The sequence below is a fragment of the Dendropsophus ebraccatus genome, chromosome 1 (genome assembly GCF_027789765.1).
Source record: "Dendropsophus ebraccatus isolate aDenEbr1 chromosome 1, aDenEbr1.pat, whole genome shotgun sequence".
In the NCBI taxonomy this organism is placed as follows: Eukaryota; Metazoa; Chordata; class Amphibia; order Anura; family Hylidae; genus Dendropsophus; species Dendropsophus ebraccatus.
In genome coordinates, this window is record NC_091454.1 from 75,702,465 (window position 1) to 75,990,822 (window position 288,358).

General features: G+C 41.3%; 2 protein-coding genes across 3 annotated transcripts; both read right to left on the reverse strand.

Moving 5' to 3' along the window:
• Positions 1-50,044: 50,044 nt before the first annotated feature.
• Positions 50,045-232,600, reverse strand: LOC138783007 (uncharacterized). The gene is made up of 15 exons (XM_069957123.1): positions 232,392-232,600; positions 223,066-223,137; positions 185,475-185,658; positions 173,990-174,355; positions 171,911-172,291; positions 159,514-159,681; positions 146,305-146,466; positions 143,499-143,596; positions 135,888-136,020; positions 118,393-118,638; positions 96,951-97,021; positions 90,759-90,869; positions 86,736-86,833; positions 65,507-65,576; positions 50,045-50,275 (listed from the first exon to the last, which is right to left on the reverse strand). Exons 1-15 carry the CDS (start codon positions 232,560-232,562, stop codon positions 50,045-50,047), a joined length of 2,562 nt encoding a protein of 853 aa, XP_069813224.1. The 5' UTR covers positions 232,563-232,600.
• A 19,235-nt stretch (positions 232,601-251,835) lies between these two features.
• LOC138774570 (deoxyguanosine kinase, mitochondrial-like) lies at positions 251,836-255,499 on the reverse strand. Of its 2 annotated transcripts, none has more exons than XM_069955579.1 (2): positions 255,267-255,499; positions 251,836-252,979 (listed from the first exon to the last, which is right to left on the reverse strand). In XM_069955579.1, exon 2 carries the CDS (start codon positions 252,977-252,979, stop codon positions 252,080-252,082), a length of 900 nt encoding a protein of 299 aa, XP_069811680.1. In that variant the 5' UTR covers positions 255,267-255,499; the 3' UTR covers positions 251,836-252,079. The 2 variants fall into 2 exon arrangements, with proteins under 2 accessions (XP_069811680.1, XP_069811690.1); XM_069955589.1 differs by lacking the exon at positions 255,267-255,499 and adding an exon at positions 255,053-255,137.
• Positions 255,500-288,358: the final 32,859 nt, after the last annotated feature.

Sequence of the window (288,358 nt, forward strand, 5' to 3'; positions counted from 1 at the left end):
CGGAGAGAACATACAAACAAACCTGCAAGGCTACAGTGTTAACTACTGAGCCACCATGTAGTTTCAAGGGTGCCCCAAAGACTCTTACCTCTTGGGCTGAGAATGTGAGAATGCAGCCTTACTTTTTATCTTCGACAGTTTCATGCACTTTATACCTGTACTGGATCACCCAACACTTATGGACTTATTTGACTCTGTCATGTGTGTATGTAATGTTACCCCTGTATTGTGTAATAAATAAATAAAAGGCGCTGCAGAATCTGTTGGCGCTATACCAATAAATATTAGTATTGCTCATACAGTATCAATTCTCTTCTTATAAGCACAATGTGGTGTATAGATGTATATAGTATGCAGGAGAGGTGTCTGCAGCAGTCACCAGCAATACGGAGAGTGCTAGCCCAGGAAGTGCACATTGCTGCACCTATACATGGAGTGTGCTGTGTGCATAACAGGGGCACAATGGAGTATTGTATGTCTGCAGCCGTGGCTGAACAGCATGGAGCTCCTACTGCCCAACGCGTGTCAGGCTTAATAATTTCCTCAGGTTCTGTTCCCGGGCTGTCAGTGATTGGTGGAAGGCATGCGCCTCCTGTCAGCCAGCCTCCCCAGCCCCACGACTCCTATTAAGATAAGGGCAGTGGAAGGGTCGCATAGGTATCGCTGTGACTGAGTCACTGATAAGAAAGTGCTTGCAGATGGCAGAAATGGAGGAAGGAGGGGTAGTATAGCTCTGGCTTTGCCTCCTTTGAATCCTCCTTGGCTTCTTCTTATCAGAGCTCTGTCAACAGTGCAGAGCACTCATCAAACTCAGCCCAGTTGTAAATGTTCACTTGAAAGTGCAGGGTTTGTGTGTTAGATTGTTCTCTAATCCCAAGAAAAGTTCAATAGGACAAAAGAACTGCACCTGCCAAATACAGGAATAAAACCTCTCCTCTGCCTACAGTGTTGTGCCTCTCTAGATAACTATTAATAGGATTGGACCAGGAAAGTCAAATCCTGGTGATCAAGTCTGGTCGGAGCATTGTTTTCATAGTGCCGTGTAACTATGATCAGAAAGGAAACTTCACAATTAGGAATAGCAGGACTTTATTACTAGTAGCCTATTTCTGTAAATTGCAGTTATGAAGCCAACATTCCCATATAAAGGGATTCTTTTACTACTGATGTTACATTCTAGCAATTATGCCAACCCAGTCTGGTGGGGTTTGAATGGTTGGACCGTTGTCCGTATCTTGAGAGAGATCTGTTAGTAACAGAATGGTAGAGGACAATAATCGGTGTTCCAGATGTGTCTGATAGTAGCATGACAACCAGGTGAGACAAGTCTACATGAGCTACAATGCATAACCTGCAATATGTGCAATGCCACTCACTATATTCCCTGTGACCAGACCAGTGAATGTGTACTGCAGGTTGGAGGTGTTCAGCAATGCTATATGCATCACTGCTCACTAAGGGCCAGGTCACACGGAGTAAAAGGGGCAGAATTCTCGCGATGGGACTCTCCGCCGCAGAATCCCGTCAGCCTCTGCTGTCTATAGGAGGATTCGCACGCTTCTGCTCTCCGTGCCTCTCTGCTCAAAGAATTGACATCTGTATGACACGGAGGCTGGCGGGATTCTGTGTCGGAGAGTTCCGTCGTGGAATTCCACCTCTTTTACTCTGTGTCAACTGGCTTTTAGGGTAGCTTACATTTACCAACTTGGTCGCTCTTGTTCTCTGCCCAGCAAATATTTAGAAGGACCCGTGGGAAACCCAAAAAATAAAATAGTCTCATCAATAAATAACTTGTTTAAGTGCCTTGATTTCACACCTTTTTACAGATTCTTTATATGGTCTTCCGCTCCCGAAATATGTGGCCTGTTTGTCTGACAATAAAATTAGTTTTAATATTGGGAGTAGATATCAGATGTTGGGTGTGATTATACAGTTAGGGTGTCTGAGTATTTTACAATGGTGTTGTGTCCATTACATGATATTCATACCCATTAAAAGTCATTTCACGACCAACTAACGATTCCCTGAAATTATCAGACAAACAATAAAACCACATGTTGGGCATGGGAGGGTGCACCAGGAATGTGTAAAAAGGTGTGCAATCAGGGTTCCCTAAGCTATTAAAGAGAATGTACCTTGAGATACATCCTCTTTAATCTGACCCAGGGATAGAACAGTGCCATCACGGAAAAGCCGGTGCCGCGGTCCGTTTTTTGAACCGCGGCCCAGTTCCTGTGTATGGCGCTGTTCTATCAGCAGACTGGAGCTGAAGCACAGGAGGCAGACCGGCCTGCCCCCAGTGGGAGTGAATTCCCTCCTCTCTATGACGCGGCTTCATTAGAATCAATGGAGCTGCGTCATACAGGGGCAGGGGATTCCGCCCACCGAGGGTGGGCTGGCCCGCCTCCTGTGCTTCAGCTCTGGCCCGGGACCCGTTGATAGAACGACGCCGTACACGGGAACTGGGCTGCGGTTGAAAAAAGGACCGCGTCTCTGGCTTCCCCGTGACGGCGCCATACCTGATGGTACATCCTCTTTAAATAATAGTAAAATCTCTCTTTTTTGGGTTGGCTACAAACAACCCCCCCCCCCCCCCCCACACACACACACACACAGTTATAGGGAAACTAACAGCAGGTTCATACATAGGAACCTGCTGTTATGTACCTGAAGGCAATGTGATGAAGTGGTACTGAAAGTGAGGAAGTTCAACATGTCATTGAAAATTAATTTTCTGCATTGACATTTGAAATTCAGCAATAGTTCAGCAATTCTGCAAGGCCGCTCAACACTAGTAGTAAGAGATGTAATAAGATGGATGAGATACTCGACTATTCGATCGAATATCGAATCCCGTTACAGTCTATGGGAGAAAAATACTCGTTTATTGGAAATCAAACTTCGACCACTTGGAGGTCACCAACTCCACAATGACACTCCTGGAAATGATGCCAACACTTCTGGAATGCAACTGGCACAGCAGGGAAAGCATGCCTGGGTGCATCTAACACAGCATTACGCCACTATCACAGCCTCTCAACAATAAACTCCAAACACAATATAACCTCTATGTAAAGTGGAAATCTGGATACACCAGGAAACCTTCTTTCCTCTACACTGGCATGGACCAAAAGCCAAATTTTAAGCAAAAGAAATATTTTCATGCACCCCTTTAAATCATGTTGCCTATGACAACTACAGATGGCATAGGCTAAGGAGAAATCAAACAGCACCCACCACCAACTGTCATTGTGTGTTTGTGTGTGTGTGATGTGATCAGACACGTTGTACACATAAAGGGGTGTGGTTCTCATGGAAACCATGTAAAACGGAAACTGAGTCCCGTCGGTGAGGTGAACCCTCCATAAATCCTTGGCGTTACAGGAGAACTGATAACAATACAGTCTTCTTAAGAGACCCTGGAATTTGAATGTTCACACTTTAAATCCTTTAAAGATTTTCTTAAGAAAAGGCAAATTTAAATTGAATTTGATGGAAAAACCACCCACTACTTCCCCCTCTACCAACCTGATTGATCCTGCCTGCTAAAAACATATAGAAAGAAAATTGGCAGGCTCTTAAAGTGAGTCCTCCAAAAATTGATTTTGTGGCCCTTGAGGGGGATTTAATAAAAAAAAAAGAGTTAAATGAAAGATTTAATTGAATTCGAGTTAATTTGAAACTAAAGATTAAAAAAAACAGCCGCTAAAGTGGCCTTTACTGGCCTGCCGGCTTCTGCCTTTGAGTCAGCTACAAAATGCAAGGAAGGCGGAGGACACCCCCAGCAACTTTTTATCCAGAGATAAAATGGTTTGTAATGGACAACACAAAGATCCTACGAAAACAGCAAGATTCTGATTTAAACTTGAAATGCCAAGTTTTTGCCCCAGACAAGTTTTTGCCCTTACAAGGGCTTTTGGGGGTCTCTCCTGCCTAAAATTACCTAATAACTAACTCACTCTGCTACACACTGTCTCCCTCTCTAGCTCCTACAGAGTAGCATCTGATAACGAATCTTAAATCCACTATTTTATGCATGGCCCTTGAGATGAGACCTTGCTTGAGGCACTTGAGGTAAGCCTTTTTAAAAGCAGAGTTAGAGGTGTTGGGGTTAGTCCAAATGGCAATAGAAAAGTCTCTCCCCATATGCAGTTTAGCCAAATATTTTATAAGGCAATGGAAATCCAGCCTGGAATTCATGGTAGCAGTCATGCCACTCAGCAAAACTGCTCCAGTGAAAGACTGGCCTGGCAAACAGCCATATTATTATTTTTTTTTTATAAATGTCAATACCCTAAGGCTACTAACAAAAGCTACCAGTTCACTTCACCAAGGCCATGCACCTCACTGACATGTATCTGTCATATATTATGATACTTTGTACCTTCACACCTACCTTGAGTTAAAGTGACACTGTTACCCCCTTTGTGCATTCTGACATCTCTACACAGGTGTAAAGGGTAAATTTAGCGTTTTTCATACCTTATTTCATATCATACGTTATGGTGCTTGTTCAAGTAAAAAGTGTCCTTTTATCTACTGCAGATTGTATTAAGTGGGCGTGGCTTTGCGGCATTAGCGCCACTTAGCTGCACCCACAATTGTACCGTTGGCCCCGCCCCTTTGACACCCATTGGTTGGCCGACATAAAGGGGTGGGGTCTAGACCTTTCGACCAGCCTGTTCCAATGGCGGGCGAGGGGGCTGGGCCAACTGTGGCGTTGTGGGAAGGGCTAAGTGGCACTAATGCAGTGAGGCCCCGCCCACTTAACTCAATCAGCAGTTGATAAAAGATGACTTTTTACTTCAACAAGCACCATGACGTATGATATAAAATAAGGTATAAAAAGTGCTAAATTTACCCTTTAGAAGAAATTAATCCCGGCACACATCAGGTAGACTTCTGCTTAGTTTACTTGCATAACAGGTGCAGTATGTACAGGAGGACGCGTTTCTGCTATGCAGCCTTCATCAGCTGATGAATACTGCACCTGTTATGCAAATAAACTAAGCAAAAGTCTACCTGATGTGTGCCGGGATTAATTTCTTCCACTGATTTCGGGACGAGTCCTACCACGAGCACCATCACCACCACAGAGTGCCGTCTTTCATCCCTATACCAAATTTACCCTTTAAACCTGTGTAGATGCAAGTCAGAATGCAAAAAGGAGGTGACAGTGTCACTTAAAGCCCTTGAGGTGAGCCTCAGGCCCTTGAGGTGAGCCCTTTAAAAATTACTTTTGAGGCCCTAGAGGGGAACCTTTTAGAAACAGAATTTGGGGCCCTTGAGGTAAGCCTGCCAAAAATTAGCTTGAGGCCCTTGAGGTGAGTCCTCAGAAAAATTGTATGGATAGCCCTTGAAGTAAGCCCTCTAAAAAATTATATGGAGGTGCTTGAAAGAGCCCCGAAAAATAATTATAAGAATAGCCCTAGAAAAAATTATATGGAGGCCCCTGAAAGAGCCCCCGAAAAAAATTATGAGCATGGCCCTTCAAGTGAGCCTCAATGCTTTTTTTTTTAAATGGGCCATTTGAAAGAGCCCCGAAAAATAATTATGAGAATAGCCCTAGAAAAAATTATATGAAGGCCCCTGAAAGAGCCCCCGAAAAAAATGATGAGCATGGCCCTTCAGGTGAGCCTCAATGCTTTTTTTTTTTTTTTTTTTAAATAGGCCATTCGAAAGAGCCCCGAAAAATAATTATGAGAATAGCCCTAGAAAAAATTATATGGAGGCCCCTGAAAGAGCCCAAGAAAAAAATGATGAGCATGGCCCTTCAGGTGAGCCTCAATGCTTTTTTTTTTTTTTTTTTAAATGGGCAGACACATGGCTCTTTACTTTTGGCTGCTTTCCACCAGCGAAAAAGCAAAGTCTAGGTCAATCCGGTGGCTGTTCATTTTTATGAGCGTCAGCCAGTCAGCACTGTCAGTTGACAGCTGGCTGCGCTTTTCTATGATGATGCCCCCAGCTGCGCTGAACACCCTTTCTGAAAGAATGCTGGGGTCAGGGCAGGCCAGCACCTCCAAGGTGTAGAGGGAAAATTCCAACTTGGAGACCCAGTAAGTGTAGGGCGCAGAGGTATTGAGGAGGACAGGGCTGCGGTCGGTACCCCCGCAACATCCGCTGATACTACTCCCTCCTGCTTACTACAGGCCCTGCAGTGATAGAAGTTTCACGAAGGATTGCCATGAACATGTCCCACACCTTGGAGAGTGTTCCCCTGGTGGCTGTGAACCTGATGGATGTTGTCAGGCTTTCTCACAAACTCTCCTTTCTGCCGCCAGCGATGGTAGGTGGCAATATTTCCATCATGTCTATCATGTTCTGCAAGAATTCTTTATGGTATTCCTGCAAAAAGTAGTACCGAATTATTATATTTTTTGGCACACTCTCAGTATACAGCTGTATACCCTATATCTGAGGTGTTCACCAAGTAGATAAACTGCAGCCTATTCCTCTCAGTGCACTCCAGCTGCTCCTATCTGAACACACTGATGTGCTGCTAGCCAGTTTAATAGCTGTATATATGTGTGATGAAGCTCTGCTATCTATAATTTTAGCCATAACAAGAGCTTTGGGGGTCCCTCCTGGCTAAAATCACCTAACAATTGAGAAAGGCTTGACGCCGAAACGTCTTGTTGCCGTTGTATTTAATTGTAATGATTTTTTTTCTACAATAAATTTTTGAAGCATGAAATGATGAGTGTCGAGAATTAACTTTTTATAGTGCTATGGGAATTTTTTCTTACTACGAGCACCACCCTTGACACAGACGTGCCACCTAAAAAAAACTATTTTTACCTAAATTCACCTAGCACCTCACTGTCTCTACTGTCTAGCTCTAAGAAGCATCTGATAACGAATCTCAAATCCACTATTCTATTAATTGAAGATCACATGGTTTAGCCAACCAATGAATGTAGATTTTTTTTTCCACTTCCTGTGTGCTCCTACTGCCTGTCCCAACCCCCCTGCATAGTTATTAGTAAAAAAAAAAAAAAAACGCCAGGGAAGGTGGGAGGGGAATCAAACTTTTACTGCGTTTTTATCTAATACTTTGAACTAATACTCGATCGAAAATGAGTATTACTACTTGCTCATCTCTACTGGAGTGTAATACAACCTGTGTATTATATTAAACTGTAAGGTGCTGTGATTGAAGAGATAGATACTTCTTTCATATTACAATATATTTTTTGCCACTCTACTGCCCGAATCTCATCCTGTCTTTTTTCGTTAAAGAGGACCTGTCACCCCCCGTGCCGGGGTTACAGGCTCCTGACCCCCTGCTAGATCCCCCTATACTCACCTAAAATAAATATACATTTATTTATATATATATATTTATTTTAACAGTATATTTAATTGCACAATGATGGATTCGTTAGAATTAAATTATTGAACAACGAAAGGGACTTTATTACAAAGAAAATGTGTTTTATGAATTTAATATATTAACTATTAGAGGCATTCGGCATCATTGCCGGCTATTTTTGAAGTACTCCGTACGGACCGCCTGTCAATCCACGGCTGTCAATTTGCACATTTCCAGCCGCAAACAATGGTCTTGTTCATTTTTTACGGGTCCGTCTACGATAGGGCCGTAGATTCATACATAGTGTGCACTGTGCAGCCGTATATCGTATACTTTCCAGCGTACGCACGAACCGGAAAAATCTGGCCGATGATTTACCACCCGCAATACAGCCGCACAGATACATAGTGTGAACCTAGCCTTATTGTGTTATTTAATTATTTGCAGTACTTTATCATTTTATTGTAGTCCCACCCACACAGCTCCTACCTGTAACGCTGATATTGGAAAAAAGAAAATAACTTTTTAAATGTAATTTTATTTTTTTTTCTTTTCATCTCCACACACATATTATCTTTGAGGTTGAGCCCCACAATAGGGACTTAATCCGATATTATGTTACATGGGATATACTGTTTATACCCCATTCTTTGTCCAGGTGGGATTGGGTGTGCTGGCTCTAATCCTCTGCGCCATTTAGCATCATTTAATTGTGTTACTGCATCATTTTTCTGAATATGCTGCAGTACTGCAATGAGACTCCAACATTTGTGAACATAGCCCTAATTTCATTGCAATTTGATTGCACAATCAGCGAAGTTGCAGCACCTGCTTCTGGCTGGTCAGAGATGCTGAATTACTCAGAGAATTGGGGGATCCAGCCAAGCCTCCTATGACATCACGCCCTGCCCCCTGTCTGCATCATCAGCCTGTGTTCAGAAAACACACACAATGTGAGACAGACGCAAGTCATTTTTGTCTCCTAAGTGGGGAGAGCAGAAGGAGCAGGAGACAATGTGGATTGGCACAGAGGCCAGTTTTCTTCACTTCTTGGATTTTAATCACCAGTGTGGCAGAACCGTACAGATATGGTAATACATTGTATAGACACATCTATATAACTTTTAATGTACTTTTAATAGAAAACAAGCTTTCCTTATGTGGAGTTTCCCTTTACATAAGAACCTGGAGGAAGTAAGGAATATTGGAGTGTTGAGGAATCTGTGTGAAGTGGACATTTAAAAAGTAACAAATGTAATTGTATAAGGAAATATAAAAAAGGAGAGGAATTAAAGTAGAAATGAATCTATTGGAATATCTATGGTTTGAGTAGGGAAGGCTCAGTAATGCCCTTAACACTATAATTAGAAAAAAAGAGGCAAATTTGTAAATTCCGCTTATGACAAATTTAGAGGACGGACCATTAAAAGGAAAGGCATGTCCATTATTTACTCTTACTTAATAGGTAAATGTGAACCATCTTTGAAAAGTTAAAGGATACCTGTCACCCCCCGTGCCGGGGTGACAGGCTCCCGACCCCCCGTTAGAGCGCCCTATACTTACCTAATCGCACCGGGTCCCGCTTCCTGATGCGGTCGGGTCACGGAGATTTCAGCTCCCGAAGCCCGGCGCGCGTGCACACAGGAGAGTCCAATGTCCATAGAGAATGACGGAGCATCGGACTCCCCATTCATTCTCTATGAGCGTCGTTTTTTTTTATTATTCATTTATTTAAAAAAAAAACATGCATAGGGTCTCCCCTATTTTTATAACCAGCTTATTTTTTATAACCGGGTTAAAAACCAAACGACAGCAGCCTGGTAACACCAGGGTGGGAAGAGCCATTGGTTTAGGCCCTCCCCAGCCTAAATATTACCAGCCTGCTGCCGCCCGGTCCAGGAGCGCCAATTTTGACGCTCCGGGACCACTAGCACCCGGCACTTCCCAGTACCCCTGGTGGCATTGGGTACTGGGGTAATAATGGGGGGTTAGTGTTAGCCATTTTATACCGGCTAACACTAGGCCCCGACTTAGTAATGGATTCAGTCTATTAGACGGCTTCCACTACTAAGTCTATAAAGTAAAGAAATAAAGGCAACACACAAGTGAGAAAAATTTTTTATTCAAATAAAAACACCCTTACACCCCTCATTGACCATTTTATTAAAAAAAAACACCAAACAACCGCTGGTCATCGATGTAGTCCACAGAATCCGATGTAATCCACAGGATACCGATATCTGAAAAACAAAAAGGGAGAAACACACAAAAAACACACAAACAGGAGCACAACACCCATCATTGTGAGCGGTGTTGTGCTCCTTACAGTATGCAGCATCTTTACAGATCGCTGCTTACAGTCTGGCCCCCAAGGGGTTAAGGGAGGATGTATTTCATCCCCCTTAACCCCTTGGGGGCCAGACTGATGTCAGACTGCACCCATCCCAGCAAGGAAGGGGTTAAGTGACCCCCCTTCCTTGCTGGGAGGGGTGCAGTGCAGGGGAGGGGGTGGGGAGATCTGTATACTCACCCCGATGTTGTCTCTTCGCTGGTCCGCAGCACAATGAAGTCACTGTACTGCGGACCGGCTCTTTATATGTGTGCTCAGCCGATCAGCCAATCAGCTGAGCGGACATATAATTCTAAATGTTTCTTCTAATAATGCTATTGTGATAACATAATTAGAAGAAACATTTGATGTTTTAATTAAAGTAAAGTGATGATTAGTACAGTTTGCTCTATTTACCGGGAATATGAATTAACGGCTTAATGGAGCTTCCTGTACTAATTAATATTTAATTAATAAAACACATTTTCGTTGTAATAAAATCAGTTTCGTTGTTCAATTATTTAATTTAAACAAATCCATTATTGTTCAATTAAATATACTGTCAAAAAATAAATATATATATAAATATACATTTATTTATATATATATTTATTTTAACAGTATATTTAATTGCAAAATGATGGATTCGTTTAAATTTAATTATTGAACAATGAAAGGGACTTTATTACAACAAAATGTGTTTTATTAATTAAATATATTAATCATGAGAGGCATCGGCATTACTGCAGAGGATCGCAAACCCCGGTAATAGCAATTCATGTAAACTGTGTTCCCTGCTTTCCCAGATGCATCCAGAGGTGTTTGCATCACTTTCTAAAGATTTTATTTGTTATTTTTAGTTGAACCAGATTTCCAAGTAAATGACCGTATGTTTTCAGCCGCATGTCTATTTTTTCCCACGGCCGTAGTTTCAGCCGCACATTTCCAGCCGCATAAAAAATACAGCCGCACACATACATAGTGTGAACATAGCCTCAAACTGCAATATGTGAACACAGCCTAGATGTTAAGCCACAGACTTGGGTGGGGAATGGGTAGGGTTGAGGGAAAGCATTGCATTCTGGAACCTGTAGTACTGTGTACAACTTCTCATGCTATATGCTTCTGCAGAAGTTTCATTCCCCCCCCTCCTTTACCTGGAGTTCCCCTTTAACCATAATGGCACAAAATAAAAAGATGCCTCTAATTTTAGTATTTTATCAGTACTTTCAACGAGTTACAATTGCTTTACCATACGCCACTCCTTCCACTCTCCTTCCTCCAAAATTCTTGCCTCCAGTTTCTGAACTATATCAAACAATAGCACCCCCTTCCATTACCCAGAGAAAGAGAGAGAGAGAGAGAGAGAGAGAGAGAGAGAGAGAGAGAGAGAGAGAGAGGATTTATTCTGTTTCCATTTTGTAAATCAGTATAATAGAATAAGTCCCATCCTGCCCCTTTGTTTTTGGACACAGAGGAGCTCCAGCTTTATGTGAACTCTTCTGCATCTCAGGGAGTTAAAAACCACTCTAATCCTTTTCAGATACTTTTCCTTTATCTTTATAAATGCTGCCCCAAATAGATGCAACAATTTGGGGGCACATACCATTTTGATTAATACAATCCTATCAATTTGTGAAATTTTATACCTCTGCCAAATTAATTTTTTTTTCTCATTTCATCAGTTCTAATAATTAATAATAATAATAATAATAATAATATTTCTTTTCATTGCGCCAACAGATTGAACTCCTCTATTTTCCTAGAGATTTTAGTCCACAAGTATCTGAAGCGGCCACCTTTCACCACTGTTCTCAGGGGGATGAAGTTCATATGTCGATTTCTTCCTAATGGCATCAGTATCAATTTGGACCAGTTCATTGCCATACCTGAAAGCTTGCCCATAACCTGTATCAGATCTATAAGTCTTGTGACAGCAACCCTCGGGTCTCTCAAGAATAACAGCAGATCATATAATGACAGCCTGTCACCTTCACCCCTTGCCCCAAAGCTCTCCAACCATGGATCTAACATACTAGCCAATGGCTTGATACTCAGGATGAAGAGTACGTTCCGAATGTATGCAGCTAATCACAATTGAGGCCCTGGTGTTTTCATAAAGCAGTTTAACCAAAATTCCCTGAAGACCTACCATAGATACTCCCATTCCCCCTGTCAAAGGCCTTGGTAGCATCAAGTGACAAGATGGAGTGGGCCTCCGTTTCCCCTGGGCTGCATATTCTCATATAGCCTTCTGATGTTATGTTTAGACATCCGTCCTGGAATATATCTACACTCATCTTCATTAGAGATGAGCGAACCTTGAGCATGCTCGAGTCGATTCGAACCCGAACTTTCTGCATTTGATTAGTGGTGGCTGCTGAACTTGGATAAAGCCCTAAGGCTAGGTGGAAAACATGGATATAGTCATTGGCTGTATCCATGATTTCCAGACAACCTTAGAGCTTTATCCAAGTTCAGCAGCCCCAGCTAATCAAATACCGAACGTTCGGGTTCGGATCGACTCGAACCCGAACACGGTTCACTCATCTCTAATCTTCATGTATTATGTTCCTGATTACTTTACTCAACCAATTGGCTAATATTTTTACAAATAATTTTGCAGCTGTATTAATAAGTAAAATAGGTTTATAAATAGTGTAGTTAATGGGCTACGCTGTTTGCACAACTCCTATTAAAGTCAATTTCAGTTATGTAAATTGTTTAACTCACCTTATTAGGCTGTTTGTGGTGGCTGAAAATAGGCTGGAGGGGGCTGGTAGCCTTCAATCTGAACATAAATTTGGTTCCAAGAGGTTGGACCTGCATCTAGGGGACAATTATTGAATATCCTGTTGGTGGGTTCCAGATGGGTATACTCCTTTAATGGTGCGTTTACACCTACAGGATCTGCAGCAGATTTTCTGCAGCAGATTTCATTTAAATAACTGAGCACAGCATCAAATCTGCTGCAGATCTGCTGCAGATCCTGTAGGTGTGAACGCACCCTAAATAGGTATTTCCAGGTGGGGATAGGTAAAGGACATATTTGCAATTCAAGCAGAATGTGTGGAGTGCTTGGCACAGTCTCTCTTATACACAATTTGTGGGGGTTGCTGGGGTGCAATCTTTGCATGTACGACGTGTACGGCACTATTGGGTGGTGCTCAGCATACAGATCATCCAACGTACAAGGATAAGAAGCCAAAACAGGAAGTGGCAACTCACCAAGCAAGTGCGTTTTTTTTTAAGGCAAATACCAATCATTCGCTCACAGGCAAGGCAATTACATCGCAAGTGAGTCCCACTAAGGCTACGGCTGTTTTGCGCTTCCGCGCTTTAACTGGCCTCGTTATGCCAATTTCGAGGCCAGTTGAAGCGCGGAAGTATGAAACAGCTGTAGCCTCAGTGGGACACACTTGAGATGTAATTGCCTTGCCTGTGAGCCGACGATCGATATTTGCCTTGAATAAACCGCACTTCCTTGGTGAGTTGCCGCTTCCGTAAAAAGGACATATTTGTATTGCATGCATTGGCCCATTGAATTGACACATGTGCTTTCCCCAGAGGCCAGACCAGGAACAGTAGCCACAAGAGAAAGATGGGGGGGGGGGGAGCCCAGGCCTGGTGTCATGCAGCCAGGAACAAGCAACATATTCCCCACAGTATCTTGTTTCCCCAATTCTGTAGCAGCTAACATTGGACCATACAGATTAGATACACATAATGCTATCAGTGGGAAACTGTACTGTCCATTGACGCGGTTGAAAGTTACAGAAACCTCTGGTAGTGAAGAGCACTAGCCTTTTGATAAATTGAAACTCAATAGATTTTGTGTAGATATTTCTCGAACTGTCTTATTCATATTACTGGAGAAAAAGAAATGCATGTGCTAAAACCACCCATTCAGATGAATGGAAATAATTTTCAGAAATTTCAGCATCAAATCTGTCTAGAACTGTCATGGTAACCAGTTTTAAGATATGATCGGTAAAAAGCTTGGATTAAAAAACTTGTGACATAAAGCAGCACATACATCGTCACAGGCACACTGTTCCATGGTCCCAGCGTCCCTCCACACATCCCGACGTCATGCCGCACCACTGTACATACCGACATCCCGCTGCACCAGCGCAAGTCCCAACGCACGATCCTGGTCTCCTGGACGTTAGTGAGTATAGGATAAAAACGTTTTTATCCTATATTATCATTTTTTATCATGTTCTATCCACTGTTTATGTTTATATTCACCCTTGTTTATACTTACACATCAAGGAACAATGTAAAAGAACTATACATACATAGGAAATGGCTCCAAAACAGCTAAATAATTCTACAATAATTAACGAAGACATGAGCTATATAAGACATGACAAAACAAATAAGATCCAGACCAGAGATTACAGCGGATCCACTCAACCGCTCCATCAAAATCCATGCCAGTAATGAACATTCAATAAAGTTATTTAAACTCAACAATATACCAAGACTAATCACTGCAACATTCTTTACTGAGGAAAGGATATAGAATACATTCTGAAACACGTCTAAAGGGTTGCAGTTTCAAATTGACTATTCAGCCACTATCACCATTATCAACCCGTCACTCATCTCTATACGTGCGTGCACAAGGTGCACCACATGCAAAGTACTTCATCTTAATAGCAGAGGGGGGACGCCTCCTATGCACTTGAATATGCATGAAGAAATCACTACTGATTGCCGGGACCTAGACCCAGTCATCTGCACAAGGAAACACATGCATACGCGGTATAGCTAGGGCCCAGCTCCGCAATAATACACCGCAAATAGTGGCTTTGCAAAAACGCTTAAAAAAGCTTAAAAATGCATATGAATCTATCGTTATAACGTAATAACGACACAATATAATACAAACCTACAATAAGGTTATGTGGACATTTTAATTGATTTTAATGATTTTTATTTGTTTTATTCTTTATGAAATTATCTTATACACTTACTTCCTATTTCTATTTTTTTATTTGATATTTTTTCATATAAAGCTATATTTTATACTATGCCATGTCTATTATTTTAGATTAATTTAGAAGTGTCTATGATTTATAAACAATTGTTACAAGATATACAAATTTCCAATTCTATACAAGCCTATTGTCTCTAGAGAGCCTACCACCCTTTTTTTTTTCTTTTTTTTTTTTTTTCTAATTTCTAAATACTGCTTTAGCAGTGCCTATCCTAAAAGATGTTGATACCTGGCATAAAATTTCTGCAACTGTCCTATTCCTCTGAATATTACTTGGCAGAATTCCATTCACATGCTTCACAAACAACCCTCGTCGCTTGACTTTTTCAGAATATATAAAAATATGCCATATATAAACATACCCTAAACTTTTCAAAGCTTTCTTCTTTCAGAACCATAAATTTTACTACCAGAATGATAAAAAATAATTGTGGAGGCTGGATTATTCACCATAAACCTTTTGCCATCTGTATGGGATACATGTCTTCTTTATGTCGCCACTTGCATACCTATACAAATAGTAAAAATTCTAAACAAAACCTAGATTATCATGAGCAGGATCCTACATACATAGGTAAATCTCCATGGGATAATGTGTAAGCTCCAATATACATGCCTGTTTCATCATTTTCCTAAAAAAAATTACAGACATGTATATCAAAAGCTGAAATAAATCCTATGGTGTTGGACTTTTTTATGTATTGAAAAGGTCTTTATTGTCCCCTCCCGAAATCTTCTATTCCTCCGCTCAGTTTCCTAGTGATAATCTCTAGAAAGTGACTGGAATAAAGAAATGTAAGAAAGAGGTGGAAAAAACAGAAAGAGAAATTATTTCTGTGCGGCTGGAGATTAATTTCAGCATGTACAACCCAAAGGCAGTTATCTCTTTAACAGGGAAAACAGTTTGGCTCCATTGTCTGCCTGCCAGAGCCGCCTTTAGAGAAAGGGAGACTGGCCAGTCTTGTGATCCAACTCAAAGGTTAGTTAAAAGACAAAAAGAGCTGGAAATCTTCATGAATAATACTGTCCCCTTTAGCTCTGTGCAGTGCGGGCGCCCATTTCAATAGTGCAGCACTTTGTTTTTCTGTTCGCCTAAGTTGGGATTTCACAGAATTAAAAAAAAAAAAAAAAAGCCAAAGAAAAGATTCAACAATTAGAGGTCGCCTGTCAGAAAACATTAACGCATTCCTTACCCAGGCTGTCAAACAGTCTGAAAATAAAAAAATTACCATGGAAAATTGCACATACGCCCTCTTTTTGCCCTGGGAGGGATAAGGAGGTACTGGACAGAAAGATCACCTTTATTTCTGTGCAGTGACATCCCTCCAGCAGAATAGACCAGCTTTTTTTGTTGTTTTTGTTGTGTATTTCTCTAGGTACCATCAGAATCCATAGGGCCCATAATAAATCTTTGTACTTTAAAAATACCCTAAAGAAGTAATGTAAGGGGCCCATCTAATACTGACTCTTAAACAGGGTGGTTGAGTACCTGTTTTTACTGCACCTTTGAAGGCAAAACCAGGCTTGGATCATAATGAGTTAGATGATATAGAGAACAGATTCGACTTCCTTCTACAGCAGATGTATACGTCTATTCTTCTCTACATTCTTCTATTCTTTATATTATTTATTTCACTATGATCCACACATGGTAAAAACTGCACCTAAACTGCCCTGTGTAAGAGCAGCCTAACATACAGCTACAAAGGCAGCATTGCTTACCTAAAAGGTCATTATTCTCCATTTTGTGCACTGCAAAATAGGTTTGCAAACTCTCCTACCCAAGAAAGTCTTACTCTATATGATAGAAACAGAGTGGGATACCACTTAGACTGTGTGGCAAGCTTAATTTGATCCCTATGGGCACTCTACTGGCTGCCATTACAAATTGTCACTCCTGGGTAACATGGTCACTTAGAAATAGCTGAATACAATGTTTAAAGACTTTAGTTAGGATTTATTCAAAGTGTTATATCTCAAATATTTTCCTTATTTTAGGCAAAATGCTGTTTTACTACGATACACTAGAAGAATTTAGGTAGAGAATTTATGACGTGTTATAGTGTTAAAATTATTAGAGATACTGTAGTGGAAAGTTATATTTTTTCCTTATACAGTGTGGAAAACCTCAAGGTCGGGTTTACACATTGTAAGGCACCGGCCGTGTCACAAAACGGCCGGTGTCAGTGAAGATCATCCCGGCCAGTAATGCAGTACTGGCAAGAGGAACTTTATTTGTGCTGAATTGGTATGCGGGTGCATCCATGTGCGCCCACATCACAATTTACCATAGCACACAGTAGGAAGTGCTGCCGGAACGGATAGCGGACGCACAAAACTGACATGTCAGTTTTCGCTGTGGCTGCTAGGGATCCTGGCCGGAGTGTATACTATGGATATACACTTAGGCTGGGATTTCATTGACTGCAGTGCAACATAAATTTTCTATTAATAACGCCCGTTGTTGCAAATTGGCAACAGCTGTGATTAATAGTAAATTTACATTGTGTGAACTTAGCCTGAAAGTGTAATGTTTTGCAATGATGAAAAAGTCCCATCTCAACACACAGCCTGGCATTGAATAAGTAGCATACTTTTAGCCAATGTGAAAGTTAAATAAATAAGGCTAGCTTCTCCAGAAAAAAACTTGATGATTAACAGGGTGTTGGCACCTGCCCCCAAGCATCTATGTTTGGAATGATCAACTATATTTTATGAATGAGTGTGTACAGACTCCCCCTGACGGTTGATGTAGAAAGAAAGATTGCAAATGGTAGATCATAATATGCCCAATGATATGTTCTCATGGGAAAAAGCCATCGCCAAAGGTGTCTGCATACACAGTCAAGCACAGTGTACACATGTACAAGAAATAGATGGTTGATAGCTATTAGAGGTGTATAGCCCCCTTAGGACACTGGTTAAATTGACACCCTTTTTTCTAGCTTTCTTAAAAGAAATTTTTATTTAACATTATAAGAAAGAGAGAATCCGTTGCTGTATCTTTAACTTATACACACTTGCTCAGCATGAATTGTAGATATTGCTAGCCGAGGTTTACTGTCCTCATTGTCTATTTAATCCTTTCTTTGCATCCTTTGAACTAATGATTTGTCCTCTTATTTAGATGGTTATTGTCATAGGGCCATGAAGCGTGTTAAGGTTTAGCATAATGCTTCTACAGTAACTATTACATCTCTAGTTGGACTGTGACTGTCTAGTTGTCTTAGCTCCTCCTGTTTGCTTGTCTCTTACAAAAGGGTCATGTAGTAAGCTGCTGGCCTTTTGTTTTATGGTCAGGGGTCAGTTTTAGTGCCAGCCAGTGTTTGTGTGTATGTTTTGCAACCCATGTGTTGTAAATTTCTCCTTAGAGATGTGGATAGCTACCTATAAGTGTATATATATCCTAAGGCTATGTTCACACACAGTTTTTTAGCCTCATTTTGAAGCTTAGAATATGGCTGTTTACAAGGCTCAAAAACTGCTGTGTTTTTTTAGCAGTTTCTTATACCTTATAGGCCATATAGGGCCCAAAGCCCTGTGTTATTTGCTGTAAATGGCTGTAATACGGGATGGGCGCCTTTATTTTACAGCTATAAAATTAATGAATGTGTTAATAATTTGACATTTTAAAACTAAGTTCAATAATGCCCTAAATGTAAAATGGTTGTTTATTGGCCTAAACAAAGGGCAAAAACACTATGAGGGACATTTACTAAGGAGTTTAATAAATGCAACTCTTCTAATGGGGATTGGTGTGTATTTTGTTCTAATTTCTTGTGACTGATTCATTGAAATGTAGCACTGCCATACTAAATGCATCTAAATAAAAAGGCACAAAAAAGGCGCAACTATGAAAAAATTGCGCAGTTTTATTCACCTGGTTCTGACCAGACGTAAGCTTGCACCTGTTTATGCAACTTTTTAAAAAGTTGCAAATGATAAATTGGGCGCTATTCACGGATTATGTGAACTTTTGGGTGAATACTTAAAACAGGCAGATTAAAAAAAAAGTTGCATCTAAAAATATTCACCTGTGGAATACTGGTTCATAAATAGAACTTAGACCAAAAATGGGTGAAAAATGCAATTATTCACCAAAAATTAGGCTCAAACCCCTTGATAAATGTCCCCCTATGTTAGGACAAGATTTATCAAACTGGTGTAAACTAGAATTTGCCCAGTTGCCCCTAGCAACCAATCAAATTTCACCTTTAATTTTCCAAGAAATCTGTGAAGAAGGAAAAGTGGAATCTGATTGGTTGCTAGGGGCAACTGAACCAGTTCTACTTTACGCCTTTATGATAAATCTCCCCCTATATATCCATTAGCATTAGTGGGGTGCTGTTGGCCATTCACGCTGATCAGCTGTTTGGTGCCCACACTACACAGTGAACGGGGCCAGAGGCAGTTGTCTCTATTCGCCCTGTAGCAACGGTAACCTGTAACTGCAGCTCAGCTCCTGTTTACTTGAACAGGAGCTGAGCTGCAGTTACATATCACCACCACTATACAGTAAATGGTGGCAATCTGTTTCGGCCCTGTCCATTGGGTAGTACGGTTGCCAAACAGCTGATCATTGCGATTGCTGGGTGTCAGAACCCTGCCAATCAGTGAAAGCACCTTTTTAATATTTTATTATATTTGTCTTTACTGTTTCAGGGTTTTATGTTTTAAGTTACTGTAATGCTCACCAATGTATTTCTTCTATATTTAAAGTTTTTAAATATATATATAATTTTAAAACTTATATCTATATAATGAGTTTTAGAAAATACTGACATATGAGTGGCAAGCATGTAAGAAAAAAAGAAATGTGTACTTTAGCATTAGAGACAGGCTAAAAAGCAACCTTTGCCAATTTCAGCATCTTTTTACTTTGTGCTATACATATTTTATACCGTCTGTCACATCCAATAAAGTTGAAGAGATGAGACTCTATATTTTGAAAAGTTCAGCAACACCACAAAGTGTTGGTAGACAAAGTAAGTGATGACTTAAAAAAGAAACTTTAAATTAGATTATTGGCCTTTCCTGGCATCACCAGGGGATGGATTAAAGAACCATTTTAATTTCCACTTGGACATCTGTATTATTCCAGAGAAAGGACTAAAGAGGCGCATATTGGTAAAGTGTGAAATGCAGTTTTGATTGAAAGAGGAAGCTATTTCAAGTGGATTATACCGTGACAGTATAGATTAAACATGACCATATGGCCTAGATAGACTTCTATTTCATCCAGGTAACAATGCATTGTTAATTAAGTGGTGATGAAATACTAAATGAAAAATAAGGCCACCTGTATGGGTCAGAAAGAAAGTCAAGAAAGACAAGATGGTCCAGGCCTTAGTAACACAGAGGCTGTAATCCTGTTTGATCCCTGGCATCTACTTTCAGTCAGATATTTGTTTCTGAACTATGCCTCTTGTATTAAAGGCCTAATGTAAAAATGTCAACAATCATGTGCCATGCATATAACTGAAGGGTTAGACCAAAACCTTGTAGGCTTATTAATGAACTATTTTTAAAGATTTTTTTTGTCTTAAAATTATTATTTGTTACTTTTTATTTTTACAGAAAATTTTCTGGCAATATGCCATATTTAGTTACTATTATTGATAAAAAACAGAATCGTGAAAATTCAGATGTTGAAATTTAGATATTTAATACTGGTGATATTGGTGGTACTAAAAAGCTCACATGTAGCTTATGCTTTAAGGCCCCCATACACATTAGTGAAAAGTCAGCTGAACACAATGGGGGACATTCATGAACGTTTCGGCAGAGGCGTACTCCAGGTAGAAGTGCAGATTTGACTCTTCGCCCTGGCGTACACCTGCCGAATCCCCCGCTCACCCGATGGGTAGGCAGGGAGGGCTTGAGTGAGGCGGCATTGCAAAGCAGGGAGGAGGCGTGGCCTCCTCCTGCGCCTCATTTATCATGATTTATGCCTGCTCGCAGACCTAAACCATGAACCAAGTCTACGCCTGCTGGAAGCAGGTGTAAATTTAGCATGCCATGTGCAGGTTTGGGCACCTGGCCATTCCAATTCACTAAGAGGTGTGCGCCTCTTAGTCAATTTGGCTGGGGAAAAGGGGGCAGGGCCTAATTTAAGACCAGCAGGACCGGCTCACCATCTAATGTGTATGGACATCTAATTCTATCCCGAGAGACAATGTCGGGGGGAGACAAGCTGCAACCAAAGTCTGTCTGCGGCCTTTCCCTCTCTCCATTCATAACACATGAACCACCAAGTGAAATGTTCATCATAATAGGGGGATCAGGTAAGTGAGATGGGCGATATCCCAGTTTTCCAAGTCTCACTCTAAAACTAGCCATTTCCTTGAAAAAAAAATTGTTTTGTTTGTTTCTAAATCTCACATAAACCCTGCAAAGTCAGGGTTATGATTGATTACACTGAATGTACATTTTAGTGGCTCGATTTACATGGGGCCCTTGCTCATGTGATCCTTTTCCTGGACGGGAAGGTCCACAGCTTGTCCACATTCTTCCTTTTACATTCTTTGTAGGAGAAAATGGCAGAATGACTCTTAGATATAGCCCTCTCTTTTTTTTTTTTTAACAAAAATTATGGAGTCCTGTGTATATTTACAATATCTATGAAGAAGGTGATGTTGACCAACGCTAAACTAGGCCTCCCACTCCACATATAATGGGAGCTATATTAAAACACTATTATATAAAATCCTATGCGTTCCTTTAATATATCAGTGTTGGTTGAACATGAACTTCCAACAAAAGCCTTCTGAGTAGAGATGAACAAACCTCGAGAATGCTCGAGTCCATCTGAACCCGATCGTTCGGCATTTGATAAGCGGGGGCTGCTGAAGTTGGATAAAGCCTTAAGGCTATATGGAAAACATGGATATAGTCATTGGCTGTATCTATGTTTTTTAGAAAACCTTAGAGCTTTATCCAACTTTAGCAGCCACCGCTAATCAAATACCGAACAATCGGGTTCGGATGGACTCGAGCATGCTCGAGGTTCGCTCATCTCTACTTGTGAGTGATAACTGAGTGTTGTAGCTTTTACTGCATTGATTGTGCTTTGCATCAGGAATCAATGTGCTACTCCCATCTGAGAAGTATATTTCAACCCTCCCAATACACACACACACTTGTTTCACCAGTCAAGGCCATGTACAGATCTTTAAGTGCTACTGGTTTAAGTAAATTATGTTTCTTGATACCTGATATTATACATAGAAAATAGTTTGGCATTTAGGATAAAATTATTCTAACTTTATCATTATTATTTTTTTCTTACTGATTTATTTTCTAGCATTACTCTTGATTGGACTGTGGTGTAAAAAGGTTCCATGTACTATCAGCTATTTTCTAGGATATACACTTGAACCTATCACTGCCATAAAAATGCCTGCACCATACAGATAAGAAGAAAGACACACCACATTATTGTTTCTTTCAGAGACAAGCCATTGCTGGGGTTTTCCAGCCTGAGGTGGTGTTTGTCAATCTCTAAAGCCTAATGTTCAGTGTTTAGTAGTGATTGCACCAACATCATCACCCGTGACACATCTTTTACTTTGGGGAGTTACATTTCGGATTGAGACTTGCGTAAATATGTCTTTATTAATTCATTATTCTATAGCCAATATATATATTACTTTTTGTGTCAATGTTGGATATTACGGAATGTGATAAATTCTTTAAAGCAGTACATAATAGTTTTCCTTAGTGTCTTTATCACTTGCAAGAAGGCAATAAAAAGCATTGTGAAATACTTAAGGAATATTGAACATGATCATTCAGTCTGGTACCTTCTCATCCTAGAGCCTATAACCAGAGTTGACTACAGCCCATTGTTTATTTAGAACATTAAAGGGGTTGGCCACTTTATAGTAAAATTGTTCATTGTACAGTATTAGTATCTGTACTCACAACACTTACTGACAGCAGCTCCCTGTGTACCACATAGAACTCAAATCATACTCTCCTCCTCCAGGCTGGGCTGCCCTGCTCTGTGGTGAGTCTGTTCAGAAAATTTCTGACATGGAGGGGCATGTGACCATGCCCCGCCCCTAAGTGTCGAACACTGAGCCTGTATATGTCTATGGTGGACACTGGGGGCGGGGCATAGTGACATGAGAGTCTGATTTTATCTCTATGAGGTACACAGATGCTGTCAGTAAGTGCTGTGAGTACACTTACTAATGTTGTACACTAAACAATATTACTATAAAGTGGCTAACCCCTTTAAGTACAGGGCTTGCTGTGGGAGTAAGGTAGGTGATTGACAAATCGTTTCTATTATTGAAAATACCAAAGTGTAACAAGGCTATACCAGGGCCAATGACTTTGGGTAGTCCAACATTTATGTTTTTATTAGGCGGGCTGGGATATTAAAATAAAAACAGCTCACCTAATTTCATCTGCTCACTGCTTACTGTTTTTTCTTCAGCATGCAGATAATGTCTGCTCAGCCAATTATAGGCTTCATTGGCTTTCAAATCAACTAGTGTCAAAATGTTATATAGGTTTGTAATTTACTTCTATTTATAAATATCAAGTCTTCCAGTACTTTTTAGCTGCTGTATTTCCAGCAGGAAATTATGTATTCCAGTCTTACATGGTGCTCTCTGCTGCCTCCTCTGTTTGTGACAGGCACTGTCCAAAGCAGAAAAGATTTCTATAGGGATTTGCTACTGCTCTGGACAGTTCCTGTCATTGACAGAGGTGACAGCAGAGAGCACCATGTCAGAATAGAAAGAATACATCACTTTCTTTGAGACATACAGCAGCTGAAAGTTTTTTTTAAATAAAAATAAATTACAAATCTATATAACTTTCTGACACCAGTTGATTTGAAATATTTTTTTTTCCTCTGGAGTACCCCTTTAATACCTGCAAGATCTTGCTCATTGTCAGTTGGCCTCTGACTCATCATATTTTTTAGTTATCCTCTAAAACTATTATTTCTGAGACAGTTTCTTGTGGATCTCACTATTTCTGGCTTTCAGCAGTTCAGTTGTTCACAGAGCCCCCTCTGGAGACTGTTGCATGGACACATGTAAACAAGGCCAATAGTAATATAAAGACATTTTCAAATAAACACAACTTCATGATCAGTTCTATAGCTTTACCATACATAAAAAAAATTCACTTATTCTCTAGTCTATTGCATCAACATTATTGAGTCTAAATTAAATAATTATTTTATATTTAAAAACCATATGCTCTCCAATAAGATTATTGTTGTTTGATATTGATATCCTATAACTGGTAGTATGATTGTTTTGTGATTTTATAGCTGTTGGTAATAAAATTAATAGACTGACGCAACAGCAAAATGCTTCATGTAAATAATGCAAGCATCCGTAGACACCTTCTCATTATCCACGGGGTAATAAAGCCACACATAAAGAATGGTCCATAAAATATGAGCCCCTAGAGTCAACACTGTGAATCCCATATGCATATATCATCCTATAGCATTGTCCTCCATTCTCTTTCCTGATCATATTTTTTTTCTTTGGGCTGCACAGTCATTTATTTAATCTTGGTTTTTATTCCAACTCAATGTGTGTGTAGGTTTTGGGTGGGCTGTGGAAATTGATTTACGAGTCAACCACTTTCCTCTATTCTTGCCATCTCTCGCTTGAGTGGTTACCAGGCCTGGGCCTTTTCTTTTACTCAAGGAGAATAAGGTTGTCTATGGAAGAGGTCAGCGTTTCAAATTGCTGGAGTTCAACTGCACAAATGACACAAAACTGACAAGAAAAGACAGGGGATTGGAGGTCAGAGACTGCTGAGGTCCTGGTTATTTTTTTTTCCTGCTTTGTGATAGGACTCCGTACAAAAATGAATTAAATAACAGGCTTAAGGACCATTGAGGGAGGGCTGAATGCAAATCAAAGATAAGTAGAAGTTTTCTTTCTTAAAAGAGGAATTTTTTTTTTTTTTTTACCTTCTCCAGCCCCCCTTTTCATATCTGCACAGGCAATGACTGCATGTTAAACATGATTTAGCAGGCATTATTCTTCGGCCTTTTCATCAGGTTTCTGCAGTGATTGCCTATCTTGGTCTATGATTAATGAGCTGCTGTGCAATTTGGAGGCCATAATGACTCAACAATCCACACACAAACTATATAGTCACATTCCTTTTTCAGATTTGCCAAGCGGTTACCAAGGGGCCCACGGCTGCGGGATTGTTAGAGAGATAACTAAGTATTGCTGAAAATGCCATTCAGCTCTTATCTTTTTCAACAAAATGCATGGGGCTGCCGTCTCCTTTTCAGATTTGAATGCCAGATTTTAGGACACTTCTTTATGTGTTTATCCAAACTAGCCATAAAAGAGGAGGGGTTAGCATGTAAAGGATCCTTTCTGCGCTGAGGATCTTCTGCTGATTATGCTGAGAAAATCTGCTCTTTGTTTCTCAAATGGGAATCTGATTAATTGAGGCCCTCATGCTTTTAATGTAATGTGACAGAGGAAAGTTAATCTTTAGAAAACCTTTGGCTCATACAAAATCAAATGAGCAATGGTGACTTATTAAAAAAAAACAACAGATTTTCTTATAAAGCCTAAATTAGTTGAAATATTCTACACTGTCCCCGCTACACAGAATGCATTATGGGTTGGAAATGAGGTATATAGAAATAAATGTAAATGTAGAGCAGTTTGATCACTTGTGCCGAGCAGTTTGATCACTTGATGCATGCACAATATTGCAAAGTAAATAGATGTTTATCACATTAGGCCATGTTCACACAATGTAAGTTCCGCAGTAATCACGGCCGTTGTTGCAACGGTCGTGATTAGTACGGAACTTACATTGTGCTGAAGGGAATCCTGGCCGGAGTGTATACACGTAGTATACCCTACGGCCAGGATCCCTAGCAGCCCGCAAGAAATGACATGTCAGTTTTCTGCGGCTGCTATTCAATGAATAGCGGCCGCAGAAAACCCTCAGAACTCAGAGGCGCTAAAGATCATCCAGCACGTACTGCAGTATCAGCCGGGATGATCTTTTCTTAGACAGGCCGTTCTGTGACCCGGCCCGGTTTCTTACAGCGTCTGAACATAGCCCTACAATGGATAATACATCACACATGGCAAAACAGTTGCTGTTTTGTGACACAGCCAAGTCACAGAACAGCCGCTGTCTGAGATGTTCAACCCAGCTGATACTAATTGGAATGCGGGCACATTAGGGCATGCCCGCACTCCAATTAGCCACAGCACACAATGTAAAGTACAGCTGGGAGCCGTACTTTATATTGTCTGCACTATTTTTTACGGCCTCTGTTCACTGAATAGCAGTCGCACAAAATAGGCATGGCAGTTTTCTGTGCGGCTGCATGGAATACCGGAAGTAGTGTATATAGTGTGTGTACATTATGGCCGGAAATCCATAGGGGTTAATGCGATCGGCTGCTGTGATAAAACAACGGCCGCTGTTCAATAAAAAAAGAAAAAAAATACATTATGTGAACTTGGCTTTAGGCTATGTTCCCATACAGTATTTTTGTTCCGTATTTTGGTCAGTATTTTACAACCAAAACCAGGAGTGGATTTTACACTGTTGAAATTGAATTAATGGCAGCCATATAATGCTAAATAATTGTTGTTATTTTTAAACAGTGGTTGTTGTTTTGAAATAACTGCTGTTATTAAATGACGACCATCTACTTTCTGTACTGTTAATCCACTCCTGGTTTTGGTTTTAAAATACTGACCAAAATGCTGAGCAAAAATATTGTGTGGGGACATAGCCTCAGGCTGTGTTCACACATAGTATTTCAGTCAGTCTTTTGGTTAGTCTTTTTTTAACCAAAATCAGGAGTGGGTTGAAAACACAGAAGCTGTGCAAATCTTTCCATCATAATTTTGCCCTGTCAGCTCCATTCCTGATTTTGGTTGAAAAAAGACTGACCAAAAGACTGCTGGAAATATTATGTGTGATCATAGTCTCAAGCTATGTTCACACACTGTAAAAATAAATAATACTGTAGAAAAATAACACTGTAATTCTGAGGTTAAAATGCGGCCAGATTTTCAATATAATAATGCACTCCATTATAGTCAACACGAATTTGGCTGGCAGTGCACACAGTGTCTAGAATAACGGCCCTAATTGGTTATGGCTGTCCAAATAATGAACATGCTCATTATTTATGACCTTATTTATTGCAAAATACGGATACATTTTTTTTTTCATCTGTTCATACATTGTTTTATTTTCACTCAAAATTACGGTCGTATTTAGCTTTTATTTTACTGTTATGAACCTGGCCTTAATTTAAGAAGTCGTACCAAAAATATTGCATTAGCTTTTTAGCCAAGTTTACTTTGTGTGCTGTATTTGGATTCATCTAATTTTCAATCTCTACAATTATATCCCCTTCCTGATCAACTACTAGAAGATAATGTATGCAGGGGCGTAGCGAGGGGGGGGGGGGCCAGCTGCCCCGGGCGCAGAGACCAGTGGGGCGCCATCACAGAGAGCATGATTGCAGTGGATGAGGCAGCCTGGAAGCAGTCCAGCGATTTTTGTTGATCAGCAGAGGTATTTCCCATACTGTACTGTCTCCTGGCTGCTGTTTAGCTATGATTTGCGCAAATTCGCAGTTTATACCGCGATTTTGCTCAAATCAGGGCTAAACAGCAGCCAGGAGACGGTACAGCAAAGTTACTGTGTAGATGGTGAAGGACCTTGACATGTGACTATCATGTCATCGCAGGTCCTGTGCACTATAGAGGAGAAAGAAACCAGATGCTGTACAGGTGTGTGGAAAGGGGAGGACAATCAGGGGTGCCCAGTCTGGGGAGGAGGGTGAAGGGTGCTCAGTCTGAAGTGGGGAGAGGGACAGGGGGGTACAGGGTAACACCAGTCTGGGATGGGGGCAGACACACAAGAGAGTTGGGGTCCAGTGTCTATTTAGGGGTCTGGTCTGGTTGTACATCATTCTATACTTAACCCCTTAATAACTGCCCTCTCCAAAAATATATTTATATAAACTTTACCTACTATCTGTAGGTGTAGGGAACATTGGCTCTTCAGCTATTGCAGAGCTACATCTCATGGCTGATCCCATCATGCCTGGACAGCCAAAGCTTTAGCACCTGTATCTGTATATACAGTGACCATCAGGCAGCACTGAATACAAGAGTCATTTTTCTAAATTATTTCTGTTTTCAATTTGGTGAGGGAATACCTTACTAGAGGTACTGCTGCTGTTGTCTCCGCTGCTGAGCGTACCTGTGCATTAGGAGATGGCACATTACACATCAAACTGGGTATCACACTGTAGATAGATCAGGAAGCTTTGTCTACTAATTCACAGGTACAGACAGCAAGGAGCAGAGACCACAACGCCTCCACAGGTACAGACAGCAGGGAGCGGAGACTACGGCACCTCCACAGGTAGAGACAGCAGAGAGCGGAAACAATGGAGCCTCCACAGGTAGAGACAGCAGAGAGTGGAGACGACGGCACCTCCACAGGTAGAGACAGCAGGGAGCGGAGATGACGACTGACCCTCTATTAAGGTACTTAGGCATCAAAGTAAATATGACATTATTTATCCCATATTCTGAACACCACATTAGTGCTGCCAGTAGAGAGGAGCCAACCGCTCATCTAAACAAAGCAAAGCACTTTGTTGGATCAGCGCTCTGCTCATTAATTTACCTGCTATTCAACGCTGCTCCACTCCCTTCCGCTCCACCCCAGATGCCAAGGAAAAACTGGATCCAATCCTGGAAAAATTGGGAGATGTTTTGCAGGATTGGATCCATCTTTTCCCGGCATCCTGGAAGACGTGGCAGGGAGCCAGTTCCTGTGTATCCAGTAATTGAAATTGTCTGGCTCTACCATTCTTTTCCTAAGTCCTCCCCTAAATCCCAGATAGTAGTGGTGCATGACCTGACGTGAGGAGGTTATGAGGTCACACCAGTTCAGTTCCTGCTGCTGTACAGCCTGTCTGCAGTCTCCTTCTCTTGTTCCTGGTCCCCCTTGCCCATCCGGCTGCTTAGGGCCCTATTACACGGGATGGTTATCGTGCGAAAAATCGCTATATCGTTCGAATTTAAATGATAATCATTCTGTGTAATTGCAGGCAACGATCGGAAAATTGTTCATATATCATTGATCGTTGATTTAGATCTGAACCTAAAATTATTGTTAATCGTTCACTGTAATTCCACATTCCTTCGCTCAAGTTCCACATTTGTTTACTAATCGTTCAGTGTAATTGCACATTGTCCATTGTTTTGTGAACGATTTTAGGTTAACCATAAACAATCTCGTTTGCGATCGTTTATCGTTAGCCGTTAATCGGTAAAAAATGCTCTGTGTAATAGGACCCTTAGATTGACTGACCTCCCCGGCCTGCATAAACCCTTCTTGGCATGTAAGCTATCCCTATCCTCATAACATAATTAAAAAAAAAAAATTGCACATATGCATGGGTGTAATAATAGGTGTATCACCCATAGCTGCTGCTATGGGGACCAGAGGTTAATGAGTTACTCCAGAGAAGGTTTCTTTTTGTAAATACATTGCATTTATGAAATTATATTACTTTATAATATAACTTCATAAAAAAAAAAATATATATATATATATATATATATATATATATATATATACAGTATATAGTGGTGCCTTGGTTTACGAGCATAATTCGTTCCGGGTCCATGCTTGTAATCCAAATCCACTCTTAAACCAAAGCAAATTTTCCCATAAAAAATTATTGAAATGCAGGCAATTGGTTCCACACCCCAAAAATAATGATTTATTATTCTGAATAACATGTAAAACAAATGAAACAAACATTCAGAAACAGCAGAATCTGTCATATTATAAGTTACTGTACAGTAACGGAGAGGATTTGAAACACAAGGACTGACAGAGACTGCAGGAAGCATGAAGAAGTGAGCAGGACAGATGTGGGCAGAGTACAGGGCTGTAGACCCCGCTATGCAGACCTTGCCCCTCCCCCACTCGTGCTCCCACCCAGCATAGGGAGCTCTTAAACCAAAGCAATGTTCTTAAACCAAGTCACAATTTTGAAAAAATGTGAGCTCTTAAACCAAAACGCTCTTAAACCAAGTTACTCTTAAACCAAGGTACCACTGTATAAATATACAGTACAGACCAAAAGTTTGGACACACCTTCTCATTCAAAGAGTTTTCTGTATTTTCATGACTATGAAAATTGTAGATTCACACTGAAGACATCAAAACTATGAATTACCACTTGTGGAATTATATACTTAAAAAAGTGTAAAACAACTGAAAATATGTCTTATATTCTAGGTTCTTCAAAGTAGCCACCTTTTGCTTTGATTACTGCTTTGCACTCTTGGCATTATCCTGATAAGCTTCAAGCGGTAGTTACCGGAAATGGTCTTGAAAGAGTTCCCAGAGATGCTTAGCACTTGTTGGCCTTTTTGCCTTCACTCTGCAGTCCAGCTCACCCCAAACCATCTCGTAGCACCCCATCACTCTCCTTCTTGGTCAAATAGCCCTTACACAGCCTGGAAGTGTGTTTGGGGTCATTGTCCTGTTAAAAAATAAATGATGGTCCAACTAAACGCAAACCGGATGGAATAGCATGCTGCTGCAAGATGCTGTGGTGGCCATGCTGGTTCAGTATGCCTTTAATTTTGAATAAATCCCCAACAGTGTCACCAACAAAGCACCCCCACACCATCACATCTCCTACTCCATGCTTCACAGTGGCAACCAGGCATATAGAGTCCATCAATTCACCTTTTCTGCGTCACACAAAGACACGGTGGTTGGAACCAAAGATCTCAAATTTGGACTCATCAGACCAAAGCACAGATTTCCACTGGTCTAATGTCCATTTCTTGTGTTCTTTAGCCCAAACAAGTCTCTTCTGCGTGTTTCCTGTCCTTAGCAGTGGTTTCCTAGCAGCTATTTTACCATGAAGGCCTGCTGCACAGTCTCCTCTTACCAGTTGTTGTAGAGATGTGTCTGCCGCTAGAACTCTGTGTGGCATTGACCTGGTCTCTAATCTGAGCTGCTGTTACCTGCGATTTCTGAGGTTGGTGACTCGGATGAACATATCCTACGCAGCAGAGGTGACTCTTGGTTGTCCTTTGCTAGGGCGGTCCTCTTGTGAGCCAGTTTCTTTGTAGCGCTTTCAAAGTTTTCCCAATTTTTCGGACTGACTGATCTTCATTTCTTAAGTAATGATGGCCACTCAATTTTCTTTACTTAGCTGCTTTTTTCTTGCCATAATACAAATTCTAACAGTCTATCAGCTGTGTATCAACCTGACTTCTGCACAACACAATAGATGGTCCCAACCCCATTTATAAGGAAAGAAATCCCACTTATTAAACCTGACAGGGCATACCTAGGAAGTGACAACCATTTCCGGTCACTACCTCTTGAAGCTCATCAAGAGAATGCCAAGAGTGTGCAAAGCCGTAATCAAAGCAAAAGGCGGCTACTTTGAAGAACCTAGAAAATATGACATATTTCAGTTGTTTTACACTTTTTTGTTAAATATCTAATTCCACATGTGTTAATTCATAGTTTTGATGCCTTTAGTGTGAATCTACATTTTTCATAGTCATGAAAATACAGAAAACTCTTTGAATGAGAAGGTGTGTCCAAACTTTTGGTCTGTACTGTATATTTATATATATTTATGTGTGTTATATACACAGCAGTAAGGTACAACATAGGTCCCCCTGTGCTTAGTGCGTACACAAGGGGGGGGGCGCCAAATTAAATCTCGGGTGCAGGAAAGCCTAGCTACACCTCTGATATATGTCAAACCTGGGATCCTATAATTAGGAAGTCATGCTGTGAATCTGCAGGACATTTACACAATCTATTTGAAAACAGCGCTCACAACAGCACAGTTTTTAGGGTGTAGCTGTTACGTATACACTAAAGTTATGACTTCACATAATCTCAATTGTGGATGGCTGTAAAAAATGTAAAAATGGCAGTTTTTTTGTTCATTCTGCTTCCCTAAAGTCAAATAAAATGTATCACAAGGCAAATAGTAGGGTGGGACAGGTTAAATAGTTTAAAGTGAATTTGCAGGCCTACCCCAACCACCAGTACCATTGTGTTGCAGCGGTCATTCCATGTGGGTCCAAATAGCCCGGTTGCCATCCTTTTTTATAAAAACAATATCTGAATCCTGAGGAGATGTCAATGAGGCACGGCCTAGAGTATCCATGCCCTATGCCTGCAGCACCTATTTCTTCTTACTGCCCACCCTACCTGCCCCAGGAGCATAGCTCATAAGAAGAAGAGAGCAACCCATGATTAAGGCTGCGGCTAGGAGCTTAAATGCGTAGGTGTCTTGTTGGGGGCATGCCGCAATGTGTGTACGGTGACCGAAACTTTGAATAAATCCATTTGCAACCACCTTGCTGGGAGCTGGATTCATTTCATTACCTGAATCTACAAGTGGCACCTGTTGGAGTGACAGCCCGTGCTGTGAAGCGCAGTGGAAAGGGTAAGCTGACTTTTTCTTTAATATACTAAAAAAAGAGAGGCACTGCAAGTCTAGGGCACAGATACTGTAGGCCCCACCTAATTTTTATGAAATAGACGGCATCAGGAGCCATTTGGACCCCTGGACTGCACATGGAATGACCTTGACAACATAATGGTATTAGTGGTTTGAAGGGGGAGGGGGGGGGGGGCGCACAGATTCGCTTTAAATATATAACAACATTTTACTTTTCTGTTTTCTAAAACATTCTTACATTTGGAGGAATGTTATGACTTGTAGGAACATTTCTGCATAACCACAATTTCGGTGTTTTTCTTATTGCAATTCTTACAAGGTCGCTTACAGCTTTCTTTCCCATAAGAAAACAGTAATGTTGCATGCAAAACGTAACATGAAATGTTATTTATTATCACAGGACTAAAATATATATGGGACCACACAATGCACCATAGGGTGGAAAAGCAATTAGACTGTAAAATTCAGGGACATCTCATGGGAATATTCGCCTACTGTGGTTGTGAATACATAGGCACAACATTAGTGTTCTAGTGATGGAATTCCACTTTGTGAAATAATATATACTTTTTACTATTTCTAGTACTGAATCCAAGTTTTAGGTACATCCCTTCTGCTTTGCACCACATTCTATTTAATAGTGTTTAAAATTTTACTTTAAAATTTAGGTTTCCTTATTGTATACTTCTTAATACAATAATGCATCCATAGCTGCTTTTCAGAGGCAAGATAATTGCAACTCCTACATCCATATTGTTCTAGTCTGCAGGGCAGTACAATGAGCTCAGTCTGATTCTGTCTGATGCACACTTCTGCTGCCCTTTAAGCTACAAAGAAGCAGTTCCTCTGTAACAGTGGCCTGTCTATTGGTATGCAGACAGTGTTCATGGACATTACAGATCACTTATTGTCATTTTTCAATTGCCTCACTAATGTGTTTAAGCTCCCTGTGTTTAGGTAGATAAATCTTTATGTGTGCAGACAACATATTATTAGTTGTTTTGTTGCAGATCTTCAGTTGAGGAGGTTTTACCTAATCGTTACATTTTAATATTAACAGTTTTTAACCGTTGCATACACATAAATAGTTACCACTACTCCACTTAAGTTTCCTAGTATAGTATTTCCCTCTGCTGTAGATGCCAAAGTTGATAAGCTAAAAAATGGATTTATGGGATTTTTTCTTCTTGTGTTTGAAGAGTTTACTCTAGAATTGACAAGCACGTGTTGTGGAGACTATTGAATGGCTGCTTGCATAAATAAAGCAGTCTGCTTGCCCTCAGCGTTGCTAGGAAATACCTGGCAACCGGCAACAATACTTTTCTAAAAGAAGCCTGCAGGGCAAACATTGGCCATGATAAAGGAGCAGGTTTGAGAGAGGCGCTCTCGCTCAGCTATAAAAAAAAGTTCCATCCACTCACATATAGCTGTGTGTTCCGGAAATTCTGACCACAATACCAGATTTCAATGGAAGGAGGTGCAAATCGTGTGCATTTTTTATTTTTGAATGAGGGAGGTATAGCTAGCTTTCTTGCCAAAAAGAGTGTTTTTCCCCCAATGTCTAAGAGCCAAAGGCACAGAAAGTGCTAAGTTTGTAAAAGAAGCTGAAAGGACTCAAAAAAGAGGACAAAGAGTAGGAAAAACGCCCCTTGAATTTTTAACAGAGGACCAAAAAGAGCCCTAAAAAGCAATTAGTGATGCTGCTTGTAAATGAGGTGTTTTTTTAAGAAGGGCGGTTAATCCTGTAAAGAAAAAAGATGCATGTGTGAGACTGCAGAGCAGAAAGGCTTCCAAATGAGTATTCACTAGATGCTTTCAAACACTGGATCAGTTCAGTCTTCAAGAGAGCGTAGATTTTTCTAGACTACGAGAAAAACTTGAATACATTATAAATACGTCTTTGAAAACTTTAACTTCATTGTAGTATATATTATATTTACGTCTAACCAAAGATACTAAACACAATACTTGAGAATGATTTCTTTATTCATGAATGTTATAAAATTATACTTAGCTCTTAGCAGCATAAAAGCCTCCTGCCTACTGACTTTTAGGGTGCTCAATGACCACTGTGTAATAAATTATATTGAACCCAGCTAGGCAGACATACCAGTGACTCATATCACAGCAGGGGACTGTTTTGCCTGTAACTGGAGCTCTTATGGATGGTCCAGTTATAGTGAATACCACATGATAAAAAAAAGTGTGTTCCACAGGGGTATTTTATGACCTCTAGAGGGACATTATGGCCCAGATGTCCTAATGTGTCTCCACCAAAATTCTTTTCAAAAAGTGTTGCATGGCACTTTTCTTCAAACTCATTATGTTTTCGGCTAGGTTCACAGTATGTAAAAATAATGGCCATATTTCATAACAATGGCAGTTTTTTCACAAATAATGGCTGCTGTTTGCACACATATGGGCGTTGTTATGAAATACGGCCGTTGTTTTTACAAAATGTGAACCTAGACATTTTAGAGACACTTTTACACTGAAAATTGGTATGGTCTTGGTTTTTGGCACAACTGTTTGCACTTTAAGCAAAGTACTACTTGGTCTAAACCTACACTGATAAATTTGGCAAACTTAAAAACTGTCTACTCTAAGGCCACGTTCGCACTGTATTTTTGCAATAAACAATGGCCGTTGTTGCAGGTTTCAACAATGGGCATTGTTTATTGACAGTGTGTGATGACATTAAAGTGTATGGAACAACGGCTGTAGTGTATATATACTGTATAAACTATAGCTGTTGTTGTTTGCGGCCGCAGAAAATAATTGACAGGTCTATATTCTACGACCGCAGTTCATTGAACAGTGGCCATAGAAAATAGGCTGAGCTCCCAGTGTAAAGTACAGCGCCAAGTTGCAGGTTACGCTGTGGTCAATGGTAAATTGGAATGCGAGCACACCCGAATGTGCCCGCATTCCAATTAATATGAAATGATGGTCATCCGGCCGATACTGCAGTATTGGCCTCATGAACATGTGAGACAGCGGCCTTTGTTCAACACGGCCATGTCAAACAACGGCCGATGTTCTCACACTGTGTGAACATAGCCTAAGATTGCAAATAGACAGTTTTAGTACATCTGGGCCATTATGCAAACAAAATACTGTATACACAATAATGTAACATTAAAAATGAATAAAAAGAAAAATAAGATAGGAACAAAATCTAGCTGTAGCTACCCAAAGTGAAGTTCTTACTTTAACATGTTCTTTAAATGCGAGTTAAAAAAAATAATAAAAAAAATTAAAAAAAAAGTTTTATTTGTAACAAACTCAAACCTTGGGCATTTCATTTTGGTTGCAATTGCTAAAATAGCATTGGCCACATGGCAGAAAAGAGAAGGAAGAAGAATCAAATGAGCTCAGGATAGCCTCCAATGCCTTGCAAACAGCTCTCACAGTCAATCAGGAGGAAGTATAGGAGGATGTCAGAGGCACAGTGATTTCAAGCAACCAGAGAAACCTAATAATTTCCACACATGATGTGGGAAGAACTTCCCTACTTCAAAATGTAAGATTAGCCCCTTAATGTCAGCCATATGGCTATATACGTTCCTGCTACACACACCCCATGCATCAGGAACGTATATAAACATTCCTGGCTGTGAAGGGGTTTTAATGTGTGCAGGGCCATTTCAATGTGATTGGCACTGCACACATTACGGTCCCACAGCTGCCAGTCATTAAACCCCTTAAACGCCACAATGCACACCGATCGCAGCATTTAAGGTAGCCAGTGACAGGACAAGGAACTGTCACTGACTGATAAGAACCCTTGCAGCATGGCTGTAAGGGTTCCCGATCATTTGTACCGGCAGGCAGAGGTAAGCAACTTATACTCCGCCCTGTCGGATCAGCGTTCTGTAGATTAAAGTCTGCTCTTAGGCAGACTCTATGTACAGATTGCCAAAAATACTGATGCATGCTATGCTATAGCACATGGCACAAAAAAAATGACACCCCAACCAGCCCTGTAGGAGAAAAAAATAAAAGCGCTATGGCTCTTAGAAGGCGAGGAGGAACATTGCATTAATTTGACCCGGACATCCTGGCGCCAATGACCTGAATAAAGGGGTTAAAGAGTCTCCACACCTTACAGATGTTTTGCTACAAGATACTGTGAGGAAAATGGCAATGCTTGCACCACAACTCTACTCAATCTCAAAGCAGCTCACCTCCTGCTAGCTCTCAAGCAAGCTGAGCTCTATATGGAGGGGTATCACTCAATTGATGGTGATGGAGGGCAAGATTCAGCTGTTGCCCACAGAAAGGCTCCTAAACCACAATAGCAGACATGGAGCTTAGCAACTCTCGCCAGATACCATGACAGTGAGCACACAAATAATGCAGCAATGGACTAGGAAGAAAGTAGATGGGAATGTAGATGTGACAGCTATTAGTCATCCTTGCTGGACTGCCCTGACAGCATCTTGACTGACACTCTTAGCCCATGGCATCGGATTACATTTCCTGCTCTTAGGGTGTCAGTCAAGGTTGTCTGGGAGAGAGGAGGGCATGAAAGCATTACTGGAAGCTGCCACCTAACTCCCCCATAACTAGTCAGAACATTAGCATATAAAATGATTTTTATTTTATTTTTTTGTGTGTGTTTGTGGTATGATATACAGCATAGGAGAACACCATCAGAATGCTGTTCTCTCTATGAGGTACTGGGTTTAGCGTGCGGAGAAGACCCTGATACAGGTTAACTGAGAGATTTCAGTACCATAGACAGCACACATTTATATGCTTAGCTAAGAAAAAAATGGAAACTTATAATAAATTCCAAATTCAAAAAACATTTAAAGCGTCTATATCAACAAAAAAAGAGAACACTGAAGATGTGCTCACCCATAAATACACAAATTATAAGTGATCCTCCATTTCCTGCAAGACCAAAATAAGCTATACAGGGAACTAGAGATGGCCAGTAATACATAAATAATCATGCAATAGCTGTACACGATATTACTGTGCAAAGGCCAGGTCACCACAAACACAATAACACCTGATGAAAAGCTGATAACTAAGTACCCAACCAAATGTGCAAGTACTATACACGTAACTAATCTGAATACCAAACTGTGTAACCTGATCATGAAGTCTCAGTAAGAGTACTAGACTCCATGTGTAGTGCTGCCTACAACAACTTCATCAGGAGTAAAATGGCTTAGCTGGAAGCCTGTATATGTATGTAAGGTAAGTTACTAATAGCGATTCATGGCATAAGGCTCAGTAGAGTGGGTGGAAGTACGCATAGCAACTGCATGGGCTACGATGCAAGCAGTGCCACAAGAAAACTGACATTACAATGCAGGTGCATACAATCCAATGAGATATACAAGCTGCCCGTGTGTGCACTTCACTAGTTAATGCAGGTGAAGCCAATGTGAGATAAAATATGCTCTCAAAAATGGCTAAAGTTACTATATGACTAAAGTAGTTAAAGTATAGTAATTTTTATATGGGGATGAATTTTTCCATGTTATGTTACTTAGCAGGCCTGAAACTTGAATGTGTCTTCAGAGCCCATTTTACCAGGGTTCTCTTACCTCAGATTTGTAGCTCAGCCTCATGTTATACTGCAAATTATTAATAGTCTCAGTGTATGATCTTCGGATGACTCTTCCTTTGGAAGGTCACTTATAAGTTTTGTCCCCTCCTTAGGGAATTCTTTTGTCTTCTGTAGAATGTAAATCTGTTTTCCGTTAATCCTTTTAGCACCATAAGACTCTTCCTTTTTTCTAGACAGTCTATATTCATTAAATTACACAACTGGGTGGAGTATAGTGGGTGATTTTATAGTATCCACTAATATGAAATGAAAGGTTGTGACACCAAATAAATTAATGGGGTTTGTAAAAAGTAGGTCACAGGATACAAGGGTGCAGCCCTTTGCTACAACTTCAAGGCTGAACCTTACTTTTAATAAACCACATTAAGTTATTTGGTGAGTTCCACAACTTATAATTTCTTACTGGTGAACTTTGTACTTTATTATTATATGGGCTGCAGAGCACCACTAGTATTTATTAGCAAGCATCCAGATACAAGAGCAGGGGGAGCTTTCTTCACATGTGGTGAGGTGGCCAAGGCAGGTAACTGTTTCTACATATATTTATTTTATAAAATACAGTCATAATTAAAAGTTCCAACTGCCCTATTACCATGCAGGGGGAAGAAATCCACATCATTATTATTATTCTGCTAAAAGGACTAAGGGAAACAGATTTACATTCTAAGGGTAGCTTCACAAACACCATATTGCAGCAGATCCGCAGCAGATTTGATCTAACTAACTGAACACAGCATTAAATCTGCGCCATCAAATCTGCTGCGGATCCTGTGCGTGTGAATGCACCCTTAATTATAAACTGATGGCTGTATACTGCTGTTTAGGCACACAGCAGGGCACCATTTAGCATTTTAGCACATGTTTTACTGTAATGTCCAGTGGCCCCCCCCCCAGAAGAGACCTGTTTGGGAAACTACATACAGCATCTAGAACAGGAGAACAGCAATCCAGACCTACATGCCATGGTGAAGTGTATAGAGCATCTTGCTGCTCACTGGAATGTAGCATTTGAACCCAGTAAGGTGAAACAATGACTCCCTGTATGAAATATATGGGAGTAGTTTATTATTCTACACAATCTGTTAAACCAAAAAATGTATTACGCGCTAAAGTGACCCTCTCATGTCCGACTATACTTTAACTTTCAGGAACACAGCAATGCTTATTGCACCCCAAATATCTGGAAGAATGGTGGTCAGGGGTTATCCTTTCTCCCAAAAGGTGTGTGGCCTAGAAGTGCATTCCCCACAAAAGAATCATTATTGTCTTGTGGATACTTGTCTGAGAAGGGTAAACCCATTAAAGTAGTTGAAATGTGTTTAGAAAAAAATGCTCAAAATAATAAGTCAACTCTTATGGACTTCCTCCAAAAGTTCTTCAACTTTTCAGAAAGTTCACAAAAAGTGTTTACATATCATGTTCATGCCATTTCAGGATTTCTGGTTTATTGCTGTTGGCCACATGTACAATGTAAAATTATATTAGTGCTGATCAATGCAGAACATAGTCTGTTTTTCATTCATAATTACAGATGAAGTTTTTTTGGGATTTATATTTTGAGAATAAAAACATTGAATCATAATTAGTGGCTCAGAAATTGCTCATTACTCTGAAAAATAAGGGCCTTTGTTCATTAATGAATCTGCTTTCCAGGCAACTGTTCACTGGGCATTCTGAATGGGTCACAATATCTGATTAGGACAGCTATCCTTCTTGGTTAACAGGGAAAATGCTGCTTCAGACAAGCTGCCAGTTCCTTTTTCTAAGAAAGAAGCATTTATCTTTCATTCAGATGTATGTGGAGTTCACGGGACAACGGAAATAGCTGTTGCCAAAGCTATCCAGCTATCCTGTTAAACAGCTAAACATACATATACTGTGTGTGTGTGTATATATATATATATATATATATATATATATATATATATATATATACATATTGCACTGTACTGCACCCCAAGTTTACAAAATGTATAATAAGACTATAAAGTAATTTCTTTGCAGGTGTTTATAACTTCTTCACTTTGATATAAATGTCTAACATGATTAGGGCAGGTGCAATGTATGATTACCAGAATGATCCCTTACGGAACTCTCAAATCTTAGTCTGAACTAAGCCACCTGCTCCGGAAGCTGCAAGATAACACAGTCTACAGGTAGACTTGGTCTTAATTAACAAATGAGTACAGTGATAAATGTTACAGGATGACTTGCCAAGTCCTTGCACATTTTCTGAAAGTTAATCAATACTTCTGCTTGGAAACTAGTCTATTCCAGTTTTCTTTGAGATGAAGGTCCACTCTGAGTTGTCTAGGACAGTGTTATCTAAGACTTTGATTTCCTTACCCTTATAAATCATATCAACATGGCATACAGTGCAAATACTATCACTTATGTGTAAATGTATGGCAAGGCTGTCATGATTGCTGTATATATAAGAAGAAAAAAAATCCATTTTTTAAAGGAGAAGTCCGGTGAAAATTTCTATTAAAGTATTGTATTGCCCCCCAAAAGTTATACAAATCACCAATATACACTTATTACGGGAAATGCTTATAAAGGGCTTTTTCCCCTGCACTTACTACTGCATCAAGGCTTTACTTCCTGGATAAAATGGTGATGTCACGACCCGACTACCAGAGCTGTGTGGGCTGTGGCTGCTGGAGAGGATGATGGCAGGGGGACACTGAGGGACACATGGCACTGGAGGGACACTGAGCATTTGACGCAGTAGTAAGTGCAGGGAAAAAAGCACTTAATGTGCATTTCCCTTAATAAGTGTACAGTGGTACCTTGGTTTAAGAGTAACTTGGATTAAGAACATTTTGCAAGAAGAGCTTACAGTTTTTCAAAATTGTGACTTGATGTAAGAGCATTGCTTTGGTTAAAGAGTGTCCTTGTACTGGGTGGAAGGGGGATCAGGGGAGGGGGATGGTCTGCATAGCGTGGTCTACAGCACTGTACTCTGACACAGGAAGTCTCCCTCAACTTCCAAATCATAGCAGATCCACTTCAGGCTGGGGCTAGCATCAGGGGACAGGACTGTAGATGTAATCTTTTCATAGCTGTAACACCTCTCTCACTGGACAGAGTGCTGCATGTATGTGCCCACATCTGCCCTGCTCATTCCTTCATGCTGCCTGCAGTCTCTGTCAGTCCTTGTGTTTTCCATCCTCTCCATTCCTGTCCTGCTATAATATGCCTAAAGTCACACTCAGCTATACACACTGCTGCTATAATGTGCCTGCACTTACACTCAGCTATACACACTGTTGCTATGTGCCTGCACTTACACTCAGCTATACACACTGGTGCTATAATGTGCCTGCACTCACACTCTGCTATACACACTGCTTCTATAATGTGCTTGCACTTACACTCAGCCATTCATTCTGTTGTATAGAGAAGTTTCTGTAATTGTCCTCCCGCATAGCTTTGTGATTCTCACTTCCTGATTGGTCCATGCTGAACACACGCCCCTTCACCACTACTGTCATGTGACCACACAGACCTCTGACAGCAGTCCTGCGTCTTTATTCTAGCCTGTTGTACTACGCTTCTGCATTATGGGGATCTGCAGTTCCATCCTGTATCTACAAACTGCTGCTGTTTTTTTCAGGTTTATGCACTTACTATACATTATACTCCACATGCTGAGTGCTATACTGTACAGTAACATTTAATATCACATATTCAGCTGTTTCTAAATGTTTGTTTCATTAGTTTTCATTGTTTTTGGGGTGTAGAACCAATTGTCTGCATTTCAATGATTTCTTATGAGAAAATTTGCTTTGGTTTAAGAGTGGATTTGAATTAAACTTTTGATGATGAAGATGCCAAGAAGTCATCGAAATTCGTCCAGCCACTAATAACTATATAACCTTGATGCCATTTTTGGTCTTATAGCTGAATATCCACTCATCGCAACCCCTATTTTCAACAAGCAAATGTCAATCAACGCATTCAAATTTAGCACCAAAAACCCACAAGGTCCCGCGGGCAACACCGGCTTCCACGCATGCACAAGACCTTCATCCCAATAAACAAACCGCACACATCGATGCAAGCACTTTACAGCCAGCACGGGATATAGGAGCCGAGAACACCACTTGCGGCAACTGACTCATTGGACCGCATCTTACTGAGAACAGCCAGCTGACATCAGATGGGTGAGAGGTGTACTATACACCATATTCTACAAACCTATATTTTATCGAAACAGTATCCAATGCTATAACTGTTCACATATCGCTACTTAGCTATGTATCTTACAGAGAGATACTACCACCCACATAGAGAGATACAATCTCCAATACAGCGCTGCCACAGTAAAGGGCCGCAATTCTAGCGAGAACCTAACTTAAGACTTTGTGCAGCCATACTGACACTACAATTTGGATAAATGCAACAAACTCTTTTTATATATGAATTTTAAACCAAGCATATTCTGGAACATAAATGTTTGAGATCTACTATTATACCTTTTTCATATATATTTTTCTTACAATTTTAAAATTCCTTTCCTCTTTTATTTTGTATATTTTTTTTTCTTATTTTCATTTTTATTGTTTCCTTTGTTCATTTTTCATATCTATTTTTATACGTTTTTAGACTCTGTTAATTTGTTAATTGTGCACTACTTTTATGCTTTTTATATGTTGTATATGAATGATTCTAATTAAATACATATCTACTATCATTATATATCCTATGTACTGATTTACCTAACTTGCCTAGAAGATCTGTGTTTGACTATGGGTTATTTTCATCAGATATCTTGATGCTGCATTACTATAAGAACAATGAGGTTTTAGAATTAATCATAAGCTTAGTACAAATGACAATGTGTTATCGTGGATGAAGCCCTTCCCTTCAATGTGTAATTATTCACATTTTTGCATTGTTTCTCCTTTTAATAGAGTTATTTAGGGATGAGCGAACTTTTGAAAAGTTCGATTCGGTTTGATCCGGCGAACTTTCCTTAAGTTCGGCTTTGTCCGAACCGAACCTAAAACGAACCTTGCAATAACGGCTGAATAATTGCAGCTACAATAGTGGGAGTCTGATAAGGGTGTACTTTCGTTTAGTTGCAGTTGCAATTACAATGAAAAAAGTGGAATAAAAACAAAGTGCAAAAATAGTGAAAAAAAAAATTGCCGGCATTTGCCGCACCCTTTAATAGTTAATATTTAATTAATAAAACAAATTTTCGTTCTAAAAAAAAACATTTTCGTTGTTCAATAGCATAATTAAAAGGAATCCATGCTTTTGCAATTAAATATACTGTTAATAAAAAAATAAATATATAAATAAATGTGTACAATCCAACAAGAAAGAAAAAAGTGATGGCACTGCCTGGCTCTCCACTAGATGGCACTATCTCAGGCTGGGTCCGGTATGTGGTGGTGCTCAATCCGAAATAAACATGCTGTATGAACAATGAATAAAGGATAAAAGGAGGCACTCACCAGCAGTGTATTCAGACCATCCGGCTTTTATTGCTGTGCGCAGGGGGAGCGGGGGAGACAAGGTGGGTGACCGCAGTTTCGCGGCTTAATGCCGCTTTGACGAACCCTCCTGCGCACAGCAATAAAAGCCGGATGGTCTGAATACACTGCTGGTGAGTGCCTCCTTTTATCCTTTTATCCTTTATTCATTATAAATAAATGTGTGTATATATTTATATATATATATATTTATTTAATTACAGTATATTTAATTGAAAAAGCATTGATTCGTTTTAATTATGTTATTGTACAACGATAATAGCTTTCTTAGAATGAATATCTGCTTTATTAATTAAATATTAACTATTTAATGGAGCTATATTAATGCATGGGTCGGGTGCACCCGGTCCATGGAGTTTAGGGGTTAAGTAGTGATGCAGTAGCATCACTACTAACCCTCTGTGGCTGTACAGTAAGGAGGGGTGCATAGCGCACCCCTACTTACAGTACAGGAGCAGGGAATCCCTTAATTAAGTGGGGATTCCCTGCCCTACGGGGTTTCCCACCGAGAAGCAGAAAGCGGTCTGCTTCTCAGCAGGAAATTTAAAATCCCCTGCACAGAAGTTACAGTCTGGCTCCCAGGGGCTTAAGTCCTTGGGAGCCAGACTGTAACTCCCATGCCTATGCTGGAGGTCACCCAGCTTTCCCACCATCCTGTAAGGTTAACCCTAACAGGATCCTGGGAGAGCTGGGTGACCTCCAGCATAGGCATGGGAGTTACAGTCTGGCTCCCAGGGACTTAACCCCCTGGGAACCAGACTGTTCTGGCACTGCACCTTCACCAGCAAGGAAGGGGGTTAAGTGTCCCCTCCCTTGCTGGGGAAGATGCAGTGCGATCTCCATGGGGTGGGGGTAAGGGGGGTGATGGCTTGGGATTACCTACTGCTTTGTCCATAGTTGGTAGCAGTCCCGGTATGTCTGGTAAGCCCTGCCCCTGTATTGGCCGCGGCCACGGGGGGGGGGGGGGGGGGGGGACTTATCGGGACACATTGTGTCTTGTCTTTATTTCTTTACTATATAGACTTAGTAGTGGAAGCCCCACCACTGCAAGATTCCACAAGAGAAATATAGGCGTTCACTCTTGAGTTTCTTGGTGATGGCTGCCAGGGCATGCATTCCGCTGTGCTGGAAGCAAACATCACCTCCTCCATTGTCATTGTGGGTTAAAAAAGTGAATGATTTAATGCATATGGAAGATTTGACCTCTGAGTTACACTCCAGAAATAAGAGATTCCACGCTAACTGGTTGCCATGGATACAATTTCAGGAATCCGCTGAGTACAGAGATTTGCTGAGATCCCCAGATTAAATTATTACGTAGACCAGGTCTTGGCTCTGCCGTCCGGGTCGATGGCCTTTCTGCTAGACCTTATGTGGGTGCCCGTGGGTACACATTCCCTCCCCGTTCCCTCCCTCCCATCCTTTCTCGGTTGTCCTCCCCCCCCCCTCCCTTCCTGTGCCCGGTCCCTGTCTTTCTTCTCTCTAAAGCGCTTTCTTTTTCTTTTTCTTTCCCTTCTTTTTTGTTCTTTATCTATACTTGAAGATGTGAAAATGGTCCAAGTGGTGTGGGCGGACCCAACTGGTATCTCCTTATCAGTCAGAAGCTGTTAGTGCACCTAAATAATGTCTCATTGTACCTCATGTTCTGTACAGTGAATTTTGTATTTGTTTTGGAGACTGAAGGGGGTGAGTTCTGCTGTACATCATTTGCTGTTTTTGTGGCAATAAATATAGAATTTAAAAAATTAGTAGTGAAAGCTGTCTAAAAGACGGAATCCATTACTAAGTCAGGGCCTAGTGTTAGCCGGTATAAAATGGCTAACACTAACCCCCCATTATTACCCCAGTACCAAATGCCACCAGGGGTACTGGAAAGAGCCGGGTGCCAGTGGTCCCGGAGCGTCAAAATTGGCACTCCTGGACTGGGCGGCAGCAGGCTGGTAATATTTAGGCTGGGGAGGGCCTAGACCAATGGCTCTTCCCACCCTGGTGTAACCAGGCTGCTGTTGCTTGGTTATTAACCCGGCTGGTTATGGAAATAGGGGGGACCCCATACGTTTTTTAAATTATTTATTTATTAAAAAAAAAAAAACGCATAAGGTCCCCCCCTATTTTCATAACCAGCCGGGTTAAAAAACAAGCAACAGCAGCTTGGTAACACCAGGGTGGGAAGCGCCATTGGTTTAGGCCCTCTCCAGCCTAAATATTACCAGCCTGCTGCCGCCCAGTCCAGGAGCGCCAATTTTGACGCTCCGGGACCACTGGCACCCGGCTCTTCCCAGTACCCCTGGTGGCATTGGGTGCTGGGGTAATAATGGGGGGTTAGTGTTAGCCATTTTATACCGGCTAACACTAGGCCCCGACTTAGTAATGGATTTCGTCTATTAGACGGCTTCCACTACTAAGTCTACATAGTAAAGAAATAAAGACAAGATGCAAGTGAAAACATTTTTTTTATTCAAATAAAAACACCCCCACACCCCTCATTGACCATTTTATTGTACAGTAAAGTCCGTCGGTCATCGACGTAGTCCAAACGAATCCGACGGAATCCTCTGCATGCCGGTATCTGAAAAAGAAAAAACACAAGCAAAAACAAACAGCAAGTAAGGGGTTAAGTCCCTGGGAGCCAGACTGTAACTCCCATGCTTATGCTGGAGGTCACCCAGCTTTCCCACCATCCTGTTAGGGTTAACCTTACAGGATGGTGGGAAAGCTGGGTGACCTCCAGCATAGGCATGGGAGTTACAGTCTGGCTCCCAGGGATTTAACCCCCTGGGAACCAGACTGTTCTAGCACTGCACCTGCACCAGCAAGTAAGATGCAGTGCGATCTCCAAGGGGTGGTGGGGGAGGGGTGATTGCTGGGGCTTACCTGCTGCTTTGTCCATTGTTGCTAGCAGTCCCGGAGTTTCCCGATGGGCTTATCGTCACGGGGGCGGGGCTTACCGGACATACCGGGACTGCTACCAGCTATAGACAAAGCTGCAGGTAAGCCCCAGCCATCACCCCCCTCATCCCCCACCCCATGGAGATCCACTGCATCTGCCCCAGCAAGGGAGGGGACACTTAACCCCCTTCTTTGCTGGTGCAGTGCCAGAACAGTCTGGCTCCCAGGGGATTAAGTTCCTAGGAGCCAGACTGTAACTCCCATGCTTATACTGGAGGTCACCCAGCTCTCCCAGGATCCTGTTAGGGTTAACCTTACAGGATGGTGGGAAAGCTGGGTGACCTCCAGCATAGGCATGGGAGTTACAGTCTGGCTCCCAAGGACTTAAGCCCCTGGGAGCCACACTGTAACTTCTGTGCAGGGGATTTTAAATTTCCTGCTGAGAAGCAGACCGCTTTCTGCTTCTCGGTGGGAAACCCCGTAGGGCAGGGAATCCCCACTTAATTAAGGGATTCCCTGCTCCTGTACTGTAAGGAGGGGTGCACAATGCACCCCTCCTTACTGTACAGCCACAGAGGGTTAGTAGTGATGCTACTGCATCACTACTTAACCCCTTAAACTTCATGGACCAGGTGCACTGCACCCGACCCATGAATTAATAAAGCTCCATTAAATAGTTAATATTTAATTAATAAAGCAGATATTCGTTCTAAGAAAGTTATTTTCCTTGTACAATAACATAATTAAAAAGAATCCATGCTTTTTCAATTAAATATACTGTAAATAAATCAATAAATATATATATATATATACACACACACACACATTTATTTATTTATATATTTATTTTTTTATTAACAGTATATTTAATTGCAAAAGCATGGATTCCTTTTAATTATGCTATTGAACAACGAAAATGTTTTTTTTTAGAATGAAAATTTGTTTTATTAATTAAATATTAACCATTAGAGGGATCGGCATTATTGTCTGGGATCGCTAACCCCGGTAATGCCGATTTCTGTAATACTGTTTCCCTGCTTTCCCAGATGCATTCCAGAGGTGTTTGCATCACTTTCTTAAGATTTTATTTGTTATTATTATTTTAACCAGATTCGTTACAAACTTTTTGCAAAGTTCGTAACGAATCTGGTTCGTTACAGTTCTGTTCGCTCATCCCTAGAGTTATTCCCATTCTCATTCTCTTTTCTCATTATTTCTGTATTGAGTTTTTTAAACTATCTTAACATTTTATTGTATTTTTTTTGGGGCAAACTTGTTCTTTATCCTAGTGTGGGCTATGTGGGCTACTTTTGCAAATCAACTATAATTCCAACAAACCTTCAGTAAAGAGCTAACGCAGAATTGCACACTGGTTACTCTTACTTGCTATACAATTTACGTACATTTCCGCCTAAAGTAAAATTTATGTCACAAGCCATCATCTTGTTTTATAAGTTGTTAAGCTTAAAGGGGTATTTTCAGCCAACACCCCTTATCATGCTCTTGGCCTGCATTAATTTACTGCTTTGGCTAAGTTCACACAACGAATCTTTTGTATTAATCACGGCTGTAGTTGCAAATTGCAACAACGGCTGTGATTAATACAAAAGATACATCACAAAGAAATCAGAGGGAATCCCAGCCGGAGTGTATACACATAGTATAAACTCCGGCAGGGATTCTTAGCGGCCGCAAGAAAAACGTACATGTCAGTTTTGTGCGGTTGCTATACATTGAATAGCGGCCGCACAGAACTGTCAGTTCACACAATGAACTTTATTTATGTTGAATTGGGATGATCTTCGCTAACACCAGCCATTCTGTGACATGGCCGGGTTGGGTGTCTTACGCTGTGTGAACCTGGCCTCAGATGGAGTGCAGGCACCTCCACAGTCATTAGCTGTTCTGGCCTACAGCACTGTACTCCTTTGCTCTGCACCCTACTGTTCTGTGTTGGGCTCTGCTATGCTAAATCCCATCCCAACAGCTCCATGGGCTGGGAGTTGTCAATATAAAGATGGATTCCTGCAAATAAGGTGGCCAGGCAGGGGAAGTGGGGAAGTCATAAGATAATAACACAGAGAGGTGGTTGGAAGTCCCTAGAAGGGGACAGAGCTAAAAGTAACTAGAACCAATTTCAATTACCTTTTAATGACCTACTGTTTGAGGTAATATTGTTGTGATGAGAATACGCCTATTACAGTATTCTCACTTAGTGATTTCCCAAAAAGACAGCTATGACGATTCCCCTGTTTTCAGTTTTAATTGGATTACATCGCTGCGGATCTGTCATCCTGTCTCGAGTATGTAAGCGTCAGCCCCCTTAACTTCCCGTGGCTCGGTGCAAACATTACCCAGTCCGAGCTCTGGCTTGCTCTGTGGCTCCCGACATCCTGACATCCCGTTCCGCCGCAGCGCACTGATTGGCTGAATGGGATGCAGGATTCCGGAAGCCACAGAACAATCCCAAGAATGTGGAGAAAATTAAATAGAGCTCACTACATTCTCTAAGGGGCTTTCAGGCATTTCAGAACTGTGGATGGGGGATAGCATGCTGAAATGGCGAAGTTTTGTAGGAGCCAGTTAGTTTTCACCTATTTTTTCCAAAAACTAATTTAACTAAACAATAGTTGAATGGAAATGTTAAAGAATTTACAATGAAGGACAACTCAAAATCTTAGATATACTGTTTCTTATTATTTTTATTCTTATTAATAAAAAAGCTTCCCTTATAAAGCATGGGAATATTCCACAGCACAGATGTTGTAAGTCGGATTTTGACTCAGACACCCTGTACTGCAAGACAACTATGCCAACCACTGAGCCACTGTGCTGCTAGTAAATGTATTATTTAATCATGCCTATTACAATGTAATATACACCAACAGTAATAACATTAAAACATCTGATAAGTGAAGTAAATAGGAATGATAATTTACAATAATAAGTGCGATATATTAGGCAAAAAATAAAGTATATGAAAGCAGAAAAAAATAGGTTATCGTGAGGATCAGAAGACTTAGGGTGGTATTACACGGAACGATTATCGTTCGAAAAATCGTTAAATCGTTCGGATTTGAACGATAATCATTTCGTGTAATAGCAGGCAACGATTAAACGACCAACGAGAAATTGGTGATCGTTTAATAGGATCCGGACCTATTTTTATCGTTTGATCGTTCGCTCATCGTTCGCACATCGTTCGGTGGAATAAGAATTCACAGCTGAAACGTATGCAATAGCGACGACTAAACGACCGCAAGAACGATCATAAATAACGATCATCGCTTCGTCTACTTGGGCGAATGATTTCGGGTCGTTTGCCTTAGCCGTCGTTTATCGTTAATCGTTAGTCGTCGGAAAATTGCTTGGTGTAATAGTACCCTTAGATAAGGCCTCAATTGTGATAGCTAGATGACTGGGTCAAAGCATCTCCAAAACACAGTATTGTGCGGCGTTCCTAGTATGCAGTGATTAGTGTGTACCAAAAGTAGTCAAATGAACTGAGTATGAATGGGCATTCATTCAGCTAATACATTATCATATTAATACACTACCCTGGATAACCCAGTAAATATCAGATGCGGTCTACATCAATAGATATTGTAAGGTATGGAACAACACTAACCTTAGTTAGTTTAGACAGTTTTTTTTTTTTTTTTTTTTTTTTATTTCAAATGTTAGACAATTTTATGATAATCTATGAATTTTATTTGTATGTACCATATTTTTTGTTTTATAAGGCACACTTTTTAGCAAGAAAATATGTTGCTAAAAATAGAGCCCCCCCCCCCGCCCCACACACATACATAGAGAACCCACATCGGAACTCATAGGATTTGTGGAGTCTATATATCTTTTAGGCTTTAAAGATATGATTGATCAGTGTAGTCATTGTGCTCATATTTTTATTGTGTCATCAAGAGGATTGGATATAACAGAATTATGAATAAGAACAAAAAGTGGCAAATATGTCAGAAAGTCGAGGATATCCAGCTTCTTAATGTGACTTAATTGCAACTGTGCAGCCTCTTGATGCTCCCTGCTGATCCCACCAGCCTTTAGTTCCACCAGGAGCTGTTCCACACTGATGCTTTTGCTTGCAGTATCAATATTGCACAGGAAGAGTTGCTGAAATACAGAATATCAGTGTCCATAATTTAGTAACACAGAATGTTGGTAAATTTGATATAGTAGTACAACTAAGGCCTATAGGTAGTAACCCTGAATTTGCTTGATTTGTCTTTATAATTAGTTGCCAAAATACGAGCTTAACCCAGAGGGCCATCTTCACACGTATAGTATTTTGAGCAGTATTTTTTTTATCGAAACCAGGAATGCAAGTCTTTCCATTATCATTTTTTTCTCAGTTCCACTACTGATTTTGGCTACAAATACTGACTAAAACATATAGCCTTATACTATGTTTCCACTATGTAAAATCAACGGTCATATTTAATAACAACGGCCATTGTTGTGCAAACAGCCATTGTTTTAAAAATAACGGCCGTTGTCTGCACAATAATGGCCTTTGTTAGGAAATTGTGTTTTTACATAGTGTTGACATAGCCTTAGGGAAGATTCACACACATATTATTGTTTTTTGCATACATTTCTGTGAAGGAATGAAATTTGCATAAATCTTTGTGTTTGCCGACAAAATATTTTTAGTCTGATGAAGAGATTTCTTCAACTAAAAATCAGTTCTATTAATTTGATTTGGGTTGTTGTGGCACCAAGCATGTGGATTTTTACAAGCTTCATTTAAATTAACAAACAAAACTGCCATAGTCACATTTACCCTAACAACTAGTGCTTATTGTCCTTAATCACCAAATACCATACATCAATGGGGCATGGTGATCTATATGTTCAAAAAGAATAATTTAAGATATACAAAGATTTTGTGTCATTTATTATCTTTTTATTGGATTATCATACCATAATGACTGGGGCACCATAAAGGCTATGTCACTAGTTTCTTATGAGAAATGCCTTTCCTAGACTAGGAATATTAATGCTGCAGGCTGGTTCTCCTGGTCTCCAAGATGTTCTGCTGAATATAGGTCAGGGCACTGACTGGCCACCAAAGATCTTGTACTTTGTTATTTTCTATCCTTCTATCCTATCTTCAAGGAATTATCCACTTGATATATCAGTCTCGGAACAACTTTTTTTCTTCTGTCTTTGGTGACAAGGCATCACAGTCTTCTCTAGGATACTTTTGAACGAAGTAGCCCCACTAGATGGAGAGAAGCTAGCTGGAAAACTGTCACTGCAGCTTTTGTGCCAAAACCAGAAGTGGATTCAAATGAATGGGAAAATATAAAGGGCAGACTTTTTCCCCCCAAAAAAAACTGATGTGTGTGTTTCCAGACTCAAATTAAAACCACTTTTCACTATCAGTAATGTAGACAGATGTAGCAAAGTTTAAAAGGGTATTGCAGGAAAAATTCACTTTTCCCGTTGTGCCTGAGGGTATCTGCTTACCCCTAACTCACCTAAAATAGAGGTTGTTGGCATACACAATAGGAAGCAGATGGCTAAGTACAATTGTGTTGTGGCCAAGCTGGGCTATTGCAGCTTAGCCCCCATTGAAGTGAATGGGAGCTAAGCTGCAGTGACATAAAGTATGCTGCCTACAAACTAAGACAAAGTCATATCTAATCTAGTGAAGTGTAGTGGCAATTTAAATAAATGCTGGTGAGATTTTCTTATTTATTCATGTTACACTTACATTGATGGGCCCTGAAATGTGAAGCCCCACTGGATATTCTTGGATTTTACAGACTTAAGGCCCTATTACACCAAGCTATTATTGTGCGTTACAGCCAATAACCGCTTAGTGTAATAGGTATCATTAAAAGTCAACGATCAGCAGACATCATCGTTATCTTTCAACACGTTGAAAGCAAAAGCTGTTAATAGCGAGGTCTCCTGGCTGTCGCTCCGTGTAATAGCCGCCCGGGCCGCCCCACCCCCGTGATCACCCCAGCCCAATCCGCTCCTCCTCGCTTGCTGTTGGTGTGTGTAGTAGCGCTGACAGCAAACAGGGAATGAAGGGTGTAAATTGTTGCTAAAATCTATGCCAGCTCTAAGCATATGCAACTCTAGAGTTCATAGAGGGCACACAAGTAGATCTAAGCACAAGAGCACTTGGATTTATGTAAAGCTGTTTGCTGTCAGGGGGTTATTTAAAGGAGCTTTCCGGGCAAAATGTACTGTCTGGCAGGGTGCCAACATCCACGCCTCCGCTGATCAGCTGTTTGGCGCTGCACTACATAATGAACAAAGTTTGACTCTGTTCATTGTAAAACTGTGGTAATGTGTAACTGCAGCTCAGCTACTTTTAATTTCAAGGGATCTGAGCTGCAGTAACACATTGCCATTGCTACACAATGAAGACAAACACTGTTCAATGTCTAGTGGGGCTTTTGTGGTGTGGGTGTCGAAGTTGAGTGCTGATCAGTACATTTTGCCTGGCAAATCTAACCTGCTGAATTCTACCTAATGTGCACAGGGTGCTGATGATGAAGGTACCTTTCTTAACTTCATCCTCTGCGCCATGTCTTTGCAATTTAATCCTTATCCCAATTATGCATTTTAGTGCTCAGGGGACAGGACTACCATCCACAGTGCACCAATCCACCCCTGGCCAGCCTGCCTCTTCTAATGAATATCAGCAGAGCAGCCCCTGGCCGGATCGGTGCACCAAAATGCAAAACAGCATAAGGATTAAAATTCTAATAGCACCTTACCTTCATCCTCAGAGCCCCATGCGCATTATATGGCATATATGCAAGCAAGCTACCGATGGAAATTACACCTCAAATAGACCCATAGACCAAAAAATAAAAGCGTTATAAGGCTATGTTCACACTACGTAAAATAACGGACATTGTTTTCAACGGCCGTTATTTTGAGGCCAAAACAACGGCCGTTGTTTAATTTTGATTCCTAGCATGATTATAAACGGGATGAAACAGTTCATTTACTTTAAATACTGCGCCCAGCCCGAGAAACCACTCAGAATTTTTTTTACATCAAAATCAAAATCGGCAGATATAAGTTTTACGTTCGCGGCCGCATTGAAATCCATGACCTTTGTTGCAGTATTACCGGCTGGAAATAATTGACATGTTCATTTTTCACGGGGCCGTATAAACAACGGCCGTTATCTGATACGTAGTGTGAATTCAACAGCCGTAGTTACATTGCATTGCAGTCTATATAGGGAACCTTAGTTAGCTGTAGTTTTGCGGCGCGGACAACGGCCGTTATTTTACGTAGTGTGAACATAGCCTAAGGATGCGAACAGAGCAATTTTCACTATTCATGCATATTACTTCAGGCAGTTTTTCTGTCAGCCTTTTGGTCAGTATTTGTAGCCAAAATTAGGAGTGGAGCTGACAGAGAAAAAATATAATGGAAAGATCTGCACAGATTCTAATTTCAACACACTCCTAATTTTGGCTGAAAAAATACTGAGCAAAAGAACATAGCCTTAAACACATTTAGTTTTTTTAAATGGTTTACATTTTCTAAAAGCCGTGAAATGAATTAAAGTTATATAAGTTGCCTGTTGTAATCGTACTGATTTGAGGAACATGTCAGTTTTACCATAGGGTTACCATTACCATTTACCATTTGTGAATACAGCACAAATCATTTTTTCAGTGTGTCATTGCAAAGTACAATTAGTGTCACAAAAAATAAGGGGTCATGTGGGTCTGTAGGTAAAAAAAAAATGCAAGCTCTATGGCCTTTTAAACACGAGGAGGAAAAAAACAAAAGTACAAAAATGAAAATTGGCACTAACATCAAAGGGTTAATGTCTAAGGAACAGTTTTCCTTCTTCTGAGCAATTGCAGTAACTCTCAGTACACAACTCATATAAGAACATGAAAGGAACATTCAGTGTCATATGAAAGGGGCTTATTTGACATATATGTGTGCAAATGTCCGTGTCTCTCCTACCAAAGCTTCACTCTAATTGTACACGTCCAGTTGGTAATATAAGAATGCTTCTCATTTAAAGAAGCCTTTAATTTTACCGTGGTTGAAACTAATAGTCCTTTGCTTTCATTCTTCTACTTTTTACCCTTCATTTTCTTTTTGTGTCTGCACCTGTTTGCACCACTTTCACAATCAATCTAAAAATGATGGGCAATCTTCCGGCATTAACCTTGGTGTGTGATAATATGTTGCCTGGACTGAAGGATAATTACCAGGACCAGATCAACAGAGAACTGAACATTCTCAATGAGCTTTCTGGTCATGTTTCACATTGTCACAGTGAAAGATGTTTTGTTAATATTTAGGTTACAAACAATTGTTGTCATGGGTCATTTATTAGCCGGTGTGATACAAGAAATTTAAGAAGGAATGAATAATTAGATGGATAGAACAGATAAGGAGGTTCAACCACTATTGTTTCTGTGTAATAAACTTTGTTCATTATAATAATGTTTATTCTTACAATACACAAAACTAAATTACTAGCTTTGGGAATCTATATTACCTTCCCTACATATAACAGCCTTGCAAATTACAGATCTGCTTCACAAATAAACCCAATACCTATATCTCAGATAGAGAGTCAGTGTTTTGTTGACAGAACTAGTAAATCCGGTCTGAATAAAACACATAAATTAAGGCTTAGTGCCCCCACAGCCCCAGAGCACTCATGAGTGTGGACTGCTGCTGTGTCCTATTTTATGTGACAAATGCAGACTATATGTAATGAGTGTAAGGTTGTCAATGGGCGGCGGTAAAATATATTAACAGAAAGGTAGTTCACATAAGCTAAAAATATGTTCATTTTTCAGAAACTGACTCCACTATTATATTATGTAATTTTATGTGGATTCAGCAGAAGTAAATGTAATTTAGAAATATGGTGAATGGCCATCTCTATACAGGTCCTGGAAAAAACTTTTGTGTTTCTGGAATAGCTATTTCAAGAGGCCCCATAGATTGCAGCATTACAAATGATAATGTTTAATAAAACTCCTAGCATTGCATCACTCTCCTACTTGGGAGGTACAGTGGATATGAAAAGTCTACACATCCCTGATAAATTACAGTTTTTTGTCAAGTAAAAAAATCAGGCACAGAAGAATAATTTTAGATTTTTTTTGTTCACATTTAGACTATGTTCACATACAGTAAAATAAAAGGAAAATATAAAAGGAAAATAGGTATTTAACATCTAAGGGTGGGTTCACACTATGTAATCCATGGTATCATATTGGTGTAAGAAAAAAATGTGGATTGGATTTTTTTCTAATATATAATTTTAAGAAATTAGCAATGCTGTTTTTGTTTTTTGTTTTTCCAATTACACTGTTCACAGTTCAGCATGCTACAATATGTAATATATTTATTTTTTAATATATTTTAAATATTTTTTTGTGTAATGGTAAAGGGGGTAATATAAATGTTTATTGGGGCACTTTTTATTAGGGATTTTAAAAAATATGTTTTAAAACTTTTCTTTTTTACACATTTTATATTGCATACATAAGTCTCTTATCGGGGGACGCCTGAAAGCAGACTCTATGCTCAGATTGAAGATCCGATAGGACGGGGTTAAGTGTCTTACCCCCGCCTGTCGGTATAAGTGATCTGCATGGCTGTGTGCAGGGGTCCCGATCAGTCAGTGACAGGTGCTTGTCCTGCTATGCATCGCTGCTTTTAAGGGGGTTACCGACAGGCAGCTGTGGGACCGCGACTGCGTTTCCTTAGATTTGGCGCCAGCAAACTGATGTGTGCGGGACCACTCATTGGAGCGGTCCCGCACATATTTAAAACCCCTTTACATTTAAAACTTGGCAATCATTATCCATCCTTGCCAAAGTGCTTTAAATCTGTCACATTGCAAGGGCATCTCCTTTGTACAGCGTCCTCTTCAGGTCAACCCACAGATTTTCAATTTGGCTCAGTTCTGGGTTCTGGCTGGGCCAATGCAAAACTTTTATCTTCTGCCAGTGAAGCCATCCTTTTCTTGATGTGGGGGTTGGCTTTTGGTCGAAAAGGTGAAATTTATCTTCATCTCCAGCTTTTTAGTAGAGGTCCGAAGATTTTGTGCCAACATTGACTAATACTTGGAACTGTTCATAAATTCCCTTCACCTTGACTAAAGCCTCAGTACCAGCTCCAGAAAAACAGCCCCAAAGCATGATGCTGCCTCCACCATGGTTCACTGTGGGTATGTTCTTTTGGTAAAGCACAGTGTTGTGCCAAACAGCGTTTTTGGAAATATGGCCAAAAAGTCCATCCTTGGTCACATCAGGGCATAACATGTTTTCCCACATGCTTTTGGCAGACTTGATGTTTTCCTTTGTAACAAAAGGCTTCCATATTGCCAACCTACCCTACAATCTAGACACATAAAGAATACGAGAGATTGTTGTCACATTCAGTAGAAAACCAGTACTTAACTAGTACTTGTAGTGCTCATGATCCCCCACCCCCCAGCCCTGGCAAAGTTAAAAAAGAAGTGGATCTTACTGCTGGACACCGCCAGGGAAAGGGTTAAACGGCCAGAAACCTACAGCTTTAGATGTGCATGAACTTGCTGAGTCATTCTGCCTAGCCCTGGCAAAAATCACGAACAGGGTGGATCCCAGCACTGGGTGCAGTCAGGGAAGGGTTTAAACAGCCAAAATCTGTCTGCTTTTCGGACGATAATCCCTTTGTGTAATAGAAGACAACGATCAGCAGACATGCATGATATCAGCTGATCGTTATCTTTCAACATGTTGAAAAATCCACAATGAGGATAGCAGTGATATGCTGCCGTTGCTCCGTGTAATAAGAGTGGCGGCAGCAGACCGCCGCTATCTTCTGACCTGACAGGTTGCTTGGTCACTCTTGTCGCCCCATGTAACAGGGGCTTAAGTCTTATGTTGGACAAATCCACTGCTGACGGTGGATTCAGCCAACCAGTATAAGGTGTACAGGGCCATTCAGAACAACCACCGGCAGATCATGTTGGTGGTGATTGCTAGGGTTCGGCCGTATTGGCAACACAGGAACACTCGGCTCAGGTGGGAGACCTAACTGACAGCCGGATGATCATTTGACCATTAGTTATAGAAGGTGAGGTATATGAGGTATACAGTCTAGTATGTGGAGGAGGCGAGTGAATGTCGCAAGGCGAAACCACGTCCACACTTGATGTGTCATTGCTTCACAATGTCACTAATATTGTGGCAACATTGTTAATTATATTACAATTGTACCTTGGTTTAAGAGTAACTTGGATTAAGAACGTTTTGCAAGTGAGCTCACAGTTTTTCAATATTGTAACTTGGATTAAGAGCATTGCTTTGGTTTAAGAGCTCCCTGTACTGGGTGTGAGGGGGAGTGGTGTAGGGGCATGGTCTGCATAGCATAGTCTACAGCACTGTACTCTGACCCAGGAAGTCTCCCTTACCTTTCAAATCAGGGGACAGGATTGCAGAGGTAATTTCTTCATAGCTGTAACCCCTCTCTTCCCGGACAGAGAGTGCTGCATTTATGTGCCCACATCTGCCCTGCTCCGTCCTTCCTGCTCCCTGCAGTCTCTGTCAGTCCTTGTGTTTCCCATCCTCTCCATTCCTGCTATACTGTGCCTGCACTTACATTCAGCTATACACACTGCTGCTATAATGTGCCTGCACTTACACTCAGCTATTCACACTGCCGTATAGAAAGGTTTCTGTCACTGTCCTCCTGCACAGCTCTGTGATTCTCACTTCCTGATTGGTCTATGCTGAACACACACCCATTCCCATTGTTGAACAAGGCTACTGCATTATGGGGATTTGCGGTTCCATCCTGTATCTACAAATTGCTGCTGTTTTTTAAGGTTTATGCACTTGCTGTACATTATATTCCACATGCTGATTGCTATACTGTACTGTACTTTATAATATGGCATATTCCGCTGTTTCTAAATGTTTTTTTTACATGTTACTCAGAATGAAATATTATTTTTGGGGTGTGGAACCAGTTGTCTGCATTTAAATGATTTCTTATGGGAAAATCTGCTTTGGTTTAAGAGTGAATTTGGATTATAAACACATTCCCGGAATGAATTAAGTTCGTAATCCAAGGCACCACTGTTGTCAGCGGCCGAGCTGCACGCTCTGCTCCCCGCTCTGCTGCAGTGCGTGGCCAACCCTCTGATAGTGCCGACTGCGTCCCTGGCGACCAGCCCGACCGGTTGCTAGGGGCGAGCCACTGGCGTCCTTAGCAGCCAGCTGGTTGCTGAGGGGCGTGTCCGCTCTTTCTATCTGCTGCAGCTGGGGCTTCCCTGCCCCCCTGGCTAAGCAACACAACTGTGTAATTAAAGGGAGATTGACAGGTAACTGCCAATCAGATGTTCAATGCTGTTGTCCCGGGATTAGGAGCCCAGCCCCTATATGTATCCTCCCCTATCCCAGTACTTTGCCTGCAATAGAGCCTCACTTGTGAGAGTTTCCTTGACCTAGCATTTGTTCTGACTTTGAGTTTGGTTATTAGATTTCGGCTTGGACTTTGACTATTCTCTGGATCCCGTTTTTGTACTTCGCTGACCGGCTGTTTCTGACTCATTTTTTGTGTTTGTTCGTCTAGTTTTCGTTTTTGTGTTGCACTTTGCCTAAGTTAGGGAACGCCGCCAAGTTGTCTGCTGTTGCCTAGGGCAGTCGGGGCAAGTAGACAGGGACAGCTGGGGTGGGTGCCAATGCTAGGGCAGCACTCGTCTAGTGTATTCCTGTCCCAACCCTGACAACTGTATTTGTTTTTAAGGGTTCTATCTATAATATTTTAGAGACAAGCCCCTTTAAATTTGATCCTTTAACAGATAACCTGAGCACCCTACCCAAACTATGTACATAGGGCATCGAGCTCAGATAATGAGAGCTGCATAATGTGACCACCTACAATAGCTACATACTCTACATACTAAAGTACACTTAATGTGACCACATTTTCTTTCTTTTCAAAAAAGTGATTGCCTTGATTTTTCATGGATTCTTTTGGATAACGTAAATGAAAGATATCTGTTTTATGACAGACTACTGTTAGGCTTTGTTCCCGCACAGTATTAATGATGGCTATCCATGTCATTTCAACATTGTGTGAACATAACCTTTCTGTGTTTTCAATCCACTCCTGGTTTTGGTTGCAAAATACTGACCAAAATACTAAGCAAAAATACTGTGTGGGAACATAGCCTTAGGCCATGTTCCCACTACGTAAGTTCCGCAGTAATCACTGCTGTTGTTGCCGATTTGCACCAATACGTAGTGCTGCAGCTGAGGGAATCCCGGATGGAGTGTATACACTCCGTCCGGGATCCCTAGCGGCGCCACAAAAAAACTGACATGTCAGTTTTCTGTGGCCGCTATTCATTCATTCATCATGGAACGGCCGGTGTCTTACTACGTAGGAACATGGCCTTAAGGTGGATTAAAACTAGAATTTCATTTTAAATAAGACATTCCCTGATTATGCCCAAAGAACAAAGTAAAAGCAAGACTAATCATAAGAGAATGCAAACATAAAATTATACTCAAAATCTGTTTCATGAGTTTCCGGTTGTACGCATATTTGAGAATGGCCTAAAAAAAATTTGAGCCTGACATAGAAAAAGTGTGCAAACCAGAGGCCTGGCTAACATTAGCTTCACTAGACGAATATTAGTAGTCGCAAAAAGTTACTTCTTGGCTGACATTCTTTTGCTGTGGTCAGGCAGCCAATTAAGTCTACGGCTCAAGGAAATGTGAATCGATGAGCTGTAATTATTGCAATTCAACAACATAAAAGAAGAAAACAAAGGGTGAAAATTGTAGTACATTGATGTGGTACAGCCAGTTTAATTGAGATCCTTGCACCCCATTGAGTTATCAGTGTGTCTATTACAGTCTTATTAAAATGGTAATGATTGTATACAAGACTTAGACAGCACCTGTCTGTGTAAAACTCTTCAAGTTCACTTCCGTTCTCTATGGTCTCCTTTCAAGCTGCACAACAGTTGTTTTTAGTGCAGTACAACTATCTGAGGTAGTGTGATAGATGTCAGATTTTTAGTAAATGTCTGATGTGAGTGCATTTTACATTGCAAGACACACATAAGGTTGAGTTATCATGTGTAGTAGCCTATTCTGCTCATAAGCAGCAGATTATAGTGGTATGTTATAAAAAAAATCTTACTGTTTGAGTAAAGGTGAGTGATAATAAAAGAGAAATTTCTTGCTTTTAGGAGACTAAAGAGACAGTCTGTCAGACCCAGGTTCATTTCGAACCAAACTTTTAGCCAAGTTAAATCGAATCTTTAAAAAAATGGTGGCTTAAAATATTTTTAAACTGTTTTAGGACAGTGGCATGAGCATGGGATTATCCCTAGTCACTTTCATGAGTGTAATAACTACTCAAAGTCCCCCCCTATTGATGGCCACTGCCCTTCAAAATAGTGTTAGCAGGTTTGTCCAAATGACAGGAAGAACCAAGACGTACCTCCCCTCAAGTAAACAAAAATTTATAGACCAGAACCAAAGTTCTCAACCAAGTGCCACTCGGGGTCTGAAGTTTACTGCTAGAACATCTGGAGTCCAAACAGGGCCGCCATTATAGGGAAGCCTGATGTACTAGTGAGAAACCATGGCCTCGCCTTAGTGGGAGGAGATATCCTACCATCCAGGCGAGGAAAGAGCTCAGAAACAGTCAGCATGGTAAGAAGCACTGTGAGGGTGCTAACTCAAAAGCCACAGCCAACATGCCCGAGAGTACTTCAGACATCTCAAGTGAGACTTGTATCTTCTTCTCCAGCTCCTCTAACCACAGCCGGGTCATATCATCCAGTTTGGGCGACCTGATGGACCAAGCAGAGGTATTGACAGAAACATCTGAGCTACCGACTATGAGACCACTCACTTTCATGCTGAGCCCCAAGTCTGGAAGCATCATTCTGGAATGGCTGTTTGGGGACAAGTAACGTATCCCATCTGTACAACTACCTAAGCCCAACCCTACTGGGCCGTAAATGAACCATTGGAGATGGTTCAAGACGCAGTAACAGCAGGAGTGGGATGTAAGAAGATGACTGAGAACACCAGAGCCTGAAAGAAGAGAAGCAAAGAAGAGAAGCATTGATGTTGGAGTTTAACCTGCAGAGGGGTTACAGGTTTGTAAAAGATAAGGAGCATCAAAGAACCCTGTTTGTTAGTTGAGGATCAGTGAAGTGGGATTACACCCTGACGATCAGTGAAGTGGCATTACACCCTGAGTATCCCCACAACCTGAAATCTGGAGAAGAGTTGGAGTATACACCTATGAAGGGCCCACAAGAATGGTGGGCAGTGGCCATCACATATCCTGGGGTGCTACCTGCTCCTGTTTCTGCAGTGGCCACAACAGTCCAGAAAGTGCTGATCTCTAAATCTACTATCACTCCCACTGCGGCCAAGAGTACAACTGAGGTGGTGGTTACCCCTACTGTGACACCCTTCATAAGACACCAACAGGCTACGATTCAGCACTGATGTGATCAATCAAGGCTGTGCTAAGTATACTGCACTGATTTCTATGAGAGATCAGTGCAGTACTAATAAAAGTCCTCCGGGGGATTAAAAGTTAATAAAAAGTTCCCCCCAAAAAAAGAGTTTAAATCACCCCCTTTTTCCTATTTTCTGAATAAAAAATAAGTAAATAAATAAACATATTTGGTATTGCCGCGTGCATAATCGCCCAAACTATTAAATTATCACATTCCTGATCTCCCACAGTAAACGGTGTAAGCACAAAAACCTGCCAAAGTGCAAAATTGCAGATTTTTTGTCACAAAAAATCCTAATAAATTGTAATAAAAAATTGATCAAAAAGTTGCATATATGCAATCAAGGTACTCATAGACAGTAAAGATCATGGCACAAAAAAAAATTACTCCTCACACAGCCCTATAGACCAAAAAATTTAAGCGTTATAAGGATGGGAATAGAGCAATTTAAAACATTTAGTTTTTTGAAAAAAGGTTTTAATTTTTTAAAAACAGGTAAAATAAAAGACATATAAATTACATATCGTTGCAATTGTACTGACTTAGGGAACATAGATAATATATCATTTTTATTATAGGGCGAGCGGCGTTAACACAACTCCCCCCCCCCCCCCCCCAAAATGAAAACAAATATACACATAGAGGAAAAAATAAAAGCGCAAAAGCGAAAATTAACCTAGCCCAAAAGGGGTTAACTGTGTGTGAACCTAGCCCAAAGCTGTTTACAACACACACCCTGTAGATTAAGTTGGTACATATCTGTGGAGTTTTAGAACTCTTTTAAATTATTTGTTTTCCTGCACAGACCAAACTTTCCAACACTATTTTAAAATTATATCAATACAGTAGACTCACGGATAAAAAAAAATTGCCATCACAGAATGAAAGCAACACCTACTGATAATAGCACCAGCAGGATTGTAGAAGGGATTTCAATTGATTATATTCACAGATCTTTTATAGGCAAAATAAGAGCCATTTATTTTTTACAATCACTGCCGTCTATAATGATCATGCTCATTATTTACGGCTGTCATTATCAATTAACGGCTGTTTTTGCGTGAATGTAGCCTTATCAGAACTTCCCTAGTTGTAATAGGAGCACTTCACATTAGAGAAGTGCTCAAAATGCATTAAATTATATTTAAAGCAAATATTTTTTACTACACATATTTCTATATTTGTATCTTTATATTATGCATCAGCTACATCTGATAATAAGGTTGCTGGAATATCTGTACAGTTTTGTTCTCAAATGGGACTACTATAAAAGTGCTGAAAAGTCTAAATAAACCCAGCGTTCACACAACAGTAAAATAAAAATAAAGCAAAACAATCTACAAACTAATGTACTTGAATATGAAACAAGGTAAAGATTTTAGGCACGGCCTCAAATTTAATTTAAACAATCAAATTTGCCTTTCAAAAACTCCCCGAGGAAATCAGTTTAAATGCTGTCTTTGTCTACTCTCCCCATCCCCAGACCCTTCCCCCAACAAAGTACACATACGCACACAAGAAAAAGCCGTTTAAAGGCTGCCAAGCATCCTTCTCTTTGTGATATGCAGCATGAATCCAGGACAAAAAACATATGCTAGTGAATAACATGCATAATATTAGACAGCATTGCTCATTGCCCTTATCAGCTTCATTCCATGGCCCTACAGTCACCAGAGATGCAGAACATCAGCTACAGTTGTTACTGGCTCTGGTTTAGTACATGAATTGTATATTGGTTAGGCTAGGGTACTATTATCAAAGGCATGTGTAGGTGTAGTATTTAGCATAATTCAGCTACCTAATATATAAACCAATGACAATAGCTAATGTAGCTCAAATTGCTGAAACAATGGCCATGCTGGCAGAAAGTTGTCAGAACAAACAGTACATTGCACCTAGCAGTGTGGCTGCAGAGTGCCCAGGCTGTCCACTGTCTACCACTGAAAGACCCTGCATGTGAGTGTCAGAACTGGGCCATAGAGCAGTAGAAGAGGGCAGCCTGGGCACATGTGAACTGCCAGGTGGGTGCATGTGTATTGCTTACCTGAGGACCGAGTGGGACCAGTATGCTTACACTTACGCAGTTTACCGTGCAAGATCAGGAATGAGATAATTTAATAGTGCTGGTGATTACGCACGCAACCAAATATGTTTATTTATTTGCTTATTTATTTATATTTATAAAAAAGGAAAAGGGGGAACTAGGGATGGTCCAAACCTGCCGAGGTTCGGGTTCGTATGAACCCGAACGCTTGGCAGCAGATTCCCGCTGTCTGCCCGCTCCATGGAGAGGGCGGATACAGCGGGAGGAACACCTGGAAAACTGGGATACAGCCTATGGCTATGGCTGTATCCCAGTTTTCCAGGCAGTCCTCCCGCTGGATCCGCCCGCTCCACGGAGCGGGCAGACAGCGGGAATCATTACCGAGGGTTCGGGTTAGTACAAACCCGAACCGAACTCGGTTCGGACCATACCTAATTTGGACTTTTATTAGGGCAGGGGATTTTTTTTATAAAAAATAACATTTTTACTTAAAGGGTTTATCCAGTGCTACAAAAACGGGGCCACTTTTGCACCAGTCTTGTCTCCAGATTGGGTGGGGTTTGAAACTTGGTTTCATTGAAGTAAATTGAAAACCACACCTGAACTGGAGACTAGAGTTGGGCAAAAGTGTTTTTTTTTTTTGTAGCCCTGGATAATCCCTTTAACTAGAAGTCCCCCTGGTGGACTTCTATATACACATAGAGATTAATGCTGAGTATATACACAGCACTGATCAATGAGATCAGTAATACATTGCTCTGGCCTTCTGCAGACCAGAGCAATGTATTGCCGAGCCGATGCTGAGGCCCAGTCTGGGCAGAAGAACGGATTTCCACCCGCGGATCACATCGCAGGGGGAGATCCATCGCACTAGATACCAGGGACAAGAGGTGCAGAGCATTTAAATGCAGCTGTCAGGTTTGACAGCTGCATTTAAATGCTTAATTAGCTGGCACGGAAATGGGATCCGCGTTAGCTAATAGAGGCTCTTCCCGGCTGCAGATAATAGCCTGGAGCAGTGCCGTTCAGAGCAGGGTTCCGGCAGGACCCCTCTCTGAACTCCCCTTGCGCCGCCATGACGTATGAGGTACGTCATGGGACGCGAATGGGGTTAATGATAAGGCAAATTAGTGTATAATAATTCACGAAGAAAGATGTCTAGCACAGGAAAATTTAAAAGCCGAGAATCTTTTATTCATCCACATGTAGCTAGTTTCAGTGATTGCAGCCTAATCATTGCTCCTGTGTTGCTACATACAAATTTGATATTTAAAACTCTAGAATAGTCACATGACTACCATATGATACATTAAAAAAAAATATTGTTATCAGCTGTTATCAGATATGTGCGGCCAATAATGATAAATGTTACATTGTTTTTAACATGTTAACACGTTCATTCTTTAGGCAGAGAGAAGAGGTGCAAGAGAAATCCCAGTGAAGAAGAAGGACAGGCAAAATTTTTCCGCTCGTAAATTCAGCCTCTTATACTCAGTGTGCAAGGGTGCTTAGGCTATATTCATACAACAATCATTTTGCAGTCATCTTTTTTGGTGGACTTCATTTTGACTCATGATCATTATTTGCGGCCATCATTATCAAAATAGAGACGTGTTTTGCCGCAAAAATTACGTCAGTGTGTTAATTTAGCATAACACTGGCTAATCATTGGCTGAATGGCTGTTCCTATGAATGCTCAATAGCAATAATCGGCCTGTGTAAAAGGGCATTTGTAGTTCAACCCAATCACTTGTGCTGGGATAAACAGAAAGATGGTTTAGTGGGTTCTTACCTTAGCCTTATACATTTTCAGCTCCAGGGCCTTGAAGTCCATATGATCAATTAAAGATCTCATGAAAGAACTGAAAAACATTTAAAAAAAACGTAAACCTAATATACCAACTACACCACATACAACACATAAGCACAGGTGACATGTTTATTTTTCAAAGTCAAATTGGAGGAGGTGGTTGGTCCCAAATTTATTAAGTCACCCACCTCTCAAAGTGGTGCACTTTGCTATGCTATGACAGCAAAGAGTAAACTTATTTAGAAGCAGCTCTGGCATTACCTTCTACTTTCTTTACTCAACTGTCTACAGACACACAATAGCAATGGTGAGACGACATTTGAACAATGATTTTTACATTATTGGGTTTGGGGTACTGAACTGATGAAAAATTAGTTTGAAGATGAGACTGGCCAGACACAGAACAGAATAAGAAACAAATATGACACCGACCGCCTGTGGCATTAATGACAGATGATGGTTTTCTACATTCAATGGCAGCTTTGATCTACATGCATGTCCGCTCTGTACAATAAGAAGATAAATTATTCTAACTGTAAGGAACATTCTTGTTATGTGGATAAAATAATTAGACGATAGCAGATACAGGGCCTGGATTTGGATGTCTGGTCTCTTCTCACTATTGAAAGACAAACGTGACCTGATCATGTGATTAGAAATGTCCTCTTTTTCATCGGTACCATCTTTTTTTTATCTTTTCCATCAATTTCAAAGGAATATAAGGTAGATATATTTATGTTGAAGGTTCAGTTCAGCAAAGACTTCAGAAGAGAAGAAATCAGGGGTAGTGATTTCTAACAGCCTTAAAATGAGTCACCATTGAAAACAGGCGGTCGGGATTCATATGCTGGGCAGTATAGCTAAAGGTATAATCAGTGAGAAGGGGAAAATTGTGATTCTGCTGTATAGAGCTCCAGTGAGAAGAATGGTTTTAAGTATAAAACATATCTGGAAAGACTTATTGAAAGACTTATTGAATCTGTATAGTCTGGAGGAAAAAGGGAAATGTGGGGGCATGATTAAAACCTTTAAATATGTTAAAGGCTTAAATGAGATTCAAAAGGGGAGTTTTAATACAAAAACTGAACACAAGAACAAGGGAATACATTCTGAGGTTAGTTGGGAGAAAGGTCAGAAGCAATATGAGAAAATATTACTTTACAGAAAGAGTAGTAGATGCTTGGAACAAACATCCAGCAGATGTGGTAGATAAATCTACAATAACAGAATGTAAACATGCCTGGCACAAACATACATCTAATAATAAGATAATAAGAAAGAAAATACTAAAAGGGCAAACTAGATGGACCCAGTGGTCTTTTTCTGCCGACAATCTTCTATCTTTCTACATTTTAGGGCTATGTTCACACTACGTAAAAGTACGGCCGTTGTTGCTGATGGCAACAACGGCCACACTTTTACCGCATTGAAACAATGCCTGTTGTTCTATGGGATCCCCGCTGGAGCGAACACACATCGTGTGCGCTCCGGTTGGGATCCCATACGCCCAGGGCTGTATTAACAGCTGCTGCTGCCCTAGGCACTAAACCTGAAGACGCCCCATCTTCACGCACCTATTGACGATACCAGACGTGACCAATACCACCATACCCCCCACCTCCCTGGAACAGACACCAGATTTACTGGCAAGTGTGAACGGGAGGAGGGAAACTAAAAAAATAAAAACAAAAAAATTAGTTTTTTCTGTCCCCCTGCTCCCTGGTGCTGCCCCCCTGCAAGGTGCTGCCCTAGGCACTGGACCACGGGTGCCTAGTGGTAAATACGGCCCTGCATACGCCGCCGCAAACAACTGACATGTCAGTTTTCTGCGGCCAGAATTCAGTGAATTCCGGCCGCAAAAAGACCTGTCAGTTCACACAGTGAAGCAAGCGGCTCCGGCCGTTCACTTCACTGTGTGCTATGGGAAGCTCTGATGCGGGCGTGCGCTGATGCGTCACGGAACGCCCGGTCTCATACGCAGTGTGAACATAGCCTAGTTCTGTAATTACACACATTTCTGGCTCATGTTGGTTTATTTCTGCAAAATCAGAACAACCCCCAAGACAAAATTGTTGAGGTAGAATTCTGGTGTATTTTGTACTAAAACTGATTTATAATACTTGGTGCCACATTTCTTATAAGTAGAGATGAGCGAAGTGCTTGGTTTGATCAGCGATCTGCTCATCAAGCTGTCTGCCTTTCAGTGCTGCCTTTGTGTTATGCCAAGTGCATGCAAGACACTTTATATCTCTGTTCTTCTTTGATTCAATGTGTCATGCCCACTCCCTCAGACCCTGTATTAAGCATAACATACTCCAGTGTTGTCTTCAGTTTTCCTTTAAACAGAGATATATATGATGTACTTAGATCTAAGCTATATAATGGCTATACATATATAGGCTATCCATTGTTTTATAATCTAAAAATATAGTGTGAATTACCTAATGCTTTACAGTCTGGGACTTTCACTGAAAAGGCAGTTCTTACTATGGTGGCAAAATATCAACTTAAACCTGTTTTTTTTTCCAGAGTAGATCAATCTGCTTACTAATCGCTATGGCTTTTTTCAGTCATTCTTTATTCTTTTAATGTTTGAAAAGCCCAAGTGTCTACCTTAATCCCTTGGAAGGAATAGCACAATGGTTAAATGTAGTGATAAACTACAGTGAATGCAATAAATGACATTAAGAGGCTGAAAGGAGATGGAATTTAGTTTGGTCACTTTAAGTCCCCTGCTGTTCACAAACTGAATGTATAGCAGGAGTACATTATTTGTGACTGGTCTTGAATTACAGCACTAGTCTGCTCCTGTCAATCAAAACATAGTAAAACCAATGGAGGTTGAGTGGCAATTATACCATTACAGGCCCAACTGACTGCAAGCTGCTTGTCAATGTGACCTGCTGCTAAAGAAAGCAGTCTAATATTGCCGTGGGTCCATCCTCTAACTTTACATAACATGTGCACATCCACTTTTACTTGCATTATAAACTTAGAAGTTATTATTGCAACACACAGGACAGTTCATCAATAGGTCTAATAAGTTATTTATCAACCAACCCTTAAATAGACCAAATTAACCAGATTATTTGTCTTTTGCTGGACCTTTAGGGCCCATTATTGCTTCAGAGCTTGGGCCTACTGGAGGATCCGCTGGTATTCTGGTGGGCTAGATAGACCTTGAGCTTATATTTCATTAGAGTTGTTCCTCAGGGTGTGCTATTAAAACCTAGAACTACAGGTTTTATTACAACAATAGTTTTTCTTAGTGTCCCATCCATTAAACGCTACAATAGTTTGCATGTCTTTGATAACTGGGTGCATGTAGACTATCATGCAGGTAATAATGGTCATTGACCCCCCCCCTCCCCTTCCCCCATTACATATGCCAGGCATTTAAGGACTTAGAAAAAAAAGGACAAATTTGGTCAGCTCTCCTAGAACACCATTCACACTAGGCAGGAGCACGTTGCTATGGCTAAAGTTGCAAACACACAAAAACATAGAAAAATGCAACAGCTCACCGCAATGGCAAAATACAGACCCACTACAGACATTAAAATTGTTAAAAGCAGCCCCCCTAACTGCCAAAAAAAACTTCCACAAAAATAATGAGGCTCTTGGTTACCATTTGAAAATGGTGTAAACTACCCCACCACGTTGCGGTGGCCTCATACCGGGGCAGTCCTACACTGTACTATGGCCTCTCCATGGCATGAAACATGCCTATGCTCTGGGCATGCATGATCCTTCTTCTACCGGCACAAGTAATTACACCACCTGGGTGGGATAGGTGGAGTGCACGACCAAGTAGAGGCAGCCACTCCCCCATCTGGGTATGAGGCCACCGTAACGTGGTGGGGTAGTTTACACCATTTTCAAATGGTAACCAAGAGCCTCATTATTTTTGTGGAAGTTTTTTGGGCAGTTGGGGGAGGGGGACTGCTTTTAACTATTTTAATGTTTGTAGTGGGTCTGTATCTTGCCATTGCGGTGAGCTATTGCATTTTTCTGTGTTTTTGTGTGTTTGCAACTTCAACCATAGCAACATGCTCCTGCCTAGTGTGAATGGTGTTCTAGAAGAGCTGACCAAATTTGTCCTTTTTTTTCTGTGTTCCAGATGGGGAAGTGGCTGCCTCTCCTTGGTTGTGCACTCCACCTATCCCACTCAGGTGGTGTAATTACTTGTGACGGTATAAGACGGATCTTGCATGCCCAGAGCATAGGCGTATTTCATGCTATGGAGAGGCCATAGTACAGTGTAGGACTGCCCCGGTATGAGGCCTCTGTAACGTGGTGAGGTAGTTTACACCATTTTCAAATGGTAATCAAGAGCCTCATTAATTTTGTGGAAGTTTTTTTTTGGCAGTTGGGGGCTGCTTTTAACTATTTTCATGTCTGTAGTGGGTCTGCGGCCATTGCAGTAAGCTGTTGCATTTTTCTGTGTTTTTTGTGTATTTAAGCACTTAGACCTGTAGCAGGCAGGCATTGGTTGGTGACTGGTTTACCCACCTTTAACTGCACTGCCTCATTTATAAACATGGCCGGACCATGCTAAAAAGGAAGGACTTTGCCCCTCTGCCATTTTGTCTCGCACCCCCTTCTAATTGTCTGTAAGCTAATGCATGCGAGCAGGGCCCTCACTCCTCATGTATGGCTGATAATTATATGTATATCTCTGTAATGCCAGATTTATGTCTATGTATGTACCCCCAGAATTGTAAAGTGCTGCGGAATCTGTTGATAAAATGTAAATAAAAATTATTATTATTATTATTATTCGCTAAGTTTGTCCATGGCTGGAGAATTATTGCCATCCTGCTGATTTTCATGGGGTATGTCATCAATTCAACATCTAGCGAAACATAAGGAGGAACAAAAGGCACAATGTTTCCTGAGGTTTGTTGATGGAGGAACTTTTTTTCTTTTATCCATACTGTTTAAATTACATTCCAATCGGCTGTGCCACTACAGGGCAAATTAGACATTGCATAGCATTCATTCAATACTCAGTGGGGGAAATTTATCAAACATGGTGTAAAGAGAAACTGGTTCAGTTGTCACTAGCAACCAATCAGATTACACTTTTCATTTTCCAAAGAGTCTGTGATAAATGAAAAGTGAAATCTGATTGGTTACTAGGGGCAACTGAGCCAGTTTTACTTTATACCATGTTTGATAAAAAGTACACTAAATAACATGACAAAAATTTCTGCCATGCATAACAATGACAATCTTAGGCTAATATGCATGTAGTATTCCAACACACCATTGTATATTCTCTTAAAGTAATATTACAATTTTATTGAAATGGCATTTATAGCATTTATTTCAGTTCATGATCATTTTCAAAATCTAAGTCTATAAGGATATTGCCAGTAACTTACCTTGCCAGGATCTTGCACCACTCCAGACTTCTCCCTGCCTGCCGGGTGATGGCACAATTACTCGTGTCACTGACTAAGGAGCAGTATAAAGAAGCAGCTTTTCTGCTGCTAAATTAGGCTGACTGACAGATATTCCTGCCAGTCAGTTTGCCTTTGCCTCAGGTGTTGCAGGGGAGATCAGAGGTCTGGCCCAATTAGCCTCAGGGCTGGATCTCTGGCCTCCTATATAGTGTGTGCTTGGAAGTGATTCATTGCCGGTTATTGAGTTTGCCTCTGCCTGCTACTTGCTATTATTATTGCTATTCTTTGATCCTCCTTACCTTTGCCTTGTTTCTCTGATTTTTCTTGTTTTACCTCGCTATTTGGACCTTGTTCTGTACTGCTCTGCCCGTCTGTTTCTCACCCAGATTTTTCATTCTTATTTAGTGTTGTGCCTCTTGTCTGCGTTTTTTGTCACACTTGCTCAGTATAGGGACTGTCGCCCAGTTGCTCGTTGCCGTTTAGGGCAGGGACAGTGGGTGGGACTAAGCCTAGGGTCCACTGTCAATGTCTCTTCTTCTGATCTTTCCATGACATTAGTCAAGACAGAATAACCGGCCCACTATATTCCCCTCTATTGACATGGATTCAAGACCTTACAATTCGTTTAAAGGGGGTGACAGGTTTGGTGTCAGAGTTAGCACAGCAGGTCCAAAAGCTGTCAATAAGCTAGGCTGAGGCAGTTGTTGCTCCTCCTCTAGTGGTTAAAACCTCCAAACTCACTATGCTTATTCCTGGCAGGTTCTGCAGGGATAGGGAGAAGTTCGATACTTTTTGTCAAGCATGCCAGCTTTACATATTAACCATTTTCCTACCCAGGAGAAGAAGATGGGCATCACCGTGTCCCTCATTTATTAGTTTTTTTACATCATTTTATATAACACAAACACAAGTGGCCCAGCTGTCCCTCTTACAGGGAGACTCACAGGCCTGGGCCATTAAGCTTCCTTCTAATGTCAAGGAGTGGAGCAATCGGAATCGTTTTTTTTCAGTCTCTAGGAGCAATTTATTCCCAGCCTGATCATATTGGTCTGTCAGAGTCCCATCTCCTTACTAAGCATCAAGGCAAGTGGGCTGTGGAAGATTACTGTATGGAATTTAGACATCATTGTGCTATTACAGGTTGTGCAAGGCCCTTGTCAAGCAAGGTTTGTCTGATGAAATCAAAGATGCCTAGGTAGGGCACCCAGAACCTTCCTCTTTAGAAAAGGCCATGTGTTTAGCATTCAGGATTGACTGAAGATTGAGAGAGAGGCGTAGAGATAGAGTGTCTCCTGTCTGTCTCTGCCTCTTCTGTTCCTAAAAAGCCTCTGTCCTCCCTACCTATGACACCCGAGGAACCTATGCAGTCAAGGGCTGTTGTTGCCAAAGCCTGATGTGCCCAGAATAATCTAGGCGTGTATTGTGGAAGGGCTGGCCATCGGGTACGAGACTGTCCCTCCAAGCCAGAAAAGCTGACAGAAAACTTCAGTGCTTGAAGATCGGGAGCCAGTCTGTTGCTGACACAGATTGTTCATCCTTTTATTGTGTTGTGCATCTTGTCTGTGTGTGCCCACTATAGGGACTGTTAACCAGTTGCTTGCTGCCGTTTCAGGCAGGTTGCGGAAAGTAGGCAGGAACAGTGTGTGAGACTAAACCTAGGGTCTATTGTCCATGTCTCTTCTTCCGATCTTTCTTAGACATTTGTTGTGAAATATATATGACATTCAAACGGTTGAAAACCTTTACAGGCCTAAGAGCATTTACTGCACTTATATCCGGTATAGGTAATAATCTATAAACTAAACAGAATAGACTTTGATACATCTTGCCTGCACTGACACATTACATTGCCAGAAGCAGGACACAGGTCACAGATTATTATCTTGAAAAAGATGCACAGTTTTAGGTGAGTAGATAATCGGTAAGTTTTATTGGCATGAAACCCTTTTTTGCATCTACAACTAGATATAAGAAACTCCTTTATCCCCTATATTTTTTTCAGGGTTTGAATTTACTCAGTATTTAACAAAATCATCCTAAGGCTATGTTCACACAACATCAAAAAAAGAGATAAGACGTCCTCCTTTTCTATTTAAAAAAAACATCCGTTATTGCCGCAATTTAACTGACTGCAAAGCAATACATTGAAGTCAATGTGCTGACGGACATTCAATGCACACAGCGTATTAAATAACGGACGTTAAAATAATAATCATGCCAACTATTTTCAGACATCTATTGCAAACAGCGGACGTTATTTTTCAGTTGTTCACCCACAGTTTTTCTTTTTTCACAGTCCTTTCACTGTTTTTACCATTAAATTCAATGGACCTTTCAATTAAAGACACAATTAGTCCACCTAAACTAGAGTAATGTACAACAGCAGTCATTGCACTAAAAAGCAGCCAGACAGCTAAATGATGTTCGTCATTTTGGGTTCAAAATGACGGACGTCATTTTAAACAGAGCAGAAAGAACGTTGTGTGAACATAGCCTAAGAATGAAACCCCACATCCACCAACTACAAATTAAAGATATTTTTTATCAAATCATATTACTTGTGATGTGATAAGGGACAAGATCAAAATCTATTGTGTTTGGATTTTAAGTACTTTAGGTATTTAGAAATATTTCATAAAAGTTATGTTTTACCTTTTATTTATGTTTTTTTTTTAATACTACAAATGTATATAAGAAGCCTCTTTAGTTTAGGATTCCAGAGTTATGTTATGGTTGACCTTATATTTAAATTGTCAGCCAATGTAGGAAGATGACAACAAGTTTGTCTGAATAGCTCTACAATATTGTTATTCAGAACTGTAATGGACAACAGAAAAATCACATATGTATGTGGCATTACTTAATGCACAAATCCTGTGTGACATCCCATCTAATGTTTCCTCTATGAGGTTCTATACTTTTCTGGTGAAGAATTCTTCCCTTTATCCCTTTTATATAACTGTTAAATAACACATGTGGTGCGCCAAGGATCATTCACAGACAATCACAACCCAGAAATTAAAACAATACTGGATAATCTTCTAAATAGGATTAAAGGCTTGTTCATCAATTTATAATGTATTGGTAACAATGTTATGCGGCCATAATAAAGAGAAAAAAAAAACAGAGGGTTTTCTTGTGAGTAAAAATGGTAGATCATGCCCCTCAAAGCCCAAATTATTTGCTTTGCTGTGTATGCAAATTCATCATAGTGGAATAATAATGTAGCATAATGTATGTAGAGCGCTGCTACAATCTATACAGAAGGGTGGACTCATTTTTTGGCGGGTAATGTTATTGGGTAAAATTGTGAGCTGATGATGAGTCGCTGTGAAGCCTTTGTGATTGTTCAGGATGCATTGTTGGTCAAACAAAGAATTAGGACACAAGTTTGGCTCAGGACAGCAACGGATAAAACTGTTCGGACGAATGGCGGGCTCCTGCCGACATGACTACTTGTTGACACTGAAAGGATTTCACAACAAGTGAGCAGAAACAGAAACGATTCTGTTCTCTGAGGCTATTAGCTGCGAAGTGTGGCAGTGCAGCGGTCAGTGCTGATGTCTTTCGTTCCTAATGAGTTCTGAATGCCCCATTAAACTGGGATACTATAGGACCAGAGCCACTAGGACAATAGTATGCATGAATGAATTCCCCAGCTCTGATTGGATGGCCAAATGAATGAAGCAACTGGTAACACTCAGACTTAAGCAGAGTTGACAGTCCAGTTAAATGATCCTTTATTAGAATCTTATAGAGATTACATTTCACATCATCCTATAATGGCAAGATGATAACCTAAATACCACTCATTTATCTGCTGCTTATTTATTTAACTGTCTGAGACTTTTCTTGCATGTATATATATATATATATATATATATATATATATATAATTTTTCTTTTATGTTGAAACTGTAACGGGGGAATGCAAGAATGGTATTAAATGGTCACCAAACCAAGGATAGCAGTGTTGCACTGAGTTTTAATGTGACTACACGCAAAGAACATTGATCATTTATTACATCTACACATGGTCAGGATGGCATGTGTTGTCACTAGGTTGATAATTATTTATATTACTTTATTCTTTGTATTGTTATATTGTTATTTGTATATATTTTGTACTAATTATATGTCTCACTTCCCAGTCACTGAGTGGGACGTTGCCTCTTAAAACTAATGTATCACTTAGAGTTGTTTTAGTGATTACAACTGCAAACTGAAATATGTTCTTTTTTTCTAATCTGTTTCTATTTTCTGAATGAATTTTTTTAAACAAATTTTTTTAAAAATTTTTACAACATATCACAGTTATATCAGAATATGCATAGTACATATGAAATGCATTTTAAGCTGGGACAGACATACTATAAGGCCAGTTTCACACTATGGCTATGTTCACACAAAGTTTTTTCAGCTCCGTTTAAAATGACATCCGTTATTTTGAGTCTAAAATAATGGACGTTATTTAGTAGTCTGGCCTCCCCTTAGTGCAATGACTGGTGTTTGTACATTATTTTAGTTTGGGTTACTAATTGGCCTTTGGATGCGGCTTAATTGAAAAGTCCATTGAATTTAAAAGTAAAGACAGAGAAAGAACGGTGACAAAAGGAAAACTGTGTGTGAACAACTAATAAAAAACATGTGATGTTTGCAAAAGATTTCAGAAAATAATGATCATGTTCATTATTTTGACGTCCGCGGCAAAAACGTCCGTTATTCAATACACTGTGTGCATTGGACGTCCGTCTTCTCATTGACTTCAATGAATTGCCTTTGTAGTCATTAAATCGCGGCAAAAACACAATTTTTTTTCAAATGAAAATCGCCATACAGTATACTTTAGCATCCGATTTCACGCTGCATGTTCTGGGACAGCTCACTGATTGGCTGAGTGGGACCAGGGAGCCTGAAAAACAAGCAGAAAAGCGGGCTGGTAACATATTAGCCCGACAGTGGTGCGTTAAGCGGGAAGGGGCTTTACATACAGTGGAATGAAAAATCCGCTGCAAGTATGTAAAGCCATAGAAAATGACAAGAAACAGTATTGCAGCAGATTTCGTTGCCGCATTTGCAGCATGAAATCCTCTGAGATATTGTATGTATGGAACTGGTCCTAAATATTAGAACATAGATACTGTACATAGCGTCCATTAATTAGCAAACTGTAGTGCTTTATGAAACCTATACTCATGCTTTCGGATTTTGCTTTCATGTCTTCTAAGGTTGAACTAGGAATATGATCATAGTTGTCCTATTTCCGAGAAAAACATTATGAATCATAGTACAACTCTATACCTATACCATAAAGTAAGTAAGCAGGATATATGCTTACTATAAACAATCTATGTCTATGGTATATTGTCACACAAGTAGTATTGGCTAAACCTATTATAGCTGATGAAAACATTCGCTTACATATGAAGTTGTAGTTTCCCCATTTTGAGTGTCAGCAGTAGAAGCCACTTATGGCAGTACATGGAGCTTCCCCAGCGATCCCTTTAGGTCTTCCGTTAGGTACCACTTAATTAGGCTGCGTTCACACTACGTATATTTCAGTCAGTATATTTCAGACAGTATTGCAACCAAAACCAGGAGTGGATTAAAAACACAGAAAGGCTCTGTTCACACAATGGTGAAATTGAGTGGATGGCCGCCATATAACAGTAAATAACTGCCATTATTTCAATATGACAGCCGTTGTTCTAAAATAACAGCAAATATTTGCCATTAAATGGCGGCCATCCACTCAATTTCAACATTGTGTGAACAGATCCTTTCTGTGTTTTTAATCCACTCCTGGTTTTGGTTGCAATACTGACTGAAATATACTGACTGAAATATACATATACTGACTGAAATATACATAGTGTGAACGCAGCTTTATAATAGTTGTAAATGCTAGCATTATGTGGTTTAGTTACTCTTTTGTAGCATGTTTGATGATAATTTTGTTTCCACTTCTGGAACAAAGATCCTTATAACTTTTCCCTAAGCTATTAGCCAGATTTTAACCCCTTCACGACCCAGCCCAAAATGACTCAAATAACCGCGCAAATTTTCATTTTTGCGCTTTCAAATTTCCCTCCTCCCCTTTTAAGAGCTCTAGCACTTTAATTTTTCTATCTACAGGGCCATGTGAGAGCTTGTTTTTTTTTCAAAAACAGGTGTGCTTTGTAATGGCGCTTTTCAGTCTACCATAAAATGTATGATGGATCCACAAAAATATAATTTATGAAAATATAAATTGGTGAAATTGGAAAAGAGAATGCAATATTGTAACTTTTGGGGGGTTCCTGTGTCTACATAATGCACTATACGGTAAAAGTGACATGATACAGATCTTAGTTTTTCACCTATGGGACTGTATGGGGTGTAATTTTTTGCACGATGATAGATCAGACAATTACGCACGACAAGGTATATAATATGTTAATTTCTTTTATTTTTATATGTTGTATTTATTAAATGGGATAGGGGGTGATTTACATTTTCATTGGGGGAGGGGCTTTGGGGTATTTTGAAAAACATTTTTACTTTTTTTTAACACTTTTTAAGTCCCCTTGTGGGACTTTTACATGCAATCAATGGATTGCATACACTAATTATTGCTATGCTGTGGCAAACCCAATGAGCAGAGCACCAATTGGGCCGTACAAAGGAAGGTAAGAGACCTCCGGCAGTCCGGCAGATTGATTGGTAAGTGGAGCTGCGATTGAAGCATTTAAGTGGTTAATGACAAGCTGCAGTGCAATCGGTGCATTAACGTGAGGGCCGGGCTGCTGATTGCAGATGGCCGCCACCTGCTATAAAGCGCTCACCATTCCGGAGTGTGTTTCATAGCACATCAGTGACTCAGGACCTATGGGTACGTCCAGGGTCGTCTGGTGACAGGTGGCCAGGGCGTACCTATACATCCTAGGTCGTCTTGGGATTAAGTTTACACAATTTGTCTATCATTAATATTGAGTGGGTTAAAGGAGAAATATGTACATAAGTGATCAGAGTTAACTCTTTATTCCAATATGAAATAAGGCTTCTAAAGGTGTTGGCGTATGTGAACAATCATTTATGTCAGAGATTAATTTTGACTAGTGATGGTCCGAACCGAACTCTCTGTAATGATTCCCGCTGTCTGCCCGCTCCGTGCAGCGGGTGGATCAAGCGCGAGGACCGCCTGGAAAACTGGCATACAGCCATAGCCATAGGCTGTATCCCAGTTTTCCAGGCGGTCCTCCCGCTGTATCCACCCGCTCCACGGAGCGGGCAGACAACGGGAATCTGATGCCGAGCGTTTGGGTTCATACGAATCCGAACCTCCGAGAGTTCGGACCATCCCTAATTTTGACACATCAGTCTAAGTTGGGGGGCAGGTCCATAACCCATGAAAAAGATATGTTTTGAGAGTCCCACACCTGGGGCAAACCACTTGCCTATCCAGTTTTGGCTCTGATGGAGCTATAGTAAAGGTGAATTTTAATTGCATTTTCCTCCATTTTTCATTTTCTATATGTTTCCTAAAATCAGATGGTCCTACAAGAATATACTTTTCCATTTCCGCAATATCAAGCAGCCTGCTCCAGGTCTTCACCCATAAGTTCTTTTGAGAAGGACTAAGAAATGGGTGCAATATATGATAGAGCATTGATAGTGTTACTCTGGAATGTAACAATAGGTTATCATATTTATTAGGGACTGCTTCCGTCGCTATGTTTTGTAATCTAGAAGTAAAATAAGCTTTCATTTGCTGGTAGGATAGAAAATCTGTAGCTGGAATCCAATACTTTTCAGCTAGTTCTGTAAGGGACCACCACCTTTTTTCCTGTAGGATGTAGTTGGTGACCTAATGTTTAGAGAAGTTTTGAAAAACGTGACTTTTTAAGGAGTTGGCATCTTTCTAGTAATGATAATGGGATTGAGTGGCAGCTATAGAATTGATCTTATTTTAGCAAAAAATGGAAGATCGGCGCTCAGCCAATCAGTGTGGGGCAGCGCACTAATTGGCTAAGATGCCGAACCAAGCCGGACCCGGGCCACAGGGGGTTAAGGGCACTGACTTTTACATACTCGCAGTGGGATGACAGTGGGATGGTGTACTCAGCTTGACATACAGGAGAATGGGATTCATGCTGGTCCACTTCCCCCACCCCCTTGCTGCCGATTGACAGCTGTCTGCCTGTACACAGTATATATACACAGTATGGCCAGATAACAGACAATCAGAAGCCAGTGGGCATAGGGAGCTGTTTCTCATGAATATCGAGGACTAGTGAGCACATACACATAATAGAGAAGACTAGTGTGCAGTGCTCAGAGTCCTTGGTATTCAGCTGGATATCTCAGAATCAGCTGTACTGAACAATGTAAGTGATTACATCACATTGTTAAGCTTCTCTGTCACTAATTTATGCTACCCTCAGATAGGACATCATAATCCTACTGACACAGTATCATTAATATTAAAGGGAAAGGTCACATTTCTCATTGGTGAATTGCATAATAGAGAAAAAAATCCTTATAGATTGGCCCTTAAAAAAGCACTCTGTATAATGTAATGTGCACTCATCATATCCATTCAAGCATGGATTTAAAATGTATATGTTATTGCTTTATTTTAGATATACTACCCTGAAAAAACTATAGGAATTACAGTCACTTTAGATTTCACAGCAAACAAGCCTTATAGGCATGGAATGAATGCATTAGTTACTTTTAAGATGTGTGAAGTCAGGTCACTAGGGAGCTCCTGTTAATGTTGGCCAATTGGGTCATAAGCACAATACAGAAATTCTCTTTTCTGTCTGTTGTGTGGCTCAGCCCATCTGCTCTTTTCTAACCATATGCTATACAATAAGCTGAGACTGAAGAAATGCTGCTTTCATGTATCTGAATGTTGCATAGTGCATTGAAGATCTAAATGAATACCATTCCTTTCAAGTATTTGCAGTTTGTAGCTATATGCAAAGAATAGCAATTTCTATTGTTATACTTTTGTCTAATGCAATTATGCATAATAGACTTTTATTGCATTTCATAATTAGAGTTCGTTCTCCAAAATTAAACTCACAGTAACGCTCTTAATTTATACAATCTATTATTTCTTTATATTCTTTCAGCACATATTTCATGTATGATTATTTTGATGATGATGATGACGATGAAAATAATAGTGTTTTATAATAATAATAATAATATGTTTTTTCTTTTAAAGCAATAGCCAACATTTATAACAAGGCTTTATGCATATAGCTATTGGAGATGAATGAAAATACGATTCGATCGAGATGGTATCAGATCAAATATTGCGGTATTCGAAAGATTCAAATTCAATCGAGTAGTGTGGCGAATATGCGGGAAACATTCGAAAGCCCTCCCATCGCACTTGGCGCTTTTTTTAATCCAATGACCATGCAGGGAGGCCGTAAGGGACCCTGGGAGTACGCACGCAGCATGAAAACGGCGTCTAGCCTCATTGGATGGTTGAACCACATGATCTCAAATCTTAAATACTTGGCTCCCGCCAACCTAGCCAGGGAGAGATCTTGCAGCAGGGAAAGATAGGTTTTAGTAGCGTTTTGGTTAGGCAGGCTTACTACTGAACCCAAAAGTCCTTTTCAGGGCTAAGATCCAGCAAAAAAGTCATCTCTGAATCCAAGGGCACGTTATACATACTGTTCCAGTAGCCCACTAAGGGCACCTGATATATATACTGTTCCAGTAGCCCACTAAGGGCACATGATATATACTGTTCAAGTAGCCCAGTATGAGACACGTCATACATACTGTTCCAGTAGCCCAGTAAAAGGCATGTGATACATATTGTTCCAGTAGCCCACTAAGGGCACTCGATATATACTGTTCCAGTAGCCCACTAAGGGCACCTGATATATACTGTTCCAGTAGCCCAGAAAAAGGCACATCATACATACATTTTCAGTAACATTCGTACAGCATGGCGCGTGATAAGCACAAATAACATGACACTCTACGGACACACATTGAAATCATGTATGTAACGCTGCGCAAGAAATACGAAGGAAATGTGTAAACATTGCCGAAAACATCCGCAAATCATTGGCAAATATTTTTCTTCACAACTGCAGAGAGTGGCATTATACTGCGATTTTGGGGTGTTGGGTGCACCCAGACATGCTCCCCCTAAGGTCCCAGTGTCATTCAGGAGGTGTTTGCATTGTTTAGGAAGGTTTCATGGGGGACTTGGTGACCTCCAAGTAGTCAAATTTGGAATTGAGGGTGCCGCAAATTTTTTTCCCATAGACTATAATGGGATTAAATATTCGTTTGAATAGTCGAATCTTGATGACTACTCGATTTGATTTCTCAAAAGGGATATTTCACTACTCGCTCATCTCTAATAGCTATTGTAAGTTCCATACAACCTTTAAGTTAAATGAAAGCATGTTCAGGCTTTGACAGAGCCCCTTTATACATATGCCTATATCCAATTTAATGTCAAGATACAAAATTTTTTTCTTACATTTAGGCTATGTTCCCACACAGTATTTTTGCTCAGTATTTTCCTCAAAATTTTGCAACCAAAACCAATTTTGCAACCAAAATTTAGTGGATGGCAGTCATTTAGTGTCTTATTACCTTATTAAAGATGTACTCTTCAACACATCGTGCCTTCACAGAGCAATGATGTATAATGTCACAGTGTCTGCCATGTGCACGAGGGGTTACTTTATTTCCTTTGCTTTGTTACTTTTACGTTAATTTTTTAATCTTGTGCATTATCTAATAAATGCTATATATATATATATATATATATATATATATATATATATATATATATATATACATATACACTACCGTTCAAAAGTTTGGGGTCACCCAAACAATTTTGTGTTTTCCATGAAAAGTCACACTTATTCACCACCATACGTTGTGAAATGAATAGAAAATAGTCAAGACATTGACAAGGTTAGATGATTAATTATTTGTATTTGAAATAACATTGTTTTTTCATCAAACTTTGCTTTCGTCAAAGAATTCTCCTTTTGCAGCAATTACAGCATTGCACACATTTGGCATTCTAGCTATTAATCTGTTGAGGTAAGCTGGAGAAATTGCACCCCACGCTTCTAGAAGCAGCTCCCACAAGTTGGATTGGTTGGATGGGCACTTCTGGCGTACCATACGGTCACGCTGCTCCCACAACAGCTCAATGGGGTTCAGATCTGGTGACTGCGCTGGCCACTCCATTACAGATAGAATACCAGCTGCCTGCTTCTGCTGTAAATAGTTCTTGCACAATTTGGAGGTGTGTTTAGGGTCATTGTCCTGTTGTAGGATGAAATTGGCTCCAATCAAGCGCTGTCCACTGGGTATGGCATGGCGTTGCAAAATTGAGTGATAGCCTTCCTTATTCAGAATCCCTTTTACCCTGTACAAATCTCCCACCTTACCAGCACCAAAGCAACCCCAGACCATCACATTACCTCCACCATGCTTAACAGATGGCGTCAGGCATTCTTCCAGCATCTTTTCATTTGTTCTGCGTCTCACAAACGTTCTTCTTTGTGATCCAAACACCTCAAACTTGGATTCATCCGTCCACAACACTTTTTTCCAGTCTTCCTCTGTCCAATGTCTGTGTTCTTTTGCCCATCTTAATCTTTTTCTTTATTGGCCAGTCTCAGATATGGCTTTTTCTTTGCCACTCTGCCCTGAAGCCCAAAATCCCGAAGCCGCCTCTTCACTGTAGATGTTGACACTGGTGTTTTGCGGGTACTATTTAATGAAGATGCCAGTTGGGGACCTGTGAGGCGTCTGTTTCTCAAACTAGAGACTCTAATGTGCTTATCTTCTTGCTTAGTTGTGCAAAGCGGCCTTCCACTTCTTTTTCTACTCTGGTTAGAGCCTGTTTGTGCTGTCCTCTGAAGGGAGTAGTACACACCGTTGTAGGAAATCTTCCATTTCTTAGCAATTTCTCGCATGGAATAGCCTTCATTTCTAAGAACAAGAATAGACTTTAAGATGAAAGTTCTCTTTTTCTGGCCATTTTGAGCCCACAAATGTGATGCTCCAGAAACACAATCTGCTCAAAGGAAGGTCAGTTTTGTAGCTTCTGTAACGAGCTAGACTGTTTTCAGATGTGTGAACATGATTGCACAAGGGTTTTCTAATCATCAATTAGCCTTCTGAGCTAATGAGCAAACACATTGTACCATTAGAACACTGGAGTGATAGTTGCTGGAAATGGGCCTCTATACACCTATGTAGATATTGCACCAAAAACCAGACATTTGCAGCTAGAATAGTCATTTACCACGTTAGCAATGTATAGAGTGTATTTTTTTAAAGTTAGGACTAGTTTAAAGCTATCTTCATTGAAAAGTACAGTGCTTTTCCTTCAAAAATAAGGACATTTCAATGTGACCCCAAACTTTTGAACTGTAGTGTATATATAACTGTGTAACTAGTCAACTAAAATGGTACTTACACATGAAATAATTAAATCTTCCTCATTATGCTGCATCTAGAACCTAAATTAGCATGAATCCAGCATTAAAGGGGTATTCCCATCTCAGCATGTTATACCCTATCCACACACATTAATCATAGGAGAAGCATTGGGGAAATAGTTTCCATGCTGGATGTGTAGTGCCTTTAGGCACCATAAGCAGGAAGTAGAAACCAAAGCTATTGCTGACATCACTGCTCATGAGGTAGGTTGTCAGGCTGGTAGGTTACCTAAGGGGCAACAGTGCAAATAATGGTATCATAGTATTACTGTAACAAAAGGATGGTGATATAATGATCTCCTAATAAGCAATGTCAGTGACTAGAGATGAGCGAATTTTGAGTTTATCTCTATCAGTGCATTGCCTAATAATTCCCTAATAAGGGGTAATGATAAATACATTGAGAACTGGGACGACAGCTTCTAGAAAGTCATGGCAGCTGTGCCTAGGAATACTGGTGATGCCTCCACAGTAGATGATAAACATTGTACCAATTCCATGTTATATCACTGCATTAATGATGGATTAATTCAATGAAGGATTTGCTTGTAGATTTTGTAAAAGCCTGCTCTTGCACCTAATTGTCTTACAGCCAGATACAAGATTGTGAAGAGGAAGAGGGAGGAGAATCTCTGATCTCCTGATACACACATTATAAAGAGAGTTCTTGGTGCATTACTCACAATTTATATAAAAATAGTCTGCATGGGATCAATGTTTTGACAATTTTTCTATGTTTAGTATTCCTATATCAAGTAAGGCACAAATTTAGTACTACAAACAAACTAGTAACAATAAATCTAGTGTACTCTAGTCCTTAAGTTGGACTGATAAAGGTGCGTAGGGTAATAATATTTAACACAACTCAGGATAAGATAAGAAACAGTGTGTGTCTGGCACGTGTTGATGTCATGAACGTATCTTGTATGTCAGCAAATGAGATACTGTAACCTTTTCTATTTCTGTTCTTTTTATTTGCCCCACTAGCCTCTTCTGCTGTGTTTTACTACTTGTATTCACCAGCTTCAGAACCAATCCACAATTTTATTTTTGGAGGAAATATTATAGTACATTGGAACTGGTTTCTAGTACTCACTTTTAGCCTTCATAACTGTTGAAAAAAGCCATGTATGCCACGTAATGGCATTGAATGAAGGCATTGAATGAATTTCATCTGAGCATGAATTTAAGTCTAAACAGGTGCCAATCAATAATAGGAACAGAACCAAGTTATTTTATAGCTAACTCTCTGTATATTTTCCTTCCCATGACAGCTATGGGTTAGAAATAACTGTTCCAGACTGTTTGTGATGTTTTGTGATTAGATATATTAAGCTGGCCAAGCTAATTTAATGTGTATGGGGGCCTCCTGGCTGTCCCCAATGGTAGATATTCATGAAAATAAGTTCAGGTATGTTCTATTATAACTCCCGATCCCTTTGATCTGTGTTTTCTCCTCTATACCCATTGGAACCACATGCACATACAGTTGGGGGATTGGAGGACATAGCTGTCGGACTTGTATTCAGCCAACAGCCATCTTATGTGTGGGGCCAGCTGTTTTGCCCTACATTTAATTGTCCATGGATTGGATAGGATTATAACCCTTTAAACTCCCTGAGCATTTGGGTGGTACTGATGCAAGTTTCAATGAGATGGCACAAGCGGTACCAACTTGGATTTCACATCTTGTAGTAGAAAATTTTAGAAGGACATTCACATGACATTTTATCGCAAATTTCCATTGGGTAGGCCATGTGCTGAGATTAGGAAAATCCTTTTGCCTGCCTTTGTTTTACCCCATTTCTTCCCTTTTTTTTTTTACTAGCGCAGAACCTCACATCCCACACTTGCTTATATTAATAAATAGATGTATGGAACACAATGGGAGGCATTTATCAAGGTCTGTACTTTAAGCAAACATTTTGGTGACTTTTCACCAGTCTGGGCCTTGCTTGTCAATAGGCAGGTAGGGGGAACCACATTGCATGAATAGAAGCTTGGCCTCTTTATGTGCTAAATTTATTACAATTTACATTTGCACATAGGTGAAAATTGTAGATAAAATTTATGCCAGCTCGCAGCCTCTCAGCTGCCCAGAGTCTGCACCTCTCAATAAATCCAGTGAAGCAGACACTGGCAGAATTTTAGATAAGAGTGGCATGTAAAACGCAGCTCTTTATAAATTCCCCCCAAAAACCTCTAACCTTACCTGACTAGTTGCATTATAATTTATGCAGCGGGATCCACTTCAGATTGTATAATATTAAACAAATTAAAAAATACATTTGTAAGAAATTGTAGTTAAAAAGAAAACTAGAACTAGAAAAAAAACAATAAATTCCCTGTGATATCACAGTGAACAATTCCTGGGATGATGCAGAAAGAAACAGACGACATAAAAGGAACCGTGAGATAAGATTAAGTGTTTTAATCCCTCCTTTTTCATGTGCAGTACCGCCATGTGTAAGTGTCATAAAAGTTAATGTTTGATATAATGAATCAATCACAGATAATTAGCAATTGATAGAGCACTATAAAACATTATCAAACATGGCAATAGCAAACCTAGGTAATAACTTGTGCCCTTAGAAGGGAATTTTGGAATCTGTTCCATAGTTAATAATATTTCATTTACTAAATAGTGTCATTGTTATTAGCCTCAAAATATTTCGGGGGAGATTTAACAAGCAAAATTCTAGTAGAAAATGTGCTAATTTATTATGTGTTACATGTGTTGCATCTTCCTTAACAGCTTTAAAAATGTATACAAAAGAGGCATGGCATGGAGTTGCAAAGTGGACCAAATTTAATAAAGTAAAATTTTTAACATGTCTGGCGAGTTGTAGCAAAATTATTATTCTGTGCGCACCATGTCCAATGTACATTTTAAAAAAGTTATTGATATACAGAATCTCTACCAGGTCTAGAGCTGTATGTAAAGAACACATTTATGTCTATAAATATATGAAAGATTATATGGGTATGATATTATGGTGGGTAGGCTGTTAAAATGTGTATAATCAGCAATAACAGGCACCATCTTCTTCTTCTAGGCATTCTTCTATATTCTTTAATGAAGTTATTCTTTTGTTGCTAAGCACAATTATAAATGAAAGCTCAATGAAAGCCTAGTTTGATTAATCTTGCATTAAGAGACAGCTTTTCTTAGTGCAAAGAGACACTCAGCGCTGGAGAGCTATCCAAGTCTTTTAATTACACTTTTTAGTGATGAAGCAGTTTGCACCCTGTTTAATTCCTTTGTAAGCAATGAGTTAAAATTCATGAGCGTCCATGCCTTTGAATACTTACTCTAGTGCTGCTATTTTCTGCGCCAAGCTAGCCATCACAGCAAAGAGTCGTAGGTCTGTTAGGCCATCTGTTACATAATAGTCCACAATCTCTAGAATCTGGAAGAGAAGAGATGGGTAAAGCAGAGATGATGAAGGATTGAACAAGAGCAGATTGCTGGTGAGCTTGGATGGCGAGATAATGAGCTCTGATTGTTGCAAACACAAGCTACATTAGCATAGTAAACAAAACAAGCCTTAAAATTAAATCATCTAAGTAGCAGCAATCATGGAAATAAATTACATGTGCAAGGCACCTGAAGCTAAAGGCTTTGGATGGGGTTTGATATTATGATTACATACCCATATGGAACACCCCCAGTGCTTTACTTTGCTTGTTGCTCAATGAAGAGGCAAGCTGCACATTTTATGGGGAAAAGATCTAACATACTATGGCTATCTCTGTTGACAAGATACACTATTAGGACACACCTCTTAATGATTGCGTTCTTCTCCTTTATTCAGTGCCATAGCCATAGATGTATAAAATTGAGCCCCTACCAATGCAGGGGCCAGGACCCTCTATTAGTCAGAGCAGAGAGTCACTGACACAGCCCATCAAAGTAATTCATAAGGAGCTACTTATTCAAATGGCTGCCATATAATACTACTTTTTTTTTTGCAGTGAACATACACGGATCTTCTGGTTGGCTTCTTTTTAAAAACAGGATTGTCTAATTTATGCAACATCTTTATTAACTATATTGCACTTTATATATTATTTAATGGAAATTTAAAAAAATCATAAATGAAATTAGTAGGAAAAACTACACCATTAGGATCCTGTATATCCTGAAGAGAACTGGGTAGAACTGTACATTACCAGTTATTGTACTCTTAAAAAGATACATGACAAGCTTAAACATGCACCTAAAAACAGAATATGCTCAATGTTTTCAACTCCATCAGAAATGAGGGGGTTGGTACCACTTGAGTCTTTTATGTTTTCTTTTACTACTGTCAGAATTGAACTGAAAAACCTAAGACCTTACCTTAATCTCCCACCTCCTCACTTTCCCCGCTATTCCAGCTTTCATTACAATCAATTGTTTTCTTGCATGAAAGTCTGATAGGAACTTTCACGTCAACTTTGTTCAAGGTACTTTTAAAATACTAATAGAGAGTATTATGTTAAGTTTAATTATAGGGCCTTTCATATTCCTTGCTCTGAATGGATCCATTCTATGGAAAACCCTATGGTTGTGACCTACAAAGCTTTGTTTCGCAAACAAAACTCTTTTTTTTCTAGCCAATTGCCTTTGTGTTTCAAGTATTGAGAACAAACCCACAGAACTCTGGTTCCCCCTCTTCAGGCTTTCACAATAACAAAGTGTTCCTTAAAAACTCCATTATACTCAGGTGATGTCTATGTAGACAGATATGTGTACTCTACCCCGGGTACCTCGCTCTTTCTGTACCTTCTCTTTGAAAACTTTGTTTAACTTGTTTTTTTCATGTCCTAAACAAAACATGGAACCAATGAATGAAAGGGCTGTTTATTGGAGGCACACGTACAAGCGGTATAAAATGCTGTGTGTTACCTTTGTGGTTTTACATTTCATAAGAAAAGAAACCACAGACAAAGCAAACACATAATAAAGCAAGCAATAAAGGACTCTGCCAATTCATTATTATTATTTTACAGAAAGGACATTTATGCAGTAAGGTCAAAGCCTATAAGGTAATACATTCTCTTTTACTCTGATTGAGGGATGGTACACAATAATGTTGACAGATGGACAAAATGGCTCTGATAAAGTCAATGAAATTAACCAACAATGGCAGGCATTACTGAATTGATGTATTATAATGGAAGTATGAACACTGGCCCATGACACACAGAGTTGGCCCAATACTATAGTGTGATTACCTCCCAACTGGTTTAGCTTATATCTTAACAAACTCAAATTAAACCAACTTATGGTAATATGATATCTGTTTGATGTCTGAATAGTATTCAGCCTTTGCCATTACAGGATAATTAAGAATTAAGATACCAGAAGGATTGCTTTACATGCCCATTATAACATGCATTGGGTGCTCTTGGCTCTTTGCCACCATGTACCTAAGGAGAAGAGAGAAATAGAAAGCCTGCACGTGTGAAAGCTCTGGCAGCATCTATTAACTAATGAATATGCAGCCGACGTGTAAATGTAATTATATACTCAGCCATATTGTAAGGTTAGATAATATTATTGTAGACAAAACATTATACAGAGCCTAGTTCCTTCTCATCCCCTCTATAAGCACAGAATCAGTTTTTCTACCCCAATGTGGAATTTCAGTAGTGTCACACTCAATTCCTATACACAGCGTCCTATTTCCACTTTATATCTCATTTCAATTATATGCCCCTGTAACAGTAGTAACTGAAGTGCCCCTATAACAAAGTCTACCAGAGTGCCATGTAGCAGTGCTAGTCGCGTTGCCCTTTAATAGCTCCAGTAATCTCTCTTTTGTTCAGGGGTGTAACTACCAATATAGCTGCTGCTATGGGGGCCCACCGCATCAGGGCCTCCTGCAAGACACTACAGTCTCTGCAATACAGTCTCTAGTTAGGGGTATACCTGATGGGTATAAAATAAAAGTTGGCTATGGGGCTCAGTGATTTCTAGTAATGCCCTTGCTTTTGTAATGGTAGCATCAATTTCCTTTAAGAGAACGCGTCAAAACTCTCCTGCAAAATGGGAGTTTTCTGAGCTGTGGTTAACAGCATTTAGGGATATTCTTTACAGCAGCCACATGGTGTATAGCAATTTATAGTCTGGAGCTGACTTCCAAGATGAATTGTTAGTGGAGAAAGTGTCACTTCATTTTGACACCTACTGGTTAAAGTGAAAAATTACAGATATTTTTTTTTCCTAATTGTGATAAAGAAATTGAAATAGAAGTTCTTATACATCTTATGCTAATTATAGCTATACTGTAAAAATCACAGGGCATCACAGGGAGTTATCAAAATATCTAAAGAATACAGGCACCTAAACATAACACGTGTGTAAGACTGTTGGACATCAGCAGTAGGGCAAATGCAAAGACAATAAACATCCAAACATAACAAACTATGTGGTGAGGTGCATAACACAATGGTCTGATAAGTTTAACGTTAAGAAACTCTAGTGCCTTGCATAGACCACTGACCCCACTGAACACTTTTTAAATGGATTGGAGCCAATATTTTCCATCTAACGTCAATGTCTGACCTCACAAGTGCCCTTCAGGCTGAAGGGGCATAGACCCCCACAGACAAACGAGTAGAAATCCTTCCCAGAAAAATAGAGGCTGTTGTAGTTGCAGAATTGGTCCTAATTCGCTATCAATCCTCCACAGGATATCAGGCTCCTGTGATGTCATGATACGGCAGGGACTACCTATTCAGCCAATCAGTAGCTGCAGCGGTGCCCCTCCTCAGTCACCAATTGGCTGAACAGGCAGTTTCAGTGGGACTGTGACTAAACAGGAGATAGAGAAGGGGATCGGGTGCAGCAGTGAGCCAACTGCACTGGACATCACAGGACCTGTGATAGAGGGGAAAAGTGAGAAAAGTGTAGGGGGCTTTTTTGCTTTTTTCTTACTCCTTCTTTCCTACACACCTTTGTATGCTTCCTACCATCCCTTAAATACTTTCTCCTGCCATCGCATACATCATTTATTTTTTCCAGCACCTACATTTTTCTCTCTCTCTTCTTTCATCTTTTACATTCATCTTTCTCTACTTATCACCCTCCTTCACTCCTTCCTTTCCTCTATAATTCCTGATAACACATGGTCTCCCTAATTCCTTCCACTCACCTTCTTCCTATATATTTTCCTCCTTTTTCTTCATTGCGGTCTTTCCTTCCTTTGTTTTTTACCATCCTCCTTACTATTTTCTTCCTGTTTTCCCTCCCTCTTAGCTATTCATTCTTTTTCTCTCTTCCTCCCTCCCTTTTGTACTCCTTGGCTCCCTCTCTATATCTTTTTTTCTTTATTTGTATAATCTTACCCGATACACATAGAATTCTTCAGCATCACTTAGGGCATTTCCTGGAACTATTTCTTTTAAGGCCATAAGGACTTGTAGGCAATCCAAGTATCCATCCTCATCAGTATCCACCTTAAACAAAAGTATGGTCATACAATTTTAAATCACTAGTGTATATGGTAGCTAAAGACATTGAGATCAATATCCTTTAAAATGTATTTATCTGAAAAAATAAAAAACACACATGGCTGGGTTCACACTAGGTTTTTGCAATTTGCTTTTTTTAACCATTTTTTGCAAAAAACGGATGAAAAACAGATCATTTTGATCCGTTTTTCCATTGACTTCCAATAAAAAAATGGATCAAAACGGATTATTTTTTTTTACGTACACAAAAACGTAGTCTAACTCATTTTTGTGTTCGTTAAAAAAAACAGATCAGTTTTGATCATTTTTGTTATAATAGAAGTCAATGGAAAAACGGATCAAAATGGATGCACACAAATGCATCCGTTTGTCATCCGTTTTTTTGGAAAAAATTGATTGCAAAAACGTGGTCTGAACGCAGCCTTACAGCAGCTAAATTTGCTCCATAAAATATTAATGGTTGAAATTTACACATAGGGCTGGTTATGCGAGACCAAATGTTTGGTACTTTCAGATATTCTGCTGCATTTTAAAATAAACATGCCTTAAAGTATCCCTGTCCTTTAAAAAATCACAAACCATCTTTTTTAGGGGGAAAATAGCTATCATAATTGGAGATGAGCGAACCTCGGCATTTGATTAGCGGTGGCTGCTGAACTTGGATAAAGCCCTAAGGCTATATGGAAAACATGGATATAGTCATTGGCTGTATCCATGTTTTCCAGACAACCTTAGAGCTTTATCCAAGTTCAGCAGCCCCCGCTAATCAAATACCGAACATTCGGGTTTGAATCGACTCGAACCCGACCCCGGTTCGCTCATCTCTAATCATGATCATTATTTATGGCTGTTTTGATGCCTTAACCCTTTAAGGATGAAGCCAGTTTTCATTTTGCGCTTTCGTTTTTCTTTCCTCATGTTTAAAAGGCCACTGTGCTTGCATATTTCCCCCTGTGACAGCAATTATACTTTGCAAATACAGACTTAATTTTTTCTATAAAATATGCTGAAAAAACGGAATTTATATGTGTTAGTACGATTATACAAGTTAGTACGATTACAATGATATGGAACTTGTATAACTTTTATAATATTTGATGGCTTTTAAAAAATTTAAACCTTTTAAAAAAAATAAATGTGTTTAAAATCGCTCTATTCCCATCCTTATAACGCTTTTATTGTTTGGTCTATGGGACTGTGCAAGGTGTCGTTTTTTGCGCCGCAATCTGTTCTTTCTTTTGGTACCTTGTTTGCGTATATGCAACTTTTTGATCACTTTTTATCAATTTTTTTCTGGATTTAATGTAAACAAAAATGCGCAATTTTGCACTTTGGCGGGTTTTTGCGCTTACGCCGTTTACCTTGCAAGATCAGGAATGTAATCATCATTCCGACACTGATCCCCGGCCGGCTCATTACAACGGATCTCCCCTCCGCAATCGCATCGCAGAGGGGAGATTCCCCTTACTAGACACCAGGGACGGGGGCACCACCACTATTTAAATGCAGCTGTCAGCTTTAAAAGAGGTGGTGGGAACACAGCCTAAACATTTTGACCAATCAGTATGGGGGTACTGAAAGCCATCTGAATTACTAGGGACCACACTGGAAGAAAACTCCAGCTAGTCTCTGCTCTCCCCAACTCTCTCCTTGTCGCTGGAGACCAGCTCTATAGACTTTTATAAAATCCATTTCCTGCAGTGAGGAAAGGGAGGAGAAGAGAATGCACTTAGTTGAGCATGTCCGACGATCCATTCATTCGCGATCAGGTAAGTATAGGGGGCTCTAGCGGGGGGGTCTACAGCCTGTCACCAGGTCTCAGTCCAAAGGCCCACTCTGACCATTAGTAATCGTCAGGGGGAGCATACTTGTTGCACACTTTTCTGTCCCACCAGCTGCCCACTCTGTCTGTCGGAGTTGGGCTACATAGACTCTTAATGGAACCTGACTCCTGCTATGTGCTCTATTACACCAAAAGATGTCAGACAGATTATCTGACAGATTTTTTCAGCCAAAGTCAGGAAAGGACTATAAATGGAGAACATGTCGTAAAGATAAGACTGAGATTTCTCCTCTTTTCAAATCCATTCCTGGCTTTGGCTGAAAAAATCTGTAAGATAATGTCAGACATCTTTTGGTGTAATAGGGCGTTGTCAGTTGGATTGAAGTGCACTGCCACATGCTTACCCCAACTATAACTCACAATCGCAGAGGGTTTCACGATCTCTAAATTATTCCATTTCATAATACATCACATAATATCATTGTGAAATTACTTAAGTGTTTACAAATTATATCCTATCCTTACTTTTAGAATAAAAGCAGTGAGAAAAAGTACTGTTTTGTACTGTCAAAGCCAAAGGGAAGAACTGGTCTGGGCAAGATGTAGAAGAAATTTTAAAACAATGTAGAAGTAGCAGAATTATATATCTGTTTATACCCAATATAATATTCCCTACATAAGAAGGTTGTGTTACTCCCAATAAAACACAGTAAGGCTATGTTCCCACATTGTATTTTTTTGGCCCTTTTGAGGCCAAATAACGGACGTTACATACATAATAATGATGGCTTTTGTTGTGTGATAACAGCCGTAATTTGGATAAACAAATGACAGCCTTCAAATGTCTAAAAAAAAGACAATGTGTGAACATAACCTAATCCTCGTTGCTCATTTTTGTAACCTTATCTCAATTCAAAAAGAATTCAGGTGCATGCCTCTTTAGTGCAACCAGCTCTGGGTAGTTAGTCTACTTTTAAACAGAAATCTTATCAGTCCATACGTAGGGCAGCCAAAGAAAAGGCAATTAGGATATATGTAATGAGTTAAGGTCCTTTTACACGGAACGATTATCGGCTGTATTCGGCGATTACGGCTGTTAATCGTTTCGTGTAATAGAAGGCAACGATCAGCTGACATGAACGATGTCGGCTGATCGTTGCAGTCATTTGTCTTTTAACATGTTTAAAGACAAACGACTCATATAGCAGCGATCTGCTGCCAGCGCTCCGTGGAATAGGAGCAGCGGCAGCAGACCGCCATCCTCTATGGGCTGCCCGGATGATCTAGCGCTCACCTGGGCAGTCCCACCGCACCTCCCCCCTGCCTCCCCTGCACTTACCCTTTTGCTGCCACAGCACGTAATAGCGGCGGCAGCGAGCGGGGAACAGCGAGAGAGCTGACAGCGCTCATTTGCTCCTCAAGTCGCCCCATGTAATAGGGGCTTTAACCCCTAGACGACCCTGGACGTAGGGTTACGTCATGGAAGTCTGTCCCCAGACGACCCATGACGTAACTCTACGTCCTGGGTGTTTCTCCCGCTATGAAGCGCGCTCCGGAGTGGAGTGCGCTTCATAGGAGGTGGGGGCCGGCTGCAGTCGGCAGCCGGGACCTGACCGGTAATGACACGCTGCGTTCGCGGTGCGGCGTTTAAGTGTAAGTGACAGGGGGAGTCCCCTGTCACTTACCGATCGGGACCCCCGCAGTGTGACTGCGGGGGTCCAGATCGGTAAAACGGACCGCCGGAGGTCTCTCACCTGCCTCCGTGCGGTCCGATCGGCGATCTGCTACACTGAGCCTGCACAGGCAGGCTCAATGAGCAGATCGCCAATAACACTGATCGATGCTATGCCTATGGCATAGCAATCCTCAGTGTAGAAATCAAAGTACTGTATGTAAAAGTCCCCCAAAACACTATTACACTACCCCAAAACCCCTCCCCCAAGTTGAAATCTCCCCCCCTATCCTATTATATAAATAAAACATATAAAAATAATAAATAGATAAACATATAATATACCGTAGCGTGCGTAATTGTCCGATCTATTAAAATATAACAAGCGTCATTGCGAACGGTGAACGGCGTAGAAGAAAAGAGGGAAAAAAGTGCGCGGATTACCGATTTTATGTTACATTATATATTAAAAAAAATCAATAAAAAGTGATCAAAACATCCGATCTTCACAAATATGGTATTAATAAAAACTAGAGATCATGGCGGAAAAAATTACACCCCATACAGCCCCGTAGGTGAAAAAATAAAACTGTTATAAGCGTCACAATAGGCCCATTTTATTAATATTTAATTGCCAAAAAAAAGGATTTAAAAAAAAAAAATACATATATAACATTAGAGAATCTGTGTAACCTGCATATGGTTGTGTTCGGGCTGACCTATAGAATAATAGTATAATGTCGCTGTTACCATATAGTGTGTTATGTAGACACAGGAACCCCCCAAACGTTACCATATTGCATTCTTTTTTACAATTTCACCTATTTATATCTTCATAAATAATATATTTGGAATTCCATGATACATGTTATGGTAAAATGAATGACGCCATTACAAAGTACAACTATTCCTGTAAAAAACAAGCACTTACATTCCCCCTTGTATAGTGGTATTATTGGTATACAGGATTTGGTCAGTAACAGTATGGCGGTAATATGTATGGTGATAATATTTCCATCTGATATACTGGTATTATTGGTACTCTCAGTATACAGGATCTGATCAGTAACAGTATGGCGGTAATATGTGTGGGGATATTTGCTCTTTATATACTGGTGTCATTGGTAGCTGTATGACTTTTGTATCTAAGTATACATTATCATACAAAGGAAATTGTCTTATAGCCCAATTACATCGGCCAATTATAGGTAACAAGGGCTCCTAGGAAGCCCCATGTAAAAGTGTCAGAGATCAGCTGACACGCAAATGCCCGATAGTCTTCTGATTCGATCTTTTGTGCGGCTGTAAAAATCATTGCTGTCGGCAGCACATCTCTATATATTCCTGCCCTGCTGATTAGCAATCGTTTGCAGCCCTACACTGCCCCATATCACGCCGTGTTAATGTACCCTTATTAATGTTACCATTGATAAGTGCGGTGGCTGAAGGGTGGGCCCCAAGAATGATTTCCCCTGGTGGGCCCAAGGCACTTCAGTCCGACACTGCATAAGGCTATCCACTTAACAGTGTGTGAAAATAACCTTTCTGTTTTTTCAATCCACTTTTGGTTTTGGTTGCAAAATACTGACCAAACATATGGGGACATAGCCTTTAGGTGTAGTGATTGTGCTCCCTATAGCCCATAATAATAAAGTGGTCTATATGGAGACAAATCTACATACTTACTGTACATTTGCAAATACAAATTTTCAAATATGAAAAAAAACAATAGTATAGTAGATAGAGATGAGCGAACCTGGAGCATGCTCGAGTCGATCCAAACCCAAACTTTCGGCATTTGATTAGCGGTGGCTGCTGAACTTAGATAAAGCCCTAAGGCTATGTGGAAAACATGGATATAGTCATTGGCTGTATCCATGTTTTCCAGACAACCTTAGGGCTTTATCCAAGTTCAGCAGCCCCAGCTAATCAAATACTGAACGTTCAGGTTTGGATCGACTCAAACCTGAACCCGGTTCACTCATCTCTAATAGTAGATATTAAAGGTATATTCACACTGAATGCATTTGACATTTCTGCAACTGCTCCTTTAACCTTAATAGGTTTGCAGAAATTTATATGCTGCAAAAACAACTCCATTCAAATGACTGAAACTGATTTTCAGTGGCAAATGCTGTAACTAATGGTCCGTGTGTAAATATACCTTCGTACTAACGTATACTAAGTTTATTACCATAATTTAATAGAAGATGGTATTTTGAGAGCAGTTGAGACTAGCCTCCTGTTTCAGTGCAGCTATTGTGTATTATAGTCTGACTAATGAAATTGCAGATTCCAAGAGTACTGTATTAGTCATCCCCACTCCTTTTAATTTGTTTAATGGCCTCTTCTTTTTTTTGTGTGTGTTCTAAATGGATGTGCATCACTCAGGCTCACGACATGTAAATAAAGAATGGATTGGGGAACAGTTGTACAAAAAGAATAAAGTGTGCCTCCATTCTAAAGTTACATTTGATGTTCAAGTAATTCATGGGACGTGTACCACAAGCAGCGGTGCTTATTATTTCTGCTTAACTGTCTACAGACATAGAAGGAGTGAAGGGGGAGGGGAGAGAAAAGGAAAAGAAAAGGAGACTGAATTTACACTTACCGCTTCAAAAGCCCTTTTATACTCAGCCAACTTCTCCTGGCTGAAGATGCAGTATTTTGCCAAAAAGTCGACTAAAAAAAGAGGACAAAAAGTATGCAATAATCAATGAAGGAAGCCTTTTTCACTTGTATTTTGTTTTACATAAAGACATCCTTTTGCATTACAGAGTTCATTATAAGGACAGCAATTCAGACTGCAATAGGGAATTACTGCCCCTTTTGGGCATAATTTTGATTTAGGTTTGTAAGGAAGCCTTTTCACCTGGCGGAGGGCACCAAGTCAATTCAGCTAAAAAGATGCTTAGCATGTAAGACTTGTAAATAGCCTTCTGAGATGCAGGGAAGCTGATTTTGTTCTTCAACCTTTCGTATCTGCTGACTTAATATAACACAAAATGTAAACTGGTATAGTAAATGCTACTGCATTTAAAAGCTTTTGGGTGGCAATGCTTAGATATTTTATATCAAGTTAAAACTTTTATTCTGAATCAGTAAAAAAAAGAGGATGTATTGCCTAGATTTTTTTTTTAGTACTGTTTAGACACAGATACTGACATTTGTTCTTTTTTCTCATTTGTTTCTATTTTCTAATAGTTTTTTTTAGTACATTATTTTAAAGGCAGCCATCTTGCTTGAGCTGGTTTTAACAGCAATTAGTGATTTGCTTTACAGCAAGCCCAATGGGCATAGACACAATGAACATCTTCACATCCTATTTTTTGAGACAACTTTGTAAGCATTCTCTGTGACCTATGTAGAGGTCATTTAACAGGTAAGGGGAGACTAAGCCCTTATTGTCCTATCTTTATACTGTCATCACATACAGAACAGGGGGACAGATTTGTCATCTGCACCCCTGGCATACGCCACAGAAGACCCAGATTTATGCGCAAACCACTCAAATGAGAAAAAGTAAATAGCCTGTCAACATCCTTAAAGGGAACTTGTCAGCAGTTCTTGGATGGTAAAGCTGCTTGCTCAAATATGAAAAACGTGTTTTAATTCCCACTGGCATACAAGTGCCCTCTTTCCCTTGCGGTGTCCTCAACTCTTTGCACTAATGCCAATGCCTCCCTAATTCTCAAAATCCCTAGTGCTGGGCCTGAATGGGTGATGAAAATAAGCACAGTATAGTCTCGATAACCAGACCAAAATCAATAGACCAAGTAATAGTCAAAAATAAGCACAGATAGGTCCCTACTAATTCATAAAACTTAACTTTTAATCAATATACTAAAACTGATGAAACAAAAACCTTGTGTACCAAAACACCTCCACCATCTAAAATCAGGCATATATAGCCTCAAATATCATTGCATGCAAATAGATCAGAATACACACCGCTTGTAAACAATAACAGTAGGTCTACAGTGTGTACCTTATCATCGAGCAGGTAAACAATTCCACTGGTATCCTTGGGAGCACCTGACCCTATAGGTCCCTATTGGGTGCACCACAACTACCCCTGCTCGCTCAGGGACTGTCGGAGTTATCGCCCTAGAAAGGGCGGCCCCTGCCCCCTACTAGTCTATACCACAATCCCTACAAAACCCCTACCTATGCTCCCGACACCGTGTTTCATTCCGATAATCATCAGGGGAGAATCACATCAAATTGGGGTAGAAATATACACAATACCGCTAACACATAAGATACAGCGGCGGTATCATCACAAAAAGAGCGTCCTGAGAGTGCTCAGAGACGCTAACTCACGTGGACCTCAAGTCGTCCATTGCATGCGGACTTAAGCGTATGGCATACGCTTAAGTCGTCCATTGCATGCGGACTTAAGCGTATGGCATACGCTTAAGTCCGCATGCAATGGACGACTTGAGGTCCACGTGAGTTAGCGTCTCTGAGTACTCTCAGGACGCTCTTTTTGTGATGATACTGCCGCTGTATCTTATGTGTTAGCGGTATTGTGTATATTTCTACCCCAATTTGATGTGATTCTCCCCTGATGATTATCGGAATGAAACACGGTGTCGGGAGCATAGGTAGGGGTTTTGTAGGGATTGTGGTATAGACTAGTACGGGGCAGGGGCCGCCCTTTCTAGGGCGATAACTCCGACAGTCCCTGAGCGAGCAAGGGTAGTTGTGGTGCACCCAATAGGGACCTATAGGGTCAGGTGCTCCCAAGGATACCAGTGGAATTGTTTACCTGCTCGATGATAAGGTACACACTGTAGACCTACTGTTATTGTTTACAAGCGGTGTGTATTCTGATCTATTTGCATGCAATGATATTTGAGGCTATATATGCCTGATTTTAGATGGTGGAGGTGTTTTGGTACACAAGGTTTTTGTTTCATCAGTTTTAGTATATTGATTAAAAGTTAAGTTTTATGAATTAGTAGGGACCTATCTGTGCTTATTTCTGAATGGGTGATGTATGACTTTTTCTTTTTGGTGCCTGTTGAATCCGTATGTCACATACTGCCTCCTCAAGATCTATATAAGAGTGGGTTCACACTGAGGAATTTGCACAGAGAGGTTCTCACAGATTTTGTCGCTCTCCCCTGTTTGCATCTCCGCCTGTGCCATAGACTACATTCTATGCACAGGCAGATTCCGACATCCGCCGAAAGAATTGAGATGTCAATTCTTTCAGCGGACGGTGCAATCCACCTGTGCATAGAACGTAGTCTATGCCGCGCTGGGGCGAGCGATGTAATCAGCGGGAACTTCTCCACGCAGATTTCTCAGTGTGAACCCCCCATAAGACCTAAAACAGTCTGTTTTACCCTGAATATTTCCTAAGTGCGTGCAGCTTTATTTTTGCTAAAATACATATGCCTTTTGGTGTCTTTAGGCTGCCATCACACACAGCTGATTTTTGGAACACTGCCACTGCAATTTTTAAGCAAAAACTAAGAGTGGATTAAAAAGGAATGGGAAATATACAAGAAAGCCATGCACTTCTGCTTCCTGCTGGATCCACTACTGGCTCTGGCTTACAAACTACAGTTGCAGTGTACCAAAAGAGCTGCTGTGTGCGATGGCAGCACCAAAAGTTATACGTATTTAAGCAAAAATTTAAGCTGCATTCACTGTCTTTTTGGCTAGAATTGTGTATATATACAGTGGTACCTCAGTTCTCAAACTGCTTGGAATTCAAACTGTATTTTCAAAGAAAGTTTGCTTTGATTTTAAAACACTTGGTTGTTTATCAAACACTTTTCTGGCCCCCAGTCTTGAAGTACTCGGTATCTGAACGTTTTTGCGAGCGTCGATGGTGGGTTGTACCTGGTGAGTTTAGCACTGGTAAGGCTTCACATACAGTACAGTACTGTATAAGACTGCTGGAGTGCATGTACCATACAGTAGCAGTACAGGCAGTGCACCACCATCCTGTATAAGACTGCTGGAGTGCATATACAGTACAGTAGTAGTACAGTCAGTGCACCACCATCTCCCATCCTTTAAAATACTATGTAAGACTGCTGGAGTGCATATACAGTACAGTAGTACAGTCAGTGCACCACCATCTCCCATCCTGTACAGTACTGTATAAGACTGCTGGAGTGCATATACCATACAGTAGCAGTACAGGCAGTGCACCACCATCTCCCATCCTGTATAAGACTGCTGGAGTGCATATACAATCAGTAGTAGTACAGTCAGTGCACCACCGTCTCTCTTATCCTGTACAGTACTGTATAAGACTGCTGGAGTGCATATACCATACAGTAGCAGTACAGGCAGTGCACCACCATCTCCCATCCTGTATAAGACTGCTGGAGTGCATATACAGTACACTAGTAGTACAGTCAGTGCACCACCATCTCCCATCCTGTACAGTACTGTATTAGACTGCTGGAGTGCATATACAGTACAGTAGTAGTACAGTTAGTGCACCACCATCCCCCATCCTGTACAGTACTGTATAAGATTGCTGGAGTGCATATACAGTACAGTAGTAGTACAGTCAGTGCACCACCATCTCCCATCCTTTAAACTACTATATAAGATTGCTGGAGTGCATATACAGTACAGTAGTACCGTCAGTGCACCACCATCTCCCATCCCTTACAATACTGTATACGACTGCTGGAGTGCATATATAGTACAGTAGTAGTACAGTCAGTGCACCACCATCTCCCATGCCTTACAATGCTGGGATTGGGGGGGGGGCTCTAAACAGTAAAGGATAAGTGAGTAGTTGGTGACTACTATATTATAATTGCTGGTTTTGTTGAATGTTTCTTGTGTATAATGTACTGTACAGTATAGTGCTGTACTGTACTGTAATGATTGCACTGGGCACTTTTCAATGTAATAAAAGAGTACTGTAGGTAATTATTGGTGGGTGCTGGAACCAATTAAACACATTTACATTATTTCCTATGGGAAGACACTGTTCGGTTCTCAAAATGCTCTCCTGAACCAATTAAGTTCGAGAACAGAGGTATCCCTGTATATAACATAACCTATATATTTTTTCCTATATACAGGAAGACATCACCTTGCACTCAACCAATCACATGTACAAGTTCACTATTCTCAGAATTTCTCATAATCCTTTTAAATGATTATATCCCTGGCAGGATGATTAAAGACAGGTTGCTTGAAATGCTCCATCTAATGCATATGATCTAAAGCATGAATCAAAGCCTTGGCCAAAATCTGAAGTTTATCATTTGCCAACTCTCTAACATTGATACTCATGTTTCTTAAGCTTGATCACAGCCACAGGTTAGTCAGTATCTGTAGATGCCAAAATACAAATACTTAATGTGAAGAAACTACCTCGGTGTGCCAAGTAAATTAGCTGCTGAGAACAGGTGCATCAGAAACCTAGTAAGATTGTTTTAGATGTCAAAAAGTATGCAGGGTAACATGAGCAAGCAGCTTGCAGGTGCTGGGTTCATATTAGACATACAAATACTGGAAAAATACAGCACAAAAGATAGGTGACCGCAAACCTTTTTCATAAACTACAATAAAGTAAAAAAAAAATTATAAAGTGAGGTTTTAAAAAAAGATAGGAAAACAATGTAATGTACACCAGCAAAAATGCTGATGTGAAAAGGTGGTGTAAAATCTGATCCTAATGAAAAGTTCAAAGAAGTGTTGTCCAAAGAATTAAAAAGGACAGTATTGGAAGCGAAATTACCTAAAAGGATAAGTTTAAGCTTTGTCTACACAGCGCAGGTTTGATGCAGTTTTTGATGCAACTTGGTTTTTTATTCTTTTTTTTTTTTTTTAAGTCAAAGATAAAAGTAAATACTACATAGAAGTCCAGGTTTCAGGGTTTTTGGAAAGAAATTTTAATCCAGAAATTTATTTGTGCCACAGATTGAAGCCACATAACTAGAGATGAGTGAACTTTTGAAAAGTTCGGTCTGATCGAGTGTGATCGATTTGCAGAACTTTACCACAAGGTTCGGGTTTGTTTTGTACCAAACTGAAACGAACTGCATTATAATAGGAGAAGGACTGCAGCTATATTAGTAGTAGTATTACAGAGAATAGGTTCTAGCGGCAGGAGCTATTACAGTGAAAAAAAGGGGAAATTTCATAACGCCAAAATGGTAATTGTCAGGCAAGGCATTTAACTTTCACCATATGTTTCACACCCGCTGCCATCTCTCAAGCCCTCCAGCAACCCACGGATACTTGCTCCTGCTCCTCTCCTCCGCTGTTGGCACATGCATGCTGGCTGAATTGAATTTATACAGCAAGTGCGCTCTTGAGTGGCTACTCTTCACCTGGCTCTGCTGTTGGAGCCTTTGCTATTGAAATCTTGCATCCTACCCTTTGTCACTGTTGGCTAAGTTCCAGCTGTAAGTTCTGCTGCAATCCAGTCTGCCTGTCTATGTGTCTCCTGCTGCACCTCACGCTAGCAAGCCACGCCAGGGGTAGAGACCTGGGGGTCACCTGCTCCAGCAAGTCCATCCGACCTTGCACTGGGCGCTGGTGAAAACAAGCGGCCCCTTAGACTTCACTCCCCTGGAGCAGCTTTCGCCATCACTATTAGTGGAACAGTGGACTAACGACTACTGCTGTTACAATATCTGGCACATGTTACAGCATTGAAGCTCTCAATAGCAGATGCTATTGACTGTTTCGGTGGATGAGTGTTGTAAAATGATGCCTTCTTTCAGGACAGCAGTGGACACTTCAAAGTGGCAGAACTATGGCAGTCGAGCATCCCAGCTGCTGTGCATTCACTCACTGCCACTAGCCTTCAGGCCTAGCCACATAGAGCAGCATGTGTTATCTCTGCATGCAGTAGAGATCTGGCCACTAGAAGGGGTGCACGCTCATCCTTCCTAGGCCTTATGCACACGTTCAGTATTTTTTTCAAGTCCGTAGATTTCTCCCGCTATCCACCCATACAATCTGCTAATAATTATGGATTGGGCATATGTAGTGCATCCATATATCTGTAAATCCTTTTTTTTTTTTAACATGTCAATTATAACACGTCAAAATCCATAAAAAATTGCGGATCCCATTGATTTCTATGAGAGGAGGCGTAAAAAGAAATCTAGGTCCACATGTCCTTTTTTTCAGCATTGGTTTGCGTCCTTGTAATCTACTGAACATGTGAATAGTAGAGATGAGCTTTTTCGGTCCGAAAGCCACTCACTCCAGTGCGATGATTGCAATCCCGGGTGCATAGTTGCGCTCCCGGGAATCTGCGGCCGGGATCTTCCAGGGAATTCAAGATACGTTCCCTGGAAATCCAGGGAACGTATCTTGAATTCCCTGGAAGATCCTGCCCGCAGATTCCCGGGATCGCAACTATGCACCCGGGATCGCAGGCATTGCAGGCATACTTATTGAGTTGTGCCTAACTCTAGACCAAAATGTACGTAAATGCTTTTTTACGCTTTGCACCTGATAATCTGTACGCATGTGTGAGGATCAAAGCATATGCAACTGCGTAATTTATGCATGCGCGTAGACCGAAACTTACACTTCTACTAAACATTCATTATTTCTTGTGAATGTTCGGCGAATACGAACTCAAAATGCAGGATACAGCTACAGCAAACGTACATTTGTATATACAGTGGTAACTTGGTTTAAGAGTAACTTGGATTAAGAGTGTTTTGCAAGAAGAGCTCACAGTTTTTCAAAATTGTAACTTGGTTTAAGAGCATTGCTTTGGTTTAAGAGCTCCCTGTACTGAGTGGGAGTGGGAAGGGGGGATGGGCATGGTCTGCATAGCCTGGTCTACAGCACAGTACTCTGACCCAGGAAGTATCTCTCACCTTCCAAATCATAGCAGATCCACTTCAGGCTGGGGCTTGTATCAGGGGACAGGACTGTGGAGGTAATCTCATAGCTGTAACCCCTTTCTGTTCGGACAGAGAGTGCTGCCTTTATGTGCCCATATATGTACTGCTCATTCCTTCATGCTCTCTGCAGTCTCTGTCAACCCTTGTGTTTCCCATCCTCTCCATTCCTGCTATAATGTGCCTGCACTTAAACTCAGCTGTACACATTGCTGCTATAATGTGCCTGCACTTACACTCAGCCATACACACTGCTGTATAGAAAGGTTTCTGTCACTGTCTTCCTGCACAGCTATGTGATTCTCACTTCCTGATTGGTCCATGCTAAACACACACCCCTTCCCCATTGCCGTCATGTGACCCCACAAACCTCTGACAGCAGCCCTGCTTCTCTATTCTAGCCTCTTGTACTACTCTACTGCATTATGGGAATCTGCAGTTCCATCCTGTATCTACAAACTGCTGCTGTTTTTCAGGTTTATGCCCTTGCTATACATTTTACGCCACATGCTGATTGCTATACTGTACAGTAACTTATAATATGACATATTCAGCTGTTTCTCATAGTTTGTTTCATCTGTTCTACATGCTATTCAGAATTTTTTTTAAAAAATCATTATTTTTGGGGTGTGGAACCAATTGTCTGCATTTCAGTGATTCCCGGAATGATTTATGCTCGTAATCCAAGGCAACACTGTATTTGCAATACTTTTTTTGCACATTTTTAGAATGCTCAGCCTTTTCCATAGTTTTAGCAATTTAGCATGAAGACATGTATAAAAGCCTAATAAATGGTTTTAAATAAATTTATACCATCATCATATAAGCTCATAAAGAGAAGCAAGTGGCTATTCCAGATTGCCTGAGGGATGCATTTCCTTTGCACTTTATAAATGAATGTAAGCTTCGGAGAATGTGACGCTTTAGTGCATTGATGTACATGATAAAGATGCAGATTTCTACCCTGAGACTAGTTAATAAAAATGTCTCAGGGGACATTACATTCATCTTGATTATTTGGCCTCCAGCTGGCTAAAACTTGGGTCACACTTAAAATCAATTGATGGGAGGTGGCACCTGACAATACAATGGAAGAAAGCTTTTGTTTCTGAGGAACCAGACCTTATCAACTCACTTGGACAACCCAAAATTTCCAGCTAACGTGCAAATCCTCACAGATTTATTGCAGATGTATCAAGCCTGCTGGAAATAATAGCTCAAGCCAAGAGGCTAGTCGCCTATCGACTTCAAGCTCTGGATAATACCAATGGGAAATTATACACACAAAGGGTGCACTGGGGTGACAAATGAAGATAGAGATTGGTCCTATTAAAGATTCTAGAAGTCTGACAAAGCCAGCACACTGCTACCAAACAAGTAGCTTTATCTGATTACATTCTTAGATTTGATGATTGATGCTGTCCCTCAACAAATATCTGGATTCTGACTCATCAGTGTAGGTGTCTTGGACTCGAGAGGACTCAATCACAGAAAAAGAGAGGAAAAAAATGAAATAAAAAAATAATAATAATAATAAAAAAAAAATCTATATATATATATATATTATTATTATTATTATTATTATTATTAGTGTTTTGGGGGTCCCCAAATATGGACTATGGACTTTAATGCTGAAATCCATGTACGGGTCAAAATGCCGACCTGAAAGCACCTGTTCCAGAAAGGGTGTGGTTAAGAGGCCCCCTCCTTACTTAAGCGGGTGGCACACACAGCACAAAGAGTTTTCCGGGGTTGGGGGGGGGGGTATAGAACTCCACAGTCTGGTTTACAGGAGGTTAAATAAACCCCCCTGTGGACCAGACTGTTCTAAGTTCCAAGGGAAGGGGAGAGTCAGGTGACTCTTACCCTTCAATCTTCTCCCACTCTTCTTATCTTAAGCAGCTGAGCAGGGACACTGCTTCAGCCGCTGATTGGCTAAGCAACGTGTGAGCATTGTCAGCTCAGCCAATCAGCGACTGCAGCAGCAGTGTTCCCGCATTTTTGAAGAGGCAAAGCCTTGAAGAAGGCTCTGCTGAAGATGAAAGGTTCATTTAACTCCCCTGTGGACCAGACTGTCACCCCCTGGACCACACTCTGGCCCACAAGGGGGTAGGTTAACCCCCTGGGGCAGGGGCGGACACAGACTGCAGAGGGCCCCTGTGCAAAAAATGTGTTTGGGCCCCCATAACCCATCGGTATCTCCACCTTGAATTCGCCTTGAATTCGCACACATATGTACGCCGGGTTTCTGGTACACTCCTGGTTTCTCGGGAGGGCCTGTACTGCAGTCTGTTCAGGCCCCCAGTGTGGGACTGGGGTATCTGTGGCCCACCAATAGAACTGATCATGGGGGGAACCCAAATAAAGAACCTGTCAGAAGCGACATGGTCCCATCCTGGTCCCATCCTGTACTCATGTATCTGTGACCACAACTTCCGAAATAACAATAACTACAACTCTCAGAATGCCTTACACTTATGAAGCTCTCAGAGAATGCTGGGAGTTGTAGTTTCCAAGGGGACAACCTCTTGAGTTGTCTACTCATTTGTACTTTAAATCCCAGCACATCCTGAGGGCTGCAGTAAATGCTGGGAGCTGTAGTGTTTGTAGCTGTTGTACTTGGAGGGTCCCATTGTGCACTGGATGCTGTGTGGGGGGTGAGAGTATATAGCGGAGAGTGTAGAAGTGACCCCAGAACAGCACTAATAGGGGATAGAACAAATGGGCCCTTACTCACTGTTGGGGTACAGGTGGGATACATGTACTGTATGTGGCTGCACAGGTGGGATACATGTACTGTATGTGGCTGCACAAGTGGGAGACATGTACTGTATGTGGCTGCTTAGGGGTGAGATGAAGGAGAAAAACAACCATGCTGCAGGAGGGAGGGAGACACAGTTATTGGCAAAAAAAGGCATATACTTACAATCAAAAATCAGCATCAGAGGGTGGGGGTCTGTGCTTTCTCTAACACAGTCCAACCTCTATCTTAAAACTTCTAGTAGCCCGACAGAAACACTGATAATCACTTACTTTCAGAGCTGCCGCTGTTGCTCCTCTTCACAGTTCCGTCCCTGGCAGCCATAACCCTGCAGGATCCCTCCAGCCCTTGTCACCACACGCTCTCTCCTCCTCGCACAAGGTATGCCTGACAGTGGAGTACAGGAGGGGGAGGGGCTGTCAGCAGCAGAGTGCAGGAAGAGAGGAGGAGAGAGGAGAACCAGCTCCAGCCGGGCACAGCATCCAGTCACTAAGTAAGTGGGCCCCACATGAGCAGGGGCCCCGCACTACCCGGGTGCTAATACTGCCTGAGGGGCCCACTACAGACATGTGCCATGCTGAGCTGACACTTTAGAGTCTCAGCCTGGCGGGGCCCCTCTACTGGGCTGGGCCCCTGTGCAGGTAAACAGGCTGCACAAGTGATATGTCCGCCTCTGCCCTGGAGACCAGACAGTGGCGGTTTTCTGCTTGAAAATCATCACTAAAAATGCCATATGCATGCATAGGCTATGGCGTTTTTTAGTGGAGCTGAAGACTTCCATTGAAGTCTATAGGAGAAAAACACCACAGTTTACAGTTAAAAAAAAATGCTATGTGTGCAAGGCAAATCATCCATTGATGATCCATTGACTCCCAGCTAACATCTGTGCGCATGGCGTTTTTAGGGGGAGAAAAGAGGCAGTGTGAAGGCAGCTTGCCTTTTGCCCTTAGTGCATCCTGGTGACATCTCTTCCACTTGTAAAAACACGGTTTACACATGATCAAAAAAAAAAAAAAAAAACAGGGAAAACCAGTATTGATCAGAAAATGGGAACTTCTTCTGTTGTTACATGGTCCAGCTCTTATGGTTATGTGCCAGGAGCTTTTGGCAGTGGACAGAGATCAGGATGGGCACACCGACCAGTCTGCAGCTGCATAGTTCCATATGCAAAAAGCTGTTCTGACAAGCTGACTTGGGCCAGATCGACTAGGCTTCACTTCTCATGCCTATCAATGAGACACTCACACCCATGACCCTGTCACTGGTTTACCAGTTGTCATTTCTTGGACCACTTTAGTAGTTAGCAGCCACTGTATCCAGAAAAGACGGGTACAAAAACCTACTGTTTCTGAGATGTTCTGATTCAGTTACTAGCTAGCTAGTAGCTATCACAATCGACTTTGTCAAAATTACTTCCATTTTTACGCTTGCCCATTTTTCCTAATTTCAACATATCAAATTTAGGGTGCCTTAACACGTACCGTATCGCTGCTTATTTAACGCTGCATATTTATCGTTGCGTTTTTGGTGCGATTTTTACATGCAAGTTTTGATTTTCACATGATTTTCATGTGAAAATCAAAAATTGCCTGTAAAAATCGCACCAAAAATACAGCAATAAAAACGCAGCGATAAATATGCAGCGTTAAATACGCAGCGATACGGTACGTGTGAAGCTACCCTAAAAGCGGTTATCAAGCGTTTAAAAAGTTTTTATATCTTTCTGCACTTTTGGTAAACATAAGAGACATGTTATGCTTACCCCTCCGTGCTCCCCCGCCATCCCAATGTGGCCTCTCCGGTGTACCCTGTTGACTGCAGCTCCGCTACTTCCAAGATGAACATGTCTCGGGAGTGACAGACCTTCAGGCAATCAGTGCAAGGAGCAAGGAGAGGTAAGTATAACCGGTTTATTATGTTTCCCAAGAGTGCAGCAATATATAAAACCTTTGTTAACACCGGATAACCCCATTAAGAACTGACTGCTCTCATGTTGCCTAACCCACCGACAGACATACATATAAATATGTATTCTAAATCACTACATACCAGTAAATCAGTGTGTCACACTTAGAATTCGTAATGCATATAAAACAATATATTTCTGCTATCAAGTGTTAGTTTGCATCCAGAGCCTTCTAAACCTGCAGCTGTCAGAAGCTGATAACAGGGCTTCTGAATGTTAGAACAGATTAAATTATTGGTAAGCATCGCTGTTTCAACCCTAAGCTAACGTGATCAATGCCAACTGCCAATACTAGCTAATAGCTAAACAGCGTCACCCTCATCAACATCCAAAACCTTTTAGTAGTTTGTAGTTGGTAGTTTAGTGATTCAAAAGTGCAGAGAAAAGAAGAGCTATCGACAAGCTATCATCACCAAATATCACTGACAAATGTAGAAATGAAGGCAGCACACTTGTGAACATTTTATTTATCCTTGTAACATTTCCGCTCACTCTATTTTTCAGTTTAAGAGACTGAGGATAAAGTCAATAAAGGGAATCTGTCAGCTCCCAGGCCCTACCTAAGGTGCTGGCAGTCCCCTAGTGAGCAAGGTGCTTTTTGGTAATTTGTCCGGGCAATGGATTATGCACAATCTCAGGTCTCCTAGTTTAATGAAGAATCAAACAGGAGTTGTTTTGTGCCAAACTCTGGCACACCTCACCACTCCTTCTTCCTCCCTCTTCTTCATAAATAATCAATGCTGCCTGGCCTCCTGCTTGCTCAGCTGTCAACCGGTATCTCTGATTGCAGATCAGCCTTCTCTAGACAGTTTATTTCTGAAAGGAACACTCAGACATAGTTAAGTCCAAATGTGTTGAAACTGTGGTCTAGGGGAAACTCACCTGTCCAGAGATCTGCCAGCAGTTCACTCTTTGGTTCAAATTCCCTGATGGAAATGAAATGTAGGTCTTTATTTTTTTCTCATTATTGTATCATTTTTAACCCCTTAAGGACAGAGTCTGAAATGGCCTTAAGGACAGAGACAAATTTTATGAATATGACCTGTGTCACTTTATTCATTAATAACTTCGGAGTGCTTTTACCTATCCGGCTGATTCTGAGACTGTTTTCTCGTGACATATGGTACTTTACATTTCTGGTAAATTGTCGATATTTATAACGAATCTTTATGAAAAAAAAAAAAATAACGTAAAAAATTAGGAAAAAAAAGGCATTTTTCCAACTTTGAAACTTTTCTGCCTTTACAGAAAATAGTTATGCCACATAAATTATATATTAAATAGCATTATCAAAATGTCTACTTGTTGGTGGCTTTTATTAAACTATGTTTCGGGCTTGATCAGGTGCAGAAACTGCACCCCCAAAACTCTGCAAAAGCACATCCAGAAAACCCTTTAGGGGAGTCACAGAAATAAAAGCTAAGTGAGTAAGAAATGTAAAAATTTTAATTTTCTGTGCAGAGATATTTATTGTAATCCAATATTCTTCATAATTATAAACCTATTACCAGAGAAATGCACCCCAATATTTATTGCCCCATTTCTGCAGTTTATAGAAATATATATTTATGATTTTTCATTTTTACAAGGGAATTAGAAAAAAAAAAAACACCAGACATGTAGCGCAGAGTTTCCCGAGTACGGAAATACCCCACATGTGGACATAAAGTGCCAAGCGGGCGCAGGACGAGCCTCAAAAGGGAAGGAGCGCCAATTGACCTTTGGAACCTAAATTTCACTGGAATGGATTTCAAGGGCCATGTTGCATTTACAAAGCCCTTGTGCTGCCAAAACACTGGACACCCCTCACAAGTGACCCCATTCTTAAAAATACACCCCTCAAGAAATCTAACAAGGGGTGCAGTGAGCTAATGAACCCCACTGGTGATGGGCACAAATGGGGAACAATGTGACGTGAATGGGAAAATTTTCATTTTTTCCCTTTCACGGCACAAATGTGCCCGTCATCAAGGGGTCCATATCCTCACTGTACCCCTTGTTAGATTCCTTGAGGGGTGCAGCTTCCAGAATGGTTTTTTTACTTTCTTGGCAGCACGAGGGCTCTGTAAATGCGACATGGCGTTCTTCATCCATTCTGGCCAAATCCAGCCTCCAAAATCCAAATGGCACTCCTTCCCTTCGGAGGCTTGCCCTGCGCCCACATGGCGCTTTATGTCCACATGTGGGGTATTTACGGACTTGGGGGAAATTGCTCTACACATTTTGTGTTTTTTTTTTTCTCTTTTTACCCCTTGTGAAAATGAGAAGTTTAAGGCTAAACCAACATTATAGTGTAAAAAATGTAATATTTCATTTTCACGCCACATTGTTCCACAGTCACCAGTGCGGTCCATATCCTCACTTCACCCCTTGTTACATTCCCTGAGGGGTGTAGTTTCCATAATGGGTTCACTTGTGGGTTTTTTTTTATCTATCTTGGCAACACAGAGGCCTTTTAAATGTAACAAGGCCCTCAAAATCCATTCCAGCCAAATGCCTCCAAAAACCAAATGGTGCTCCTTCCCTTCGGGAGGCTTACCCTGCATCCGCATGGCACTTTATGTCCATATGTGGGGTATTTTCGTACTCAAGGGAAATTGCTCTACACATTTTGTGTTTTTTTTATCTTTTAACCCCTTGTGAAAATGAAAAAATCAAGACAAGATCAATGATTTAGTGTAAAAATTAAACATTTTTTACACTAAATGTTGGTCTAGCCTTGATTTTTTTTCCCATTTCCACGAGGGGTTAAAAAAGAAAATGAATGCAAAATGTGTAGCGTAATTTCCCCTGAATACGAAAATACCCCACATGTGGACATAATGTGCCATATGGGCAGAGGGCAAGCCACCAAAGGGACAGAGCGCCATTTAGAGGCTGGAATGGAGGATGGAGGCCATGTCGCAATTACAAAGCTCCTGTGCTGCCAGGACAGTAGAAACCCCCAACAAGAGACCCCATTCTGCAAACTATACCCCTCAAGGAATCTAACAAGGTGTGCAGTGAGCATATGGACCCACTGGTGACGGGCACATATGTGTCATAAAAATAAAAAATACAATTTTTTTTCAATTTCTTGTGTGGGGTTTCTACTGTCCTTGCCGCACAGAGGCTTTGTAATTGTATCATGGCAAGTCTCTAATGGGAATGGCGGCCATACCTATTTAGCTGGGGAAAAGGGACAATTTTAATTTATTTAGGGGTAGTAGGCCAATTATTGGTTTATAAGGTTGGAAAGGACAGGAGTTTATCAAATTCAACCTGTGTTGATCCAGAGGAAGGCAAAAAACCCTCGTGAGGCAGACGACAGTAACCTCATCACAGGGGAAAAAATTCCTTCCCGACTCCATAATGGCAATCAGAATAATCCCTGGATCAACGTGACCCCTGAAATAGAAATAAGGGAAGGAATTTAGAAAATTTAGAACTCCAATGACGTGTGGTGCGCCTTGAAGCAATCCTGTATGCAGAGGTCGGGGTGATCAGGGCAGGTGTCACACTGGAAAATGGTGTCCTTCCTGATCCCCCTGTTACGGCACACTCTGCACTTTTTCTGGGGTCTCCCATTCTCCAGTGTGGGGGACGTCACCTGGAAAATGTTGCCCTGGTGCGATACGGGGTCCTTCATATCCAGAAGCGCTGGGTCCGCTCCATGGCTGCTAAATATTAGGGCTTTATTACTGCTTCTAATATTTTCGGATTGTGCTGCAAGCTACAGTAGCTCAGGCAGCGAGGGACCGGAAGAAAGGGTGCTGATATAAAAGTTATCCTCGTACAGGTGGTAACCTTTATCCAGCAGTGGGAAGAACAGTTCCCAAACGATCTTCCCACTAACTCGGATGTGGGGCATTCTGGGGGCTGGATTCGGGTGTCTCTTCCTTCATACACACTAAGGGTACGTGCACACTGCGGAATGGCGAAGGATAACCCTTTGTGCATTCCGCAGCTGGCACCTGCCGGTGGATTGATGCAGGCGCGCGTCTCCTCTCGTGTCACACTCCATTCTATGCACGGGCGGATTCTGCCCTCTGTCCCAAGAAAGAACATGTTCATTCTTTGGGCGGACTACGGAATCCGCCCATGCATAGAATGGAGTCTATGACACGGGCAGAGATGCGCGCCTGCATCAGTCCGCCGGTGGGTGCCAGCTGCAGAATGCACAAAGGGTTATCCTTCGTAAGTGTACCCTGAGGTACTCTCACAGAGTTTGTAGAATTTCAGGATATACCGTGATCTCTTAGTTGGGACAGTACTGATGGAAAAGATACGCTACCCCCAGACACGTCACTGGATGATGAGGATGAGGATGAATGGAGGAAAAAAGAATGCCCCCATTCATCCTCACTGGCTGTCGGAGGCAACACCCTGGGGGCCATCTTTATACGGGGATTAGTATATAGGGTATGTAAATGTGTAATGTAGTGTAGTGTAAAACTTTATTTCATGAAGTGTGGTGTAATGTAGTGTTTTTTACGTGTTTTTTTTTTGACAGTAAGAAAAAATACACTTACGCCAAGAAAGGAGTTGCTGATAAATGCTGCACTTATGTGCGGTACTTATCAGCAGACAGTGGCGGTAGGATATAGGGGGAAAACAACGCCCGTACGCCCAAAAGGAGGAGTTGCTGAATAGCGGCGCACTTATGTGCGATGCTGATCAGCACTCAGCGGCGTTAGGGAAAAAATAGACATGCGGCTCAAAACATACGGTCATTTACTTGGAAATCTGGTTCAACTAAAAATAACAAATAAAATCTTAAGAAAGTGATGCAAACACCTCTGGATGCATCTGGGAAAGCAGGGAACACAGTTTACATGAATTGCTATTACCGGGGTTTGCGATCCTCTGCACGAATGCCGATGTCTCTCATGGTTAATCTATTAAAATAATAAAACACATTTTCGTTGTAATAAAGTGCCTTTCGTTGTTCACTAATTAAATTTAAACTAATCCATCATTTTGCAATTAAATATACTGTTAAAATAAATAGATATATAAATAAATGTATATTTATATAAATATTTATTTTTTGACAGTATATTTAATTGCACAATGATGGATTCGTTAGAATTAAATTATTGACCAACGAAACTGAATTTATTTCATCGAAAATGTGTGTTCTTAATTAAATATTAATTAGTACAGGAAGCTCCATAAGCCGTTAATTCATATGCCGGCAATAGAGCATTCTGTACTAATCATCACTTTACTTTAATGAAAACATCAAATGTTTCTTCTAATTATGTTATCACAATAGCATTATTAGAAGAAACATTTAGAATTATATGTGCGCTCAGCTGATTGGCTGATCGGCTGAGCGCACATATAATGAGCCGGTCCGCAGCACAGTGACTTCATTGTGCTGCGGACCAGCGAAGAGGACACATCGGGGTGAGTATAGAGCTCTCCCCACCCCCTCCCCAGCACTGTACCCCTCCCAGCAAGGAAGGGGGGGTCAGTTAACCCCTTCCTTGCTGGGATGGGTGCAGTCTGACATCAGTCTGGCCCCCAAGGGGTTAAGGGGGATGCAATACATCTTCCCTTAACCCCTTGGGGGCCAGACTGTAAGCAGTGATCTGTAAAGATGCTGCATACTGTAAGGTGCACAACACCGCTCACAATGATGGGTGTTGTGCTCCTGTTTGTGTGTTTTTTGTGTGTTTCTCCCTTTTTGTTTTTCAGATATCGGTATCCTGTGGATTCCGTCGGATTCCGTGGACTACGTCGATGACCAGCGTTTTTTTAATGTTTTTTTTAAAATAAAATGGTCAATGAGGGGTGTGGGGGTGTTTTTATTTGAATAAAAAAATTTTTTAACTTGTGTCTTGTCTTTATTTCTTTACTTTATAGACTTAGTAGTGGAAGCCGTCTAATAGACGGAATCCATTACTAAGTTGGGGCCTAGTGTTAGCCGGTATAAAATGGCTAACACTAACCCCCTATTATTACCCCAGTACCCAATGCCACCAGGGGTACTGGGAAGAGCCGGGTGCCAGTGGTCCCGGAGCGTCAAAATTGGCGCTCCTGGACCGGGCGGCAGCAGGCTGGTAAGATTTAGGCTGGGGAGGGCCTAAACCAATGGCTCTTCCCACCCTGGTGTTACCAGGCTGCTGTCGTTTGGTTTTTAACCCGGCTGGTTATAAAAATAGGGGGGACCCTATGCGGTTTTTTTTAAATAAATAAATAATAAAAAAAAACCGCATAGGGTCCCCCCTATTTTTATAACCAGCCGGGTTAAAAACCAAACGACAGCAGCCTGGTAACACCAGGGTGGGAAGAGCCATTGGTTTAGGCCCTCCCCAGCCTAAATCTTACCAGCCTGCTGCCGCCCGGTCATTAAAAAAACGCTGGTCATCGACGTAGTCCACGGAATCCAACGGAATCCACAGGATACCGATATCTGAAAAACAAAAAGGGAGAAACACAAACAGGAGCACAACACCCATCATTGTGAGCGGTGTTTTGCACCTTACAGTATGCAGCATCTTTACAGATCGCTGCTTACAGTCTGGCCCCCAAGGGGTTAAGGGAGGATGTATTGCATCCCCCTTAACCCCTTGGGGGCCAGACTGATGTCAGACTGCACCCATCCCAGCAAGGAAGGGGTTAACTGACCCCCCCTTCCTTGCTGGGAGGGGTGCAGTGCTGGGGAGGGGGTGGGGAGAGCTCTATACTCACCCCGATGTGTCCTCTTCGCTGGTCCGCAGCACAATGAAGTCACTGTGCTGCGGATCGGCTCATTATATGTGCGCTCAGCCGATCAGCCAATCAGCTGAGCGCACATATAATTCTAAATGTTTCTTCTAATAATGCTATTGTGATAACATAATTAGAAGAAACATTTGATGTTTTCATTAAAGTAAAGTGATGATTAGTACAGAAAGCTCTATTGCCGGCATATGAATTAACGGCTTATGGAGCTTCCTGTACTAATTAATATTTAATTAATAAAACACATTTTCGATGAAATAAATTCAGTTTCGTTGGTCAATAATTTAATTCTAACGAATCCATCATTGTGCAATTAAATATACTGTCAAAAAATAAATATATATATAAATATACATTTATTTATATATCTATTTATTTTAACAGTATATTTAATTGCCAAATGATGGATTCGTTAGAATTAAATTATTGACCAACGAAAGGGACTTTATTACAAAGAAAATGTGTTTTATTAATTTAATATATTAACTATTAGAGGCATCGGCATTCGGCATCATTGCCGCCTATTTTTGAAGTACTCCGTACGGACCGCCTGTCAATCCTCGGCCGCATGTCCAGCCGCAAACAATGGTCTTGTTCATTTTTTACGGGTCCGTTTACGATCGGGCCGTAGATTCATACATAGTGTGCACTGTGCAGCCGTATATCCTATACTTTCCAGCGTACGCATGAACCACCAAAAATACCGCCGCACAATTACAGCCGCAAATACAGCCGCACAGTTACATAGTCTGAACGTGGCCTTAGGGCGCAAAAAAAAAAAAAAATCTTTTTACCCCAAAGCAACTGATCATTGAATAATATACACTGATCAGCCACTAGGGGGCAGTAGAGTGAAGCTGCCGAAGATTACCGAAGCCCGAAAAGCCGAAGATTACCAAAGTTATACGCTGAAGACCCGGCGGATTCCGAAGTTAGAAGACGCAGAGAAGAGGACGCCGTGGGACCGCCGATCTTCGCTCCGAACGCCAGGATCTACACCTACACTATACACACCTGTTCTGCACCCCTCAGCTACCTAGCTGAGGGGAGCAGAACACTGGGACACTGTTTTTTAACTCATTGATCACCGTGATAGGCCGGCCAGTACTGGCCGGCCTATCACGGCGATCGTGGGGGTGGCACCGGCGCCATCTTTTGGCGATTGGTGCTGTCTCGGACAGCACCAATCACCATTGCTTTCCGGGTCACCGATGACCCAGAAAGCTGTTTTAAGCTGCTATCGGCTAATCTGAATTGATCAGCCTATAGTAGCGATCGTCGGCATGGGGGGGTTAACCACCCCCCCCGTGCCGACGAGCAGAGATGGCCATCTTCCCCGATCGCTGTGTGTGTACACACAGCAATAAGGGAAACATCGGGCGTAAACGTACGTCCGTTTGCGTGAAAGCCCACCCTGCGGGGGCGTACATTTACAGTATTTTTGCTCAGTATTTTGGTCAATATTTTGCAACCAAAACCAGGAGTGGATTAAAAACACAGAAAGGATCTGTTCATACACTGTTGAAATTTAGTGGATGGCCGCCATTTAATGGCAAATATTTGCTGTTATTTTAAAACAACTGCAGGTCTCTAGACAGGTGAGTTACCCCAGCTCTAACACATTTGGAATCAGAGATTCAACTATATCACAGTGTTTCTTTCAGATATAAACTGCCAACCACGGACTGATCTGCAATCAGAGTCACTGGCTGACAGCTGAGTGAGCAGCAGGCCAGGCAGCATTAACTATTTATGAAAAAGAGGGAGGAGGAAGGAGTGGTGAGGCGGGCCAGAGTGTGGCACAAACAACTCCTCTTTGACTTTTCATTATTGTAGAAGACTTGAGATTGTGCATAATCCGCTGCACAGACAATTTACCAGTTCCTGATCCCTTGCTCTGCTCAAGCGCTGCCAAACAGCTCTATGCCTAACAGGGTCCTGTTCCCCCTGTGTACAGTATATTCTGATATACAGCACTGGGGGAGGCTGTTAAGCGTGTATGGAGCAAGCTTGGGACTCAAGTTAGTCAATACGTGGCAACTAACAGCTGCTATTAGCAGCTAGGGCCACCCCACATAGCTGATGCTGACAGACAGATAACCCTTGTCGGCTACTTAACCACTTAAATGCAGCTGCATTTAAATGGCCTCAACATATCTTATTTGTAGTTCAGGGGTGCAGGGAACTGATCCATTGTCAATGCAGCACAAGGCCATAGGTACTGCATTGATCTCTATGAGCAATCAAGTTATTGCTCATAGTAGTCCCCTAGACTACAAAAATGTTGAGATTTTTTTTTAATAACTAAATAAATGTACCCCCAAATCACCCCCCTTTTTTATTTTTCAAATAAAAAAAATGTAAACAAAAAATATTTGTTATTGTTGCATGCGGAACTGCATAAATTGTTAAATTATCGCATTCCTGATCTTGCACAGTCTGGCATGTCAATTGACAGACATGTCAATTCTTTCAGCGGAGAGCCCCGGAGAGTGGATGCACCCTATACTCATCATTGAGACATAGAGGCAAGCGGATTTCTGAGCGGAGGTGGGGATTCCACTCAGAAATTCCGCCTGTTTTCCGCAGTGTGAACGGGCCCTTAAAGGAGAAAACAAAAAACCCCAAAATTTAAATTTACTGTTCGGTTAAGGGGTTCAGATAGAAACATAGTGCAGATGAATATATAGCTTAACCTGCAGTACAGAAATTTTTAGTATGTTATTTAATAAAAAAAAAAAAATAGTGTTCAACTTACAGTCTTCAAATCTAGATATACTCATTGTTTGTGCTGTGCGAATAGCTGGCAGTCGGGATCTTTGTAATTTTGAATATAGTCTCACTGCTTGAACTCTCCTTTCTTCAGCTAGCCTCTGTCTTTCCATTTCTTGCCTTATGCTGTAGTCCAACTTTACTGCTTTCCTGGCAAGTGGTTGATTATATGCATCTACGTTCTTATACTTTACATTGGCATCCTCCTTGTGATCTGTATCATATTTTGTTCCTAGAGAAACCAGAGAATACATTAACTGTCTTTCACAATTGCATTATTAAAGTTCAATAAAAACGTGTAAATGTACACATATAATTGAAGGTGTTTTTTGTATTTCAATAGCAGAACTGATTTTATTTCTTGACAATCCGGCTGCTTTGTGCCAATATACTCTCTGCTCACCTGATGGGTGAGAAAGGGGGCACGGTAAGGCAGGGAGGAGGTATGGCCTATTCCAGTGCCTAATTTAGCTAGCAGGTGTAAATCATGGCGAAAACCTGCATATGTGACTGCCATATAGCAGCCTCAGATTAACCTGATTTATAGAGTGGCGTGTGCCTTTCAGTAAATCCAGCGTTGGGTATGGGGGCAGAGTTTTATGTTAGATAAGCATACTTCTATGCTGGTCTTGACATTTTCAGATTTTAAGTGCACTTCTACCCATTGAGGCTTTGTACTTATTTGGAATCTAATGATGTACTACATCAGGGGTGTCAAATCCAAATACACAGTGGGCCAAAATTAAAAGCATGGACAAAGTTGCTGGCCAACTACAATGGAAGAGGATTTTTCATTCTCATCAGATATAAGGACCAGATATAATCTTTTCACATGAAAACAAACTTGCAAACTTTGGGTGGCTTTGTAGCTCAGTTCCATCGATGTGAATACAGCTAAACTGTAACTGTACCACACACAACCTGGAGACATGTGTGATCCCTTTTCTGCAAATATATGATCAATCATGCATTGCTTAGTGGGTCTAGGACCCTAGGACCTAGGACTATAAGGGTACTATCACTTGTCCTATAATTGTTTTGTGTAATAGGTCATGTTTTAAATGAACAATCAGCCCGATGTCGGCTGATCGTTGATTTAAAGCATGACCTAAAATGATATCCCAATAACAATAATGGTCTGCTGGCCGTCGCTTCGTGTAATAGGAGCTGCTCCCTCTCCTATGGGCCACCCAGACGAGCTAAAGATCGTACAGGCAGCCCCTCCCATAGCTCCACGTGGACCCCCCACACATACACACTCGATGTCTGTGCGTGTAATAGCACAGACAGTAAGTGAGGAAAGAAGAACAAGTGAGCACTGACCTGAGAAGTCGTTGCTTGGTCGCTCTGAAATAACGGAGGAAGAGGAAGGACATAAACAACCTCATTGTTACTTATGGCAGACAAATGGCAATAGGTAGGTACAAGAAGAAGCAAAAGCAAATGGCATTCTTAAGTAATTGCTATGGCATGACAAGAATAGGTAGGTATAGGGCAGGGTATAGAAAAGGTTTAGAGGCAATGCTTACCAGTGGTGGGGAGAAGGAAGCACTCCTGGCACTGTGTGGGATAAGTATCTGGCTCTCCCAGCATTGTGTAAGAGTGGCAAATGCTGTTCCTGGCCCTGAAAAATTGGACATGCATTGCTGGCATATAGTATATGGCTGGTGTTGCGAGAAGGGGAACTTCCAGCAATTTCACTACAGAATTCTCATGGAATGCACGGTGTCTAAGCACATGCATTGTAAACAGGTCCTGCATTCCACAGCAACAAAAGTGGATAAATACTGTAACACACCTCTATATACACCAGATGTGCACCCCTAAGTACTATAACTGGTGTGTTACAGTAGTTAGGGTTGCACATCAGGGAGGACATTAAATTAGGGTATTAAATTAGGCCCCACTCCCGATTACCCTGTTGAATTCACTAAGAGGCGCATTTGTGTTAGTAAAACCAGTCAGACCCATGCCTGCTATATAGTGAGTGCAGAAATCATGGTAAATCTGGCGGGAGAGGAAGCCATGCGAACGCCTGCCTCCCCCCACCCCCACCCACCTGCCCATCAGGCAAACAGGGGATATTGCTGGTGTACACCAGGGAAAAGGGGCGAAAATCGCCTTTCCCCCGCATACTCCAGGGGCGTAGTGTTCATAAATATCAGGTTAGTTGATTTTACCTTGTGGGCCAAATATAATTACCTCACAGCCCAGACTTTGACACCCCTGTCCTAAATCATATGAGGAAAAATCCTGTAGTATAGTTATATACTGGTGTGGTGGTTGCACTCGCCTGTATGCGTGGTATCCGCTGGGATGATGTTATGCTGGTAGTTGGCATGTAGCTCAGCTAGTGATGGTACTGTTGTGACGCCAGTGCTAAGTCAGCACACAGGTGGGGTGACCTTCCGGGCTGTGATGGGTCCCTTGAGCTTTTATCATGGTGGTCCAGAGTGGGAAGATGACCCACCTGGACTGTCAGTACCACCACCCACAAAAAGGGAAAAATAACCCAAGGATGGTGCAGCCTGCGTGTATAGGTGCTGGTGCAATTATCACTGAATCGCAATGTACAAAGTGCAATATACACAGAATCATACATAGTGACATCTTATGGCAAAACTCATACACAACTTCATCACCACTTTACTTTAGAGTACAAAACTTTTGCGACAGGTGGCCAGACTAGGAACACCTGTGGTGGGACACCACACTAGTGTGCTGCCCGGTAGTGTGCCACTATTAGTATATATGCATGCTTCACTGTAACCCAGCAATGCTATTTCCCAATTATCCTTTTGAGGTACTCACAGGAACAGCACCTCTCCTGTCCTTAGTATGGATGTGGTCTTGCAGTTCAGTTCCATTAAAGTGAATGGAGCTGAATTGTAATACCACACACAGCCTGGGGACATGTGTGGTTTTGCTTTTGCAAGAAAGTAGCTGTGTCTTTTCTATTCCTGGAAAACCCCTTTAAGAACAAGCTTGGCCAGCCACTAACTAGATTAAAATGGCAAATAACAGGGAACAGGCTGCATTTAGCACACAGAAATAAGACACTCAGTAACTATCAGATTTTAGGAGCATTAACCCCCTTCATTCTGCTCAACAAATCATGGGATATATAAAGCATAGGCGTATTACATGCCATGGAGAGGCCAGAGTACAGTGTAGGGTCCACCCCGGCATGGGGCCACCTTATCATTGGTGGGGTGGTTTACACTGTTTGCAAATGGTAACCAAGAGCCCCATTATTTTTGTGGGAATTTTTTTTAGCAGTTGGGGGGCTGCTTTTAAAGGACAACTCCGGCCGGACCCACCCCCCAAAAAAAAAAAACACAGACACACACAGACACTATACTCACCATCCCTCCGGTGACGATCGCCACTCCATTCGCCCGCCGTCCGCCTCACCGTCACCTGCCTCCGCCGTCCAGCGATGTCTCTTGCTTCCGGGTCCATGAGAGAGAAAAGGCTGGAGCGCATCACATGGCTTCCAGCAAGCAGCCTTTTCTCTCCCATTCACTCTCAATGAAGACGCCGAAGAGGAAGAAGACCCGGACCGCCCCCCAGCTCTGACGTCACCCGACACCAGAGAAGAGGACCGTGACGACCGTAATAGGTAATGTATACATTCTTTAACTTCCGGGGTGGGGGGTCGGGGGTCGGAAAGTGGGGGAAGGGGGCCAGACCGGGTATTTAACCACATTACAAAGTTATATAACTTTGTAATGTGTGTTAAATAAGCCAAAAAAAAATTTCGCCGGAGTTGTCCTTTAACTATTTTCTGTAAATGTACTGTAGTGGGTCTGTATCTTGCCATTGCGGTGAGCTGTTGCACTTTTGTTTTTTTTTTGTGTTTGCAATTTTAGCCATAGCAACGTGCTCCTGCCTAGTGTGAAGGGTGTTCTAGGAGAGCTGACCAAATTTATCTGTTTTTCTGTGTATAAAATCAATGTAATTTGCCTATGGTACTGATGAGGATAACCCAATGGTGCAAACAGCCTAAAGTAACTGTCATATTTAAAGGTGCCTTGAAGAAAGGAGGACACGATTTATCGATGTGTAAAAAATAAAAAATAAAAACCAAGGTGTAACACACACAGACACAATACCTGATGTGTCAAACAATGAAACAAAAAAACAACATAAAACTAGCAGTCTGTCAAAGGTCAGAGAAAAGGAACTTATGGAAAATTGATCATAATCAAGTGTTTACTCATGCAATAAAAATATACATAAAATACAACACCAGTAGCAGACAAGGACCCACAAGTCGTTGATACAAGAACATAGAAAACAACAAAAATAATATTAGGTATAAAAGAGTCCCGCTTAGGATTATTCAAAGTAGGAGTAAAAGATAGGTCGATTTTTCCCACAAGTTGATTGATAAAGATAGGTACAATCTGATTTACCATAATTCCAAGAAGCAAATTCTTTTAATGGCCTCAGCGATCACGTATATGCATTTTGTAAAAGAAAAAATACTAAAGCTAAACAAGAAAAAATATAGCATATATGATCAATCTAAATGTTTTTCTATGTATTCTTATGTACACTTTATAAAAAAAATATATAACTTCAAAACTCCAAACTGTGTCCTTTTAGCAAATAATCTGATGTATGTATCTTACTACTGCAGAGCGTTGTCACTACTTTCAGTATCCTTTTTAGTAGTTAAACAAACAGTGCCCAAGCGATTATGGCCTTCAAACAACTTCCCATTGAAATAAACTGATTAGACAAATCACAAAGAGAAAAAGTCCCCCTCCCCTTTTCCTTCTGGAGCTTTAGATACCATTGCCTTCTTGCCTGGTACCTTTGTCTTTATCAAGCATGACAAGTACCAATCAAATGTTTCCAAGGATTTTACAGAGGAATAAAAAGGAAGCACAAAACATTGTAACAATTACAGAAGGAAGATCCGCTATCAGTGTGGTCTAGAGAAAACATGGCCATTCTTTCCCATTTCTAATCTCCACCCCACTGCTAACATCTTTGTATTAAATTTAATCTCTCTATTGCGTCTACAAATCTTAGGCAAATTGCAGGTCAACTGGGATTAGAGCATTTTGTTCTCAGAGATGAATTAGCCCAAATGTGAGTTCAGATTTGCTTTAGAATTACTTGTATTTGCCATTCTGTTACAAGGGCGTTACTACTATTTACAACTTCAATATATATATAAATAATATTGTTGATGGACATGTTCAATAAATGAGGTTCAACAACTTAGTATTTCAGTAAGGGTATATTCACACGGGCGGGCTCGCAGCGAGATTCTCGCTGCGAGCCCGGCAGGTCCTGGCAGTTCCCATACACTACATACTTGCTGCGGTCTAAACGACCGCAGCGAGTATGTAATTATACCGCCCTTAACCCCTTCTGCTCCCGGCCGGCTACCCCGCTGTAAGCATACTTTACCTGTCCTTGCTGCACGGGTCCGGCGTCCTGCTCTCCCGTCCGGCCAATCAGTGGCTACGGCTGGGCAACACACTAATTGGCCGGACAGGAGAGCAGGACGCCGGACCCGTGCAGCAAGGACAGGTAAAGTATGCTTACAGCTGGGGAGCGGGGCGGGAGCAGAAGGGGTTAAGGGCGGTATAATTACATACTCGCTGCGGTCGTTTAGACCGCAGCAAGTATATAGTGTATGGGAACTGCCAGGACCTGCCGGGCTCGCAGCGAGAATCTCGCTGCGAGCCCGCCCGTGTGAATATACCCTTGGGGTGCGTTCACACCTACAGGATCTGCAGCAGATCTGCAGCAGATTTGATGCTGTGTTCAGTTATTTAAATGAAATCTGCTGCAGAAAATCAGCTGCAGATCCTGTAGGTGTGAACGCACCATAAAAAAGACATTTTTCTTAACTGGTCCAGAAAGTTGATTAAACATAATTATCAGGAAGTCTACTCCTACATAATGTGGATATTCAATCCATACCTCTCTGAAAATATAATTTTACAGTGTGTCAAACCCATTAGAGATGAGCGAACCAGGTTCGGGTTCGAGTCGGTCCAAACCCGAACAATCGGCATTTGATTAGCTGGGGCTGCTGAACTTGGATAAAGCTCTAAGGTTGTCTGGAAAACATGGATACAGCCAATGACTATATCCATGTTTTCCACATAGCCTTAGGGCTTTATCCAACTTCAGCAGCCACCGCTAATCAAATGCCGAAAGTTCGGGTCCGGATCGACTCGAGCATGCTCGAGGTTCGCTCATCTCTACTACCCATCATTTACTTGTACTATCCAGTCAACCCTTCAGCCTGAGAAGCGTTTTTTTCCATGCCCAACAGAGTAATCCAGAATAAAGCGCTGCCATGTTTTACTCTAAACAACTGTAGCAAATCTGTTGTCTACTGAAAAACGCAGCTCAGGGAAATTTGTCACAAACTGAGCTTTTGGTTTTTTTTTATCTTTTTTTTAAGTTATATAACTGAAACAATAAAATCACACATATACATACAGTATAATATTACCATGACCTAGGTATATAAAAAAGTCATTAGTTTGTGGTGTTGAAAGTGTAGAAAGTAGAATGTAAGTTTGGCATATAATACTCATGCTTAAGGTCACAGTAGCATATTCATGGCCAATATACATGTCAGCCAAAGACTACCCTCAACCACCCCCCACCCCCCATCTATTGATGGAAAAAAATCAATCAAAGTAACAAACTAAATAAAACAACTACAATATGTTTTCTGTAGGCACCTGGGTTTGCTGATTTAGCTTACAGATAGCTTACACATATAGGGCCAATTGACACAGAGCATAAGCAGCGGAATTCCGCTTGCCTCAGTCTCACACAGTGTGTCTATGGCAGGGCTCACACGCCTCCCCTCGCCACGGCTCTCCTCTCAAAGAATTGACATGTCAATGACATGACTGCGAAGAGCAGAGGAGCGAGCCCTCCCATAGACACACTGTGTAAGACTGAAAGTTCCACTGCTCTTGCTCTGTGTGAAGTGGCCCATACTGTGCATTTATGAATGTGAACCTGATGTAAATATGATGACCCAATAGTTAGTACTCTTGCCTGGCAGTGCTAGAGTCATAGGTTTACATCCAACCAGGCCAACACATTCATAGAGCTTGAAGGTTAAATTTACTATTGTTTGCTAAGTGTCAAACATGCTTGGGCAAGGTTGATTGTTTTGTGATTATTTACTATCTTTGTGCAAGTTGGTTAGCAAATCCCTGTCCAGATGCAAAATGCTAAGTAATTTGCTTTTTCGTGTAGCTTGTGCCAAAACTTGTGTTAGAAATTAGCCTTTTTACTTAGTAAATTCATCAAGAAAACGTAGGGGGAGATTTATCAAACATGGTGTAAAGTGAAACTGGATCAGTTGCCCCTAGAAACCAATCAGATTCCACCTTTCATTCAACTGGGGCAACTGAGCAAGTTTCACTTTACACCGCTCAATTTTAGGGAGCTAAGTTGCCGAATATGGACATGTTGAAAAGTATCATCCAAATAGTGTAGTGTAGAAAATGGCATATACAAGTTATGCACCCAACTTTGCTGCTCAAGAGAACAAAACTGCGGTGTATAACGAATAGAAAATTCCATCCTGTATTTTCTACCTATATTTTCTACCTATATTTTCTACCTATATTCCACATAGCGAGGATAGACTGTAAGCCCCAGTGTAAGCAGGGACTCATGTGATCATCTCTATACAGTGCTGTGGAATATGTCAGTATTACAATAATTAATAAAATAGACATAAGACAATTTAATAAAGTTTGGGATTTGATTTATTCTTTACAGAGCTGCTGTTCCCTACCAAGAACATACTGTGAAAACTGAATTACAGTCCCTAACCTAGCTGGTGAAGACTACAGCACAGGGCCATCTGCTGGTGGGTAGAATAAAAGAAGTGATCAGCTGGTGAGAAGGCCTGTTACCAGCACTAACCTTAGTAAGAAGCAGCTCTGTTCTCAGCATTCTTATTTTTATTTAACCAAAAAATGTTTGCCCTGATGATTGTCCTTAGTGATACATGATAGTGTCTACAAACAAAGCATTTGGATTTTGGCACTTTTCTAGTATTTGTGTTTTTATCAGTATGCAACACAATCCAAGCAAGCAGTGTTTATTCTGAGGGTTTTTTCATAGCCGTTTTAAGCCAATAAAAATTAAAACATAAAATAAAAAATAAAAGTAAAAAAAGGCCATCGATAATGCATAAAAATGCTTGAAAGATCTAAAATGTATTACACGTGCTTTAAAACACAGAAAGGAAGCTTGTGCAAAGGAAGGCTAAAAATAGGAGGGTAAATAATAAACTGACTAATATAGTTAATAATAACTTGGTATACCTCCTTTATATAAAAAAAAAATGGCCACAACAGTGGGGTGACTTAGAAATTGAGGTGTACAGGGACAAAGGCTGGCCAAAAGCCGTAACTCTGAAACCTCTGACAGGTGAGGAGAACAAAAAAAAAATGTTATATCAATAGCACCTTCCGAACCTTTTTAGTAAAATATATTAGACAGCTAGTAAAAAGTCAGTTTTTGAAGTTGATCTATTGGAAACAGGAAAATTGGGCAAGTGTAAGAATTTGAGATACATCGAGGGACAAAGTCTGATGGCTATATGAATGGGATGAAGAGTGCTACCTTCACTAAAAGCAACTATAATGGGCACATAGGCATCAGAACTAGATGATGGAACAATGAAGAAAGGTGACCTGGTCTAATGAATCATGTTCTCGTCTTTTGTTTTTTTTTACAGCAAGCAGGCAGACATGTGCATTTACAGCAAGCAGGGTACATGTGCATTGCGGGGGAAAGACAGCAGAAGCAATGTGATGCCCTGCACAACATTCTGCTGGGAAATGTTGAGTACTGGCTTAGGCCTTATTCACATGTCCCACAAATTTAGTGCCCATTGATTTCTATGGTGCTATTTACACATTCCACTTTTTCACAGATCTGCAAGGACATATCTTAGTGTGGATCATGATTGCAGTACAGAGTAGCCAGTAGAAGTCTATGGGATGCGTGTTTTTTGTGGACTTCATGGATACTTCGTGGACTTCATGGACTTCGTGGACACTACATGATGTAGGCAAGCTAGTAAAAAAAATAAAATTACCATTTCAACTAGAACAGTACAATTTTATTGGATGCAGATTCGGATACACTATGGACGCATTTATGGGCCATTTTACACGGACCACTGTGTAAAAATAGTGGACCTATATGCAGATCTATATGAAAAATCACTGAACCTGTAAATAAGGCCTTATGGTGGGTTCACACTACGGAATCCTCGCGGATATGTTCGAGCAGATTCGTCGCTCATACCCGCTCGCGGCGGCACACATCTCTGCCCGTGCCATAGACACCATTTTATGGTCAAGAAGATTCCACTGTCCGCCAAAAGAATTGACATGTCAGTTGTTTTGGCAGAAGATGGAATCCTCCCAGCCATAGAATGGTGTCTATGGCACGGGCAAAGATGTGCACCGCCGCAAGCGGCAACGGAATCTGCCGTAACTTATCCGCGCGGATTCTCTAGTGTTAACCCACACCGTGTTAATGTTACATTAATCCATACCACCTACCTAAACATTGTTGCAGACTATGTACACCCTACATGGCAATGGCCTCTTAAAGCAGGATACTGCCCCTACCAATAAAATGATCGGGTAAAGTTTGATGAACATGACAAAGACATAAAGGTGAATACTTGGCCCTTCAAATTTTCCAGATACCAATCTTGTTCTGAAAAAACAAGTCCATTCCATGTAGGCTCGACTTTTCAACTTGACAGATACCACTTGACACCTTCTGAAATCTTGTGAAGTAAATGCATCTATGGACTAAAACTGTTTTGGTGGCACAGGAGAGAACTACACAACATTATGTAGGTCATTTTAATGCAATAGAAGATCTTTGTTTAATACTTGGTGCTGTTTTTTTTTTTTTAACCTGACTGGTTATGGAAGTGTGGGCAACCCTACATGTTTTTTTTTTCTTAATTATTGATTTAGTAATCAGCACAGCGACGATCCGTGAGTACGCAGCATGTATAGCTTTACATGTAGCCCGGCCCAGTGAGGCAGGGGTTAGGGCTATTAACCCCCTACTTCCCCAGGCCAGGCTGTGTGTTGAAGATGCAGGCACAGGGGAGTTGCTTTCTCTCCCCTGTGCCTGCATCTTCAGCCTGATCACTGCTGCCCTCTCTCTTCTCCTTTACTGACCTCTCAAAAGCAGCTTCCTCTGCCCTAATGTAATGATGGAACTAATCTTGGTTCTGTCATTATAGTGGGGACCCTGAAGATGCCAGCGAATACTGTTCGATCGAATAGATATTCTATTGAATAGTGAGATATTCGAATATTCGATATTCGAACGAATATCCTGCGAATATTCAGTAAATATTCGATAAGCGTTCAGATCCCATTATTACAGAGGACATTATTACAGAGATTGCTCTTGTAACTCAAGAACACTTGACAGTTTATAATAATTATTATATAAAATAATACCATTCTTTCCCTGGAATCAGCACAGTGACTATCCGTGAGTATGCAGAATTTATAGCTTGCAGCCCGTCCCAGCGAGGCAGGGGTTAGGGCTATAGGTTATCTGTTATAGGTTATAGGTTCTCTTACAGTTGTGCAATAGCACTTAAGTCCATTGCATTAGGCTAGGTTCACACAGAGCAAAAGGGGCGGATTACGCGAGGAAATATTTCCGCCTGAAATCAACTGACGCTGAATTCCGAGCAAAATATAAGCAGAATGTAAGCAGAATCCCTGCGTATTCCGCTAGGAAAGTGTTCAGCTCGTAATCAGCTCTTGACAAATTCAGCGCGGAATACTCGAGGAATCCGCGCTAAATCCGCATGCATTCAGCGCTGAAATTCAGCGAGTATTTGGCGAGTAAACTAGACTATACCAGAATATATACTAGAATCCTCCTCCCCCCCTTTTTTCCCCATTTCCGCGCTGATGCGTAATTTCCGCTTGTATTAAGCTTGTATTCCACGCTGAATACGCGCGTATTCCGCTCTGAAACAGAAAATCAGAGCCCCATTTGTTTGTATAGGCTTCCGCTAGCGGAAGAATGAACATGTTCATTCTTCTGGCGGAAAGCGGATTAGTTCAGTGTGGAAATTCCACCGTGTGAACTGCAGAGCAGAATTTCCATTCAACACAATGGAAATTAGCTCTGCACCTATTTTAACAGCTGAAATTACAGCGCTGATTCAGCGCAGAAATTCAGCTGCTTTTGCTCTGTGTGAACGAGCCCTTACTGTAAAGTCATTTTCCGGTTATAGGTTCTTTTTAATTAGCAGGCCAAACTGCTCAGTTATAAGAAGGGTATGACTTTCTGCGCTATATCTGTCAGGATGGTCAGGTGGTATCTGTTCCAGTCTTAGGGATAGCAAATCATCACAGCTGTCATGCATCAGAGAGAAGTGTTGTGACAGACTGTGTTGCTGCTGTTCTCTCTATGGCATTTCATCTGGATTACTTAAACGCTGCGACCAATATATTGATACCAGCAATCACATTCTAATAAACAAATTACAAAAGAACTTTTACAAGTTGTATCTTTTCCTTTGAATCTTTTCATCTTCTGTTACCTCTGAACTTTTACTTTTTAATGTTTTTGTGTTTAATGTTGTGTGCTCTTCAATGCAGACAGGTTTAAGCTCTTTATCAGAGTAGACAGCATTATTGCCATCCCAGAATAGACTGGGCAGCATTCTAATTAAGAAGCTTCATCAGGGTCTTCTGATGAATAATCTAACGTGGTATTATTGGTATTTGATCTGTGGTCAATATCTTCCAAGGGGGATCTTGGTATTCCAGATAGTACTAGACTAGTGTCTATGGTGGGGGTCAGCTCCATAAGAGTAGTATGAATTGTATCTGGCAGTCCAAACTGCTGACTGTTCAGATTCCTGGGGTTTTACAAAAAAGGGAGAAAACTACAGCACTTTCCACAAAGACCCTCTGGTCAACTGTCCATGTATAATAATAATAAGATAGATGGATGCAATAGTTACCAGTCCCAGTATCCTATTGAAACAATATAATCCAAGTTCAAAAGCATGATAACAGCATCTCTCATGTAAAGGTGGAAGTAAAGAAAAAAGAAACACTTTATTCCAGCATGGCACACATAGCGACGTTTCAACCTTAATGGTCTTTTTAAAGGTAGTATCAGGTAGTACCAGACTAGTGTCTATGGTGGGGGTCGGTTCCACAGGAGTAGTATGAATGGTAAAATTTTCAATATTGACATCTGGCAGTCCAAAATGCTAACTGTTCATATTCCTGGGGTTTTGTCATTGATGTTTTGTTGTACAGTTTTATTAACACATTCTTTTCTAGTGGCAATATTGGAGTTTTTCCGCGCAAAGCTCACAATAGTTTTACCAACTGAGTCTCTATTTGTTTGATTTTTTGGGTCAAAATCTGGAGGATTTGAATGGTGCCCGATGGTGTGGCTACAAATTGCTTTAAGGTGATGGTCATATCATATTTTAGGAGGTCGAGGGGAATTGTTTCTTTCAGTGGGTGCCACGGGTCTTTGTTTAGGTGGTGTCCACTTATGTATTTAAAGCATAGTCCCCCCCAATCACTACAGAATTCAATTTCATCTATTAAGGGTGGAATGGTCCAATTTTCTAAACTCTGCAAAACTATAAAATTTTTGCAGTTTCTCATTTTTTTATTTCATTTAGGGAATGTGTCACCTATATTTAGTACTAAATAAGGCCAGATGGTAGATAGTGAAAAATGTTCTTATTCTCTCCTCAGTTTCTATAATCTGATTGCAGATTTTTATATTTCAGGTTCTGTACATAATTATAGAGACAGTGCTCCAGCCAAAATGGATACCACAAAAGGCATTATTTTTTCCTTGCCTGCCAATTCTCCTGGATAAAACCACTCTAAAACCACTTTGTCATCTATTAAAGGGGTATTCCTATCTGGAGTACTATTCCCTATCCACAGTATCCACAAACATATCCAAAGTCAATGGTAAAAAAAAAAAAGATTCCTAAGCCTGCTGCATTTTAACAAATGCTGCAAAAAATCTTTTTAAATTATATATTATTTGAAGGGACATTTACATATCCAATTCAATGCATATTTTGCTGGAAAAAAATATTAATTCATTAACACGGTATGAACAAAACCGAAGACTCTTAAGTTCTAGGGCAAATATAGTCAAATCATTTTCACTAAATATATTTACAAAAAAAATGAAAAGGCTTTATTGCTTTCAGTAGTATTCCTCATAAACAGGTTCAGGAAAAGAAAATGATTTATTCTTCAGAGATTTTTACTTGTAAACAAGAAAATATCTCAAGAGACAGAAAGACTACATAAAGTCTAGCACAGAAAGGCACACAGGATTTGGACTCCCAATGAGATAAATTGAAATATCATGTCTCATGTATATAGATGATCATTTGTTTCTGCTGCTTTTCCCAATAGAGATAATTAACCATATTTTTACATGACTACAAAGGAAAACACCCAACAAGCATCAAATCCATATGACTGGTTAATGACAATGACTAATAAGCCAGGAGCAAGCCATACATCAAGTCATTTACAATTTATTATGTTGTCTATTATCTAGAATCAGGGAGAAAATGAATAAGGAGATGTATATGTACATGTAATGGATTGTCAACGGTGGAGGACAAAAACAAGACTACATGATGTAGAACATATCAGAAGTCATCACACTACAATAAATTTACTGTTGGTATATCTTCAGTGTATTATGAGCATCTCTAAAACAATATAAAGCTCAGATGTTTTCCCATTTCCTTTCTTTTTTTAGGCTGTGTTCCCACAACGCTTTTTCTTGTCCATTTATAATTTTTAAAATGTCGCCCGCCATTTTGAATCCACAATAATGTGTTTTTTGAGGATTGGCTGCCCATCATTGTAATAACAGCTGGTAGTACATTATTCTAGTTTAGTTGGACTAAATGGCCTTTAGGTGTGTCTTTAATTGAAAAAGTCCATTGAATTTAATGGTAAAAATGGAGAAAGGATGGTGAAAAAAGAAAAACTGTGTGTGAGCAACTAAAAAATAATGTACGCTGTTTGCAAAAGACATCCGAATAACTAATATGATCATTATTTTGACGTCCGCACAGATAACTTCCGTCATTATATACATTGGGGGACATGTATTAAAAGGTGAAAATGCCTTTTTTCGGCGACGATCGGCCCAATCGCCGGAAAAATATTTGCAAAAGGTCTTTTTGCGAATATTTTATTCACATTGGGCTGATCTGCGCCACCTTCCCCAGTGGGGGGGAGAGGGGGTGTTACGGGAGTGCGGCTGCACGCAGAGGGGGCTTGGCCTCTGCGTGCAACGCATTTATCATTTTTCCAGGAGAAAAATTATACTGAAACCTACACTAGCTCTGAGCTGGCATAGGTTTCAGATCATTTGCATGGACAGGCTCTGTGCGATCGGGATTTATGTAGAGGCAATGCGCCTCTACATAAATCATCTGAGCTCCGGAACTGCAGGGACATCTGTAAGCCCACCGTCAAAAACGACGGAATTCATAAATGTCCCCCATTGTGTGCATTGGACATCCCATTGACTTCAATGCATTGCATTGCAGTCAGTTGAATCCTGGTCATTTTTGAATAGAAAAAGCAGATGCCTTTTCCCTTTTTTGACTTTGTATGAACATAGCCTTACAAATTTTCTTTATTCTATGTAGTCCAGTTCATAATAAGTAAATTCTCTGAGTGCAAATACAAAAAAAAACTTTAATAAAAGTTTACCCCCCCCCCCCCAACTCCCCTCAATTTTTTGTGTGCATGTAATTTGTTTTGCTATTTTTTATGCTCAGAACAATTCTATAAAAAATAACTTAAATACATAAAACAAATATATATGTATACTCCCTATGTATACCTATCAATCAAGTAAAGCTGGGCAGGAGAAGCTTCATTGTACCCACCCCATGGATGCTCCATTCTGAACCCAGCACTTTTTATTCCTACATTTATTTCTAAAACATTGCTGTATTTTAGCGTATAATGGAGTTCATTTTGATCAAGGAGTTTGCTACTATTTAAAGCTGTCTGTGGTTAAAGCAGCATGAATCTGCTGGCAGGTTCTATTTAACAACCTGACAATTGCATGACATCCAAAAAATCCATGCACATATTGCAGGTTCAAGTTGTGGGAAACTGTCACCTCTAAAAGTCCCCATGCTCTTTATACTTCTACTGGACAACCAACCTCTCGCAGCTGATTTGGCCATCATAATAAGGTGTATTGGGCCCCTAAGTCCATGGGGAGCAGTCTGGGTTTGGCATACCCCTCTACTACCCATTGAGAACACAGGAATATTCAACTATGCCAATGATCATGTGCATGGGGAGGACAAGGGAGACAACTGTGCCGAAGGCTCATTCAGCTGACAGTTATTGAAGGTGTATGGCAACCTGTAGAACTGTAACTGCTACAACTGAAGCATGGGTGCTATGTAGGTTAATATGAAGAACATGTATATCTTAGCAAGTTTAGTATCAGAATTACTCTTAAGAAATTGGGTTTTATTTTTCCTTAATAAGAGAACAAACTGCAAAGAGATATTTTTTTAAAGTACATATATGGCATCTATGTACAGATAATAAAAATAAAAATACAAAATAGAAAGCTGACCATAAAGTATCTGGATAATAGTGAATGCTAAATTATGAAGGCAGGTCTCTTATCTGTGCCTGAGTGGCAAGACCCATAAAACATTAAAGAGGAAACTCTCATGTCATATAAACAGAGGTATTTCTTTCATCTTTTCTGCAAGGCTGATGAAACACAGCACATTTAATCTTATCAATGCTAGGTAACCAAGTACTATTCAATAAACAAGCTTCATGTTTAATTATGGCTTTCTCTTATCTAATTTCCTAAGGAAATTTAGAAGGAATTCAGAATAATTTAGGCATAAACACAACTAAAATAATTAATATGTAACTTTTTTTTAAACTGTGTTAAATTTAAATTAAATATTAAACTATAAAATGAACAGTTAAATAGGCATTAAACCACAGGTGTCTGCACACTGTAATGTAAGGTGAACTGTAAATCCAGTATTCTTTATGGGGCAACTCTTCAGTGCAGAAGCCAGTTTTACTGCCTACAGATTCTTTCTCGGTTGATTTTAATAGCATAGTAGTACAGCTATTTGTATATATGTTGTTGAGTTGTGGCCCCTGGTATACTAAAGGAATACCAGTCTCACACTGATGTAAATAAGATTTTGCAGGATAATTTAATAGTAATAAAACAAACAAACAAAAAACTGAAAAGTCAACAGAGATAATGCAATATTTCAATTGAAGGCTAATTTCAGATGGTCATAATACAGCTGTATCCTAGGGCTCATATCACCACTGTAACAATCCTATGGCTCTATTGAATCGAATTACTGTGATGTCAGCTCGTGCAGTATAACTGGGTGGTGTCCAAGTTTTATGGCCATAATATGGATGCTAAGATACAGCAGTCCAAAGTTGTAGATACAGTTTTAGTAGCTGTAGTAAATTCTCATATTTGCATGCCTTATCAGTAAAGAGAGAGGAGTAGGTCACTGCCAGACCCCTTTAACATTGGCTTATCTCCCTTGTGAACAAAAGGCTGGGGAATGTAAACTTAACATGCCATGTCTTTCTTTCACCTTGACAATGAGAGTCAGGACATCTCCATACACATAATACAGTATTCTGACTCTGAAATCTGGCTGGTTCGACCGACCAAAGTCTAATGTGTATGCTACCTTAAAGCAAATGTACAACCACATTTAATAAATAAATATTTCCACACAACATGATCTGTGGGGCCACACAGATTATTAAAGTGCAATCCATTTCTCTAACCACCACCCAGTTTTTAAGACCTTCTACTTTTTCTTTTTATGCAAATGAATAGTTTGGTGAAATGGAGGTGGACCAAGCACCACAGTGCACCGATATCTCCTCTCTTGGTTGCTGCGCTGCCTCCTGACTCCTGACTGTCCCAAGCCAGGCATTGCAGCTCACATCTCATTGAAGCTCCACAAGATTTCACGCAGAGCAAGGCCATTACGGCGATTTCAGAAATAGATGGGACCATTGGAATCACACCGGCGCAGATTAAAATTTGTATTACTGGGGGGCTCCACGTAAGCCATGCTCCCCATTCCGACTATCACTTACCAGCAAAATATTACATTTTTATTTTATTTAAAAAATATAGGCATATTATTTTGCTGTGAAAATACTACCTCAGCTGTGTGGCTATGCAGGTACGGAACACACAGACTCAGCCAAAGTGTTAAGAGGGAGTGAGAAGATGCAGGCTGTTGTAGGAAATGTAGGTGTGTATACAATTGCAACTGTTAGTATGGGCAGTGCTAGAAAACTACATTCTCCACAATATGTAATCTTTGTATAGTAATGTTATAGTAAATACCTTTCTTATAATGTGCCTCAATCATATCCAAGGAACTCTGGCAGTCCTTTTCATTAGAAATCTTCACGCAAGATTCCACTTCCTGAAACAGCTCTTCTTGGGTTCGAAACTCCATGTTGTCAGCACTTGTGAGCTACAAAAGGAGTCAAAGAAGAGAACACCTTTAAAGGGGTTATCCAGTGCTACAAAAACATGGCCACCTTCTTTCAGAGACAACATGACTCTTGTCTCCAGTTAAGGTGAGGTTTGCAATTAAGCTCCATTCACTTCAATGGAACTGAGCAGCAAAACCCTGCCCAAGCTGGAGACAAGAGCGGGGCTGTCTCTGGAAGAACGTGGCCATGATTTTGTAGCGCTGGATAACCCATTTAAGACACTATGGTCATTCATTTCCAGCTTAAACAACACAATCCCACAGGTCCCATCATGAGTCAATGGGATCTGCCGGTCCAAGTTGATGTCTGACATTTTAGAAAAATCATGAAACCCTACCTTATCATGAACAGTCTTTATATATAAAAAAAGAGATCCCTGAGTTCTGTTTTTAGACACCAAAGACTCAAATGGGTATTCCTAAATCAACATTTGTCACCTATGCCTAGGAGGAGTTTGTATGGAGTGACAGTCAAGCATGCATGCTGCTATCCCACACAATTTTACAAGAGTTTTATGGAAACTGACGAATTAGCATATTGGCCGCACATCCTATTACACTGAGAGATGTGTGGCCAATAGATTATGTTTTGACAGGTTTAAAGTGAGCATTTGCTTGCTCATAAGCCGAACAGACCAACAGACCGAAGGTCCCTAAATTAAAGCTTGTGCAATATTTTGAAACTTCTTGCCGGGACTACTTGATGGTTGAAAGGTGGGCATGCAGGGGGGTGCGAAGGGAGGTATGTAGCTAAAATCTATACTACCCCTTATCTGGAATAGATTTTATTAAGGACATATGTGGGAGATACTTATCTGAATAAATTTCCCCCTTAACCCCTTAAGAACAGAGCCCAAAATGACCTTAAAGGGTCCAGGCAAAATAATTTTAAGATATTTTATTGCCCAACAAAAGTTATGAAAATAGACACTTATTATGGGAAATACACCTATAGTGCATTTTCCCTGCACTTTCTACAGCATGTTGTGTTCAGGTCTCTGTAAAGTTGGTAAGGTCACGTTACATAAACTGATGACTTCTGCTGCAACGATGGGACAGACTGGAGAAGCAAGAGTTGGCAGTTTATGTGACAAGATGTCACCACCTTTACAGAGACCTGAACAAGCTATGCTTTAGTAAGTGCAGGGAAAATGCACTATGGGTGCATTTTCCATAATAAGTGTCTATTAGTAATTTTCATAACTTTTGTTGGGCAATAACATTTCTTAAAATATTTTTTCCCGGACTTCCCCTTTAAGGACAGCACCAATTTTCAGTTTTTCGTTTTTTCTTCCTTGCCTTCTAAGAGCTATAACTCTTTTATTTTCCATCTACAGGGCCATGTAATGGCTTATTTTATTCAGGAACGGGTATACTTTGTAATGGCGTTTTTCAATCTACCATAACATGTAAGACAGAACCCCCAAAATATTAACCCCTTAAGGTCAAAGCCAATTTTCGTTTTTGCACTTTTGCTTTTTCCATTTTATGTTTAAAAGTCCATAGCACTTGCATTTTTTCACCTAGAGACTTATTTGAGTGCTTATTTTTTGCTAAACCAATTGTACTTTGCAATGGCAGGCATTATTTTTCCATAAAATATGCTGCGAAACCGGAAAAAAATCATTTGTGCTGTCAAATTGAAAAAAACAAACAAATTTGTTTTGATTTCGGGGAGTTTTGCATTTACGCCGTTCGCCCTATGGTAAAACTGACTTGTTATGTATGTTCATTATGATTACAACGATATATAACATGTATAACTTTTATATTATGTGATGGCTTTTTTTTTTACCACTTTTTTTGTTTAAGCCGTTCACTGTGCAGGAACAATATTGGTTTATTTTAATAGATCGGACAATTACCCACGCTACGGTAGATAACATGTTTAATTTTTTATGTGTTGTATTGATAAAATGGAAAAGTTGGGTGATTTCATTTTTTATTGGGGGAGGGGCTATGGCATGTTTTTAAAAACTTTTACATTTTTTTATTTTACACTTTTTATGTACCCTTAGGGGGCTTTAACATTTTTACATTACATTTAATACATTGATCATTGCTATGCTATAGCATAGCATTGATCAGTGTAATCTGCGATCATAGGCCCGCCATTAACAGTGAGGACCTGGTTCCTGAGCTCAGTTCATAGTACTGCTGGACACAATGGCGTACCGGTATTTCATGGGTCCTTAAGTGACAGGCTCCCATGACGTATCAGTACGTCATTGGTCCTTAAGTGGTTAAAGGAGAAATTTGACAAAGTAAAAATTCCAGGGCAGGCAGGGGTTATATAATAAGGCAGTTACACTTAGCTGTCCCTGTGCTAATATGGTTCCCAGAATCATAGCATAGAGCTACTGTGCAGCTCGCGGAGCATACCAGCCATTGCTGCAGTGGTAGCTTTACAAAGGGGAAAAAGTAATTTCATTCCGGAGCCTGAGGCCGGGAGAGGGGAGGCAACTAGCCATCTGGTAGCCACCTGTGTGCTCTGCGGGGATGATTGACAGGCAGATAGACCTGTTAGTGGCCTCTCTGCCTGTCAATCATCCCCACAAAGCACGCTGACAGGCAGATAGTGGTGACTAGTCAAGGGCTACTCTCCGCCTAGATGACTAGTTGCCGACCTTCTCCCGGTCTTGTGCACTAAAATAAAAATCCTTTTTCCCCCAATGTAAAAATACCACCGGCTGGTGGCCTCGGGGAGCTGCGCAGTAGATCTATTTTGTGCAGCTGGGAACCATATCAGCACAATTGCGCTGATTTGTTCCCTTTAATTATATAAATAAATAGGATGCATGGAAACATTATCTTTGGCTCCAAACTTACAAAACTATAACAGACAACAGTACAAACATAATGGCTTTCTGTTAACAGGAAATGCTTTGTTCCCCAAGTTGCTAGGCATCTTAAACTTTAAGCTATGCACACAGGATACATTTTACTGCTTCGCATTTTTGGGGCTACCTTAAAAAATTTGAGGATCATTTTAAGTCTGCAGTCAAAAACATTTGTCTACTTTGCTTATCTCCTACCTACAGGGAGACTAGAGACAATGCAAGTGAGGAATACAGCATATATGGTCTCCAGAAGTTACCCCATGATACAGAATGAACATATAGGTCTGTTACAAATAATAGCAACGTACATTCACTAACCCAGTAAAGTATTTATTGCTGTGTCTTTTCTATAGGAAATGAGGTAGTTGTCATCCTTGACAATGGGAAACAAGCACTGGAAAAGCAAGGGGTGTGTATACTTTTTAGCTTCTGTTTGTCTACACCCACTGTGTGTATACCACACAGAAGAACACATGCTTTTACTCACAGTAGGAAAGATGGGCTGACTGAGATGTCACATTGTAAAAAAAAAAAGGAATGGGGGTGGCAATGCAATAAGACTAGCTGTTTGTTACAGACCTCATTCTATGGTGGCCCAGTTCTTGACCTTTCTATGACATGGACATAGCTTGAGGTTGAAGAGGCTTAGGTGGGGTTGGGCGGTGGTGATGGTGTGTGTGTGTGTGGGGGGGGGGTACTGTTTTTCCTATAGAACTAATAAAGGGATTTTATTCTGCATCAATCTTATAAATGTCTAAATATACATAGATTAATGTCATCTACTTCATATTCATTAGGTTATAAAATGTTACAAAAACTGTAGCTATGCTATTATATTGTCATTCTTAAAGATTACAAAGTCTTCCTCATACCCCCTAAGCACATATCATGAAAATGATGAACATGCCAATAAGCAGCGTAGCTGATAGGAAAGCACCTTTATAGATAATTACATCACATAATCCAATAAACTGGCACTTAATGAAAATTCACTCATCTGTCCCTGCTGACCTGGAGCCATCTGCTAACCTTACTTATTCATCCCCCATCCCTGCAGTGAGACCTCCATTGGGACTTGTTAATAATTATTCACTGGCCGTTGTGACAAGCGCAGCTTAACGGGAGAATTTTATATTTAAAGCAATCTGTGACAGTCCAGCCTTTATTAAAAGGGCAATAGGAATAGAATGTTGTTTGTTCATATATATGCCAGGAAATAATAGTACTTTTACTAATATTATATGGATTGTAACCTATTATATGTGTTTAACACATACCCAATAATACATTTTTACATTATTTTGCCTTTTACACTACAACTTTTTGTGAAGTTTACTTTCAATTTCTAAAAGTATAATGTCAGCATTTTATAAGCCGAACTATAAGATCGGGTGCACATTGCATTAACCCCTTAAGGTCCAAGCCAATTTTCGTTTTTGCGCTTTTGCTTTTTCCATTTTAAGTTTAAAAGTCCATAGCGCTTGCATTTTTTCACCTAGAGACGTATATGAGCGCTTATTTTTTGCGAAACCAATTGTACTTTGCAATTACAGGCATAATTTTTCCATAAAATATGTTGTGAAACCGGAAAAAAATCATTTGCGCTGTCAAATTGAAAAAAAAAACGAATTTGTTTTGATTTCGGGGAGTTTTGCATTTACGCCGTTTGCCCTATGGTAAAACTGACTTGTTATGCATGTTCCTCAAGTCGTTACGATTACTATGATATATAACATGTATAACTTATATTGCATTTGATGGCCTGTAAAAAATTCAAACCATTGTTAACAAATATATGTCACTTAAAATCGCTCCATTCCCAGGCTTATAGCGCTTTTATCCTTTGGTCTATGGGGCTGTGTGAGGTGTCAGTTTTTGCGCCATGATGCGTTCTTTCTACCGGTACCTTGATTGCGCATATACGACTTTTTGATCGCTTTTTATTACATTTTTTCTGGATTTGATGCGACCAAAAATGCGCAATTTTGCACTTTGGGATTTTTTTGCGCTTACGCCGTTTACCGTGCGAGATCGGGAATGTGATTAATTAATAGTTCGGGCGATTACGCGCGCGGCGATACTAAATATGTTTATTTATTTATTTATTTATTAATTTATATTTATAAAATGGGAAAAGGGGGGTGATTTGGACTTTTATTAGGGGAGGGGATTTTTTATTAATAAAAACACTTTTTTACTTTTTTTTTTACATGGACTAGAAGCCCCCCTGGGGGGCTTGTATATACACAGCAATGATCTCTCATAGAGATCAATGCTGTGTATATACACAGCAAAGATCCATGAGATCGGTCATAGATTACTATGGCCTGCTGCAGGCCATAGCAATCTACTGCCGAGCCGGGATCAGCGTCATTCCGACGCTGAGGCCCGGCACGGGCAGAAGAACGGATCTCCCCCCCGCGATCGCATCGCGGGGGGGAGATCCGACCCACTAGACACCAGGGATGTGATGTCTGAAGCCCTTCAATGCAGCTGTCAGGTTTGACAGCTGCATTGAAGTGCTTAATTAGCCGGCGCGGCAACGGGACCCGCGCCGGCTAACAGAGGCACTGCCCGGCTGCACGTGTCAGCCGGGATCAGCGCGGTTCAGAGCGGGGGGCTCGGCGGGACCCCGCTCTGAACACCCCCCGCGGCGCCATGACGTATTAGATACGTCATGGGTCGCTAACTTAAAGGAGAAGTACGGTGAAAAATTTTTATTAGAGTATTGTATTGCCCCTCAAAAGTTATACAAATCATCAATATACACTTATTGGCTATGTTCACACAAAGTCAAAAATAGAGAAAAGGCGGACATACAGCAGCTGATAAATACCTGAAGGATTGCAAATTTTAACTAGAAGTAATTTACAAACCTGTAAGAATGCCTCATATAACACATAATCGGAATCAGATCTCATTATCTCTGAAATATCATTTTGAGGCTGTGTTCACACAATGTAAAAAATAGAGAAAAGGTGGCCGAGTTCGCTATTTAAAATAACGTCTGTTTCTGCTGCGATTTCACTGACACCAATAGCAATACATTGAAGTCAATAGAAAGACGGACGTCCAATGCACACAATGTATTGAATAATGGACGTTTTTGCCGCGGACGTCAAAATAATGAACATAATCATTATTTTTAGACGTCTTTTGCAAACAGCGGACGTTTTTTATTAGTTGATCCCACACAGTTTTTCTTTTGTCAGCATTCTTTCTCCGTTTTTACCATTAAATTCAATGGACTTTGCACTAAGAGGAAGCCAGGCTGCTAAATTACGTAAATGAAAAAACGTTGTGTGAACATAGCCATTACAGGAAATGCACATAAAGTGATTTTTTTCTCTACACTCACTACTGCATCAAGGCTTCACTTCTTGGATAAAATGGTGATGTCATGACCCAACTCCCAGAGCTGTGCGGGCTGTATCTGCTGGAGAGGATGATGGCAGGGGGATGCTCAGTGTCCTTCCAGTGCCCTGTGTCCCTCAGTGTCCCCCTGCCATCATCCTCTCTAGCAGCCACAGCCCGCACAGCTCTGGGAGTTGGGTCGTGACATCATCATTTTATCCAGGAAGTGAAGCCTTGATGCAGTAGTAAGTGCAGGGAAAAAGCACTTTATAGGCATTTCCCATAATAAGTGTATATCAGTAATTTTATAACTTTTGGGGGGCAATACAATAATTTAATAAACATTTTCGCCAGACTTCTACTTTAAGGCCTTCCATCAGAGGATTACATAGAGAGAACTCCTGATGTACATCTCTGTTGGAAGACTTCAGTGTATCTCAATATATAGACATACCGTGGATAGATAGCCAGCTCCCAGAATGAAACCTTGGGCAATCTTTGGTGATGTAATTGTCCATATGTACATAATCCCTATATATGAAAAGTCCATATATGATGACTATTCATACATGGAGACTACCTAATCTTTGCTTTGAACCTTCCTTTCCTCCTGAGCTCCTTGCAGAGCAGCAGTAGTGCAGACAGCCACCCTATACACATTTCTGCCTTGGGAAGCTCCAGTGATACAAGCCTGTGATACGGTTCTATAGTACCTGTTGACGACACACAGTTTTATAGCATGGGGATGGGTGTAATAGCATAATCTACCATACCATTTGATCCTTTCTTTTTGTAGTTATATCTGGCCTTTGTGTTATGGTACATATAAAAAAGGAAAATATAAAAATGATTGTGGTTGTAAAATAAAAAGAAGTCTATGAGGTTTTATTTGAGGTCAAACTGCAACACTTGACACCTTTCATGGACAAGAGTGGTGGTGGGCCTTAATACAGAGAGCAATTATTCCCAAAAAGGAAGATTTTGTAATATGGCCAGTAATCAGACAACAAACAAGCAAATGCTTGTTCATTGGCTGATCACTTCATTCTGACTTCTTCTCCCCATGTAATAGGGGATGTGCGGCTGACAAATGATGGAAGCAGCGGGCTGTCTTAATGAACATTTAGATATACGTTTGTAGGGCCTGTATACTCAAAGTTTTGATATTATTATATAGGTGTAGATCCATAATGGAATTCTATTATAAATCAACAATAATTCATCAGACATTTCAGATTTTCTCATTCATCATGTACAACTCACATTGTAGTCTTTCTGTAGATTATCTTCTCCCTTATTCAAATACGTGTCGAGTGTATTAGGTACATTTAGAAATGCAGCTGCAGGGGGAAGACAGTGACCTGATAAGGAAGATGAGAATGGGTTTAGTGCATTACCTTAGTGATATGGCAAAGAGATTACATAACAAAATGGTATAAAAGAGATTTGCATTAATCTGCCAAAGAGCTTATACAATGCAATCAAAACAATATGTGGATTTCTGCCAGTAAATAAGGTCTTTATATTTAATATTTTAACTGAAATGACACACACTTTTTTCATGACATGTTTCGGCTCCTCCGAGGCATTCTCAAATTGGGAATGCAATACAGTAGTTTAGATGTAGCTGGCATATCTTGACGGTGTCACATTAACTATATAACATGTATATAATTAGGATATGCGCTACATCCAAAATGGCTCATGTAACAGACAGAAAATAGTATTTTCATGCTCTTGGTTTAGACCCATGCTCTCCAAAGTATGGAGCCTTTAAAGTCAAAAGACCTTTTTCTAGTTATTTTGATTTGTTTTTGGTAGGAGAAGGTTCTTTTTACATTTAAGTTGACTTATGTTTAGAAAATGGGCATTTCAAAATATATATATAAAACTGATATTACATGTGTAATATCCTTTTATGGGAACCGCTTTCCCAGTATTAGGCCGGGTTCACACGCTGTAAGACAGCGGCCGCTGTCTGTGAAGTTCTCCCAGCCAGTACTTCATTTCTTTTTAATTGGAATGCGGGAACGTTCGGGTGTGCCTGCGTTCCAATTAACCATTTCAGACCATGTAAAATGCCTCTGGAGCCGTACTTTACATTGTCTGCACAGTCAACTTCGTACCACCACTATTTAATGTATAGCAGCCACACATAATTGACATTTCAGTTTTGAGTGTGGCCGCACGGGATTCCATTGAACACAATGTCATTAGACATTTTCAATAAATAGCAGCCGGTGTTGCAAAGTGCAACAACGTCCGTTATTTATTGAAAAAATATGTTGTGTGAATGTGGCCTAAGGGTGTAAGAACTCTTAGGGAATGCTCACATGGTTAGTGTAAACCACCTAGAAAAACAGCCTCCAAAACAGCGTGTAAATCAATGTGTTTTTAAGTTGAGGTGTTTTTGGATGCTGCTGCTCTGGTTTCAGTTTTTTTTTTCAAGCTCCCATTGCTTTGTTTTTGCAGATTACCACTAACAACTTCATTGCAGTGGATAGGAGCTGAAAACCACATGTTTTTTAGGACATTGTTGAAGCTTGTTTGGGGCTTTTTTGCCAGAGTGAACATTTTTTTAGCCATATTCACACTAGAATATTGTGTGCATTCCAGAAATAAATATGTACCACCCATGTCAGCTCTTACTACAATTTCTCAGATGTTTTAAGCCACTTCTGACAGTAAGTAGAAAGAAATACAACATTTTCTCTAAACTTCAAAATATGGCATGTATATATTGTATGTGTCTGGAATGCGCACAATGTTCTGGTGTGATATAAAGAGTTTCTGCAACCTCTTAATAGGGTACTGGAAAGGCTGTGTTCCTATTTTGTGTTTTTCACTTACATGCAGTGTGGGAATATTATTCAATGTCTCTGATAACAACAAGTTTTGCAGTGCTAGGACACCTTTCTAAAGTGCAGGAAACCGCACTATAGCACTGAAAATACTCTAACTTGGACCTTTGGGCAAATCACCGATCTACATCACTGAATCCTTCATTGTCTACTGTCTGGTCTCATCTGGCTATTGAATGGGGTGGAACACAGAGTTTGTCCGCTACAGTAGTACTATGGTAATGTAATGTCATCAACATGTACCTGCAACATATTTTTTTTAAACTATTAAAAATGGCTTAAACTTTAGTATGGAGAATTTGGTGCCATAGATCAGTGGTTTGCCCAAGTATCCAAGTCAGAGTATTTTCAGCACTGTGGTGTCACAAGCATCAGATGTACTGTATGCAAGAAAGCTTCTTTATTTAATGTCTCACATAACAACACATTTTGGGGTGCTAGGACACCTTTCTGAAGTGCAGGAGACAGCACCATAGCGCTGAAAATACCACTGATCTAAAGCCCCAAATCCTCCATTGTCTACTGTTTGGTCTAATCTGGCTATTGAATTGCGTGGAATACAGAGTTTGGTCTCTTGAGTGTCTTGTATACACTGACAGATGTGCTCTGAGTGCAACATCCATAGGTCTAACTGAACGTACCCCTTCCCCTCCTCTATCATCTGTACGTTATCGCTCTAAGGTGTGCCCCTGCTGGTCTTTTTCTTTTAGCCAATCCTTAGAAACTCTAGTATTGTATTCCACATTTGAGAAAGGTTTGGAGGAGCCAAGCATACCATGACGGTATGCTTGTAAGCTATTTGCCTTACTGAAATATATAAGAATTCTATTGAAAAAATGAGTAGTGGTCAATACCTTTGCACAATGATTATACTGGGTATGTAAGTGGCCACATCTATTTCCACTGAATTTAAGCAAAATAAAGGAATTTTAGTACAAACCTATTAAAAGTTCGATTAAGCGACACATAAAAATCACCATAACGTATCATAACTATAGCAACTCCATTTGTTTTATGACTATATTACATCTAGGGCAGGGCATATTCTTGGCTACTGCAGTGGGTTGCTTTCCAATTTGTTATAGACTTCTCATAAATCATTAGTTACATTGATAAAATGTCTTCTAGTTACATATTTCATTTTATTTTTTGCTGTCCTAGTCTCTAAGCTCCATACATCATGCCATGAAATGGAGAAACCACAATACCTTGCTCAGGAAAAGCCATGAATTCATTATTATTGGCATCTTCTATAGCAATATTTGCTTTTCCGCAATCTGAGTGATCTAGGAGGGAAAGCCTTACTTCTGCCAGTGACCCTTCTGTGTAGGAAAACCCAATTGTAGGAGATGCAGTATGTTTGCAAGTTGCTGAAAAACACAAAAAAATATTTTGGTTTGTGTGCTTTACATCAGATGCTGTATTTCTAGAATATTTTTTATGGCTTTATATTTGATTTTATGCAGGGATTTAAAAGGGCAATGTGTTTATATGCAATGGCCATGAGCCATTTCCAGCTGTGTCTAAGGCTTTTGTTACCAGATTTACCAGATCAGTGAAAATATTGTTATAGAAGTAGTATTCTGTACGAAGTCAGCTCAATCAGTCCTGAGGACATGCTTATACATTCAACTGTGATAATTCAAATATCAAACAATAGACATCCTGGACAGTCCAGTGAATGTAAGGGAATATTAAAGATGCCCAAAGGGCTTTATTTGGCCCCTGACTTACATATGAAAAGATCTCTTATATGTCTTTTGTTTTATAAAGTTGATTTGATGACACTATGATATCACCACCTCTTCTACATGACTATGGGAGTTATATTTCTGAAACAAAGCAATGTAAGTGAGGCCAGTAAGAAACTGGATTACTTTACTTTTTTGTCAAAAATATATGCTCTACTATATTTATGATCCTATCATTTTTACTGAGTGGAATCTATTTATTTATTTATGTGTCGTTTTCTTGGTATCTACCTAGCTATTTTTTTATCTATTTTTTTCTTTAGGTTAATCTGTCTACTTGTGTACTATGGTAGGAGTTTATCAAGACTGGCATATTTTAGTCTTGTGCTGGTTAAAAAAAAAGAAAATAACACAGGAAGTCCCAATCATCTCACAGAGATGGCAGCCATGTGATTGATGGACCCATTGAATTCCTGCATTTTTTTTGACCAGCACAAGACTAAAAAGCTGCCTTCATGAGACTGGACCTGGATACAAGTAAGTACAGCTTTGTTTTAAAGCATGATAACAAAAAAAAAATAATAATAATAATTAGTGCACATTACAAACTTTATATCACATCTCCTGTTGATTTAGATTTTGAAAGTTATAACGACAGGGACACTTTAAGAAATGTAAGCTGTCCCCAATATTTTTCTACACTGAGGTCAATGGAGATTGTAATCTGTTGTAAAACATACAAATACATCAGTTTTTCATGTCACCACTGCAGTTCACATGAGCACATGCTTATAGATTATTCATATATACTAATACTTGATGTAAATGCAGAGAGAACATTTACTCATTGCTATGAATGAGAGGTTTAGGGATCAGGCTGCCTCTGCATCATATATGTTTTACATTTAGTCTTCATGAATTAGAATGAGAATATCTATTTTTCAATGTTGAAGCTTCAAGGATCACATTTCTTGTTGTTTTATATCACGTCATAGCACTATTCACTATAGCAGAGATAAAATAATGTGATGATGTTCTATAGGACATTCACCAATAAATGCTGCACACTGTGCACAACGGAGCTGCCAGACAAGAGTTAGAATGAAATGGGCATACCATAGGTCATAAAATGTGAGAGGAAAAAAAACATTCTCGTAAAATGCCTACAAATCAGCCCTTTGCTGATAGATATCACTACTGCTTTGTTCAATTTAAGTAGCAAAAGCAAAGAGCATGTAAGTTACTGGAGCCAATCTACATACATCACAGACATGAGTGTTTCACTAGGATGTAGCCCCAAAGCCTGATCAGTGGGGTTCTGACTGATTTGACCTCTGTCACAAATAGCCAAACATGAAAATAAAATCCTTGTACAGAATAAATTTTAAAAAATGTACTGAAAAGAGAATATTGACACAACCATGTACATTTCTACAGTCAAAATGATCTTTCTGGGATAATGAAATCTGATTCAGATTATGTGTTATGTAATGCATTCCTACAGGTTTAGAAATTACATCTTAATTACTTTTTAAATTAAAAATCTTTAGTCTTCCAGTACTTAGCAGCTGCTGTATGTCCTGCAGGAAGTGGTGTATTCTTTCCAGTCTGACACTGTGCTCTCTGATGTACAGTACCCTCTGTCTGTGACAGGAACTGTCCAGAGCAGTACCACTGAAAACCTTTCCTGCTTTGGACAGTTCCTGTCACTACAGAGGTGGCAGCAGAGAGCACTGCAAACAATACACCACTTCCTGCAGGACATACAGCAGCTGATAAATACCTGAAGGATTGCAAATTTTAACTAGAAGTAATTTATAAAACTGTAAGAATGCCTCATATAACACATAATCTGAATGAGCTGCCTATATTTATGGACAGTTCTGGACTTCTAGAGACAGTGTGACATAGAAAACATAGGAACATAGTAAATCCAGCTGACTGGTTCCCTTGGGATCAGTCAGTTAGGTAAGGCTGTTGGCTCCTTTACATATTGCTAGACATGGCTTCTATCCTTTTTCTGCCTAAGGCTATGTTCACACTGCGTATGAGTCCGGCCGTAGTGCGAACCGCGAATATACGCATGTAGTTTTGAGGTTGATGTGTTTGCTTGAAAGTATACGCCCGCACAATGCACACTACGTATGAGCTTACGGCCGGATCGTATGCGGCGCCGTGAAAAATGAACAAGACCATTGTTTGAGGACGGAAATGTTCCAACTCACGGCCGTGGATTTCCATGTGGTCCCGTACGGAGTACTTATTTCAGCCAAATTGAACTTGATTTTTCGATCCAAAAGGTTCTGTGAGTTTTATTGGGCTGGGCGAAGATTTCCAAGTAAATGACCTGTTTCAGATATCTTCGAAACAAGCTAGGGAAGCATAACTGTACTATGGGCGTATGTTCGCAGTTCGTACGCATCCGGCTGCATGTCTATTTTTCCCACGGCCGTAGTTTCAGCCGCATATGTACGGCTGCGTACGAACTACGGCCGGACTCATACGTAGTGTGAACATAGCCTAAGGCTGCATTCACACGTGAATGCCTATAACAGACTTTTTCCCCGCCCGGAAAGCATCTGTAATAAGATGTTGGGAGCAGGGGAACTGTACAGATATGTGCAGCGCTGTAATAACAGAGCCGCACGGCCGATTCATTACAGAGCTACGCATATCTGTACAGTTCCCCCGCTCCCAGCATCTTATTACAGATGCTGTCCGGGCGGGGGAGAAGTCTGCTACAGGCATTCCACGTCCATGTCCCATGCAGAACACAGAACGTGTGAATGCAGCCTCAGGCAATCAGGCAAAAAGTAAAATAATGAGCCATCTCTGGGACAGGAAAGAACAAGGATGAGCTGTGTACAGGGCAGTTTCTAGGTCATTTTGGCAACAGGGCGAATTTTAATAAAAGCGCCCCCCCCCCCCCCCCACACCTCACTCAGTTCCGCTCTAGGGAAGAAAGATAACGTTCGAACAGATAATGTTCGACTTAATACAAATTCATCATACAGTGACTCACAGGTGACGTCTTCTTTGATCTGAGGCGTCACTTTCACTTTTCCTCTCCATCCAGCTCAGACCTCCATGATGATTTCTTGCAGCTACAATTCATCTCTTCTGAAACTGCCAGACAAACATCTCAGGATCCGCAGTTCCAGAAAGTTCCTTCCCCTTTCCCACCTATAAGGTCCCAAACTGTATGCTGGGAGAGCTGGATGACCTCCATTACACTGACATATAGGATGCTGGGAAAGCTGGGTGACCTCCATTATACACTGACATACAGGATGCTGGGAGAGCTGGGTGACCTCCATTACACTGATATACAGGATGCTGGGAGAGCTGGGTGACCTCCATTACACTGATATACAGGATGCTGGGAGAGCTGGGTGACCTCCATTATACACTGATATAGTGACATACAGGAATAGGGGAGAGCTGGATGACCTCTATTACACTGACATACAGGAATTGGGGAGAGCTGGGTGACCTCCATTATACTGCCATACAGGATTAGAGGGAGAGCTGGGTGACCTCCATTATACTGCCATACAGGATTAGGGGAGAGCTGGGTGACCTCCATTATATACTGACATACAGGATTAGGGGAGAGCTGGGTGACCTCCATTACACTGACATACAGGATTAGGGGACAGCTGGGTGACCTCCATTATACTGACATACAGGATTAGGGGAGAGCTGGGTGACCTCCATTACACTGACATACAGGATTAGGGGAGAGCTGGGTGACCTCCATTACACTGACATACAGGAATAGGGGAGAGCTGGGTGATCTCCATTACACTGACATACAGGATTAGGGGAGAGCTGGGTGACCTCCATTATACTGACATATAGGATTAGGGGAGAGCTGGGTGACCTCCATTATACACTGACATACAGGATTAGGGGAGAGCTGGGTGATCTCCATTACACTGACATACAGTATTAGGGGAGAGCTGGGTGACCTCCATTACACTGACATACAGGATTAGGGGAGAGCTGGGTGACCTCCATTATACTGACATACATGATTAGGGGAGAGCTGGGTGATCTCCATTATACACTGCCATACAGGATTAGGGGAGAGCTGGGTGATCTCCATTATACTGCCATACAGGATTAGGGGAGAGCTGGGTGACCTCCATTATACACTGACATACAGGATTAGGGGAGAGCTGGGTGACCTTAATTACACTGACATACAGGATTAGGGGAGAGCTGGGTGACCTCCATTATACACTGACATACAGGATACTGGGAGAGCTGGATGACCTCCATTATACTGACATACAGGATTAGGGGAGAGCTGGGTGACCTCCATTATACTGACATACAGGATTAGGGGAGAGCTGGGTGATCTCTATTATACTGACATACAGGATTAGGGGAGAGCTGGGTGACCTCCATTATACACTGATATACAGGATTAGGGGAGAGCTGGGTGACCTCCATTACACTGACATACAGGATTAGGGGAGAGCTGGGTGACCTCCATTATACACTGACATACAGGATTAGGGGAGAGCTGGGTGACCTCCATTACACTGACATACAGGATTAGGGGAGAGCTGGGTGACCTCCATTATACTGATATACAGGATGCTGGGAGAGCTGGGTGACCTCCATTACACTGACAAACAGGAATAGGGGAGAGCTGGGTGATCTCCATTATACTGACATACAGGTTTAGGGGAGAGCTGGGTGACCTCCATTATACACTGACATACAGGATGCTGGGAGAGCTGGGTGACCTCCATTATATACTGACATACAGGAATAGGGGAGAGCTGTGTGACCTCCATTACACTGATATACAGGATTAGGGGAGAGCTGGGTGACCTCCATTACACTGATATACAGGATTAGGGGAGAGCTGGGTGACCTCCATTACACTGACATTCAGGATTAGGGGAGAGCTGGGTGACCTCCATTATACACTGATATACAGGATTAGGGGAGAGCTGGGTGACCTCCATTACACTGACATTCAGGATTAGGGGAGAGCTGGGTGACCTCCATTATACACTGATATACAGGATTAGGGGAGAGCTGGGTGACCTCCATTACACTGACATTCAGGATTAGGGGAGAGCTGGGTGACTTGTCAGCTCTGGCGCCGGGGGCGGGGCTTATCGTCGGGGGCGGGGCTTATCGCGGGGGGCAGCGGGCTTATCGGGACATATTGGCTCCCTCTGTGCAGGATCCCACACCAGCTACTCACCTCTCCCCCTGCTGCCTCCAGCTCCTCTTCTTGGTGAGTCCGTCCTCTTCTGGCTTCCGGTGCAGGCAGCCACCTGTCATACACAGCCGCCTGCACAGGAAGCCGCTGTCTCTGGCCCGGCTGCTGTTTCCTTTAGCTGTGCATGCTGTACGCACAGCTAAAGGTCTCTCTGGCCAGGGGATCTGGAACTTAGATTCCAGATCCTCGGGCCAGTCCTGATGATGCGGGGGCTCGGGCGCCGCCTGGCGCCCCCTAGCTGTGGGCGCCCCGTGCGGTAGCCCGGCTCGCCCGCCCCTAGAAACGGCCCTGGCTGTGTAAGTGGCAAATGTCAACCCCTCTCCCATCCCTACCCCAGAAGGGGGCAAAGTGCGACTTGAGACAAAAGATTGGTGCCCCCTTGGCTGTCATAAATACTGTAATCATATTAATTTGAGCACAAGTGCTGACAAGATCTGAAGAGCTTTAATGTGAAAAAAAGTTTTAAAAAGTTTATTAAAGTAATAAAAATATTAAATAGTAATATGAACACAAAACTGAAGTGACTGACAAGGTATGATGGTAGGTAATTCTAAGCAATTTAGGTCATCCATAGCAGCTTGTCATCCTGCCAATGTAAAATTGTCATCTTTTATAAAAATTTGTATAAAATCAATCTAATTTTTCCTGACTTGAAAATATACTATGACCTGTGTTGTGCCATACGGATGTGAAATGTTACGGTACAGTATGACTTTTTTCATTTCCGTATGATGTTATAGGTAAATAGTAAAAGGAGAAACATGGAGCGAATATCAGCTTAAAACCACCAGAGGGAGACAAGCTGAACAAGAGAAAACTAAAAGGTGGCACATTTTTCTAATAATAATATTCATCATCATCATCATCGTCATCATAGTAAATATTAAATAATAGTTAACAGTGAATATATACATCTATTCCATAAGAGAACAGGTTGTTCTGCTTTCATTGTGATTATTGTTCATTTCCTACATACAGTACATGTTGGGTATACACAGATCAACCTTGAACACTGTATTATACAATGAAACATACGCTACACATACATTTAGTATATGTACATTTACTGTACATATCGATCATAGTGCTTTAGTAAAAAGTCCACTCTATCGTATTATATAATATTTTACATATCATAGTAGTAAGGGATCTTGACCAAACCTATGGACCACTTATTGCAACAACTACATTAAACTTCATACAATCAGGAGAGGTCCAGCCAATTTCAAATTCTGGCAGCCGTCAGGGCAGGAGGAAATTAGATCAGAAGTAGGAACTTACTTTTCCCCATCCCACTATGAGTGGCAAAACCAGCCTCGGGACCCCCATTGGGCTCCAGAATCTCTGGCGCTGACATATCATAACTCAGCTAATGGACTGGCTGCTCAGCCAGTCAGTGACTGGGGCAGGACGCTGCTCCAGTCACTGATTGGCTGAGCGGCCAGTCCATCAGCCAAGGTAGGCCTTCCAGTGGGGGTCCCAAAGACAGTCCCACCACTGACCGCAGGCACTGGTAGAGGTAAGTTGGCAGTTGGCCCTGCCAGCTGCCATATTTTAAAATTGTCCGGACTTCTCCTTTAAAGGCTGTCATTCCACTTTTCTATGATTTCATATTGAAGAATACTGAGGGTGTATCTTGTCAGATTTTGTGATTATTTTTAGCTTTCTCCACCAGATACCTTATATATGAAGGTATTCATCCCTAGGAACACAGTTGTGTACAGACAGTATCCATTTTTTTGTTTACAACAGTACATGGAAGTGACAGACATATTTAGAGCCATATGGCATCAGGCATTGCGGTACAAGCCCTGTGAACATGGCTCTACCATGTGTCTGAGGCCTTCATTTGGGTGTCTGTGTTGAGAAGAACATTTTTATACATAATTTCTCATGTTGTTGTGCAGCCGTTTGTTCTTCGTAAATCATATGATTCAAACTTTGTGTATATGAGTATAGATGGCACATTGCAGAATGCAAACTGCTAGAAAATGATATATGCAGATATCAATGGAGCAAGAATTTAGTGCTGCATCAAGCAACATTGTGAATGAAGCACTGGGTTTTACCTCATCATAAGTGCTAGAACATTGTGCTTAAAGATTGCTATACACAGTGTGACTTGTATATGACAATTTCCCAGTCTCCCCTCTATAGACTTTTGTAAACATTTACAAATGTTACTTGTCCCTGAGCTAGGGGCAGTAGTGGATTATAATAGGGGCATTTTGGGCGGCAGCCCGGGGCCCTGAGCTCCTGGGGGGCCCATGACCACCCAAAAAGACTTATACTTTCAGTGGTGTACTGTCTCCTGGCTACACTTCCGCCATGATTTGCAAAAAATCACAGTTTTTTAATGGTAATTTTGCACAAATCAGGACATCATGACATTATCTGTCCTGTACTATGAACGCCAGGCTAGTGCTGCCATAGTTACAGTGGGGTGGGGGGGCTCAGGCTTGGTGAACAGCCCGGGGCCTATGGTAAAGTTAATTCGCCCCTGGCTAGGGGGTAGTGTCTAACTTCTATGATGTATCTCATACACTGCACACATACAGAAGAGAAATGTTTGCTCAAAAATATATATGTATATTTCTATAGCAAACCTTCAGGAGTATGAGATTAGGAGCATCAATGAGCAGGGTATATTGTCACTCAAGCACTGGAATAAGCAACAATGCTCTATATAAGATGCTAGAGCCTCTCTCCTTGTCTTTGCCTCTGTCTCTCTCCAATAACTTCCCCTCCCACTTATGTGCTCACAGTTACCCCCCTTTTGTACACTCACTCTGTAGTAAGAAAATTGTTGTGGTCCCCACTCAAAAGTTGCCCCCCCCCCATTCATTGTAGTTAGGCTCACCATTGTGCTCATCACTGTATAAAGCCCCCTTCTTTGTGCTCTCACATTGTAGTTAGGTCCCATTTCTTTCTCCACACTTGATTAGGGTCATTTTGTGACCCCACTTTGTGTCACCACACTGTAAGAAGATATTGCTTGGTTCTCAAACTAGCCTCCTGAACCAATTAGGTTTGAGTAAAGAGGTACCACTGTATTTTCATTTATTCTGGCTTAGCACCACTTTTAAATTTAAGTGGATCCGAATGACTTGCTTTTAGTTAAAGGCTATCCATTAACTCTTCATTCTGTCCACAGGCAGCTTCTTCTGTAGATCAGTGGCTGGGGGCATTTCTTACTTTGGGATGAACAGATGCAGGAGTGACACCCTCTCACACATAAATCCTGAAATGAGAGATGCTCCAGTATCTGGAGGTAGAAGCTGTGTGCTGCCTAGAAGTGGGAGGATCCAGGCACCAAGAGGTGGGTATGTTTTGCTTTTATTTATTTTTTTATCTTAATGTGAGGGTCGTGCCTACAGGGGTGCCCTAAGTATGGGAGTTCTACCTAGAGGAGGAAAACTATCTTCAGGGGGATCATTAAACTGCCTATAAGGAGGTCATACAAGGAGGCGAGGAAAAAACTACCTACAAGGGGCAAACTACCCTCTTTGGGGGGAGATACAGTAACTATCTACTGAGGGGCAAACTGCCTACCTAAAGGGGTCCTAACTACAGGGGGCAAACTGCCTAAAATTTAGAGATTAAGATGTTTTATTTGGCAGATTTTACATAGACAAATTATAGGTGGAAGAAACTGTCAAGGTGATATGGGTAAGATGAAAAAGAAAAGGGAAAGTGAATACCTCTATTCAGAGAAGACAAAAGTCACTGTATGTAACTGTACTGTAACCTCTTATACAGCCTATATGGTTTGTAGTGGTAGTAATAGTCATAGTGAGGCAGTATTATTAACCCCTTAAGGTCAAAGCCAATTTTTGTTTTTGCACTTTTGCTTTTTCCCCTTTATGTTTAAAAGGCCATAGCACTTGCATTTTTTCACCTAGAGACCCATATGAGCCCTTATTTTTTGCAAAACCAATTTTAATTTGCAATGACAGGCATTATTTCTCCATAAAATATGCTGCAAAACCGTAAAAAAATAATTTGCGCTGTCAAATTGAAAAACAAAGGAATTTGTTTTGATTTCGGGGAGTTTTGCATTTACGCCGTTCGCCCGCAAAACTGATTTGTTATACATGTTCCTCAAGTCGTTACGATTACAACAATATGTAACATGTCTAACTTTTATTGTATCTGATGGCCTGTAAAAAATTCAAACCATTGTTAACAAATATATGTTCCTTAAAATTGCTCCATTCCCATGCTTATAGCGCTTTTATTCTTGGGTCTATGGGGCTGTGTGAGGTGTCATGTTTTGCGCCATGACATGTACTTTCTATCGGTACCTTGATTGTTCATAAGCAACTTTTTGATTTTTTGATTTTTGCCATTTTTTCTGGATTTGATGCAACCAAAAATGCGCAATTTTGCACTGCCGCCGTTTACCGTGCGAGATCGGGAATGGAATTAATTAATAGTTCGGGCAATTACGCGCGCGGCGATACCAAATATGTTTGTTTATTTGTTTATTTATTTATATTTGTAATATGGGAAAAGGGGGGTGATTTGGACTTGATTAGGGGAGGGGATTTTTTATTAATAAAAAAACATTTTTACTTTTTTTTTACTTTAACTAGAAGTAAAGATCGATTACATCGGCCATAGATTGCTTTGGCCTGCTGCAGGCCACAGCAATCTATTGCCAAGACGGGATTAGCGTCATTGCGACGCTGAGGCCCGGCATGGGCAGAAGAACGGATCTCGCAGGGGGAGATCCGTCCCACTAGACACCAGGGACTGGCGGCGTAAAGCCTCTAAATGCAGCTGTCAGGTTTAACAGCTGCATTTAGAGGCTTAATTAGCTGGCGCAGCAACGGGCACATATCAGCCGGGATAAGCGCTGTTCAGAGTGGGGTCCCGGCAGGACCCCTCTCTAAACAACCCCCCCCCCCCCCCCCCCCCCCGCGCGGCACCATGACGTATCAGATACGTCATGGGTTGCTAAGGGGTTAAAGCATTATGTAGAGGTGATGTTTACTTCAGTAGCAGTATGGAGGCAATATTTTATCACTGAATGGTGGTAATGTTTGCTAATAGTATATCATCAAAAATGTTTTATGATATATACTGTATATACTGGGGGGATAAGTATTTTATACACTGCAAGTCTTGCAAGTTTCTGCGACTATAAAAAATTTAGAAGTCTGTAATTTTTATCGTATATATACTTTAACTGTGATAGACTTCAACTGTGATCTATAAAAAAAATTCTCACATTGTATGATTTTTAAATAATTAATTAGCATTTTATTACATTAAATAAGTAATTGATCACCTACCAACCCGCAAGAATTTTGTCTCTCACAAACCTGTTAGTTTTTCTTTAGGGTGCCTTCACACGTAGCGGATTTTCCGCTGCGGATTTGACTAAATGAATGAACACAGCATCAAATCCGCACCATTAAATCCGCTGCGGATCCGCAGCAGATTTGACAGTGCGGATTTAATGCTGTGTTCATTCATTTAGTCAAATCCGCAGCGGAAAATCCGCTACGTGTGAAGGCACCCTTAAAGGGGTAATTCGGCGCTCAGTAATATATTGGCAACACAAAGCTTTTACAAAGTTACATAATTTTGTAATAGCATTGTGTTAGTGATGAAGCCTCCCTCTCCCGCTCCATCTCTGTTTTATTTTAAAAAGTTAGGGTCCAGGGAAAGTTAGGAAGTCAAGGGAGCATGCACTGCTCAAGAATCAAGAAATGGACAGAATGTCGAAGGCAGTACCAGGGGTCCAGGAAATGCATAGTTTGACCATGGAAGGCATGGATATTTTAAGGTAACACCATGCTACAAATTTGGTGCTTTTTTTATACAGCGCCAGAGTACTACATTAAGAAGCCCTACTACTCTGCACTCATAACCTGTATTAATTGCACCTGTTTGAACTCATTACCTGTATAAAAAAAACACCCATTCACACAATCACACCCAACTTCTCCACCATGGCCAAGACCAAAGAGTTGTCTAAGGACACCAGGGGCAAAACTGTAGACCTGGACAAGGCTGGGATGGGCTACAGCACTATAGGCAAGCAGCTTAGTGAGAAGCCAAGAACTGTTGGCGCAATTATAAAAAAATTGAAGAAACACAAGATAACTGTCAAAGTTTCTTGGTCTGGGGCTCCATGAAAGATCTTGCCTCATGGAGTAATGACGATTTTGAAAAAGGTTAGTGATCAACCTAGAACTACACAGGATAACTTGGTAAATGACCTGAAGAGAGCTGGGACCACAGTCTCAAACATCACTGTTAGTAACACACTACACCATCATAAATTGAAGTCCATGTTCAAGTCCATGTGAAGTTCACCAATGACCATCTGAATGATCCAGAGTAGGCATGAGAGAAGGTCATATGGCCAGATAAGACCAAAACACAGCTATATGGTATCAACTCCATTTGTGAACCCAACAGTGAGTCATGGGGGTGAAAAAAAAATACTTTAGAGGTGCTTTTCTGCAAAGGGGACAGAACACATGCACTGTACTGAAGGGAGGATGGATGGGGACATGTGTTGCTTCATATTGGCAACAACCTCCTTCCCTCCGTAAGAGCACTGGAGATGGGTCACGACTGGGTCTTTCAGAATGACAATGACCTGAAACACATGACCAGGGCAACTAAGAACTGGCTTCATAAGGAGCATTTCAAGGTCCTGAAGTGGCCTAGCCAGTCTCTAGACCTTAATCCAATAGAAAATCTTTGGAGGGAGTTGAAACTCAATGTTGCCCAGTGACAGCCCCAAAACCTGAAAGATCTGGAGAAAATCTGTAGGGAGGAGTGGGACAAAACCCCTGCTGCAGTGTGTGCAAACTTGGTCAGGAACTACAGAAAACATCTAACCTCTCTAATTGCCATCAAAGGTTTCTAAGAACTCCCATGAAACTAAAAAATTACAGGAATGCAGGCTGAAGGCAGAAACATCATAAACAAAGTATATGTACCTATTTTTGTGCCCCATAGTGCTACTCCTGGGTCACACTGACAGCTGCCGATCTCCTCCCGCTCCTCCAGCTGCAACTTCATATGCCTAACTGATCGATTGCCCAGCCGATAAGTTACTTGGACAGGACACTGAGACCCGAGAGTGGTGCTACAGGGGCATGGGGATGGGTAAGTATCCTTTTTTTTTATTGTTCGCACACACCCCTACCTTCCTGTCATTTTTTAAATTTCATAGCACTTCTCTTTTAAGTTCTATTTCCCTACTGTATCTATTTTTTATATATATTCTGTCTCCCACAGTTGAAGTGTGTCTGCAATAAAAATGACATACTTTGTAGGTGAGAAAAATAGCAAAATCAGCAGTGTATCAAATACTTATTTTTTCCCACTGTATGTACTGTATATAATTATTTTATTTTTGTGTGGGGAGCAGGAGGAGCTGCTTTATACTTCTGATCGTTTAAAGGAAAAACATTAGTTATAAAAATACATAAGCATATTATAGGTATATTACATACCTGAGTCTGGTGAAGAACTTGTAAATGATGCATTCTGAAAACTTCCCGATGACCCTGAGAACCCAATGGTTGGAGCTATCATATCAAGTTCATCAAAGGCCTCCTGAATATTGCTACTGAATTCTGAGGTTTGGGATCTTGAATTAATATCACTGACACTGCTAGACTCTGGAAATGATAGAAACTAATATTAATTATGTACAGAAACTAGTTTATCCAATGACTTTCGGAAGAAAAAAACTGTCCAATATTGGCAAGTAACAGCATTGGCATGAGCATGCTAGGAAAAGTGGCTCCAGAAGGAAATTACAGCTTAAACTTTCAACATTTCTTTCTAGTAGTAAACTGTATAAAATTCACATCTTTGCAAAATAAAAAGTCTTCCAGTATTTATCAGCTGCTGCATGCCCTAGAGGAAGTGGTATATTCTTTCCAGTCTTACCACTGTGTTCTGCTGCCACCTCTGTCCATGACAGAAACTATTCAAAACAGGAGAGGGTTTCTATGGGGATTTGGTACTGCTCTGGACAATTCCTGCCATGGACAGAGGTGGCAGCAGAGCACTGTGTCAGAAATAATACACCATTTCCTGTAGGACATACAGAAGTTGACATGTACTGGAAGACTTGAGTTTCCTAACTAGAAGTAATTTACAAAACTATATAACCTGCTGGCACCAGCTGATTTGAAAACAAAATTTTCTCTGGAGTACCCCTTTAACCCTAATTTCTACGATGTATGTAGGTGATCTTCCATTATTAGCCTGAAACATAAAACTCTACTTGACATAAAGGCTGACATAATCCTTTACTTATTGTTTTTTAATTGTCATAGCTGATAAATATAATATCGCAATGACAGTAAGTAGAAAATACGTTTCGAATATCGGTTAAAACTCCCAGTAGAATGTAGACTAATAGAATGTGTCATAGTAGTAAGCAGAAAGTATGAACCGAGCTTCTTCATTTGTCAGTCTCTAGTCTCGTGTGAGCAGGATGAAAGACGATGAGAAGGGAGAAGAAGGGCATTACCAAACTTAATGAAAAGCAAACATTATGCGAGGCGGCATCCCGAAGAGATGTGCCACTCTGCTGGGAAAATTCAAGACAAAAGCATGATGTGGCAAGACAGTTCAAAGCATATTGCACCTGTCAAAATGTCTGTCATCTTCTATAGAAGTGTATCATTCTCTGAATCAAAAGGAAACTCAAGCAAAGTCACTCAAAACAACACACTACTTTGTTTCCTGCCTTCAGTCAACTCCCCCATGTGAACGCCATTTAACACCATGTAAAAGATGGCCAAAAAGAACCAGACAATAAGAAGGTCTCTCTCATTGTCAAGGACAGTTACACTTTAAAGGTGATGCTGAATAAAGGTTAAAATGGGTCAACAAGTAACTATGGAACATGTGTGTTTCACCACAGAAAAGCCCAAAAAAGTAAAACAATAAAATCAGAATTCAGTGAATGAGGTAAATAAAGAAAAAAAAAAAAAACAAATACAAATAAAACATATAATTATACCCATACTGCAATGAACTAAGACAACATTTGTCATGCTCATTTCATTTTGTCTAGAATATTGAGGCCTTAGCTAAATAGAATGTTTGAACTTGACATTGATATATAAAGTACTGTGGAAGAAATGGTGTACAGTAAAATGCTTTAAAAACAGAAGTGTTAATACCCTATGTTAATACCCTTTTTTTTTTTCAACAATACATGTTAATTCTTTTTCATGGAAAAATAAGACATCCCCTGAAAATAAGACATAGCGCATCTGTGGGCAGGGCCATATTAACAGCTGCTGCTGCCCTAGGCACTAAACTTGAAGACGCCCCACCACAGGATTGGTAGATTGGTAGGTAATAGCGCCAGGGTCACATTTAACACCACGATACCAGACCTGACCAATACCACCATACTGTGACTGGATAATACTGCCATACTGTGACTGGATAACACTCCTATACCAGTCTCCCTCACTCTACTCTGTAATCACGCCTGTGCCCACTCTTCCATACCCCCCCTCCCCCCCCAAAGACCCCAGATTTACTGACAATTCTGAACAGGAGGTGGGAGACTACAAAAAATAGTTGTTTTCTTTCCCCTGCTCCCTGGTGCTGCCCAAGGCACCAGACCACGGGTGCCTAGTGGTAAATACGACCCTGTCTGTGGGAGCAAAAATTAATATAAGACACCGTCTTATTTGGGGGGAAATTGTTTTTTTTTTATCAGTTAACCTGCTGATATGTCCCTGTAGCACACAGGATTAAGAAAAAGGTCTATCCTGCTGAAAAGGATCCATTCTTTTAGGTACACTTGCGCAAAGTTTTTGAAAGAACTCCATAGACATTTAGGTAATTTTGCGACCCTAACCCTGTGACATTTTTTATTTGTGTTTACTGCTTTTGCATAGGTAATAGTGTATGGACTTGCAAGTGATAAAAAGTTGACTGCATTTAGGATGATTCAAAGCTAAATTAGATTAGAAGCTTCTGACAAAATCAATCATGTAATCAGTAATGGGGCCAGAAAATGGAAAAGCAATTGTACATATGTAGAATTTACAAATAACGTCCGTTTTGCCGTGATTTAACTGACAGCAAAGGCAATGCATTGAAGTCAATGGGAAGACATCCAATGCACACAATGTATTGAATAATGGACGTTTTTGCTGCGGACGTCAAAATAATGAACATGATCATTATTTTTGGACGTCTTTTGCAAACAGTGGACTTTTTTTATTAGTAGTTCACACACAGTTTTTTTTTTGTCACCGTTCTTTTTCCATTTTTACTATTAATTCAATTGACTTTTCAATTAAGCCGCACCCAAAGTCTAATTAGTAACCCCAAACTAGAATATTGTACAAACACCAGTCATTGCAAGGGGAGGCCAGGCTGCTAAATGACGTCTGTTATTTTAGACTCAAAATGACGGACATAATTTTTTACGGAGCTGAAAAAACGTATGAACATAGCCTAACAGAAACTTCAAGAGTACCCCTTTAAGAGAAGCTTTAACCCTTTAACAACACATGACTTTTTTTTTTTTGGAAAATGGTACTTTATTTAATGGACAGATATATATATATATATATATATATATTTATTTATATATATATATATATATATATATATATATATATATATATATATATATATATATATAACCCATGCAGTTAGTTTACACACTGACGTTTTTGAGACTAGTACTGTACATATAGGGGGGGTTTTATCAAACTGGTATAAAGTAGAATTGTCTTAGTTGCCCCTAGCAACCAATCAGATTCCAATTTTCATTCCTCACAGTCTCTTTCAAAAATGAAAGGTAAAATCTGATTGGTTGCTAGGGGCAACTAAGACAATTCTACTTTATACCAGTTTGATAAATCTCCCCCATAGTGCTATTCAATAATTCAATAATCCATAGAGCAGGGAAATCTGTAATATATTGTACTGTACAGCATGATTGTCACTAGATGTTGCATCTAGATGCAAGACACTTGAAAGCAGTAGCATCTGGGTTGGAGGCTTGGGCTGAGAAGTCGCAGATGAAGTTCAACACTGACAAATGTAAGGTTATGCAGATGGGGGAAAAAAATCATGATACCATTACATATGAAATGGAAAAACATTAGGTAAAATTGACATGAAAAAGGACTTAAAGGGTGTGCCCGGTGTTCAGGTTTGGAAGTGGGAAGGATCTCTAAGATAAAAAAAATTGGCTTCAACTTCACTGGGTTTTTTGCTTCCTCTGGATCAACACTGTGACGTAATAGGCTGTTATTGATAGATGTACATCTGTTGTCAGCCTTACAAACTATGCTACTATGCTAGATAAAGGAGGTGACGAGGTAGCAGGCACACCTTGGCCCTGGTGTATGAGGGTATTTAAAGGTCCCCTTTAACATTTTAAAATGTTACATGGTAGGTTAGGGGCCCTGTACAATATTTTCTACTTGGGCTCAGGAGCTGCAAGCTCCACACCTCTGCTTTAGGGTTAAATAATTCAAAGCTTTCAAATATTCTTGGCTGAAATATTTATGATACCCAGTTTTTTTTGTTTTTTTTTTATATTTCGCCTAAAGAAAGATGCTCTGCGTGAACATACATTCAAGGGAATAGAACATTAATATGTTTTTAAGCTATCGAGCATTTTTAGAAGCATCCTAAAAGTGCATATACAGGCAATCCCTGGCCACAGTTGTACTTTGTGAAAACTGCAATGCAGTAGTGTATGATCAGCACTTTCTAGACAGAAATTTAGAACACTTGCAAAGTGACACATTTTCATGGTTTTAAATAAGCTGCTCCTGAGTTGCTGACTGCTTGGGAAAATTGCATAGGGAAATACTGCTGTTTTAAAAAAGGGTCAAAAGCAACCCTTAATGACCTTATTTGCTGTTTCATCAGCAGAATAATTAAAATGTCAGTTTTAAAACCCTAAACCTGTATGGAATGTTATGTATATCCTCAATATATGTTCCGTCTGAAAATAAAACTCTGCTTAACAACAATGGTTTAAAGCTATATCACAGAAATATTTTCAGGAGCTTTTTTTTGGCTTTATTTTTTTCCATTCATCCCTAAAATGATATTTATATTTATTAGGGTAAGGGTGATATGTCCAGAAGAAGGCAGGAAACCATACTCAAAGGGTTTTTGATGGGAAAAATACAGTAGAATTGATTAGCACTATCAAGATGTATAATAGCAGGGTCTATGCGTATATGCGACTTTTTGACCGCTTTTTATTACATTTTTTCTGGATTTGATGCAACCAAAAATGCTCAATTTTGCACTTTGGAACTTTTTGACACTTACGCCATTTACCGTACGAGATCACGAATGTGATAATTTAATAGTCTGTGCAATTACGCACGCGGAGATACCAAATATGTTTGTTTATTTGTTTATTTATAATTTATAAAATGGAAAAAGGGGGGTGATTTGGACTTTTATTAGCGGTGGGGATCTTTTTTAAAAACAAAAACACTTTTAGTTCTTTTTTTACTTTAACTAGAAATCCCCCTGGAGGACTTCTATATACACAGCATTGATCTCTCATAGAGATCAATGCTGTGTATAGATCAATGCTGTGTATATACACAGTAATGATCCAATAGATCTGTGATACATTGCTCTGGCCTGCTCCAGACCAAAGCAATGTATTCCCAAGCCGGGATGAGCATCATTGAGACTGGCCAGTAGAACGGATCTCGATCGGATGCGATCGTGGGGGGGGGGGGTTGGACAACAACGGCCGTGATTTATGCTAAACATACCTTGAATTGCAATGAAGGGAATCCCGGCTGAAGTGTATACACAGTTGCCGCACAGAACATGTCAGTTCACACGCAGTGGAAACATGGCCTAAAAAAGGATGTTCAACATCTGGAAAAAAAATTTCAGGCGTTGTAGCCTAGCTTACCCAAGTCCCCCATCAATTTTTGCCGTGATCCACTAAGTTTTGGGGCCAGCATGGACTGCTTTCTATTCACCCATCTATTCTTTACTTTGGATGATTGGATGATTTGAGCAAGGGACCTGCTAAACTACATACACCAGCATTCTCTACATGCCCGCCCCTTTCACCACACCTACTTCTTGTATTACCTCACACATTCCCTCCCCCCAGTGACCACTAGCCAATCTGAAGTAAGAACCACACAAACACCAGCCAGCCATCATTTCCCCATATGATTCCTCTCCATATTCCCAGATGCTGCTGCCTTTGCTGTAACATGATAGAGGCAGCCAGCACAGGCAGTCAGCTCTTCTGCATTGCATTTCTGCATGGGGGGAGATGATGGGGGAATAGTGATCGCTGTTCTCTCCTTCCATAGAGCACAGATGGTCCATTTTTTCTCCCCAGAACACTGCACTGCTATAAAAGCGACTCTGTACACACTCTGTACCCCCCATCCCCCAAACTACTTATACCTTCTTTTAGCTGATGAGAAGTTCTTTTTGCTGATATGTTTATCCATGCTGGTGTCGCTTTCCAGAGGCCGAAATTCATACTTTATTCAGACTGTAACCCTGCCAAAGAGGGGTGGCCTAGAGCGATCGTGCCCTATCCGCTCTCTGTCCGGCCGCACAGTATTAGCAGTCATTGCGAATGCGCCGCCTCCTGACCCTCCCGGTGCCGATGCAATGACATAGGCGTGTCCTCACAACGCCGCCCCGCCCTGTGTTTGTGACGCACCCAGCATTTCCCGCCTCTCCTGCCTGTGCAGAGAAGAGGACCAGCTGATTCAGGGAGCAGGCGGCACAAAGGTATGCGGGGGGGGGGGGGCAGGCAGGAGAGGCGGGGTAAGGCCAGGTGCGTCACAAACATGGGGCGAGGCGGCGTTGTGAGGACACACCAGAGAGGCGGCACGAATCTTCCTACGTCATTGTAGCGGCGCCAGGGGGTAGCCTAGCTGGCCTAGGGCACGATCGCTACGCCTCTTTGGCACGGCTACAGCCCGAGTATGAATTTCGGCCTCTGGAAAGTGGCAACAGCATGAATAAACATACCAGCAAAAAGAACTTTTCATCAGCTAAAAGAAGGTATAAGTAGTTGGGGGTCACAAAGTGGGTACAGAGTCCCTTTAAGCATCAGGGTCAATTTCTGTGATTATATTGGCTCTGAGGGACTATGTGGTAAAGGTCCCAAAGAGCCCTGTCAATGGCTAAAAAGGAACATGTGACACTGAGTGTAACAAAGCAATAGGAATTTCAGATGCTCAGATATAGAAATTAGCCCTGAGGAAGGTGACCAATTAGAAAAAACTCACTGCCAAGACCACCCAGTGCCATGAGAAAGTTCTGTGATGTACTGGCACAAAATGGTGGACAGTAACATGTATTGTGACAACACAAATAGAATTTTTTTGAACTACAGAAATTCCTATGCAGCTGGAGAGGTGGTCAATGACCAATGACTAGAAGCATATCGGTGGTATGTACAACTTTGGGAAAAGGACAGAAGGGGAGAAAAAAGTTTTAAACTAGACAACCCCTTTAAGCCAATTCATCTCATGTATATCCCACTCTTGTTTATGTAGGGTTTATAAATGCAGCACACAATTATAGGCTATGTTCAGACAACGTTTTTTAATCTCCGTTTAAAATTACGTCCGTCATTTTGAGTCTAAAATACCGGACGTTATGTAGCAGCCTGACCGCCCCTTAGTGCACTGATTGGTGTTTGTACATTATACTAGTTTGGTTACTAATTAGACTTTGGATGTAGCTTAATTAAAAAGTCCATTGAATTTAATAGTAAAAACGGAGACAGAACGGTGACAAAAGGAAAACTGTGTGTGAACTACAAATAAAAAACGTCCGCTGTTTGCAAAAGACGTCCGAAAATAATGTTCATTATTCATAATGTTCATTATTTTGACGCCCGCGGCAAAAACGTCCGTTATTCAATATGCTGTGTGCATTGGACGTCCGTCTTCTCATTGACTTCAGTGCATTGCCATTGCAGTCAGTTAAATCTCGGCAAAAACTGACGTTATTTTAAATATGAAAATCGGCTGCCTTTTTAATATTTTTGAGTGTGTAAACATAGCCATACACTGTATAAAATAACAAATACATGCATAACAATGTATCAGAACAGGTATATGAGATATCAGTCCTATCAAACTAAGGCTTGGTTCACACTGCGTTTTTGCAATCCGTTTTTTTTTTCATTCGTTTTTTGCAAAAAAACATGAAAAAAAAACGGATGCATTTGTGGGCTCCCATTTTGAGCCGTTTTTCCATTGACTTCCATTATAAAAAAAAACAAACGGATCCAGTTTTTTTGATGGACACAAAAGTAGGGTCAACACAACTTTTGTATCCGTCAAAAAAAACGGATCCGTTTTGATCCGTTTTTTTTTTTATAATGGAAGTTAATGGAAAAACTGATCAAAATGAATGTACACAAATGCATCCATTTTTTCATCCATTTTCTGCAAACAAATGGATTGCAAAAAAGGATTGCAAAAACGCAGTGTGAACCAAGCCTAATCTAATAAGGAGATACACTCTGGACCAGGCACAATCCCTGGATTTCAGTGGCCCACTGGGTACCCTGTGGGGCCTTGGTTGGGTGTTGTCCAGTTAATGCCTAGTAAATTGTATAAATTTGTTTATTTTATACTGTTTTAACCCTTTGAGGACCAGGCCCAAAATGACCCAGTGGACCGTGCAAATTTTGATCTTTGCGCTTTCGTTTTTCCCTCCTCCCCTTCTAAGAGCTCTAGCACTTTCAGTTTTCCATCTACAAGGCCATGTAAGGGCTTGTTTGTTACAGGAATAGTTGTACTTTGTAATGGCGTCTTTCATTCTACCATAACATGTATGATGGAATCCCAAATATATTATTTATGAAGATATAAATAGGTGAAATCATAAAAAAGAATGCAATATGGTAACGTTTGGGGGGTTCCTGTGTCTACGTAATGCACTATATGGTAAAAGCAACATAATACTATTACTCTATAGGTCAGTCCAAACACAACCACATGTAGGTTTACACAGATTCTCTAATGTTATATATTTTTTTTTTTTATGAAATCCTTTTTTTTTTGGCAATTAGTTATTAATAAAATAAGCCTATTGTGACGCTTATAACGGTTTTATTTTTTTACCTACGGGGCTGTATGGGGTGTCATTTTTTTTCCGCCATGATCTCTAGTTTTTAGTAATACCATATTTGTGAAGATCGGATGTTTTGATCACATTTCATTAATTTTTTTTACATATAATGTAACATAAAATCGGTAATCCGTGCACATTTTTTCCTCTTTTCGTGTACGCCCTTCGCTGTTCGCAATGACGCTTGTTATATTTTAATAGATCGGACAATTACGCATGCTACGGTATATTATATGTGATTTAAACTTTTACATATTATATGTGATTTAAACTTTTATTGGGGGAGGGGTTTTGGGGCAGTGTATTAGTGATTTTAACTTTTTTTTATACATTTGAAGTCCCTTTGGGGGAATTGTACATTACAATACTTTGATTTTTACACTGATCATTGCTATGCCATAGGCATAGCATTGATCAGTGTTATCGGCGCTCTGCTCATTGCGCCTGCCTGTGCAGGCTCAGTGACCAGAGCGCTGATCGGACCGTGCAGAGGCAGGTGAGAGACCTCCGGCGGTCCGTTTTAACGATTGGGACCCCCACAGGCCCCGATCGGTAAGTGACAGGGGACTCCCCCTGTCACTTACACTTAAACGCCGCGACCGCGACGCGATCGCGGCGTTTAAGGAGTTAATGTCACGCTGCAGCGTGTCATTAACGGTGAGGTGACGGCTGCTGATTGCAGCCGGCCCCCACCTGCTATAAGGCGGAGCGTGCTTTATAGCTCAGGACGTACCGGTACGTCCAGAGTCGTCTGGGCACAGACTTCCAGGATGTCCTAGATCGTCTAGGGGTTAAGGGGGGGGGGGGGGTTATTGTTACTGTATTTGTTTCAGGTTTGGCTGAGAGCAAGTAGATAATACATGCACTTTTAGAGAAGGAACTTGCTTTAGGCCTGTCTCTGTATAAAAGGAGAAAAGGAGCTTTAGTCAGTTTGGTACAGCCAAAGTACGTGGGTGCAGGGGCAGTGCAGTGTGCAGGGGCAGTGCAGTGAGGAGTGCCATAGATAGATGAGGTATCTCTGTGTAAATGTAAATGTAAATGTTTTACCCAGGACTGCTTGGGGCTGCTTCAGCTCCTGCAAAGAATACTAACCTGGTGATTATCTTGATTATCTTATCTGGGTGTCTTGGTCAAAGAGATGCTGAGCAGAAGGAGAAAGTTACACAGCATGTGGGGATAGGTTGTACAAGAGCCCCACAGCATCCCCTTAGGGCCTTACTGTGCTTTAGACCAGGCTGAGAAAGTGGCTGCAAAGCTATCAAATTTTAGAAACCTGAATGCCACACTTGGAAACTTGCAGCTTGGGGCTATGTTCACACTACGTAAATCTACGGTCGTAGTTCTCCCCGTAGATTTGCAGGGTGGAACATAGCATTATTTGCTATGGGATCCCGGCCGGAGCGTACACACATCGTATACGCTCCGGCCGGTTCCCATGCGGCGCAGCAAACAACTGACAGGTCCATTATTATTGAATTCAACTAATTCAAACTGCAGAAGGAGCTGTCAGTTCACACAGTGAAGCGAGTGGCTCCGGCTGCTTGCTTCACTCTTTGCTATGGGAAGCTCTGATGCGGGCGCGCTGATGCGCCCGCATCAGAGCTCCACAGAGGAAAGATCATCCGGCTGGTACTTAAGTACCGGGTGTGATGATCCTGGCTGAGACCGGCCGTTCCGTAACCCGGCCAGAGTCACGGAACGGCCGGTCTCATACGCAGTGGGAACATGGCCTTAGTGTGGGTAAAGGCCTTTAGGTAAAGCTGGGAACCAACCGACTGGGATTCGCCACAGGGAAATGATACAAATGATACAATGATACAAACACAACATGGGCTAGAGTGGAGACTATAAGGTCCAGATAGCCTTACACTTTAGTTTGTGGGTTAGGCCCCGTTCCCACTGAGGAAAGGTAGCAGAATTCCGAGACGGAATTGTCCGCCGCGGAATGCCGTTAGCCTCCCGCTCATAATGGGAGTCTATGGGAGGCGCGCGCTCCTGCCCTGTCCGCGCTGAAGAATGAACATGTGGATTTGGATTACAAGCACAGTACCGGAACGAATTATGCTCGTAATCCAAGGCACCACTGTAGTCTTAAGCCCATCGTGAAAACTCTCTATGCCACTATAGTGGAGTCGGGAATATAATATATTATATTAAATGGATTTTACTACACCTAGGTCTAGCTCATTTTTGGACTCATATGTGTGGATGCCGAGACGTTCGGTTGAAATGCAGTTAACGATTAACCACCGAACGAGAAATCGTTGATTGCTTTATAAGACCTGGGCCTATTTTTATCCTTGCTCGTTCGCAAAACGTTCGCAAATCGTTCGCATTAAATAAGACATCGTTCGGTCGTTCGCAATAGATACGAACGCAATAGCGAATAAATAGCGAAGAAAAACGATCGCAATTACGATCATAAGTAACGATTATCGTTCCATGGAAATGAGTGACCGTTTACAGGTCTTTCGCAATAGCGGTCGTTTGAGATCGTTAATCGTTAACGATAATTGTCCGGTGGAATAGGGCCCTTAGAGAAAAAATAGTAGTTCTGTTTAGGAGCTAATGGTGCTCTTCTTAGTGGCTGGGGTGCCCTACACCAGTTCTCACTATATAGATCATTACTTGATGATCGTTTTTGTTTTGTTTTTTTTGTAATACCATGGATTGTCACTCTCTCTTGGAGAGAATAGTTATTTATTTGCTTTTCTACCCTGTCCAGAATTAGGCTGGGTTCACACTACGTATATTTCAGTCAGTATTGTGGTCCTCATATTGCAACCAAAACCAGGAGTGGATTAAAAACACAGAAAGGATCTGTTCACACAATGTTGAAATATGAGTGGATGGCCGCCATATAACAGTAAATAATCCAATGTCCAATGTGTATGTGGGCTTCCTTCCTGACTCTCCTCCTGGGCCGAGCGTTCATGTTTACAGAGGGATCAGAGAGATGGCGGTTACGTGACAATGTGACATGGCTGACAGTTATTGTAGCTGTACGGCGAATTATACTGTCCTGGGAGGCTTAATCACATATCATACTATGAGGCACATCTTTGCCATGGGGCCCCATTTCTCTTGTGTATGTCAATGACATTACATAAAATACATGAATGTGAGGAACACAGGGTACGCTAATCTTCATTACTGTTAATAAAAATAAATATCAAATCTAGAAAGAAGTACAAAAATGGCTAAGTACCGTAACCATTAATCCTGCTGTATGATCACTTGTATGGCCAATACATAGAGAAAGATATTAATAAATGTCTATTATATAGTTAGTAATTGTTAGGGAATAATAAGTTAAACTGAATTTATTTAGAAGAAAATACTTGCTGAGTCAAGTTCCTGACAAAAGCGGCACAATGCCCCGTGTGGCACGCGATACAGCACATTCCTATTGTGCTGCACAAATTCTTTGCAACACTGGGAGACATGACAGAACAAAAATACTATTAGAAATGTTTGAAAGGGAACATTTTTGGCCATGATAGAGGCTTTTGACATTATTTATTAGGTTCAAAAATGCTTGACAAAAGCTTAACAATGGACCTGTGGAAACCACTACATCTGAGGCACTTTCTGTTGTTACGTGCAGCCATTGATTTGAGGATGGCCAGCATTAGGGGAACAATTCCCTCACAGCAGTCTAGGCGAGCGAGCATTCAAACACACACAAGCAGAAGCCTGTGAACAAGCCCATATGGAATCAGAAAGAGAAAAAAATAAACATTTATTAACCTCTTTGTGGGGAGATCGGTGGAAGGACTGGCCAGTGATGAAGAAAACGGTCATGCCACATTTCGTCAAAAGAAGATGCAAAGTCTGAGGCCTGTGAGCTTTTTCTCACTGAATGTGAGGAGGCCTGCTGAAGGTTCGGGTTACCAAGGTAACTACCACTGTGTAGACCAGGACTTGGGACATTATTGTAGTCCTCACTAGTTGTTAGAAAAGATTTCTCCTCATGCTTAGTGACTCTGCCCAAGCTATTCTTGAATGTTGTCTCGGATCTGGAAGGAGAGACCGTATTTGCAGATAAGGATGATGAGGAGAGCAGCTGGGAAAATGGAGTACTGAAAGACCTGTAGAGGCTGCTGCAACTGGAAGCTCTCCCCGACAAATCTGAAAGAAAACAAACATATTCCTAACTTAGGCTAGGTTCATACTGTGTGTTTCTGTTCATTTTAAGGTTTCCATCGCAGTGCAACTAGGTCAACCACATTTTTGTTAACATCAAGAACTAGATCCTTTTCAATCCATATTTTTTTGATAATGTAAGTCAATAGGAAATGGCTTCTGCAGTATGGCATACAGCAGCAATAGTTTTTACCATGCAATTTTTATCTGCTTTTTTTTCTTTGTTTTTCTTTTTAACTGATATGTTAAATGGAAACAAAAAGACAGTGTGAACCCGGCCTCGGGAAAAAAAAACTATGGCATTCAACATTTAGACCATAAGCTGTAGAGGAACTAAGACCCCCATATCATGTCCAAGAATGGAGCCCAATAGAATCACAAGCTAACACATATACAAAGAGATTAACTAGTTTGTTAGATTTATGTGCCACACCCGCTTGCTTCTCAGCTTCCTGGCAATGCAGGAGTTAAACTGATCACTGGGATTTATGCAGCTGAGTAGGTCTTTGGACTGACAGGTTTTTCTGCCTATCTGGAACCTGCCGGTCCTATAGGGATCCGGACCGGGCTCTTGGTCACCATAAAAGAAAGCTGAAGCAGTCTCCCAGCGCTGGCTATTAGGTTTCATACCCTGGTCCCCCTGTCTACTCCTGCGATCCCCGTCCTAACTCTCTCTGCCTGCTGGACTTTGTTACCTGACCTCTGGCTTGACTTTTTGACTATCTGATTGTTACCTGATTCTGTACTACGCTGCCCGTTTGATTTTGACTTTGCTTGCTTGGCTATCTGCTATTGTGTTTGTCTGTCTTGTTCTGTGTGCAAGTATCTAGTACAGGGAACGTCTTAGTAGTTGTCCACGGCCGCCTTTGAGGCAAGTAGGTAGGGAAAGTTGGTGGGTTCAGCATCAGGTCTCAGTCGTGTCTTTTCCCTACCTCCCCTGTCCTGACAGTGTGTTTGTGTATGTTAGTGCTGTCTCAAGTGATTGTGCATAGTATGTGGATGATGGGTGCATAGTGGATGGATTAGGGGTCCGCTGAGGCTCTGCCGCATGAGGGCCCACAAAAACCTGATGCCAGCCTTGGGGGTTGGTTATATATGACTAAGCCATATATACACCTTTCATAGATTGTGAAACTTTCAGAGATGTCATGCTGTGAGATATGCCATATAATATCTAAATAACACCTACATATGGTGACCAAATATTACTACCATGCAGTGCTCAGATAACAATATAAAACATCACAATATACCATATTAACACATACATTATACCGTACAAACACCCCATATTTAGTAAATTTAAATACCATAGGTATCATATATTAACCTAATCATGGTCCACACCTCCCATCCGTTTAATTATGACAGAATAAAGTTTGTTCCTCCCAATATTCTGTAGATCTAGGTCCAAAAGGCCAATCTAATGGTTCTGTTGTCATGGAAGGTAGGCTTATATACTATGATAAAAATATATTCCAAGAAAGATATATATCAAATATAGTAAACATACTGTAGATGTAATTCAATAACTAATCATTCAGATATGTAATGTTTGCATGTGTTTTAGCAGTTTTATGCATTTTCACAATTTATTTCCCCCACCCACTTTTCTATAACATTAATTGTAGCAGCCAATGACCTTACACTTTTAGAAATATACCGGTTTTATGCCATCTTTACCTGTGTCTTCCTTGTCTCCATATACGCTGATGACGTCATTAAATGATGTTTTTGACTGTTCCATGTTATTTCTTGCATGAACACTACTAGACAAAATTTCTTGGGTGAAAATGTTCTTGGTTTCGCTAGATTTAGAAAAAGCTATTTCTGCAGGCAGAATCAGCTGAGTTAAGATGTTTTCTTTATCTTTATGTGATGTGTAGTTCACTGCATCATCAGGTGTAACTGGTGCTGGAACATCTACTGTTGCATCAGGCTCACCATCACTAGGAGCTGTGCTTGGTAAAGGTGGCTTAGGAACTTTCTGCAGAACACATCTAGGTAAGGTTACCTCACATGCCAGCACCCGTCTTGACTTCATATAGGCTAGAAAAGGCAAAAAACATGTAAGCCAAGGTACTTATTGTATAGTAAAACCAGAATAGTTATTATTTGTACATAACATAAAATATAATAATAAAAAAAAAAAAACATCAATCCCCCATAAAAAATACTTTTTACCTTTCCCTTTTTCTAAATAAAACATTTAAAGAAATGTTAGGTTTACATATTCAGTATCGCCTCGTCCGTTATGACTAGAGATGAGAGGACTTCGGATTTCTGGTTGTATCCCAGTTTTCCAGGCGCTCCTTAGGAGGTATCCACCCGCTACACGTAACGAGCAGACAGCGGGAATCCGACGCCGTTCGTTCTGGTTATCACGAACCAGAGATTGAAAAGTCCGCTCATCTCTAGTTATGACCTAAACAATAAAAAAGTTTTCTTTATTATCCTGCATAGTGAACACTACAAGAAATAAAAAAACACTAGGATTTCTGTATTTTGTTAATCCACCTCAATTAAAAAGTACAATTTGTCCCACAAAAAAAAAGCCCTCATATAGCTATGTTGATGGAAAAATAGAAAGGTTCTTACATCGCTTGGGAGGTGACCATGGAAACAAAAAGAAAAACAAAACAATTATTTTGGTCATTAAAGTGAATGTCCAAGTTTGATTCTTAGTTCTTGTCATCTCTGACAACCATAGATGCCATAGACAAAAGGGAACTCTAACTACACCCAAGAGTAACTGTCATTGTGTGTGTGACATGGTCAAACCATCCTGTTTAAATTTTGAAGGATGGAATTGTGGGTGAAAGCCTGATGGTGACCCTCCTTATAATTGTGGGTAAGAGCCTGTTGTAACCCTCTTAAAAGTTGTGGGTAAGATCCTGTGTGACCCTCCATATAATTATAAGTCGAGTATCTGGAGACCTGGGCCTCTGCACAGAGTGATACTAAGAGCCATCTCCCCCCCATTATATATTATAATAAGAATATACAGCAGTACACAGGGTGGGTGAGGCATTCTGCTCTGCAATTCCCACCACAAATGTTGGTGGCAGCAGAGAGCCCTGTGTCATCTGTTACTGCTGCCACTCAATGGAAAATTATGTATAGGTATTGTAATAAAACTATATTACTGTATAACCTTAGGGTGGTGTCACAAAGCAAAGAAGATGGAATCAAATTTGTACCATATTTAAATATAGAAAGGAGAAGAAATGTGCTGTTTTTAGTAAGGTAACTTACATCACTGTTACTTCCATTTTTATTCTACATGGATGTATTCATTCTCTGGTTTCCTCTTTCAACTATGTCCCTGCTGTGGCCTTGCAACAGTGCAGATACTTTCCCACAATCCTCCTTGCTGGCATGTGAAGTGAAAACCAACTGCCAGTACTAATATGACATAACATGTGACTACAATTGAACTGAGCATGAGTGACCCAAACTAGTGGATGTCTGGCAGGCCGGGCCAAGGGAAAAAGGTTATGAAACAAAGCAGCTCGTGGGGGATTAGTGAGTCTATATCTCTCAAACAATACATTTTAAGACTTGCTTGTACATTACATTATTACATTTGAAATAGGTTTCATTGAACATAACACATCAGTATAGACCTACTTTTCTTAATGACACCACCTCTTAGGGAAAAGTATAAAAAAATGTTAAATAATTACCCTGCTGGCCCATTAATCATAAATGATTTTCTTATTATGTAAATGAGACAGTTCAGTGCACTGGGATGTTCCTGTAGCATACTTGGACATGAATATTTATAAAGGCACGCTGCAGTTTAGATAGTAAGAAAAAGGAAGATTAATCATCAGTTGGGCAACAGACCTTTTAAATAAAGGTATGGCTGCTCTCCCTGTCATCTACCCTAGAATCTAGCAAGTTAGATCCTTCTAATCTGCTGATAGATTCACTTTAAAGGACAACTCCGGCGAAAAAATTTTTTGGCTTATTTAACACAGATTACAAAGTTATATAACTTTGTAATGTGGTTAAATACCCGGTCTGGCCCCCTTCCCCCACTTTCCGACCCCCGACCCGCCACCCCGGAAGTTAAAGAATGTATACATTACCTATTACGGTCGTCACGGTCCCCTTCTCTGGTGTCGGGTGACGTCAGAGCTGGGGGGCGGTCCGGGTCTTCTTCCTCTTCGGCGTCTTCATTGAGAGTGAATGGGAGAGAAAAGGCTGCTGGTGCACATGCGCACCAGCAGCCTTTTCATTGGCTGGAGCGCATTACATGGCTTCCAGCTTGCTCAGCCCTGATTGGCTGAGCTTGCTGGAAGCCATGTGATGCGCTCCAGCCAATGAAAAGGCTGCCGGTGCGCAAGCGCACTGGCAGCCTTTTCTCTCTCATGGACCCGGAAGCAAGAGACATCGCTGGACGGTGGACGCAGGTGACGGTGAGGCGGACGGCGGGCGAATGGAGTGGCGATCGTCACCGGAGGGATGGTGAGTATGGTGTCTGTGTGTGTCTGTGTTTTTTTTTGGGGGGGGGGGTCCCGCCGGAGTTGTCCTTTAAAGGATAAGACCCATGAAATTGAAAAAAGGGTGCAAGGCAGAAGTGTGCGGAAAATAATAACATTTTCTTACCTGTCCCCCTTAGCGCCAGTCTTGGGTCGCATTGACAGTTGCTGGCCACCTGTAGGTCTTCCAGCTGCAACGTCACGTAACTGGGTGATCGATTGCCTGCTCAGCCAATCAGTGAGAAGGCAATCACTCAGCTGGCCTGTGATGTTGCAGCTGCAAGAGCCAGGCGCTAAAAAGACACAGGGATGGGTAAGTTTACCCCTCTGTCTTCCTCCCTATATATATGGTACAATACCTTTGAGAAAAACTGGGGGACATTCATCACTGCGCCCCTGGCATACACCAGGGAGAAGGCGCAGATTTGTCCATTCTTCCTGGCATACGCCTTACGTATCCCCAGCTTGCCTGATAGGCGGACGGGGGGTAACTAAGAAGCTGGGGGGAAAGGGGGCAGGGCTTTATTTAAGAAAGGTGTACTTGCACACCGCTCTTCATATATGTCCGCCACAGTGTTTGAATCCATTCACCTACCAGTTAGTTACCAGCAAATGTTCATTACTTGCGGCTGTCTTTGGTGTTAATGACCGCTGTCCCAAAAAAAAGACGTAAATAATGATCATTTACTGGTAACGATCTGGTGGGTGAGTGAATTCAAACACTCTGTCTCTTACTGTCTCTCACTATATATATTATAAAACCAGGCATAATTTAAACTTGTTATATATCTAGAATATATAGTGCATTCATCTTCGCTCAACATTAGTTTTTACGGCAGGCAATCTACTACTTGTCATATATAATCTCATAAAGTACGTTGAGATTTGTATAAGCAGCTGCTTTTTGCAAATAACCTTTTACAGGATATGCAGATAAAATGTAAGTGTGCCACCTGATAAGCAACACGCAGTCAAGTGCTGAGTGAAGATATTCAAATGATGGGCGGGTACGAACACCTTGTCAATAAGGTTTGTAAAGTAGTTGTAGATTATAAGACTATTAAATATAAGTAGCTGCTTTTGGTGTTGACCTCTTAATATATATATATATATATATATATATATATATATATCCTGGTTAGCCACAACAACCACAGAAGGTGAAATGAATGACATTTACGTCACTTGCCAAAGGATCACATGGATATTTAGGAATGCATGTATATTTTACTTGAATAAGAATTTCCGCTACAGAATGAATTGCATGAATTTCCACTACAGATGGCAAAGCACAGGCATCACCTTGACCTGCCTGATTAGGCCCCAGTAGAGAAGGTTCAAGAAGTCCTGCACTATTAGCAAGATAATAAAAAATTGTGTAGGAATGGTTTGAGGAACATGATAAAGATTTCAAGGTGTTGACTTGGTCTCCAAAGGTCTCCCCAGATGTCAATCTCATTTAGCATATGTAGAATATGCTGGAAAGACATATCCAACTTACCTGACCTATCTCAGAGAACACAAGACATCTTCTGAGACCCTGTGAAGTCTGTGCTTGTTTTGGGGGCATAAGCAGACCTAAGCCAACTTGTTGTGTGTTTACACAGAGATTTATCTGACAGATTTTTGAAGCCAAAATCAGGAACAGACTATAAACAGGGAAGAAAGACTAAGATTTGTCCTCTTTCCAATCCATGCCCAGCTTTGGCTTCACAAATCTATCTCTGTGTAAACACACCATAAGGTAGGGGTTTTTCATAGTATGTCTAATCAGCATGTAGACATTGCATTGCATTCTATGGACAACGGCTGGAAATAAATGACATGAACATTATTTTAACGGCCATAGCCAAACAACGTCCCTTCTTCAATACATTGTGTGAAACAATGGCCGTTGTTTGCTTTGACTTAAATGCAAATCATTTCATTATGAAAAGAATGGCCATTGTTTTAATTCAAAACAACGGCCATTTTTTAAATAAAAAGTGTGGTGTGTGAGCATAACCTTACACTTAGTTTGTTTTTTTTTATTGCCCTAATACTGTATGTGCACTGATAGCTGCATTTCCTTTGATTTTAGAGGGGTACTCCGGCAAAACATTTTTTCTTTCAAATTAACCAGTGTCAAAAAGTTATATAGATTTGTAATTTACTTCTATTTAAAAATCTCCAGTCTTCCAGTACTTATCAGCTGCTGAATGTCCTGCAGGTACTGGTTTATTCTGCTTTTTTTTTAAAAAAATTCCTCCCCCAATATATCCACTCTAACTTGCCTACGGCTATCCATTCACATAATTAGCCATGCCTGATGGGAGACTATTGTCTGCCTTAAATGTGACTTGTTAAGATTTTTTTGCCATTGCCAGTTGAAATTACATTAGGTATGATCAGGCGGATGTAGCCAATCATTAACCACATGGTGCAAGACTACTGGTTTTTTTTTTTTATCTCCCTGTTCTACCTGAGTTTAGTCTGGCATATTGCATATCATTTAAGCAACGTCCGTCCGATAGTTAAATCATATTCTTATCTGTATATCCAGCTTTACTTTACTCTACGTGACTCTATGTGACTGGATTATTAAACAAAGGCAAGCAGTGCGAGGGGCACAGGACAGCTTAAACAATCAGCATTGCTTGTTGATGGAACAACATTTTTTTTATCACATTAAAAATATATGGAAGATCCAATGTCACTAATTCTGCACCTGTTTAATGGTCACTTATCCATATCTGACAACCCCCATTGTAACATTAAAATGATGCAGTATGTAAAGATTTAAAACAACCATCTATGCATGATTAATTGAGTTTGTAAGTATTGTTGCTAAACTAGACAATATTTCTAAAGATTTCAATAGTTCAAAGATTGCCCTATGGCCGTCTGGCCAATACATCTTCCAGCACGCAGCATTTACAAGCATTTTTCTTCTCAATATGTTGTCTTTGGTTGGTGCGACATTGTTTGAGTACAGGTCTGTTTGGGTCACTGTGATTTTCTTTACATCTCAGCAGTGATCCTGCGTGCAGCACTTTGACCATACATCTTCTATGTCAGTGCTATCAAAGGCACAAGGATGTGTCCTGGTGACCAATCAGGAACAGCCCGGCATCCTCACAGAGGGACATATTGGCAAACCAAGTCTTATTTAATGACAGTCATTGTTCAATATGAACAAAAGAAGGTCCTGAATATTTACATGTCGCCTTGTATATGGGTCATCTATATGGCACATTCATCATATCTAGAATCAGAAGAAAACACTGCATACATTTTGTCAAAATCTGCCATTGTCATATGCACACGGATGTCTACTGACACAGAAATAGAACAAAAGTTTTGATTAATCACTTTCGCTCCGTATTCCAATGCAATTCCATAATCCTGATAATAACAAGCCCTTTCAGCCTTCGAGTCTAAAGAAGCCATGTACCAGACTATTCCATTGTCTACTATCTGTGTGATCATAAGAAGTATTTGCTTTAATCACAGGATCAGCACAAGCAGTTTGAACTAGAATTTTAATAAATTTAACAACATTCTTAAAGCTGAGCCAGCGCAACTAAAAGTCAATAAAGCTGCGGGATATTTTGTGGGGTTGGGTAAGAAACTGATTGGTGATATTAGAAACACAGCACCTCTGAAGCTTATCTGAGGTTGCTATTTCCAGGCAGATAACTCTGTTTGATTAAGTGATTTTTGCATATGTTCATTTATCAATGAGATATTAATTAAAGTACAAACTTTTTGTTCAAATACAGTGGCTTATCTAAGTCCAGAGTCTGCCCCGGTCACATACATATGCAAATGCATGCTGATTGAACCCACGCTTTGCATGAAAGGATGGTAGATAAGAAACTAATGTCAAGTAACATGCATCAGTAAATCATCCACAAATGAAATGTGCTGCTAGGAAAAAACACCACTTCACATGGAACGCATTATAAATATTGTATAAATTATAGCATTTGTAATACATATAGGAACCCTATACACTTGGTATACTAGATGCCATTTACTAGATTTACTATTGCTAATTCCCAAAATTCTGATGCATTTTGCATCAAGAAAACTATTTTACTTGACTTGCACCATGTTTATAATGAGTTAGACACCTTCCATTGGGTCTGACAAAAGGGCCGAGGCTTTAGCAAAGCGGTGTGGCTCCTGTTAAGGAGTAGTTTGACTTACATGCACAGTGAGTGTTGGTCTAGTTCAGGGGTGGGGAACCTCTGTCACGCGAGCTGCATCCGGCCCCTGAGACACCCCGATGTGGCCAGCGGCTCTCCTGGGACATGCGCCGCTCTGGTGGGGCAGGAGCCAGCATGCAGAGCATCCTCCTGTGTCTATACCTGTTATGCGTCGTTAAGGGGTTAAGTGTACACTAAGAATTAGACAGTTTTAGTAAATGTGGGCCATAGCACTGAGGACATTAGCGTTGTTGATATAAAAGAAAATATGTCCTTTACCCAAAATAACAACAGAGAACATTTCTTTTATTGTAACCTACATTCACTACTTCTTCAAACTGCATTACTGCTTTATTTGCTATGTATATAAAATTGGGAAGTGGCTCAGGCTGTTAAAAAAATTTGGTCCATCTGTATACTGTCTGGTCTTTACACCACCTATTAGCTGGCCTATTTTTTCTTAAAACACAATTCTACCACGGTATGTCCCTTTTCCAAACCCATGATGCTTTGATGGACATAATCAATATGGTACAAAGCAGTGCACAAGTTTTTTTTATTTATTTATTTTTTTTTTGCTGACTGTACCAGAATTCTGGTGCATTTTCAATGTGAAATCTGTCACATAGGAGTAATGCAAAAATATATGCTATAAAGGATGCATAAAATGCTGCTTAAAGGCCGTATTAGACGGGTAATAAAAAGGCTCATTTACTGAGCCTACTGCATAGCTCAATAATCATGACCACAACAGCATATTTTGGATTTGTACATGTTTTTAATTTCTCTTGTACAATAAGAAACGATATTAATGTGTTTATAAAATAGGATGTAATGTATGTGTATTGGTCCATGAAACAGCGAACACAATCAGAGACATATCTGAGAGAACTTGGGTTACAATATATACAGTATATAGACTGATTTGGTTCTATATAAATAGGCAAATAGGTAAATAAAAATAATTTTTAAACCAGTAAGGGTCAGTTCACACGTACAGACTCGCAGCATAAATTTCACTGCGAGTCTGTCAGGTCCTGGCTGTCTGAACGACCGCTGCGTGTATGTAATTCTGCTGGCCCCTTAACCCCTTCTGCTGCCGCCCGGCTCCCGCTTTGTATACATTACCTTTCCTCGCTGCACGAGGTCCCGGCGTATTGCTCTCCTGCCCGGCCAATCAGTGGCTGCAGCTGAGCAACACACTGATTGGCCGGGCGGGAGAGCAGTACGCTGGGACCCCGTGCAGCGAGGAGAGGTAATGTATACAGAGCGGGAGCGGAGCGGGACCCGGGCGGCAGCAGAAGGGGTTAAGGGGTCGGCAGAATTACATACACGGAGTGGTCGTTCAGACAGCTGCGGTTATGTAGTGACAGTGAACTGCAAGGACCTGATAGACTCACATCGAGATTTACGCTGCGAGTCTGTATGTGTGAACTTACCCTGAAGAAGATTCACAAGTACAGTGTTTTCAGGTGCATATTTTTCATTCTGCATGTTTTTGGCTTTACTTCAGCTTTGTATCTACTTTAAAAATACTGTACATGTGAATGTACCCCAAGACTACATTCACACCTTTCGGAAGTTTGCCCATAATTGCAGATCCGCAATTACGGACAAATTTAGAGCCCATTGATTTCTATTGGGCTGTTTACAATATCCGTAAATTTAAGGATTCGTAATCCGCAAAATACAGATCCACAAAAATTACTGACAAGCTCTAGAACGGACCAGAATTGCGGCACAGCTTGTTCCATAAAAGTCTATGGGAACGTCCGTATTTTTTTGCGGATCAGCAAAGAAGGGGAGGGTAGTAGTTAAATAAGTGGCAATGGTTTAAAATGATTACTTATCCATATTTTCAACTGATTTGTGGATGCTATGGACGTTTCATTTGCAAAAATTACGTTCTATGGTACAAGCTGTGCCGCATTATGGCCCATACTAGAGCTTGTCAGTAATTTTTGCGGGTATGTAAAAAACAGATTACAGGTTACGAATGCATGCAATACGGTTGCAATACAGATGCAATATGGATGAAAGTTTTGTGGATTGCGAGAAAAGATTGTGTGGATTGCGAGAAAAGATTGAGTATCATATAAGGTCCTGAAAAACTACTGAATGTGTGAAAGTAGCCCTAGGCTACAAATATCAAAATATGGTTATATTTGTATTACAGTTGATTTAAAAAGAAAATTATATTTTGTCTAATTATAGTTTACTTCTATTTATAGTTTAAAAAATACCATAGATTTAAAGCTTCTTATGTTTGAATACATGAAATCCTAGTATTTTTTCCCTATTGATAAGTATGAGGAAAATTTACAAGTGAAAGGGAAAGAAAACAAGTTTAAGTTTTAATTTGGATACCGGCTATATTGTTATCCGTCAAACTGCCAACTAACTTCTCCCTCCTTACAATGAAAAGAGTGTCATTGGCAGAGAACTGCCTACACTACAATCAAGTAATCTCTTTCATCCACAGCCCTGATCCTTTTAATAAACAAAATACGAAAAGGCAGTCAAAATTACGTCTAGCCAGTTTGAAAAGCTAGGAAATCCTAAGAGTACAATTCCCCACTTGTTATGTTCTTGGACCATGTGACTTAAAGTCATTCTGTGAAATAAAAGACCCAAGCTGGTATCAGGGTTCTGCCATGCTTTTCCCTTAGTTCCCAGTCTTAGCCCATCTGTTGTTCAGAAAGCGAATAAATGGCATGTGTCAAGAGAGTCATCACTGAGCAAACTGCCCAAAGAAATCAGCTAGGGGACTTCCTTTTTTTTCTCTTGCACAATTGTTCTGGAGGCAGCGACCATATGGTGAATAATTAGTTTTTGACCCTACTCCAGTAAAATGTTCAGGCCTCTGCCAAGCTCTATCAATATGTATATCAATGAGTAGGCCTGGAGAATGCCTTTGCATTAACAAACATTGTGATACTTATTGTGCAGTCTTTTCTGAGAAATAGTTGCACACATAATAAGTATTCCACCACACACCGCACAACTTAATGCTTGAGTGCATTTCCAGTTATGTCTTACAGTTCTTATAGTGACAAGTAGCTGCCATGTTCTATTCTAAGGGTGAATCATACCACTTGTATTTCTAACAAAAATAATAATAATAATAATAATAATAATAATATGCCATTGTCTTAATGCAGTTTATCTGTTTACTATATAAAGCTTTACTTTAATGCATCATTTTGCTTATGCATCAGTATATAATGATATGAAATGTATATACTTGCTATACCAATTCTGTGCTTGCTCCTGATGCTGAGAATTTATGTGGTGCTCATTCTACTTCATTATTAGATATTACAGGACGTTTCATTTAGAAATTAATTAGAAAGCTGTCCATATTTATGCAACCCTGGCTACTTAGTAAGAGCTTATACATATCTAGCAGTTTATGCTGCTTTTTGTTGTTTCATTCTGGCAGTTTCTTTTGTGATTCTTCATTCTAGTGTAAATAAGTATAGGGTTTGGGTTCTTTTCATCACTAGTCATGCAATTTTTTTTATCATGTGAGTCACAGATTTCTACTAAAGAACTAGGGGAAAAAATACAGAAAGAAAAATGCCAGTTTATAAGCATGGCATTTTTTTCCTGCCGTTTTTCACCCCAATAGAAGTCTATGGGAGTGACTTACCTTACTGCAATTTTGCTAAAATTTTGTAAAAAAAAAAAAAAACAAAATGTAAAAAATAAATAAATAGTAAACACAAAAACCTCAAGTGGGTTTAGCTTTTCATATAGTCCTATTAACTACATGTGCCAATTTAGTGCATTTTTATTGGCTTTTTTAATTTTTAAACCATCTAGTGTGATTCTACTCTGACTAATTTTTTCCATCTACGGAGCAAGCTTGTTTCTTGTTAATTGTACTTTCTAATGACATGTTTAATTCTACTAATTCTACTATAGGCTATGTTTACACATAGTATTTCCATCAGTCTTTTGGTCAGTATTTTGTCAACCAAAACCTGGAGTGGAACTGACAGGACAAAATTATAATGGAAAGATTTGCACAGCTTCTGTGTTTTAACACACTTCTGGATTTGGTTGAAAAAAAGGAAAAAAAATCCCTTAGTGTGCACATACCCTTATGTTTAAAAGTGCTCAATTCTGGGCCCTATAAAAAAAATTTATTAATCTGTCTATAGCGCTGTATGATGGCTCAATTTTGTGCCATGAACTGTACATTTTATCTGTACAATTTTGGTCTTTTGGTACATTAAGCTTTTTGATCTCCTTTTAATAATTTATTTCTGATATATGATGTGAGCAAAAAAACAGCAACTTATGTATTTTGCATATTTTTTCTCTGTTTATGCTGCAATCTGAAGAATAGAGTATATACACAAACGGAATAACAATCGAACTAACGACTATCGTAACATGATTTCAGGTAGTTTGCAAAAGTACGTGCGTGCTAACGTTTATCATTAATCGGAGAAAAAAAAAAGTTTTGTCTATTAGGACCCTTACCCGGAGTGTTCAGTCTACTATTTGTGCTAGATAATAGTTTTCCACACAGGTTTCTTCCATTCTTAGTATGTCCAGCAGACTTGTTGCTAGTGATCTTGGAGTAATGTTGTTCATCTGGTGATGTTGTCATATGAGCAATAAATCTGGGACATGGAAAAGTATCTCCTGCATTCTGTTGCTTCTGCTGTGGTATAAAAAACATCATTGTTAAGTTTCTAACTGCCCATATTTAGGAAAAACAATCCTATCAATGCCAGTGGATTCCAGAAGCAACCTATCTAGATCTACTGTATGTCATTTACAATGCATGTATGCTGCGCTTTTTGTGGCCTTTCTGTTTCTTCATTTTTCGAGAGAAATCCTTAAATCCCTAGATTGCCAAAACACCATAAAAAGTGCACCAAAATACAAACATCACAAAAAAAAAGCTTTTCAAACAAGTGGCTTTTTTTGTATATCTTATTTTTTTACATAGCTCAAGGGGCTGGTTTCAAACCAGCATAATACAGAGAATTTTGTGCCCATATTATGGTCACACATCCCAGCCCAACCACAGGTCTGGTTTATCAATATAGAATATTTTGTTTCCTTGGCTTCTCTGATTAGAATAAAATTATTAGGCTATGTAATGAACATCAACATGTTCAACATGTCATATCAACAGACGGACGTCTTTTCGTGCTAAAATGACGTAGATCATTTTACCGTTGTGGGAAAATGGCCTTAAAGTGTCAATCATCAATAGTTTAAAGAGGTATACTTACGTCATGTGAACCTTAAATAATCTTTCTCAACGGTGCCTCCATAAGTGCTATGAAAACACCACTAAGGCCACACAACAGCTTTTCACCTTTTAGTGAACTTAACCTAAGGTTATATATCATACTTTGTAATTGTACCTATTAGCAATATGTTCCCTATGTTTTCTCAATGAGTAGTTTAAATATTAATTGTCACATAAAAGGTTATATCCAACAAGCAGTTTGTATCTGTCTCAATTGTTCAAAAGTCTTTCAAAGTGAACAATGTAATAGATATTCAAGAACACTCTGCCACATGTGGGCAGCTAGATACATGTAAGATGCTGCACCAGAACTAAGACAGACAATTGTTTGCATTCAGGTGCGTAGCTAGGATTTACGGGGCCCCATAGCAAAAATTTGTAAGGGCCCCCCTCCCCTACGCACAACACAAAGCACTGCGAATCCGCTTTACTGCTGGTGCACTAACCCCTGACCTCTACACAGAGCTCTGCACATTTTCCTTTCCTACTTGATTGCCAGCTGGAGAACAGAGGTCAGAGGTTATTAGAGCAGTGAAGCAGAGATGTCTGTCTTCTGCTTGTTAACCTTTTTTTTTGTGTTGCAGCATGTAAGTAAACATTGGGTCACTTACACACTGAAGTCCATAAGGGGTTAAACAGAAGGACACATGCCCTTATCTTCTCCCCTGGGCCCCCCTCCTGCACGGGCCCCATAGCAACTGCCTACCCTGCCTCTATGGTAGCTACGCCACTGTTTGCATTGCTAAGCCGATGAATTAGGATTTTGATAATTTGTTCGAAGAATGAAAGCATGACAAAGATGAACCTTCAAAGTTAATGTGCCTTTTCACACAAGTTGATATTAACAAAGATGAACATAGTCAAATCAGCTGTTTTTTATTAAATTATTATTACCTTTAATTGTGTGTTTTGTCATTAAACATGACAACACCTCTAACCTATGACCCAACATACAATATACGTGCAACTTCCCCAGGAGGCTTCAGTGCACATAATTAGAACACGTGATCACATCTGCTGAAAGTTTGTTCCAAGTATCTACTTGGATCATTAAAGTAATATTTTTAAAATAGTTTCTGATATTCTGATCTTTTCCCAACTAATCTTAGATTATGCCCCCTTTTTCTTATGTTCGGTTTCTTATTAAAACATTTCCTTGCTGAACCTTATTTAGCCCTTTAATATATTTTAAAGGTTTCAATCATGTTTCCGCTTTCCCTTCTTTTTTTCCCAAACTGTACAAATTTATATCCCAAGGTTAAGTTCACAGTAAAGCCTCTATAACATGGGGCGACAGAGAGGAGCAAATGAGCGCTGTCAGCACTCACTTGCTACTCGTTCCCCTCTCACTTCCGGTGCTATTACATGCGTCAGCAGCGAGCGGGTGAGTGCAGAGGGGGCTGCAGGGAGCTGTGGGGGGGTGGGGCTGCCCAGGTGATCGCTGGATCGTCCAGGCAGCCCGTAGCAGATAGCAGCGATCTGCTGCTGCCGCTCCTATTCCAAGGAGTGATAGCGGCAGATCAATGCTATATTAGTCTTTGTCTTTCAACATGTTGAAAGACAAACGACTGCAACGACCAGCCAACATCGTTTATGTTGGCTGATCATTGTCTTCTATTATACAAGACAATTATTGGGCGAACACGGCTGATAATCGTTTTGTGTAATAGGGCCTTAAGTTATTATTCAACTGAAAATCAAGTTTTATGCTTAATACCTGGACCCATTTTCTGTCAGCACCTTGACCAAAGAGAAGACCCTCTGGTAGTTTAGTGGTCTGCTATGAAATAATTTAATTAATGTAGATTTTTTATTAAACAATAGATGCTACATAGTAGAAGTGCCTACTAATAAGCTTACATATAATACCACTGTCTACATATCCTGTATGTATCATGTTGCTCAGTAACTTGGTCTTCGAGTAACATAATGTTATCTCTGCTCTCAGTAAAGTTTCCCCAGAGTTAAGTGTTTGTTTCATGGCAGAAAGAATTAACATCCTGCATGCAAGACCCACTTCAGAAATGATTGAGTAAAACCAGTAAGAGGCTGACATATCATATAGTACACAGCCCAATTTACAAGCAAGGTGAATGTACGCCACAAAGATACCGGTACAGCAAATATTGATTTTCTTGATTGATAGTATACCTTATGCCATGCAGTCCACTCAAGCATCTGCCTGTTACCACAAGCCAACTCTTTTGTCCGTAAATAATACAAAGTAGAGCTCTGTTCTGTGGGTTGAGAGTTGCAAATATTTAAAGGTAATAAATTTCTTAGACAAAAAGGTAACTACTTTCATTAAAAAAAAAAAAGGAAAAAAAAAAAACACAAAGGCCACTGGTGTTTGCTTTGAGTCTTAGCACACTCCTCGCACCTGTACTTTTCAATTGTGTATTTGCCAAATTTTTTGTGGTTTTACAGAAAGTCTTTTGTGTCTGTTTATAACTACAGTAGCAACTAAAGATTTTTTTTCTTTTGTGCTTAAGTACTCCAAAATACAGTGCACGTGAGCACAGTGACACCTACAACAAAACACAAACTCATTTATAAAATGCAAAGCAAGCCTAAATTGGCGCTGTCAGTATAACTTTCAACTTTTTAGTTATTATGCTTAAAGGAGAAGTCTGACAGGGAACTAAAAAATCATTATTGGCAGGTTGGTGGGAGGGGGGGGGGGCGGAAGCAAGTTAAAGTCATCTGTCCTGGCGCCCCACACTGCTGCACAGTGTCGCATCCCACTCCTGGACCCCGCAGACTGCCTTCTAGGTTCCCTGGCTGATGGATGCCTCGCTCAGCCAGTCATAGACTGGGGTGGGACACTGCTGATCACTAGAGATGAACAAACCTTGAGCATGCTCTAGTCCACCCGAACGTTCGGCATTTGATTAGCGGTGGCTGCTGAAGTTGGATAAAGTCCTAAGGCTATGTGGAAAACATGGATATAGTCATTGACTGTATCCATGTTTTCCAGACAACCTTAGAGCTTTATCCAAGTTCAGCAGCCCCCGCTAGTCAAATGGCGAATGTTCGGGTTCGGATGGACTCGCTCATCTCTACTGATCACTGATTGGCTTATGAGGCTAAACCCCACCAGTCTGTGACGTGAGTTCCAGGTTGTGGCGTACCTGTAACTGGGATGAAAATGGCCACCGATGGGGCTCGAGAGCTCTATGATGTGGCGCTTTGCGGACTCCGGAAACAGTAAGCTTTGTGTGTGGTTTTTTTTTTTTCCCCATCCCCTGCCTGTAATGATTTTTTAGTTCCCAGTCAGAATTCTCCTTTAATAATAAAGCTATATTTACTTGAAATTCAGGTCCACTCTCCTAAAGGCAGCTTTTTAGTCTTGTGCTGGTTAAAAAAAAGGGAGGAAGTCTGGGTCATCTGCGCTCACAGATTGACAGATGCATTGAGCCTTGATACTCTATACTGGCTGGGACTTACATTTAGTCTATTTTTTCAACCGTCATAATGCTAAAAAGCTGCCTTCAGGAGACTGGACCTGGGTACAAGTAAAGGAAAATGGGGGGAAATTTCTAACTGATAATGTAATTGATATTGTAACTGATGATAGTCTGAAAGTGTGAAATCAAGCACACTTCAAAAGCACTGCTTAAGTTATATAGACCTACTTAACCTCATGTGCCGACTTTGTTTTGATAACCTGGTATTTTTAGTTAAAAATTAGAGATAAGCGAATTTACAGTAATAGGCTATGTTCACACAACGTCAAAGTTAAAGAAAAGGCGCCGATTTTGATATTTACAAAAACAGATTTTTTTGCTGCAATGCATTGAAGTCAATGGGAAGACGGATGTCCAATGCACACAATGTATTTAAAAACGGACGTTTTTACTGCGGACGCCAAAATAATTAACATGATCATTATTTTTGGACGTCTTTTGCAAACAGCGGACGTTTTTCATTAGTTGTTCACACACAGTTTTTCGTTTTCCACTGTTCTTTCTCCTTTTTTACTATTAAATTCAATGGACTTTTCAGTTAAGCCGCACCCAAAGGGCAATTAGTAACCCAAACTAGAATAATGTACAAACACGTGTCATTGCAAGGGGAGTCCAGGCTGCTTAATGACGTCCGTTATTTTAGCCTCAAAATAACGGACGTCATTTTAAACAGAGCTGAATAAACATTGTATGAACATAGCCATAATGAAGCAAAACACTGTCGGCTCGTCAGTCGGCTTATCAGGTGGCTGCCTTTAAACTCTGAGCTGCTCCACGACGGATGCCAGGAAAAACCAATCTGATTTGACCAACTTTGCTAAGAAGAAAAACTATGTTAACGCTATGTTCACACACAGTAAAATAAAAACAAAATAAGGGTGCCTTCACACATACCGACTCGCAGCAGAAAATTCCCTGCGAGTTTCGGCTACGAGCCGAGGTCCTGGAAGGCCCCTATCACTACATACAAGCAGTGGTCTGAAAGACCGCTGCGTGTATGTAATGCAGCCGCCCCCTTAACCCCTTCGGCTCCCACACCGCTGTCTCCATACATTACCTGGCTCTGGCTGCACTGGGTCCCGGGGTCCTGCTCAGCCGCCAAGCCAATCAGTGTGTTGCCCAGCCGCAGCCACTGATTGGCTGGGCGGCAGAGCGGGACCCCGTGCAGCCAGAGCCAGGTAATGTATGGAGACGGCGGTGCGGGAGCCGAAGGGGTTAAGGGGGCGGCTGCATTACATGCACGCAGCAGTCTTTCAGACCACTGCTTGTATGTAGTGATAGGGGCCTTCCAGGACCTCGGCTCGTAGCCTAAACTCGCCGGGAGTTTTCTGCTGCGAGTCGGTATGTGTGAAGGCACCCTAAGCCAGTAAGTTAGGATATGGGGGAACATAGCCTCAGACTAAAATTAGAGTACCGTCTATGACCAATCAAAAGTGCTGTTAGGCCCCATTCACACATCCGTGTCAGTTTTTACTGTCAGGAAATCCTGATCAGGAGGCCACAAATGTCATCAGGAAAGTATCAGGATTTCCTGACAGTAATCCGTTTTTACCATCAGGAAACCATCAGGAAAAACCTTCAGGATTTCCTGATGAGAAAAAAAAGTGTTCCCAATATGGTCTAGTATGCCAACACACAGCCCCTAGTGTACCTGGATGGCCACAGGCTGCAGACCTACAACTCCCATCATGACCTTGCTGGCAGGTCATGATGGGAGTTGTACTTCTGCAGCCTGTGGCCATCCAGGTTGCAGAACTACAACTCTCATCATGCCCTTACTGGCAGGTCATGATGAGAGTTGTAGTTCTGCAACCTGGATGGCCACAGGCTGCAGAAGTACAACTCCCATCATGACCTGTCAGCCAGGGCACGATGGGAGTTGTAGTTCTGCAACCTGGATGGCCACAGGCTGCAGACCTACAACTCCCATCATGACCTTGCTGGCAGGTCATGACGGGAGTTGTACTTCTGCAGCCTGTGGCCATCCAGGTTGCAGAACTACAACTCTCATCATGCCCTTACTGGCAGGTCATGATGGGAGTTGTACTTTTGCAACCTGGATGGCCACAGGCTGCAGACCTACAACTCCCATCATGACCTGTTAGCAGGGGCATGATGAGAATAGTAGTTCTGCAACCTGGATGACCACAGGCTGCAGACCTACAACTCCCATCATGACCTTGCTGGCAGGGGCATGATGAGAGTTGTAGTTCTGCAGCCTGTGGCCATCCAGGTTGCAAAAGTACAACTCCCATCATGACCTGCCAGTAAGGTCATGATGGGAGTTGTAGGTCTGCAGCCTGTGGCCATCCAGGTTGCAGAAGTACAACTCCCATCATGCCCCTGCTGACAGGTCATAATGGGAGTTGTACTTCTGCAGCCTGTGGCCAACCGGGTTGCAGAACTACAACTCTCATCATGACCTGCCAGCAGGTCCGGAATCACGATGTAAATCAGGAAAGTGCCCGTGATTCCGGCGCTCCCATAGACTTCTATGGGGGGCGTCCGGTCCGGAATTCCGGAGAAAAATAGGACATGTCCTATTTTTTCCGGATGATTTTTCCGGAACGGACACCCTTCCGGAAAAATCCGGAAGGGTGTCCATGCCTAATTAAAGTGAATGGGTCTGGAAATCCGTCCGGATTTCCTGATAGGAAATCCAGGTGGTTTTTCCGGATGTGTGAAGGGGGCCTTAAAGTGAACTGGTTGTGAGGTAGTTTGGCAGGTCAATCAACTTGTAGAGAAATTAGCTAAATTTTGTATTCTTAAGGATGAAACCACTAATAAATATTTATCAGCAGAAATATTTTCGATGTGTGGACAATAAGAAGCTCTGTGCAAAAAAGTATAGATACTTTTGCTTCTGCCAAGGTTTTATATACAATTCTTTACAGTATTTAATACAGGGTATATCTAGTATACTATTTAGAATTGCGTGTGGGACAATGAAAATATTTAATACTAGATTACATTTAAAAGCTGTGTTCTCTTTTGTTGGCAGCTAAAACTGAGAAGCTCAGTAAACAATGACAAGATGCATGTGATTACTCATCCCCTTTTCATTTCCTATGATCTGCTGGTAAATAGACTTTGCATGAAGAAGGGATAAATAATTTACACAGCAGCAGCAAATATTGCTTGTCTTGTTTACAGGGCTTGTGTTTTTCAGAACGTGTCGTCCAAATGCATTTTACAATTTTGAAGAAAAGGGGAGATTGGGATTTTGTGGTGCAGCTTTCACTACGGCACAAAGCCTGGCGCATTTGTAACAAAGTTAAACCTCTCAAACCACTGACCAGAGAAACCAGATTTTCAAATAATTCAGATTTGTGTTTCTGTTCTTTCTAATTAAGGGTAATATCGGAAAGCGCAGACAGTGAGTAGCATTGTTTAAGGATCATGGTTTTAAACATGAAAATCTGATTATCAGTTCATGTCAGAAGCCAAGCGATAATGCAGCTTAGCATTTGTTTGGGCTTTTTCTTTAGCCAAAAGATAATTACTGTTCGTTAGGCCTTACGTAAGTGTATCTGTGGTTCTGCAATGTCTGAATAGTGAGTGCTTACAATAGCTGAATGAGCATTGCTTATTTACAATGGCCATTGCTTGTTCCAATGAGATAATTTCATTACCCAAGAAAATGGAACTACCCAGGTAAAAAGTTCATTTTCCAAGTCAGGCAACTTAGTCATGCTGAATGAACTTTCCCTTTTTTACGTTAAATTATTATAATTGATGTGTTTGTGATGTCATTCTGAATATATAAAGTGACACAAAACATGTGAAGCAAATCTTAGATAACTAGCAACAGAAATATTTAAATGGCCAGAAAAGTAGGAAATAATAATGTAACAACAAAGCCATGAAAACAGCAGTAAATTGGCTGCAGACTGATTTAATTTGATTAAATGAAGATATTTTGTTAGTCCTCTTGCTGTTCTACAAATCAGCTTAATCAGTCCGAGGCTTGTTTATGGCTGAACACAGGATGTTATGGCCGGGGTCTCCTTGTGATTAGAAAGAGAAAATATTTAGTTAATTCTATTCATTTACAGCCGCCTCATGCCCATCGACCTGCTGAATGGACCATAGTCACCTTTTCATTAGAAAAAGACCAAAAAAAAATTATTAAAACAGAAATTAAGATTTTTTTAAAAATATAAAAAATAGTGTCATATTTGCATAATACAGTTGTATGTTGTAGGATGTCATGGTAAGGCTATGTTCAAACACTGTCATTTTTTTGGCTGTTTGTTGGCCGTCTTTCAGGACTGCCATCATTTTGAGGACTAATAACAGCCATCACTTGGTCAAATAATGTCCGTTAATTTATAAAGACGGATGTCATTTGTATAATCGCACCTCAAAATGAAGGTCCTCCAAAAAGACGGCCATAAAAGGCCAAGAAAGGACAGCGTGTGAACCTAAAAAAATCCATATTTAGTTTATTTAAATAAAAAAAATCTAACAAATAAGTCATCTATTGTTTGCATTGCTTAATAATACCTACCTATTAAGTCCTATGCCATGCCATACATTTACAGCGTTAACAGTATGTACCCCCATACTTCTCAAATGTATGAGGCATTGTCAGGGAACTGAGCCCAAACTATCAGCAGTGACAGCTGTACGAGTTGTAGGCCGCAACAGTCAAATTGGAGTTACCCATTTAACCTCTTAGATGCTGCTGTAAATAGCAACCATGGCAGCTTAGTGGTTTAGCAGATGGAAGGGAATCAAAGAGTGGACAGGGTGGAAACAAACCTTGGATGACAGCTTAAATAGACTAGTTAAATAAAGGACAGCACTCAAAAGGTGGAGGCAATATAAATGTGGAGGCTGATCATGATGCATAAGGAGACGAAAATGGTTTTCTGGCAGATTCTATGGAGGTGACTTATGGTTGAGAGATGTCCTTGTGATCGCACAGGCCAGAAAGAGAAGATTTATAGTAAGCAACTTCAATTGGAGAAGAAGCCCCCTGTGATTCACTCAAACACTCAAAAAAGACACATAGTCATAGGCTGTAACTGCACTATAATCACTTATGGTCTGCAAAGCCTGTGTGGAGCTGATATCTACTGCTATACGGTAACTGTATGAAATCATATTGGTCTTTGTACAGGGGAATTTATTCTGTAGCAGTGGTGGCATTAGTCAGTATGTGGGGATATTAGTATGTGGTGGTAATATGTGTCCTTTGTAAACTTGTACTGTTTGAATTATTCATCTCAGTATACTGCCCCTTGTTATTCATAACCAGTGGTTAGTGGTCTCCCCTGTTGCAGCTGACAGATTCCATTTAACTCTAGCATACAATACTGTACAATTGTGATAATCTAGTACCTCCTTCCAAAGAAGAAATGCAATATAATGTGAAATCTTAATTCTAAAACAAGAGAGGCTAGAAACAAACAAAAAGAAAAGCAATCCCCTCTTTTCATATCTCCTGCTCTTGCTACATATAAAGGCCATGTACACATTTTCATTCTGCTTTCCTCATTTGTTTATTAGATGTAAAATTAAGCAACTTTATAACATTTTCTACCATTTTGTCTAATTTACATAACTTTTCCTGTTGCTGTTTATCAAGTGAATCTTCAGCTGTTCCAAACTACGGACACTGTTAGATAGCTGTTAGGTCAATGAGACATGTGGTACCTGTCATATATTTATCTGTGCTTCCAGAACATAGGGAAAAAAAATCCTTTCTATCTTTCAGTGTCAGAGAGGCTTTCCCAAGCTCCTGATCCTGAGGGCTGTAACACTAACCCTTCTTCCAACCCTAAGGGCACTTTTCCACGTTAAATCGTTCGTTAAATCGTTTGAATCTAAACGATAATCGTTCGGTTGAAATGCAGTTAATGATTAACAACCGAACGAGAAATCATTGATCACTTTATAAGACCTAGACCTATTTTTATCGTTGCTCATTTGCAAAACGTTCGCAAATCGTTCGCATTGAATAAGAAGTCGTTCGGTCGTTCGCAGTAGATACGAACACAATAGCGAAGAAATAGCGAAGAAAAAACGATCGCAAATACGATCATAAGTAACGATTATCGTTCCATGGAAATGAGTGAACGTTTTCAGGTCTTTCGCAATAGCAGTCGTTTGAGATCGTTAATTGTTAACGATTATGCGAACGATAATCGTCCGGTGGAATAGGGCCCTTACCCAGCTTGGAACTCAGCCTGCAGCTGACTGTCCACAAAGCAGGGTCAGATATGGAGGGGGGGGGGGGTTGAGGTATTCCAGGTTCCAGCAGTAGTTTAGGACAGCCTCTCTGACAGTTTTCACTGGGAATTATAAGCATTTTTCTATGTTCTGGAAGCACAGACAGATATATGACAGGTACCAAATATCTTCTTGTTCCAAAAGCTATCTAACAATGTCAGCAGTGTGGAATGTGAATTGCTGCTGACACGGTCACCTTAAATAGTGACCAACTGAACACACACACACAGCTTCTGGTTTTGTTTAGTTCACAGAACCTCTTTTGACCACTGTGAGACCATACCTCTAGAGCAGGGCCACCATAAGAAGACCTTAGTGTTCCCCATTTCTTGGGGAGATGGAGCAAGGGAAATATGTTAACGGGGACTATGGAAAAGCGGAAAAAGGCAGACAGCGGTGACACGTAACCTAGCAGAAGCTCGGTGGTGAGACAAAGGGATATATTAGATAGTGAGAATAAGTATGACGCAGGGAAGGAAATTAGTTGGAGAAATAACCAGGCATGGGCTCTATGGAAGGCCAAGAATTTGCCCGGTATCACAAGGGAGGTTACAATAGCTACATTCATTTAAATTTACAGGTGAGCAAAGTAATACATTTTGCAGAGCAGCAGACACGGAAATATTCTTAGCAAGGGCTCTCTACTGTGGCTAATAAAGGGGCATTGCAACAAGGAGACCCCATTACCCTGATGACATCCTAATTGCATATATGCACAAGGGTTGACCTAATAGAACATCCTGTTTAATGAAAGAAGACGAGCACTTTGTGAGTAAATAATGAAATGACTTATTGTTACAAGTACTAAGACATCTCCAGTATTCTCAGATTATTCAGTCCATAGCTCTAATAAATGTTGTATACAAAAGTCTGAAGTCTTTAACCTATATACTTCCTCTGAATAGGTGTTTTCTAATTATGTTGTTTTACAATTCTTTCTAAACAATAATAGTAGTACTTTTTTACAACTGCATAAATTGTGTAAAAAGGTGCATTAAGTAAAGAAATCGGACAATTAGTTCTTTAGAAAGCTAAACAAAATAATTTGCATAACATTTGTTCCCACCCTATCTTATAGGCACTGCAAGTGCTGCAAATAATTCAAGGTTCAACAGAAGTAGCAAAATCCACTTTCATTTGCAGAACCATAAAAGTTTTGTATATTTAATTTTATAAATTGTCATTAGATTTTATGGAAACCTGTCATCTACTTTATGCTACCCTCTCGGAAAGAAACAGCTCATGAATGTACCTGTCATTACTATTAACTGTAGGCTACAGAGTGGGCCCAATCTGATTGGTGAGTGTCTATGAGAAAACCCTATTTTATCCCTGCCTGCACTCTAGGGACCACCTGCTTTGGGTGGTCCCTAGAGAGGATGGTTTGTAGGTGTCTAGGTACGCACTGTACCCCTAGCCTCCTATTTGTCAAGTGTACAGTTGGTTGTGTAGAGATATAACAAAAATTGTTGCATCTTTAGTGACAATGTTTGGGAGCAGCTCACACCTGACTATAAATCCAGTGCACCTATGTCAGGATTGTGCTGAAACCTGGTGTGCACTGAACCTGCTTTTGCTTCTGTGTGCCACACCCGCTTGCTTCTCTGCTACCTGGCAATGCGGGAGTTAATCTGATTTCCTAGGAGACTTGATCTTTCCAGCTGAGTAGGTCTTTAGACTGACAGGAATCTCTGCCTATCTGGAACCTGGATATCTGAGCGCCGGTCCAATGGGGGATTCGGACTGGGCTCTGGTTCAGTATAAATAGGAAGCTAAGACAGAGTTCCAGTGCTGGTTATTAGCTTAATACCCTGATCCCAGCTTCCCTTGTCTACTCCTGCGATCCCCACTCCTAATCCCTCTGTTTTGCTCGACTTGATCCCTGACCTCCTGCCTGACTTTTTGACTACCTGTTTGCTTGCTGATTTTGTACTGCTTTGCCTGTTTGGATTTTGGACCCGGCTTGTTTGACCATTCTTTTGTGTTGTTTGTCCGTCTTGTTCCGTGTGCACGTATTTAGCGCAGGGAACGTCAACGTGGTTGTCCACGGCCGCCTAGGGCCGACTGAGGCAAGTAGGCAGGTGACAGTGGGTGGGTTCAGATCTAGGGCCCACTGTCTCTTGTCTTGTCTACGCCTGCCAGTCCTGACAGAATAACCAGCCAAAAAATTGCCTTGGGGTCATGGACGCCCTGACAACGATAGTGGACCGTATGCAGCAGCTCAATACCTCAGTCCAGGAGCTTGCTGAACGGGTCCATGTACAAGAGACGGTTCCCCGACAAATTACCATGACCTCCCTGGTACCTCCTGAGCCTCCCGTCCAGCTCCCAGAGAAATTTCAGGGGGACAGGAGAAGCTTCCAAGCCTTCCGGGAAGGTTGTAAACTATTTTTTAGACTGCGTCCTCGCTCCTCAGGTAACGAGGCTCAGAGAGTGGGTATTGTTATGTCCCTTCTCCTGGGGCCCCCTCAGGAGTGGGCTTTTTCTTTGTCACCTGACTGCCCTGACTTGCAGACAGTTGACCGGTTCTTCTCTGCATTGGGACTGCTTTATGATGACCCGGACAGTGCAGCCAATGCTGAGCGACGCCTGACTATGCTACGGCAAGGTGACCGACCGGTTGAGGACTACTGCTCGGAGTTCAGGCAGTGGAGTGGTCCTTCCATGTGGAATGACTCTGCCCTCCGGTTCCAATTCCGGGCCGGGTTGAGCGACCGACTTAAAGACATGTTAGTGGCCTACCCGACGCCTGGCACCCTTGAGGAAAGCATGACCCTGGCCATTAGGGTAGACCGACGATTGAGGGACCGACAGCAGGAAAGGGGTACTTTAGACCATACCAGACCCTCCTTCCCTAAACCTTTCCCACCTGTGATACCCACTCTGGGAGAAACCATGGAAGCAGACGCCAAGACCAGACGAGCTCACCGTCTTCTGAGCAATCTCTGCCTATACTGTGGCAAGGCTGGACATCGTGTAAGAGGATGTCCTTCCAGGCCGGTGCCACCACCAGAAAACTCCAGGCGCCTGAGTGACTATCGAGGGGGTCACTCAGGCGCACAGGTAACCTTCACCAAAAAGAACAAGCTCTTATTGCCTATTTCTCTGATGTTGGGGGGAAGATGTATTTCTGGGTATGCCCAGGTCGATTCTGGGTCTTCTGCAAATTTTATTAACCCCATTTTCTGGTCAGGTTTAGAGGTATGTCCCCTGCTGCTCAAGTGTCCAGTAAATGTCACTGGAGCAGACTCTGCCCCGTTTGCTCAAGGGAATGTACAGTATGTTACCCCCTGCCTTGAAGTTAAGGTGGGGTCTGTTCATGTTGAAACCCTGGATTTTCTTCTCATGCAAAATCTTTCTTCTGATGTGATTTTAGGTTTACCCTGGCTGGAAGCACATAATCCTGTATTCGATTGGTCCAGCAGGGAACTTGTTCGATGGGATCCTAAGTGTGCCTCCCATTGCGTTGCTGTGTCTCTTGCAGAATGTTCCCCTGGGGAGGGAGAAATTCCTGAGTTCTTGTCTGATTATGTGGATGTGTTTGATGAAAGTGCAGTGGACGGATTGCCTCCTCACAGACCATATGACTGTTCGATTGATTTAATTCCCGATGCCAAATATCCCAAGGGTCGTATCTTCAATCTGTCTTGTCCTGAGAGGGAGGCCATGCGGGAGTATATTAAGGATAGTCTCCGTAAGGGCCACATTCGCCCATCCTCCTCTCCTCTGGGGGCGGGGTTCTTTTTTGTGGGTAAAAAGGATGGTGGGCTTCGGCCCTGTATAGACTACCGGGAGTTGAACAAGATCACTGTTAAGAACCAACACCCGCTACCCCTAATTCCTGACTTGTTCAACCAGATAGTGGGTGCTAAATGGTTCTCCAAGATTGACTTGCGGGGAGCATATAACTTGATAAGGATCAAGGAGGGTGATGAATGGAAGACTGCTTTCAATACCCCTGAAGGGCATTTCGAATACCTTGTTATGCCTTTCGGCTTATGCAATGCCCCAGCAGTCTTCCAGCATTTCGTAAATGATGTATTCCGAGAGTATCTGGGTCGTTTTTTAGTTGTGTATCTTGATGATATTTTAATTTTTTCTCCCAATTGGTCCTCACACATCCTGCATGTCCGTACAGTCATGGAGCTTCTGAGAGCCAATAACCTTTGTGCAAAGCTGTCAAAATGCCAGTTTGGTATACAGGAAGTCTCATTTCTGGGGTACAAAATAACTTCAAACTCGTTTGGTATGGACCCCCTTAAGGTCATAGCCATCGAAAACTGGGAGCGTCCCAATAACCTGAAGGCTCTGCAGAGGTTTTTGGGGTTCGCCAATTATTATAGAAAATTCATTAAGGGGTTTTCGCTTATAGCCAAACCCCTCACGGATTTAACCAGGAAGGGATCAGATCTGGTAAACTGGACCCCAGACGCTATCAGGGCATTCAACAAACTAAGACAATGTTTCTCAGAGGCTCCAGTACTGGCACAACCGGACTTTGAGCGTCCTTTTATTGTGGAGGTGGACACATCTGAGGTGGGGGTAGGAGCGGTCCTGTCTCAAGGGTCAGCTACTCTTACCAACCTTCGGCCCATTGCTTTCTTCTCTAGGAAGTTCTCTAAGGCAGAGTGTAACTATGATATTGGGAACAGAGAGTTACTAGCTATAAAAATGGCGTTCGACGAATGGAGACACTTCCTAGAGGGGGCAAAACATAAGGTGGTTGTGCTTACTGATCACAAAAATCTCGTATACTTAGATAAAGCTAAACGTCTCACACCAAGGCAGGCCAGATGGGCCCTGTTTTTTACTCGCTTCAACTTCGAGATCACCTATCGGCCTGGCTCCAAAAATGTCAAAGCTAATGCTTTGTCTCGCAGCTTTGACCTCGAGAGCACTCATAGGGACCAGCCCGATACTATTCTGAACCCTGGTGTAGTAGTGGCCGTCTTACAACCTGACCTGGTGACTTTGATTGCAGAGTCTCAGTCCCTTGCACCCCAGAATACTCCAGAAACTCTATTATTTGTACCCCCCAACCTTCGTCTCCGGGTCTTGGAGGAGATTCATGGTTCGGTGTTGGCTGGTCACCCGGGGGTGGCAGGAACTAAGTATTTGCTCGCACGTCATTACTGGTGGCCTTCCTGGGCCCGAGACGTAAAGTCTTTTGTTGACGCTTGTGAGACCTGTGCTCGGTCTAAGGTTCCCCGTAGGCCACCTGAGGGTCTCTTACGTCCTCTGCCGGTGCCTACGAGACCTTGGACACACATTTCAATGGACTTTATCACTGACCTGCCGCTGTCTAAGGGAAAAACTGTAATTTGGGTTGTTGTGGATAGATTTTCTAAGATGTGCCATCTCATCCCTCTGTGTAAACTGCCTAATGCTCGCACCTTAGCTACATTGTTTGTTAATCACATTTTGCGCCTTCATGGTATCCCTGAAAATATTGTGTCTGACCGGGGCGTTCAGTTTGTAGCGAAATTTTGGAGAGAGTTCTGTGGACGGTTGGGAATCTCCTTGTCCTTTTCGTCAGCCTTCCACCCGCAGACGAATGGGCAGACCGAGAGAATCAACCAGTCTCTAGAGCAATTTCTAAGATGTTTCGTGGCTGATGCCCAAGACAAATGGAGGGACTTTATCTCTTTGGCAGAGTTTGCCTTAAACAATCAGGAACAACGTTCAATTAAAATGTCGCCATTCTTTTGCAATTACGGTTTTAACCCTAGGTACTCTTCTACTCACTCCGCAGATTCAGTTAACCCTTCGGCTGAAGCCTTGTTCACGAAACTGTGCACAGTTTGGGCCCAAGCTCATCAGAGCTTGGTTAAAGCCCAAGAGTTATATCAAAAACATGCTAATAAAAGACGCATACCTGGCCATCAATACGTACTGGGGGAAAAGGTCTGGCTCTCTACCAGGAATTTAAGGTTAAGAGTACAGTCTGCTAAACTAGCACCCAAATATATCGGTCCGTATACCATTGTGGAAGTTATTAATCCTGTGACTTTTAGATTAAAACTGCCTGCATCACTTCGAATTCACAATGTGTTTCATAAGGCTCTCCTAAAAAAGTATGTTCCTCCGGTGTCTCCGTCATCTCCCCCTGCTCCACTCATCATCCAGGGTGAGTTGGAGTATGAGGTGGAGAAGATTCTGAATTCTCGTTGGGTACAAGGATCACTGCAATATCTAGTCCACTGGAAGGGCTTTGGGCCAGAGGAACGAACGTGGGTTTCTGTCAAAGACATGCATGCTCCTCGCTTGGTTCGGCGATACCACGTACTAAATCCTTCCAAGCCTGGTCCATTGGATAAGGGTCTTGAGGCCCCTCGTAAGAGGGGGGGTACTGTCAGGATTGTGCTGAAACCTGGTGTGCACTGAACCTGCTTTTGCTTCTGTGTGCCACACCCGCTTGCTTCTCTGCTACCTGGCAATGCGGGAGTTAATCTGATTTCCTAGGAGACTTGATCTTTCCAGCTGAGTAGGTCTTTAGACTGACAGGAATCTCTGCCTATCTGGAACCTGGATATCTGAGCGCCGGTCCAATGGGGGATTCGGACTGGGCTCTGGTTCAGTATAAATAGGAAGCTAAGACAGAGTTCCAGTGCTGGTTATTAGCTTAATACCCTGATCCCAGCTTCCCTTGTCTACTCCTGCGATCCCCACTCCTAATCCCTCTGTTTTGCTCGACTTGATCCCTGACCTCCTGCCTGACTTTTTGACTACCCGTTTGCTTGCTGATTTTGTACTGCTTTGCCTGTTTGGATTTTGGACCCGGCTTGTTTGACCATTCTTTTGTGTTGTTTGTCCGTCTTGTTCCGTGTGCACGTATTTAGCGCAGGGAACGTCAACGTGGTTGTCCACGGCCGCCTAGGGCCGACTGAGGCAAGTAGGTAGGTGACAGTGGGTGGGTTCAGATCTAGGGCCCACTGTCTCTTGTCTTGTCTACGCCTGCCAGTCCTGACAACCTAGTTCTGCTCTGACCCCGTCTTCCAACAAGTTTCTCCCAGTTGATGCTGCTGGATTCCTCAGGGAATGGGAGGGTCTTCTTTTAGGCTCAGTCTAGACACAATAGAAACACATTTTACTTTTAGAAAAAATTGTGTCATCAAATTCAAACCCCCGTCATTATGGATGTAGCAGTACCAAATATGTGTCTTTTTATTATTTTGTATGAAAAAGTATTTTGTAATGGAAGAATTATGCATTATTTTCCTAGTGGGTGATGTGGAAGGATTTTTTAAAATTAGATTTTGTTAAACTTCTTCCTAGTTATTTTTGCATGCAATCTTCGGATTGCTCATAACTGTATATGACCTGGGACCATGACCATGTTTATTTTGTGACAGGGCCATGTTTAGGTCCATATGGGTTGTCTTAGACATGTTGAAAGCTACTTCCATTCTTTATGACAGTAATATTGACATGTAAGCAGTTTATTGTTATACACTACACTAAATTTTAGTAACTTATGAGAATGAGCCTACAAGTTGGAAAATACTTTGTATGTATAACACGAACTGGAGAGAATGGAACCGCTGCACATCCCATCTATGGCTGATACTAATGCCGCTAGGCCTATATTAAAAATCAACATCAGAGTGTCTGTATATGAATTGATCAAGCCATATTGCCCCGTGTACCACTGCGCAGGTCCTCTGGTCCACGCAGGTCCCTACGCTAACTCCACACCGTGTCGGTCAGCGACCGCCAACCCCGCAAAGCGTGCACCTGCAGGGAAGGGAGGCCATGGAACGGCCCTGCAACCCCAATGTCACAGGACCAGACCCAAAAAGCCCCACCAAAACCCAGCCAGCACCACCGGCGGGGAAGGCTGCCCCCAAACGACACAAGTATGGATATGGTATTACACTTACCATTGCTGCTCTCACAGAATGGGGAAGACATAGGGTCCAGACATGTGAGCACAGGCATATCCTGCTAATTTTGGTCATGTGGGTCTTATAAAGGAGTGCTAGCTGTTCAGAGAGGGAGAACTGCAAAACACGAACTGGAGAGAATGGAACCGCTGCACATCCCATCTATGGCTGATACTAATGCCGCTAGGCCTATATTAAAAATCAACACCAGAGTGTCTGTATATGAATTGATCAAGCCATATTGCCCCGTGTACCACCGCGCAGGTCCTCTGGTCCACACGGGTCCCTACGCTAACTCCACACCGTGTCGGTCAGCGACCGCCAACCCCGCAAAGCGTGCACCTGCAGGGAAGGGAGGCCATGGAACGGCCCTGCAACCCCAATGTCACAGGACCAGACCCAAAAAGCCCCACCAAAACCCGGCCAGCACCACCGGCGGGGAAGGCTGCCCCCAAACGACACAAGTATGGATATGGTATTACACTTACCATTGCTGCTCTCACAGAATGGGGAAGACATAGGGTCCAGACATGTGAGCACAGGCATATCCTGCTAATTTTGGTCATGTGGGTCTTATAAAGGAGTGCTAGCTGTTCAGAGAGGGAGAACTGCAAAACACGAACTGGAGAGAATGGAACCGCTGCACATCCCATCTATGGCTGATACTAATGCCGCTAGGCCTATATTAAAAATCAACACCAGAGTGTCTGTATATCCAGACTTGTGCTGCTTGGGGGCGACCTTCTCCGCCGGCGGTGCTGGCCGGGTTCTGGTGTGGTGTTTTTGGGTCTGGTCCTGTGGCATGGGGGTCGCAGGGCCGTCCCATGGCCCCCGTTCCCTGGCTGTGCACGCCTGCGGGGTTGGTGGCCACTGACTGGCACGGTGTGGACTTAGTGTAGGGACCCATGTGTATCAGATACCGGCACGAGGTACATGGGGCAGTATGGCTTGATCAATTCATACACTAAATTCTGATGTGTTTTTTATTTAGCCTAGCGGCACTAGTATCAGCCATAGGTGTGAGGTGCAGCACTCTGTTTCTTCCCTGAACCGTACTTTGTATGTATACCGATTTGTTCTTTATTGCTGTTTCTTTTCACGAAATGTATGAATAAATAATTTCTAAAAAAAAAAAAAAAAGACAGTGGAGCTTTGGCAACTCCAAACACAGGAGCCCCAGAGTGAACACAAAAAAAAAAAGTATGGCTTGTTACTAAGAGGTTAATTTAGGACTTGATATTGTGCCTAGTGTTTAGGGGATGAAAAAGCATTACTGGGCTATGCTGTGAATACAGTATATCTCTTCCCCCTTCTCTGACTGCACAGTGTAACTGAATTGGCTATAGCCAACTAGGAATGTGTGCATAGTAAAGGTCTTTAAGGGTGGATAGGTACCAGGCATATGTACTGTACGTGTTATCATGCCTATACTGTGACAAGTGAGTTTTTAAATTCTAGGCTCTGGGTCGCACAACTTTCAAAAACGTATATGGAATGTTATGATTGCATACGTAAATAGTTGTTTCAGTCACACATTAATATATTTGTAATGTTATAATTGCCTATTAGTAGGGTGTGAAAACATTTTCTGCATGGTACTACTCCATGGGCATCCCTTACATCTAGTAGGTAAAAGATGGATGAATAGATAGATAGAGTGAAATATTATTTTATACAGTGAGATAGCGCCGCTTAAGCCCCTATTCCACGGGGCAATGCAGAGAAGCAAACGAGCGCTGTCAGTGCTTGTTTGCTCCCCCTTCCCCGCTCGCTGCCGCCGCTATTCCGCTTGTCGGCAGCAAGCGGGTGAGTACTGGAAGGGCTACGGGGAGCTGCCCGGGTGATCGCTTAATCGTCCAGGCAGCCCATAGAGCATGGGTCACCAAACTGCGGCCCTCCAGCTGTTGCAAAACCACAATTCCCATCATGCCCGGACAGCTAAAGCTTTGGATTTGGCTGTCTCGGCATGATGGGAAATGTAGTATTGCAACAGCTGGAGGGCCGCAGTTTGGAGACCCATGCCATAGAGGATATTGGCGGTCTGTGGCCGCCGCTCCTATTCCATGGAGCGACGGCAGCAGATCGCTGCTGTCACAGTCGCTTGTTTTCCAACATGTTTTTCAACATGAACGATGTTGGCTGATCATTGCCCTCTATTCCACGGGACAATTATCTGCCGTAACGGCCGATATCGGCCAGATACGGACGATAATCGTTCGGTGGAATAGGGCCTTTTACAGTCACTTTGGTATGTAGTTAATATTTGCTATCAGACATCGGTAGACGTCTGCAAGTTTCATTTTGAAAAAAAAAAGTGTTGAAAAAGTGTTGATTTCCTCACTTATCAGTATGAGGGCTCTCTTAACTGACTCATTATACAAATGTCATGTGTGCATAGGGAAATGTCATAAGAATAGGCCACGTATAAAACACCTGATAAACTACATTGATAAGTTGTGGGTGTAGATCACTATGTACACAAAGAATGAATGCACCCCCCATGGTGGTTACAATGAAATATAGTATTCCTTTTTCTGTTTTTACCCACTTAAAAATATAAATATAAGCCTGAATAAACAATTACACTAAACTACAGAAATGAGGAAATAAAGTAAATCCATGTGCAGTTACTATCACTATTTATTAATGGCAAAAGTCACCACCAGCAGGACTTTCTAAAGAAGAAGCACCAATCCCTTAATATTGCTGTCCCCATCGGCTGAGTTGATCCTGGTCTTAGAAGGTTGTGCTTGTCAAACTTTTCTAATCATCAATTAGTTGCATCATTGCAAGGATAAAAATAGTTAAATAAGACAAAAATAGGTACATCAAATCAATTAGAGTATGAACATTCATACTTGCGGAGTAAAATTGTATTTGTTATATATTTATTAGAACAAACCTTTGTTGCCTGTGTTTTTATTTTCATAAAAATCACAGTTTTTTGGGCAGTGTATAGCATCAAGGAGGAGGAGCATCGGGGTCCCGAAGCCCTAGCACCATTAGGCTATGTTCACACAACATCAAAAATGGAGAAAAAAACGTCCGATTTCGCTATTTAAAAAAACTTCCGTTTTTGCAGCAATTTACCTGACTTCAATGCAATTGCATTGAAGTCAATGGGAAGACAGACGTCCTATGCACACAATGCATTGAAAAACGGACGTTTTTGCAGCGGACGTCAAAATAATGAACATGAACATTAATTTTGAACGGTTTTTGAAAATAGTGGACGTTTTTTATTAGTTGTTCACACACAGTTTTTCTTTTGTCACTGTTCTTTCTCAGTTTTTACTATTAACCCTTTAAGGAAGGGGCCCATTTTCGTTTTTGCGTTTTCGGTTTTTCCTCCTTGTGTTTAAAAGGCCATAGCACTTGCATTTTTCCACCTAGAAACCGACATGAGCCCTTATTTTTTGCGTCACTAATTGTACTTTGCAATGACAGGCTGAATTTTTGCATTTGGTACACTACGAAACCAGAAAAAAAATTCAATGTGTGGTGAAATTGAAAAAAAAAACGCATTTCTTTTATTTGGGGGGAACTGTGTTTTTACGCCATTCGCCCTGGGGTAAAACTGACTTGTTATGCATGTTCCTCAAGTCGTTACGATTAAAACGATATATAACATGTATAACTTATATTGTATCTGATGGCCTATAAAAAATTCAAACCATTGTTAACAAATATACGTTCCTTAAAATCGCTCCATTCCCAGGCTTATAACGCTTTTATTCTTGGGTCTATGGGTCTATGTGTCAGGTGTCATTTTTTGCGTCATGATGCGTTCTTTCTATCGGTATCTTGATTGCGCATATACGACTTTTTGATCGCTTTTTATAAAAAAAATTCTGGATTTGATGCTACCAAAAATGCGCAATTTTGCACTTTGGGATTTTTTGGCGCTGACGCCGTTTACCATGCGAGATCAGGAATGTGATTAATTAATAGTTTGGGCGATTACGCACGCGGCGATACCAAACATGTTTATTTATTTATTTGTTTACTTTTATTTAAAACCTGGGACTTCTAGTATATATACCTTGATCTCTCATTGAGATCTTTGCTGTATAGATATACAGCAAAGATCAATGAGATAGGCACTCGTCTGCTTTCGGCTGTTGCAGCCGGAAACAAACGAGTGCCGATCCGGGGACGGCGCCATCTTGGATGAGTCCCCGGCCGGCATCAGACAGGGAGATCGCTCCTCCGGGACAACGTCCCGGAGGAGCAATCTCCCCCACTAGACCCCAGGGAAAGGTTGCCTCCGGTAATCGGAGGCAGCTGTCAACTTTGACAGCTGCCTCCGATTAGCTAATTAGCGGGCACGGCTAATTAGCGGGCACGGCTAATTAGCGGGCACGGGCTACACGCGGCACCTGGGAACGCAACGCTTCAAAGCGGGGTCGCCGCGCAGCCCCGCATTGAAGTGCTAATGAGGACATATGACGTACGGGTACGTCATATGTCCGTAAGAGGTTAAATTCAATGGATTTTTCAATTAACCCATAACCAAATGGCAATTAGTAATCCCAAACTAAAATAATGTGCAAACACCCATTATTGCACTAAGGGGATGCCAGGCTTCGAAAAACGTCCGTTATTTTAGACTCAAAATAACAGAAGTAATTTTAAATGGAGCTAAAAAAAACGTTGTGGGAACATAGCCTTACACTTCAGTGGGCTATATGTACAGTGCACCCTGCTAATGATGAAAAGGGGTAGGAACACAGCACAGTGAGGTGTAGAGGTGGTAGGGCCATGGGAACAGTAGGCCCCTTCACACTAATAACTGCCCAAATAAAGGTTTTTTTTTGTTATGGGAATAAAAACACAGACACAGGCAAAAGAGGTCTGAATGCTTATTATATTAATTATCTATCTATCTATCTTAGGTACAGTGGCGTAGCGACCGCGGTCGCAGGGGTCGCCGCCGCGACCGGGCCGCTACCAAGGGGGGGCCCGCGAGGCTCCCCCTTACCACTGCACTGCCCGCCTCCCACTCCTTCTTGTGACCGCAAGCAATGTTTTGCTTGCGATCACAAGAGGCAGGGCCCCCCGGCTGTCTTGCGGCCCCCAGGGAGCTCTGTGTGCGGAGGGGGCGGGGAAGTACTTCCAGCGCAGGGAGCATCGCGTTAAGAAAAAAACAGGTCCCGCGAAGCTCCGCCCCCTCCGCGCTAAGCCCCGCCTCCCGCCGGGGGAAGCCCGCCAGCGCGTCTGACCTGGGGGCTACAGAAATCATGCAGGTGAGTATAGATTTTTTTGTTTTTAAGGGGATGATGGGGGTGTAGTGGTATGATGATGGAACAAGAGAATGATGAGGGGTGTAGTGGTATGATGATGATGGAACGAGGATGATGGGGGTGTAGTGGTATGATGATGATGGAACAAGAGGATGATGGGGGTGTAGTGGTATGATGATGATGATGGAACAAGAGGAAGATGAGGGGTGTAGTGGTATGATGATGAAGGAACAAGAGGATGATGGGGGTGTAGTGGTATGATGATGATGGAACAAGAGGATGATGGGGTGTAGTGGTATGATGATGAAGGAACAAGAGGATGATGGGGGTGTAGTAGTATGATGATGATGATGGAACAAGAGGAAGATGAGGGGTGTAGTGGTATGATGATGATGACGATGATGAAGGAACAAGAGGATGATGGGGGGTGTAGTGGTATGATGATGATGGAACAAGAGGATGATGAGGGGTGTAGTGGTATGATGATGAAGGAACAAGAGGATGATGGGGGTGTAGTGGTATGATGATGATGATGGAACAAGAGGATGATGAGGGGTGTAGTGGTATGATGATGATGATGGAACAAGAGGATGATGAGGATGTAGTGGTATGATGATGATGGAACAAGAGGATGATGGGGGGTGTAGTGGTATGATGATGATGGAACGAGGATGATGGGGATGTAGTGGTATGATGATGAAGGAACAAGAGGATGATGGGGGTGTAGTGGTATGATGATGAAGGAACAAGAGGATGATGAAGGGTGTAGTGGTATGATGATGATGGAACGAGGATGATGGGGATGTAGTGGTATGATGATGGAACAAGAGGATGATGAGGGGTGTAGTGGTATCATGATGATGGAACAAGAGGATGATGGTGGTGTAGTGGTATGATGATGATGGAACAAGAGGAGGATGAGGGGTGTAGTGGTATGATGATGGAACAAGAGGATGATGAGAGGTGTAGTGGTATGATGATGATGGAACAAGAGGATGATGGGGGTGTAGTGGTATGATGATGATGGAACAAGAGGATGATGAGGGGTGTAGTGGTATGATGATGATGGAACAAGAGGATGGGGGGTGTAGTGGTATGATGATGGAACAAGAGGATGATGAGGGGTGTAGTATGATGATGATGATGATGGAACAAGAGGAAGATGAGGGGTGTAGTGGTATGATGATGATGATGATGATGATGAAGGAACAAGAGGATGATGGGGTGTAGTGGTATGATGGTGATGATGATGGAACAAGAGGATGATAAGGGGTGTAGTGGTATGATGATGATGATGATGGAACAAGAGGATGATGGGGGTGTAGTGGTATGATGATGGAACAAGAGGATGATGAGGGGTGTAGTGGTATGATGATGATGGAACGAGGATGATGGGGATGTAGTGGTATGATGATGGAACAAGAGGATGATGAGGGGTGTAGTGGTATGATGATGATGGAACAAGAGGATGATGGGAATGTAGTGGTATGATGATGATGGAACAAGAGGAGGATGAGGAGTGTAGTGGTATGATGATGGAACAAGAGGATGATGGGGGTGTAGTGGTATGATGATGATGGAACAAGAGGATGATGAGGGGTGTAGTGGTATGATGATGATGATGATGGAACGAGGATGATGGGGATGTAGTGGTATGATGATGGAACAAGAGGATGATGAGGGGTGTAGTGGTATGATGATGATGGAACGAGGATGATGGGGATGTAGTGGTATGATGATGGAACAAGAGGATGATGAGGGGTGTAGTGGTATGATGATGATGGAACAAGAGGATGATGGGAATGTAGTGGTATGATGATGATGGAACAAGAGGAGGATGAGGGGTGTAGTGGTATGATGATGGAACAAGAGGATGATGAGGGGTGTAGTGGTATGATGATGAAGGAACAAGAGGATGATGAGGATGTAGTGGTATGATGATGATGGAACAAGAGGATGATGGGGGGTGTAGTGGTATGATGATGAAGGAACAAGAGGATTATGATGGAACAAGAGGATGATGAGGGGTGTAGTGGTATGATGATGGAACAAGAAGATGATGAGGATGTAGTGGTATGATGATGATGATGGAACAAGAGGATGATGGGGGGTGTAGTGGTATGATGATGGAACAAGAAGATGATGAGGATGTAGTGGTATGATGATGATGATGATGATGGAACAAGAGGATGATGGGGGGTGTAGTGGTATGATGATGAAACAAGAGGATGATGAGGGGTGTAGTGGTATGATGATGAAGGAACAAGAGGATGATGAGGATGTAGTGGTATGATGATGATGGAACAAGAGGATGATGAGGATGTAGTGGTATGATGATGATGGAACAAGAGGATGATGAGGGGTGAAGTGGTATGATGATGAAAGGGCAGGAGGATGAAGGGGTAGTAGTATTATGGTGGAGGTGGTTGTAGTATGATGATGGAGGGGCAGGAGGATGAAAGGGGTAGTAGTATGATCATGGAGGGGCAGGAGGAGGGGACAACATGGGGGGCATCTGTAAGGGGGATAAAATGGGGGGCATCTATATGGTTGATAACATGGGGGCAATCTATATGGGGGATAACATGGGGGGCATCTATAATAGGGACAACACAGGGGGCCATCTATAAGGGGGAAACATTGGGGGGCCATCTATAAGGTGGACTACACAGGGGGTGTATACAATAGGGGGATATGTACTATAAGGGAGTCACATAGAGTCAGGCTACCCACTAAATGAGGGTGTAAAGGGGCCAATACAGATGTGCAGTTTGTAGAGAGATGAGGATGGTGTCAGTGTGAGGAGCCTAATATGTCTGTCTGGCAGATTCTGTGGATTCGTGGCTCCAAAAAGTTCTCATAATGGCCCTGGGCAGATGGAGAAGATGAAAAGGGAAGAACTCCGATCAGAGAAGACGTCCCCTGTGAGTCACCTGATATATTTGCACTGTATTGCATATGGTGTATAGAGCCTGTGTAGAGCTGGGGCCACCTCTATATGACTGGATGAGGTGATATTGGTCTATGTACAGAGGATTTTATTCAGTAGCAGCGGTTGTGTTAGTCAGTATGTGGTAAGGGGGAGGGGGGGCCCAAGTTGACCTCTTGCACCAGGGCCCAAGAGACAGCTACGCCCCTGCTTAGGTAGACTGTTGTTGTACGGGCATATATATGTATATACGGGCATATATACGGGCAAGTTGACTATATTTTCCCTTAAATGTCTCTTCTCAAGACTAAGCACATTTCAATAATTTAATCTTTTATTATAACCAAGATGCTCCATGTCCTTTAGTACCTTTTCCAACTGTAGGCCATCCTTTCTATTAATCGGTGCCCAGAACTGAACAGCATACTCCAGAGGAAGGCACACCAAAGCTTTATAAAGTTGTAATTTAAAGCCCTTTAAACAAGTATCGGACGGCACATATGATGTTTTTTCATAAGCTGTATCTATGGGGCACTATGCAGCAGGTCCGAACATATTCCTACCCTTTTTCTTCCTTACACAACTAAATAGGACAACAACCATGTGTTATGTTTGGATCCATGGAGACGGTGCTTCTATAGACAGCAGGTTGAAATGTCCTCTTTTCCAGTTCCTTACAATGTCACTGAAGCAGGCAAATATGAACCTTTCTAAACACATGCAAATGTTATTTTCTGCGAGCAGTTTGCTCAAGTTATTCCAGCCACATTAACCCCACAGGTGTCTTTTCCAAGCAAACAAAATGTAGTTTTACGTCATTCTAATTCATAAAGAATACATAGGGGAACAAACAGGTAAATTAGCACAAAAAATACTAGTTTCACCATTTGACATCTATTAAAGAACAAATTGTTCAGTGTTACTGCAAATAAACCAAACAATAAGGTTTTCTTTAAAAATAAATATATAGCATAATATACTTTCACATCTCTTCTAAAACAGCAATATGTCAGACAATGACATGCCAGACATGTTATTCATCTATTTTAATATGATCCCTAGGTAGCCTGGTTTGCCCACCAACAATGATCATCAAGGGCATACGGAGCATAGAGTGATGATTACTTGCTATTTACTTTTTGCACAATACAGTCCACAGAGTAAATACATGTACTTGGGGAAGTTAAGTTTACAACATTGTTTCTTCTGTCACATACAGGACTTAGAATTAGGCTAGGTTCACACACACAAAAGAAATAAAAGCAAAATGCGGCCATATTTTAATAATTACAGGCTTAAATAATGATCATGAATATTATTTACAACTGTGATTATTAAAATTTGACCGTATTTTCACCTTTAAAAAAGTTTTGTGAATATACCCATAGTCTAATAATGTATTCCATTAATGTCTATAGAAAAACAGCCAATTCGTGTACACACACTTAAAAAATGTTAATTAGATTATAAATACCTATTTTACTGTACAGGAATTGAAAACTAGTCCTTACAGGGGTACTCAGCTTAATAAAATTTATCCCTTTTAAATCCTACTCATAATCTAAGCTATTTGTAATAGGTTTCTATTACATAAATTGGACTGTTTGTCTGCTGTACATCCCGAATTACACTCTAAAGCTACTGAACATGCTCACTTTCTGGTCCAACTGGTCCACTTCCTAGTCTTCAATCCTCTATCCTCCCCTTCCCTACTGAGACCAAAGTTACATGATCTGTCTCTTCTGTTGCCAGGCAAGCTGTAACCCCTCATTTGTAGCCCCGCCCACTACTGACATCCCACCAATTAGTGAGCACCTGACCAAGGACGTGAAGACGCCGGGAGCCACCGAAGCAAGCAGGAGCAGGCAGCAGGTGAAGTATACGCTCCGGCAGCAGGGGGTTAACGGGGAGGTCTGCGGACATACTCGCAGTGGGATGTCCATCCTGCTGCGAGTTTGTCTGCGCATAGAGTGTACATGGCACAGATCTGCAGTGGATCTCGCTGCGAATACGCAGCGAGAAATCCACTGCGGATACGCCCAGTGCTGACTTAGCCAGTGGTGGGCAGATACTACAAGATGAGGTAGATACTTGGCAGTTGGCTCTGAGGTGCAATACATGCTGGGAGATGTAGTTTCCCAGCCAATGCCATCTTGCATATATTCTGGCTTTTAGAAAAACTTGGAACAGTGGCATCTAGAAAGATGGGAGATGGCTCAAAATACTCAGGGAGACTTGGTTAGACCAGCTAGGTTTGGAAGCATTTCATTGTTTTATAGCACTTTGGGTGGAATAACCCTTTAAGTGCACCATTATGCCCACCCTCCATAATTCTTCATAGGTCTCCACTGCACTGCGCCTGAAATTGTTCCCTTCTCTTCCAGGGGTATACACACTGAGGTTGTGCAATATCACTCCAGGGCATCTGTAACAAATGTGTTACAGCACAAGTGCTGGATCAGCAGGCCAACTTGCATTGCGGAAGAGGCTTATGAATAAATGGCTTATGAAACTGGGATCTAATTAGAGCTGACAGGAAATATATAACAGTTCATATAAACCACTCAGATTGGTTGACTTATTTGGTCACATAATGCCGAGGATGCTACTTTGGATTCTTTGACAATTTTTTTACTTGTAATTTCACATTGTAGAAAATCCTATGGTACACATGAGCCTAATTGGGCAATTGTCATATTCGATTATCTGAATAGAAACAGTTTTCAGTAATGCAATACACCACAGGCATCCCTTACACCAAGTAGGGAAACTGTTGTTAAAGGGTATCTGCTATGAAATTTGCTTACCAAACATATGTGCAGTTGCTCCTGCAGCTGGAAGTTCAGGTATCCATGGATACGACCACACCAAGTCGGCTCCGTGCATGAGTCCTATGGGATCAAACAGGGGCTTGTGCATGGAACTGACCCAGCGTGGTCGTATCCACCCAACCCATGCCTTTTGCAGCTCAAGCCTGTTCTATGTCCACCCATGTGTCTGCTAACTAGGATTGTTGGTACTTATTATTTAGAAAAAGCATGACAGCTTATTAAAAGTACAAAAGCTGCATTTTAAAGCTAGAACAGCTATATTTTCTTCCGCACAGTTGGGGTTAAAGTGGAGTATCTTTGCCCATTTATAGGTGCCTTTGTTCTTACCTTATTTTGGATCAACACTGCATGACAATATAATAAACAAGAGGGATTGGAGTCTTGCTATGTACATGCTTGAATGGAAAATATGAAATTATCAAAAGGTGTCCTAGTTTCTGTATTTTTAATTGTTGCAGCATTGTATGCAGCTTTATGACAGGTAGGACTTGTAAGAGGTGTTTAAACACCTGCCTACATGTTATCATCAATTCTTCATTAGTTTGCAAGACAACAGTTACATGTACTGTTACATAATAAATGAATAGCGCTAGCTATCACATTATGACTAGTCTATTATTGATACAGTCAGTTAAGCAGAATCTGTTGACAGAAGACACAAATACTTCAATAGACGATCATGTAAACATAAGTACATAGTACATAGTACACACACTGCTCCGTTTACATTGAAGTATAGCAGTTCATGTTATTAGATGTATGTGTAGCCAACAACTGCTCTTTTATTGTCTCCCATAAACAAGGGCTGTGGCAGTTATTACAGCTATATCTACTCTATAATGTTATAGTGTGGAAAACTGAGAATAAACTATAAATTTAAACAACATACATTTAAATATCAGAAACAAATGTGTTAAGAGAAAAACATACTGTACCGAACCATAGAAACATAGAAGGTTGTTGTCAGGAAAATGTTATAGGGTTTAAACAAACTATGAAGGACATTTACTAAAGAGAGTCATTTGTGTGATTATTCTAATGAGGATTGTTGTATATTTTGTTCCAATATCTTGTGACTAATTTATGATATATACATAGTGAATGTATCTAAGTAAAGAGTTGCAGAACAAGTGGCAAAAAAGCAAAAATAGCGCAAGCATATTCACCTGGTACTGACCAGACGTAGGCCTGCACCTGTTTGTGAGACTTTTTTAAAAAAATCGCAAATGATAAATTGGGTGCTAATCCCGGTGCTAGTATGCGAACTCTTTGGTGAATACTCAAAACAGGCAGATTTTTAAAAAGGTTGCATCTAAAAAATATTCACCGGACGAAAACTGCTTCATAAATAGAACTTAGACCAAAAATAGGCAAAAAATCCAATTATTCATTCAAAAATAGGTGCAAAACCCTTAATAAATTTCCCTCTATGTCTATACTACACATAGAGAAAGACAAAAGAGGCAGAAATAATCTCATTCACTTCTTCAGCGCCAGAAACATGATAGAAAAAATAGAAAAGGTGTAAAAATCAGTAAAAAGAAAATGGATGACCTCAAAGGGAAACTAACAGCAGGTTAGAAGAATGTAAAGGGCTGTTACATTCCCATGGAGCAATGGATACTGAGGAAGAAGGGCGTTTTCTTACCTTTCCTGTAATCCTTTGTATTATTAATATGTTAATTAGACATCTTGGTGCACTGAGGGTGAGGCTACAGACCTTGGTGCACCAATCCACCCACCAGCCTGCCTCTCTTCATGAATATTCATTCATCAGTCTTAAGTGGTGAGAGATATCACTGCAGAGCACGACTTCAATATGTATAAGAAGAGACAAGTGGATTGGTGCACCAGAGGCTGTAATGCTGCCCCCAGTGCACCAAAATGTAACATATAAGTTACATATAAATAATACACAAGATTTCACAAAAACAGCGCTGAAAGTGAAGGTGAGAAAATTCCCTTTCTTTCTCAGTGTCCCCTGCTCTATAGGAAGGGAGCAGCAGGTTAGGTTCTTCTAACTTGCTGTTAGTTTCCCTTTAAAACTTGAAAGCAATAAATATACTTTCACACGTCAGTGACTACTATTCCAAAACAAACACACTTGAGCTATGCCTACATGGAGACTTGGGACACTCAACATTAACATCACTAAGCAGTAAGTTGAGCAATTTGGCTGACTATATTCTCCTATGACTATGGACCCAGCTGACACAGGGAAGTTTGGAGAAGTGTAGCAGCTCCTTTTGTTATCAGATGAGTTTAAATATTGATTTTTAACCACTTGCTGACTGCTAAATGACTAATAATGTGTAATTGGTTTTAAAGTGACTCTGTAAGGACAATTCTGAATGTCCTTGCAAAGTCTGCAGCTGCTGGAGGGAAGACTTTAAGACTTTATAGTGAAATGGCAGAGAGTTATTACCATAAGGGTTCCTGTTTTTTTATCCCAGCAATGGGAGCCAGGTAGTTGCTTGAGCTGTAGCAATATGACAGCTCCAGTTACAGGGGAAATCAGCGATAAAAGTTTAAAAAAAAAATGCACAATGTGTGATGAAAATAAAATTAATTAATGTGAAAACAAGATCAAAACATAAATAAAAGACAACAGCGCAATCCACAAAAAAATAACATAAAAAAAGTTTGTGCTACTGTATGCTATTAAAAGCATTAGAAACAGAATTGGAGGACCCTTGGGTCTCAAAAAAGATACTTGATGGTTGGAAAGCAGTGTATAGAGCCACGATTGAAAAATTGTGAGAAATGTTATAGAGACCTGTATCTCAATAAAAATCCTTATGGCAGGACTACAGCAATATATTAAGAGGGTCTGGCCAGTGGGTGTGCCACCTGCTAACACCTGCTTTTCCAGGACTTGAACTTGGACCATCCATGTCTTTCTTTAAGCGAACACACTACAAGGATTATTCATATAGTGCTACTGGTGAACAAAAATGTATGTTAAGAACATGCACGATGGAATAGAAACTAAAGGTCTTTTTTTTTATTCATAATAGAAAGATGTATAAAAAGTTTTTCTCCAAATGGAAATATTTTTTTACATACCATTTTCCCAACACAGAAACTTCCAATATACAGTATGGTACAATAATGAGCCACTTAAAGGGAACTTGTCAACACACCCCCCTACCCCGAAGCCACCCCACCCCTGGACAGGGCAGTGCACGAGTATGTAGATGTTTTAAAGGGAACCTTTCACCCGGGCTCCAGTGATTTCCTATTACCATCGGACTCATCTTCGCTTATTTTCATATTGAGTGCGCAGATGAGCCACAGCCAGATCTCCGCAGCAGGAAAGGGACATGCAGGAACGGGTATGTATGCGGGGCCCTGTCCAGGAATCCGCCCATGCATAGAATGGAGTCTATGACACGGGCGGAGATGTGTGCGCCTGCCGTAGTCTGCGAGCCACGGATTCCGCAACAGCTTTTACGTCGCTTTTCGGAAGTGTGCACATACTCTTAGGCTATGTTCACATGACGTTTTTTTTTGGCTGTTGTTTGATACTTTAAACAAAGGCCGTTGTTTTGAGTATCAAATAACATCCGTAGAAACTGTTATAGCACAGTCTTGAGGCTCTTTATAACGCTTAGAATTTTCATTTTAAACAGGAACCCTGACATCACAATAGCTGGGTTCAGAGAAGGAAAACAAAGGGAGTCTGACCCTGGCAGTGAGGGAGTATGGATGTCAAACCAGTTGCACTAACTCTGGTGATCTTGCCAGCAAAATGACTAGAATATCATTATTTTATATATTAAATATATTTCTTTTGTATATATAAAAATACACTTCCATTTTCTTTTTCAATTAACCTTGACACCTAAAAATATCACTATATAAGTAAAGAAATATAAAATGTCAGTCTTGAATCAGTATAACTTGACATATTCAAACTAAATAAATACATTGTGATGAACATAAAAGCTAAATTAAAGGGTGGCATAGTATATATCAGACAGAACACTGCTATTGATGTGTGCTGAAACACTTCTATGCAATTTATTTAACAATGGCAAAGATGGATGGATATAATAAGATCAGAGAACAGATTATTTTAATGCTTATTATGCAAGACAAAAAATTGGTATTCTTGCCTCCAGGCCCAGACCAAGTGCAGTATTATTAGTAGCCTTAAGGGATTATCGATCAGAAAAGGTTTTTTTTTTCTAACAGGATGAATGGGAACAATATACAGAGCAACACAAAAAATGTCTTCCAGCTAAGACCCCTATATTATAATCTGTCTCTGTCTAATATCTCATTATGACTAGTCACTGGTGGGATTGGAAGGTCCCTGGGGTAGTACTGTTTAGACCAAAGTAATGTCACAGATATGTTTGTCAATCAGCCACATGAATTTAGTTTCTTTTAAAGGTAATAAATATGAAAAAAAACATGTATTTAGAAAATAAAGACACAAAGGGGGAGATTTATCAAATATGGTGTAAAGTAGAATTGTCTTAGTTGCCCCTAGCAACCAATCAGATTCCACCTTTCATTTTTCAAAGAAAAAGTGTAATCTGATTGGTTGCTAGGGGTAACTAAGACAATTTTACTTTACACCAGTTTGATAAATCTCCCCCAAAGTATCAGTAAATAACAAAAACGGCCAAATATTACAAAACACTGAGAGACTATTGGGTTATAAAGTGGTAAAGCCACTGGTTGGCATTTAGAACTGTAGCCGCTTCATCACTCCAGGTATGTTTATACTGTTCTATCCATGCTTTACATATCGCTCTTTTAAAATCTTAAATCTTAAAATTAAGGTTGTACATCTCACAAAAAAATCACAAATTGCAGTGTCCACCAAACCTTTGGGACTACATCAACTGCGAACTGTGAAATCTTTATATTAGTGAATAAATTGGAAGAAAGTGTAAACTAGATTGTGGCGGGACAGGGGAAACAAAAAGGAGGGGGGGGGGTGTTCTTATCCGATCAGGGTCTAATTTGAGGAAAGGGACTAGTATCCCAGAGTCCTGACACTGAACCCACTAATACCAGGTTCAGTAAAAGTAGTCATGGCAATAGTGTTATTCTGCCATAAGGTCTTCCATGCTCAATATTTCTTTCATTAGCTGAATCCACAGATGTAAAAAAAAAAAAAAATGAGAGGGGGGGGGGGGGTACAGATGTCTCCACAGTGCTAAGATGCATGCTCTAGCAATAGTGATGTCAAACAACTGATTTATGAAGATAAGCTCTAGCAACAGTGATGTCAAACAACTTATTTATATAGATAAGTAGAAGTTAGGAAGGGAGAGGATAGACTTGGAGACAAAGAACAGGAGATAATATGACTCCTGAGATATTCCTCCTGATATGGTGAAGTAGGGGTTCCAGGTCAAGAATGAAGAACAGGGAAGAGAGGGCAAGTTTTGATGGGTGCTGTTGCATATTGGAAAAGGAGAGAATGTTGTAAAGGGATAGGGACAAGAGTCTATCCACAGTGTCATATTTAGTCCAAGACCTATATGGACAAGGGGGAGGAGGGCTCATCTGAATACATCAAAGGCCTTTCCTGTATAAGTTGAAAGCAGGATAGTGGGAAGGGACATGGAAGAGACATGATGTAGAGAGACTGGCCTATAGTTTTGGCAATGCAATAAAACCTTTCCTTCGGGATTACATGAGCTCTAAGGGCATCTTCTTGTACTAACAGTCCTGGAGTAAGGGAGTTTAAGAGTAATATCGTAAAATGGAAGAAAAGGTGTCTTGGTATGCTAGTGTGAGGCCATTAAAACTACAGAAGAATCAGTCAATGATAACAACTCATAAATGTTACATCAAGTAAAATAGGTATATTCAAGACCTTTAAATTATTCTTTAATAGTGGACTACACTACACAATAAATACACCAAATTTTTATTTGATGTTAAAACAATCCATTATCTACAATTATCATTTCTTAAATAGGTACTTGTAATGAGCTAAGGGAAAAATATGAAATTTTTTTTTTGTAAATAAGTAATAGAATGCATATAAACAGATTTGACTGCATATGCTAACTTTATCAGCATACATTTTATTTCCAGTTCTCTTCCTTCCTGTACCTTATTGCTATCAGTTGTGCATTGAAACATAAATAGAACTGTTTTGACTTTTTGATGGATAGCACAAACAAAATAATGTCCAGTTTTGTAATCTATTTGGCCCTATTATAACAGATACACTGAGTTGTGCATACAAAGACAGATTAGTCTATTGAATAACCTACTTAACAAAGTGCAAACACATGCATCACTGTCATCGGCACACTATGTTAATTATGACTAGCCCCATTGGTGGCAGAGAAGCTGCACTAAACACCTGTGAGGTGGACATTTAGGTCAAGCCACAGGAATGTTTCTTCTGTGGTACATCTTGTCAAGCCCATCAGCAGACCACAACAAAAGGTATGCCGTAATGTTTATGCATCTGTATTACAAGTTGAGAACTAATTAGGTTTTCTAGGTTTCATTGCAGTGAATAAACTCCTGCGCTAACTTTCTTATATGAACTGCATCAACTTTTGGTGCCAGATCTCAGACATTGGCCCAGATTTACTAAGGCTGTTTGGTTTTAAATGTGCCAGCATTGAGGTGTGGAGCAAATCAAAAACATTTTCTAAGTGCAAACTGCACCAAAAAGAGAAAAAAGTTATTTTTTACCTGCCAAAGGGGCGTGGCTCATAAAAAAGGAGGTATGGTATGAGTGAAAACGGGCAAGGCTTGTGAGATAAGGGTGGGTGGGGCATAACTTATAAGAAAAGAGGTGTGGTTTGAGAGGATAAGGGCATAACTTATGAAAGGGGTGTGGTATGTGGTATGGGTGGAAAAGGGGCATGGCTTAAATTTGTGATGCCATGAACTAAAGTAAGTTATAAAGTGCAAACTTAGACTAGACACTATGGGGGAGATTTATTAAACATGGTGTAAAGGGAAACTGGCTCAGTTGCCCCTAGCAACCAATCAGATTTAACTTTTCATTTCACACAGACTCTTTGGAAAATGTAAGGTGGCATCTCATTGGTTGCTACTGAGCCAGTTTCCCTTTAAACCATGTTTGATAAATCTCTCTCTATGGCCCAGATTTATCAAGCTGCCTAAAAACCACATTGTGTGGTACTTTGAACAGCTACCAATCACAGCTCAGGTTTTATTTTACCACAGGTCACCATCATCATATTAAACCTGAGCTGTGATTGATTGCTGTGGGAAAAAAGCAGACAGATAAATCTGGGCCTACAAAAGCGGGTTTACAAACTTATAAGCAAGTATAGATGTGGTCGATTTGCTATGGATTTTTAGTGTAAAATCTACACTAAACACCCACATATTGAATACAAATGCTGCATGAATGTTAGTGTAGGTTGCAGACCAAGTACATTTTGTTGTGATTTGCTGAGTTTTGTGGGTTTCATATGCAATTCAAATGGTGCAAATCTGCAGCTAAATAGTAATATCAGTAACGTATTTAGTCAGTAAAACGTAATTCATAACAATTGATAATAACAATCTTTCAATGCAACGGCAAAGTCCACAGCACTATCCAACTCTTTTGCTGCACATTTTACACAGATAGGCTATGTTCATACTTTTTTTTAGCTCCGTTTTAAAATAATGGACGTCATTTAGTTGTCTGGCCTCCCCTTAGTGCAATGACTGGTGTTTGCTCATTATTTTAGTTTGGGATTACTAATTGGAGTGTGTCTTAATTGAAAAGTCCATTGAATTTAATAGTAGAAACGGAGAAAGAACGGTGACAAAAGAAAAACTGTGTTTGAACTACTAATAAAAACATCTGCTGTTTGCAAAAGACTTCCGAAAATAATGATCATGTTTATTATTTTGCTGTCCGTGGCCGTTATTCAATACACTGTGTGCATTGGACGTCCGTCTTCCCATTGACTTCAATGCATTGCCATTGCAGTCAGTTAAATCGCGGGCGTTTTTTAAATATCAAAATTGGGCATCTTTTCTGTATTTTTGACATTGTGTGAACCTAGCCAAACACTGTGTGCATTGGATGTCCATCTTCCTAATGACTTTGATGCATTGCCATTGCAGTCAGTTGAAAAACTGAATTTTTTCCAAATATCAAAATCGTGCGCCTTTTCTCTATTTTTGATGTTGTGTGAACATAGCCATACACTGCCAATTCATCATGGTATATTGTATCTTTATGATAGGTCCTTATTGAATACTTACTGTATAATGGTAGACCCCTCTGTCCCACAGAGTAGCACTGCTCACAAAATTAAAATACATGGGGGGTGGTTTCTGCAAATAAAGCAATTGTATACTTTTAGACTTACAGAAACATAATAAAATACATTGAAAAATGTGTAATACAAAGCCATAAAGAACTGTTCAAATCTAACATTAAAGGGGTACTCCAGCGAAAAACTTTTTACCAGTAACTAAAATTTAAATTTTATTACATTAAAATTTATAACTTTGTAATATGCTTCAATCACCTATCTGCCCCCCTTCCCTATCTTTTCCCCCCTCAATCCCCCACCAGGAAGTGAAGTAAACTCATTCTTACTTAATGACTGTTGACCCAAGGAAGCCATTTTGTGACAAGGACATCATCAAGAGGGAGGCGGGTCTAAGCCCTGTTAAGCCAGCCTCCCTTTGTCAGATGACTTAGGTTGCTCAGTTCTGATTGGCTGAGCAAGATGTAAGCCATCTAACAGTTTTACAGAATCAGTTAGACATCGCAGGAGACAAAGTGCATCATGGGAAACCCCAAACTAGTAAGTAAAGAAAAAATTAAGCCACCAACTGGAGGTTTAGGGACCTGCAAACAGAGGGAAATTCAAACGGAGACAGATTCAGGAGGGATGGTAAATGTAAAAACTATGTTTGATTGATTGTTTTTCTTTTTTTTTTTATCAGCGCCGGAGTACCCCTTTAAAGAACATTGCTGTCTTCTCTGGGTCTCATTTATCAAAATAACTAGGTTTTACCAACACAGACAAATCACAATACAGATTGAATTTTAATAAAGTATGATACTGTATTTACTGATATTTTATTTTGTTTCTGTTTGTAACTTTTTGTAAAGCAGTTTTAAGCCAGATTCATATGCTCTTGATAGATATGGGGGGAGATTTATCAAACAAGGTGTAAATTGAAACTGGCTAAGTTGCGCCTAGCAACCAATCAGATTCCACCTTTCATTCTTCACAGACTCTTTGGAAAATGAAAAGTGGAATCTGATTGGTTGCTAGGGGCAACTGAGCCAGTTTCACGTTACACCAAGTTTGATAAATCTCCCTCATGGTCTGTAAGCTAAGAGCTAAAAAAAAAATGAAATGCTTCCAAACCTAGCTGGTCTTACTCACCAAGTATTTTGAGCTGTCTCCTGTCTTTCTAGCTGCTGCAATTCCTGAGTTCCAGGTTTTTCCAAAAGCCAATCTATATCCAAGATGGCGCTAGCCAGGAAACTACATTTCCCATCATGCATCTCCCTGGTCGGTCTGTTTGGATCCTCACCCCTTTAGCTTTCTTTCCTGCCCACTGCTGTCATTATTATTGCACAGTTAACACAAGACTGTTTTTCTTTTCACAGATTTTGCATCACATCTCCCCAGTATGTATTCTATACTACCTACTGACGTGCGCATGGGGTAGCTATGTGCTACATAATAGCCATCTGTTTACCAGGGGGTAGGGGGTTTATTGTAGGTTTAGATCTCTGTTTGCTGCCGGCGAATGAAAACATTCTAGTTCCATCCAGACATCTAATAACATCCATAAGGCCCCGTTTCCACTGAGCAAAACTAGCGGAATTCCGCGGCGGAATGCCGTTAGCCTCCCGCTCATAGTGGGAGTCTATGGGAGGCACTCGCTCCTGCTCTGTCCACGCTGAAGAATGAACATGTTCATTCTTCAGCGCAGACAGAGCAGGAGCGCGCACCTCCCATAGACTCCCATTATGAGCGGGAGGCTAACGGCATTCCGCCGCGGAATTCCGCTAGTTTTGCTCAGTGGGAACGGGGCCTAACACTTAAAATTTACAGAGCTGAGACACAAAGACAGGTAAATATGCCTACATTCACTGAAAGCAGAGATAGCACTATAACGTTTCATATTACATAAAACCTAGCCTCAAGATGCGTTCCGCTGTGGAATCCCGCTTGCCTCAGTGTGCCATAGCCTGTCTATGAGAGGGCTTGCGCACCTCCACTCCAGTCGCTCTCCGTGCAAAGAATTGACATTGACAAACAGTTCTGCCGCAGAATTCTGCCACATTTACTCAGTGTGAACATACCATAAAAGACAGCGAGTGTGGTCCTGTTGTGCTACCGAACCATTTTGCTTTGGGCAACACCAGGAAGTGAAGTCTAAGCGCCCTCTAGGTCTTCACCCTCTATCTCGCTCAAGAATGTGGTTGCTGGACTTCTGCAGCTACAGGGCAAGTGTGGTCATGGCGTGAGCAGCAGCTGGTCTCCAAGGAACAGAGAAAGTGTGAGGCACCAGTAAACAGGCTGAGTATTCGTGGTCAGCAGGCTGGGTGATAAGAAGGCGAGTCAGCGCAGTACCAGGGATAAGACAGGAATCATCAGACAGGCAAAGGATCAAGGTAGGCAGCTTCAGAGGCAGGACAGACAATCAAAGTCTCTAACAAGAGAGGCAAATGGTACAGACAGGGATCAGGCAGGAAACGTAATCCGAAAAACATGCACAGGTCAGGATACACAGGAATTCAACAGGAAAAACAGACATACACCTTCACTATGTGGGCAGGAATGCAACAATGCTCAGGCAAGAAGGGGAAGGTGGAGCTAATTTAAATAGGTGCAGGTAGCTCTGGATTGGCAGTAACAGGTGAAGACATGCTGCCCCAATAAATCCAAAGCAGGCAGTCACATGCGTACCCTAGTGGCCAGAGGTGTCATTGCGGCATGTGTGGAACCTGGGTTGCGGCACCGTCAGTGAGTCTTGTCTAGCAGTGTTACATCCACCTCTATTTTTTCCCCATCTTAATATTCATCGCACACAACAAAAAGTTATAGAGTAACCTTGTTCTCAGCCAATGCTCTTTACATTTTAAGATTGTAATATCTATAGAATCTATAGATCTATAGAATCTGCACTTATCGCATATCATTGCTAAGATGGGGTATCCCTTGGCAAATTTTTATAAAAACTCTGTTCCTTTTATATCCAGAACACTATCCTGTTCAACCATTGTCACTGAATATGTAACTGAGCAGTGATACGTTCTATGTTATTCCAAGTGAAGACCGTCAGTATGTCCAAGCGTCATTTGAAAGTAGACGATTCAGCAACAAAAGATTGCGTTATTTATTACATAGTACAGCCCACTAGTAGGTTACTTCTGAAAAGCATGTAGGTAACTTTGTCTTAGGCCCTCCTCTTAAACACACAAAACATATGAAGAAAACCAGGGCCGTAAACACTGACCAGAATACAGGTGGGATCACTTAATATCTGAAAAGCTATTGTAACCAACAAGACAAAACATACTTCAAAGTAAGAAGGAGCTCAGATATTCATTGCAAGCAAGTCATTAACTTGATTTTCCAATGAATCGGGCATTAAGCTTTCATTAACAACTGTTCGCATTTAGTTGAACAGTAGCTGGATAATGCAGGTTGATCAATGGAAGCAAATTAAACAAGAGAATTTTGGAAGCTTCTAAATGCAATTAACTTGTTTGGCAGTAATTACATATTGAAAGCTTAATCGAGTACCCCTGGAAATTCACAAGGGGCTACATGTGGTCTAAAGGTACACAGTTATATAAAAATGCAGACGCACCGACCTCTTTTCATAAGAAAGAAGAGGCAGCGCTAAGTGTGGTGTTAATGACAAATACCGCTAAGCCCGACCAGGGACAAAACGAAGCAGCTTGCATGCTAAAAAAACAAGAATGGCTTTAGTGAATTTGAGCACAATGCTGTTTAGTCACGGATGTCTTGGTTAACATGCAAGTGCAGACAGGTGATGCAATAGAGGGTTAAGGTTTTTTGTGTCTTATACACAAACACACACTTTAGAGTGTATTCCGATAAATGAATGGAGCCACCTACTGCATCAGGTGTACGAAGAAAAGCTGCTCCCGCTCCTAATATCTTCCCGCTACTCCTGTTCCCTCTAATGAGTTTGAAACTGGATACCCCAAGCTGAAAAGGTCAGGCTCAGAGTGTATATCCCTGTCTGCACTGCCTGCAAGATTAGAAATAAATTACATGATGACATGTACAGGAGCTGCGGACTTACTTTTAATGTAAACAGGGTAATGGGATGCTGCCTTTAATTTAATTGACCATGCACATTGCCTATCAATTATGTGTGCTCTGCAACTGCGTGAGATTTTATCAGCAAGCCATGGATTGCTTGGCGCTGCAAAGACAGGAAGACTTAGAACATTGTAGATAGAGAGCTCTTAGTTAATGCAATATGAATGTACTCCTGTATCCCAAACCTCCAATCTATCCTAAAAATAGTGTACCCCCAAGCCTGAAATTGTTTTGGTTCCTCTAAGGACAAGTTATATATTCATCTAGAATTATCTCTGCCAACAAAAATTGCAAAAAAAAAAGATATTATGTCAACGCTTTCTGTATGAGCAAATTAAAAAGTTAAAGGGTTTATTCAAAGGTTATCACTTATTACTTGCATACATGGTATGTGTGTGATGGGAGTCTAACCACTGGGACCTTGCTGTGGGTCTTTGTCCTTCCATTCACTTGCTGACGATAGCCAACTACAGCCTATAATCCTAGTGAATGGAGCAGCGGTTGAGGATGTGCGCTGCTGCTCCATCCTTTCGTGGGACAAGTGAGTGTCCCAATGGTATGACCTTATTGATCAGGTACTGATCACACATCTTCTGGGTAGGTGATTAGTTATAATCTTCATCTTTTTAATGAGAAGAAGTCAATGTGTAATATCTTTTTGGTGTTTAAATGTGGTGTTTATGGTGGGTTGTTTTTTTTCGACATTTGAACTCACTAGCTTCCCTATCTGTAGCAATCATTCACATCACACATGTCACACCAAGTCATATGACTTGCATGTAATTCAATTGTCCTTTGAGGCTTACATACATACAACAAAGCAAGTTTCCTGAGTGACAAATCCATATGTTAACTTCTGTGCACAAAATTCAGGGCTTTGTCTATCTACAACCTCTATTGCTGAGCAATGAAAATAAAGCCCTTTCATTTAGGAAAAAAAGTTAAATTCAATTGTATTTAATTGAGTCCTTAAAAGGAATGTGGACATCGAGGTTATCCAGGGTCAGATGGTTGCACTGACTTTCTGACTCTTCAAATGCTAAAGAAAAGGTAGCCAGTGTCCCTGCTGGTAAGACTGCCTGTCACATTTGTTTTTCTTCTTTTCTACTTTAATTTAATAGCAATCAGCACAATATGGCTGTGTCTGTGTGAACAAAGGAATGGGCAGAAGCTACATTTACAGCCTACAATAGTGTTACAACTACAATAGAGCTGTTACACTTTGATACTGCGCAATAGTTTGCAAATCTACTTTGAGTATTGTTGCTAAACTTGGACAGATGTGCATTCACTATTCAGATAATATTACCTCCTGGCCATAAATACCATAAACTCTGCATGTCTAACATATGAATCAATATGCAAAGTCAACGAGGAAGCAATTCACTTCAGTTGTCACATCAATGCAAACAGTGGGTGTAAATGTCTCCTATGGGACGTTCTACAGGTAATCCTCTATTAGTCTATGTTTAATGTAATAATATTAACAACATATATAATAAAGCTATGGCACTTAATGTACATGCTCAAAATGTAGTCCATTAGCCATATGAAGTTCATTTTCAGGAAGCAGCCAATGGTCTGGCCACTTCAGTTTTTACATAATTTGTATGGCTTGTTCAAATGAGCGAAAAACATATCAAAAAAGCTAAAAAATAATAATAAATAATCTTCCATTGACTTTGTCAATGGTTCTGCATGAAGTCTCCCTTTGAAATCTTTGACAGCTAAAAAAAAAAACAACATGAAAAGTCCCACGAAAATACACATCAAAACCAGCAAATTCCACACTGATTTTGAGGTGGTTTCCATGTGAATATACCCTTACTCTCAGTTTGTGTATACCTCTCCAAGTACATGCGTGAAGAAGCTTATTCTTCATTCTTCAAACATTCTTGCGCTATCACTACTTTTTTATTGCAACAGCAGTGGCATCCTGGTTTATGTTTTCACTTGTCCCATCTATGATACCATGGGACATTGACTGGACTATAATGTTCCATCATATCACAGCCAATCCGCCAATATTTTTGCAGTGCAGGGCCCAGATTTATCAAGCTGCCTTATATCAAATCTGTCTGTTTTATGCCGTAACCTATGACAGCTCAGGTTACACATCTTAACAAGCTCTCGTAAAACAAAAGCTGAGCTGTAATTGGTTGCTAGAGGAAAAAACAGACAGTTTTGGTTTGAGGCTGATTAGAAAACGTCAGCCACATTCTTCAACATGTCCTAAAAGTGGAGACTGTGGAGGTTGTTCATCATAATTTTGGAGAAATCTTTGGCACATTTGACCCATGCACCCTTTTCACTGAACTAACACCTCTTCTTTATGATAGGGCATGTCCCACTTTAGATAAGACACAAAAAACATTTAAAAGGTGTCTAAACACATAATAGATGTAAGTCATGTAAGACTTTACAACTACATTGTAGCACATCGACAGCAGTCATGACGTGAGGCTGGATAACAATATTGCTGAGTAAGGCTATGTTCACACGCTGTAAGAGACCGACCGTTTTGTGACCCGGCCGGGTCACGGAACAGACGGTCTCTGCAAAGATCATCCCAGAGCCGCTCGCTTCATTGTGTGAACTGACAGGTCTTTCTACGGCCGAAATTCACTGAATTTGCGGCCACAGAAAACTGACATGTCAGTTCTTTACGGTGCTGCATGGGATCCCGGCCGGAGCGTATACGATGTGTATACGCTGCGGCCGGGATCCCATAGAAGGAGAAGCAATGTGCGTACACATGCAAAGCCAATGGCAACAATGGCTGTACTTTTACGTAGTGTGAACATAGGCTGTGTTCACACAGATATGAAACAACGTATACACATATATGTTTTAGATGTATGCCTAGGAGGGGTAAACAAAAAAAACAACAACAACCTTTCTGGTTCCCACACCACTGGCACTATGACACTTTGGTACTCGATGCGCAGCCACTTCCGCTACAGGCCCACCTACCCAATCAACAGCTGAGATGAGACATTGCTGGGAAGGCCTGTAACAGCACGTCTCATAACTCGGAAGAACCCACAAAGCAAGGACTGGAGTAGGATGTTACCAGCAGTGGTGTGTGTGTTTGTATATATATATATATATATATATATATATATATATATAGTAGTATCTTGGTTTAAGAGTAACTTGGATTGAGAGTGTTTTGCAGGAAGATCTCGCAGTTTTTCAAAATTGTGACTTGGTTTAAGAGCATTGCTTTGGTTTAAGAGCTCCCTGTACTGGGTGGGAGGGCGAGTGGGGGAGAGGCATGGTCTGCATAGGTGGTCTACAGCACTGTACTCTGACCCAGAAAGCCTCCATCACCTTCCAAATCATAGCAGATCCACTTCAGGCCGGGGCTTACATTAGGGGAGCAGACTGTGAAGGCAATATCTTTATAGCTGTAACCCCCCTCTCCCTGGACAGAGAGTGCTGCTATACTGTGCTCACCCTATACCCTGCTCATTCCTTCCTGCAGTCTCTATCAGCCCTTGTGTTTCCCATATTGTGCCTGCACTTACACTTAGCTATTCACACTGCTGTACTGGAGAGTTTCTGTCACTGTCCTCCTGCACGGCTCTGTGATTCTCACTTACTGATTGGTCCATGCTGAACACACACCCCTTCCCCATTGCGGTCATGTGACCACACAGACCTCTGACAGCAGCCCTGCTTCTCTATTCTAGCCTGTTGTACTACACTACTGCATTATGGGGATCTGCAGTTCCATCCTGTATCTACAAACTGCGGCAGTGTTATCAGGGTTATGCACTGATTATACATTATACACCACATGCTGATTGTTATACTGTACAGTAACTTATATTATCACATATTAAGCTGTTTCTAAATGTTTGTGTCATTTGTTTTACATGTTATTCAGAATAAAAAAGACATTATTTGTGTGTGGGGGGGGGGGGGGGGCAATTTTCTGCATTTCAATGATTTCTTATGGAAAAAGTTGGTTTGATTTAAGAGTGATTTGGATGCAGTCCTGGAACGTATTATGCACGTAAACCAAGGCACCACTGTGGATAGATAGATAGATAGATAGATAGATAGATAGATAGATAGATAGATAGATAGAACCCCTTTAACCATATAGGCCATGACCACACAACACAAAAAAAACAGACATCAAATGGTCAAAATATGACGTGTGGTTATTGTCAGAAAGTGTTTTTCATTCATTTGAAGTGTTTATGCATGACATATAGCAAAATTCTGATGTGAAGAAGCCTTAAACAAGTCAGAAATAGTACAAGTGATAAAAGTGCAAATAAGACGTTGTAAATGGACTTAAGATATAGGAGATAGCCTTTCAGACATATCCAAAGAGCTTCTGCTTTCACTAGCAGCCAAATCTAAGAGACAAGGGGAATCCTGATGTGCTTTGTCCTTAGCAACACCCTGGGAGACCAAGGATATTTTAGCAGATGATATTGTTCTCGCCTTCATTTTCTCCCACACAAGAAATTATCACATCTGGATTTGTTACCACGGTGACTATAAGCCTGTCTCTGATGCAATTCATGCCTACAGAATTCTAGACTTTGTAGTTGTCTAAATGTCTCAATAGAAATGGAAATCTCACAGGTTGCAGTACTGGTATTAGACACATTTTCAGTATCGTTTCAGATCAAATATTAAAATATTTGCAATATGGTTAAAGTGCAAAAAAAAAAAGTGCAGTTCTGGTAAGTTTCATGCCGCTTGTTCACACAGCCTGTAACATCACTGAAAGATATTCAGCTCCCGAAAGGGTTTTCATCCAGATATTGTAAGTTAATACTTTATTATGCAATAAAATAGGAATGCTATTTTATTCAGATATTAACCAACATTCTCCATTGGCTAGGTGTTATCTGGGTTCTGTCAAACTTCCTGAGATTAGAACAGTAAGAATAGCATTGCATGTTGTCCTAATCTAGCCTTCAAAGGTCAATGAAGCCCGGCAGAAGCTTCAGACACCTAAAGGGATATAACAATGGCCATATTGGACATCACCCAGCTTTCCACAGTAGAAACATTGGGGGAGATTTATCAAACATGGTGTAAAGTGAAACTGGCTCAGTTGCCCCTAGCAACCAATCAGATTCCACCTTTCGTTTCCCAAAGATTCTGTGAGGAATGAAAAGTGGTTGCTAGGGGCCTTTACACCATGTTTGATAAATCTTCCCCATTATATGAACCATCCATCACATAACAGTGTTTCACTACTTTGAGGATCACATCCCTCTGCTGACTTACCTTTGGTGAATGAAGCGATGCCCCAAAGGGTATCCATGATGTATTTTTGGGAGGTCTGTTTAGTCCAGTACTGAAAATCATTTTTTGTTTTCTCTCTTGTGCGCTCCCTCTCAAGATATTATATGGCGGAGAAGTCTTATAGATCTGAGGGTCCAACATGTTGGTGTTCATACTTTATAATTCATTATAATATGCTCCTTTCAGATGTGACTCCCAACCTTAGCAGCAGCAGCCAAGGCAACAGCTGATGAGTCAGTACGGGATGCTATGTGTAACATGAAATGCCAACCAAGCACTTAGTTATGCTACAGTACCATGGTTGCAACTCACTGGTTTGGAAAAAGGAGAGCTGTGACAACAATCCTCAAGATGTTCTGCTGTATATGCAGCATGAAGAGGGAATTGGTAAATGATTCACTAAGGCAAAAGTTTAAAAGTTATTATTTAAAGAGCATCATGTTTACTATGATTACACAGCTGAAGTCATATGGTTACCTACATTTAGGTTTAAAGGGGTTATCCAGCGCTACAAAAACATGGCCACTTTCCCCCTACTGTTGTCTCCAGTTTGGGTGGGGTTTTGAAACTCAGTTCCATTGAAGTAAATGGAGCTTAATTGCAAACCGCACCTTTGCACAAGGATCTATAGTTTTTATTGATTCTATATTGGTGTTGATGGGAATTTTCTGATTGCTTTTTATTAAAGGGGCATTCCTGTATCGACTTATATAGTTATTCTTGTAGGACTTATGAAGTTAAATATTTTTTTGCTAACACATTGATTTAGCAAACCTTCCTCCTTCTCCAGATATGCTGCTCTTTACCTCCTATTATTGACCACTCGTTGTCTAAGTTACGGACCACCTCTCTGCTCTAAAAGCAGTGGTCTGGCTGGTATATATAGATATAGTATACATATTTATATATTTTATACAGTATATATACTAAATCTTTATACATCTATATTATAGCTATATATAAACCAGCCGACCACAGTTTTTAGAGTAGAATGGTGGTCAGTAACCAAGACAACAAGCTGTCAACAATGGAAGGAAAAGAGCAGCATATCAGGATGAGACAAGTTTGATAAAAGCATATTTTGCCAAAAATGTTTACCATGAAAAGTCCTATATGTATAACTATGTTAGTTGAGATAAGACTATCCATTTAATTAGTTTTTGATATGTAATGTAACATAAAGTCTGCAATCCTGGCATTTTTTCCTCTTTTTGTTTACACTGTTCACAGGGCAGGAATAATACCATTATATTTTAATAGTTTGGACAATTACACACAATAACAAATATGCTTATTTGATTTATATTTACATATTTATTTATAAAATAGGAAAAGGGTGGCGATTTAAACTTTTATTGGGCAAGGGGGTAATGTAATTTAAAAAAAAAAAATTTAACTTTTTTTTGGTCTCCCTAACGGTACTTTTATTAGCAATCATTAGATTGCACTCTGTTCATTTACAGCAGTAATTTTCAACCAGTGTGCCGGGGCACACTAGTGTGCCGCGACACATGGTCGGGTGTGCCACGGGGAAAGTTCCCCAAAATATGGTGCCCCTGCAGATCGCCCCGCTGCTGCTGCCCGCCTCACCTACTGGCCGCCTGTAGCGCCCGGACGTGCTCCTCCTATCCAATCAGGGGAGACCGAGAGCGCAGTGCACCATGCTCCCGGTCTCTGCTGATTGGAGGAGCACGTCCGGGCCCGACGGGCGGCCAGTAGGTGAGGTGGACAGCAGCGGCAACCATCTCGGAGGAGGTGAGGAGGAAGGGGGGGAGAGAAACCTGGGGATGGGGGAGAGAAACAGGAGAAAACAATGGGGGAGAGAAACCTGGGGATGGGGGAGAGAAACATGGGGATGGGGGAGAGAAGCATGGGGGAGAAACGGGGGGAGAGAAGCATGGGGATGGGGGAGAAACAGGGGAGAGAAGCAGGGGGGAGAGAAACATGGGGATGGGGGAGAGAAACAGCGGAGAGAAGCAGGGGGGGGGAGAAGTTTGGTGGAGAGAAGCAGGGGGGAGAGAAGTATGGTGGAGAGAAGCACAGGAGAGAAGCATGGGGGAAAGAAGCACAGGAGAGAAGCATGGGGGAGAGAAGCAGGGGGGAGAAGTATGGTGGAGAGAAGTAGGGGGAGAAGTATGGTGGAGAGAAGCAGGGGGGAGAGAAGTATGGTGGAGAGCACAGGAGAGAAGCATGGGGGAGAGAAGCAGGGGGAGAAGTATGGTGGAGAAGCACAGGAGAGAAGCAGGGGGAGAAGTATGGTGGAGAGAAGCACAGGAGAGAAGCATGGGGAAGAGAAGCACAGGAGAGAAGCAGGGCGGAGAAGTATGGTGGAGAGAAGCACAGGAGAGAAGTAGGGGGAAGAAGTATGGTGGAGAGAAGCAGGGGGAGAGAAGTATGGTGGAGAGAAGCACAGGAGAGAAGCATGGGGGAGAGAAACACAGGAGAGAAGCATGGGGGAGAGAAGCACAGGAGAGAAGCAGGGGGGAGAAGTATGGTGGAGAGAAGCACAGTAGAGTTTTGGGAATACCTTTTTTAATGTTTTAGAGCAGTGCTCTTACTGCTGTTATTGAACCCCCGAGAGTCCTCTTCATGATGGACAGCTATTTCTCATTATAGTTAACGAGAATGTGTAATAAGAAAATAACTTATTGTGTAAATAATGTTTTTATGTTAAAGATATTTTTTAAGAATTTTTGGTGACATTTTTTCTCATTTTCCATTTTTCTATGTATATTATAAAATGATCCTAAAATATTGCAGTTTTCATTCTCACCACTGGGACTAAAACTAAGCTAAGATTTCCTGTTGTGTCTGTAGTGATAAGAGGAGGCTGCTGTAAAGGGATCTGTACAGCATTGCAGCAACAAGTGACACCAGTAGATAGATAGAATCAGTGTAAGACAATCGCAGCCCCTTGTGGAATGACCTTTTCAAAGGTCACAGAGTATGCTCAGTAATGTTTCACATTCATCTCAAGGACTTTTGTCATCTGTGTTCATGAGGCTTGCTGTAAAGCATGTCACTAAATGCTGTTAAAAACAGCTCAGGCACGATGGCAGCCCCCACAATAATGTACAGAAATTCAAATAAAAAAATTACAGTCAGAAAATAGAAACAGATTAAAATTAAAGAATAGGTGTTCAACCTACAGTATAACCCTACTGTACTGATCCACAGCAAGGCAAAAACCCTCATAAGGCAGGTGACAATTGCCCCATCATAGGGAGAAAAATTGCTTCCCAACTCCAATATAACAATCTGAATAAATCCCTGGATCAGAGTCCTATCACATGCTGTCTAGTACCCATAACTTGTAATATAAATTTTAAGAAAAGCATCCAGGCCTCCCTTGAACTTATTTAACAAATCAGCCATGACAATATTATGTGGCAGAGAGTTCCATAGTGTCATTGCTCTTACAGTAAAGAATCCTCATCTGTGCTGATGGTAACACCTTCTTTCCTCTAGACATAGCGGATGCTCCGTTGTCATGGTTACAGGCCTAGGTGTAAAAAGATCACTACAAAGATCACTGTACTGTCCATTCAGATCGCCCCTAAAACGTCCTTTTCTAAACTAAATAACCCCAAGCTTGATAAGCTGTCTTGGTACTGTAACCCACCCATTCCCCTAATGATCCTGGTTGCCCTCCTCTCCACCTGCTCCAGTTCAGCCATGTCCTTCTTATGTACAGGTGCCCAAAACTGTACATAGTATTCCATATGTGATATGTACAGTGATTTAGGAAGAGGCAACACTGTGTTCTTATCTTTATCATCTATAGCTCCTATCTACAGTACAAGAAAGGGGCACAGCTAAACTGCTTATCAGTAATACTCACCCCTGTACATCCTTTTCCTTACTTCTCCCTGCTATACCAATAGATAGTGCTGGAGAAATGCACTGTATGAAACAGGCTGGATATCTGGTGGGAGATTATTTGCACTACACTACAATATATGATGTATGGAGAAAGAAGGGTATTATTGATGCACTGGCTTTGAAAGTTAGGATAGATAATTACAACAAGGAAGGGGTTACATTACAAAAGAAGCTCTCATCTAAGCAGTGAACTGTTGCTGATAAAGAGAATACAGCTACACAATCGACAGCTGCCTAGAATTTTATCAGGGATAAGAGATAAGAGAGAAGATTTGATTTACCATTCAGGCAAAGCATGGACCCCCTGAAAGAGGCAGACTGGCTCAGATTGCATATACACAGTCCAAGCTAAGCCCCACACCCGCTTACTGTTCTGTCTTTGTCTCTCTGCTGTTAGCAATAAAGTTCCCCTAGCAACATGCAGTACACAGCAGTTTCCAGGGAAGTTAGACACTTAGGGAGAGACTTATGAAGCCTGTGTGCATCCTGGGCATACGCCAGAGAGAAGCAGCAGATTAGCTGTATGCCCTGCTCGCCTAATGAGCAGGCGCGTGGGGGGATGCAGCAAGGCGGAGAGGAGGCCTTCCCGTGCCAGATTTACCATGTTTTATGCCTGCTTGGTGTGGATTTCTTCACCCGCTGCATGGCAGGCACAAGTCTGGCCGGTTTCACTAAGAAGTGTGCGCCTCTTACTGAATCTGGCAGAGCAATTGGGGGTGGGGCCTATATTAAGACCGGGCATGGGAGCATGCCAATGTTCATAAATGGCCCCCAAAGTGATCAAGACTTTAGGGCTTTTTTCAGAAGTAAGTTTGTGGTAAATAGTATTGGTAAATAGTTTATAAATATGTTAGGCATTTAATAGGCTATCACATGGAGAGAAACTGTTAGAAATAACAGCAACTATTTAAGGGAAAGTTACATTTTTTCAATGTATCATTGTCCAAGTTAAACATATACGTATTCAGTATAGGTATATGTACACAAGACATAAAATATATTGTCTGGTATCATACTATTATGTTACGGTAAAAATAAACTTTATGTAATTTCATTAATAATAACATAACAATAATAAAAACATCCTATTGAAACATAAAAGTAGAGTTGTTCTATGTAGCAGTTATGTGATTAATATATATATATATATATATATATATATATATATATATATTAGTCTTAACAAGCATCTATAGAGCATCTTTGAGAGGAATTGTTAGAGGATTAACATAAATTACCAGGAGCTAAGTGTCATAATGGCTCGAACTCTTTTGTGTGTCCATCATCCACTGATAATCTTGGTGGAGTAAGCCATTATTAAAACATACATTGAAGCATAGCAATTTTAGCTCAAATCTGAGTACTTTTCAAGGCATAATATATAATATAAAATGAAGTCCAATCTTTAAAAAGTTTATGAAAATATATTCAAAATTAGGTAAGAATGCTGAATTTTATATATGACTGACATAGAGCAAATTAAGGAATTCTGATAAATGTCTGTTTTAAGCATTTTTAGGTAAAAAAAAAATAATCAGTGGCCAGATATTACTTTATTGTCTGTAGCAGATTATTGAAACATTTACCCAGTGCTTGTGTTTTTGTTATGGGTTTGTTCTTTTTGGTTTTTTTTAGCTTTCTACATTTATTGAATGATCTATGGGTATGTTTACCATTTTCAGATACATATGACAAATGTGGGCCTTAAATGTTAAAACACAATATCTGATGAAAACCCCAACAATCCATATTAAGCATATTGGGGAAGATTTATCAAACTGGTGTAAAGAAGAATTGTCTTAGTTGCCCCTAGCAACCAATCAGATTCCACTTTTCATTCCTCAGAGATTCTTTGAAAAATGAAAGGTGGAATCTGATTGGTTGCTAGGGGCAACTGAGACAATTCTACTTTACATCATGTTTGATAAATCTCCCTCATTATTTAAAAAAAATAATTTGACCATATTTAAAGCTGGCTGTATACATTAGACGTGTGTTGGCAGAACTAACTGATTTAGTTATGACTGGCTAAGGATCCCTTTACACACGCAGATTATATGACAGATATCTTACAGATTTTTGCAGCCAAAGACAGATGTTGGGGGAGAGAAGAATATGGCATGTTGAGTTTAAACTGCCTGGTCCTTTTGTTTGAACAACAGCTTATGCGTATGGCTTAAAGAGGACATCTTAACACTCCTACCTTATCTATCTAGTAAATAATTGTATTCCTTATGAAATAACAATTCTGGAACATATTTTCTTATACCTCTGTGCTTTTCCTATGTTATACTTAGAAATGTAAGACTCAATAACCACTTGGGTGTTACCAGTTGAGGACATGTCCCTACACTGTGAGGGACTATAATCCTTTATTGGATAGAATCAGGCAGATAAATCTGATTTGTTACTATGGGCAACTGCTCCATAATTGTTACAGACATAAAAATTAAGTGTTACCTTAGGAACTTAGAAACTTTTCAGCGGTTTACGCCTGTATTTTGGCAAGTTTTTCTAAATACATTTTGTGATATAAATGTGGTAAAAAAATTCTGCAACAAACTTTTATGGGCTATAGTGTTTGCTGAACAAATCAGCCAACAAACATTTGGAAAGTTAAAAAGATTTTAAAAAGGCTTAAATATCATCTGAAACTTTTTTTTCAGGTTCTTATAGCCTATAAATGTGCATACAGAGAAAGCTGTTGTCAATTATGGAAGGGGAACACCCACTGGATGCCTAAACCCATAGTGAGCAAAGGTTGATATGAATAAATTGTTAAAATGTAATGCTTGAAATCAAATTATTAGTCTCAACTAGAGATGATCAAACAGCGTTGATGTTCAGGTTAGTACGAACTCGAACCATCGGTATTTGACTCCCGCAGTCTTCCCGTTCCGTGGGGAAGGTGGAGACAGCCCGAGTCCCGTCTGGAAAACAGGAATACAGCATGGGCCATAGGTTGTATCCCTGTTTCCCAGGCTGGACTCGGGCTCTCTCCACCTTCCCCACGGAAAGGGAAGACTGCGGGAGTCAAATACTGATGGTTCGAGTTCGCACAAACCTGATCATCAACGCTGTTCGATCATCTCTAATCTCATCCTACTCTATATCATGCTGCTTTCATATTGTGCTGTAATTCTCACAACAATTTACCTTTAAATATTACAGCCATTCTAGCCCTGTTTGAATGCGTCTGGACATTGTTATCACAGAGTTTTTTTGTTTTGTTTTTACTGAAGTAAAAAAACATAAAATTACAAAACAAAATGATAAACAAAATGATAAAGGAGGACAGAGAAGTAGAAGGATGGAATAAAATTGTAAACAACAAAGACTGTTACATTCTGTCCAACAGTCTCAACTTCTACTTTAAAAACTGCAAGGAAGAGCATTGGAAGGAAACAGTTGGAAGGCAGATGTGGCTTTGATATAGGAAGGCCAAGTTTACAGGGGGTGCTACAACAGTCTCCAGTCTAATAATTCTCATTTATATTGCATTTTGCATTTTTGTCCTAGCATACATATTTGTAGGACCACAGCAGGGTGAAAGAGCCATGTGTCCAATTCAGTGACACCGCTAAGAGGAGGAAGAGAAGAAGAAATGAGGACAGGCTGATTAATGTCCCTCTTGCACCCTGAGCCTAGGTCAGCATGCTATCAGCTGTCAGTCTGTCATAAATCTTGAAATTCACGCCTCATTAAACACTGCAGTTAAGGCTCCCCTGCCTCAGTTTCTATGTTTGATGCATTGGAAATGGGAGATTAAAAAAAGAGGTTGAGTTGTGAGTCAACTTCTTCTTCCACTAATCACGAACCCAGCACTGACGGATGCACCAAGGGTTAGTTCACATAGATGTAGCTCACACTTTGTGAGGTCCATTACTCTCCCTGGTTACTATGTCTATTGCAAATGTTTTTATTGTATGTACAAACATTATTATTTACTATCTGTTATAGTACATCATATTTTAGCAATACAGATAACTAAATATTCCCTGTTGTAGAAAACAAATATTCACTGTAAACCTTAAAGGACACCTGTCACCCCCCGTGCCGGGGTGACAGGCTCCCGACCCCCTGTTAGATCCCCCTATACTCACGTGATCCCGTCGGGTCACGGAGATTTCAGTGCCCGAAGCCCGGCGCGTGCTGACAGCAGAGTCAGATGCCCATAGAGAATGAATGGGGAGTCCGATGCTCCTTCATTCTCTATGGGCATCGGACTCATCTCTCAGCGTGCGCGCCGGGCTTCGGGCGCTGAAATCTCTGTGACCCGACCGGCTCAGGAAGCGGGACCCGGCGGGATCATGTGAGTATAGGGGGATCTAACAGGGGGTCGGGAGCCTGTCACCCCGACACGGGGGGTGACAGGTCCTCTTTAAAGTGTCACTGTTGTTATAACCTTCAAAATCTAAATCAACAGTAGATGTGATATAAGGCAAGTTTCCAATAAACAGCCATTATTTTTGTTGTAGTTATCATGTTGTAAAGCAAAGCTGAACTTACCAGAAATCCAGGTCCAGTCTCCTGAAGGCAGATTTTCTGACTGTGCTGATTGTACAAAAAACAGACTAAAGACAGGAATTCCGGGAAGTACAGAGAGTCACGTCTCAATGTGTCCACCTTCTCTCTGTGAGCGCACAGATGGCCTGGGAAATACAGTCAGAAAAAAACAGTCAGAAAACAGGAAGTGCCGTGTTCTCCATGATAACTAAAAAAATAATTAGTATAAATTGCAAACTTGCTTTATATCACATTTACTGTTGATTTATATTTTGAAAGTTTTAACGACAACAACACTTTAAACTGAAGTTTTAAGTAGGGTCCTGGCTTTAAATTCCACCAAGAACAACATTTGTTTGTATGTTCTCCTCTTGTTTGCATGGGTTTTTTCCCATACTTCAAAAACCGACAGATAGGTGAATTTGTCATTTAGATTGTAAGCTCTAATGGGGACAGGGACCAACTTGAGTGATGACAAGCTATGTCAGGAGACCTGCACGTTGTACATGAGGCAATATGGTTTGATCAAATTATATACTACCTTCTGACGATGGTTTTTTAATGTAGCTGAACAAGCTTGTAATATGTAATATTTCATAAAAATATTTAGATTTTTTATGTTATGAGACACTGATGAATATATTTACTCATTTTTTAGAGCCATTGTATGTCCTGAAATTCCATAACACATCAATGAGTCTTAAATACACTAAGATGAATATTTTATAACCCATACTGGCATGTGAAATGAATTTTAAAATGTCAAATACTTTAGTAAAAAAAATATAATGACAAGCAGTATAACTTGATTGTAGCAATCTAGCTGTATGTATGTGTAAAGTTTGAAAAGGGGGAACACCTGTGGTGCATTGTTTTTGTGACTGATCCACAAACAATAGACATAATTTTCTTCAATTCACTGATTAAAAATAATCCCATAATATTCTTAATTACTGCAATTTGACCCAATTAGGACACTGAAGCTTTTAATATTCTTCTGAATGCATAATGAATATTTATTGAGATGGAAAGGGGAACATAGCTTTACATAGATGGCTTCTGCAACAAGCTTCATATTGGCAATTAAAAAGCTAAACGTGAAAATAATAAACTAAAAGATATTCCTTGTATCTAAACCATAGGTGTAGGAAACAGTGACAAGTAATTATTTTTGTCAATGAAGCTTTCTCTATTTGTTAAAATCTCTTTTAGTTTCCATATTGTCTCTGCTGTCAAGGCAGATTTGATCTACTCATCACATTTGTATTTCACATGAGAAAATTCCTTTCTTTGCATGGTGTAAAAGTGTAAGGGAAATAAAAATAAGAAATGAGCCCATTACACAAATACCCACAAAGCTCAAGGGGGCAAACTGGGCAGGTTGTGGGGTCATACTTCTAATCATTGATACGCTTGCTCTGTCAGACCTGGGTCTTTTGAATCAAGGTCAATGCCAAGACCTCTGCTGAGTGTCCTCAGTGAGAAATTAACAAGTGTGACAATTTGTGGTCCCTCCCTCAAAGACCTCTAGTCCTGCCAGTTTTTCAATGCAGTAAATAGAGACATCTGGATGGAGGCTTTTCAGTGCAGTAATTGAAAATGAGCATGGATCAAGTTCTGGCGTGTTGTATTCATAAATCTTGAGGCTTAATTACACTAAAGCAAAATCTTGGACTTGGCTCTATGGAAACAGCAGACTCTAAGCAATGTTGTGATCATGAATCTTTAGGAGAAGCTCTTAATTTAATCTTGTAGATCTTTAATAATGGATAAACACATATTATAAAACAGATGCAGAACATTTTCAATATATGCAGCTTTCTGGATGAATCTATTATGCTAATAAAATGACTACATCATATGTTTCCCTTTTATATTGTTTTTGCATGAATAACTTACCACCGGTCCATAGTACTTTGCTATCCTATTTGCTGAGATCAGCTACCTGTATCGGTCCTATAGAGGTGCATGCCTAGTTGCTGCTCCATCCAAATGGACGACAAAGGTGCCTGTTTTTATAATTGGTCCCAGTGATCAAATACTTATTATATATTCTGTAGATAGGTGACAAGTGCTGCTTATGAAAAAAAAAAACAACAACACTTTAATGGTTTAGTTTTACCATCATTTAGTTTTCACAATGAGGCCACATTGGGTTTTCAGATCACATTCTGCAAGATTTATTATCTGCTTGCCACTTATGCTGTACAGTTGTTTTTCTTCATTCACATCAGTGTACCATTTTGCAATAACATTCACTAATGTAAAAAACTGACCACTTTAAAGTTGGGCGGCCAAGTGCAATCCACATGTGCCAGAATATGTAGGGAAGCCCATACAAAAATGTATTAGGACAACTGGAAAAAGCAAGGACATGACCCTCTTTAGGGTTTCCAAGCTGAACTGTAGATGCAAGATAAAGAAATAAATGATGGAAACACAGGAAAATTCAGTCATGAAAGCTCTGGACTAGAAAATCTGAGATAATGTGGACCATATATTTGAAGGGAACCTATCAGACCCCTTAAAGGACAACTCCAAGCAAAATCAATTTTTTTAAATGTTATTTCATTAGCAAAGTTAGACAAACTCCTAATGTACACTAATTATGGGAAATGCACATATAGTGCTATTTCTCTCAATTTAGTGGATCAGACGGGCTTCAATTTCTCCAAAAAACAAAACTGTGATATCACTACCCGGTCTATACCTGAAGGTTCCAGTACGAAGGGGCGCAGTATTCGTAGAAATTACATGTAAAAAAGGGTAATAGGGCCCTTCCTGTGCTTTCCGCTGCTTCTCAAAGGCTCCCCTTCTACACCTTCACTTTAAACACCAGCCCTGTCCTGGCTTGCGTAGAGTTGTACACCTTTTCCCGGCCGTGGACAGGATCAGGAGAGACGCCCTCTGGCTTGCAGGGAGGGGGGCGTCTTTGCCCTGTGGCAGGTGCCTGAGGCCTGCCGGGCCCAGACATGGCTGCGGGCACCGCTGCGGTGCTTGGCTGGTGGCTCCCCATCCCATCCACAGCCGAGTAAAGGTGTCATCCTCCCCGCAAGCCAGCCGGCTGCTCCCGTCCACGGATGGGCAAAGGTGTCCTCCTCTCTGCAAGCCAGCGGGCTTTGCTCTGGATCAACGCAAAGGCGCCCCTCCTCCATGCAAGCCGGCCGGTGGCTACCAATCCTGTCTGTGGCGGGGCAAAGGCGCCCCCCTCCTCGCAAGCAGTGACAGGACTGGTGGTTGAGGTGATGGTTGCAGGTAAGGGTGTAGGAGAGCAGCTCTTCAGAAGCAGCAGAAAGCACAGGAAGGGCCCTATTATCCATTTTTACATGTAATTTCTACACATACTGTGCCCCCTGCTGGACGGTTCAGGTATAGACCAGTCGCAATGTCACATTTTTTAAGAAAAATTGAAGCCCGTCTTCTGCCCCCCCCAATGGCAGGAGATAAAGACCATGTGACCTCTATCTCAAATTCAATTTGTTAACCAAACACTTGACAGAAGATGCAGATGAGACGGGGTGGAGAGGAGGTATTGTCTGGAAAGGGGTGGGGCATGTTAGAAGGGGTTGGGTTATGGGAGTGGGAGAAATAGGAACTTCTGGGCATGCACCACAAAGACTACTGGGATATGTAGTCTGATACTATATATATATTTTTTTTTAATAAGGTTGCCCAGACTTCCCCTTTAAGCAGTACAAGCTCTCCCCAGCACTTTATGGCAGTATGGCACAGTGTTCACATACTGTGCTCTCAAGTTATCTTTGTTGCTGCATTATTGTAAAATCCACCACCCTCATCCCAGTCGCTTACACTTGATTGACACATTGAGTGCTGAGCCTTGCATGAAGTTCCCAGCATTCAGTCTGTCAAGAAAGCGTTAGTTACAGAGAAGATGGAAGAATGACTAAGGGTGCTTCAGCACCACCTAATGTGTTCAGTGTAAGGATGGGCTCACATTGCTTTTTTGTGTACGCTTTACTCTTTCCATTTCAATATTTATCTGTACTTGCTGTATACAAAAACAACAGGTGAAAACATATTAGATGAATGTTCTGATAGTCAGAACACAGAGACTGCCATAACAAGAACAGAACAGCAACAACATGTAACAATCCAGACACAGGAACAATCTTTTTATATGAAAAATATTGGTTTTGTGTGAACTAACAGAATTATATACAGTTGTGGGACAACACCTTTTAGAGAGGTCGGGACTGCAGAATTTCAGTGGAAAAACAAAGCACAACAATTCATGGAATTGTGAATATGCTGCAATTTTTGACCTGGATTTCATGCAGAATATTACCAAGGATTTCACCCTTTTTAATGCATAGAGTAAAATGTGCACTAAAACAACACAAGAACTTTGGCACAGATTTGGGGAATTATTTGCTGCAAAATACAAAGAAGAAAAAGACTGCTGTGTGTGTACTCTGCCTTAGGTACATTTATCATGAACCTTGCAACGCTTTCAGACATTGCTCAAATACACCACAGCACAACAGTTTACACATAGGGACAGAATTCTTAAACAGTATAGGTAAATGCACTAATACTGATTTGGCAAGATTTTTTTCTGCACCCATATTTAGAAAGTTACTAATGCCTTCATTTGTTCCCATTCTTACCTTAACAGAGCCTAAGAGCAGCCTATTCACTTATCTGCGCTTCCGTTACTTAGTAGTGAATGCACATAGCACTTAACTAGAAGGTAACTACTTCTATACAAAAACCAGAAGAACCATGAATTCCAAGCCAGTGTAAATTACACACAACCGCATTCTGCCTTTTTTCAGCATGCATAATGTGTGAATCTTATGGAAGCTGGCCAAAAAATATTATGAATTGGGCCTTTCAGGGTAGATGTGTGGGTCACGTGATTAGAGTATTCTTATGGAAATGACGGTTTGCTCTTGAATCGCAAGATAATTCTGGCCAAATCCTGTCTAAAAGCTCTTTGCACAAATTAGTCTTGCTTAATGTTAGCCTTACATGCACTCTTTCACACAACTTTCACATTTATTCACACCTCTGTCTGGATCAAAAACTCAGCTAAACCTTTAACCCAGCTCACATTTCCATAGATAGGATAGGCACTAGTAAGCACAACACAAAGATTAGGATGCTATTATAAAAGAAAGAATTCCTCATAATGGAACTACAGTATGAAATAAAACAAAAATTAAGTAAACGGAATGTGATTAAAACATAGGGATGATCATAGTTTGTAACCTGTTGAGTAAAAACAGCAAAGTTAGAATAAAAATAATAAATTAAGAGTTATACATGCTATGTACAATTATATGTTTTGTTATACCTTTGATAACTTTATAGGAAACGGATAAAAATGTGGAATAAATTGTAATACAATCAATACTCTATTGATTACAGATAATACAGATCATTGAAGCCAAAGCCAGGAACAGGCTATAAACAGGGAACAGGTTATCAAGGTAATAAAGGAAATACTAAGATTTTTTCTCTTCTCAAATACATTCCTGGTTTTGGCTTTAAAAATCTGTCAGATAAATCACTCTGTGTAAAGGGACCCTAACAGACATTGTGAAAGATCAAATTTCAAACAGGGCTGGGCGATTAATCAAATTAATTTGCCCAAGGGGTCTATTTAATTTTTAGCAAAAATTGCAAATTAAATTTTTGCCTTACCTTCTCTGAAAACAAACAAACAATTTAGGACTGTACAGAGGACGCAGTGCAGGAGCAGACAATCCTGCTATTTAACGCTTTGGGTAATGCACATGAATACTCTGTGCGGAATCCGCCGCTCGAAGACGAGCGGCGGATTCCACACTGACTTTTCAGCGAGAATTACTCCGGGTGCATATACTCTTTCTCTGCTGTAACATGTTACTGATACAAGGTACAGTGGTGCCTTGGATTACGAGCATAATTTGTTCCAGGACTGTGCTTGTAATCCAAATCCAAATCTTAGACCAAAGCAAATTTTCCCATAAGAAATCATTGAAATGCAGGCAATTGGCTCTGCAACCCCAAAAAAGATTAAGCCTCTATTACACAGCGCAACATTGAGGAGCAAACAAGCACTTGTTCCTCGCTCCCGATGCTATTACACGTGTCGGCAGCAAGCGGGTGAGGACAGGGGGGCTGTCCGGGTGATCGCTAGATAATCCAGGCAGCCCATAGCAGATAGCAGCGGTGTGCTGCCGCCACTCCTATTCCAGGGAGCGACGGCAGCAGATCAATCCTTTATTAGTCGTTTATCTTTCAACACGTTGAAAGACAAATGACAGCAACGATCAGTCAACCTTGTTCATGTTGGCTGATCGTTGTGTTCTATTACACAAGACAATTATCGGCCATAATGGCCGATAATCGTTTTATGTGATGGGGCCTTTAATTTATATTTTGAAAAACATGCAAAACAAAATAAACAAATCAGAAACAGCTGAATGTCATATGATAAGTTACTGTACAGTATAGCAATCAGCATGTGGAGTATAATGTATACTAAGAGCATAAACCTGAAAAAAAGCAGCAGTTTGTAGATACAGGATGGAGATGCAAATCCCCATAATGCAGTAGCGTAGTACAAGAGGCTAGAATAGAGAAGCAGGGCTGCTGTCAGAAGTCTGTGGGGTCCCATGACTGCAATGGGGAACGGGGGGGGGGGGGGGGTTGTTCAGCATGGACCAATCAGGAAGTGGGAATTACAGAGCTGTGCAGAAGGACAGTGACAGAAAGTTTTCTATACAGCAGTGTGAATGGATGAGTGTAAGTGCAGGCACATTATAGCAGGAATGGAGAGGATGGGAAACACAAGGACTGACAGAGACAGCATGGCACATAAAGCACTCTCTGTAAGGGAAGAGAGGGGTTACAGCTATAAAGAGATTACCTCCACAGTTCTGTCCCCTAAAGCAAGCCCCAGCCTGAAGTGGATCTGCTATGATTTGGAAGGTAAGGGAGACTTCTTGGGTCAGAGTACAGGGCTGTAGACCAAGCTATGCTGACCATGCACCTCCCCAACTCCCTGTCCCACCCAGTACAGGGAGCTCTTAAACCAAAGCAATGCTTATAAACATAGTTAACAGCAGGTAACTATATGCTTCATCACAATGGCTTCTGCTCAGATGACTGCCAATCTCCGATACATTTTTCCTTGCAGCCATCCTTGGAATAAAGATTGAAGGTCATCAGAGCAGGAACCGGTGCGATGAAGCATAAGCATTTGTGATTAAACAAAAGCTGTGTCACTTACAGGCTGCAGCACAGCAAGGGTTAAAGGGGGGCACTCAGCTGCTGGGTGCTGTGCCTATGCTTTTTAATATAAGGGCTCCTAGTTAGCTTGTACAGTTAAATACAGTGCATCAACAAAGCGATGAGCTATTGAATCCCTGCCCTGCTAGTCACTTGTGGCAGCAGACAGCCTTCTTCCTCAGGCCACAAGAGGCCACTCTCTCCCCCAGGACTTATAGTAAGAGGGGGCACTGGAGGACTGCCCAGGAGCCAGGTGAGTATGTGTGTTTGTTATTTCTTCTTTTTACAAAGGGGGTATTACCTGCAGGAGGGATTTGCCTAAGGGGGGGGGGGGGGGGGGGGGCCTTACTACAGGAAGAAATTACCTACAGGGAAAGGGTCTTAGTATAGCGGTGAATGCATAAAGGGTAGGGGGCTTACCACAGGGGAATTGCCTAACGAGGGAGAATTATTTACAGGGGGGCCTAAACACCGTGAAAATAGTGCCTGTAAGTAAAAATGTGCAGTTTATTTAGCTAAAAGAAAATAATTGAGAAGTAAATTGAGAATCATCCATAATGTTAAAAAAAGGGGGGAAAAAGCCCTAGGCCTAAGTCAGACTGATTCAGAGACTGATGGACTTTATTTGGTTTCATCAGATTACTGGTATTAGTAATAAACCATTTAGTAGTAAAGCATTGAACTTTTTCAGCGTTCTTTCATTTCCACTTAAGAGTCTGGTATGGACAACTGGAAAGAATTTGTCAGGACAAACATGAAGGTTGTAATGATTGATTGATGTGGACCCACTATGGTATCAAAGCACTTTGGGCCACACTCAAGAGTGAAATCTAAGTACTCTCAAAGTCTTCAACCTTTATCCCACTCCAGAATGCAGAAGCTGGACTTCTGTTGCTAGAGGTAACTAAGAGAGAGGCAGAATCTAGATGGAACTGCTTGAATGTATGTTTTTCATTCTTACAGTGATCGAACCAGCAAGGAAATGGATATACAGCTAAGCAAACAAGCTAAGACATCACCCAGCAAACTTCACAAACATTTATATATAGCCAGGGTCCCTACCCAGTATAACTACTTTGAAAAATGTCCATGCTGCTTGTAAATGCGGGCTAACTAGTCATCTGGGGGTTGTCTGTTGGCCAAGTAGTCAGTCATCTGGCGTGCCAGTGCTGTAATCGCACCCGGTGAGGTTGGACCTTGATGGGTAGCTAGGGTGGCTCAGTCCACCGGGACACTCTATTAAGATGCAGTCCCCTGGGACACTATTTATTTATAGACCCCTCTCGAGCAAGCCTGTGGAGGATCGGTCCTCTCGTTCTGTCGTTATCACAGGCTTTTATATCCCTTAACACTCGTCTGAGTGTCTACTGTATATGATAACATTGAAATGCCGACCCTGGTCCCATGCTGGGATTGACTTCATATTTCTATAATTGGTATATGCCTTGCCCACTGTCCAATATGGGATTCACAACCTTGTTTCACTATGGTCAAGATACTTACCTATCACAGGCCCATGGCAAGTCAGCCCTTCTCCAACATGGCTCCTTGGAATCATATTTTCTAGTGTGCATGCCCCGGTACTGAAATCTGATGTAATCTGTTTGATGTCCTTAGCCGGGTGCCATGTTATTGTTACACAAACACCTGTGACACTGTTTTATACACATTTATATGGGGATGTTTTTTTAATATTGTGACAATGATCGCACTGTTCACTGATATTTTCCATACAATGCTTTTGATTATATATATATATATATATCTCTATCTATCTATCTATCACAGTTTTAATCATATGCATTTCTGATGAGTTTTTAATTAAATATGCTTAATGATTTATTGTTTTTGCAATAATTATGCACAATTGTTATTATGTCATTGATTGCTGTGAGCATGTATTTTAAGTGTGGCACTATGTATTGCTGCTTGAGAAAGGCTAGTGTGTATAGCTGAAACGTCGCATGGGTTTGTATAAAGCTACAGTGTCACAGACACACCACTGTGACACTGTCAGCCCAGGGATAGAAACAGTTATAAAAAAAAAACAAACAAAAAAACAAAACGCTGGGTCACAGAGCAGAGCAGACTGTACATATGTCATGTGACTGGCTTAATGGTAAACTGGCAGCACGGATATATGCATATCCATGCTGTCAGTTTCCCATTAAGCCAATGGGCAAACATAGGAAGATTTGCAGCTACCTGATCATTATAAAGAGATATACGGTGATACATATATATTAGAGACTGTTGTAATATTTAAGGGTTTTGATACACTGCATTCGTTTTTTTACAGATCAGGACAAAGAGTGATCTAACAGGATTAAAATATAGCAAAGGGGTGTCCCAAATAGAGCTTAAACGGGTTGAGCCCTAAAGAAAATTCTTTAAAAAAAATGGTCCCCAGAAAATAAGTTGCTACCCCCAAGCTACCAACTGAAACCTGAAGGGGGGAACCCTGCACAGCACTACATAGGGTTTATTCAAAGAAATGGGTTATCCCCATAAGCCACAGATGTGTTGATGTATATTATGATGTCTATAACATCCCCGTACACCGGGCATGGGGAGCCACAAGGGCACATGACTGCTGAGGCCAGGGATTGGCTGAGACACACAACGCTCAGTGTGTCCCGCCCCAGTCACTGACTGGCTGAGAATAGCTGTGGATGTCCTGCACTCATTTGGCTGCTGCATCAAAAGACTCCATTATGTGGATGTAGAAATCTGCAGTGATTGTGGGAGAAAATAGAAAACAAACATATAAAATTATGGCAACTGGTCAATTCTTTATTGTAGGGAATGGGAATTTTTGAAGCAATAGAATGTTGGTCTATGACAATATTGTGCAATGTATATTTTAAAAAATCCATAAATATTTAACACCAACATAAAAACCACAGATAACATATAAAAAGATTACAATGTAGGAATACTAATAAAGCCAACATTATGCTCTACACAATTATATCAGTAACAGCAGTAATGTAAAGCAAAATGTGAATCTTGGTTTATTAGTTGAGAAAAAGGTGGTGAATCTCCCTGGATTTCTTCATGTATATCTTACTTCCAACATTAATATGACACAAAATAAAAGCAAAGAAAAGGAAATTAAAGAGGAAATGCTGTGATATTTTCTTTGTTTCATTTTCTATGTTAAGTGCACCTTTAGAATATTGATGTGTGTCAGTTACAGGCTATGTTCACATGGGATAGATTTTCCCTCCAGATGCCACACCAAGAGTATGTGTAGATTTTAGGGATCATCCTGTGTATACAAGTGAGGTGCGGCAGACAGTGATGAACTTTAAAGAATTCTGTCAGCTGCAATTCATATTCCAAACTGCTGACACTGTTAGATAGCTGTTAGGCCAAGGAGACACATGGTACCTTTCATATATCTGTCTGTGCTTCCAGAATGTAGAAAGAGGGAGGGAGGAAGCACTCCAGCTAGCAGATATTCAAGAGCTCAGAATAAAAACATTTCTGTACATTCCGGAAGCAAAACTGGATATATGAAAGGTACCATGTGTCTCATTGATCTAACAGCTATGTAACAGTGTCAGCAGTTGGAAACCTGAATAGCAGTTAAAAGATTCCCCCTTAAAGGGAATCTGTCAGGTCCACACCATGCACAGAGCTGTAGACAAAGGCATATAAGTGATCAGGGGATAAAACAAATGATGCCTTTGTCTTTTCTGATGGCCCTCTGTATGTGTAAAAATACATTTTCCTTGGAAGATGAAGTGCCACAGCTATCTACCTGTATCTGCAGCTCTGTTCCTGGAAGGGACCTGAAAGATTCCCTTTAAAGGGCAAAAGGCCGATCACTGGACAGAGGTCAGCATTTGCAATAAATATATACTAGTTTACCGAAACAAAGAATTGTATATAAATATCTTAACATAAATATTTAACGGATTATATAATTGCAGAGCAACAATGAAAATTAATCTCCACTGCAACAGGCTCGCTAAAGAAATATTATCGTCACTATCTTATCATGTCTTCTTGTATACCTCATTTCAAGTGAATAAAATCTATAAACTGGCTACAAACTCCTTCACTCTGTTGCTTAGATGTTCACTAACCAATGGAACATCTTCAAATTCCTCATCAACATCTAACACAAGGACTGGGATGTCCCTAATGTTCTGAAAATGGACGTCTGTAGTCTTTTCTATTAGCCAGCTTTCATGTTGATCGTGTAGCTTTTTCAGGTAGTCTTGTGTTACTGCCTTTTCTTCCTTCCGTGCCCTCTTCTGAAGTCTCTCAAAGCACTTTCCTGGGGTTGCTCGGAGATAGATAATCCCATCCAAGGCAGCTCTCTTGCCAAATTCCTCTATTAAAAATGAGTGCCAATCTTGGTATAAAGCCCACTCCATTTCATTTAAATGACCAAGCTCAGAGAGAGCCTTGGCAAACACAAACCTGTCGCTGTACACCGATCTCTCAAATATCTGCACCGGCTCTCTCTGCTTCAGCACATGCTCTGGAGGGGTCTCAATCTGGGCTTGGAAACGGCTCATACAAGACAGGGTCTGAAAGGTGTACGACCAACGGGCAGGATCGTCATATAGGAGCTGCAGCAAATTGTCCACATCCTGATGGGAAGAAGAATGGACGTGCTGCCACTTCCTAAGAGGCTCGGCCATCAAATTCCATTCCTGCTGTGCAGTGCATAACAGTCTTAGGAAAGTAGATTTACCTGCTGCAATATTGCCCTCCACAGATATCTTCTTTACAGTCCTGTCAGGCTTTGTGCTACTATCTGTAGACAGAGGCTTGCACTGTGAATGCACAGACTTTTTTGACATGTCAGCCATCTGCTCACTTCCTTCTCTACAAGGGGATGCACGGAAGAGTCTGAACTTTGGCCTCCATGAGTTATAAAAAAGTCTCCTTGTATCCAAAAGCCTTACAACTTTATGACAAACCATCTGTAGATAGAAAAAAACTGTTGTATACCATCAGACTTTAAAAAAAAAAAAATCTAAACATTAGAGGGAACCAATCAGCATGATTGTGATGATATAGGTCCAAGCTGCAGAGTATAGAGCTACTGGGCAGCTCCCAGAGGCCACCAGCCGTGTCTGCAGTGGTAGCTTTACAGAGGGGGAAAAGCTGGTAGCCTTGGGGAGCTGCACAGTAGAACTATACTGTGCAGCTGGAAACCATATTGTGCTGATTGGTTCCCTTTAAAGAGGTTTTCCATGAAAAACAGAGTTAACGGTAAGTGTCCTGGAGCGATAAAACAACAAAAGCCTGCATCCTCACTCCCCTGGTGCTGCGGCTGTCAGATCCTCTGGCTGCTGTATCTGTGCTGTCCTTCTTCAGGCTCCCCCACTTTGCTCTGAGATTGGCTGTGCAGGACATTATCAGAAGAATGAAGAATGGCGCAGGATCGGCACAAGAAGATATGACAGCTGCAGCCCCAGGGGAGTGAGGATAGTAAGTCTGCAGGTTTTTGTTGTTTAAAGCGAATGTACCATTAGGTACATTTACTTTAAGTGTAGCATATCGATAAAACGGCGCCAGCGGTCTATTACCAGGCACCGACCAAGGCTGAAGCACTAGAGGCGGGCCAGCCGGTCCCCAGTGGGAAAAAAACCCCACCCCTCTATGACACGACTCCATTAGAATCAATGGAGCCGCGTCATAGTGGGGTAGGGGTTTCCTCCCACTGGGGAGGGGCCAGCCCGCCTCCAGTGCTTTAGCAATAGACCGGTTGCGTGAGCGAGAACCGGGCCGCGGTTAAAAAAAAAAAAAAAAAAGGACTGCAGCTCCAGCTTCCCCACATTGGTGCCATTCTATTGATATACATGTACATTCGCTTTAAATGCACAGGGTTCACTAAAAAAAAAAAAAAAAACCTTTAACTAAATTGCCCATTACAATCACATAGCAAGGACTGTGTTTTCAACTCAATGTTTTTGTGCTTCAAACAAGTAAAAAGAGACTAAACATGCATTATAAAAACATGCAGCTGAAAACACTGCACTGCACTGTAGCCTAAAATAGGAAAAAAACAACAACACATCCTTACCACCAGACAGCTGATGAGCTAAAACAAGCAGTCTACGACATTATAATTCTGTCTGGAAGTTCCATAGGCTCCATTATGATTTAATAGGCTGCAGTTATAGCACAGTTGAAGGGGCTGAGCGCCTCTGCCCCTTCATTCTAGCGATTGGCTAGACCCCGACCGATAAAACTTCTGACATGTCACTTTGACATGTCACTCAGAAGTTTTTACAAATGATAGTTATACTTTAAATGTTTTGAGTTGGATGGGGCTGGGACTTATTATTAGCTACTTTTTTCAGCAGATTTATCATGTGCGAATGTTTTATATCCAATCACCTTTAGATGCAGTCGTGACTTTCACCCAATGACAAATATTTTAGTGTAGTTTTTATTGCTGTTATTTTAAGGTACATATATCTTTTCAAATCCTCTCTATTCTATTTTTGGCAGACAGATTAATAAAATAACGCTAATTTTGCTTGCAGTGTTTTTTTTTATTTATTTCATGCAGTTTGTAATGTCGGATGAATAGCATTTTGTAGTTCAAGTCATTACACACATGGCGACACCAATTATGTATAGCTTTTATTATTATTATTTTTAGAGATGAGTAAAGCGGGATTTTTTTAATTTTTTATGAAGAAACAATCAGTGTTTGAATCCCACAGTCTGCCTGTTCCGTGAAGAGGGTGGATACAGCTCGAAAATTGCCTGGAAAACATGGATACAGCCATAGGCTAAACAAATCCTCCTTCACTCATCTCTAATTTTTTTTTTTTTTTTTAGGAGAAGGGGGTTATTATTTTGTTAAACTTTTTTTTACCCTTTAACTAGCCCCATTACACTTGCAATCTTTTTATTGCTTTTATAACACTGAACTAGTACTGTAGTGCAATGTATTATGCTGAGAGTCAATGTATACAGCCTTGCCTCTGTATACCAGTACATACATGGCAGCCATGGAAACTCATTGGCAGCCTGCTGACCTCAGAGCTGTAATCAGTCGGTGGAGGGATGGCTTCCTTTAGTAGGTCCTCTTAGGAGATTGGAGCCATAAACCATGTCTCTTTCCCGAGCTCCAGGTGATGGGCACAGCAGGAGGTTACACAAGGCTGGCACACCACGCACGTGCTACATGTCAGTGACACAGACCTGCTGCCCATACACACCCCTCACTACAGCCACTCTGAGGACACTTACAGCAGCTACCCGGGTGGATTACAGGGACGCCAGCACCATCATCTTCTATCCGTGTCCCCCGGCTCTGACCTACACGTGCACGCGGTGCCACGGCTCCGTGACGTCACATGGTTCTGGTGTGAAGAATGTCACATAAGACAAGACAGGAAGACGAGGGGGAGCCCTATTATGTCACGTGACCATACACCAGCCAGTAAGGAAGGCAGAGAAGAGCTGTGTGTGATAACCGTGCTGCTCTAGTCAGCTAAAGGACCTTCGTGATGTCATAGGCATGTGATCAGTCACATGACTAGTGGAGGTTAGTGTCAGTGTGTGAGCTGAGAGGTTTAGTAGTTTGTCTGGTCTAGAGTGATGCTGCTATGGTGTCCTGAGAGTGTGTGGGCTGTGTGTAGCAGAGCTGTGACCAGCATTCAGATGACCTGTGTGTGTCATGTTCACACAGCAGGCTGCCTAACCTTAGTATGGTTGCTGTATAGATCTGTGTAACTTAGGCTGCGTTTACACACACACACACACACATACACACACACTTATCAAAAACATTTCTGCCTTTATTTTCACCAATTGCAGCCAAAAATCTGTGTATTTGACAGACCATGTTTTTCTGTACGTTAAAAGAAAACCTATAAAACCGAATAAGTGAAATGGACAGCAAGAACGCAGTGTGAACTTGCCCTTAAAGGAGAAGTCCCATGAAATTAAAAAAGTCCTGCTCCTGGATCCTTTTGACGGCCACCCGCAGCTCTTCCAGCAACAACATTACTTACCTTACTCATTACCCTACTGTTGCTGGTAACATGGAACTCTAGTCTCTGAGCGATTCTGGATTTCTGAATATAATTTCATAGGCCCCCCCCAGCCAGTCAGCAGTCCCATTATTAGAAGCATAGGGGATAAGTGCCTGTTTGTGGGGCCAGTCGCCACCACCAGATCTCTGTTAGGGTATGTGCACACTGCATTCCGAGCAGAGAAGTTTAAGCAGATTCCACCCGTCCCATAGGCTCCATTCTATGCTCTGCCCAAAGAATTGACATGTGTATGCATCAGTTACATGTGGAAGAGGTATTCATGTGTATGTGGGGCTGGGTTTACACTGTGTTCTGGAAGTACAGTAGAGTTATATATCTGGATACCACCTAGTTGAATCAGCAAAAAGACAAAAAATAAAAATAAATCTTTGGCCAGCTCTCCTACAACACCATTCAAACTAGAGAGGGTCACTTTACTAAGGCCGAAAATGCAAACACAAAAACACAAAAAATGCAACAGCTCACTGCTAATGACATAAACCCAGTACAGATATGAAAATTGCTTAAAACAGAAAAGAACAAAAAAGAGCTCTTTTTGGCGGCTCAGTAGAGAATAAATGGAGCCCTGGGTCACAGGCTGACCCGCTGCTGTAATAAAAACAAAGGAGCTAGGGGTTGATCTGGAGATTGCCAGGGGCATGGAGGTTGGACCCCCTGTGATCTCTTACTTAACCCCTATCCTGTGCATATGGGGCAAATAAGTTTTTATTGGAGGACCCCTTTATGGAATGGCTTAAAGACTATGACAAAGAGTTCAAGATGTTTACCTGGTCCCCAAACTCCCCTAATATAAATATGAGCATCTGTAAGATGAGGCTGGAAGAACAAGTCCAATCCATGGTTGTCCAGCCTCACACCATACAGGATTTAGAGCAGGGGTGTCAAACTCAAATACTTAGTGGGCCAAAATTAAAAAAATGGGCAAACTAGTGGGCCATCCTTGATAATTTCATATAGTAGCCAGCCCTCCCAATAGTCTTACATAGTGGCCAGCCCTCCCCTTAGTCTCCTATAGTAGCCAGCCCTCTCCAGTTGTCTCATATAGTGGCCAGCCCTCCCCAGTAATCTCATATAGTTGCCAACCCTCCCCAATAGTCTCATATAGTAGCCAGCCCTCCCCAATAGTCTCATATAGTAGCCAGGCCTCCCCCATAGTCTCATATAGTAGCCAGCCCTCCCCAATAGTCTCATATAGTAGCCAGCCCTTCCCAATAGTCTCATATAGTAGCCAGCCCTCCCCAGTTGTCTCATACAGTAGCCAGCCCTCCCCAGTAATCTCATATAGTAGCCAGCCCTCCCCAATAGTGTCATATAGTAGCCAGCCCTCCCCAATAGTCTCATATAGTAGCCAGCCCTCCCCAAAAGCCTCATATAGTAGCCAGCCCTCCCCAGTAGTCTTATATAGTAGCCAGCCCCTAGAACCCACCCTACCCCTGGATACAGCCCCCATACTAACCCCATCCTGGCAGTCGGGAACAGGACGTGTACGATGACGATACTGCGCTGCAGAAGTCAGAGCGCCGCTCAAATACTCCTAGGCCGCAGGCTAAAAACTGCCTGCGGCCTACAAGATTATAATATGGGCGGTCTGAGCGGCTGTCCGGACCACCCATATTATAATCTAATGCAATGATGGTGGGCCAGATGTTATTCAAACTGTGAATTACATGGCGGACAAAAAATAATGTCACCGCGGGCCAGAGTTTGACATGTCTGATTTAGAGGTTCTTGGTACCATATACTACAGGAGGTCTTGTGTTCCACCGCTCAGTGTATTGTTAAAGTGAACCTTTAACAATACATTTTTTTTATTTGGGGGAACTGTTTTTACACCATTCGCCCTGGGGTAAAACTGACTTGTTATGCATGTTCCTCAAGTCGTTACGATTAAAACGATATATACCATGTATAACTTATATTGTATCTGATGGCCTATAAAAAATTCAAACCATTGTTAACAAATATACGTTCCTTAAAATCGCTTCATTCCCATGCTTATAACGCTTTTATCCTTTGGTCTATGGGGCTGTGTCAGGTGTAATTTTTTGCGCCATGATGCGTTCTTTCTATCGGTACCTTGATTGCACATATACGACTTTTTGATCGCTTTTTATTACATTTTTTCTGGATTTGATGCGACTAAAAATGCGCAATTTTGCACTTTGGGATTTTTTTGCGCTGACGCCGTTTACCGTGCGAGATCAGGAATATGATTAATTAATAGTTCGGGCGATTACGCACGCGGCGATACCAAACATGTTTATTTATTTATTTATTTATTTGTTTACTTTTATTTAAAACCTGGGAAAAGGGGGGTGATTCAGACTTTTATTAGGGGAGGGGGCTTTTTACTATAAACAACACTTCTTTTTTTTTTTTACACTTATACTAGAAGCCCCCCTGGGGGACTTCTAGTATATATACTTTGATCTCTCATTGATGACGATCTCCCCCACTAGACACCAGGGAAAGATTGCCTCCGGTAATCGGAGGCGGCTGTCAACTTTGACAGCTGCCTCCGATTAGCTAATTAGCGGGCACGGCGGTCCCGGGCTACACGCGGCACCCGGGACCGCGGCGCTTCAAAGCTTTTGAAGTGCTAATGAGGACATATGACGTACCGATACGCCATATGTCCTTAACCTCTTAAGGACATAGGACGTACCGGTACGTCCTATGTCCTCACTTGCACTTCAAAGCGGGGCCGCGCGGCGGCCCCGCTTTGAAGTGCCGCGATCCCGGGTGCCGCGAGTAGCCCGGGACCGCAGCTATTAGCGGGCACGGTCTGATCGCCGTGCCCGCTAATTAGCTAATCGGAGGCAGCTGTCAAAGTTGACAGCTGCCTCCGATTACCGGAGGCAACGTTTCCCTGGTGTCTAGTGGGGGAGATCGCTCCTCCGGGACCTTGTCCCGGAGGAGCGATCTCCGTTACTGATGCCGGCCGGGGACGCGTCCAAGATGGCGCCGTCCTCGGCTCGGCACTCGTTCGTTTTCGGCTGCAGCAGCCGAAAGCAAACGAGTGCCGATCTCATGGATCTCTGCAGCATATCTATGCTGCAGAGATCTCAATGAGAGATCCAAGTGTATATACTAGAAGTCCCCCAGGGGGGCTTCTAGTATATGTGTAAAAAAAAAAAAAAAAGTGTTGTTTATAGTAAAAAGCCCCCTCCCCTAATAAAAGTCTGAATCACCCCCCTTTTCCCAGGTTTTAAATAAAAGTAAACAAATAAATAAATAAATAAACATGTTTGCTATCGCCGCGTGCGTAATCGCCCGAACTATTAATTAATCACATTCCTGATCTCGTACGGTAAACGGCGTCAGCGCAAAAAAATCCCAAAGTGCAAAATTGCGCATTTTTGGTCGCATCAAATCCAGAAAAAATGTAATAAAAAGCGATCAAAAAGACGTATATGGGCAATCAAGGTACCGATAGAAAGATCACATCATGGCGCAAAAAATGACACCTCGCACAGCCCCATAGACCAAAGGATAAAAGCGCTATAAGCCTGGGAATGGAGCGATTTTAAGGAACGTATATTGGTTAACAACGGTTTGAATTTTTTACAGGCCATCAGATACAATATAAGTTATACATGTTATATATCGTTTTAATCGTAACGACTTGAGGAACATGCATAACAAGTCAGTTTTACCCCAGGGTGAATGGCGTAAAAACACATTTCCCCCAAATAAAAGAAATGCGTTTTTTTTTTCAATTTCACCACACTTCGAATTTTTTTCTGGTTTCGCAGTGTACTTTATGCAAAAATTCAGCCTGTAATTGCAAAGTACAATTAGTGACGCAAAAAAATAAGGGGTCATGTGGGTTTCTAGGTGGAAAAATGCAAGTGCTATGACCTTTTAAACACAAGGAGGAAAAACCGAAAACGTAAAAACGAAAATGGGCCATGTCCTTAAAGGGTTAAGAGGTTAAAGTGTCACTGTAGTTAAAAAATTTTTTTGCAGAAATCAATAGTCCAGGCGATTTTAAGAAACTTTGTAATTGGGTTTATTAGACAAATATGGCATTATCTGCATGTAAAAGGCCCTTTCCTAGGTCCCCCCCTCCTCTCCTTTTTGCTGTCCACTCCTCAGAATCAGGAAATCTCGACTGTTTTTTCATCTCTTTTATCAGTCCTGCGGAATGGCGAAGGTTAACCCTTTGTGCATTCCGCAGCTGGCACCCGCCGGCGGACTGATGCAGGCGTATGTCTCCACCCGTGTCATAGACTCCATCCTATGCATGGGCGGATTCCATTGTCCATCCAAAGAATGAACACATTGGACAGAGAGCGGAATCCGCCCGTGCATAGAATGGAGTCTATGACACGGACGGAGACGCACGCCCGCATCAGTCTGCCGGTGGGTGCCAGCTGCGGAATGCACAAAGGGTTATCCTTCGCCATTCCACAGTGTGCACGTACCCTTAGAGTGTATGAAGGAAGGGACACCCGAATCCAGCCCCCAGATGACCCCCCCCATCCTCGGAGTTAGTGGGGAGATCGATTGGGAACTGATCTTCCCACTGCTGGATAAAGGTTACCACCTGTACGGGGATAACTTTTATACCAGCACCCCCTCTTCCGGTCCCTCGCTGCCCGAGCTACTGTAGCTTGCGGCACGATCCGAACATATCAGAAGCAGTAATATAGCCCTAATATTTAGCAGCCATGGAGCGCACCCAGCGCTTCTGGATATGAAGGACCCTGGATCGCACCAGGGCAACATTTTTCAGGTGACGTCCCCCACACTGGAAAACAGGAGACCCCAGAAGAAGCGCAGAGTGTGGCATAACAGGGGGATCAGGAAGGACACCATTTTCCAGTGTGACGCCTGTCCTGATCACCCCGGCCTCTGCATACAGGATTGCTTCAAGGCGTACCACACGTCATTGGGGTTCTACATTATCTAAATTCTGTCCCTTATTCCTATTTCAGGGGTCACGTTTATCCGGGGATTATTCTGATCGCCATTACGGAGTCGGGAAGGATTTTTTTCCCTGTGATGAGGCTACTGTCGTCTGCCTTACGAGGGTTTTTTTTGCCTTCCTCTGGATCAACACAGGTTGAGTTTGATGGACACCTGTCATTTTCAACCTTATAAACTAATAATTGGCCTAATACCCCCAAATAAATTAGAATTGTCTCTTTTCCCCAGCTAAATAGGTATGGCCGCCATTCCCATTAGAGATTTGCCACATTGCATTTAAAAGCCTCTGTGCGGCCAGGACAGTAGAAACACCCCACAAGTGACCGCATTCTGGAAATTATACCGCATAAGGAATCTAACAAGGGGTGCAGTGAGGATATGGCCCCCTGGTGACGGCCACATTTGGGACGTGAAAATGAAAAAAATGGTATATTTTATTTTCACGGCACATGTTCTACATATGTGCCTGTTACCAGTGGGGTCCATACGCTCACTGCACCCCTTGTTAGATTCCTTATGGGGTGTAGTTTCCAGAATGGGGTCACTTGTGGGGGGTTTCTACTGTCATGGCCGCACAGGAGCTTTGTAATTGCGACATGGCCTCCATCCTCCATTCCAGCCTCTAAATGGCGCTCTGTCCCTTTGGTGACTTGCCCTGTGCCCATATGGCACATTATGCCCACATGTGGGGTATTTTCGTACTTAGGGGAAATTACCCTACACGTTTTGTGTTTATTTTCTTTTTTAACCCCTTGTGGAAATGGAAAAAAATCAAGGCTAGACCAACATTTAGTGTAATTTTTTTAAAATTTTTACTCTAAATCATTGATCTTGTCTTGATTTTTCCATTTTCACAAGGGGCTAAAAGATAAATAAAAACACAAAATGTGTAGAGCAATTTCCCCTGAGTACGGAAATACCCCACATGTGGACATAAAGCGCCATGCGGGTGCAGGGTAAGCCTCCAAAGGGAAGGAGCACCATTTGGTTTTTTGAGGCTGGAATGGATTTCGAGGGGCCATGTTGCATTTAAAAGACCCCTGTGTTGCCAAGACAGTTGAAACCCCCCACAAGTTACCCCATTATGGAAACTACGCCCCTCAAGGAATGTAACAAGCGGTGTAGTGAGCATATGGACCCCACTGGTGACGGGCACAAATGTGGAACAATGTGGCGTGAAAATGAAATATTACATTTTTTACACTATAATGTTGGTCTATCCTTGAATTTATCATTTTCACAAGGGGTTAAAAGAGAAAAAAAAACAAAATGTGTAGAGCAATTTCCCCCAAGTCCGTAAATACCCCACATGTGGACATAAAGCGACATGTGGGCGCAGGGCAAGCCTCCGAAGGGAAGGAGCGCCATTTGGATTTTGGAGGTTGGATTTGGCTAGAATGGATGATGAATGCCATGTCGCATTTACAGAGCCCTCGTGCTGCCAAAACACTGGAAACCCCCCACAAGTGACCCCATTCTGGAAACTACACCCCTCAAGGAATCTAACAAGGGGTGCAATGAGGATATGGATAACGGGCACATTTGTGCCTTGATATTTGATAACGGGCACATTTGTGCCGTGAAAGTGAAAAAATGTAAATTTTCACTTTCACGTCACATTTTTCCACATTTGTGCCCGTCACCAGTGGGGTCCATATGCTAACTGCACCCCTTGTTAGATTCCTTAAGGGGTGTAGTTTCCAGAATGGGGTCACTTGTGGGGGGTTTCCAGTGTTTTGGCAGCACGAGGGCTCTGTAAATGCAGCGTGGCCCTTGAAATCCATTCCATTGAAATTCAGCTTCCAAAAGCCAATTGGCGCTTCTTCCCTTTGGACGCTCGTGCTGCGCCCGCTTGGCACTTTATGTCCACATGTGGGGTATTTCCGTCCTCGGGAGAAACTGCGCTACATGTTTTGTGTTTTTTTTCTCCCTTTTATCCCTTTGTTAAAATGAAAAATTGAAGGCTAGAACAACATTTTAGTGTAAAAAATACTTTTGTCTTTTTTCACGCCATATTGTTCGGATAATCTGTGAAGCACCTGTGGGGTCCAGATGCTCACCGCACCCCTTGTTACATTCCTTGAGGGGTGTAGTTTTCTAAATGGTGTCCCTTTAGGGGTGTTTTTTAGGTTTTGGCACCCCAGAGCCTCTGCCAACCTGAAGTGGTACAGTCAGAAATGACCAAATTTAACGGAGACATTAAAATTCCCTGGGCGCTCCTTTATTTCTGAGGCTTGTGGTTGCGTCAAATAACGCAATAGGGCCAAATATGGGGTATTTCTATAAACTGCAGAAATGGGGCAATAAATATTGGGGTGCATTTCTCTGGTAATAGGTTTATAATTATGAAAAATATTGGATTACAATAAAATCTCTGCACAGAAAATTAAAATTTTCAAATTTCTTACGCACTTAGCTTTTATTTCTGTGACTCCCCTAAAGGGTTATAAAAACTTTCTGGATGTGCTTTTGCAGAGTTTTAAGGGTTCAGTTTCTGAAATGGGGTGCTTTGTGGGGCTTTCTAACATACAGTCCCCTCAAATACACTTTAAACCTGAACAGGTCCCAAAAATATCTGATTTTGAAGTTTTACGCTTTCTATTGTCTAAAAAAAATGAAATTTTATTTAATAAATGCCGCCAACATAAAGTAGACATGTTGCTAATGCTATTTAAAGGACACCTGTCATCCCCCGTGCCGGGGTGACAGGCTCCCGACCCCCTGTTAGATCCCCCTATACTCACGTGATCCCGCTTCCTGAGCTGGTCGGGTCACGGAGATTTCAGTGCCCGAAGCCCAGCGCGCTCGCTGACAGCAGAGTCAGATGCCCATACAGAATGAATGGGGAGTCCGATGCTCCGTCATTCTCTATGGGCATCGGACTCATCTCTTAGCGCTCGCACCGGGCTTTGGGCGCACATATCTCCGTGACCCGACCGGCTCAGGAAGCGGGATCACGTGAGTATAGGGGGATCTAACAGGGGGTCGGGAGCCTGTCACCCCGGCACGGGGGTGACAGGTCCTCTTTAATCTATAATTTATGTGGTATAACCATTTTCTGTATAAGCAGAAAAGTTTTAAAGTTGGAAAAATGCATTTTCACGTTATTTGGGTTTTTTTTTCATAAAGATTCGTTATAAGTATCAACTCCAATTTACAAGAAATGTGAAGTACAATATGTCACGAGAAAACAATCTCAGAATCAGCCGGATAGGTAAAAGCATCCCGAAGTTATTAATGAATAAAGTGACACAGGTCATATTCATAAAATTTGCTCCGGTCCTTAAGGCCATTTCAGGCCCGGTCCTTAAGGGGTTAAAGGCATGAATGATCTGTTGAACGATAATAAAGCGATCGAAATGTGCCTACAAGAAGTGGGAGAGTGACGCACAGCCAAGAACCGCACTTCAGAACTGCACGATGTACTGCTGTATACAGGTGAGGCAGGTAAAACCATGGTGGAAACCCATCCTGTGACGTCACAGTGTACACAGGCTGCCGCATACAGCCACTTTACTTTTCTTAAGGCCCTATTACACCAAAAGATGTCTGACAGATTATTTTACAGATTTTTTCAGCCAAAGCCAGGAAGGGATTTGAAAAAAGGAGAAATCTCGGTCTTATCTTTATGACCTGTTCTCTGTTTATAGTCCGTTCCTGACTTTGGCTGAAAAAATCTGTCAGACATCTTTTGGTGTAATAGGGCCCTTAGACTCTTTGCATTTCTGTTGGGTTCATTTTTCTCAGTGAACTTCTTCGCTTATGTGAGCTTTATGTGAAGTATAACCACTAAACAAATGTCTGATGTGGTTCCCCGAACGTGGTCACTGGAAGTGTCTTCTTGGAAATCCAAGGTGTTTGACTAGGAAAACATTGATGTGGAAAGCCTTTTTTCTTTGTCATTTGTACACACGATCTTAAAGTCTTGGCTTCATGGTCATCTCCATAAAAATTAGGAAACATGATGGTGTCTGTAGGCCTGCAGGGCAGATCCATTATGGCGTCTGTTGCAGTGACATTGGAAACAGCTGAGTGCCACCGTGTTATTTGGGTCTTTCATGAGCTTTTCTTTTATCTACTGATTGAATAATTGTAAATGGAGAACTTTATTGGCATTTGATCAGCTGAAAGGGAATTGAAAGACGTGAGTAAATCATTTTGGATACTCCTTACAATGAGAAATCTGTGTGTAGATACTGTACATAAGACACCTGCAGGAAAGAGCCGCAGTTAGATGTCACAAAGATTTATATACATCTTATTCTATGGCTCTTCGAGCCCTGAATTTCTCCATAAATTCATGTGACAGCTATGAAGTTACTTTTACTGCTGTGAATAGACTCCTGCAATTTGGAGGTTTGGAAGTACTTTGCAAACTTCAATTTGCCACACAGCAATGAATAGCGAGCAGACTGATACGACCTCTCTACTTTTTTTTTATTTTTTCAGGACTCTGGGTTAGTGGCCCTTTCGTTCTTGTGTGTGATGAGAAAAGAGAGGGAGGTGTTTTGCAACTCACCCACTCCATCCATGAATAATTGAGCAGCGGGGGCAATGTAGGAGGAGAAGACAGGAGCATGTCAAGATACATTGTATAGAGACCAAGGGAAAGAGTTAGGGGAGGATCCAACTAGTGAAAAAACTCAAGACTGAAGTACGAGGGGAGGGGGGTGTGGAAGGAGCAATATAATCAATATGGTTTCATTGTTTGGCCATGCTTACCTCTGCAGGAGACCATCTGCTCCCTGTCAATGGATCACCTGCTTGTCCCAGACGTTGTTATGACAACTGATGGGCGGAGGGATTAAGAAGCTTGCGTCTGCCTATTTGAGGCTGCTTTAGGGGCAGCTCTGTCAACCAGCAGAGATGTTTGAGAAAGGGGCTGAAAAGTCATCTTTTTGCCGGGATGAAGCAGTCCATTATAATGCATGATAGTGTATCAGGGAATGGGAATGGTGGTTACAGTAGTTTTACTATTTTAGATGAATGAAGTTAAAACATTTTATATCAGAAATGCAACTTTTTGGTATAATTTTGCTTTTAGTTCCTCAACATTATCTGTATAACAGTCTATACTGGCCCAGGAGAACTGTGTTTTTTTTTTTTTTTTCGAAGTATGTTGCATTATATTATTGTTAAAAAATAATCAACATGGAAACTCAAAGGGGATTGACAAGACTTGTCACAGTTGTAGTAAACTCTCAGCAGTAGGTTTGGAAAGGTTTTCCACCTCTTGCCAATTATTAAAACATAATATGTAAAGTATATTATAAATTTGCATAGCTTTTCATTTTACAGTGGTTAAAGGGATTTTTGAGAGTAAAGTGGACATGTCAAATATCAGTGTAGATAAGTTCATGTCGAAATAGCACTGGTCATCATGATTTCAGTTATTATGTTATTTCTGTTATTATGCAAATAAGACTCGAGTATTCAAGGAGTGTTCACCTGCAAAGCAAAGAGCTCCCTTCACACACCCATGTCAGTTTTTACGGTCAAGAAATCCTAATCAGGAGGCCTCAAAAAGCTTAAGGAACGCATCAGGATTTCCTGTCAGTTATTAGTTTTTACCTTCAGGAAAACATCAGGAAATGCCTTCAGGATTTCCTGATCAGGGGAAAAAAAGAAGTGTTTTCAATATGGCCAACATATATTCCATACAAGTACCCACATCACCCCTAGTGTACCATGCCACCGTCTCCTCCTTGTGCACCGTGCCGCTGTCTCCCCCTCGAGTATGGTGCCACTGTCTCCCCATTGTCCACCATGCCACTGTCTCCCCCTTGTGTACCGTGCCGCCATCTCCCCTTGGTGCACCGCGTCTGGTCCGGTGAGATGGAAAGGGGGTGGGGCAATCCGGGCAGCGCCACTGAGGTCTGGCAGGATTCATCGCTGCAAAGGTCCAAGGGGGCGTTGAATGGGCGGGGGGTTGTCAGCGCTGAGGTCCGGGGAGCTGGTCCAGGCAGCACTGCTAAGGTCCCGGGGGAGGTCCAGGCGGCTTCAGTTCTGCTTGGGGTGATCATCGAGGCAGCACCGCACACAGGGGTTTGTCTGTCTTTCTCAGCCAAACCAAAACTCCAGACGCTTTCCTGATCAGCAGGAAAGCACCTGGTTTTCCCCATAGGGTTCTATGAGTACGTTCGTGACGGACTTCCGGACGAAAATAGGACAGGATCTAAAAATTCCTGACCTATTTTCTGAAATAGACATCGTTGTTTTAAAACAATGGCAATTAGTTTCCATTAAATGGTGGGCAGCCACTAAATTTCAACTATGTGTGAACATAGCTTTTTTGTGTTTTTTTAATCCATTCTTGGTTTTGGTTGAAAAACTCATCAAACTGAGCAAAAATACTGTGTCATTGAGTTTACCTGAGAGACCTTCTGCAATGACATATATAAAGGGGAACTCTAGGCAGCCTTATTTAAAAAAAAAAAAAAACTTCTTCAAAATTCTTCATGTGGTTTTACAGTAGTCCCACTGTTTTGATGCAGTTTCTGCATGCTCTGCTTTTCTTGCTCGTCCTTTTCCCTTGCATGGCTATCAGATTACGTTTCCTAGTAGTCTTTGTGGTGCACGTTAAGAACTTCCTGTTTCTCCCACCCTATATCCTGACCATACTCCTTCCTAGGCTCTCCTGCCCATGTCCTGCCCACTCCCTGCCCCTTGTCACATCTGCATCCTAAGTGCTCAGCAAACAGACTGAATGTTAGATAGTGGTCACATGATCTTTGCCCCCTGGGGAGGTGTGTGGTAACAGAGGGAGCAAGAGACAGAGTGGATTGCAAGGAGGACAGTTTTCTTTACTTCCTGGACCAGTGGAACAGAACTGTGCAGTAATACATCATATTGAGAAATCTAGATAACTTTCAAAGTAATTTTTTTTTTATTAGAAAGTAATTTTCCCTATCTAGATTTCTACTTTAAATATATTTTAATGGACAACACAGCCAGTATTCAATTGGTTCCCCGAATGGACAGTCATTCTGATACCCCAATTGGCACATTAATAATGTTGTCCTAGGATCTAAATGTTATTACGAGCCTCATTCCCTGTTGCTCCACTTCCAGCTCCATGCCAACACAATCCGATAGCTTTCTACCCACTTAGTACTGCTGGAGCATGTAGTACCTCCCTATATTGTCACCAAAGAGAAATGGTCATCTAAACCTTTAGCAAGATATCAGGATTTTTTTTACATACAATTTCCTGTATTTATTGTACAAAAGTAGTAAAGCATAAAAAGAAAAGAGCTTTGGTGACCAGTTGCTGTAACTGTGGTGATCCATGGCATACGTTTAAAGGGGTTATCCACCTAAGAGCAAAAAAATGAAATGCTAGCTGGTCTTACTCACCAACTCCCCCTGAGTATTTTGAACCACCTCCTGTCTTTTTAGCTGCTGCTATTCCTGAGTTACAAGTTTTTTTTAAAAGCCAATCTATAACCAAGATAGCGCCGGGCAAGAAACTGCATTTCCCATCATGCGATTCCCTGATTGGTCCATTTGCGTACTCGCCCCCTTAGCTTTTTTTTCTGCCCACTGTTGTCATTACTATTGCACAGTAAACACAGGACTGTTTTTTCACTGATTTTGCATCACATCACCCTAATATGTATTCTATACTAGCTGATGATGTAGCAGAGCTGACGCGCGCATGGTGTAGCTGTGTACTGCATAACGGCATCTGTTTACCGGGGGTGGGGGATGTAATGTAGGTTTAGATCTCTGCTTGCTGACTGTGAATGAAAACATTCTAGTTTAATCCAGAACACTTACAATATACAGAGCTGAGACACAAAGACAGGTGCATATGCCTGCATTCACTGACAGCAAACAGAGATAGAACTAAAATGTTTATTATTACGGGAACCTAGGCTCAGGGACACATGATAGTCTATGGAAGCAGCACAGGTGCAACGAGATAATGCAGATGATGTCTTCTAGGGGTTTGGGTTACCAAGTCAATAGACCGCTAACCCAGCCCCCAGAGAGGAGATCACATGTCCTGTGTCTACAAAGGGAGGGGGGAAAAGGGAGGTGAGTGTGGTCAGAGTGGACCCAGAGTAGAGGTTTTTAGACATCCAAAGCTGATAAGAATGAGAAAAAAACAAGGAAAGGGTGCAAAATAGGTTATACATGTATATTAGACATAGGTTGGTATTGGAAAGGGGGATAATTTAGAATATTGTTTTTGTTACCCGGATAGCCCCTTTAATATGGCTTCTTCAGGTCCCTTCCTGTTCACCTCTGCTTCCAAGACAAGAGGTTAGAGAAGGACCTTCCAATCACTCACCAAGATTGGACAGTGCTGCAGAATTTGTGTACCCATATTATGGCCACAGCAACCAGGCCCGCTGTGTAGATTCAGACTATGATAACCATGGACTTTTATGGTGATCAAATTCCAGTAGAATCTTGGAAATGTAATATAGGCGTTGATATGTGGCTGCATTGCAATCAGTGTTAGATAAATATCTAACTTTCATATAAACACAGTGGTGTAGCTATAGGGGTCGCAGGGGTCGCCATGGCGACCGAGCCCCTACGCTAGGGGGGCCCGCACGGCCCCCCTTGCCACTTCCTCCTGTGCTCCCCCAACCCGCCGGACCTCTTTAAGTTCAGTGAGCTTCCGGGGTTGCTGGCCCTGGCCGGAAGCTCACTGATGCAGGACCGCGGCGCCGGGACTTCTCCTCCTCCTCCTCCTCGGCAGCTGACATGTGACATCATCACGTCACATGTCAGCCGCCGTGCAGTAGAGAGGAGAAATCCGGGCGCCGCGGTCCTGCATCAGTGAGCTTCCGGCCAGGGTCGGCATCCCGGAAGCTCACTGAACTGAAGAGAAGCTGACAGGCCTGAGGGAGATCAAGGATCCAGGTGAGGTGAGTTTATTTTGTTTTTTTCATTTTTTACATAAATGTTGCGATGTGGGGGGCTGCACAAGGGGTCTATACTGGGAGGGGGGGCTGCACAAGGGATCTATACTGGGGGGGCTGCACAAGGGGTCTATACTGGGGGGGCTGCACAAGGGGTCTATACTGGGGGGGGCTGCACAAGGGGTCTATACTGGGGGGGCTGCACAAGGGGTCTATACTGGGGGGGCTGCACAAGGGGTCTATACTATGAGGGGGGCTGCACAAGGGGTCTATACTATGAGGGGGGCTGCACAAGGGGTCTATACTATGGGAGGGGGGCTACACAGGGGGTCTATACTGTGGGGGGCTGCACAAGGGGTCTATACTGGGGGGGCTGCACAAGGGGTCTATATTGGGGGGGCTGCACAAGGGGTCTATACTGGGGGGGCTGCACAAGGGGTCTATACTATTAGGGGGGGCTGCACAAGGGGTCTATACTATGAGGGGGCTGCACAAGGGGTCTATACTATGGGAGGGGGGCTACACAGGGGGTCTATACTGTGGGGGGCTGCACAAGGGGTCTATACTATGAGAGGGTTACACAGGGGGTCTGTACTGTGGGGGATCTACACAGGGGGTCTATACTGTGGGGGGGCTGCACAGGGGGTCTATACTGTGGGGGGACTACACAGGGGTTCTATACTATGTGGGGGGCTAGACAGGGGGTCTATATCTACATTATCTGTACTCAGAGATATCACTGTGTTGTCTGTGGCGTTACATAGGACTGCAGGTGACTACTACATTACCTGTACTCAGAGATATCACTGTGTTATCTGTGGTGTTACATAGGACTGCAGGTGACATCTACTGCATTATCTGTACTCAGAGATATCACTGTGTTATCTGTGGTGTTACATAGGACTGCAGATGACATCTACTGCATTATCTGTACTCAGAGATATCACTGTGGTATCTGTGGTGTTACATAGGACTGCAGGTGACATCTACTACATTATCTGTACTTAGAGGGATATCACTGTGTTATCTGTGGTGTTACATAGGACTGCAGGTGACATCTACTGCATTATTTGTACTCAGAGATATCACTGTGTTATCTGTGGTGTTTCATAGGACTGCAGGTGACTACTACATTATCTGTACTCAGAGGGATATCACTGTGTTATCTGTGGTGTTACATAGGACTGCAGGTGACATCTACTGCATTATTTGTACTCAGAGATATCACTGTGTTATCTGTGGTGTTACATAGGACTGCAGGTGACTACTACATTATCTGTACTCAGAGGGATATCACTGTGTTATCTGGGGTGTTACGTAGGACTGCAGGTGACATCTACTGCATTATTTGTACTCAGGGATATCACTGTGTTATCTGTGGTGTTACATAGGACTGCAGGTGACTACTACATTATCTGTACTCAGAGGGATATCACTGTTATCTGTGGGGTTTCATAGGACTGCAGGTGATATCAGGTGACTTCTCCAGGTTGCAGAAGTTCAAACTTCATTGTGCCCTGCTGACAGTTTATTATGGGAGTTTTGCAGCATTTGGCTCTTCAGGTTGCAGCACTACAACCCCCATCATATCCAACCAGGGGCGGTCTTGGCATTTCTGGGGCCCCAAGCGAAGTTATGTCTGGGCCCCCCCCCCTCGACACGCGTTCCAAAACAATAGACTGCTGTGTGTTGCCCCCAGTAGTATATACCCATTGTGCGCTACCGCCAGTAATATATATTCCTTGTATGCTGCCCCAATAGTATATACCCCTTGTGTCCTGCCCCCAGTAGTATATACCCCTTGTTTGCTTCCCCCAGTAGTATATAGACCCCTGTGTGTTCCCCCAGTTATATATAGCCCCCCCGTGTGCTCCCCCAGAAGTATATAGACCTCCTGTGTGCTGCCCCAGTTGTATATAGACCCCCTGTGTGCTGCAACCAGTTGTATATACCCCCCTGTGTGCTCCCCCAGTAGTATATAGGCCCCCCGTGTGCTCCCTCAGGGGTATTTAGCCCCCCTGTGTGCTCCCCCACTTGGATATAGACCTCCTGTGTGCTCCCCACTTGGATATAGACCCCTGTGTGCTCCTCCAGTAGTATATAAACCCCCTGTGTGGTTCTCCCAGTAGTATATAGACCCCCTGTGTGCCCCACCAGTATTATATAGACCCCTTGTGTGCTGCCCCAGTAGTATACAGACCCCTGTGTGCTCCCCCAGTTATATATAGACCACCTGTGTGCCTCACAAGTAGTATATAGACCCCCTGTATGTACCCCCAGTAGTATATAGACCCCCTGTGTGCCCCACCAGTAGTATATAGACCCCTATGTGCTCCCCCAGTAGTATATAGCCCCCCTGTGTGTTCCCCACTTGGATATAGACCTCCTGTGTGCTCTCCAAGTTGTGTATAGACCCCATTCTGCTGCCCGAAGTAGTATATTGGCCCCCTTGTGTGCTGCCCCAGTAGTATATAGACCCCTCTGTGAAGCCCCAGTAGTCTATGGCCCCCCTGTGTGCTCCCCCTGTTATATAGCCCCCCTGTGTGCTATCCCCATTTATATAGACCCCCGATGTGCGCTCCCCCAGTTAAACAGACCCCTGTGTGCTCCCCCTCCCATATAGTATATAACACAATAAAACAACACTTATACTCACCTGGGTCCGGGCGTCTTCTCTTCTCTTCTCTTCACTCTTGCGGCCGCAGGAAGGGTTTTCCCTGCGATCACATGAGGCCGCACTCCCCTTGTCCTGGCGCCGATGCTCCAGTGATGTCACTGGAGCACCAGCACCACAAGGACAAAGCTGCCACTCGTGACCGCAGGGAAAATCCTTCCTGCAGCCACAAGAGTGACTGACAGGAAGGAAGCCAATGACTCCCGCCCTGTCAGTGCTGCTGCATGTAACTATGAGCGCTCATTATGAGTGCTCATAGTTACAGTTCAGATGGCAGCAGCGAGTGGGGCAGCATCCCTGTCCAGCGGTCTTGAGCACAAGAGCGGGGCGTGGGGGCCCCCCTGGATGTTGGGGGCCCCAAGCGATCGCTTGGGGTGCTTGGTGCCAAAGACCGCCACTGTATCCAACTGGCAGTTTATGATGAGAGTTGTAGTTTTTCAGCTGGAGAGTCAAAGATTGGAATACAATGATTAGACAATGACACAGTACAGTCCATTATCTATAGGGGGCAGTAGTGCAGTACATGAGGTGGAGGCAGTGACAGGGCATTAGAACATGGTGGCACATTAGAGTAATTGGATATAACGTTAGATAGGACTTTGCCTGATCGGGTGAGATGGGGGGCCCCAAGCTAACATTTTGCACCAGGGCCCATCAGCCTTTAGCTACGCCCCTGTATAAACATTACATTTTACCATATACTTGTGCATTTGGCAGCTACTATATAAAACTGTTGTAACATGACTGCTAAAATATATTTATTGTAAGTACTTCAAATGGCAGCGTCAGTGAAAAAGAGAAAAACAAAAAGGCAAACCTTTGTTACAGACTTATGTTAAAGAAGTAGTGCGGCGCTAAGAAATTATTCACAGAATAACACACATTACAAAGTTATACAACTTTGTAATGTATGTTATGTCTGTGCTCAGCCAATCGCAGCTGAGCACAGTCATGACGTGGCAGAGGGAGGGCGGCGGCAGCGATTCGGCCGTCTGTCCAAAGATGAGGTTTGGCACAAGATAGAGGACATGCGCGACATGGATCAGGTAATGTATAATGCACCAACACTTCCGGGTACACGGGCGGGGGGGGTGGGACACGGGAAGGGGGCGATTCACAGACATAACATACATTACAAAGTTGTATAACTTTGTAATGTGTGTTATTCTTTGAATAATTTTTTTGCGCCGCACTACCCCTTTAAAACCTCAAACATTTTTACAATATAAAAGATGTCAAATTTAGTGTGACAAAGATTGATGACATGTATTGAATTCATTGTTGTCAAACTAAAACCTAGGTATTCTTAAGTTACTATCAGCTCGAACTAAATGTTGCAACTTTTGTAGAGTACTAAAAACATTATCCAACATATCCACAATCTGGAACATTTTTTGTAAAAGACAAAGCCTTTCTGCATTGTAGCCAAGTAGCTAGTTTTATATAGGGCACATAACTGTTTATGCTTCATTTAAAGGATGTTTGCACACATCAATCTGTGGATCAATTCCTGCCTGTGTATGCTTGCATGTCATATCTTCCAATACATGTTGTGAGAGCCATAAATTTATCCTATTGTGAATCACTACTAAACAGCAATTATCTTTAACCCCTTCCCACCACACTGCATTTTGCTTTTTTCTCATATGTTTTTTCCCCTCTTCGCCCTTACAATAGTGCTATGACCTGTCCACTTCTTTTATAGTCAAATAAACAATGTTAGGCTAGATTCACACATACCGTATCCACAGCAGATTTCACACTGTGAGTTCATAGCGAAATCTGGTGCGGATCCCTTCACTGTCAGTTTCAATGTGATTCCATACTCAGAGCGACATTGTCATCTCGCTGTGAGTATGTAAATACCGGCCCCCTTAACCCCCCGCTGCCCTGAGCATACTTTACCTGTTCCGCGCTCCGGCTGCATCGGAGGCTTCCGAAGGTCCCCGCAGCCAATGAGTGACTGCAGCAGGGCTGTGCACTGATTGGCTGCGCTGGACCTACGGGACTTGGGAGCCTGATAGGGAAACTGACAGTGAAGGTATCCACAGAGGATTTCGCTGTGAACTCGCAGCGTTAAATCTGCTGTGGATACAGAATGTGTGAATCTAGCCTAAAAAAAAGGACAAATTTCTTTAGCAAAAGTAACAAAATTCAGTTTGCACAAAAATTTGCCACTCCGATACACCAGGAAGCTGGGGTAGAGGCTTGATAAATTTCTTCTTAGTGTATAAACTGATTATCAATAATGAAGAATCTTAAAATCTGCCTTTGTCTCAAGCTGTTTTTGCTTTGTATAATTTCACTAGGCTACATTTATTTTGACAAAAATACAAAGGGGGAGATTTATGAAAGGGTGTAAATATACACCTGGTGTAAACTGCCCACAGCAACCAATCACAGCTCCTCTTATATTTTACCAGAGCTGAAAGCTAAGCTGTGATTGGTTGCTGTGGGCAGTTTACACCAGGTGTATATTTACACCCTTTCATAAATCTCCCACAAAGAGTGCAACAGCAACCCACAGGTGCAAGATCTTACCGCATATACTCCTCCCAGTGTACACACGATAAACACCTACTCTGTATATATTGAAAAGTGAGGATCTTAGCAAACTATGTGATTAAACAGAGTGTGACATGTCACCATGTTAAGGCGTCCTCAGAGACATGGTCCCTACTCTAGCATTTTCACACTAGCAATGGCTGAACAAGCCTACAACTGGGCAGAAAGGATCCAAATGATCTCTTTTTTATAGCACCCTTGGGACATGGGTGGAGTGCAAGCCAACAGGAGGTAACCACACCCCCCACATTCAACAGAAAAAAAGGAAAACATTGACAGCACCTCTATGCCTCTGTTCACACTGCAGGTTGCATGTTGCTTGTAGCTTAAGTACAGACAAAAATACATTTATTTTGACTCAGATGTAAGGCCATGTTCACGCCTGGTATAACACCAGCCGGTGGTGTTACTGAAGATCATCCCGGCCGGTACTGCAGTACCGGACGGATGATCTTCATTTCTGGTGAATTCGGATGTGGGTGCACTCGCATCCCAATTCACAGCTGCACATAATAGAGTGTGCGGCTGAAGCCGCACACTCCATTGTATGGACTGACATGTTGTGTGCGGGCACTATTCAACGAATAGCGGCCGCAGAAAACTGACATGTCAGTTTTTTATGCGGCTGGATGGAATATGCTCCGGCCAGAATTCCATTCATTCAAATACAACTTATGTTTAGCATAAATTGCAAATTGCAACAACGTCCGTGATTTATGCTAAACATACGTTGTGTGAACATGGCCTAAGAGTGTATGACTTGTGGCTCTATATGTTTGCATGGTATTACGGTGATTCTGTACCTCTGTACCTCTGTATGCCTCTGCTTTCATACTGCAGAATATACAATCCATTAATAAGATTGAAAAAAGAGTACATCAAGTCCATCCATGTTGATCCTTATGAAAGGCAAAAATTAGGCAGATGCCAGTTGCCCTATACTGTGCTAGGAGAAAAAAATCCTTTCTCTCGAAATATAGTAATCAGAATTTATTACTAAACCAATGACACATCCAGAAATCTAGCACCCATAGCAAAAAAAATACTTTAACATTTTTCTTATACAATAGCAAACAGTCAACAAGACCAGTCTTATTTACAATAGCACTGCACATCAGGGAAGTCCAAAAAGGAGTAAGACGGTCCATTACCAGGCTTTTTCAGGACTTGAAGGTTTGGCGCACTGCCTTAGAACTGTTGACCAATAGCGATCAAGCTTAGGATCAAAGGTTGTGATTCGGTGTAAAAGAGAAAACAAAACTTAAAGCGTAACTGTCATTTAAATGTCATTTTTCAGAAATCAGCAGAAATTTTCCAGCCTCTCCCCCCCCCCCTCAGTTCAGAAGAAACAGGATTTCTGTGTCCATTATGCTCTACGGAGAAGGGAAGGGGAGGAGTAAGCACGGAGCGGAGTGAAGCAGAGCTTTACAAAGTACTACATCCTGCAATCTTCTCTCACCAAGTTTCCAGATAAGCACTGACCTTTGCGACCTGTGAATCCGGTGTTTTAGGTGCCCAGACAGTATCCAAACTGCAGAGCTATTTGTCTGCTCTTCCTGCTCACTCATCCCCCTTGACCCCTCCCCCTCCATAAGTTATAATGGGCTCAGCAGAACTCGTGTTCACTTTGCTTCTCTGTAATGAAGATGGCTTTGCTTGATAATGCTCAGATAAGAAGTGGGGAGCCAGGGAAACAACTTAGTAAAACCTATTACAGAGTTTCTTAAAATAACTTTTGATTTCTGCAAAAAAAATTAAATGATAGTTACATTTTAACTATAGGCCCATACACTCACACGCTCATACTGGCACCCACAATACATATTAGCAATAAACTGTTATTCAGATATTCAGCTGTGATGTAACATGAGCCAATGTAACCAAATATTATCAAACATTTGGAAGCATTTTGGGTTATTGTATAAAGAACGTAGAGAACCTAGAAAGAAAAATCTGTAATAAGTACCATGTCAATTCTTAGAGCGGAGAGCTGAGGTGCCCTATATATAACGGACCCTAGGCTGCATCTCAGCTCAATGTATTTTGTTTGGGCCAGGTGCTCTAGCACCCAACCCTGTAACTGTGTAAGCGACAATGCATATATTACCGTATGCAATCGTCACCTGCTTTTCTTGTCCTCACTGTTCTCATACTCATACATGCATTCAGCACTGCATGCATTAACAAGTGGCAAAATTATAATATGGGCAGCCCATGGCCTGAACTGCCCATATAACCTGCAGCCCCACACTGGGGATCCAGGGCTATTTCTGTATTTTTGGGTGAGCACCGCTACCCAGTTACCGAACTGTAAACATTCAGCTCACCTGCTCCTCAGCTCTGGGTGTGTCCTGCAGCCAGAGGAGCCACAGTGTGTTAGCCAGGATATGTAAGTACAACCCCTTCTGGGGGCTCTAATGGGGGCACTATTTAGGGGAGTAACAACTATGTGAGGCACTATTGTGGGGATTAACTACTATATGGTGCATTATTGCTGGGATTAACAGGTATATGGAGCACTATTGTGGGAAATAGCTACTACAGTATATGGAGCATAATTGGGAATTAACTACTATGGTGAACACTTATAGGATTACCTACTGTATGGTGTAGTGGTATGAATTGGCCTTTATATAGAGTCGGTCAGTAATAATATGATGGTACTATGTGTGGGATAATACTTGTTCCTCTGTATACTCCTATTTGGTAGCAGCATGCCTATAGGGGTTTTAGTAGATTTTGCTGTCACTGTTATACACTGTGATATACTTTATCTTTTGCGTGCCTGCCTTTGTGTGAACTATAGATTTAACATTCACCGGATGTAAAGTGAGCAGCCATGCATACCGAACATGTGCTGTGCTGTACTGTACTGTGCATCACTGCTCAAGGTACAGAAGTCCCTGTATGTACATTCTGTGGCAATCTATGATAAAAGTGTAGCGTGGCATGAAAAAAACTTAGCACTCCACCAATATATTTAGGGGACCTCTGCAACTGTGTGTGTGCAAAGTAATTAGATTGCTCCTAAGGCTGGGTTCACACTGAGGAATAGGTGAGGAATTAGGCGAGGAATTGAAGAGGAATCCGTTCTTATTTCAGCTTGAAATTACTCCCGTAAAATATGTACAGAGCAATGTCCTATTGTGCTCAATGGGATTTCTGCTCTGTTGTTCACACTGCAGAATTTCCGAACAGAATTTTCTGCCACTGATCTGCTTCCTGTCCAAAGAATTGACATGTGGATTCTGCTAGAGGAATCCTATAGAAGTCAATGTGAGCTTAAATTTTGTTTGAATTCTGCTCAAATTTAGCTCCTATTCTGTTCCTACTCTGCCAGAGACGAATAGACGAGGAATTTTAAGCAGAAACCTTTCCTCTACAATTCCTTAGTGTGAATCCAGCCTTTAATGTATTTTTTCCAAGCAAAATAATCCAAATTTATACATTCTGTCAGTCCTGAAATCATTATTTATCTGGTGGCACTGCAACTTATGCCTTTATAAAAGCTATCATGTCATCATACCCGTAAACTGTGTTTCTGTGTCTTTATTATCCCATCCAGGATAGTGTAAAAGAGGCATGGACCTGAGGTAGGGCTGGGCGATATTGGCCTAAATCAATATCGCGGTTTATCGCATATGTAGCTGCGGTAACGATAATTGGACGATAACTATGACACGCCCCTTTGTAAGCCACACCCCTTTTACAAACCACACCCACTCGGCCGTGCCAAACTGGGAATAGTTTGTTTCAATAAAGTTTAAAAAAGTGCAGTAACTCAATGAGCAGCAACCCAAGATAGGTACACACTACAGGACGTGTATATACAGGTATACAGCATACAGCTATGTGCACACTACAGGACGTGTATATACAGGCATACAGCTATGTGCACACTACAGGACGTGTATATACAGGTATACAGCATACAGCTTTGTGCACACTACAGGACGTGTATATACAGGTATACAGCATACAGCTATGTGCACACTACAGGACGTGTATATACAGCATACAGCTATGTGCACACTACAGGACGAGTATATACAGATATACAGCATACAGCTATGTGTATATACAGGTATACAGCTATGTGCACACTACAGGACGTGTATATACAGGTATACAGCTATGTGCACACTACAGGACGTGTATATACAGGTATACAGCATACAGCTATGTGCACACTACAGGACGTGTATATACAGGTATACAGCATACAGCTATGTGCACACTACAGGACGTGTATATACAGCATACAGCTATGTGCACACTACAGGACGAGTATATACAGATATACAGCATACAGCTATGTGTATATACAGGTATACAGCATACAGCTATGTGCACACTACAGGACGAGTATATACAGATATACAGCATACAGCTATGTGTATATACAGGTATACAGCATACAGCTATGTGCACACTACAGGACGAGTATATACAGATATACAGCATACAGCTATGTGTATATACAGGTATACAGCATACAGCTATGTGCACACTACAGGACAAGTATATACAGGTATACAGCTATGTGCACACTACAGGACGTGTATAAACAGGTATACAGCATACAGCTATGTGCACACTACAGGACGTGTATATACAGGTATACAGCATACAGCTATGTGCACACTACAGGATGTGTATATACAGGTATATAGCTATGTACTATACGTACCCAGAGTATATATGATGGATATATAGTATATACAGGTGACAGTACAGGGACGTACATTATAGGGGGCTGTAGATGGCACTGCACTGACACGCTGTGAAGATATCTATCTATCATCTATCTATCTATTTATCTCTCTATCTATCTCCTCTACTGTACGGGGAGGCGGGCAGGGGTGTATCGGTTTACGGGGAGGCGGGCAGGGGTGTATGGGTATATGGGGAGGCGGGCAGGGGTGTATGGGTATACGGGGGTGTGGGCAGGGGTGTATAGGTATATGGGGGGGGGGGGCGGGCAGATGTCTATGAGTATACAGGGAGCTGCATGCTGGGACCTGTAGTTTCCTCAGTCACAGTACAGGGCTGTAACATAGGAGGAATGGATGGGCTGCAGCAGCCAATTATTCCTCCTATGTTACAATCCTGCACTGTTACTGAGGGGACTACAGGACAGCCGCCCCCACGTGCTGCTCGACCACCTGCAGCTATGACCTGCCGGCCTCCCTGCACACACAGGACATTAACATGTGCAGCGCTCACCGGGAGGGGGAGTTGGGGGACCGGCACCAGTCCTGTCCGACCGCCCTTCTCCTCCGGCCGGTGAGCGCTGCACATGTTAATGTCCTGTGTGTGCAGGGACGCCGGACGGGACGGGGGAAGGGCTGTGCACTCAGGAATATTGTCCCCTGGACCCTGCTGCTCCTCCACTTTCCGCGCTCACACCGGCGTCCCTGCACACACCGCTTGCTGGCCGGCGAGCGCTGCACGTTAATGTCCTGTGTGTGCAGGGACGCCGGACGGGACACATACTGCGGGACGGGCCTCGGACGGGACAGGGGGAGGGCTGTGCACTCGGGCATTCTCACCTGGGCCCTGCTGCTCCTCCACCTCCCGCTCTGATTCCGGCGTACCTGCACATAACGTGCAGCGCTCACGCCGGGCCGCGAGTTTGCGTGCAGGAGCTCTCTGGGAAATACAAAATTACCGCAGATACCGTCCTGGCTAAGTTGAGGTCGGTTAACCGACGCCAGTGACGGTATCTGTATTTTTGCGGTATACCGCCCAGCCCTAACCTGAGGCCTGCAACACATCTCTGCTCCGCATGCCCACCCTCTTTCAGTTCGAATGACATGCAGGGCTTGATGTAGCGGCACAAGCTGCTCCCTCAGTTCTTAGAGAGAAGCCATTCTCTGTTCTGTCACTCTCCGCACCCAGAAAAGTAATTTGGCACTATGGCACCATAGACCACACCTTTTAGGGTAGCTTCACACGTACTGTATCGCTGCGTTTTTATCTCTCCGTTTTTGGTGCGATTTTTACATGCCAGTTTTGATTTTCACATGAAAATCATGTGAAAATCAAAATGCGCATGTAAAAAATGCAGCGATAAAAATGCAGCGTTAAATACGCAGCGATACGGTACGTGTGAAGGCACCCTTACACTATCCCAGTCATTATGAAAGCAGTGTGTATTAAAATAAAGAGAGATGTAAGCCACAGAGGCTGAATGGCTACTGTACAGGATTGTGCACACAGCGCTGCTGTGTACATGAGGCCTTACAGGCACAATGGGTAAGATACAGTCATGGATCCAAACTCTGCTTCTTATTCCTAATCTGCCCCATATAGTAACATAAACCAGTCATAATAAATGATACGGTATCATCTTTAAGCGTCAGCTATCGTAAAAGCCCACAGTGTTTACAAAGTAACTCAGAATACAGGAACAGTCCGCCTATAGCAACATAAGCTAAAATCTTATATGACTGAGAAAAAGACAGCACATCCATCATTCAGGAACATTCTTTGGAGCAATCAGGTCCATCTTTTGTTCCACTAATCGCTAAGGCTGTGTATGTGTACAGGCAGTGTTACATTATCTGATCTTTATGGTCTACTAAATTCTATGTAGCAGTCACTAATACAAGTGATGCCACTAAGTGCCTACTGGAAGTTCTGGATTAGGAGCATAAAGGCCAAGCCCCGCTTGGCTCCTTATCTATTATGTAAGAGTACAGCTGATACCTGTCTCTACAGGAACAGCTCTGTAACCAGCCACCCACACACTTATCCAAGGACAGCATGCTTGTGTATAAATCATTGTAAGGGTGAGGAGTTAGGTAAAGGGGGCCTCTCTTTAACCCCTTATACGCTCCGTGGCCGCCTCGGCGACCCCGCTCTGAACAGCCACGGTCCCGGGTACCACATTTAGCCAGGCACCGCGGCAATTAGCGGACATGGTCCGATCGCTGTGCTCGCTAATTAAGGATTCAGATGCAGCTGTCAAAGTTGACAGCTGCATCTGAATCCTTTATGCAGCCTTATCGCTGGTGTCTAGTGGAGTGGATCGCCCCCCCGCCGGGACATTGTCCCGGAGGGGCGATCCACACATCCGGCTCGGCCCGGGGTCTGCGCTGTAATGGCGCTGATCCCAGCTTGGCACTCGATTGCTTCCGGCTGCAGCAGCCAGAAGCAATCAAAGTGCCTATCTCATCAATCTGTGCTGTATAACTATACAGCTTAGATCTCAATGACAGATCAGTGTGCTTATACTAGAAGTACCACAGGGGGGCTTCTAGTAAATGTATAAAATAAATAAATAAAGTGTTGTTATTAATAAAAAGCCCCCTCCCATAATAAAAGTTTGAATCTACCCCCTTATCCCATGTTATAAATAAAAAAAAAAAAATAAACATGTTTGGTATCGCCGTGTGCGTAATTGCCTGAATTATTAATTTATTCAATTCCTGATCTCACACGGTAAATGGCATAAGCGTAAAAAAATCCTACAGTGGAAAATTGCACATTTTTGGTCGCATCAAATCCAGAAAAATTGCAATAAAAAGTGATCAAAAAGTCACATATGCGCAAAAACGGTATCGATAGAAAGAACACATCATGGCGCAAAAAAATTACACCTGACACAGCCCCATAGGCCAAAGGATACCAGCACTATAAGCCTGGGAATAAACTGAATGCATTTTTTTTTTTTTATTTCACCACACATCTATTTTCTTTCTGGTTTTGCAGTGTACTTTATAAAAAAAAATGCTGCCTGTCATTGCGAAATACAATTAGTGGCGCAAAAAGTAAGGGCTCATGTGGGTTTCTAGGTGAAAAAATGCAAGTGCTATGGCCTTTTAAGCACAAGGAGGAAAAAAATGGAAGTGCAAAAATTGAAATTGGCTCTGTCTTTAAGGGGTTAAAAAGCCTGTCCCGGTGGTAGAAAAAGGTTAGTTAAAATGGCCACTGGGGAAGAAATAGGAGGATGTTAAGTAAGAGAGTATGGGAACAAAGCCATGTTGCAGGGAATACCTGGGGGAAGAATTAGGTGAGCTAGGTGTCAAAGGGGGCAGGGGTGATACAGCTGTGCAGCAGGCCGCTGTCAAGGGTAGAGGGCACGTTTGTGCAGTCCACCCTTTAGTATGAGGTTTTTAGTTTCCTGGATGAAGGGTTGTGATTTGTGTTGGGCCTGTTTGTACTTTATTGTGTTAATAAATTGAAGCATATGCTGCAAAATTAATAAAATTACCTGCCAGCAGAACATGAAACTCCAGCCTAGGGACAGGGAGGGGCACTGCAGGCCTAGGACAGAGATACCCTAGGCCTTGTCCCTTTGAGACAGCACCGAGCAACAAAGATGAAAAGTTTATTTTTGTGACAGTGCCCATGTAATGTACTTAGAGACAGGATGTAGCGACAGCGCTCACCATCACCTTCTTGCCACTTTGCTGACTCGTCACTCTGACTTGTTTATCACAGCTGCTTGGATCTATGGGTCACAGATCCATGGATTGTGTAACTGTTTCTGGACTTCTTGCATCGGGGGCTATTGGGGGCCTGGGCACATGCCCGCCCAATCTTTACCAACAGTATGTACTGTTAAGTGTTAACCTCTCGCTCTCTGCCTCACCTGGCATCTGACTGCCCCGTCCCTTGCCTCCTGAGCACCAATCCCTGGAGAGCAAGAGGGCCACAAGGTACATGTGGGAATGCTTTCTGCCCCTTCCTCCTTTCATCTTGCTAGTGTGCTCTGCTTCTGCCCCCTGTGACATGCCCAATGGTTGCCAGCTAGGTATGATTTTTGAAATGTTCAGGGGAGAGGGGACATCCTAGCTATGCTAAGAAGGAGGGGGGGGGGGGTAGTGGGCAAACAGTGTGGAGGATGTGCCTACGGAAGAGGAGGGGACAGGCAGGGGCTGGGGACAAAGTGTGGAGGATGTGTATACTGGGGGGGCAGGTAGGGACTGGTAACACTATGTGGAGGGTGTGTTTACTAAGGAGGGGGACATGCAAGGACTAAGAGCAAAGTGTGGAGGATGTCTATAGCTGGAGACACAGTCATTGTGATCATGGGGGGCGGGCTTTTGGGGGATTAGCGGGTGCTGTGTGTGGGGGGGGGGGGGGAGGGAGGGTCGTGCACTTGCCAGGGGAATGGGGGAGTCCAGTTTGACCTCTCGCACCAGAGCCCATGAGACATCATCTATGTCCCTGCTAAGAGAGACAATTTCTTTCTGCTGTTACTTACTGAATTACTCTTAGGGATATAGGATTTTCACTATGCAATTAGTATCTGAATCCAATTTTTCGATGATTAGTCGTAGGTCACTTGGCTTTGCAATAAGGTTTTGAAGATCATTCTATCAGGATGCTGTTGACATTTGTGAATCATGTCTCTCTGACACCTCAAAAGTTGTTTTTTCTTTAATGCGAGAGACACTTATATTGAAGGTTTAGGGTAGCTTCACACGTACCGTATCACAGCGGATTTTCTGTTGCTGATTTGCAGCAGATCGGCAGCAGATTTGACTAAATGAATGAACACAGCATTGAGTCCGCACTGTCAAATGTGCTGCTATGCGGTACATGTGAAACTACCCTTAGATAAGGATGATTCTCATTTTAGCTTCTACTATTTGAATAACACAGACATCTTCTAAATAGGAGATAAACATATCATGCTAATTGGAAACCCCACAATCAAGTATTTACTTGCTACCTGTCAAATGAGAAGCCAAGCCCACCACTTCTCCGACGCTTCCTAGCTTACAAAAGATAATGCATGTGGGGTAGTGACCTTCAGGAAAGTTCACCAGAGTTCATCAAAGCCCTCCACACAGTAGTCTAAAGTTTGTCACTGGTCTTATTTGTTTTACTCTGTAGTTTGCCCCTTTGTGCTAAACCCATGGAATGACGGCAGCTCAAATACAAGACCTATCATTATATAACAGGTTTCAGTGCTGTGCTGCCACCAATCTCATACATTTTATCATTTTATTTAATGTCAGGCCTGAATAAGATGTATGCAAATTTCACTAAAACGTGTTAAAATAATTAGGAAATAGGTCTGCAATCATCAAAGGAAGTGACCAGCGAAGCGATACAGAAAAGAATATCAGAGTTCATTTAGACAATGCTGATAATACCTATCAGCATCTGTAAATAAATATGTACCTTGTTGTATGCACATTATATCGGTTACCAGGAAACTCACAGTTTGAATTGCTCAGCAAACACCAAAGCAGATCGCAGTTGTGTTTGAAGGAGTATAAACCTGATACACAAAGTCAACAGGCAAGAGATGCACTGCAGAAAGATGCAAGTGTGAGCTGTCCGCACTCCCATTGTCCGCACATCATTATTTTCTCATTATGCAATTCACCATCTCTTCTCACTCTTTAATAAACATTTTCTTGTATTATTTTCTGTTTTAGCAAAAGTTCTTTTTTTTTATGTTTAAAACCCATGCATGTGGCACAGAAGCCCCCCATACAGCATCTTACAGAGCTTATACAATTTGTGTATTGTGTGGAACAATTTGTGCCATTTTACACATCTACATTGCTCATGACCCTTTTCAGAAAATTGGGTGAGGATTTGTGAGAGGCATGTGGCCTTCCATGGCATGACACAATTCTGTGACTTTCGTGTGAATCGCTGGAGATATAGACCCCCATCTTGTAGCTGGGTTACACTGTGCCACATGGACAGCACAAAGATGTGCTTAATGTATTAAAAAGGACCTGTCACTAGTAATGAAATCAGGAAGCTCACCTAACTGCTGCTGCCTCCTGGTTCCCAGCGATGTTTTTTTTGAAGGGGTATTCCAGGAAAAATTCACTTTTCCCCTATCCACATGATAGGAGAAAAGTGGAAGATTGCGGGGGATCCGACCTCTGTACCCTCCATATCGGGCCTCCTCGGCTCTGTTGTGACCTGTGGCTTTATTCATTCCTATGGAGCCGAGGAAAAAAGCCAAGTACAGTGCTCTTCCCGCGTACTTGTCTCTTTCTGTCGCTCCATAGGAATAAATAGAGCTGTGCATGACGCGCTGTAACCGCGTCTCTATTCATAACAGAGCTAGAAAGGCCCCTATCCTGTGGGGCTAACAGGCAGCTGGTGACTCTGACCAAGGTGCGGAGGTCCAATCTCAGGAAATTGATGAGGGGATTTAGCAATATAATAGGCTTTTTGGAATGAGACATAAAATGAGTCTAAAACATAATAAAGGCTTGCTTATGTGTGAAACCTCCAATAATATAATTTGACAAAACTATTGGTCAATATAACAAGACAGAAAATGCCCTTACAATCTTTCTTCTCATTTCCCTGTCTACCTGACTGACTACCTGATGTAGTGTAATGGTGCATTTACTCAGAGAGATTTATCTGACAGATCTTTGAAGCCAAAGCCAGGAACAGACTATAAACAGACAACAGGTCATAAAGGAAAGACTGGGCTCTATCATCTTTTCAAATCCACTCCTGGCTTTGACTTCAAAAATTTGCCAGGTACATTTTTCTGTGTTAACGTACCATAAGGCTGCTGCACAGGTGTGGCTCTTCTGCCTAAATCCGTAGTAATTGTGCATTGGCAGAGGATTAAAGGGGTACTCTATTGAAAATCTTTCTTTTTCAAACTAACTGGTGCCATAAAGTTGACAGGTTACAGATTACTAAATTACTTTTATTTATTAAACTAAAGCCTTCCAGTACGTATCAGCTGCTGTATGTTCCGCAGGAAGTGGTGTATTCTTTCTAGCCTGACACAAATGCCCTCTGTTGCCACCTCTGTCCATGACAGGAACTGTCCGATTCAGTAGAGGTTTTCTATATAGATTTGCTACTGTTCTGGACAGTTCCTGACACAGACAGAAGTGGCTGCAGAGACCATTGTGTCAGACTGGAAATAATTCACCACTAACTAGTGGAAGACTGGAATATTTTTTAATAAAAGTGGTTTACTAATCTGTTTAACTTTCTGAAACCAGTTGATTTAAAAACAATTGGTTTTCCTCTGAAGTACCCCTTTAACCCTGGTGTGTCTAGATGACAAATCCTTCTCTGACAGGGTTGCATTGCTGATATGCCTGTGTCCAAAGAACATGATGGACTGTCAAAACAATTAGGAACAATATTTTTATTCACAGGCAGCATCATTTTAAAATGATGAGTGAAAGTTGGACACTGTTCATGAAGGATATTTTAATACATACGGAAAAGCCTGCTACAGTTACCCTTCTCAGTGATAGAAATGATGCCAACAGAGCTGTGACTATAAATCTTATTTACATATTTTAGTTACTGGTGACAGAAGCTACAAGTACATTGCTCCAGAACAAACTGAAAAACTAAATCAACAACCTACAAAGTGAACATAACATCATCGGCTGCTGCTTTGGCAAGATACCACTGCTGAGAGCTGAAAAACTTTAGCTGTTCATGTGCTTCCATACTGCCATCTGGTGGCCCTCTTCAAAAGTGGAGAGGGCAAACTTTAGTACCAGGCTCAATAGGTTTTTAAAACTAGGGTGGTCCAAGCTCCTACTGGATCTGATTTTAAGTATCATCTGCTATCCAATTTTTCTAAAAAAATAAATAAAAAAGTATTGTGGACTAACTTTTTTATGTATATTCTTTACTACTCAAAATCAGAAGTTGTTCAGTAACAGTGCTATTCTTATCCATGGGCTGAATACGGTACTCAGCCCTATGTAGGCGAATAATTTTTCTAATCTCATAAAATATGTATGGTGATTCTAAACAAGCATTACTGGCTACAGGTAGCACTTGCTTTTTTATCACTAATCGCCCTACTGTGCCCGGGCAAATTCCACCACAGCAGCCAGTAATACTAACGCAGTCAGAGCACCCTAAAAATCGATATGCCTGGGGAAACAAAGTAGTGAGCATACAACTTCTAATTCTTTGCAACCCGAGAAGAAATGCAAAATAACTTTCACACCACCTTGGAAAGGTGGCTAAGACACTTCTTGTTTCTCCATTATGTGCTGATGGCAGTGGCAGGTAATTCTGCAACAATAAATTCACATGAAATTATGTGGATATTGGGGCAGATTTGCAACAGTGCATTTCAATGTATAATATGTACACGTAAAAAGAAACAAAATTCATGTATTTAAAATCCACTTTTTGGCTTTTTGCTGATGGTAGCATTTCCAGAGCAGAATTCATTTCCAATTTAGGTCAGTTGGGAAATCTACAAAATTTTAGAAAAAAGCAAAGTTCACGCAGCACTCAAGTGAAAAG

Bases quoted from the DNA above. Each gene is read 5' to 3' on its own strand.
- LOC138783007 (XM_069957123.1), bottom strand. From the start codon at position 232,562: ATGAACACCAACATGTTGGACCCTCAGATCTATAAGACTTCTCCGCCA. The intron at 174,356-185,474 runs GTAAGGGTCCTA...TGCCTTTTCTAG, and splicing joins TAGTAGACTGAACACTCCGG to CCTATATGAAGTCAAGACGG. The intron at 143,597-146,304 runs GTATTGTGGTTT...CTTCCTTATCAG, and splicing joins CATGGCTTTTCCTGAGCAAG to GTCACTGTCTTCCCCCTGCA.
- LOC138774570 (XM_069955579.1), bottom strand. From the start codon at position 252,979: ATGGTTTGTCATAAAGTTGTAAGGCTTTTGGATACAAGGAGACTTTTT.